The sequence below is a fragment of the Psittacula echo genome (assembly GCF_963264785.1).
Source record: "Psittacula echo genome assembly, chromosome: 1".
Classification (NCBI taxonomy): Eukaryota; Metazoa; Chordata; class Aves; order Psittaciformes; family Psittacidae; genus Psittacula; species Psittacula echo.
Window position 1 is genome coordinate 91,688,101 of NC_137735.1, and position 267,821 is coordinate 91,955,921.

Sequence of the window (267,821 nt, forward strand, 5' to 3'; positions counted from 1 at the left end):
ACTCTCTGTGAAATCTATCTCAGATATATCCAGAAATCCAACCCTAAGCTATTCTATGATTCTGTGACTTAAAAATACTGAAACCGAGGGAGGAAAAGTATAGGGATCATAACATAAACTGTATGATCTCAGGAGCCCAATTTTCTTAGGAAGCATAGATTTAAAATCCTCCAAGCCTGAACTATTTTTATTTCCTGCAGTCTGTAAAAATATGCTTCGCAGCTTTGCATAGATACAGTGTCTTGAGCTTGTGGAATTGTGTTATCCCATATCATGCTGGTGTAGTCTGCCTGACCTTCGTTTCTGTGTTTATGCCAATCATTTACTTGTATTCATGGAGTCTAGTAATAAATACCAAAGTCAGCAAAGCTTCAAGTCAAATTAAGACTGTTAGTTTTTAAGTTACCATAACTATTATCACACCATGAAAATTGAAAATTCCTATTGGAAGGTAAAGTGTCTTCTGATGGAAATGTCAAAAGCCGTGAGACTGCCAATATATCATTGTTAAATTTTCTACTACAATGGCAATTTCAAAGTAGAAACAAATGCACATTAAACGACATGAAACAAAAGATAAAAGAGCGTATCTGTGTGATTTGCAGAAAGCAAACCAAACTGACCACATCTAGTGCTAATATTGATCTAATAATTATATTTTAGTGTTTACTAGACCTCATAATAACCAGTCTTTCAGGAAATATCTGCAACCTACACCTCATACAAAATTAAATTAAACTAAGATTTTTAAACACCTTTATTTTAATTAAGTCCTAACCCTTTTCTAGTTTTAATTAAATTCTAATATGCCATATTTATGAATACCGTACTGTGGGCTAATTTTTATATTAGACTAATTTAAGCTATTTTAGACTAATTGGTCTGAGTTTCATTACTGTCTTCTTTCCTTGATGTAGCATTTTAAGAAAAATTGTCCAGTTTTATTATGTATATAGTAGCTTTTTATATATATAATAACATACATACATACATAATTTGTATGTTTGCTTCAGAGAAAAGTCAGTTGTTATGATTTTAAATTGTCATGCTTTTGAATTGTACATACCAATATTGGTTTGTCATCTTTTTATGGGGATGGAGGGCAGGGACTGTCAACGTGTGAGACCTTTGACACCCAGGATATTGCTTTGGATTTATCACCTCTGATAGTAATTTTAAACTAGTATGTCTTTTTCCTTACTTTTTTTCTGGGCTCCTTGCCATTAGCATAGAGTGGGAGGAACAACAATGCATCATGTGCATTTCATTTGTCCATACCCTTACTCTTTGCAGAAATACTTTTCTCTTGTGGCCTACTGCCTTCAAGGCTGCTGCAAGTCTGGGGTTACACATGGTATTTGCCTGAAGGCTTTGACTTCCTGGGCTTCAAGAAGGAAAAAGCCAGGCCCTCATCAATTCACTTAAGTCCACACTGCTGTGTCTTTCTTTCACTGGGAAGAACATCAGTTTGTGAAACTTCCTCACCCACCAGCTTTCCCTTTTTACTTCTAATTTCTTCAACTTAGGCAGTTAAACGTTGGAGGATATTGGCATTTCTACAAATAACTTGCTTTGGAAAGATACTGGGTGATCAGAAAAATTAAACCAGCATCTCATGTCTTCTGTAAAGTTAAAATATTATAAAGCCTGAATATATGCTTCTTACTTTTTTGCAGATCCAATCTTGCTTATGGAATTGTTGAAGATCTGAGATCAATGAAAAAGCATCTTTGCATGCAAAAAAGGATCCTTTTGGTTTATTTGTTTTAAAATCATCAAGCATGGCACTTAATGACTCATCTACAAGATTTCTTCACTGACATCTGAAGAACAAAGTGCTTTTCAACCTGTACTTCTGTAGCACTATGACTAACTGTAAAGGCAGATCTACCATCTCCAAAACAAACCACAAAGTTCATGACAGAGAACGTTTTGTAAACTGGACCATAAACCTTAATACAATTCAGTCCGATAAGTTTTTGAAGCTCCTTTTGAGTATGGTTCCTGTTGTTTACCAAGTAAACCAGGATGAAAGACACAAGAAAGTGAATGGTGTCTGGCAAGATGGATTACAACCAGCAGGACACAATTTTAATGTTAGATCTGAACAACACACAGAATACCATCACTTCTCAGAACCAAGTTTTCATGGTAGCAATGGGCACAGCCCATCTAGCTGTAGCCCTAAATATGATGATTTTACCAGTTACAATTACTGTGATGGAATGGGCACTTCGGAAACAGATGCCATGTTGCAGGAAGACAACCTATCTACTGACAGTAATGAAGATATCATTGTGGAAGGAAGCAGAAAACAACCCAAAGAATCCAGTAGTATTATGGCATTACAGATACTCGTACCTTTTTTGCTAGCAGGATTTGGAACTGTTTCTGCTGGTATGGTTTTGGATATTGTACAGGTTGGTATTTGCTTTGGAAGATTGGTTTTAACAGGTAGTCTGTGATGTCCATAATTCTAATACATGATACTGTAGATGTTTGCGATAGAATAGAATAGAATAGAATAGAATAGAATAGAATAGAATATTGAGGAGTAATTAGGTCTGTGTATGGTTTTGCTGCTCTGAACTCCTTTCTCCTAAACCTCATCTTAAACAGTTCCATTTTTGATTTGGAGCCATCCAAGTCTTGGTAAATATTGTTTCTTAGCCACAGTGAGCTGGTGAATAAAACCATTGCCTTCCGCGTGAACTAAGGATAGAAATATGGTAATGGTTCAAAATTCTGTTGACACGAATGTAAGGATAGAGGGAGCTGTAATTAACTGTGATGCTGCAATACATAGGAGTTAGAAAGTTTGAAGAATGTATTACAGTATCTCATCACCTTGAGTGCCTCAAGTCTATGCAATTTCTGTAATACTGTGTAATTTCGTCCATGATAATGCATATTATGTACAAAAATGTGAATTGCATTTGTATGTTATATGAAATTGGTATTAAGTGATTCACATTTTTTTTAAATATTCAGGTATATATAAGTGACTTTTTTGTATAACATTAGGCATATTGAAAGCTATTACAAACATCAGTGGTGTGAACAGGATGGCAAAGTGATGTCCACCTTGAAATGCAATTGTAGTAGGTCCAGAGAAGCCAGATTATCTTGGTTTGTGGTAGCAGATTTAGCTGATGATGGTTATTCAGGGCTAAGATAAGATAGAACTTTCTCTCAATTTTAATTTTAATAAAGTTTAATATTTTTAAAACTTGGAATATGATATCAGTAAAACCCTACTGATACGGAACATTTTTAGGTCTGGTTTCTAGTTTAACACGGTTGTAGATGTCAGCAGCTTTTCAGTGGATTTAAAAGTAACAGTTGGCTATGAAATAATTCTCTGTGCAGTGATATTTGAAGAAAATTCTGGAGACAGTAACAGTTAAGGAAGATTTATTGGACTCGCTCATTTTCTTGCCTTCTCTTTGCCTTTTGAAGGCTCCATTTACTTTTAGTTTTTACCTAACTTGTTTTTTAGAAAACTGAAATTTCTTATAAATGCACACCTCATCGATTCTCTCTTCCTGTATTCACAGAAAATTATTTAAAAAATATGAAATAACCACAATATTCAAACTGAAAGACAATGGAGAAATTATTCTGTGTTTTTTCTTTTGCTTCATTCAGCTTTAGGGTTTTATTTAGCTACATTTAAAGAGTTTACAAAGTTAAGGATGGGTTAAGAGGCGACTATCTTTGTCACTCAAAATCTTGAGAGAGCAAGGAAAACTTGAACTTCAATCAATTGCAGTGAAATGAACTTTTATACACCAAGAAAAAGGAAAATAAAAATTGACATGCAAACTTTACTGCTTACTCACACTGTTTTACACCAATCTTGTGCTTTGTTCATTTGCATATTACCAGTGTATTCTTACAAATGCTTTGTTTGTACTTAGTTAATTAAAGATTTACTGCATGACACAGCATAATGATCAAGCAAAAGAGGCACTTGTGCTACTGCCACTACTGGCTTCAAACCAAATGTTTCACTTTGTCTGCCTTCGCCTTACGGGAATGTGTTTGTATAGCTGGTTTTTGAGTTGGGCTGGGATATATCTTCATTTGTCCTTCTGTATTACTTTTAATCTTTATTGGTTTCCAGTCCAGCTCACCATGAATGAGAGAGATGTGACACAAAGGAAAGAATAAAGTGTCAGTACTACCTTTTTTCGCTTCAAAGTAATCATTAAACTGTGATGTCAGTGAAGCAGGATTTTGCAATGTGACATAGCATGTTTTGAAAATGAAAATCTGAAGACAATAACACATGCTGAGCTTGTTGTTTACCAGCCATTTCATGGCTGTTCTTTCCCAGTGGTAAATAGATATGTAACTTCACATATAGGTAATTTTCAGATCTTGTTTACATTTGAGAACTGAATCCTTTTATTTTAATTAGAATAATCATAGAATCATAGAATGGTTTGGGTTGGAAAGGACCTTAAGATCAGCTAGTTCTAAGCCCTCTGCCATGGGCAGGGAAATAATGACTTAAATGATTGCAAATCCCTGAATACAAAGACAGTTTACAGTTTTGTTTAGCTGAAGTTGGTAATTGATTACAAATTAAATACATGGATTGACGGACATACAAAATAGCACAGCATTTCAGTGCTGAGGAGTCAGCACACAAAAAATTAAAGATGAGCTTATGTTATAAAATCTGGGTTTTGGAAAACTGTATTCTTCTAAATTTTACTCTTTGAAGGAAAAGAATAAAGATCAGCTTTTTTTCACTTACAGGCTCTGTTCACTTCACAACTCATTTCTTGCTGGTTTTATGTGAGGTTTCTGCTTGGAAGGGGAAAAGATGGAAGTATTATTGTAAATTAAGAGCAGAATTCTAGAGCAGTCGTAGTACCTGGTACTATTTTAAAGTCATCAAAACCCCCAACTTTTAATTAATGACATCTTAAGACCAAATTTTCTATCTCTTCCTTTTGGTATTCTCATCTTTGAAGTAGTAATATGCAGTCATGAATCTGTTTTATCTAAATAGGTAACAGTTCTGGCTTTAGACATTTAGGTCTAATATAAAAAGATGGATTTCTTTGTTTTAGAGGATTAAGTTATGAGTTACAGAAGCTTTTGAATATTTTGCAGATGGTCTAATTTCTTAATTTGATGTTTTCCACTGTATCCTTTATACAGCATTGGGATGTGTTCAAGAACGTTACTGAAGTTTTTATCTTGGTTCCTGCACTTCTTGGTCTCAAAGGAAATTTGGAAATGACCTTGGCATCCCGACTGTCAACGGCTGTAAGTAACTTTCTCTTCCTCTTTGCTCTTCAGATATATGTTGTAAATATTTTGACAGGAAACCAAACACATAACACTGAAACATAAACATTTTATGTTTATGGCTTAATCTGGCTGTTGGGAGGGCTTTTTAAATCTGTTATTAAATTGGCAAAGTTAAAAAGTTGACCCTCTTCTAATTTCCACACATCAAAATTTTACTTCTTAAGTCTCCTCTGAGTCATCATTTAGAACAGATAAAGTAGATTTTTCAGGTTTACATGTGTGTTCTGAAAGGTTGATATATCTCTTTGGCCTTGAGGGGCTTTGAATAGGCTAATAAAATGCGGACATTTTGAACACGTTTTTCTAAAGACAACTTGTGTGGCATCAAAATAAAGCATTGCTAACACTGCTATTCCAGACATTTGTTGGTCAAACTGTAAGAAACTCTCATGTAGCTTTCTGTTTAAACAGTTTTACTCCTTTTTTTTGTGATGATTTTTTGGGGGGGGTCTGCTTATTTTTTGTGTGTCAGCACTGTAATATAGCATAACTGGTTTTTTTCTATGTTTTCTTTCTTATGTATTTGTCATAGTTCTTCTCTATGTCTTAATTTTTCTAGCCCAAGCAAGCCAGATTACCTTACCATATATCTTTTGTGTTTGTGTGAATGTTCTAATAACATGGTTAAACCATTTCTGGTACTGGAACTGTGTATCTCTGGAAGACAATGCCTAATGCAGTGTTTCTCCTTTGTAAGATATTTTTTCCATGCTTTAGCAAGGCCCCCACTCTCTGCCTGTTCCTGCCCGATTCACTCTTTCTAGAAAATGTTTGGTTGAAGGCGTATATATAACTCCAGGTGAGACCTTACAATGGCCTTGTAGAATAGCACATCCCTATTTCTCTCAAAAATTGCTCTTGAAATTTGGTAGGTTTGTATGTACTTATTTGCCTAGCACAGTGTCAGACATAGACTTCACAGTCACTTTGTGATTAATGGCTGTGTCGTAGTATTTCTCCTTTTTGTGTTATTTCCAGCTGTCAATGCCATCTTCTGCAAGAGATATTATTAGTCCATAAGTGCATGACCTTGTATTTCTACTGTTGAATTTCATCTTTTTTCATTGCTGCAATCCTCAAGGACATTCAGGTTTTGTACAGTGTTACAATGCTTCGTATTGACGAGGTCTCTCAGTTTTCTGTCATTAATAAATGTCATTGCCACATTATATTGAGTTATTGTCCAAACGCACACTGTGATGGACACAGCCTTAGAAGTCCTATGAGGGTTTGCTTGTGTCATGCCCATTATAGAAATCGATTATTTTTGTCCCATATCCATTCCTCCATACATAAGAATTGACATGTTTTGTTGTATCTTTATCAATGGCAGCCTGAGCTCTTCAATCTTGTTTTCTGAGTATTCTTACTGTTTCTTAACAGTATTTTGTGTTTAAACCTTACTGCCTTTACTGTCAGTCATGGATACTATTGTTTTTTATCTTACTTTTTTTGCTGTTGACCTGTTGCTTAATTTGTTCATGTCTGGCACAGCTCGTGGCCTGAGGACTGAAAGTGCTTGTATTGCATAGTGAAAAACCAGTGAAGTCCAAGATCTACCCGTACCTTACAGAAGGGTTAAAAAAGGAGGGGCAGAATCAGTTAAACCACTTCTGCTTCAGTTAATGGGATCTTTAATTCTTTGTCTCAATTGAGCTTATGACCTTTGCCAGATCATGACTCCAGAACTTCTTCTCTGGGCCAGTCAGTGGCATCCTCACCAATGCCATCTCATTTGTGAGCCTCACAGCGCTAAGGAAACATTTTGAAAAGGGTCATGCAGACCTTTTTTCTGCTCTGGGAATCCTGACTTCAATTCTTATTACCCATCAACTGTTACCAAAGTCTCCCTCTCACAGACACAGATAAAGGATACTGGAGCTTCCACAAAACTGGCTGCATGTGCAGTGGTTAACTAAAGGTGGCATTGTGAGGTTCCGGCCACTCCCCTTAGCCCAAAATCATATTCTTAAGAGTATCCCAGTAACTGTGTGATAACATGATCTGCAGATGTCTTGAAGACAAAACTCCTACCAAGACTCAGTCTGTTCTGAGAGGGCTTAGTCTGAGGAGTGTTACTTGTGCCATATACCACTGTCGTTATGTCTCACCAAGACATAAATCTATGAATGCTTCAGAGGTTTTTAGTCAAGCATGCCATGAAGGCTTCCTTTCACCCCTGTGCCAGAAGTTGTTGTAAATCTGTCTTGGCCAAATCAGGTTAGCCAGCACTGTTCATATCTTTTTACCTTAAAGGTTAATTAACTGGCTAAGAATAGGTCAGTGAAGTGTACATTTCTTCTCTGTGGCATGTGGGAGTTCCAGTTTCTTTGCATTGCCTGAAGTCACAGTCACGGCCCCACTGGCACCAAGCTACTTCCCAGCTTTGCATCAAAAATGTGTGGGGTTTTCTTTTTTTTGTTGTTTGTTCTCTAATGCCTGTAATTTCCTTGTATGACCTGTTTTCCTCAAGAATCATGGCATACCCTGGACTAAGTTACAAAGGTGATTCGAATACATTCTGGGACTTCCTTAGTTGTATTGTAAGTTCATTGGAAATCCTTCACAGGGAGGAGGGAGAGGCTTTGCGGTTCAGTGAACGTTCTCTTTTGCCAATGTTGGCTCTGATTTGTTGTAGTTGGTGAAAAACTCATCAGGAAATGTTGTAGAGCATGTGTATGTACATGTGCACAGCACAGTGGAGATCTAAGAGAACAATACTGTACAAAATAAGAACAGTATCGATCAGTCATTATCAGCACAATGCTAACAAGATAATATTTAAGTTTTATATGTTAAAAAAACCCCAAAACAATAAAAAAATATTTTATCTGGCAAAGAACCTTCCAGTTTTCTCTTATGTATCTTCTTTATACTCAACACTAGTTGCTATGTGCAGAGGTCTGGGAGTTGGATAGGCAGCCCCGCTAGTGCTACTGCAAAGGCAAACAAATACACGAGACCTCTGTAATGTTTCTAATCAGTAGTTAAAAAAAACCTGTGGAAACCTACTACATGTTACATGTAGCTTCTTACAGGTGACAGCTTCAGGTTAATTGTCAGATATAAATTGGAACTCTAGGTCAGTTGCCTTGATTGCACTGCTTCCCCCAGCTTTTGCAAAGAGATGTTGTGTTATACTGTATCAATGCTAACTGGAGAGTTTAATCAAAAATCTTACCACTAGACCTGCAATTTTTATGTCACTTCTTCCATACCTTTATGGAATAGGTTATTCTGACCTTTGCATTCTTTGCATCGATTTCATTGAGCCTTACTCAATTTAGCCATCCAATCTTTGGTCCTGTCATCCTCATACCAGGTGAAAACAGAAAGGAGTGTTAATTCAGAACATATATAAACAGCTATTTGGAGACAGTTGTATGATTAATCTTCCCTTCCCTGACCTAAATGTGCACTAGGTGGCTCCCCACCAGATACTGTCTTTACAGCAAATTCAAGACTGTGCCCCTGTGAATAGTTTTACCTTTTGAGCAGGAAATTTCTAACATGAGTTCAGCATTGGAGTTCATTCTTACCCTTTTTGCCCAGTTAGCTTACAGTTGCATCTGAATTTGTAGATACATCTATGCTCTTGGGGCTGTAAGCTAATTATCTTTACTTCCTTGTAATTATGTAGTCGGTCAAAAAGTAAAGCCTTGTTAGCAAGTTTCTGTTACCCATAATGCATCTATTTTCATGTGTTTCTGATTACCTTCATTCATTTTGTTGCCCAGATTCCTACATGTAGCTGCTTCTTACTGGTCACAACTATTAGTCCGTAAGTGCATGACGCTGCACTTCTACTGTTGAATTTCCCATAGAATGAGTTTCATTGCAGGGGGAGTGGATTAGATGACTTTTAAAGGTCCATTCCAACCCAAACTTTTCTATGATTTCACTAAATCTGTCTCAAGAATTTGTTTTTAATCTGCCTCAGAGCATAGCTCGTACTTCTCTTTGGTGTTAGTGTTAATGTAAACCCTTCTCCCTCTGGCCACTGCTGTGCTGGCATCACTGTGTGAAGTATACTTAGGTCAGCTACCCATTCAAGCACGGTATTTATGTTGTGTCTTTTGTATTTTTCAGCTGTATTCTGTAGTTTGGGTCACTCTTATTTTCTCAGTTCACACTGTTACTTTTCTTCCTATTTGTTTCTGGTTTTTTTTAAGAGGAAGTAAAAAGCAAAAACCCAACACCAAGACATCAGTCATCCAGTCGTTCCTGTAAACTTGCAGACTCTTGTTTTGACTGCATATTATCAGGATTAGTCATTAGCAATATGACTTTACAGACCTTTTGTTCAGGTCCACCTGTTCCACAGTATCACAATAAACTTGATCTTACTTCATGGAAATGTGCAGCTGAAAGGAGTGGTCCTGTTCTTTTTCTGCCTTCCAGACCCTAAGAGCATTTGTACATGGTTGCATGTGATTGATCAGATAATTTTGCAGATAACCCCTTACTGCTCCCTGAAAAAAAAGCATTTTCCCTCATTCCAGCAAGCAAATTTATTTTGTCATGAACTCACTCATGGAGTTGGTAGGTCTGGCTCAAGAAGGAAAACGTGATCATGTAGCTGACACTAGGGGGAAGAAGAACTGTGCCACTGAACAGCAGCTCACTTTAGGCTGGATTAAACATGTTGCAAGATTACTGTTTTAACAGGGATTTTTGGTGATACTTTTCCAGAACTTCTTCAAAGGAGAAAAAGAGTGAAGCTCTCTTTCCGTGGCTTGCCATTTTGTCCATTTAGCATATATATTCAAGAAGGACACAAAGGAGATTTTTACCTGCACTTCCTGAAATACTGCTGTAAAATTTAAACTTAATGCGTGTGTTTGCAGAGCTTTGACTGTTCTTTGAATACTGTAAAGTACCTGTAGTGCAGATTGAGATAAAGTGTCTTTTTATATATCTAAGTTTTGACGTTAGCATTTCTTTTAATACTTTGTTCCTTGCAAGTCACTAATATCACAAAATGGAAAAAAAAGGAAGTAAACCTCCTGGAAAGAAATCGAAAGATGAAAAATATAGGCATTAAGACTTCCTGAGTTTTGAGAAGTACGTTATATTATAAATTAGTATTCTATGGAAAAACCCACAAAAATTTATGCTCAACACGTAAGAAATCGTTCGGTTATCTCAAAAAGGAAGTTATTTTTAAGCATAGTCACACTGCAGTGGTGTGTGCTGTTCTTCAGATCTTGTCCTCTAACTCAAAAAAAAAGTAAAAGTAGGAAATATGTTATAAAAAACTGTGTATATACTTTGTCATTTCTTAGAATAATTTATTTGCTGTTTTTCCAGTTACTGCCTTAGGTTTGGACTTACAGCATCACAAGTCTCTAGCTGTTTTGTATAACACAAAAAAGTATTAGATATGGTTTCTGATCTTCTGTAAGCACTTGCAGTTTATGCAGATGGTTTCATTGCAATCAATTAAATTTACATGAGAGTATGTGTGTCCACACACACATGTACCTACATATTTTACTGTTGGCTTATAGAATTCAAGGACCATAGAAACAAGTTCAGTCTAAAGTGACTGCACGCTGGTAAATTTTCTTTCTAGCCACTGATCTAATCACTGGTGGTGCTTGGACATTCCTGGAATGTAAGGTGGCTAGAATATCTTGCACATTAAAGCAAATGTTAAACAAGTTACTGTGTAAAACTGCATCACGTTTAGCTACTTTTGCATAGTTACTATAAGTACAATTTAAAATAAACAGCAATGCTTGACTTGAAAAAAGTACAGCTTGGCTTTAACTCGTTTTCAGAATGTCTCTCTTCTGTTTGTCTGAGTTGAATTATGTATGGATTTCTGCCTTCTTAGTGCATTTTCAAGTAATGCAATTTTAAACCCAAGTGTCTGAAATTCCTTTGTAATTTTGCCAGGTAAATATTGGAAAAATGGATTCTCCCATTGAGAAATGGAACCTAATAATTGGCAATTTGGCCTTAAAACAGGTAAGTATAGTGGATTTATTTGATTAACTCTTAGACTTTTTCAATAACTTTGTTCACTTACATCACAAATGTCCGTAAGTATGGAGATGGACAGTGTCAATGGGAAACTAGCTCCACTATACTGGCTCATACTTACTGTACAATGTTTGCATGACCCTTTATTGAACAATGTAGTTCTGTAAAACAATATGAGCTTGTATTTATCAGAAGAAGAGGTAAAGTATTCTCTATGACTGAACCAAGGGTATTTCCTTTCTAATTTTTCTGAGAATATGAAGATGATTAGATAAAAATTGCAGATTTGGCAAAACCTTTTAAATTTGACCTCCCAAATGTTTTCAGTACTGTATTTGCACTGGATTTAATGTTTAAAGGAAGTATGTGACAGAACTTTTGTATAATAAACAATATTTTAAATAGCTGGGTCATTTGAGGAAAGGAGTGCTTGTTGTCCAAAACAACTATTTCTTAAGATTAGGAACTATTTTATGTTCATATGTTATAATACAGCATGCTTAAAAAATAGGTGAAATGTTCATACTCTGACTTCACTGTTTTAAGTGGCTTAAGAGCCTCTTTAGGCACTGGCTTCTGGTAAATCCTCAGCTCTTTTCCCTGATTTTACGTTTGTTATTTTTGAGTCTCTGAGATGCTGGTGAAGCCTTTTCTGCTAGCGTAATATTTTTCTTCTTGATCATCCAAGGTTATAATCATCTCTACAAAATGAATGAACATGTTCCCTTTGCACCTTGGAAAGAAAGACAAAGAAGAGGAAAAAATAACAGAAAATGGTTCTGTACTCTTCTTAAGTCTATCAATTATTTTAAGAAATGTTCACTTTTTTCTTTTTCAGGTTCAGGCAACAGTAGTTGGTTTTCTGGCAGCAGTGGCAGCGGTTATATTAGGCTGGATTCCAGAGGGCAAATACCGCTTTGATCATTCTGTCCTTTTGTGTTCTAGCAGTGTAGCAACTGCCTTCATAGCTTCTCTTTTACAAGGTAAAAGGAGTATATATGTTACTTTTTACAGTTGTTTAGTTTTCTTTTGATGCTGAATGTATATTACTTTGCTATTCCGTAGAAGCTCAAATCCAGTAAGGTATAATATATCTGAAACAGCAGAGAAATAGGATGCCGTTTTGCAATTTCCATATAGGTCTGCATATTGTATTCTTTCCTTTAAGAAGATTTTGATTTGTATGACCTCCTGAGCATATCTAAACCAAAAAGTATGGAGTTTAGCTTTTATCTAATGTGAGGAAAAACTTTTTCTCCCTGCTTTCTATATTCATTAATGTACAAAATATATTCTTAGTACAGAAGAGGTAGAACTTAGTTGTAATAAAACTCAAGTTAATCTGCATTTTAGGTCAGCTGATTCCAAAGTTCCTGGTTGCCCACGGTGCTTTTATGTTAGTTTGTGCTCTGCTTTGTATCTGAAGTGAACAAATTGGCTTGTTATGGTGAAGGGTTTGGGCCAAGTTCAGTTCCCCCTCTACAAACAGTGTCAATGTCTGTCTGGAGCCATGTGGCATGATGAATTTAATCTTTTCTTTCCAATTGACAGGAAACATTTAACCATAAAAAATGTTACTTAATAGACATGAGAAGGGGTGGAAAGTACCTCTACTTGTGACATATTCCTAATGAAAATACATAGTCACTAGTCTTAGTAGTAGTAAATCAAGTAAAACACTTAACTTCCTTGTTTTACTAATTTGATTACTTATGTGAAAATTACAGAATTGTTAAAGTTTTGCATGGAATTAAGAACACACTTTTTTAAATGACTACAACACCATAGCATTTAATCATGCGCAGAATTAAGAGCAGCAAAAGAACAGGGGAACATGGGTGCATTTTTCCATTTCTCGTGTATAATTTGGACATGAAGAGAAACTTTTGTTATCTGGTGATGGGCCAGCACAGGAAATGACTTTCTAAGCTTCATCCTCCTACATGTGAAACTGGTGCTTTTGAAATATCATGATCCTTCAGGATTATTTCAGTTCTTTATTTTGAGAATTTCATGGATCATAACTCTTCATGCAGTTTCACTGAAAGTGAACTCCTAATGTGGCCCACAATAGTGCAAAAATATGTGAAAATTATAATATCAAAAATTATTTAAAATAACATAAAGATAGTATACGTAGTTGAAGCTCTTATGTATATTATATGATGAGAAGGCAATTACTCTGTTAATGCCAAAGAAGGCTTTTAATAACAATGTCATTTTAATTTTAGTAGGCACTTGCATTCTGCAGGGAAATTCCTCTTAAAAAGGTAGTGTTGCTGTTTATAGGAAGAAAATAGAAACCAACGTCCCTAATTTAATTGCTTTTAACTGGGTAGCAAGTAACATTTTTACATGTTCTCTTGGTTTTAATTCTTGATGTAGCTGCTTGACATTTGGTGCTGAGTCCATGACTGAAAATCTTGCACCATATCGGATGTCAGAGTATTTAATCTTATGTTGTTTTCAGCTTAGTGTAATTTAAATTTCAGTCAGCAAAAGCTAATAGAGTGTAGAAATAACACACTGCATATTTTATACTTCAGGAAAAGGCTGATACACAATTTCTATAGTGTTAATTCTAATCATAAGCAAAACAGTTCATTGTGCAGATGGTTCTTGATTTTTTTGTGTGTGTGCTTACTGTATTTTTTAAACCTCATTTTTTAAAATGGCTAAAATGAAAAAATACAGACATTAGTTAGATAAGAACAATCATCCTGGGACAAAAGCACTGACTTCTTATTTATTAAGTTTGAAATTGGCATCATCTTGGCATTTTCCGTAGAGTTACAACAATAGATACGGTTACTGCACTGTCTTCTTTGTTGACTCTAGGAATAATAATGGTTGGAGTTATTGTTGGATCAAAGAAGACTGGTATTAATCCTGACAATGTTGCCACTCCTATAGCAGCAAGTTTTGGAGATCTTATCACTCTTGCTATACTAGCATGGATAAGTCAGGGTCTTTATACTTGCCTTGGTAAGTATGTTTCTAAGTGTGTATGCCTCCCTAGGGGCCTCTTTTGGGTTAGGAGGGTGGGGAGAAGACAGGGAGAGAGAGATTCAGAAAGCCTTGTCATTTAACTGACTTTTTTTGTCAACATTTATACTGTTGAATGATAAATTTTGGCTTGCAACATTATGCCATCATCATCTTTCTTTCCCCCTTCCCTTCCCTTCCCTTCCCTTCCCTTCCCTTCCCTTCCCTTCCCTTCCCTTTTTCTGTGATATTCCTTTACTTTCCTTTTTCTGTGATAGAAGTCACTAACCACAATCTTGGCACAATCTACTAATATCTGAAAGGCTGTCATGGTATCACAGTCAACCTACATGTGAACTAGAAATTGTAGTTGCTGAATTTACTCTGCTTCCTTGAGCGGGAGGGAAGCTGTCTTCACCCAAGTTTTCTTGAATGCCCACCTCTAAATCAAATACTTGCTTTCCAGACTCCTTTTGAATTGTTCTCCTCTTGCACAGAGGGGAAGGCCTTGAATTTGCCATCTTGGTAAGCTGCTGGGAGAGGAGTTCTGCTTTGAGAAAATTGTCTTTGTTAAGGTGGTGTTTTAGACACCATTGAAATACCTCTTGAGCTGCAGCTATGCTCAGAAATCAAAGTAAAAATAAATTATGTAATGTGAGTAACAATAGCAGGTCAAGAACAAGTATGTATTCAAAGAAGTGAAGCCTAATTTTAGATAGATTTATACTTTGTGATTGCTAGGACATTTAAATGAGTTAAAGACTACATCTGATTCCTTCCAAGTGTTTTCCAGCTCCTATTGATGAGGAAACTGTCTTGCTTCCTCTTCTCCCCTACTCTAGCTTCCAATACCAGTTTCCTCAGTTCTGTATCTCCTGTTTCCCTCAGAGTGTGGCGCTTCCATGTCTCTGGCCTTTTCCCTGCACCTGTGCTTGATTTTACCAGAGTTTCCTTCTGCTTTTCAGCAAATGAAGTAACCACGTCCAGCTTTTTCAAATAAATGGCCCCACTGTCTTCTGCTTTCTTTGTTTTGTTTTGTGTTACAAATTTGGTGTCTATATTTCCACCATAAATCTGCTCATTTAGCTGTAGCTTTCTTTAGCACAGCAGGGCTGCTGTGAAAGATGAAAAAGCATGTAACCACACAGAATAGTTAAGCAGCAAGGAGGGGCCTTTGTTGACTACTGACTACAGAGGGCAGTGATATAGTCCTACTTCATCTATGAATTCTGTTTGGCTTCTTAATGACAATGTTTTGCTGCTTACTTACTTTCCCATTAATAGCTATGAATAGGTGAATTACACATAAGCAGCTCTAAATTAATTTTCTTATGAATGACTTTTTATTTTTGGTCTACAGTTCTTCTCTTCCACTAGTTATTTGCATGTTTCTATAATCCCTTTGAAACTGTTTTTCTGATTCCTAGGACATGTATTGTCTAAATCCTCCTCTCATAAAGGGGCAGATCACTGATGAAAGTTCATCATCACAATGTCCACTAAAAGTGAATATACCTATAGTTATTTTCTGAAGCATGTTCAGATAGCAACTGATGTTATGAAATGCTTGATTGTCTCAAAGGAGATGTGAGTTTGGAAAATGAGAATGAGGAACTAAAAAATCAGTCTTTTTCTTCCTGATTCTTCATCTCCTTCGTGAAGAAACAGACAGTGTGAGAACATTTCCTCACAGGAGAAGAATGTTCATCTCCTCAATAAACAATAGTTTATTGTTAAATAAATAATATGTAAAATTAAATTATTGCTGCAACTGACTCCTTCCACAGAAACTCTTTAAAGTATATTGTGTTTTAACTATAGGATACCACAGGCCAAATCTTGTGTTGGCCATAATTGTTTTTCCAGGCATGTTGGTATCACCACATACATTCTTTACAGCTGTGCTCGTTGTTCAAGCCTTTTTATGTACAAATTTGAGCTGTTCTGTGTAAGTATTACAATATCAGTCAGAAAAGGTATTTAGTAAGACTCAAGCTACCTTAGTGTGACTTGCCGTTTTGTTTCCTGGTTTTCAGCTGATGATACTATATTTTCAGCATTTGATTTTTCATACTTAGAAAGTGTTGACATGATGTCAGCTTATATATGTCAGTGTGCAATACAGCCATTTTTTGTTTTCTGTATTTTTGTTAAAATTTCAATTGTATTGTCTATTTCATAACTATATTTAAATACTTTATATTCTACTTTAATAAAATAACTTATTTATCCAATACTTCCTTTGAATACTGCTTTTAGGGAAGTTTATAGATTTATATTGAAAACAAAATTGATAAAGATTTTTTTGACCACTCTTCTTTCTTTTGACCTGATACGAAAAAGAGAGGAAGCTTGTATTCTCATTAGATCTGGTGTCTCCAGCTAATGCTAGGGCTGGAATAATAATTAGTTTAGCTTATTAGAGCCTGTTTATCTAGATTTATTGCTATGCCCCAAAATCTTATTAGACTGGAACATTGTGTCATTCTGCTTGAAATAGATTTTGGGTTGTAACAATTCATGTGTTTGATTGGAATCCAGGTAAAAATTAGAGTTTATGGCAGTCCATTACATCAGGGAAGTTGATATACCAGCTAGATGGAAAGCAGTTAGCTAGGAGAGAGGTAGCTAGGAGTACTGGCAGATACCAGCTATCTGGGTAGGTGTGGAGTTGGAAGAGGTTGCCAAATTTGTGTTAACACTGAGATTAGATTTGGGGCGAGAGGTATGATTCAGTTTTTTTCCAGTCAAGACCATATTTGATTTAAAATAATCAATGCTAGACTTCAAGCTTCAAATGTTAACTGGTAACTATTTCAAATTAAGTTTCTTAGAAACTTATGCCCTATAGGGCAAACTTCATTTTGGGTTTTAAAATTTTGCCTTGTAAACTACATTGTAATGAATATGCCAGTGATTTTTTCATTTGTTTCTTGAATCTTTCCCTGCAAATATTAGTTTCTTACATTTCTCATGCATTGTAATGTTCTCTGTGTAATTGCTTAAGTGGAACCCGTGTGACTCAAAGACAGTAAATCATTAAAACCGAGTCTTACTTTCCATTTTTTTTAAATCGTGGCCACAGGCAAGACTTAGTTACCTGTGCTGGTATTATAATAGTAGGTGAATTTTAATAGTAGCTACATTTGTCATTTGTAAATGAACAACATATATTACTTTGTGACTATATCTAGTACTGCTTCCTTGCTTTATATAAATGATAGATAAAACATTTCTCTTTTTTGAGGAGTAAATAATTATTACTAATATTTCCATATCTTCTAAAATATGGTTGGGGTTTTTTTTTAATCTAAGAAACTAACTAAACAAAAACCACTCAATTCCAAAAAGAAGATGGGGAAAGAAACTTGGACTTCTTCTTCTTTTCACACATTCCCAGAAATTTACATCTGTAGTTGCAGATGGCCTAATGTGTCTCAGAGGAATGAAGAAAGAAGTGGGTCCAGTTTGAACCGATCCTTTGCTACTTTTACAACTGTCATGGCCATTCACATTTTAGTGAGCCATTGCAGCTGAAAAGTAGATTCCACACGTGTAGGGGGAAGGAGGAGTACTCTCAAGTATGTTTCTAAGAGTTACTCTCAATTTTCTTTCACTGTGGTCTTCTGGAAATACTTTTCTTTCGGTGATACATGTAATTATCTAGTTACTGCTAAAATGGCTGCTTCTGCTCTTCGTATTTTTCAATGTCTTTGTATTTCTTTCTCTTAGGAAGCAGAGCCTTTCTAAAATAAGAACATACTGCAAAGACCTTGGAAATGTGTGGTTTCCAAGATGTGTGTATTTGAACTATGAGGTAGTAACAGGGAATAAATATAGGGAGTAGCTTCAGCTCAGGAGAGGTATATAAAGTGAGTGACAGGGAAGCGGCATTCAGAAAATGACTAAGCAACAGGCTAAAAAATGAATAGAAACTCCTTTATACAGTATGTGATTAGGATGCAAAACTTACTGCCAGGATGTAATCAGAGGGCCAAAGTGATTTTAGATAACTGGATAAATTAATCAGAGAAGAAACCATTGAGGACTACTCTACACACAGATGCATACAGAAACTTGAGTGATAAAATCTGTGAGGCAAACAGCAGCAGAAGCTGGCAGAGCACACTCTGAACTTGTAATTTTCTTCCTTCCACAAGCCTGAATAGTTGACCATAGTCAGATACAAGATAATGGACTAGACAAGACCTTTGGCCTCAGCCAGCACAGATGTTCATATGTTCTTTTTGTCATTAACCTGCATTCTCAGTGCTAGAATAACAAGCACAATGGCAATGTTATTAAAAAGAAATCCACAGTTTATGGGCTAGTAATGAAGCAGGTGGGATTCACTTCTAAACTGCATTCTGAACTATTTTTCCCCTATAATTTATTAGCCTAATAAATATACTGAGACAAAAATGCAAGTTTCAAGCTTCTCTCTGCATAGGAAGAATTGCTTTCAGATAACAAGACTGGAATGGGGAAAATGATTTATGTACAAGCTTTATGCTTCTCTGTAAAAGCTGTATGTACACTTGTGCTCAGCCTTTAGTTTGATAGGATGCTTCATGGCATTCCCAGAAGAGGCAGGGAAAAAGGATTGAGAATGTCATTTTTACCTAGTCTAGGGCCAAATGAAACATCTTGTTTGGCTGTTATTATATATATATAAAAATATATATTATATTATATATATAAAATATATACATATTATATATATTTATTATATATATTATATATATTATATATATAATAATATATAATATATTATATATATATATATAATTTCTTCAAAGTTCATCTGAGTCCTTTAAAAATAAAGGCAAAGTTATCAAACACGGGGATTTAAATAGCAAAAGGTTAGCAGTTCTGTCTTAACTGCCCCAAAGAACGACGTCTACGAATCGTTGTTAAATAGCGGGGGAAAGCACTAGAGGGCTCCCTAGGACTGTCACCGAACCCGGCTCCTGTTCCTCGGACAGATAAACGGGATGTTCTGGAATAGGGAAACCCAGTATATTAAGTATGGAGGTCCGTGCTGCTTGTCATTTGTCAGTAATGATCTGAGGATTTCATTTAAAGCTTTCCTCTTTTCTTACAGAATGTGGGTTAAATATACGCATGTATCTCTTGTGCATGTTGGATCCAGGTTGAGAAGACAAATTGTGATTCATATTACTATGTGATGTGTGAATCACATTAGTATTTCCAGGTTCCTAGGAGTTGCCTTGAAGTAGTTTATTTACAGTTACTTCTATTTCATACTAGAGGTTGCATTGTTCTCAGTGGCCCTGCACTGAACAGTACGTCACAGTAGATACCCTGCACAAGGAAAAAAACATTAAAGCATCTGAGTTCCCTGAACTAGATTAATTTATGTCACTTTATTAAAGGAATGAGGGCTTAAAGTAAATGAAGATTAATAGGGACTCACTTGAGAGCCTTGCGTCTTTCATCTTCCCTCCTTCTTTTCTTAACTTAGGGTTACAGTCAGAAGTTCATTGGAGAGCCGAGTGCTTTTAGGAGTTGATCTTCCACTGTGGGATGATACAAATTCTATAGCAGAGCCAAGTTGAGCAAGATTCCTTTCATCATGTAAACTACCTGCTATAAATCTATCAAAACTGAAGTGAGCCCTAAAAGAGGACTCCTTTATTCCCTCTTCCTATTCTGCAGCTGTTGCAGATGACATTTTCGTCTGTGAAAAGGAAGATGGCCCACTCTTCCTTAAAAGATGCAAATAAGGCTAACATCTTTTTAGATTCTTATAGTAAGGTGTGATACAGGTAGTCTTCCAGAGCTAAAAAATAAAGTCCTGTGCTCTATTCCCGAGAATTAGTCTGGATATGAGTAGTTTCACTAGTCCTGTAGGTAACTGGAGTCTGTCATTGCTCACTTGTGACAGATTCTGTAACGTAATTCTATTAATTGCTTCTATAGTTCTGTTTTTACTTCAACTTAATAGACAGGCAGTAGAATTTAGCGTTTGGATAGAGGGCAACTGCCTTGCCTAATTTTTATATAGTGTTTGTCTTCAAAAGCCTGATCAGGGAGAATTTCAATGGTCTGATCTGGAACTTGTCAATAACTTAAATATATATATCTGATTTCCTCCTTGTTTAGCGGCATGGGGGTGGTTGCTGACTTATTTATTTGTTTATTGCTCCCTCTAGCACTTTAGAATAAAGAATCCCAGTAAAGTCCTGGTATATTATCATAGCAGAAGGGTTTTTTAAAGAAAAAGAATCAGCTCTGTCTGTGTCCTGTCCTTGGAGGCCCCCCACTCCTGAGAGCTACTTCTGGCTTTTGCGCTTTTCAAGAAGAAACTTACGGCAGTATTGCAACAATGGGGTAGCTTTTGTAACCCGTTTGATGTCCAACTCTATTTAAAGGACTTGGGTATAAAACCTATTCTGTAAGTTTTCTCTGTACTTACCTCCACGGTGAAATTAAGACATTTATACATACTAAAATGCTAAACAGTAAGGCCAAAAAATTGAACTTCTCTCACTTGCTATTGATTCAGAGGAACAAAACTAAGCCATTAGCTGAGTAGTCTTGAAAGTCCTATCTGAGTGTGTAAAAAAGATCACTGGTTGCAGTTTGTTTCATGTCATTGTCTTTTATATCACTGTGTACCTTGGTTTTATTGCCATAAAACACGTATTAACCTTCTTAAAAGTTCATCTGACTTTTGCCTTGTTTGCTGCAAAAATTACAGCTTCTGTCATTTTATGAATGGATATTTCCTTTTTTTCCTGTAGGTGATGTTAACTAACTTAAAATATGTAGAATTCAGCTAGTGAAAGATTGGATAATCAGCCATTGGTTAGTCATATTTTCCAAGATTTGTAAAGCTGCCCTTGCTTCTGGCTACTCACTGAGTTCTGAAATGGAACTGTTGCACTGCAGATACAACTAAAATAAACATAATTTATAATTCATGAATCATTATACACTAGCAAGGCTGTCTTCTCATATTTTCTTTTCCTTTTTTTTAAACTTCTAACAGAACGTTTCTGTGGCAGGATGACATATGTGTATATATATTTTATATTTTAAATAGTTATTATTTATTTAGAAGTTACCCATTAAATAATTCTTGGTTAGCGTTCATTGTTCGTCTGCTGGACTGATTTCAGTTCTAATCTATATGTGCTTTTCTTTTTGCCTGAAAAGAAAGGAATTATATAGTTATTTCTTTGTAATTCTTGGACTAAATTCTTGGACTAGCTCTCCAAGCTTGGAGACTGTGCATAGTCTCCTTTTTTTTCATGAACACATTCTGGCAAGTTCTTCAGTTGTTAGTGGGATTAAAAAAGGAATTATTGTAAAAAGCATAGTTTTTTTAGCTTTATTTTCCTTTCCTGTGTTGGGAGACATCTTGTAATAAAGAGTAAAGTGGGCTAATTGTGGACGAACAAGTGAAACAATATCAAAAATTAGTGATTAATCAGGGTAGTGCTCACCATTGCATCTGTGTTTTGCTGTTCAGTGTTTGTTTGCAGCAGAGGATCTTTGCTGACTAACCAACTTTACCTTTTAGTAAAATTGGCAACCCCTCCACAAATGTGGTGAAGGCTTGGAACTGATTTTGTGCCCTTTTGTATTTTACTAAATATGCTACATTAGAGCTATTCTCTCATTCTTCTCCCTGACCTTTAAATCAGTTATTGAGCATCTGGTATGGGCTCATGCCCCACCTTGGTTCCACATGAGAGGAACAGACAGGGAAAAAGAAAAAGTAGCAGGGGTACAGTATGGTTTATGTCTTGGGGGGGAAAAATGAAAGAGAAGGGGGAAAAAAGAGAGAAGTTTCAAAATTTTAAATAAATAGATGTAGAATGAATTACACCTTTCCATGTGAACAATTTTAGTGCACACAGGGTTCTATCTTCATTGCAGGCAAGGGCAAGGAAGCTTTTACCTAGGCAATAAGTAGTTCAAGAACCTTACATCAGTACATTTCTGTCCTTTTTTATTAAGTTTGATAAAACTATAATTACAAAATAAAGGAATTATGTATTGTGTGTACTCTTTTGGGGAGAACTCTTTACATTAGGCCCACTGATTAATACACAAAAAGAAGGAAAAGGAGGGAAAAAAGGCACTACAAAGGAAGGAGATAATATACTGTATAACAGTTAGATAAGGAAGAAATTACTTCTTTTTTAGGCTTTGTCTCATTCACATTCTAATAGCTTTCTACTTTTAGCTTACCCAGTGAAAGGTATCTTACTATCTTTTCTGCCAGCTCTGCTGCAGAGGTTGTTACCAGTCAATGCAGAAGGACAGTAACTTTTAAAAACTCTACAGCAATTCTAGGAGTAATTTTAGCTCCACCAAGATAACATCAAAGTAGTAATTGCTTGAATTTGCAGCCTTTGTAATAAGCCATAATGCATGGGTAAGAATGCATTTTTATTTACTAAATATTCTTCTTTCTTTGCTAAAGGGTCTGTAAAAGTGGAATGTTTGCATAGCTTATATAGATACACATATACATATATATATGTATATTTGCCATTAGGATAAATTTTCTGTTATTTACCTCACTGTTGAATTAGGAAGTCTTGGATCACTGTAACAGCTTCTGTTTGGATGAGATTATAAACCCAAGTAATCCGAAAAAAATAGTGTTCTTTCTGTGGAGGCAGCTGTTTGACTTATAAGATCAGCTTTATGATGGTACTCACTGGTGTAGGCAGTTGTGTTCCTATGAAATATGATGCAATTCTGATGGATAGCTGAAAGCAGCAGAATTGTGGCTGTGAATTTTCAGAGTCAGACTGGTTCTAAACCAACTGAACTACTGATATAAATGTCTCAGGATTACACGTTGTGCTTGCATCATTTTAGATATGCTGTTTCTAGGGAGATTACCATATTATCTGTGCTTTGGAAAGAAGGAGATGTACATATGCTATGAATTTGTGCATAAAAAAAAATTCAGTTCAGGATTTATTTTTTTTTTTAGATACAATACAAAATAAGGATTGATATTTCACATCCTTATTGCATTTTTATCAAAAAACATTTTACACAAATCCTCTTCAAAATTCCTTCTTTGTACAGACAGTTCTGTTCTTGGGAAGATGTGAGTCAGTGGTCACATATGGCAGATATTAACCATATTGTTTACTACAGTAGTTGCAACTTTAGGAACAGTAGTGATAAAGACTGTTAAAGTTCCTCAATTGCATGATGTAGATTATAATTTATTTTAGAGTTTTAAATTAGGAAAAACATAAAAGAATGTCTTGAAATTTAAAGTTGGGTGGTTTTTTTCTATATTATTATTTTAGAGACGTATTACTATATATCTCCTTTGGTTGGTGCCTTTTTTTTGGCTCTGACTCCGATGGGGATTGTCATAGCTGCCAAACATCCAGCTACCAGAACTGTTCTCCATTCAGGATGGGAGCCTGTTATAACTGCCATGGTTATAAGCAGGTAAGTCTATTTATCTTGCTTCATCTTGATAGTCGTCCTGTGTCTTTGCATCTTATTTAACACCTGAATGTACTTAAAAGAAACATTTAAGGAGCCTCTAGAATATAAAGTGTGCATAAACTTTAATCTTGCCCAAATGAGGAAGTTACTAAGTTAAGTCACAGGTGGGAATGAGCAAGGAAGCCAGCAGTAGCCTGTGGCCATAACTGAGAGGAAGTGTACTGTATCAAATGAAGAAAATGGTGAGATATTCATCTCCTGCAGTTTCCAGTCAAGATTTTACATTGAGATTATTTAATCCAATGAAAGTTATGAATCTTAACAGTGGAGTTATTGGCAGAAATTCTTTGGTCTTTGCTATACAAGAAGTCAATTTTAGTATCTAAATAACTATAGCAATGTTAGTCTGTAGCTCAGGATGAGATAATGGGGCAGGAGAAAAGATGAATTGAGAAGAAAATTGTGGTTTGAAGATGTTTTAAAAAATTGCTAAAAAAGTTTTTAAATACTAATTAATGTACTTGTTTGCCTTATTCTACATCTTGTACTTTGATTTTCAGTATTGGTGGCCTTATATTGGACACAACTGTATCTGATCCTAACTTAGTTGGAATTGTTGTTTATACCCCAGTAATTAACGGTAAGACTCTGACAAGATTATGTGCTACTTTATATCAAATAATATATCTTGCTTTGAGAAAATTCTATTACAGTAATTTTCTGTTATGCTAATTAGTACTTGGTATATTAATTTCAAGCTTTGATTTTGATGTCTACAGTTGTTTATTTGAACACCTAGGGAGTCCTTCCCGATCTTATTTACTACAACATTAAAACACGATAGAGAATGTGAGAAGTAGGAACCCAAAGTATGCATTAAGAAACTGGAAGTGCAAACATTGAAGTAGTATATTCAAATATTAAATTATTAAATATTATATTGAAATGGTTATAACTGAGGAAAATGGAGATAAAATTTTATTTCAAAGGATTTTCTTGTAAACATCCAAGGACAAATTTTCAAAATGGTAATTTATATGTAAATGTACGTAAATATAAGAACTAACAGGGATGCTACAGGCAAGCAAATAGGTTTCGCAAGAAAAATGTGTGTTTTTTCCCATGCTTGGTAAGCACTTTCCAAGTGTATAAGAATGTATTTGTGCAAATTTGGTCTTTAAGTGTTCTCTCTTCTAACAATAAAAACAAGGCAAATTTTATAAGAATGGTTAATAGCTTATTGGGGATGAAGTTTGAAAATGCCCTTTTTTTTTGTTCCCCTATAGTATCACAGGGTTGATACATATTTAGTTTGCAGTAATTATAATAACCAGATCTGTTCCAGCTGTGTGGCTGCCTAGCTGTTCTTTCTCCTTTTGTATTCTTCCATTTGATCCCTTAAATTATTTTGCACTTTTATGTATTGTTGATCTTTAAACTACTTCTCCAATTATGAAGATGAATCTGACTTATAATTTTTGGCTTACAAAGTGCTTAAATTGGCCTTTGTAAATTCCATATGGGTATATTATTTTCTGTTTTCTAAGCTATTAGTGAAATTAATTATCACCACTTGTTTTCCACCTAGATAGTAAAATGTTAATATGGACACTGAGTTTTAGTTTTGAACCACATGACCTTGAAACAATTATTTTTCCAGAGTTTGCTAATGGAAATTAGCATGGGATAGCACCAAAACATTTTACTACAGTTGAGGGTTAGTATATCTATTCCTGTAACCATTAGGCAAGCTGCTCAGTTAGAGGAGGAAATTGTATTGTTTTGCCAGAATCGTGTTCTTGGCAAATTCACGTTAGCTCTTGTTTTAAAGCTTTCATATCTTTTAGATGTTTATAAATTGCCTATTTAATAATTTGTTGTAATACTTATGTAGGAATTTAAGTTTCACTGATATATGGATTCCCCAGATGATCCTTTCTGTCCCTTTTCAAAGATACATTTTCTGTTTTCCCCAGTACAGCCCTCTGGTATTCACTAACCTCCAAGATAATCAGTTTGCAAAAACGATCACTGCTAATTCATGGATTGTTCATCTAACTCTCTAAGGATGCACTAAATTTAACTTACCCTCAGGCCCTAATACATACCAGTTTGTTATCAGATATCATCATTTTTGTGAAGGCAGTAGACAAAAGGAACTGAGTATTTTTATCTTACACAGAGCATGTTACTTGTTCTTCTTTTCCTTAAAGGCCCTGTATTTCTTTTCTTTGTACTTTTAATATGAAGCATTTTTGTGTTGCCACTTATGTTCCTTGCTAACTGTAAATTAGATTTTAGACTGCAGCCTTTATGCTTCCTTGCCTGTGTCTTGCCTTTATATTAATTAAAAATTGCAAATACTTGCATCTACCTTTTGTGAGCTTCCATTTTGATTTCTAGATACCTAAAGAGCAAGGCAGGCATGCAGTTGATCTTCAACTGTTTTCTGCTTTACATCTGTAACTTTTCTTATAATAGTCCTTTTTGGTAACCCACTGAATTTGCTTTCTAAGAGAAGAGGATTATCTTTTCCTTTTAAGCAGGTATATTCAAACCAGTACTCTTACCAGTGATCCTGCTTTCCTAGATGACATCCCTTGATTATAAAAGACCACAACTGTCTGGTCGTTGTTTCTTACTGTTTCCCCAAAGGCTCCTATTTCTGCTCCAGTACAGTACCAGAATACTTCTGCATTTTCTCTATAGACTCATTTATTATCTATAGACTCACTTATTCTAGACTTGCTACCTACAGTGGATACAGGTCTTATGGATACACAAGGCCTCATGTTCCTGCCAGATGTTCAATAATGATGGTCTTTTACCCTGTAGCAGTTATGGACTGCTCTTGTGAGTGGAGCTGTGCATCCTATTCACTGTCATTTTCTTTCACAAAAAATGGCTGTGAAACCTGGATTGCCTGTGTGTTTATGTTTTACCTTTTTAACAGTTTTAGCTAGTGATTTAAGTAAATAGTTATAATTGCTAAGAATGAAAGCTTCTATTGCTAAGAGAATTGCTTCTATTATTGCTTCTATTATTGCTAAATTGCTAAGAATGAAAGAATAAACATGCCTCTAGAAAAGCAGTAAATGTACCACTTCGTTTCCTATTTTCTTTCAGAAGTCTATGAACAGAATTAAGGCACATTCATTTGAACTATCTGTAAAGAAAAAGAACTAGCCAAATGTTAGTTGATTAGCTGTCAGGTCATGGAATCAGCTAGTTTGGAAAAGACCTTTAAGATCAAGCCCAACCATTACCCCAGGACTGCCAAGACCACCACTAAACCATGTCACTGAGGGCCTCATCTGCATGTTTTTGAACACTTCCAGGGATGGTGATGCCACCACTGCCCTGGGCAGCTGTTCCAATGTTCATGGAAGTTTTGTATTTCTAGGTTGTTCTTACCCTTTGTCATCTGCCCCTTGGTCTACTATGCAATGCCTGAGAATGCTATTTTCCAAGCCATACCAGGTGCCTTACTCCATTGTTCATGTGAATTTTTTGTGCTTAGCTCCTTTTCTTGTTACGCATAAAGCAGTCTTTCCCCAGCTCTGAAAGTTCAGACTTCTTCAGTGATTAGTAATGGACCATTAGTGAGTTGTTCATAGTCCCAAGTCTGTATTTCAGGACATTTCAGGACCTTTGCTATTATCCCAAACTCTTACATTGTAAGAATAGAAACCTCCATTTTGGAGCTCATGTCAAGCTCACAACAAGCCTAACAGGCCAGGACTAAAGTTATCCTAAGGCCTATGGCCTGTTAATACTGATAGCAATAATACTTTTGCAGTGCCACTGGGCAAAAACAGAAGCACTAAGGAATTTTGGTTATCCCTCATTCAGAAAAGAGCAGAGGGGAATAATGTGTTAAGTATTGTATGTTTGTGTGCTAACACCCTCAACCCTCAGAATTCCAAGGATAGAGGCATTTCAATTGGAAAATATAGAGAAAATATGTTCTGCGTAGAGGATGCAGAAGGGGCCTGTTTTATGGTACACCTCCTTGAAAAGGAAATTGTAGGTAGGTGATTTTTTGGTTGCTGTTAGATTAACCTCTCCTGGGTTTCATAACTCTACTGGCACCTTTTGATATTGCTGGTCAGTATACTGTAGAAAACTGGGGTTTAGGAAATCTTTCAGTTAAAGAAGCACATCTCATTTACTGACATAAAAGGTGTGCTAGACTACTTAACAGATGGCTTTTAAAACATTATTGTTGCAGAAAGCTTTCTCTTCCAGTGCTTTCCAGGTCTTGGAATTCTTATTGTAAGCCTAAGTAATGAAATGAGCTGAGGTTTTTCCCTCAAAACACTTTTAATGTGCTTTTTCCTTTCTCTTAACTGAAAATTTGTTGCTTTTATGAGACAGAAAACCTGAAAGAAACTAGGGAAAACCTGAGAGAAATATTATAACCTATTGGGATTGAGTCCAGCCATAATTTGAGGATAGTGTAAATTTGTCCAGGATTTTCAAGCTGTCACTGTTTTATTCACTGCCAGTTGCCACACCTCGGAATCCGGAACAGTATGCACTGCAAAACTGCCAGTGTTAGGCTTCCTGTGTGCACCATTAAATAGCTTTCAATGTGGTTCTGTCTAGAAGGTTTGCATATTCTTAGAGGTGGAACAACTAACTTTCATCACATACATTACAGTGTGGACCCATAAATCCTTTGGTTTAAGAAATATTGGTCTGGAATATGAACAACCTCAAAGGTTCCTAGCCCTGTTAACAATAACTGCAAATATTTGCCAAGAATATTAAAACAGTTCTTAAGCAGGCAGGCATTTATGGTCAGCTTTACTGCTGGTGGCCAGAAGTATTTCACAACTGTTATTTTCAATTTTTCCCCTATTAAACACTTTTATTGAGATTAAAAATCATTTTTAATTCTATGTTTGGTTGGTTTAAATTGTAACTCCACTTTTAAAAAATAATAAAATCAGTTTGTGGTTTCAGCCATTGTGGTACTTACAAAGTACTTGAGATTTAGATATCTGTGTTTGTTGTACTGAGGGTCTGAAGCAAATAACTAAGCCCAAGCGTGCCTGTGCTTCAGCATAGATACTAAAGTTGATCTTTATGTTTTCTAATGGATGAGATGGTTAAAATTTGCAAATCCTTTCACAGCATCACAGCGTGTTGAATTTGGCTCAGGAATTGCAATTTGCAGGTAACTGAGTTCCTTTTGTGCAGAAAAAAGATAATGCCTTAAACAATTAATATGCTTCGTGAATATGCAGCAGAAATTAACTAAGGTGCAGTTACCAGATAGAGCCACTTTCCTCTCTGTGTTCACTGTATGCTTAGACAAAACATGGTGATATATCTTCTAAGTATTTGCATTTCAGGAGTTACTGCATAATAGCCATCATGTTGATAGACTTTACCCCATTTTTATGCATCTTGTAGAATGGAGGTTCTGCAATTTAATTCTGAAAACACCTGAAAGTTAGAAATGCTTTGTAGGCTATATGTAGAAAAATGTGCCTTTGCAGATGGTTTAAAGCAATATTCTTTAAGGGTAACACAAACCTGTTGTAATATTTCTTTATATTTGTCTGTACGTATTGTAAAAGTATTTTATACCTGGAGGGAATAAATGTAGATAAGGAATAGAAGAAACCCATATGAGAAAATTTAGCACAAAAGTCACTGAATGTCTGTTGTCTGGGAGATGAAAGTTAAGCTTATGTAATATATTCCCCAAACCATACAGTTTTTTATCTATTAGTAGGATAAATTCAGTGACAGATTCCAGGTCTTTCAGAGAGCTTTTGCTGTAAATTGTTTTTGAGAATATGGAAAGAAAATACCCAGAAACCATTCCTCCTCAAAAAACTAAAATGCATTTTTAATGACTGTATATTTTAGTCTCTGATCACATAGTTGTACTATCAACTTGCACACAACAGAGTGGTGCTTTGATTAGAAGATAACCATTGTCTTAGTCAAGCATCTCTAAATGACAAGGGAAAACATTAGTGTAGTTTTACGGTAGTAGAGCAATTTGGCTGGGTAGCAAATTAATTTTTCTGCATCCTGAATTGGAAAGAATGTGATAGTCTCAGAAGGCACCTACACTGTAAGAGAACTTTTTAATTCAGTCTTTATTTTGGCAGGAAGAGGAGGAGGGTTTTGATTTTGGATATTTACTTTTGATGCATTATTGGATGCTAGTTTTAGAGCTTTATGGTTCATAGTTTCATAGCTTTATAGAATCATAGAATGATTTAGGTCGGAAGGGACCTTAAAGTTCAACCAGTTCCAACTGCCTACCACGGGCAGGGACACCTTCCACCTGGTTGCTTGCTCCAAGCCCTGTCCAACCTGGCCTTGCTTGGACACTGCCAGGGATAGGGAAGCCACAGCTTCTCTGGGCACCCTGTGCCAGTGTCTCACCACCCTCATAGTGAAGAATTTCTTCCTAATGTCTAATCTGAATCTCCCCTCTTCCAGTTTAAAGCCATTCCCCCTTGTCCTATCACTTCATGCACCTTCAGGTTCCTTGGATGGTCTTAACCTAGATCTTTTCCTACAGCAGGTAGTCTCCCAGTCCCTGCCTTTGCCTTCTACCACTTGGGCAGTGTGGCTGGAGCACTTGCCTACCTAGTTGCTAAACTGTACATGTAAGTCTGCATATTCTGTGCTATTATAGGTGTGTGTTTTCATTTGGGCCTTTACTTGCAAAGTGTTTTAGAACATTTAGTTATCATTAGTTTCCACAACACAATTATATCAGAATATTTTCTTTTTTTTATATATGTATATACAAGGAAAAATTTTTTTATTTGTCATAGGAGAGAAATTATTTATGAGTAAAACATAGAATGTAATAGTTTGCTTATATAGCATTGTCTCAAAGGCTTCTCTTAAAACACATCCATATAGGAAAAGCTAATAATTTCCAACTGCTTTCCCGCAAGCATTTGTAAGTATTAAAATAAATGCTACAAAGTAAAAAAGGAAGATGGAAGAAATGCAGATGAAAAAAACAATGTAAAAATGTAGCTAGTTAGGCTAGGCTTGTAATCTAAGTATTTCACTTGCATAAAACATGATTTTTTAAAGTTAGTGTAGAGAGGTCAGGGCAAAAGTTAATCTTGAATTTTCTGAATATAATATTATTCAAAAATTTAGAGCATTTGGTTACTGTTGTAACTGAGATTTTTTTTTTCATTTCATTTCTATAATAGAAATACATCCAAAAGCAAATCGTTGTTGAACTCCAAAAAGACTATAATTGGCAAAACTGACTGTTTTGAACTATGGATTGTCTCATGACTAGATATTACTGCTATAGAAAAATGTATTTTATATTTATTATTATAATACTATACATGTTAATATATATTATTTTATATTCATATATGTTAGGGTGCTTGTTAGACAAAAGAGAACTGTGTGAACAATTTTCAGAAGTATTCTTGCTTAATTCTTGACTGACTCATTAAAATTATGAGGTTTTTAATTTTCTTTTAAAGTTTGAAGTCAGCATGACATCCTTCACACTTCAGCAGAAACTCTCATAGCACTCTCATAGTTTCACATAGAAACTCTCTTTAGCACTCTCATAGTGAAGCTAAACAGATCTGCTGCTCTCAGAGGAATGCAGAACAGTTGCAGGATTTTACTTTTGAAAAGATTATTTCCCTCTGTTACAGTTCTCACAGGAATGAAAATAAGCTAACAAAGTTAATTGTTATTATCAGGTATTTGCTATGATGACTTCAATACTGTTTACCTGGAAAAAACAACAAATCTGACTTATATGTTCATGGAAACAGTCCTCATATACATCTACAGAGATTTTCATAATATGAGCAGCTACAGAGCACATGATGATTTCATGCATTCAGAAGATGCTGAAAAGCTATCAATTTTGGGTATTGACATCTTGTCAACCGATGCAGTTTTATCTATTTTCTGCTACTTGCAGGGATCTGATTAATCTGATACTGCTGAGATAACGTCACATGCACAGTAACTCCCGTTACAAAACAGATTATCTCTGTACATATCGAAGTGATTCATTTAATGCAGCTTTATGCATGTCATTCTATGACCAGCAGAACAATGAAACCTGATAGTCCTCTCTGTGTGGTTCCTTGTGAAAATAGAGCCTGCATCTTCCTTGTTGCCGCCCTTTATAAAGGGTGATGTTCCCTGACCTTCTCCAAGGAGAAAAGGCCTAACTCCCTCAGTTTTTCCCTATAGAGCAGGTTTTCTAGACCTTTGATCATCTTCATGGCTCTCTCCTTTTGACCTTCTTCAGTCTGTCCACATTTTGCTTGAATTGTGGGGACCAGAACTAGACACAGTACTCAAGGTACAGCCCCACAAGCACTGGGTGGAGTGGGATGATCACATTTCTATCTCTGCTAGTAATGCCCCTGATTTGCCTTTGTTGCTGCACTGCTAACTGATGTTAATCTCATCCAGAGGACCCCAGGTCCCTTTCAACAAGGTGCTGCCCAGCAACACAGACTGTTGTCTGAACCGGGCTCTTTGGTTATGTCTTCCCAGGTGCAGGACTTGTCTTTGTTAAACTTCCAGCCTGTCCAGGTATCTCTGTAAGATAACTCTCTCTTTTGATGTGTTCATCTCACTACTCAGTTCAGTGTCATCAGCAAACTTGGTGAGGGTGCTTTCAATCCCATCATCCAGGTAATTTCTGAAGTTGTTGAATAGTGTGGAGCCCAGTATCAATCCCTGTGGATTGATATCCCACTTGTGACAGGCTGCCAGCCTCCTTTAAAAACTGTTGATCACTACTCTGAGGGCAGCCTGTTAGCCAATATCCTACCCATCTCGCAGACAACCCATCCAGCCTGTACCTTGCCAGTTTATCTTGGAGGAAGCTGTGGAAAATTGCCAGATGCTTTGCTGAAGATGGGTGTGACATTTGCCCTCATCCAGTTATTAAGGGATACCCCCGCATCTCCATGACCTTTCAAAGATTATATGCAGTGGCCTTGTAACAGTGCCAGCCACTTCTCTTTGCATCCTAGGGTGGTTTGCTTCATAGAAATCTTTTTTTCTAATGGGAAGTATATCAACAGTTGTCACAGGGAAAGTAGAATCTCCATTACTACCATTCTTTAAAAAGTCTATTATTCAGCCGCTTGTACTTTCAACCTGAATTATAAATGGCAGAAAATTACAGTTAATCCTGCTCTGTGGTGAAGCGGAATTAATAGATTAGTTCTTGAAGTCTTTTCCAGCCCTATGGGTCTGTGTGTGAAATCTGCATTTCAGCTTCTGGCAGCGAGTGCTTCTGCTTTGCATTACTTATACTTGCCAGCAATACTGACCTAGGAAGGTAATCCAGCAGTGGCATGACTATGTAGTACTTCTATTGTTTCAGAAGGATTTCCAAAGAAGAGGGAGCAATGAAAGGGAACTTCACCTATGAGAAAGCATCAAATTGAACCTTTTGGAAGAGCTTTTTGCACTTAACATGAATAAAACTGATCTCCAAAGTATCCAGTGATACACCAAACTGTAGCCCAAGTATTCTGGTTTATTTTAATGCTCGTTTTTAGCCCATTTATAACTAATATATTTTCTAAAGATGTTTCTCTTTTTGACTTTTGTAAGTAGAGGACTATGTTGGTAAAATTATGAAAATATTGCCTACTAGAGAAAAAAAGTAGTGGAAAATTTACCACTTGTTTCTTTTTGTATTTCAGGCATTGGTGGTAATCTAGTAGCTATCCAAGCTAGCAGAATTTCTACCTACCTCCATTTACATAGCATTCCTGGAGAGTTGCCAGAAGAAGCCAAGGGTTGCTATTATCCATGCAGAACATATTATGGTACAGGTATGTGTTAGTTAATTGTCAAAACTGCTGTCTCATGTCTCCACTTTTCCCCCTGTATGCCAGACTGTACGACCAATGAGAAATGTCAACAAACTAAACTTGGTGTATGCAGTTCAAAGGCAGCAGAGACTTGGCAGTTTTCTTTGCCTGCAGTTGTTTGACTGTGAGAATCACAAGGAACTCTGTAGGAAGAGGTGGTGCATAGAGAGGAGCACAGAGAAAGGTGCTGGGAAGGAAACTGGCAAGGGTTGAAGATAGAGGCAGGATGCTGTGATACCCACTGAGAAGGATTTCAAACTTCATCTTTGTTTAGCCTGTTTAGCCTGTTACGTCCTAACCTTTGTCATTTAACTCCAGAAGTTCAAACAAATCTCCTGTTAGGACCAAACTTTATATCTAACATTATTGCTAAGTCCCTACTTGCCATTTCCCATTTGCCATTCTCTTTCTATATTCTTGCTTCACAGCTTATTCCTCCTCTGTATTGCCCCCTTTCCTAATAATGTAGCAACAGTGGTGAAAGGTGATGTTTCAACAGTTTGTATTATACTTTCATATTTATGAAATGGATTGGAACTGATGATAAAGTGGTCATGTGGCATTACTTGTTAGAAATAGAAGGTACTTTTGAGGGTGTCGCAAATACGGTGTCCAAAAGATCCTCTTTCCTAGGATGGCTTTAGGAGGTCACTGCAGGTCCAAAAATTAGATGGTATTACATGAGTGCAGAGTGAAAGCAGACAGTTAACACCATCTCCTGGAAGGGCCCTGCTTAACTTTTCAGGCAGACACTAGAGGTGGCTTTTTTTATTCCGTGTGAAAATCTTCAAGAAATCTTCCAGCAGAAAATAGTGGCACTGTTCCCCAGTAATCAATGCTGTGGAATTTCAAAATGGCTTTTTATATTAAAATTAATAAAAACCTGATATAGTAATTGAAAACGTAACTGAATTTTGATTTTTTTTTTTTAATTGTAGGAGTAAATAACAAATCAGCCCAAGTTCTGCTTCTTTTGGTGATTCCTGGACACCTGATTTTCTTGTACACTATCCACTTGATGAAAAGCGGCCACACTTCCTTAACTCCTATCTTTATAGCAGTATATTTGTTTGCAGCTCTGTTACAGGTAAGAACAAGTACTAATTGAAAATCAGGTTTTTTGAGAAAATTATGTTTATCTGATTTCTGACATCTCATGAATAGTACAAGAAGGTATGGGTTAATACAGGTTTTCAGCACAGTTCTGAAGTAGTTCATTATCTCCACATGTATACAGCTTACCCAGATGTATCTGTATTGTGAGTGCTTTTCAGAAAACACCTGACATCATTACTTCCCAGTCACGCATCTTGAGCTTTCTCTTTCACATGCTTCTTGGAACCATTCAATCTAAAACCCCCATCCTTTTAATCAGCTACAGGGGAGGTGGAGAGAAGGAAAAGTAGCAGTCATGAATAATGAATATGTTGTCAAGGAAAACTGTCAAAAAACTCCTAAAGTGGTTCACATTACAATTTTAGTTAACATATTCAAACATACAGTAAATGAGAATGTTATGGCTTGGTTGGTGCATTCTTAATATTTATTAAAGTAGAAATCAGTCTGACAGCAATCACTGTACAAGAAATTGTAATTGCATTAGTTGTCAAATGTTACATTATTTTGGCTGGTTTTACCTAGCAGCCTGTAGATACCAGGCAATGGCAGTTCTTGAAACATGCCTTTTGAAATAGCAATGTCTCAATTTAAATAATTTCATCTAGAGAAATCAGTAAAACAAAAATAAATGTTTTTCTTAAATCTATGGCAAATTTTTAGCTAAAACCTGGCTGAATTACCCATAGAGTTTCATTGTACCTTAAAACCAAAAATCAACTGTTCATGTTACACAATAAAAATACAGTTGAAATTTCCATTAGTTATACATACCGCTTCTATAAATGTGACCAATTTAGTTTTAAAATACAAACAATATCATCAGTCAATCCTAAATAAAAATTATAATTTTTAATGTTTTAAATTGTCTAATAAATGTCTAAATTTCAATAAAGATAGGGTTCAAAAACTGTTGCTATTTTAATCTCATATGAGAATTCTATACTTTTTTTTGGTAGAATAGAAGTGATAACATTCCAGCCTTTGCAAATGAGAATGTCATACTAAAAGTTATAAATTACTTTTTATTCTCTTCTTACATAATATTCCTAGTGTCCAGCCTTATCACTGGTTTTATAATGTGTTTTCTTGAGGAAATTATGCTGTTCCTTCATTCTGTCTGTTCTGGCTTGCTGGCTATCCTTTCTAATAACTTTTGAATCCTTTGGCCCATTTCAGTCAAGTTTTTCTGTGTCTTGGCATTTCTTTGTCTTGGCTACACTTAACAAAAACAGGATGGGGAAAGAGTCTCTGTTAATGTCTCTGCTGAAGGTAACACTGCAGTGTGATTTCAGCCATTATTAGACTTCAGGGATTTCACATAGGAATCAGCCTGAATTCATAAATCCATATGAAATCCATACAGTCCTTGGCTCACAGAACTGCAATTGTATGTTTAGGGATACAAAGCTTTTCTTCAGCCACAGAGGAAAGATCAAGATGTGAGAAAAGCAGTTCAGCCAAAAACCAAGTTAACGGATTGGGGTAGGACTTTCTGACACACAGTAATTCAGACCCAGCATCGCCACGTATGCATGTGTAAATTTGATTTTTATAAATTCAAGGTCTGATTAGAGTATTGGGTTTTGCAGTTGTACATCTGAATTGCAGTCTATAAGGCCACGCCTTATTTCCTTGATTTTTTTGTTTGTAAAGCTTTTTTTCACTTTCCCTTGCTCCCATTTATAGATGATTTTTTCCTCTTTCTTCTGTCTTTAGCCGTAACAAGTAGTTTTAGATGTATTTACTTGCACGCTATAACTTCTCATGGGTCCTGACAAATTTACAGTTTTGGAACCCCATGTTTTTTAACACCTTCTAAAATATTTATAGATTCATTTCCTCATTTCAATTATTCTGGCATTTTTCTAGTAGTGATTATTGTAGTTTGGCATACCTCTAGTTAGAGCAGATTTAAAATGTTCAGACAGCCATTTCTTGCTTTAACCCTTAAATCTTGAACATATATTTATTTACTAAAAGCAGTTGTGTACTTTTAAGTTTCTCTTTTCTCACAGAAACCCCTTATTTGTACTCATTCCTCTTCCCTCTTTTCAGTGACGTCATCTATGCACCTGGGTGTTGTAAGGAACAGTTTTCAAGCTACCATTTCTTTTGGCATAAGCCAACACTTACTGATCTCGTTTGTCCATAATTCTTTGAGATTTTTGTCCTTGCAGTGAGAGCTTTTCCAGTTCTGCTGTAAAACTGGAAAAACTCACAACTAATTATTATCATTTAGATTATCAACAAAACAAATCCATTGACAGTCTTTTGAGCAGTGAGAGATCTGCATTCTAATCCTTTTTTTATAATGTATTGGACTTCGCATTAATTTTCAATCTGCATGGAAGGCATACAAAAATGGATGTCAAAATTACAAGCCTGCTTGCAGGCTTTATCTTTTATGTTTGGGGTGGTAGATGATAATTTAATAGAACATAGTGATTCCCAAAAGTTAAGAGTTAATTATGGTCAGTCTTGTGTTTGGGTAGGTTTGATATCACTACTTTGCCCTTTGCAATTCCTTACATATATTGAGCTGGGGGGTGGAAAGGGTAGCTGAGTAACGGTTATGACACCATCTACTTAATTTTTTTGCACTGTGTTAAACTAGTAATGCTAAACTAAAACCCAACAACAGCAATAAAATGATTTTTTCTATCTTTAAAATTCAAGTGACTACTGAAACATGTTAAATTATTAATGACATATTTTACAGTGGACTAATATAGGTGGTTAGTGTTAACTTCGAGATCTGTTTATTATCTCTGACTGTCCAGCTCGTTGTTTAAAATAGAGAGGAAGGGGTTAAGGAAATGACAAAAGTAGAACTAGAATGTTACAGTACACTAAAAAAAAACCCAGGGAAATGTTAATACAAAAACTTCAGTTATGACTAAAGACTTTTAGGTCTGAATTAGCTCTGTAGTGAAGAGTCTCTTCTATGTTTATGGATGGCAGCACCAGAGGAAAATAATAAAAGGAAAGTAGGAAGGAATATATAGGAAGGTATACCCTGTAAGTTTGTAGGATACTTCACACAATGCAGTGTACAGTATCTGGGCAAGCCAGTGTGTATTAATGAAAAACAGTATATTGATTTTAAATGTGTTTTGGATTTGGTGAGTGGCCTCTATTTCAGAGGAATACTCCTTTCCTTAAAATTTTACAAGTCACACACCAGTATGCTGCAATCTGGTGTTCGACCAACAAAGAATATATTAATTGAAAAACAGTCCTCTGCTTATACCTCAGAAAGGCTCAAGTATTTTTTAGTTGCATGAGGCTATGTACCGAGCAAAGTTTCATCCTCTGTCTTGTCAACCTGCCGTAGAATGAGAGCAGCGGTGGAACTGCCAAGCCATGAGTCCTGGCGAACCACTCTGAGCATTCAAAGGCAGCCTCTGTTCTGCATGTTCTCACTGAGCCAGTAAAACGCCCTCTAAGGAATTTTCACACCTCCTAACCAAATCAGAGCACGCAGTCATGTTAAAGACTCGGGGAATAAACAAACAATAGGAGATTCCCAGAGCTATTACTAAGCAAATAAGTAATTCCAAAATGCAGTCCTTATGCAGTGAGGGTCAGATGTGAAGTAATTTTTGCAGGGCTTCAAGGCTGTTTGGAGCAATAGAAAGCCAAGAATTCAGCAGTGCTCATAATGACTTCCTTCTCACATCAAAAACATCTTGGATGTCTCACTAGTATGGGGATTCTAATGATGGTATGGGCCTCTTCAGTGTGGAAAAATAACTCATGGGGTATACTGTACATTATGGAGAAATAAGGAAGGTTGTGTTTATAGAGAAAATATTGATGCATTTTAAATACTGCTTTTTCTAATAGGAAAGGTTATTTCCGAAATGTAAAGCAAGTTAACTGCTAAAAGAGACTACATTATTCAAGGAAATATGAAAACTAAGGTCCAAATGTGGACAGTTTTGTATGTTCAGTGCTTTCTCATTGCAGCATGAGAAGCAGACTTGCCATATTTACTGGGATCTCAATGTGGCTATCACCCATGCTCTCAATTCCAGGGGTATTGCTGTCTGTGGTAGAAGCCTGGCTCCTACCAGGTCATTAGCAGGGATATATAATTTTTGCCTTCAGAAGGCTGAGCTCAAAGTGCTTATGTATGGAGCATGACACACTGAGTTGTGCTACAGCAAGTGCACATTGAGCATACCTGAAAACTTAATGGTCAGGATTGCACTCTCCATTCAGACAGCTGACAAATGGCCTAAAATTAGGACTGTCTTGGTCAAACCAGGATGCCTGACAAAGAAATCATGAAGACAGTCTCAGGAATTTGGATTAAATCTGTGGAATAAAAAAAAGTGCCATAATCAAATTGATTTAGAAAAAAACTTCAGCTGAAATGGTATCCTCTCTTTTACTTAGATGAGGTTTTAGTCTTTCATATAAGTAAGTATGCTATGCTGTCTGGGTACTCGGATACCATAGTGTAGTTAACACCACTTAGCTACAACACAAACAGCAGCAGCAAGAAAGAACTTGCTGTTCAGTGATTTCTTTGCTGCCAGACTTGAAGGAAATCTCTGTATGTTTGGAGGAAATTATGACAAGATACACACCAGATACGCTACCTGAGAAGACAGAGGAGACAAATTTCTTTTGAAAAATATATGTAGACCTTACTTTGAGAGTGCACTGAGTGCAGAATTCTGGCTCTAGAGAATGGAAATTCAGCAATTTCAGTGTAGATCTATTATTAAACTTCACAGTTACTACTTAGCTTCACGTGAAGACATTTAAAGCCATCTAAAATCTGAGGAATGTAATATAAAATTTAAGAGCTAACTTAACGGAGGGTCAAACCCACTAGAAGACCTAAACCTTAAATCTGCTGAGAATGGTATCAGAGTCAGGACACAGTATTCTTTAGAGATCCTTAATTGGAGGGTTTCACTCATGATTGAAAAAGCCCAAAAACAAAACCCAAACTTTACCTTTGTATTTCATACGTTTGTAAGAGTTCTTATTCCACAATTATTTGCATGTGTTTCCTGTCTAAAGTAACAGAAGGAAACTACTTTGTAATAAACCTTCACATGGGAAAAATCAAAGGTGAATCAGCAGTACTAGTAACATGCGGGATATCCTGTCCAAGGCATGCTAAATAAACTGCTAAAAGGTCTTGGTACTAAGCTTATAGGTGAATTGTATTAATGCCTATGTGAGAAAGCATATGCAAATATATAACTTAAACGTTCTTTTTCCAGTTTGGTGTTTGAATTCTCTAATCCCAGCAACTAATGTATAAACTAATATAAATATAAAAGATTCGAATCTGCTTTACAAATATGATGCATTTCAACCTTATACTTCTTCTCACCGTGAATTTGACCTGCATTCACTCTTGAAATATGGTTATCCCAGGTAAAAGAAACAATACAAATATTATAGAATGCTGCAAAGTATCAATTAAGCTACAGGAAGCTTAGACGGTATTAAGAATGTTTCAAGGGAATTACGTATTTTTATTTTATATAGTAGAATTTAATTCTTTTCACATTTCAGAAATCATGAGAATTTAATTTGCATGAGAAAATGCAGATAGTTTTTAGTGGTCCTTACTACCTGCAAAAGACCAAAAATAACTTTTCTTTAGCTAAACTTGTTATTCGTATCTAAAGACCTGCAAAGAATTAAATTTTGTGCCCAATCACAAAGGAAAAAATTGCTTTGTAGTGTATATTGTTCCCATTTCTAGTCTTGCAATTATAAGATTTGAGCTTTAAATAATGAGGCTAACTCTTATTTAAGCATTTATATTCAGTTCCAGTCTGATATAATTTGAATCAGAAAGTTCAATATCAAGTTTCTCTTTATTTCTGCCCTTTGTTGTACAAAATTATACGTGTAGTTATACCCCTTATTTTCAGATTCTTCATAATTAGGATTTTATAAAGACTTCACTCCTGGTCTTTTCTTCCCTCCCTTTCTCCCTCCCTCTCATTCTTATTGCTAGATTCTGCTGCTTCTGTCTTCTGAGGACCTTTTTTGAATGTGACTGATAGGTCATTTTACAAATGCAGTCTAAACCTGATGATGTCTTTAGTTTCATATTCCTCAATTTCTATTGTAATTTTTTCCCAGAAGTAATAATGTAGCATGATCTTCCTTTTGAAATATCAAAACATCTGGAATTATTCTGCATTTTTGCAAGCCATGCTCTAGGATATTTTTTTTTTTCTTGATCAGTGACTACAAAGTGTCTTGCTTTTCTTAGATCTTTTTTTATATATAGATATTTAGCTATTTTTTACCTTTCTTAAACTTTGCAGTTATTTCATTCTTCGGTCTGGGAAAATTCCTAGTGCTCTGTTTCGTAATTCTACTACTATTCATCCCCCTTTCTTCAGAAAACATTGAATTATACTCCTCCTCTGATTATTAAATAATTTTAAAATACTAGCTCACATCTTGAACTGTACTGCATATATTTACAAGCATTTCTTATCACTTTTCTACAGCGTTTCATGTTAGTACAAAAATTATCTATCTTATTAGGCTTTTCTGTGATGATGGTCTCTTTATTTTTTTTCCCCGAAAACCAGCTGGTTTTCAATTCGAAGTAGGAAGGCTTTCTTCTTCAAAGCATGAATGCAGAGCAGAAGTATACAGTATTGTACTGCTATGCTCTCTGCATCGTTTTGCTGAAATTATAGGAGTGTAGTTCTGTTGTGCCACTAAAGTAACAAGTCTTGTAATGTCTTTTGTAGGTTTTTTTCTTTGATCTTTGTGAGCGACTTCTTGCATCACTTTAAATACAAGAACTTACTTTAAGCAAACTCATAGTAGGGCTTTTGCCCCCTCTTAACATTGATAAGAAAGAAATCTTATTAAGGATTTAAGTCCCATTGACTTCTTCTGTCTTCTAATACAAACTACTGTGGCCAAATAAGTAACCATTTCCAAAGACTGATCTGTGTAATTCTTAAATGTTAGTGACTTTCTAGCCATGCAAATGCATAATGATTATTCCTTCACCAAAAATAAAGGCTGGTGAACTGCAGTCTTATAACTTACCCTGGAAGCACTATGTTCCAACTGCCAGCATATACTGGTATAAGCAGCAGCTAATATAATATGCTATAACTTTTTTCCTATTACTTACAGAAGCCAGGTTTGTTATAATTTGCATTATTTGTTATGCACCCATAATGCAAAAATAATTATTTGGGAAGGTTCACGAAACTTACTTGCCAAACTACTAATTTTTCACAGTAGTCTAAGGCAGTTATTTCAAGCTGGAAAATACACGAAGAAATGAAAGGGTTTTTTTGTGTCATGATTTTTAAGAGCCAGAAGTATATACTGTCATTTCAATGGGACTGTGTGTGTTACGTTTAATGGGTTGTGTTATATAATTCATTATAAATTATTCTTGTTACAAATGCTTTCATCTTGTAATAGAACATGCAGAACTATTGTTGATGTGGGGTGCTACAGAGTCTTCTGTGCACATACTGTAGGAGAGAGATGTTAATGGATGGGGTCTTTTATAAACAGGCCTCTTTTTGTCTCTTAGAAGAAGGAGCAGACTCAAAGAATCTGATAGTCTTCCAAAGAAAACATCTGTTTTAAATATATTTGTTTGGATTCCAGTCAGCACACCTAGGACTCGCATAATTAGCTTAGACTACAGAGTTCCCTTTTCAGATGATATGTTTATATAAATAAGCCATGCATTTTTCATTAAGCAAATACTCCCTTTTTTTCCTTATTTAATTAGAAATTCAGGCTTGTATTTTAACATATACTTTTGCAAAGCCAAGATTAATTGAGAAACTTTTCAGCGCAGTTTATTATATGACGTTCATTTTACTGTATTTTGTATTGTGGAGAAGCGTCTTGCAACCACCTTATCAGTATTTCAACAAATAAGTGCATACAGATGCTTTTTATACCAGTAATTGATCATTTACTAAATAAAATATGAATTTTGTGCCTTTTACTACTTTTGATACTGTATATTATTTTAAATGTTCATAGTAGACTTTTAAAAGAAGAATTATGGTGGGAACTGTCTTAGGTTTACACTTCCTAAAGATCTGAATAACTAAAAAGACATAAAATGCAGTATTTATTTCATCTTAATCAGCTCCTTAGAAGAGACAAGAAGAAATAGAAGCTCTGTTAGTGGTCCTTTCTCCATTCATCTTGTGCCATGCTGCACCACATGATTCGTCCAAATCAGAATCTCTTATCATACAGCTGTGCAACATTAAAAGGATTCTTTTTCTAAAATTGGATTACTGATTATGCATACTTTTAGTATTAAGATCAAACCTCTCGAATGTTCAGACCTTCACAGTTGGGAATGAAATCTTTTATTCTAGGACCAATTCAGCCTGGAGTGACAATTTCATAATATATATTGCAGGTGTGCCTTATTACAGAAGGGTCGAAGCTGCTATTTCAAGCATAAAAGTAGCTTCTAGGCCATTTTTTGTAGATCATACAATGCAGATGAAACTGTTCTTACTCTGACCTGGTATTCTTTACATCATGTCTGATATCAGGTCAGTTCTAGACCTGTGGAAACAAGAGTTACACCTGAGTCAAGTGTTTTCATCTGGGGCAGTGTCTGTCAGTTCTGAATGATCTTGCAGCCCCACTTATACTTTCACTGCACAAAATGTCATGTGTGGGAAGTGCAGTTGCATATTTGGTTGGAGTTTTTGCTTTTTCTTGCCATTTTCAGAAGTCCTCAAGCACAGACAATGATTCAATATGTTCCTTCTATCTGTGCATGCGATTGACTGAGAGAAGGTGGGTAACTGTCTCTACATGTAGGGAGTTTTAGTCTGAAACTCATTCATATTGATTATTTATATTTTTCAAATGTAGTTGTATACAATAGTATTGTAGACTAAGGAGACAATAATGTTAGCTGTTGATTTCCTGTCAATGTAATTTACGTGATAATAATACAGATTTTGTTTGTTTGATGTTGCGTAGGTGTTTACCCTGTTATGGATTGCTGACTGGATGGTGCACCACTTCTGGAAAAAAGGAAAAGATCCTGATAGTTTTTCTATCCCTTATCTTACTGCACTGGGAGATCTGCTTGGAACTGCCTTATTAGCTGTAGGTTTTCATTTTCTGTGGCTCATAGGTGACAGAGATGGTGATGTCGGAGACTAGTTATTCCAATGGGTACAGTGACTTTTCCTGGAATATTGACAAGACCGCTCATTCTACTTGAAAGTCCTCAAAGCGATTGTTCCATTTGGTATACGTAAATCAAGTTGACACAGATATAAACCAGCCTTAATGATTTAGTTCGGTATGCTTTTTAAAAAATAGGATGGAACCAGAAGGATACTTGAGACCTTTACTCAGGAGGTAGATTGCTGCTAGTTGAAGACAGCTGAGTAGACACAATTAGGGGCAAATCAATCCTTCGTAAAGTTTTAAATTTTTAAAAGATCTGGTCTTTTAAAAGACAATCCCTTACCTGTTTTGAGAACCAGAACAATCTCTAATTGCTCATTCAGTGGTAATGAAGAAGAGGGCAAGACCCAGTCAGTGGTTTGCTTGTCTTTCCCTTCTGGGAACAAAGTGGGTACATATATTTTCATTTTGCCAATGAAATGGTTGGTAGAACCCAGGTTAATTGAGTTTCATAGACTTTACCTGATCAGTTGATGATATGTTCTTACTTTGCAATTTCAGTGCCGTAGCTCTCTGACCATTGCGGATTTGATATTGATATTGATAACTGTTCTGGGATTTGAACCCAGATAGTCTAAACATTTTGTCACAAGCTTTATTTTGTGTATACTAGTATGACCATCAACATTTATAAAATTAGACACTTGAAAAGCATCTGCAGGACTGAGTCCTTTTTCCTTGTGCTAGAAAGAGCAACCTAATTATTTTGCTGTTATGATTTATTAGAACAAGAGCATAGTAAAGACAAATAAAGTGACACTGACCTCATAATAATGGGTGAATGATTAAAACTCCTTGTGTTAGAAAGTGTATTTTCATTTAGCAACTGAAAAGATGTTTAATTAACTGATATTAATGGTGTTGTGATGGCCAGTATCCTGATTTTCATGAAGTATTTAGAGGTGTTGATACAAATGTAAATACTGATCCCTAATTAAAACTTGGCATATAAAAGATTATGTTCCTTTTTTAGGCACTTAGGAAATTAAATAAACTTCTAAAATTCTAGACCTATCTATGTCATCCATTTCTAAGCAGAAATCTCTGCTAACAGGATTTTTGCTTTCAAACAGTGGAAGTAATATGGTCAATAAGGAAAATGACTGCTTCTGAATGATTTCTCTTATTTGTATACCTCAATATTTCAAATACTACATTGATCATGAGGACTCTGGTTGCTGCTTTGCAAAAAAAGTACAAATTGCTCTGTTGGAAAATCTAGTGGGAGTTCTTCATGGGATATGTTTTTAAAGACTCTAACATACATCCTAAATGCATAATTAAATAAACAACTTATATTTTAAATGTTGTGATTGAAACTTTTAAATTTTGAGACTTAAATTAGAAAACTAAATGCATATATCAGCATATGTTGTAATCCTGTAAACATTAGTTGTGATTTATGCATATAAGTCCTCCCTTTTAATTTGATGGACCTACTCAGATGAGTTAAATTCTGTGGGTAAGTGTTAATAGGACTGCTATAGGTGTCGGTCAACTTTGTGGAAGTTGAAAGTGTTTGCAATTCTGAAAATTAAACCAGCTATTCAGTGCCTACACATGGATTTAAATGCCTGACTTTTAGCTCCCTCATTTAAACACTTTTATTTAAACTTTTTTTAGTTATAATAATATAGATGTTTGAATAAATCATATGTATTATGTCTTTTATTATGTGAGGGAAAGATGGAATCTTTCTAACTTAAGGTTCTCTGACTTTTCTTAGTTTATATTAATGTTATTTAAAATAGTTTCTTGTATGTAGCATTGTGGGAAATACAACTATTAAATTCTTTAAAATGGACTAGATGTAACTTTTTCTTTCAATAATGGTTGGTTTCGGTACAGATGAAGATGCATTTTATTTTATTCTGACAGAACTGCCACCTGAATCAACTAATCTGCCTTTTCAAGCACATTCTCATTAGAGTTACTGGATTTTAGAATCCTTTCTAAATGAATTTCAAGATTCTTTAAAACTGAAATTTTTTGAGATACTTGTGATCTGTGCTTATCTGATACGTGAGGGCGTTGTATTTAGTCATGACAGTATCCTTAGTGTGTTAAGTATTTACCCAGTAAATAAGCAACAACTGCTCGTACAGTCTGCGACTAGTAGGTGAGAGGTTAGATTGCGGAATTAGAGAAGAAATGTAAAATGGGACAAATTCAGTGCAATTTGAAAAAGGGAAATATGTTGACAGACTGGAATAATGTGGGCATGGAAACAATAAGGGATGGAAGAGTGTAATGGTAAAAAATAGTACTTCAAGAGGGGGAAAGTTTATTGCATAGTTGAGAGAGCTAAATACATGTTGAGGGAAAGAAAGAGGTACAAACTTCACACAGCACTCATTGTGAGAGGCAAGAGCAAACAGAAGGAAGTTATTTGGAGAAAAGAATAAAAAGGCACCACCAAACTTGGTTTTCAGGAAGGGAAATATATAATTTGTGTTGTAAGGAGTTAGGAAAGAGGTGGAAAAAGAGGTACTTTCGGGAATGGTGGAAGTGAGGGGGAAAAAAAGAGAGAATGCTATCAGTAAGATATGATTAAAGAGGAGTTTGAGTGGGGAAAGAAGTATGACATTGATAAAGCAGAAAAAAATCTTGGCATCTGAAAGAGCAAGGAGTAAATAACATATGATATGGAAAGGGTTTTGATTCCTGTGTGGAAGGGGCATTTAAAAAACTTTGCTAACTCTGCTATCTAGTGTTACGAAGATAAAAAGCTCTTACCACCAAGTTTCAGGGCGAATATTATTCCAGTCATGAGGATAATATGGAAGAAGGCAGAAAAGAGTACTTGGATACCAGAGAATCAATCATCTGCACAAAAGCTGTACTCCCTAAATGAATTTTAACTCTTAAGTGAAGTCAACTTCTCCACAGTATTCCACCAACTTGATTTTTTAAACACATCCCAGTAAGAGTCAATTACTTCAATGAATGTGTGGGTAAGAAATGTTACCAAATATTCAATTGGAGACAAATGGGTGCTCCTTGTACTGCCTAAAGCATAAAATGAAAGGAACATTGTGAGTTGTTATTGTCTCTTTTTATCAAACCAGCCATATTTTGTAATCTTGAAGATAAAATGATCACTCTTTGTATAAAATTCATCACGTTTTCCCTCCCCTCCACCTTCTAGGAGATTCTTTCAAACTTTCCTTTATAAACTCTAGCCTAAATCGGAGTTCTGTCTGATTCAGATCTCTTTGCTTTTGCCTCAGCATAAAGCATTTTCTTTATTTGACTCTTGCTCATTTTAGGTCATTCACCTCATTTAAGCAGGAAGTCATCCTTAAAGCTCCTCCTGCAACTTCTTGTACCATTTTCGTTCTGCTGATGGTCTAGGCCAGCCAGAAGCTCCAATCACTTTGCCTTTGAGTTACTATCTGTAGCCGGATTTTGAGTAACTGTTGGTGTGCCCTTGTTTGGCCATTCTTACTCTCTACTCTTTCCTTCTCTGCTTGAGAAATATCTGTAGGGTAAATAGAAGTAGGAGCAGGTTATTTGAAATGTGTATCATTTGCCATTCTGAAGGATTTTATGAACATCTCTATTGTTCTAAGAGTATGCATGAAAGGGGAGAATCTCATTCGCTAAACTACAGCTAAATGCAGCTTTGAAATTTGGAATCGGAAGCATTTCATGCCATAGGTGTTTTATTTTCTTTTTTTTTTTTTTTTTTGTCTAATGCTTTGAAATGATCTCTGCATTCTAGTGAGTTACTGAATGACTCCAGCTTATTTTCAGAGTGATTATATAGCGGATAGTTCTACAGCTTTATTATGCTGCTTGATATAGGGAAGGATTCTTCTTTTAATACATTTCAATCAATATTTTGAGTTTTACAGCATCACTGTACATCTTGTCTTAATCTGTGATGTTCATATTTGCAATATCCTCTTCTACTCCCATGTTTAATGTATTAATTTCACTGGGGGTTTTAGGATGCTGATGAGAAACTGGTGAGCAGCAAATTAATTTCGCTTCTTTCTACAATTCGCCAACTAAATTAGACTTTTCTCATACAAAGGTTAAAACAGCCTGAGGATTAAAGCATTATAAATGCATAATAGTTTGCAGAATTAGGACTCAAAGTAAGACCTATTGTCTTCTTAATGGATTTGCTACTTCAGTTCTGAACATCATGAAAAGCTCTCAAGCCCAAGAATAATCCAGAATACATATTGGGAAATAGTAGTATAAGCACTCTGTAAAATGAAATATTTGAAATTCCTTATTATTGTTGTAATAGTAAAATTGCTATTGCAAAGGAAATAGTCTCTTTAGAGGTGCAGAAAATTGCAATAGAATATGGTAATTGAATTATAACTTCCTTTATGTGAAGTCTCTTAGTGGTATTTTTCTTTCATTTTAGGCTAGGTTTTCTGTGATACAATGCATCATTTCAGTTGTGTTCTCTAACCCATTACTAATCAAGTCAGTCTGTTGTTCAGTTATCTTTTGGATTATCGTTTTCCCAAACATACTCAAAGCTAAAAATCAGCTCTCTGTATTTAAAAGTGGGGAGGAAGAACTAGTAAAGGGGCATGTTTTGTCATTAAAGCCTCATTCTGATAGTCATGAAGAAAAGGCTTTCTGGTAAATTCAATGAAAATGATTCAGTGATCATCATGCATGCTCTGCATGGATATTCTAGGGAATCGACTATTAACAAAACATGAATAATTCATAATCAAAGCTAAGAACCAACATGTTTAATAAATATACATGATTGCAGTGTTCTGGGTGGGTACAAAGAGCAGCAGGGCTGCTTAGTCATTGGGCATTGGCAGGGCTGGATGGGCCTTGCTTTCTCTGCAGCTAAAAGTGAATTTGGTTTCAAGTCCTGCTAGTTGTTTATTTAATTTGCAGGATAGTTCACCATATGCTCTATTTATGCTTTTATTTCTCAGTTCAATCTATACTTGAAGTTTGCTTCTTCCATTACTTAGCATTCTACAACTTGCTCTTTTGGGAGATTACTTTCTCTTCAAGACTAGCTAGAAGTTTTGAGGGGTCAAAGAATTGCTTTCCCTGAATAATTTTAGATCTGCTTCTTGAAAGAGAAATAGGGTCCTGAATGAATTATATGGTAGACATCTTTGGGAAATTTAATTTCTCTAAGTTCTCAGATTTCCATTCCAAGTTTTACTGTGAACAGGATCTAAAAAGGACTTTTCTGTTTACCAGTTTTTTTCTGTCATATCCTGGTTTTGATCAATGAAGTTGTTGCCATGTCCTGTCTACCGTAGAACAGCATTTTAATAAATTTGACATTCTAAATGGTTTTCCAAAAATGATGAGCAATAATACTAGTTTTATACTTGGGAAGCAATCATGCACTACTTGCCTATGATTCCTCATACTATAGTTAGCTTTATGTCTTCCAAAGATATAAAGATCTTTTTTCCCCTGTTTGTTTTTGAAGCAGGTGTTTTTCCCTGGGCTGACACAGATGATTATTTTATTCTCTTACAGTATCCAAGATTCTGGAGTAACATCCAGACATGCTTCATCTCAACTGTTCTGACAACTGAACCAATTTTTGCTCATTACATAAGAAAATTTAGACATGTCTGATTAATTCTAGTTCTAGGGAGATGAATTGTACCTTTCGCTTAAAGTAGAAGAGTATCTCTACAGTTTGGAGCACTTCCAAAATAGAAGTTAGCTCATTAAGCTTGGCCACATTAAGCTCAGGTACCAGGATGATCTGAATTTGTGGACTAAAGTGGAAATGATTTGGAGGTGTAAGCAAGCTCTGTATTTATCAAATACATGAAGATTGGCTGACCACTCTTTTCTGTTTCATTCATTTCCATTTAATGTTTTGAGATTGCAACTGCTGCTTCTTTAGACCCAATCCATTAAGGCCACTAAGAAATATGGTAGTGTAAGTCTATCACATACATATGGAAACTGTGTCACCCTCTGTAACAGAACACATTAAGGCCTTTGAAAATAAACCCTCACAAAACCTGCATGTCATTTGTGCAAAATGAAAGAGCAAAAATGTTGTGAATTCATACACAAAAAGACACACTCATTCCTAGGTTTCATTTCCAGCTGGCCTTTGCTCTATTCCCACATTAGAAAGACGATTCATTTTTCGGAAGACTTTTTTAAAGCACTGCATGGTTACCGTGCCAAAGTGCATGAAACCTGGCTCTGTTAGATACCACGTCTGGTTATGTGCTCTGTGCATGAGACTGACATGAGCTATGACTACGTTCTCCCCTTGGAGAGAACTAAATGTCTTGCTTTGAGCAAAGCCTGACTATCTAATCTTGGCATGAAATAGAATATGGTACTATATAGGATTGGCACTGTGCTGAATGTGTAGTACTGGCTGTGCGGGGTTCTTCACCTCGGAGAGCTCTGTGGCTGGAAGAGCCATCACCAAGACACCCGCTGTGTTGCTGGTACATGGTAAGACTCGGCCGAAAATGGGGAAAGAAAAAACCGTCCATGCAACAAGTACTCTGACCCATCCAAATGTATTTACTGAGCTACTCCCACCCTGCTCTATGGGCCTTTGCTCTGCCCCATGCGAAGTGTCTAAACCATGTGCTTAGGTTCTCCTTTACCTTTTTGACTTCTTATGGGATGGGAAGTTGCAGATACCTCTGCAATCCATGTTTTCAGTATTTTCATGCCTTACTAGAGACATAGAAGATTCAGAAATGACCATCAGATCAAAGGAAGTCCAGTTCTGCTGTGTGCTGCAAAAAATGCACTTTAAAAATTTATTAAGGACTCTAAATATTTTAAAGTCCTTCCGACTTCAGATTATTGCTTTACATAAATGTTTCATAGATACAGAAGCTGCACTTAAAGTGCTGATTAATGCATACATACCTCTGGAATATGTACAGCTTTCAGACTGGCGCGAGTAGAAACAAACCTGAACATTTTTAGCACTCATTACAAGAAGCAGTTATTAGTTTTGTCTCATGAATACATGTTGTGAGAGACACGACATTCCTCTCACAGCATGTATTCATGAAACAAAACTAGTGACCGTTCGCCTTTCTGATTGCTGATTCTAATTCAACCCTAACAACATTGCACCCAGTTTTCTGTCATATTATGGAACTGAGGTGTTCAGTGTAAGCTCATTTTTAGTTACCTGATGTTTTTTCAGAACCACTGCATACCCGCAGATACCCTGCTGCAGATGCCCACACAACCATGTCATGTTGTGTGTATCCCTCACATGTTCCTGGTAAAGTCTCCTGCTAGGTAAGGCTATGTCTTGTAATCCGTCTAGTCCTGTTCATACCTGTGTGAAAAGCTCCTGTCACACATTAAGAGGAGGGTTTGGGGCTTTTTTCCCCATTTCTCCTGCTCTTAGGAGGGTAGGCTCACAGCTCCATGGACTAGCTGAGATCCATGCACCCTTTGTACGCTCTGAGGGCGGCTGTGTCCCATTCGCAGGCAGCCTCTGAAAGCCCCTAGGTAATCTGGAGTCCCTGTTCTAACAGAAGTTCACAGGAAGAAGAATTAGGAAGGGGTCTGCATCTTTGCCTCTCAGGGCTATTGGGGTATGCCAGTGGCTGTAGAGCAGAGACAGCTTTGTTACAGCATTGACAGCAGTTTAATTCCCCTCGTGAAATGGGAGATATGGCCCAGAATCATTGGTCAACACAACAAATTTAATTGTCTTCATAGAAAACTCTGAAGTTCAGGGCAAAATGTACAAGGAGCTATGTTTGATCTGCATGGTCACTTGACAGAAAAGAACCTCTGTGAGTGGCAGGGGGTGGGGTGCCGAGGTTTAGGATGCTTCTTTGCTGAGGAAGCATCTGGGAATGCAGCATGCACCTCCATTCAGTTCATATCTGTCATGACTTATATCCAGATCGCATCAGCAAGATCTCCGATGAGGAAGGAAACCATTAGCTATTACCATCACCTCTTCAGCTAATTATCCTGAGGGTTTTTGTTTGATCGAAAGAAAAATTATCTCACTCAAAAGCAGGAGCACACCTGGTTGAATACATCTACGGAAATGTCCTGCTGGAGGGAAAGCTAACATCTCTGTCTCCAGCTGGAAATCTGCACGTTTCCAAAGCTCATTTTGTACTGTAATTTGATAATAAAGAGGGAATTAACAGTAATACCCACCACTGGGACTATGACAGCACCTGCGAGCAAAAGGCTGACTGCAGCCTCATCCTGGTTCAAGGTATAGAGGGCACACTGTTCCTAAAGGCTTCAGATGGAGCCTTCACCAAGCACAAAACGTCTTCAGCCTGAAACTAGTTAACTATTTCAGAAGTGTTCCCTGAAGGCTTTCCATGTGACATCTTTACATGTGTGAAAAATCCAGACACTGCAAACTGAGTAACTCCTTGCTTAGGAACTGGGATAGAGCCTATGTACCCTCCCCTGGCTGCATGTCTCAGCATGGAAATACTCATTAGTGTTATATATGAGTCCTTTATAGTTTTCCAATATAGTTTTCGGCTTCCAATAGCCCTGCAAAGATTTGCCAGGTAACCTTAAACATACTACAATAAGCAAAGCAGATTACTCACCTTGCCATGTTCTCAGATGCTTTCCTCTGATTTACTTCTCAGTATCTCACAAGGAGACTCCCCAAACAGAGACTTTCCATCTTAAATTGCCTCCCAGCTTGCATTCCTTTTCCATAGTTAAACAGACTTAATTTCTCACCTGAACTACTCTCAGCTGTGCCTCCTTTTCATCCTTGCACCACTGACTTCAAGGTTGGAGGGTTTCTTTTTTTTCGTGGAAAAATAATTGTGGATTTAGTTTTTGAAATTTTCTGAAGTGAAAAAAGGAGGCTTTAAAAGCATCTGCTGTAGGAATGATACATGCTGCACATAAAATCCTATTGCATACACAGCAGTAACATTTTAGTGATAAAACAGCAAAGCACATTATAAAATTAATACAAAACAGCTGAATTGTTGCGTCTTTCCATACCAGTGACGGCAAATTTCTTAATAAATCACATCTAGCTATAATCCCAGGAAGGAGAATATTTTGTTTTTCTTGAATGGGTGTCTCAGCATTTACCTGCACACCTCTGCAAACAGTGCTTGCCTCTCCATTGCGTGGCTGCTTACTCTAATTTGACCATTTCCCTACATTAATCTCTTTCAAATTCAAAAAAATGGTAAAAAAAGTACATGCAGTGATTGACTGCATTAATGGAGCAAACAATCACTTCAAAAAAAGCCCCAACATCTCTACTTTACACATAAAACTAAACCTGTTTTAGCTATAATAGTTATCTGCTAGGATAAATCTGACTAAACTCAGCCTAAGAAAGGCTTAGGCAATGCCTCAAACCTGGTTTTGCAGAAGATGTGACAGGAAACAGGGGCCTGTTGCGGGCTTCAGGTTTTGACTTGATGTAGCACTGCAAATACCTGCTGACAACACAGAGGCCTCTTGCTAGCTAGGAAGCTCATGGATTGCCACGGTATAATTCTAGTTTTAGAATACACTGAAGCTTAATGGCTTAACTGTTATTTTTCAGCTGAATGTTACCGTAACAGCTGTATGTATTAGTAAAAAAATAGAGACGAGGGCATAAACTTTGGATTGATTTTTCTCTTACTGAGGAAAACAGCTTTGCTGTTTGTTTGTGTCTTAATTAAAAACTCTGACTGAAATGAAATTTTCAAACCCACATAATTTTACTTGAAATGCTACGTCACATGTTCCAATACAAACTGTCCATTTGGTACAGTGATAGGGCATATACTACTAAACACCTAAAGAAATGTTACCTCAGGCCTGCATTTACTCAGAAAATAGGAATCAATTTCAATGTCAAAGTCAGTAACATTTTCAAAACATTGGCAAAAGATATTTTTAAACAATGTATAAATAAATTAAAATATTGTTTATATTTTTTCCACCATGAATAATTCACTACTCTCAGTCCTAAATGCCACTGACTTAGCCAGCAGAAACCATTTATTGACCATGAGCTGAACCTCATAGTCCAGAGGCTTCAGTGCTCCAGTAGAGTGACATTTCAAGTAACAGGGGAACAGGTCAGCTGTTGATCATGTGGATATGGAAAATAAAGTTGATTTTTCTCTTTTAACACAGATCTTTAGAAAATGGATTTGCATGCAGTTTGGGGAGGTGGTTTTTGGATACATTGTCCTTTAACATACCAAAGAATAAAACCATACTCGAAGTTTTTGGCAAAGTTGTAAGTGTATGAGGAAAAGGAAGATACTTCTGTGTGTCATCAGGAGTCTTGCAGGTGATGATGAGTAACACAGCTAGTGAGAAGAGCAGGGCACTTCTGGTTGGGAAGCATATGCTCAAGTTTCCACTCTGCTGGCTGTATTTCTTAGATTTTTTCCTCTCTTCTAAATGCCCACATTTTTAAACATTTTTTTTTTTTAATTATGGAAGAATTAAATGAAATGTATTTTCATCAAGTTTCTGATTTTGTGTACATGTAACTTCAAGCTTCTAAAGCCTCCCAGCTCACCCCCTCCCAGGCCAAGCTGTGCAGATGGGCTTGGGCTCAGTGCTCCTAGTCCTCGTTCCTCCATGACACCACACGTCATCTTTATGCATGCAGATGCCATTGAAGCTGATGGACTCTCTCAGGGCAGGGTAGTGGCCTAGTTAGACCCATGTACCGCTGGAACAGGACTGCAACACTTAAAAGCCTGTATAATCCATGCCCTGCCAAGGGAGGTGTCGTGGTTTAAACCCAGCCACACAGCACTCACACTCACTCCCCCTCTTCCTCCCCCACTCCTGGAGGGATGGGAAGGAGAATCGAAAGAATGTAACTCCCACGGATTGAGATAAGAGCAGTCCAGTGACTACGGTATAACACAAATCACTACTGCTACCACCAATAACAATAATGATAAAGGAAATAACAAGGAAAGAGAATACAACACCTCACGACTCATCGACCGATACCTCGCCCCCACCTAGCAGTGATCCAGCCCTTCCGGGTTACTCCCAGTTACATCCTGGGCATGATGTGCTGTGGTATGGAATACCTCTTTGGCTAGTTTGGGTCAGGTGTCCTGTCCCTGCTTCCTCCCGGCTTCTCCTCCTCCCTGGCAGAGCATGAGGCTCACAAAGTCCTTGGTCAGAGTAAACATTACTGAGCAACAACTAAAAACATTGGTGTTACCAGCGCTGTTCCCAGGCCAAAAGTCAAAAACACAGCACTGCACCAGCTACTAAGAAGGAGAAAAAATGACTGTTACTCCTGCTATGCAGGAGGCATAGCAATCAGCACACCAGCCAGAGCCTGGCTGATTGCTTACTTAGATTGGGTCCTTCTTGAGACCTTCTTTATCTCTCTCTCTGAGACTGTAGAGGACTCAGACCACCAATGTTTTGAAACGTGAAAGTTTTGTCTTAATACTGCAACAGCCATGCTGTGATTTCAGGAAACTATGCTGCAGTTCCACCTATTAATTAGGGTGTGCAGAGCTGTGGGGCCTTTGAGGTAGGAACAGGCTTGAGCTGTAAAGGCAGCAAGTGGCTCACCATGTGCCATGATACCTACTCAGCACATTTCCTGTTTCTGTTTGTCCCAGCTCTCATTGTGGACAACGCTTGCCTTGTGGGCCTGGCAGATTAAATGGTCTGTTTGCCACTGGCAGTGCTGCACCCAGAACGACATTTGGTTTTGGGGCCCTCTCCAATTCAAGAGGGATGTGAAGTTGCTTGGGAAATTACACTGGTAGGATACCAAGATGTTCAGTGACCTAAAGTATATCACTGACAAGGAAATTTTGAGGGATCTGGCCTTATTTAGTCTGGTGATGGACTGTCTAACTATAGCCGTTTACAGATACTTGAAGGGGACTTTGAAAAAAAGTGAATCCAAATTCTTCTCCCAGCAGTGATAGATGATGGACACAAGTTAAAAGGCCACTAGGAAAAAAACTATCTCTGCTAGATGGGTACTCTGGCAGTGGAACAGGAACCCAAAGAGCCTCTGAGCTCTTCATCCCCAGAGGTATTGAAGACTTGGCTAACCAAAACCATGGCCAATGTGGTCTTAGTGACCTTCAGCAGTAGGGTGGCCCAGCTGGCCTCCAGGGTCCCTTCCAACAACACAGTCATGATGGGAGCAGTTATTGCCTAAATATATGCTTTTCCCAAGTATAATTTAGCATGCTGACTTCCTCACAAGTCTGTTCAAAGTCCAGTTGGAAGTTTCTGCTTTGGGGTTAGATGTGGCCTCAGTGAAAACCACAGATGAGACCATGCAGGTTTGAGGACTGCTGGAAATGTTTAACTCAAATCCATTTGTAGTGAATGCACATGAAGGTGGTCAAGCATGTGGCCTACAGCTCATCAGATAGCTGGAGTTCACGTCATCTGACAGAACACCCTTGCTTGAGGTGGGAGGATGTTTATGGGCATGCAACTAGTCTGAAACCGACAGCTCTCATCCTCGCTGGCTGGAACTTGAGAAGGAAGGAGCAAGAACGGTATTGTTAGGTGACTTTAGCTTTCTTGCTCCACAGCAACAGATAGTTTTGTCTTCTGCTTGTCCTGCCACAATAACCCTTGTGAGAAAGCAAAGCTATGCAGACAAATATCCCACCCTGAAAATCTACCCTGAAAACATAAGCCAGAAATAAAGCACACAGAGATGAACTTTCTTTCTTCAATTTAATTGAAGTTACTTAGAAAAATAATCAGGCTTGAATGGCTTTTTTAAGGAAAGATTCATGAGCAGTCCACACTTGTGTTGGCAATGTATAATTTAGCTTTTTTTCTTTATTAACAGTATATTTAGGTATGAGGAGATACTTTTCTACAACAAGCCTTCTACTGCATACAAATAGGTTAAAAAAAAAAAAATCCAGCCCCACATCGATGTTAAATTATTCGTACACATTGTATTGTGCATGCATGTAAGAAAATAACACTCTCTGTAACAAGAGTAATAGTAAGGACAGTCCCTTTTTGTACCTGAAAAGTGCAGCAGACTACAGTGAAACCCTGAAACATCTGGGGTCAACTTAATTCTAAAAGCAGTTCTGCTTGTGGATTATTTATTTCACTTGTCTTACACAGCGCATGGTTCAGGCAGTTTGCACGTTTCTGTGATCATAATGGACAGGGTTTACAAAGAGGCTAAAGCATGGACCAAGTCAGGTTTGGGAGACCTCGCACAGCCCAGGAGTCACCACCATGTTCAGATGAGCCAAATCCAGCCTGGGCTCCAGGTTAAGGTGCCTGAGGGCATCTTGGGAGAAAGAACCCTCAACTGTGGGCATTGTGCTGGGTAAGGAGCCATAGGCACTCCTGGGGTGACATGGAGGCACTGGATACTCAGATGTGGGGATTGCTGCTCCTCCAGCCCTGTGGCTTTGAGGGACATTGGGACTTTCTCCGCTGGGTCCTCTGTGCTCACCATTGCTCCACCATAACTAACACACGTCCTTCTAAAACAGCAGCTCCCCAGGTGGCCCTCATGGTCCCACGGGCACATCTCTACTTCACATTTTGCTGTGGCTGCAGTTTTGCCTGTTTGTGGCCACAGCAGAAATGAACTTGGGAGGGAGACAGAGCTTGGGAGCAGCCCATTGTCCTCCAGCTAACAAACCCAGTGAAGAGGTTGGGGTAACACCAAGCTGGTTCCCCGGCTGCCCCTGCACTGCAGGTGGTGGCCACCAGCTCACTGAGATAAGGACGATCGACCCTGAACATCCTCCTGTGTGGCTGCAGTGGAAAGAGAGATTTTTTTGGCTTAGACAAAACAACACACCCAGCTGACCAAAAAAGGGCTATTCCTTAACATTTGTGGTCCTCCTCTGAGCTGGTGAGCGCTTCATGCTCACTGTGCAAGATGTGATCACATCCAGCACATCAGCTGTTCATTTTAAACACAGCCCTGCAGCTCATTCACAGCACCCCAAAATAGATGTAAAACACCAAATGGATGGTTTGTAGTAGTTTGGGATCAGGGTTTTTAAAAAGCAAGTGACTTTTAAGTACTCACTTAAGTCCACATAAATGCCATGTCAGTGCTGAGCATCCATCCATAGGGTGGCCTTCTGTGGAGAGGCAAAACTTGGGTAATCAAACCCACAGCTGCTGCGAAAAATCCCAGCTGGAGCAGTGCTCACCCCTCAGATCTCCTGAACACATTTTTCACCTAAAGCTTTTCTGTCATAGCTGTCAAAGAGTGTTTTTGTTTCTCCAAAGCAGTGAAACTAAAAAGAATTATTTTAGAATAGATAAAACCATGGTGATTTGAGAGAGAAGCAGAAAAGAAAGGGGGAAGCACACCCCATTTAAAAAATACTTAGTTTCTGAATCGACTTCTTTCTTAAATGAAAAAATCCACATCACATTCTATTGGAGGGATTAACAGCTAAAAGTGAAGAGAAAATCAGACCAAAATATGAACACTGTCGTTTACAGGACCAAACAAGCACACAAACAGCTTGCAGGAAATACTGGGAGGGAGGGGAAGAGGGAGGTCTACCCTCAGACAGGTTTTCTTTTTTAAACAAACATAACAACTATTGAACTACAAACAACAGAAAGCCAGGGCACACTGTGATAGGCACTTGCAACAGCTCCGTGTACTCTAAATGAGGCAAAACTGCTTTCAAGTAGAACACCAGCCTGCCAGCGTCAGCAGCTGCTCAGGAGTTCAGAGCTGTCAGGCACAGCCAGCCAGCTCTTCACTAGCCACGGGGTCAGCGCTCCAGGTTATAAATAGGACCTGGGTTATGAAAACTGCGGGTGTTCCAGAATGGATGAGAGATTTATTTGTAGGGTATGATAAAAGAAAAGAAAGGATCTGAATCGTGACTAAGACCAAATCCAATCGCGAAAGGACTTCAGCCGCTGTTACGTTAATTTGTTCTTCGCTGAGATTTATTCAGCGGCTTCTTTTATAAAATAAGATGGAACCTATTTTTCTTCTTTAACCACATATGTGTCCTGGAGACTAATGTAATTCAGTGGATATTATTGGCTATTGCACAATACAACATTTTCAGGATCTGGCTCTGACTGTTAAAACAGCTCTGCCTTCAGCTGGGTTTATTTAAAGCTTCACTAATTTTTGGAAGGGTTTGGTTTCATCATAAGATTGACACGCAGGCAAATTAAAACCCCATTTTAACCATCAGTCAACTTTAAAACTGATTTTAGATTCCCACAAGCATCTTGATTGAAGCCTCCACCTCCTTTTGTCCATGAGGTGAATGCAGGCACTGTCACCCAAGGATGGCACAGCTCGGGGTGGCTACAGACCATTCCCCAGGCAGGTCACCTTGGTTGTACACCTCGCCTGCACCAAACATCTGGAGAAGCCTGTACTTCTGCTTACCAGCTTGCTGACAGATCCACACTGAAATCTCATTTTTCATTATTTATTTGCCATGAATAGATTACCACTTGCTTGCCCAAAACAATTGCTCAGTACTCTATGCCTGACACAACCTGCCCAATCCCAACAAACTGCTATTGAGACATTCACCTTAAGTATAAGGTTATGAGCTCATACTAGAACTGACTTAGATGAAATACTAACCCACTGGAAACTATAAACATCCCTGACAATGGTATTTAGGCATCAACTGAAAAAAGAAGACTCTCTCTTCCCCCACGGAAAAGCCATGAAACTAGCATGTAGGAAGATGAGACCTTTTTTATTGCCTTGCATGTTTAGAGATCAACACAAAGATGACTTTCTGACTTTTCAGATTACATGCCCACATCCTCCAGAGCAACATATTGTAACTGGTGAACCAATAGGTTGTCCTGAACCAATTTTGGTTGTCCATCTTAAGACCAGTTGGGCATGACTTGCATAGGACTAAGCTTCCCACAGCCCCATCCTGGATATGAATTAAATCAATACCAATTGCTTTGGGCATTCAAAAATCTCTACAGTGACTTTCAAAACACTGGTCTTTCTTCTGCAAATCTGTAATCATTTGGGCTGGCAGGCTTCAAATTAAGAGAAAACAGGACTGGTCGTATTCTTGATAAACTCATTAAGTCCAGACTTATAAAAGGTTCATGGTTTCTCTTCCCAATGAATACATTCACATTTCTTTCAGTTATGGGTTTTAGATATCGTGTATCTATCAAAATCTGGTTTACTTTTCCTTTTCACAGCTAGAAGGAATTTTTTTTAGTATGCCTGAGTGCAGTATCACTTTCTGAAGAGATTCTTTTCACCACTCTTCTCAAAGTGTTTAGTATCAAGAACCACTTCTGTATTTACTTGCATCAATAGCTAATGGAAGAATATTATTACCCAGAGACAAGCTCTACTGAGGAAAGCACAAAACCAGTCCCCTATTGTCCAAACGTTATCTTATCTCTGCTGCTGAAGTGACACCTACCAAGAGACCATGTTTTAAATAAGTATAAATAACATTAATTAGAACTGGAGGAATGCAAGATCAATGAAATTCACCAGAACACAATTAACATCTTGTTTTTTAAACAGTGTAGCAGTATTATTCATTTCTACAGCTAGATCGTCACAATCCTGTTACCCTGCAAAGAGAGCTGTCCTTTCTTACAATTGATTTAAATAATTTTGACTGTGCTGCTCGCAGCATCATTCAAAAACAAACAAAAAAAAGAAAATATTAATTTACAAAATAACCCATTCTCCATATTTATTATGACAAATAAAAATCTTAAATAAAACAGGCTTTCTCTCCCCTCTCTCCCCCCAACCCATCCCTCATTCCAATTTCAGGTAGCTTGGCACTGAGTAATTGAACATTAAAAAATCAAGTTTGTAGACTTCATAGAGCTGCGTTTGGTGCTCGGAGCTGATGTTCTGGAAGAACTCTGTGGTCATTTCGTCAGTAGTTCTCGTAGACTTTGCATAGGTGGGGAACTTCAGGTAGTTGCCTACTCCTGCCAGCTGGAGGATGTAATTGGAATCCTCTTCCAGCGTTTCATATTTTCCTATGAGGTCGTAGTGGATGTGGCAAGGGTGGCAGAGGGAGTACACAGTCTGCCAGTGCTCATTGAAGGGCTCTTCTCTTTGGGTGTGAGGGTCGATGAGATATGCCACAAACTCTTCGAATTTCACATCGTCGCCTTTACGCAGAGCTTCCTGGGTTGCATTTTTCCTCTGGCGCCTCACGATTTTGGTGCCATACCGCTTGTGGAAGGAGGTGTTGTACTTCTGGGTGAACTTGTTCCTGTAGGCTGACACCAGTCTCTCGAAAGGCTCGCGGACAAAGAGGAACTTCATGTAGTTTTTCAAGCGGTGGTTGATCTCTGGGATGCTGTACTGGTTGAGGGTCTTCAGGTTTGAAGACACGTGGGCTTCATTGGCTGGGATTTCCATTGGATCGCTGTACTTGCCTCTTCCCGTCAAAACCATCATGACTCTCTTCCAGTTTGTGCAGGCCACTTTGGGAACATAGCAATAGATCATTTCATGATCCTCATCCACGACCAGATGTTTGAGGTCATTGGGCGTCAGCACGCGGCGCTTCCTGCTAGACACACTGTTTGCTCGGCATGTGTCTGTCACTTGGTCTCGTCTAATCTGATGAAGAATTGCTGTGTTGGACAACTGCAAAGGAAGCACAGGCACCAGTGAGTGAAACGTCTGGGAAACTCTTACTGCCTTTTTGCTTATTATGCAAATTCATAGAAAAGTAGGCTACTGCCTGCACAGAACAGTACATTTTGTGGCTAAAAATATTGTTCCTATGCTCCAAGATAAACTCTTTTTGTCTCCAAACTTCTTGATAAGTGCTGCTTAAATGCTGTTCACAGAGTGTCCAGGGCTTTCCTTTGAAGCCAATGCAAAAGCAGCACGAGTGCTCACACAGCCTGGTGGGAAGTGTATTTACAGCACCCTGATCCTGAGATGTGGTCACTGCTTTTCTTAGTCCAGGAAAACACATCTCCCCTCCACTCTGCAATCCATCACAAGGCTACAGCAGTGCTGGACTTGGCCTGACCTTTTGCTGCTGAGATGAGGTAGGAAGACATCAGAGTTGGAAAACTTGTCAAAATGAAAACAGTGTGTGCTCTTCTTGCTGATGTCTTTTATGCTAGTCATGGCTTGCTTCTTGACTATGACCTTGCTAGAAGAAATGAAGCCCATGGAGATTCCAGCTACTTGACAAGGGGAACATTCACTCAGATGTGATTTCTAGAGAACCAAGGAGAACATTAACTATAAATTTACCTCTCTGCTAAAGCCACATTGACAGAGAAAGAAAGTGTATGTGGCCTTCTAACATACACAGCACCACATTCACCCATAGCCCTTTACCATTTTGTTAATAGCACCCTAACTTTCTACTATTACTGCTACTGGAGGCTTTAGAGAGGTTGTAATCTGTCTTGGAAAGGGGACCTAAGCAGCAGCTGCACAGAGATGGCCACTCTCTCACCTTCTGTCCACACTGTGTTCAGCAACAACAGCAAGAGCTTCTGCTAAGGCAGGTAATAAGCTCCTTTGGGAAATAAGGAATATTAGCCCAAGCAAAGGATGCACGGCTCCTGTGTTTGGTTATTCAGAGCCACCTGAAGTGTCCCTGCATGGCAGAGTGTTTTGCTATGCACCCCTACCCTCATTGCTACAAATGCATTTTTACATATTCCTAATAAACTGCATCAAAACAACAGGGGGAAGGTTTTGGTAATTTTATTTACATTTACTTAACACCACTTCCCTGTGGATTTCAAAGAGCCTTATGCTCAAGAATTAGTTTAGCTTCAAAGCCAAGTATTAAGGCAAGCACTGACCTTCCTATCTGATAAGCAAAGAGGCCTTCTTTGTATGCTGAGTCTTTCAAAAGTGTTTATCTGATACCTTCTAGTCAAGTTAACATGAATCACGGGATGCTGCAATGAAGCATCTGGACAAATTCTCCTCTGCAGACAGATAAAAGGCTGAAATCTCTCCTCCTGCAGACCTCCTTTTTATCAGTATCATATAGCACAGTACTGCTGTGTGTCTCTGGTTTTAGAATTAAAAAACAAGAAATGTCTGAATATACTGCTACATTACAATATGCTAATGCAGTGTATTCACTTCTCTGGTGCTGTTCTTGGGATAAATACAGAATTAAGTGGATGAGATTCTATGGCCTGTATTAGAAAGAAGGTTAGATTTGATAACCTAATGGCTGCTTCAGACCCTAATCTTCAGATGAATCTTCATAGTGCTGTGCTTAGCTTCTGATTTCATTCCTACATCAATAGGCTAAGCACTTCTTCCCCATACATTAACATTAATGAGATTTTCAGGCCTTTGGAGGAAAGGGGAAAAATGCAGCCTTAGTATTTGCAATTGCAAATGAGATTGTACTGCATTAAATTCATTTAAAAGATGATACTTGTGCATTTTGAAGTGGTACTTGTCTCCCACTCTTTTTAAAATTGAAAGAGTATGAAGAAATGGCATACAAGTTTGGTCAGCTACATCTACTAAGTATACAACAACACTGATCCAGCTCTGCACATGCTGTGACCTGCCTGGTGGCACACAGTACACATATTAAATATCAATGTAATACTAAAAGGGTATTGCCCTCTTCTCATAAATTACAGTACCATTTGGCATGGCTGATGGGTGAAGGACCATGGATGAAACACAAAATTGAAAGCTCTACTTCCATTTTTTATTTTTGCCTAATATCTTCAGCTTATTGAAAAAAAAGGCCAGTTTACTGACTGTCCTAGAATGATGCCAACTGTACCAAAACCTGTTTTCTTCTGCAGCTGAGTAACACATCCAATGGAAGAGCTGACCCCATCTGCTTACCCCAGAGAAGCAAAGAGTCCTGCTGGCTCTCACTGAAGGAACGGGTGATATGAAAGACACACAGGCATAACAGCATTTTTCACTTGGTATTTTGAAATTATATATTAATATTGAGTTATCTGATGCTAAGATGGCTCCTCCTTATTTTAAGTTACAAGCAAGGCTTTTAAGTCTCATAGTAATTTTATTCCTAAAGCTAGTGAGGGGAACTGGGAAAAGAGTAAGATTACAAGAGACTGAGACTACATTCATTTAAACTAGAGGTCTGCTTGGCCAGTGAAACTGCTCACAACTAATGAGGAAAATACACCCTACTGATTGAAGCAGCCACAGAGATAAGATCCAAGGGACAGATATCTTAAACTCATGGCTAAGGGCAGGCCAAACAATTAGGGCCATGGACTGTCTTCCCACAAAGCTGTTGTTAGTGATGTGGCTACAGCAGAGATGTGACAACACAGCTGCTGCATCTATAGTCATTAGCAGAGGTCCCTGCTGATGCCTCAGTTCAAGAAGTCACAATAAGTTATGGCCTAAATCCACCCCACTTTGGGAAAGGACACTTCTAAGCACGTGCGCAGGTTACCCTGAGAGCAGCATGGGGATGGTGATAAAGCCAGTGTTGGATCTGTCCTGTGACAGTTCAATTTGGACTTCAGCTGGGCATTAAAGGAAGACATCTGATAAAAGCATCTGTTCTTCCCTGAAAGGACTGACAACACCATAGATGCACTTGATCACAGGTTTTTATTTTCCTGCAGAAGTTGTAAAGGGGGACAGAGAAGAAGGACATGTAAAGATCAAAATTCTTTCTTCCTTTTCTGATGCAGCAACTGAGTTGAACAGGGAGGCAACATGAACAGTAGGAGACTCCCAAGCTCAGAGACATCTAAAAGAAGTGGAAAAAAAGCAGTCTGGGGACACTGATTCCAGAACCTTCTCATCTCCATCAGTCCCAAACTAACAACAAGGGAGGAAAGTTACGTCTAGTACATTCTGATTGTGTGGATGTCTTCTGTACAGTATGGAGAGGGGGCTTTGAGCATAGTGGTCTTGAGAATATACTAACCAGAAATATATATATGCCGATCAGCTGACAGTCATCAACCCAAGACATGCAAAGGTTATTCCAGGTAAGTCACAGTAAGGAAATGGTCATTTTCCTCTGGTTACTTAGGCACAGCAGGATAAAATAATCTTCAAGGGACTTTCCAAGCTTGTTGGCCAAGCAGCAAGTTCAGATTTAAAAAGAGGACATTTTTAATTAACAGCTTAGAGTTCTTTTTCTGAATATACTAGTGTACTACAAACTAGGAGCAGGGATCAATCCAGTTCATAGGTACCTGCTATGAAAGCACTTTTTTAATAGAAGGATGGAAATATCTAAGTGTCATTCAAAAAACTCCATTAATTACATTTTTTCTCTCTACAAAAAATTAGTGTGCAAAGAAGCATCTGCCACACTTGTAATGCAGGGTTTTATTTATTTCTATTGTGCTGCCTGCAGCTGCTGCTAGTTCTGCACATTACTGTGACCGGGCTCACAATCAACCTATGCTGGGAGTGATAACACGACATTTGGGCATTTTATTTGACTGTTTGTTTGACTATTTGGGCAAATTAGTTGACTGTAGAATAAGGAGAACAAATATTGTGAATGGGCTTGCAGTTTCATGCCCTGTTAAATTCTTTTTTCTCTTCAGTTTGCATTACCAAAGACTTTGTATCTGCCTTTAATTCTTCAGTTACACTTGTGTTTGGAGGTTCGGCTTCTGTCCTAAGCTAGAACTATGTAAGCTGCAGCGGTGTTTCCCTTATCTGTGGTCCAAGCAGCTATCAATTAAAATCAGCTGCATCCTTGCTGAACACCCAGCTGGGTCTATCCAGTAGCACTGTTAAGGTCAGCATAAACCAGAGCTCATCTCCAACAAATTCTTCTTGATAGTATTTGTTTAGAAGGCGTATGCACAGGCTCGTAATCCATTGAAAACAAGGTCTTAGAGTGAAAAGTGTCAGATAGACTAACTATAGGTGGCACTAACAGTCCTAGTTATGTGGCATAGAGAGAAACTAGTATTTCAGTTCACTAAAATCTCTCAGGTATTCTAAGCTCTCCTTCCCCCAGCCCATCAACCACACCATCTGAGTTCTAGGAGGTGTTTGCTATTCACCATGCAAAATGTTTCTCAGTATTATTTATATTTTCCCAAATGCTTAAGGCTTGAGGGTTGTTTTTGAGCGTGAGGTTACACACAAGCACGTTTCCAATCCTGATTTCACATAAAAAGCGTGAATAAGATTCTTGCAACTTTGATGGACAGCCTTAAAATTACAAACATATTTTAGACTACTTTAATACTTGGCTTTTACAATTCTCATCCATAACTACCCTATTTAGTGCATATCTATTCTATAGACCAAATTCTAGGTTTTCCTAAAAACATTCAGCATTTTACAATAAAGGGGAACTAGCAATTTTTCATCCTTGACAGTCCAAGCATAAGCATTTCTCAAATCATCACAAATAATTACCACTCTCTGCAGATTTCTACAGATGAGAGTCAGACAATGTGAACCAGCTATGTGAATCAAAACACCGAATCTAAAGGAACTGAATTTTAGATAAAGGGATTTTATTAAACTGACCTGGACTGCACCCATCTTTTTTTTTTAAGTAATAGCTTTGCAGCGTTTCATACTTCGATTTGTTTCACATTTCATAGCATCTTATTCTTGACTTAACTTCTTCAAAAATTTCCAGCACTCAAAGAGAACCCCATCACAACCTCAATTAATATTTGTTCAGAATCCAATAAAGCAGACTAGAAAGCACATCATGTGTACTGGAGATGGAAATGCTTAACATCTTCCTAGACAACTTAGAGACAGAAAAACTGGAATACAAATCTGCTACGAAAATGTCTCTACAGAGTGGCTGGATAAGAGAAGATAATAAAACTAATATTAACTTAGGAGCATTTTTACTAAGTGAGAAAATTTTAGAGACAAATTATTATCCTCCGAAGGGAACTCTTGAAATATTACAAAGCTGCTTTCTTTTCTCCATTTCAGGCACTGAACTTACTGCCCCACAGAGAAGATAAGGCTGAATACACATATTTTTCAGCTCTCTGTATAGCAACCCAAGATAACAATACCATTTTCAGTTCCCACTGTACAGAATGCACCAGGGCTAAGAAAAGGATGGTCAATGCTGTAGAGAGTCAGTGAGTCATACACAGTAGCTGCTAGCACTGTACTGTCAAAAATCCTAAATTGTTTCATGCATTTCCTTCTTTTTCTTCCTATGCACATCTCCAACTTCATCCATGTGCATCTATGTGCATGCGTGGAGAAGGGAAAAGTAAATAATTCAATAGTTGCATTACTTTGGGTCCAGAAGCTACAATTGTTTGAATAATGTCACACCCCAAATCTGCATCAACTTTGATAGTTACACTTCTTTGTCCAGATACACGATTTCAGTGCTAGAAAAGACACAACACTAAACCAGTCAAAGTCCGGCAGCAGACACACACACAGCCAGCCGCAGACGCTGATCCTTTCCTGGGAAAACTTCACAACTAGGTCATTAAATACTGGCCTTTTTGTCTTGGAGAGAAAGTAAAGTACCAGTGAGCTGAAACGATGCAAAAATCTCCTTGAAACTTCACAGCCTGACGCCAAGTGACGCCAGCTGTATGTTAAATCCAGCCTTTGAATCAGCCTAAGACTCCATCACACAATAAGGTATGGATTCAGGAAGAAAAGAGCAAGCCCCTTCTAAATGCCACCTATATAATCCTAAACACCTTTGGAAGCCTGTCCATTCCCATTCTTCCTGCTAGAAACCATTTGGTGTCAGTGCTCATGCAACATATAGACTTTGGGGCTAATGAGAGGAATGTATATGTCCTGTAAAATGTCTCCTCTGAACAAGGAGATGGAAAGGCTGAAAGATCAGGCAGAAAGACCTTTGGCCTGGCCACACAGGGGGTGAAGGACATACTGCCATGCATGTTCCTGTTCTGAAGCTCTGGGGGAATCTTACAGGGCAGGCAAAATCCAAGTGACCAAGTTTAAGTGCAATGCACTCGAGAGGTAAGAAAATCATCAGGAAGGCCACAGGAGCCTTGAGCTGGGAATAATAAAAGCAAAAAAATCTTCATGTCAGTGGGTTTCTTGTGATTTAATTTATAGAAGGCAAGTTTGGAGCCTCGTGTTGCATGTACAAAGAACACTTTGCATCATCTTTCCAGCAGCTGATGCCAGCTGTCAGAAGGGAGGAGAAGAAGGGGAATTCAGCAGATGGCCAATCCTTTTTTTTTTTCCTTAGAGCAAAAAGAAGCAGATAAAACCCTGGGCTGGGACCTCAGCCTGCCATGGTGATGGAGCTGTGCTGCCTGCCCATGGTGGAGGCTCTGCTGCCGGGAGCATGACCGCCCCGCATCGCCACACTGACAGAAAAGGATGGAGCCTGATGAATTTGTCCGCTCCTGGCTCATGCTTTAAGTGCAGCCATAAATCACTGCCCGTATTAAAAAGCTGAAAGGTCTGGCTATCCTATGAATTTAATTTTAAGATGAAAAATTTCTGGCCTTTTCCCTCCAACACAAGCCTGCAGATATGCACACAGGCAATGGCTGGAGCTCAGCACACACTCTCTGGGCCGGTTCATGTAACCTGTAACACATGGGGACACAACCATGGTCTTTCTAACCCTTCCTGGTCCACAAGCATGGTGGATTCACCTCTATGTTGCAATCACTGGCCACTCAAAGCTGCCTCAAGTAGCCCTTAGGAGTTCCCACCTATCATCACCTTTGACGGACTTACTCATGTTAATGGGTTTGGGAAAGGACTGGGCTTGCAGAACTGCCTACAAGTCACCATGGACTGTCAAAAGGACTTATGCTATTTATCTCATGACACCCAGGCTGCAGTCAAGGCACAGATGAATCACAGACTGGGAAACCCAAGCCTGGTGACAAGCATATGTGTTGGGAAGCTTGAAGCCAAGGGAGTGACCTGTAGCTGCTGTACTCTGCTATTACATGTTTACTATGGGAGATGTAGATGCAGTTTTCCAGGACAGGCTTGAGAGCTCGTTAGGAAAAGGCATGCCATGGACATCTGCAAATGGTGCACCAGGAGGAGCACTGGGCTGTGGATGCATGGAGTCAGCCAGGGTGGAGCTGGGAGTAGCCCTTAAAAAACAGAGTAAGAAACTGCATTTTAACGTAGCTGGTATCTAAGAGACAATGGAAAAACTGACATTTATTTCCCTGTTGCAAGAAGTTCTGGTAGTAGGGGTGAGATAAACTGGGTGGAAGGAGGAAACAGGATGAAGTAGATCCGTAAATACAAAAATACATAAGAAATTCCACAAGGAGGAAGGGAATAACCTTCTGTCTGGACTCACTGTGGTTGGGACAAGTAGTAATAAAGCTAAAAAAGAGAGACTCAGCTTAGATGTAGGAAAAATCCCAGCAGAAAGGATATGTCTGTACTGAAATAGAGTGAGGAATCTCCAGCCCTGGGAACCTCCCCCTGACCAAGAATGTGTCAGAGGGACCCAAATGATCTTACCACGCAGGCAGGCAGGTCCTTCAAGCTTCACAAACCTGGGACGGTGGCTTCTGGAAGCTAAGCTCACTGTTGCAAACCTAGGTATTTTACATGCTTCAGGAGCAAGGCTTTCGGCGAATGCTGCAGGGCCACACAGGCAGAGAGGCTAGCTGGTTCTTTGAATGAAACCTCCCTCAGGAAAAGGCAACAATATTAAACTACATCTTGGGCAGAGAGCAGACAGGAGCTCCACGACAGACACCCTGTGACTCCCTGCATAGGACATGGTGGAGGAGATGGGGGAGGCACCTATGTGGCCCACTCACCCCGGCAGCTCTGACCTGGCAGCCGATGTTAATGGATTTCTCAGTAACACAAATCCTCCTCCTGTACCTCTGGGTTGCAGCTTAGGTGTCACACAGTCAAGTAGAAATACTTATTTTCTTCTCTGCAGGATATCTGCTATTTTAACTGAATACAATTTACTCAGTCCCATGCTAAATCAGGGTAATATGTTTCCAATTTTTAACTCAGCATGCAGTGCACCGATATTACTCCAAAGCTTTTGAAACCCAAATAGGAAAACCAGAAGCTAGTTGATGCATAGCTGGTTTCTTTACGTACAATTCACAAGCTGTAGCAACCTGCTCAAGGAGAGGAGAAGCCCATAATTACATGTTCAGCTGTGCTGAGTCCCTGTCCCCCTCAACCAGGGCAGGCACTTTGTATGGGACGCTGCGGGATGTCCCATTGTGACATCCCTGAGCAGTTCAGGTGAATGCTGTTTCTGCTAGCCACATATAGTGGCTCAGCCTCCACCAAGAAATGCTGTGCTGGTGTTTTAAGGTTTGACCCTGGAAATAGGAGTGATCAGTCCTGACAGTGTTTAACCCTGCTGTAAGCTCTCCCCATGAGACTGACTTGCTGTGTAACTGGATGGTGCAAAGGTCCAGAGGAGATGGGAACAGGGAGCTGATCTCACGCCCCCAGAAGTTTGGTGGCACAAACAAGAACTGATTTAATCTCCTATCTCAGTAGGACTCTGCTTTTTCTCGTAAGGAGTTGAATAATCTGGACACAGACTGGCAAAATATCTAAACCCTTTGGATAACATATTTGCTTCTTCTCAACTAAACTATTACAAATTAACACTGAGTTTTGTTTAGTTCCCCTTGGCGAGGTTATATTTTGTTCAGACTAAACCTTGCTGTTCCAAGGTAACTTTCCCTGGCACATTTGTCCCTGTGCTGATCGCTAATGTTCAGAGAGGGTGACTAACCAGGGTTGCTCATTCTCCACAGCGTTAATTACAGCTAAGCGGAAACTCTTCACCTTTCTGCTGCTGTACAAAAAAGAATTAAGATGACCTCCTATTTAAAAAGAGAAAAAAAGGCCTTTTCTATTAAAATGCTAGCATTCACTTATCATCTTTATTACAACAGTCTTCCCAGGAACCTTTCTGCCTCAGAATGAAGTAATAATACAGAAGTAAGATTCTGGGTTAACATGGAAAGCCTGTTTCATCAATAACTTCCCAGATCTGATTTCTTCTACCTTGAAGTAAATACCAATGACACCACCCCTGAGGGATGCTCAGCTCCAAAGAAGCCAGCAGCAGTCATTCAGTCCAATCCTAACACTGCCACGATTGGTTCAAAGAGGGATAAAGCAAATGATTGATGCTGTACCATGACACAGCAAAGGGATTTGTTTGCTTTTTCAGTATTTTCTGATTTTGTTAAGAAATAAAAGGGTGTTTCAGACTTTGTGCATTGAAAGAAACCCACTGCCAGTAGCTGACCACAAACGACTCCACCACAGGCTTCTCCGGGAAACAAAGAGCATCTACATAAGGCTTCCCTCTCTCTTGGCCACCAACACCTCTTCCCAAATACCAGCATGCTCCATCCACTGTGCAAGCTCTACAGAGACGATAACATCCAGCATTCCGAGGATCTGACCACCAGGCCCTTGCTGGAAACTTCCCATCTCCCTGGGTCCCTCTAAACTGCAGCAGGGGAGACCTCAGCACAGCAATAAAAGAACAGAAAACATGCCCAGGTAATCTTCTTTAAATACTGACAAACCTAAAAGTGTCTTGGTTGTACTTCTAAGTATCTGAATTGCTACACTAAGCCCTTTTATGTGGGAGCATGAGGGCAATGTTAAAAGTAACTTGCATCTGCAATTTAAGACAACTGGAAGGTACAATTATTAGCACGATGTCTTGTTGATTTTCCTCATCTCTACAGCTGTGTTTACTGTGTTTTCTAAGGCTTCTCTGTCTCATCTCATAACAGATCCATTTAGGGACTGCATACTAAATGTAAATTTACAAAAGAAGAACAAATTCTTAGTATTTCTTTTAAATGGCAGCTATTTTTTTGAAACTTCCCTCAGCTACACCCTGACAGAAACTGCACATCATCTTTTTTATCATCTTTTTCCCCCCCTCTTAAAACATTCTAGTTCTTTTTTAAACTTCCCAAAGAAAATAAGCAGAAAATGCTCCTCTGAGCTCTTGCTTTCGGGATCCTTCTCTGGCTTCAGCCAAGTGCTCTCTCTCCTTTCACGGATGCTGAGTGTGTGCCAGCCTCTCATGAGTTCCGCCTCTATCTGGTGAAACGGCTGGCTCCCTCTGCACCACTCTCGTATCCTTGTCATCCGCTTTATCCCACCTGCAGCTCAAGCATGCCAGCAAAGATCAGGAGAGCTGAGTTTTCATCTCACACTTGCTCTCTATGCAAAATTCCCCAAAGTGGGTCCTTGCTGTCCATGAGCTGACTGCAGCGTTAGGCAGGCGCTCATGGCATTTGTGAATGCGGAGGGCACTGAAAGATTGGGAAGAAATCCCCTTTTCCCTGAGCAGCAGGGTGAGAGGTGCCAACCCGCAGACCTCCGGCCCAAAGGGACACAGCCTGAGTTAGGAGTGAGTCGAGGCATTCAGCTGCACAGGCAATGGAAGCCAAGAGCATGCACTCGATGGAAATGTGCCCTCTCCAGTGCAGCGGGGAACAGGATGGCTGTGTCCTGCACACAGAGGCAGCGCTGTTCCTCTTTCCCCAGTGCTCCTCACACAGCACAGAGATGTGCTTCGCCTTAAGCCGCTGCATGGGCAGCTTTCCCTCAGCACAGGTAAAATGTAGAGCCCGGCAGTCTATGCACGTTGTGCCACTTCTTGGTATTACACAGCCTTGGAAACGTACTTGTGGCTATCAACACCTCCAGCTACCACAGGCTTCTGCTTGCCTACCCTGACCAGCCTGCTACTGTTCTCATGGCTTTTCATTTTTATAAGCTGCTTATATTTTCTCTTTGATTAACAAATAATGCTAGTAAGCTGGGTGGGAATGCATACATCTCCCTATATACGTATGCACACATAAGCATATACACACCCCCGCCCAAATCCCAGTGGTAAGCACCCAGATGGTGCACTGGCTTATGGGAGTCACAGAGCAGGGTGCATGGGTCCTTCCAGGCAGTACTGAGGCAGTGGAAAACATTCTCATGTGTAAGTAGGTGGGACTGAAAAAATTCAGCAGCACAGTGGAGAGAAAGCATGAACTGTTGCTGATCTTGCTTAGTTGCGTGGTCTGAGAAGCATCCTGTGGTGCCCACAGCCAGTCAGTGCCTGGAACTGCTGTCACCTCTCTGATGATTTCAGTCAAGACAGCAGAGGCACCTAATGGCTCCCCAAAAAAGCTGGGAGGTGTTGCTGTTTTAGCATACTGAACAGAGGCTGCACTTCTTCAAAGTTTCCAGCTGAGAAAGGATTTAGGCACAGGAAAAAGTGACAAGTTCGCACAGTGCAGGAAAGGACATTCCTGACATGAGAAGTAAACCTGAAATACAGTTTCCAGCTAAGAGAGCTGTCATTTTAGATTCTCTATGCAGTAAATTCCACCCACTGGATCCATGAATGAAGAGTTAACATTTTCCCCTCCAACCCACAGCGCTGCTGCTGCAGGATCCATTTTTGCAAGGCAGGGAGAGCTGCCAAGTGCTACCCTACCCTTCACCCCAAGGAGGGGGGCTTCCACTGCACAAATGCTTCCCACAGATATGCTGATAATTAACAGTGGATTTTCCTCTTTGAATGTATCCTGCCTTTTATGAGATGCATAAGCACAGCTGACTTAGAGATTAACAACAGCATCCAACTGCTCTCAACCCTTTTAGTTCTGCATTTCAAATATAAAACTGATTTCATGAAAGTCTGCTTATCCTTTTGTTTCTAAATCCCTTGTGGATTTAGGATACTAGCTGGAGCAGGTCACCATGTAAAGGTCCATTAGCAAGGACCACACTTAAAATGCTTTTGATCAGGTGTCTGCAACCCTATATCCATTCCTGTAATCCATCCCCATGTGTATCTTCCAGCTGCTGTGTACCCCAGCTACAATGAGCAGGGAAGTCTCACAGAGCCTCTTCCCAAGTTCTCCTACTGTTTTTAGTGACCTTCTCTTCCTGCTTCACAACCTAACTTTATCTCTGGCTTTGTTTGTTTAAAAATAAGCTTTGCTCACAGGGGAAAGCAGTATGTGGGATTCACTGCTTCCAGGAACAAACTGTAATTTCATTCAACTTCTCCATCTCCCTGGGTGCTCTATTCTTTCAGCTTGCCATCACCTCTCTTTATGCACATTGAAGGGTAAGCCCCCAGCTTTGGTTTGTCTTCTCAGTGGTCTTCAGAACTGCTCTAGGTTCCGTAACTTGCATTAACACCACTGTGTTCTCTCAGCCCCTGGTTAATGCCATACAGGGTCCAAAGTAATCCACTTATTTTAAGGTTAGCCATAACTCTTATTCTGCCTGGAAGTCTCTTTTACTTGTGCTTCTCTCTGATCTTTCCTCACTCTCCTCAGCTGCTCTCCATTTAACCCCTCCAGCATCCCTTTTGCAAGTTGTACTCCGTACTGCTAGAGCTCAAGTTGAACTTTCAGACCCATGGAGGGCTGGGAGCAGAGGGAGTAGATGCAAACATTTTCAAAGGAAGACATGAAAGTTAAACACGATGAGTAAAAGGCTGCTCCAAAACACACATAGTACTTAGGAGACTGAGATAAAGCAGCTACCAAACACTAACAGTTTAAACCTGATGCAGAACATCTGCTCCTGTTTCACTTTAATGATTCACGTTCCCTTGTCTGCAGCTCTAGAGAGAGAAGGACCACCTGAGCAGAGACAAACCACAGGTTCACTTACACCGTTTGCAGAAGGAGGAAACACTTGCCAAGGTCAGCTGAGAAGAACTGAACTGCTGAACAGCTAGCTAGGCTCTGCAGAGCCTACACATCAGCCTAATAATACATTGTGTTCCCTCTTCACCCGCCCCAACATTGCAGATGGGATTGGGCCCTTCTTGTCCTTCCCTCCCAAGTTAGTTTCTGTGAATCAACTGTGATCAGTTGATCCACAAATCCTAGGAGCTCAAATACGGCCTAAAATTACAGCCTGTTGGAAGTACTATGAGATCCCTCAGCTCCCTATGGCAAGGTAGTGAAGTCCTGAATACACTAAAATACGGGCATATTTTAGCTGTGACCTGCCTTGTTAAGGACTGAAGGCCACAGATGTACACACTCAATGGGAATAAATGCTGGTTCCTAAATAAACCTCAGATAAACTGCAGAGGGATTTGCAGGTGCTGGCAGGATGGATAATTCTCCTGAAGCTGCATCTGGAGCTGCTATTGCAGACTGAGGTTTGGGATAAAAATAACACTCAGTACTTATCTGGTCTTCTTTCCATCTGTAAACTTCAAAGCATAATGCATCATCCCTGCTTTCCAGATGTGAGAAGCAAGCCACAAAGAACCAGTGCAGTGTTTCTGCATTTTAATACCATCTTCACCAGCTGAACCTTGTCCTCTCCCAACATCTCTTCCCTGCCCAAGCGCAACAATCACAGGTCCAAGGCAAGACAACCCAATGCTACCAGCACTTTCAGTTTTCTGTGATTCTGCTTGTATTTTCAGATGGGGGATGGGGCTCATTGTCCAAGCCTGGTTCCTGGTACTTCTCTGGGAAAATTTCAGAAGAAAATATCTCCTTGAATATTTGCCCTCCCTTAAGTTTCTGGTCCTCCCAGTTACATAAAGATGAAGTAAACGGATTAAACTGGAGTCTCAAAAATCAGGTTGAGAAATGCTGTTATCAGCACAACACAGGTATTCAAAGTGTTTGGTTTAGACTTTCACATTTCCCTCTTTGCTATTTCTTTCCTGATCAGCACTTGTGAGGTTTACTATTGGGTGTAACTTCTATATCAAGTTGGTGTCTATGAGAGATTAACAGCAGACATTTGGCACTGTGTGTTGTGAAAATGCACAGCATGTACTGCAGTAACACATACAGTTTTCCATTTACCAAAACAACTATCTCATATGCCACTGAGATCTAATGGAAAGTCATCAAAGTCCAGTGTAGTCAGTGTATTCCAAGATGTTGTACCAGAATTAAAAATAATCACTTGAAGTATAAAAAAGGAGGGTTAAATGTGTTGTGCTGTTTCTTAATTTGACTAAGGTATAACAAAAACCACTGCTGCTACCACCAATAATAATAATGATAAGGGAAATAACAAGGGAAGAGAATACAACCGCTCACCACCCGCCGACCGATACCCAGCCCGACCTGAGCAGTGATCTAGCCCTTCCGGGTAACTGCCTCCAGTTTATATACTGGGCATGAAGTGCTGTGGTATGGAATACCTCTTTGGCTAGTTTGGGTCAGGTGTCCTGTCTCTGCTTCCTCCCGTCTTCCCTCCTCCCTGGCAGAGCAGGAGACTCAGAAAGCCCTTGGTGAGAGTAAACATTATTGCGCAGCCACTAAAAACATCGGAGTTATCAGCGCTGTTGCCAGGCTGAAAGTCAAAACCACAGCACTGCACCAGCTATTAAGAAGGAGAAAAATGACTGCGACTGCTGAACCCAGGACAGAAGTTAAAGGCAGCATTTGTTTTCTGTAAAAGTATTGGGTTCATTGCAAGAAACAGGAGCATGAGAAGCATACAGTTTATATGGAATAGCTGGACAGTATTAAGCCAAATCAGTCCAATCTGGAGACGTAGCATTAAGAAGTTGGTTATGGGTATAGCCTAAATGAAGTACTACAACCCTGCCTGCTTGCTTCAGCCTACCACATCATAACTGACCTGCATTAAAATCAACTATAAACACAGCAGAGAAGGTAAAGGAAAGCATGAAGGAAAACAAGTAGCTTGAGTGATTCCATGAAAAATAACAAACTAGTAACAAAACCACAGGCTGCCTGGGAACAGCTCTCTGGGTTTGAATGGCATCTGCTAAAGCAGTGTGGTACCTTGACATCAATACAAAGAAGAATGAATGGTCTAAAACGTTTGTCCATGGATGACAGGAGGGAAGTTGGTGAACAGGATTTTAAAGCATTACAGCCCCCTCCAAGGAAGCAGGTGAAATCAGAACCTGACTCTGGCATTAGAAAGTGAAGGGGAAAGAACACAGAGAAGAAAACAGAAATGATGCATAGTAAAAACACTGCTCCTACATCTTCGGGGTGAAGAGCTTCCTTTGAGAAGCTCTTGCTTTTGATGGCAGAGGATGACATATCTCTGGGATGAGAGAGGAAAGGAAAACAGAAAAGCCTGTGATAGATGAAAACTACTCAACAAAAGAGACTGTCTGGGGAATTAATATTTATGAAATGCAAAAAAAGGTTGTAGCAAAGTAAGAGATAACACAAGCCTAATAAAAGCAGAGTTGTTCTGAATTAAAAAAAAAACCAAAAAGATGCAGAGCCTGCAATCCCGTGCTGCACTATCAAGAAACCAATTCTTCTCTGTCTACGGCAATGTCAAAACAAACCCCCCACATACAGACCTGATACAAAAAACAGTGAAGTCAATGAAAAACTTCCTCTTGATTTCAAAAAGCTTTTGGTTTGACTCTTTGGGAATTGCTGCTGTTGTTAAGAGCTGCGTACCACCACTATTACCCCCTAAAGAAATCCTATTGCTCACCCAATGGCTCTAGACCTGAAGGGTGACTGCCAGAAGTGCACAGCTCCTCTGCTCAGTAGAGGACAATGGTGCATCCTAAATCCTGGCATGAGACAGTGGGGGGTATTACCTGCAGTGCTATGGAGATGATTATTTTTGAAACTGCATATGGGAGTTACTGCATCAATGGCTTCTTAAAGCCTCTGAAAATCTTCCCATTGCAGGTACGAGCTAGAAAAGATGTTTTCATCCAGACACCTTCCTCCTGCCACGGACTATCATAGCATGCCATATTCAAAGCGCTGTCTAGTATAGTTTTTAAAGCCCCTTTGCTTTGGGGAAGGAAAGTGTTTTATAATCTTAGTTCAACTCTCTGTTGAGAAGCATTCATTTCTTCCGATAGTTTCTGTTTCGTTTTTTTTTAAATATACCCATGGCCAGAAGATCATGAATGCAGAAATGGGTCAGCTAAAAAAGGCTGAATGACAACCACTGTGAAAACCTCAATTCTGAGTTTGTTTCTCTGTGGGCTCATTTCTTGGATGGGGTGTTCATTTTAGGTAGGCTTGTTTTTAATTTCCAGGTGTGGTTTGCTCTGGTTTATGACCAAGAACTTGCACTAACAAAGTCCTACGGTTCTGTGAAGGGAGTATAAGCATAGATGCTAATCACCTGAAAATCTTACTTTCTGCACTATTTCTTTTCTTCAGTAGTGCTTCTCAGATCAAGGCCTTTAGATGGTGTAACTGCAACTGCATCCCCAGGCTTAGTTACAGACCCTACGTAAGCTGTGGTGTCCCTTCCTCACAAAAGATCAAGATTAAAAGAGCATTTGCCCCAGCAAGGAGTGAGCATGTCCTCACTCCAAGGTACTCACAGCATACAGCTGACCTTCTGCTCAGCCCCTCTTCATGGGAGCAGCCCTCAGCATCCAGCACTGACTTGAAGAGTAATGCTTACCGCAAGACAATGCAACGTTGGGTCAAGACTATGCAAGGTCCCACAGGGTCCTTCTTCCTATCTAGCACTGTCAGTGTAGGGGACACCGTGTCCCACAGGGGTGGTGGAGCAAGAGTGATGCTAAGGCACCCTTGTCCCTTCAGTTTGCATGGGCATGACAGTGCAGTGGGGATGCCACCTGGCCTGATCCCACTGGAGCCTGTGGCCATCTGAGTAACAAATTTGTACAGGCAACTGCTCCTGGAAATATCATGTTCTTCCCAGGGAAGAAAGAGCAAGCCTCTGGAGGGAAATGCCAGGTCACAGGGTATTTCATGGCTATTAATATAATTTAAAAAGAAAAAGAAAATCCACACTGGGCTATTAGCAAAAATCAGGTGTCGGAGTGCAGGGAAGACACATAAAACACTGCATTGAACTATGGCAGTTTTGTTCTACCTCAGAACATAAAGTTTATTGAATGGCTCCCAGAAGAGGGGAAAATTGATCTGATGGATGGGTTCCTTCACTCCAAGGTCAGGCCAACCAGCCGGCAGGCACAACTGAAGCTGTGGTTGACCTGGCCTCCACTGAACCCCCAAGCTGATGGGGGCAAGAGCAGTGACCAGTCCTCTGAGGTTGGTTGCACTGGAAAAGCCAAACTCATAAACGTGTCTGTGGCAAACCAGCCTGGTGCTTTGTGATTCATGGACCCCTGAGCATTTCTACCCCTCCGGTTTCCCAGAACTGGCCAATCTGATTGATAGGTTTGCAGCTAAATTAACAAAACCAATGAGTGGATATGTGAAAATGTGGGAATGCAGCTAGGGATGTAACATACCACTTCACGGAGATTTAAAAAGCTCTGCATCTGAGATCAGACAGGGTGGGTAGAGACGGGATAATTAGAAAGATTCACTAGCACCATAAGAAAATGTTTTCTGAAATGATTTACACCACAAAATTTAACGTTCAAGGACGCTAGAGTCATTCAATAGGCAGCTCACAGCTATACAGCTACTGTGGAGAATAACAAATACAATTTGGATGGAAAATTTATAGGTGTGTTTTTAAAATGCACATGCCGATACTCTCATTTTGCCTTTTTTAATGGCCCTGCATTCTGTGCATTCATGGCCTTCCTGAATCTTATGCGAAGTTTGAGAGGACTTGTAAATCAGCTCCTCTCCCGGACCTTTAAATAGCAAGTGATTAAAACTAAAAGCAAGCTCTAATTATATCAAAGGATCCACTCAAGTAGCTCTGGCTGTGGTCATCAGGCATGATGCAAGCTTGCTCCCTCTGCAGCACAACAAAGTAGAGAATCCACAGACTATTCCCAGACTCCGTTCTTAAAAGTCTAAATGTAGACAATAGTAATTTACACGACAGTCACACTAACCTATCTTTTGTATCTAACCTAGCAAGACCTGCAGATAGAGAAAACACGTATTTTACTTAGAGATTAAAGAACAGCACTCAGCAGTGCTCTCACTGTTGTACACTGAATAGGTGAAGGCCAACAAAAACATAACTAGACCTGAAGCATCTGTCAGCTAAACATAAAGCAGAGGCCTTTAATTTGGGATATCTGTGAACAAACAGCTTATATATGTGTAGAAGCATACGCGGTCCCCACAATTACAAACTCTCAGTCCCACTGTGAAGCACATAAACATTATCACTGTTCAATAAACATGAAACTTGGTCATGCTGACATGGTGAGTCTGGCAGAGCCAACAGTGACACCCAGCACTTGTCCTGGTCTCCTGTCATTAACACCAGCTTCTGCAAGCAGTCAATCTACCAAAGTAAGAACACAATAAAAATAAAGGTTTCTCAGTTTCTAGTCCAACATTTCCCCTTCCGCACCACACTTTTCAATTTTCTTGTTGAGTTCAATGTGCTCAATGAAAAATGCATTTGCCATTGACAAGGCTGGAATTAAGAACAGCACAACGTTTCACCATGTCCACATTTCACTGGAAGAGGACTGTGGTTTGGATCATGTGCCTTATGAAAATTAATGTCAAGCTTGTCAGTGACTTCAAGGTTTTCACTATTTCCTCTGCTGTGTTTGTGCAATGTCCAGAGCCAGGAAGAGCTGATTACTAGCTGAGACCATCAAGTGCTGTTCCAATAATTAACAGAAGCAATGGAGAAACTGAGCAGACTCAAAAGGCAAAGAAAATGAGCAACAGTGAGAATACAGATGAATAATATTAACATGCTTTACCTCTTAATGGCACTGTTCTTTCCATTGCAAAGCCAAGTATAAGATGTTTTCTTTCAAATGCCTAAGGGCTAGTACATCAACAGCAGTTTCAGAGAAAAGCCAACACTTTTTAGAATGAGGGAATGCACAGCAGACTTTCGTAAAAAGTAGAAATATAACTACAAATGTTTCTAACCTCTATGCCTCTATGAGGCTCCTCTGTTTCATCAGTCTCAAGTGATGGGAATTGTCCAGTAGCTATCATGAAAATATCTACCTGAGAAAGTTATGAGAATCTTTGAGAATGCAACGCATGCTGCTGAAGGCTCAGCAGATGACCTTCTAATATGAGGGAGATTTATATTATTAGGAGAGCTGACCATAGGTTTTATTATTAAGTTTCACATCAAAATTTTCACACAGGAGGAATTAAAAAAAGATGAGGGCAACAATTTCGATATCCTAAGCATGAGTCGAATCCTGAAAGTTTACATGGTGATGTGACTGAGGACTGCAAACAGATGAGAAGAATGCGATGTCAGAATCAACAGACTGACAGTGCTCTGCCGGTGCCTCCTGCAGCGCTGGCGCTTAAGCTTTGAAGAACATAATAGAGACATTGAGGTTTGGCAAGTTACTATCTAAAGACATTTTCCCAACCTTGCAGGGCATGTTTTCTGCCTCTTCAGTCACCAGGAGCCAACGGGAAGTTCATGCCAAGGCAGTATTTCATGTTCTCAGTAACAATCCAATTTCTGTAACCAGATTTGTCGAACAGGAAGTTCTTATTTTGGGCAAATGCCATGTGAAGGACATGCCTTAGTAGACAGATGGATACTTTCAACTTACTGATATAGCTTATGGAATCTATTATTAGGTACATAGATAGTCACTGCCTTGTCATGCTTCGTTTGTTAAGGACTATTTAGTGTAATGCAGAATCTGGTTAATGCAATGCAGAAATACACATATTTTAGGTGAAAGAGAAATGCTCTTACTGCAATATTCTAATTTAGACCTTAATCAAAAAAATCAGCTGCTTTGCACTCCATGGTTCAGATGAACTGCAGCGTGTGTGTAAAACGGTAGGACTAGGGAGGCCTTACCAGCGCAGTAAGGGGAAGAAGCACCTCTGCTGGAAATTTCCACATTACATAATTACATCAATTTCCATATTTCGGTACAAGATAGAACATTTTCTACAAAACAGAACATTGCCTTGTGATGCACACGAGGCTGTGGAACCCTCAGAGTGGTGCTTAAGGTCTGATCTATGGAAAACCAGAACAAACCCCCCCTGTTTCAGCGATTCGCACAAGGTTGCAGCAGGCTGTCATTTTTTTGTCTGCAGAGTCTGGCAATCTGAACGCAAAATTTCTGCTTTCAGATCCACAACTCACAGAGGATCAGTTACTGTCAATGGAAATCCCTCCTGGGGACCGAATACAAGATGAGAGAGAAAGATGGGTACAGAGATCTGAGAGCCTAATTTCCACCCTGCAGTTGGAAAGGCTGTTTCTGGAAGGTGCTCAGGAAAACGCCTGGCCTGTGCCTCTCTCAGTCTTTTTGCACTACCTTGAACCGTTTTCCAGCCATATCTGTGAAGAGGGTTCGATCAAAACTGCCAGCCTTTCGGGCAGACAAGCCTGTACACAATTGAGCCTCGCATCAGAGATGTGAATGGCAACCTGAATCACAGCAGGCTATGTGAAGGCATCAGTGTACATCCCACAGACACGGTAGGTAGGTCAGGTCCACCAGATGGGGGATCACACAACAAAATTTCTCGTCAGTGTGATGATACCAGCTTCACCCTTCCAGTCAGGGACCAGAGGATGGATGGAGGAAGCAGCGGGGTTGGGGTGATGCAAAAAAAGATTTCCTGGCACCTGGACATCCAGATCTTGACCCTGGCTCGACTGTGCATAAGCTGGAGAAGAGCCCATGGTTGCTACACCTTTGTTGTCACCCTCATCACCAGACACAGCTGGGCATACTGATCATGGCAAAATTGATCAGTGGCAATTGGCACATGGTTGATCATGGCAGATCAGGTTTCTGTCTGGGACCCATGCAAAGGAGCCAGTGAATGCCCTGGTTTGGGTCAACTCTCAGCTGCAGCACTGAGGTCACAGAAGGTATGCCCTAAGTATAGAAGGCACATGTACTGCCCTAAGTATCTACTAAATCCAAAAGAAACCAATTCACCAGGCTTTTTTCCTAAGCTAAATCAAGTCTGTGGAAATTCTGTGAGTGATTTTAGTTAAAAATAACGGCCTGGTCCGAAACCCCTTTAGTATCTTGCCCTGCTCAAATTCACAGAGCCTGCATATACTGCAAAGCTGTGCCAAATTTACAACATGTTGCTGCTCTGCATGTTAAATAGTTCTGAGTATCGGCCTGAGCTCTGCTCCTACCAACGTCAGGTCAATGAGATTAACTCCCCACTTCAGTGGGAAATTAATATAATGGCAAGTGCTTTTGGAAAATTCCCACCTCTCTTGCTTTGTAGTTTGTTTGGTGGTTTTTTTAGTTATTAAGTTTCAGCTGAGAAAGGCAAAACTGGTAGAATTATAGAAATAATAGAAAAGTAATACTGGAGTCATCTTGCAATATCTGAGTAACTGGCCACTCCCCATTCAAATGGGGTCTATAAATAAGCACTGAATAGATACGTAACCCATAACGCTGAATTTTATTTTTGTTATGATAATAAAAGCCAAACAGAAAGATTCATGTTAACATGAATCCTCACTTGACTGCGCACAAGCAGAGGCATTCATTACATTCTGATGATGCATTTTGCCGTCGGAGTACAAAGAGAGTTTTACCTTCCGCTTTTCCCCCACCTTTTTTTTTTTTTTGGTTGGCAATTTGCATGAGAAGTACAGAGCATTTAGTCTTTGAATTAATCAAAATATCTCTGCCTTCCCTGAATAAATACATTTGAATACATGAATAAATATTTCATTGAGTAAAATAATAAAACTCATTTAAAATAGGGCTGAGAATGAGGTCACAGTTTTTATTAAATGTGACATTTTCCACAGTGTTTACACTGCAAGAGATAATGGCCTATATATTTTAAAGTAGGTAACAAACCATCCAAAATCAACTTTAGATAAATTAAAGTAGCCTAATTTTCAGCAAGCACTGAGCTTTTAACCTGACTTTCTGAAAGTCAGCTTAAGACGATTCAAAATGAGACTTGGGCTTATATGCCTAGGATGAAAATCTCAATTTAAAACCAAAGCAATCACTTAATTAACAGTCAATCCTAAAGACTAAGGGTCCAATTGAAAGGTTAATCTTGCTAAAGCTGTCAGGCGCCTACCCTCAGAATTAGATAGAAATATCTCATCCAGTACTTACATTTTGGCTACAGACACACCAGAACTACAGTATACTGATTATCTTAAACAAAAATGTTAAGTTTCCACAAAATCCTGTTCCTGGAAGCAAGCAGAGAACTCCTATACATATAAACAGGAACTGAGCTTGAAAAACTCTCAAGAAAACCCACCAAGCTACATACAAACTCTATTCACCAACAGTTGACTTCAGGACAACTCTATTTTACTTGGCTGCCTAAAACCATTGCTTGCCCAGACAAGTCAGCAAACAAAAATCTGGAGTAAAGCAGGTACTAGAAATGAATTCAATTGACTGGCAAATAGAAGAGAAAGAAAGGAAAAAGATGACAGACACCTTAAATAGTAAAATCCATGGAACAGATCCTGTAATACGGCCACCACCTTGCTCCATCCTTGGCGTCCCACCAGCCTGCATTCAGTGAGCAGTGAGGAAGGACAGGACGTACCAATGCATGTTGTTAGCAGCCAGTTGCCAGATCATTTTCATTTGTTCTGTCTGCTCAGGGCTCGTGTCAATTAGCATAGGGTAATCAGTATTTCATTAAGAACATAATGAAAAATCTAACTCTAAGAGAGATTTATAAGGTTGTCCATTACCACCATATTTGACTGCTGTAATTAAACCAGACATTCACTATGCTTCACCTCTTGTAATGGCAATTCCATGTTAGGTTTCATCCATTTAGCAGCTACATCAAATGCTCCTTTGTGATTTGCTTGTTATTACCCCTATGCTTTCAGCTGTCTGACAGGATGAGTTTCTTAAATTAAAATGATCAAATAACATAGCAAGACTTGGTGCAATTGGAAAGGTTTATCTTGCCCTGTTCTTTCTTCTTCCAAGGTGGTGGTGGAAAGGTTACTTCGCCACTGATATGTCATATACTGTACAGTCATAGTAAAATGGGTTACATACAAAGATCACCTGATGAAGCTACCTAATTCAGTGCATTAATATGCCAGCCTTTTTCAGCTGAAAGTACTTCAAGTCCAAAGTTACTTCATATATCGATCAGGCTGGACAAACTCATCCCTGCACCTGAGTGCTGGTCTGTGTTGTCCATCCCTATGGTCAGTATCTTGTAGCCCTCTCCCAGACAGTTCCTGGGCGTAGTACAAGGGTTTGCCCTGACCTGGGCCATCTGGACACTTTGGATACGGCCATCCTGGTCTGGAGGTGAGGTGGGTGAGCTGCAGGGAAGCAATCTGTGCTACAGCAGTTCATCTCTGGGCCAGACAGCAGAGCCTGGCTCTCTGCCCACTGTTAAATCCCAAGCTTTTTTCTCTCTTTGAGTTACAAGGCAGAATGTTTTGTTTTATACTGATGCACTTTTTTGTTTAAAAGCCTTTTTGATCTTTGGGTTTTCACTAAAAAATAATTGATATTGCCCATCATTTTAACTTTTTCATCACAAGCTTTATAAATCTCATGCACTGTAATGCACTACATTTTCTGGTATGGTGGAATTATTTGCCCAAAGCAATATTCACAAGGCATAATGCTCTCGGCAAGTCATTAGGATTAGTGATGAAATGATCTGCAGTGTGGCTGGCCCATGGAACCTGCAGAGAAATAGCTCAAAGACTTTAGCTGACTACACATAAACCTTCCTCACATACAAAAAAATTATTAACTTAGTCTCACAATAACTCAAGTTGAAGGCTGCCTTTATGCTGTGATAACCTCTCTCCATCTAGCAAGTTTACCCAGCAGTCCTGGGAAGAACTTTATGCGGCAGGAATGCATGAGTGGTTTCCACTGCTATGCCCAGGTATTTCAGCAGCTGAGGAAGTCAGTGGTGGAGGAGTCTGGGGGATATTCTTGGAAGACTAGTGAGGAATTGGAGATAGGAACGGCACGTGAGTAATCCAGATTGTAAGTCAGTGCCAATCACACTGCTATAAATGATGACAGGAAAGTTGCAGAAGTAGGATAGAGACACTTCCTTAGTTCTAGCCAGTTAACCCTGGCATTCCATAGGTTGCAAATCCCAGTGGTTTATTATCCAAAGTCAATTTACCAAGTCTTTGCCTTCAAGAATACTTAGGTAAATGAGGTGTGTGAAATACAATCCCCAGTGGAAGAACTGTCTCACATAGCTGACATTAGATAAAACAGTACTGTTTTAGGGACACCCTTCCATCCCAATCTCCTTTTCAATCTGAGAAATTAGTACCTTACATCATAGAATCATAGAATAGTTAGGGTTGGAAAGGACCTTAAGATCATCTAGTTCCAACCCCCCTGCCATGGGCAGGGACACCTCACACTAAACCATGTCACCCAAGGCCTCATCCAACCTGGCCTTGAACACCACCAAGGATGGAGCATTCACAACCTCCCTGGGCAACCCATTCCAGTGCCTCACCACCCTCTCAGTAAAGGATTTCTTCCTTATATCCAATCTAAACTTCCCCCGTTTAAGTTTGAACCCGTTACCCCTTGTCCTGTCACTACAGTCCCTGATGAATAGCCCCTCCCCAGAATCCCTTTTAACTAACTCTTCTCTAGCCAATATTGCCAGTAACTTCCATGTCTTCTTTTTTATGTAATTGGAAGCAACTTGATACAAGCACAGAAGTCCAAAATACATGCATAAAACCCTTCCAACAACCAGTCCTGCTCAGAGAGGACCAGATAACTGAGAACCCACTAATACCACTCTCTGACACGCTGAGCTTCAGAAGTTCCCATGAATAGTTTTGAAAGAAGTCCTCATGGAACATTGCTTGGAATGCAGGTTTCTCCTCCAGGCTGAAAGTGCATGGAGCACGTAACTCAATGTCTGGTAAACATGTCCTCTGAGAAGTTAAGCAAGTGGAATCAGCTTTTCTTTTTTGCCTCCTCACCAGGTTTTGGAGAACCTATGCAAGAGGAACTCTCAGGGTAAGATTCTCCAGCAGGAGATGCCACATGGGATGCCAAGGACTAGATGGCAGGAGCCACCATTATATGGACAGATAAAGGCAAATAAATAAATTAAACAAAAGTAAGGGAACCATGTGAGCCCAAAGATAGAGAAACCACATGAGCACAACTAACAACTTAGAGGCACGCTCCCTGTTTACATCCAGGCACTGGGATGGAGTGCACCCCAGTGCTGTTGGTAGAAAAGGAAAGTTTTTTGCCTCCCACCAAGGTCAGAATGGGCAGATGGTATGCACATTTCAGGAGAAAACCAGGATTTTAATTAAAAAAAAGAAAAATGGACTTGGAATAATGCCACTTTGACCAACTCCTTTTTCAGCTTTTCCAGCAGAATGTTAACGCTTAGCTGCAGTTTTCCCCTCCTACAAAATGCAGTTGGCAATTCCTACGGCTGCTTGACATAGAGAATAATACGCATTTCCCCAGCACTTAGAAGATTAAATATTCCACGCTGTTTGATTTATTTCTGTTACTCTTGATAGAAATCACACAAAACTGTGATTCATGTTTTAATATTGATCCTGTAATTAGTTCAGTGCAGGTAAGCCTTCATGCTAGATACAGTCCATTTACTCACTTGGATACCATTGTAATATTGGGCTTTAGATGCTAAACCTTTACGAAGAATCTTGTTTCACAGTAGTCAAGAGCCTGTTTCACACTGTGGCAACAGCCTGCTGTAATGATACCTTATCTGAACTAGACTTCTCATGCAACTTGCATGACCTCCCTCACATACGCATCCACGAGATATCAACAGCACCGTTCTTGTTACCTAACCCCTACTCCTAGGGAGGAACTGTCAGACAGCCAATGCACAGACTCAGGCTCCACAGGAGCCACTGGTTTGGCTCGTGCTCCTCTGTCCTCTCTCATTTTAACAATGGCCCAATGTCTCTGAGGCTCATCTCCAGCAGTTCATGACAGTGAAGTAGCGCCGGCTGACTGCTTTCTGAGTGCTGTTTACAGCCTGGTGTTATCACTGCCCACGACACTGCATTGTCATTTACTGTGCAGAAGGAACTGCAGGACGCTAGTATGGCACGTTTGAGAAGCTGCAACGTACAGCATCCAAAGCACAATAAAATCCATGATACCACCAGAAACTGCTAAGCAGTGGATCAGAGCTTTAAAATCTCCTTACAGAAAGCCAAAAAAGATCCAACCCGCTACTTCTCTGTAATGGCTTATTCACTGTTTGTGGGTTTTATGGATCCCCTGAGGAGAGATCATCCATGGTTCCATGGGAAGATACGTCATGGGATTTGGAGAGGGTGGAACCCTGCATCCCATGATAAGCCATCTTACTAAGCCCTGCCAAGAGGTCTCCATCTCCAGCTGCAAGGCTGCAGGCCAGCACAGCCGATCCTGCCAGCTACAGTGCTGGCTACAGAGCAGCTCAGGATACAGCCAGTGATCCCAGGAACATCCCTCCACACCTTCAAAACCTCCTGCCAGGAGCCCCAAGGAGCTGAGATCTGTGTCAGACAATGCAAACCTCCTACCCCACCAGCTGACCTTCCCTCACCCATCACCACGTTATGCCTGCTCAGGGTCCTCCTCTCCCTAGAGAGAAAGAAACGCTATTTGTCCTGCACTAAAGCAGCTCTGCAGCTTCAGAGAAATTCCTCTCATTTTATTTAATGAGAGAATTATAAATTCACTGCCTAAAGCTTAAGGAACAAAAGTACTCTATGCCATACTGTGAGTCTGGTACAGGAGAGTGTGTAGAGAGTTCCTGATCAAACTGGACTTTTGGCAACAAAACCAACCATGGAAACAGCAATTCCTGCTGAATTTTGCATAGCTATAGTTTTTCCTTTCTGGGAAATTATCATTAGCAGATTATACCAAGTCTAAACACCGTATAGCTTCTCTTCTCTCTTTCACTGCTACCAGCATATTTCCCAAAATTAAATACTAAAGACCCATTTATCCAAACCATTTCATACAGAGATGCAGCCCTTGGCTATTCTGGGCTTCCTTTTCAATCTCACTCACAAAGCGCAATTGCAGATTTTCATTTAGTCTTTCTCATAAAGGTAAATTCTTCCCATCACAATTGATTTAGAGGCAAATCAGAGACATGGCCAGTAACAAAGACCCATTTTGGACATTCAGTACTGCAACTGGCATCACCTTGTATGCTGAAATAAGCTTCTCCTTTCATTCAGGAGAGAGAAGGGAGCTGTTTGTATGGATGGACATTACAGGCAGTGTCTGCTTCAGAGCACACATCCAAGAAGTGGCATTCAGCTGATTTAGTTAGTGGCCTGAACAGATCACATATTAAAGGTCTTCTTATTTGCACACATTTTTGAGAAAATATCAGACTCCAAATTAGTTCATCATCTTGATGCAGCTATGCACTTAAGTGTGCATTTAACATTATCCTATGCTTAGCTATGAAAATCAAGCAGCTGATCTGCCACTTTGCAGAACTGTGCCTTCTGCTTTTTAAGAAATAGCTACAAAAAGGAAGTGGAAAAGTTACTTAATCCTCCATAGTGTGCTAAGAATCTTTGAGTCCCTTACAAAACCATCATCATGATGATCCTTTCTTTACATCACTGCTACAGCTTCTCAGCTGATAATTGCACAAGGGTGCAATTATCTCCACATTTTGAGAGCAAATGTGTGATTCCAGGGAATCTTGCTGTGTGGTATGTGCCACCTGACGTCACATAAAAAGCAGTAGCTCCCAGACTACCATCCTTCTCTGTTGTTACTCTCTTAAAAGCTGAAGAAATGATTGAGGAAAGCTTTGTCATCCAAAGTGTCGTCACAAACCAGAGATGGAGACCAAGGGATAGTGCTGCACTTGATAGATACAAATTCTTAGCTCCCATCTTCCCAGACTAGGCAGTGAGGATGGAGAATTACATATTTGTGAAGCATCCACCTTCCTTGAGGAAGTTTTGCTGAAACTGGCTGCTGATGTGTTTGAGAAGGAATCGCTTGAGGTGATAGTCAATGGAATCAATCACGTAAGTCAGCCGAAGTTCAGGACAACAACAAATATTCTGGTTTGGTCAGATTCACCACAGCTTTAGCTCCAGACTCTGGTGCACAGGATCAGCTTTTCCTACACTGCGATATGTACAATAACATTCACTCCCATGAGCAAACAGAAAACAGCATCCTCTGATACTGGAGCAAGCACATACTTGGGCAGTAGTCCATGTACTGCTCCTTTATGGAGTGTTTTTTGACAGCCAGATGCAAGAGTAAAGAAAGCCAGCACCATCTGACTAGCCCTTCTGTGCCAAACGTCCTGCTAGCCACCAACACTGCCCATCTCCAGCAGCAGATCTGCTGCGAGGCACAGCTGAGAACACTCACGTTGCCCATCTCTTCTTCATGCAAGGTCCATTCCACATTGGCAAGGAGTGACAGCAAAATCAAGTCTTCTCATAACTTGTGCTGAGCAAGCATTTGCATCCTTCATATGCAAGCACTAGCCTCAAATAGACATTTCAGAGGGATTCAAGGCTAGCCTTTAACTTTTACTTCAACTTTTGCTTTGCTTGTTTCTAGGCCCTTAAAAATAATGCTAGGGAGGGATAAGTATAGTGTTGTCCTTCAGTTACTGATACAGTCAGCTACAGCTCTCCCAAAATGTTAGGTTTGCACTATGCTTCAATTACAGTCCACACTGCCCACATGGTAGACAAGAAAGGAATTATAATGCCATATTCTGCTGTATGTATTTGCTGTCTAATGTCTGCAAATGCGCATCCTGGGAGGAAACCTCCCCTTATAACCTGCTGCGAACACGATGGTATGGTAGCAAATGCTCCCTTGTGTAGAATGGTAGCCAAACAGGGCTCATACTTGTGTAAAGAAAGGGTGTTGGGAGCAACACGGAAAGAAAGCTGAAGCACAAGTCACACTGGCTATCATCTTGAGCTATGCATTACTTCGGCTCAAGCTAGAAAAGCCCTTGGGCCAAATATAACTACACAATCAAGGTCTGTTTTATAACACCCAGAGGGACTGTGTTGAGGTTACCGGCATTTTTAATCCTACTCTTTCCTAAGTTTTGAGAAACTGCCTTTTTTTTCCATGCATTCTCACATGCAGCCCTGTTTAACTTAAAAGTTCCTGATGACCATGACTTGTAATAGCAATGGAACCAAGAAGAGTCAAGGGAGCATTTGTGTAAGGCAACAGGAGTGGCTCCAAAGATAAACCAGACATCCTCAATGTGTTAAGAAAAATCTTGCAAGTTACATTATTTTTGGGGAAAAAAAAAAAAAAGACAAGTGTCAATAAAAGGAAAATGACAAAGATTGAGATGGTTACTTCCTACAAGTATTTCCTTTGGCCAACTACACGTGACAAAAGACCTTTTGCTAATCCCCTTAAGCACTCTACCAATGCAAACACATGCAAACACCTTAAATACTTACAGAACACAAAGAGGTTTCCCCTCTGCAAGAACAATAACATAGGCTCAAAGATGCATGATCTTCAGGATGCTGACTATTTTGGTCTATTACTTGAGTGCGGACAGTGGGGTCTAGTGTCATGAGCAACAATACAGCACTTATTCTTGGAAGCAAACACACTTATTTCCTAAGCTGAACTCACAAAATTGATTCACAGGCCTGTCAGTCAAATCAAGATCAACATGTTCCCAGGCATAGCTCAACTGTACGAAATAAGTTACTGCTCAAGGGAAACTCTGTTCAGATGAAGTTCACCTCTGGCAGCCCAACACCAGACCCTTCTATCTCTTGACACTTAAGGGACATGAAACCAACCTGAGACGGAGATTATTCACTGTCAGTTTTGCTCAACAATCAGGTATTTAACTGTACTGCATCTGCCCTGGGGCTCTGAACTGTGGATTTGTGGTCTCCAAAAGCTTGAATAAGGTCAGTTTCGTTGAGACAGAATGACAGAAAAAGGGATCTGGGGAAAGCTGCTTTTGTTCTCTGGGAAGTAGCTAAGATGATTATGGTTAGAAAAGCAGTGGAATAGCCATTCCCTAGGCTGAAAGCAGTGATACTGAGAAGACACCAAACTCAGAGCTAGAGCCTAACCCAAGAGGGCGGATGGCTTCTGCTACTTGTGCAATCAGCTAGAAAATGTCATACATACACCAAAGAAGGATCAGAGCAAAACTATTCTGTCTTGTCCGTGAGGGTAAGAGCTTCTAGCCTTATTGAATTGTCAGGACCTCAGCCAGAGCATAAGACTTTCAGAGATTTACACAGAATTACAAAGTTCTAACTGAAAGCCTGAGCTATATTTATATTCCTATTCAGTGTTCTTATTGACCAAAAGCCACATTCAAAAGTCTGCACTGGATTTGATCACTAAAGATCTGCTACTGAGTTAGCTCAGGTGATTGGTTGCCTTGCTGGTTTTGAGTTGCCATCCTGCAAAACTTTACCTGAGATAGTACATCCTCATGGCTGCATCACACAGAGCACCAGACACAGCAAAGCCTGGTAGGGCAAAATCACCTGAACTCCTGGGCTGCCCAAAATAGCTCTTTAGCAGTCAACAGGGTGAGGTCCTGTTTGTCTTTCTGGGCACACTCAACTATGAATAGCTGAGGCAGTATGAGAATAATATTATTGCTTGAGAAGGGGATGGTCTTTGCAGGACTCTTGCTGCAGGTAGGGCTGGTAAACATCTGGAAGCAAAGGAGTACCTGAATATATTACCAGGTGGGCCTGCTGCCCCATCTCCTAAACACCACTACATCCGTAAGAGCAGGATCTGTGTGTGGTCTAGGACCCAAAATCATCTGCATTGATGCTGCAGAGAAGATAAAATCTCAGCCTGCAGCCCACTTGAAGCTCTCTGTTACATGAACTCAAATGCGGAACACAAGACACAAGGATGATATTTCACACACCTGGGAATTATCTAGCACCGTGGCTGGAGCTGTTAAAAGACCAGCAATTAACATAACCATATCTCACTCTATGAGAAGTCACTGTTTTTCAGGCCAAGGCTGAGATCATTCTCAAGGACATCGGTTTACACATTCCTCAACCTCCACTAACCGCAGCATGAATATATTGCAGACCAATGCTTCATTTTCATTGCTTTGTAACAGTGTACAGCAAGATTCAGAAACAAGTTTTAGATAACCTCTACTAAACGAGGCTGAAATGTATGAGAGGGTTCCTCTTGATTTTTGAGCTCTCAGCACAACACAACAGATTAGTTTAATCCTAGTGGATATACAACGCAATGATTCTGCCACAGCAATTTATGCACTGGATATTAGAGCCCCTTAACATCAGCCATGGTAATTACTGCAGAAAGTAAGAAACACAGGGCCTGTGAGGGTCTTTCAAGGGAAGGAGCCCAGCAACCTCAGGGCAGTGGGAGGCTAAGTCATGCCTTCATTGCTCCTTACATGCTGTCAACCTGACATTATTTGAAGTAACTAAAAAGGGTGGAAAATAATGTAGACAAAGAAACGCAGGTAGGTTCGCCTGCTAAGGCTGAGATCCATCAATTCTGGTGAGAGGTGCTAAACCCATTTTGCTTCTGTTCCCCTGCCCGCACCAGGGCTGCCCCATGCCCAGGCACTGCTTTGAAGTGGGCAGAAAAGCTCAGGCTGCCTCTCAAGCTACACTGGGGAAGTGTTCTGGCGGAGCATGTACTGGCATAACCTACTGTAGGCAATGGGGTCTTTGCTGTTTGCTGTAAAACCATGACTCCACACCAGGACTTCGGAGTGAGCACACGGCTCTGTCTCATGCACATGTTTTATATGGATAAGCATGTGTTTTTCTAAGGGCTGCAATCACTGAGTCTACAAAACAGGGAAAAGCTCTCAGAAGAGGCAGCCTGCCAGAAAAAGGATTTCTTTGGGTCTTAAAAGAGGACACAGATAATGTGCTAGCTTTCCATGGAGAAATGAGTTTCACATGCTATTTCCTGGTGTCTTCAAGTATCTGATACTGTTTTTAGCCTCTAGCTCTATTTAGGATAAAACTTTGCCTGTACTCCTATCAAAGGTTAGAGTTAACACTTTAGTGGCTTGTACTCACAAAGGGTCTCTGTCGCCCATTTCCTGGAGGCAATCATAGATCAAGACCTCTATGAGTTGCTTTAGAAATATTCATCCAAGGATGGGTGAAGCTTTTCAAGCTTTGAGCTAACACCACAGCACCAGTAAGGAGAAGTAAGAGGCCGTCATAGGGCAGTCATTTGCTAAGCAAACTCACTTATCATCAAAGGATAAGAGAAGGGAATGTTATACGTTGATAAAAGTCAATAAGTCATTAAGTGAAGGAGGAGAAATATATAGATGGTGTTTAACAGACTTTGAAGGGGTCCCCAAGGGATCGAATAGTACACAGCATGTATTTAGACTGACTGCTCTGCCAGACATAAAATAAGCAGATCCTAGATACCTACTCTTCCTTAAGCACGTGCTTTCTCCAGAAGAGAAAGCTCAAATGATTTATTTGTAGAACCTGCTTCTTTTTCACACACACACAAATTATTCAGCAACTCTAACCCACATTAAGACAATGATTCCAGGAGACTGTAACTGTGGCCTCTTTGTAAAATTGACAAACCATCTCATATTACCTGTACAATGAAAAACCAGATCCTGTAAAAAGGATTGCAAGCAATGAGCTGGATTAGTTAACCCCACCCGAAGCTGTTTCAGGAATCTGACTCCACCAGCATGTAAATGTTACCTCCCACCAGCAAGATTTCTAATAGGAACTAAGCTTCCAGCTACAAAAAGTTTCCACAGTGACCTTTCTTTTGATGTGCTCACAACACTCAGCAAACTTTCGTTAAGTTTCATAATCTGTCCAGTTTTGACACAGATGATGTAGTTTTGTCCACCACAGCAGACACCTTTATATCTCTGTGTAAGTGATCAGCTCTTCCAGAATTAACAGCTCTTTAAAATGCTGATTTTCAGTTCTCAAAGTTATTGATCCAATTCTATTTCAGAGCTACAAAGGCTGTAATCAAAGCAAGTGCATCACAGGAGAGTGATGGACATGCTTTCCCTCTTCCCAAATCAGGGGCTGCACAGACCAACAGGACCTCAATTGTGCCTGGGAGAAGCTGCCTCTCAAAGTGGCACCATGCCACCCAGCCTCTGTGTAAGGCTGCCACTGAATTTCAGGCCAGTCCTAAGAGGAACCCATTTCCTTGGACAGGACATGATGGCTCCCTCCTTCTGCATTCCATCTTGGCAGCTGTGCCAAATTTTCCTGTCCCCTGACATGCTCTTTCTCTCCATGTACAAGCAAGCAGAAAAGCAGATCTGCTCTCTGTTATCAGTGCTATTGGCTGGGGAAATTGATGTCGGAGCATTAGGATGTGTGAGCGAGGTCTGAGGTTCCTGCCTGTAAGCATGATCTGAAGCTTTCTGAAGCTAGAGGAAGTCTTCCATTATTTTCAGCGAGCATGGATCAGCATCACTTTAAACCTCAATCACAATGCCTTCTAAACACAGCCTTTCATTCCCAAACACTGGGAGAAGCTGAACAAGAGCAATATGCTATATATCAACATGTGGAGGAAAGAACGGTGGAATTCTTTATAAGTTTCCTATAATGCTCTTGTGAATTGAAGCCTTTCACTCAGCACCTCATCACAATAAGAACCCATCATTATCTTCCTGCATACAGCATGGAAAACCAAACCTAGCTTCACTTTCCTGTACTTTCTTATTCTTCCTCACTACTGGAATACCAGCTACAAAGGTGAGCGTAAACCTTTCAGTTAGCAAGGCCAGAGTTTGAGTCACTCTTTCAAAAGATTATATAACATGACAGAGTCTTGGATGTCTCCATCTCCTCTGAACTCAATGCGGCTTGGCCCAGTAACCGTCCTAGAGCAAAGGCAGAGAAAGGCAGTTAATAAAACCATCCTCCTTTGCCATCTAACACTCCATCCTCCCACACTGACTGTCAACCACTCTCACAATTACCCTTCACAAAATGTAATTCCTAGCTTCAGAGGGCTACAGATCTTCTGGAAGTGTAATTATATAATTCCTTGAACCCATGAGACTGACTTTGACGCTGTATCTTCTTTAGGTAAGGGTAGGTGCCACAGAGAAGTGATTTTTTGCATACTGATGGCTCTAGCCCAACATCAACACGGAGAAAGTCAGAGACTCTATATGAAGCCAGAAATTAAACTTGATTTTAAGAACACATGGATATATTTTTCTTTCACATTCATACAACATTGTCTACAGTGTTAATGGCATACTCTGGGCTGTTCAAGGAAGCCAGAAAATATCATAAAGTACCCACTGTGTGTTTTAATATCGCTTCACTTGTCTAAGGAAAGCCCCACAAATTACAGACAGCATTTGAAGGGGAAATTAAAATATCATCAACATTGCAACTGGTCCGCCGCCAGCTGTATGGATCGTATTTGAGATGCAGCTGCTGTATAAACAGAGCCATTTACCAGTTTTACCTAAGGCAGACGGTTAAGTAGGTTTCAGCTGCTACACAAAAGATTGTGAAGCTTTACTTGTCTGCAAATATAGTCTCTGCAAAGCCACAAACCATTTTGAAGCCGTGTTGCATTTCAAATCCCCCAAATTGGGTCTGAATGAGCTGAGTATATCAAAAGGTATTACCCAGACTTTCTGTTGCTGGTATGTATGCTTGAAATATAAACTCTTTATTCCCAAACTGTGTTTTCTTAAAAAGAAATGTGGAGCTTCAACTTTCTCATCTCTCATAATCCTTACAAAGCAGGATAGCATGTACCTTGGGAGGTGTTTAACTTGAAACTTGTTGAAACAAAAGGCTCCGCATTTCACCAATGCTATGTCTTTTACTTGCTGCAGGCTAGAAAAACCCAGCTGTAAGCAGTCCCATCAAGCCATTATCTCTGGGTCTCATTCTGACTGCCGGCTCCCTGCTCTTGAAGCACGCTGCTCTGATAAAAAGAAATAGCACTGAGTTGCAATTGAGACAAAACGTAGATAGATCACACTGAGCTGACCAATAAACTTTGTTTCAGTGCCTTTCTGTGATGGTGTTTCATTTGTCTGCGGGACGTGCAATAGAACAGAAAAGCATTCAGACAAGGAAAAAAAAAAAATTGAAATATAACACAAAATTTGTCTGCAATTTTAATCCTAGCAGTTGATTCATGCCATGGGAGGGCGGGGGAGCAGTTCTGTGGCAGTCTAAGTATCAGCGATCATTTTTTTCCAGCATCACCGTAGCAACACTGTAGTTATTGTCAATGAAGCACTTTCATTCTAAGGTGCTATTTTTAGATGATTTTACCTTTCTGAAGAATTGCCCTCTGGGCTGCAATTTATCACGTTTGTTCCTTGGCCCATGGGTGAATTCTAGCAGGACCTTTATTTTATTTTTAAAGCAAAACCAACCAGCTCTGTTTTTCCCCCCGCAGACATTTCTGCACTCAGCTCAAAACGTCTCTGCTTTAACAGCTCAGACCTGGCAAATACCAATGAGGACAGAGCTCCTGGAGGAATTAAAAACAAAATACCAGCCTCTCTCCCCCAACAACCACCGGTAAAGACAAAAGGCAGAACAAATAAATTTTCAGCATCTGAAAAAACCACTGACGGGGAAAGGGGATAAGTGGGGACAGTTGGAGGGATGCTGAAGACCCAGACTTCTCCAAGGCTGGTGGTTGCAGCTGCCTCCTTTGCCTGTGTCTCACCTATTCCTGGCAGCTTCCCAAATCTCAGCTTTTCCTCCATTACACCATGCCAACAGCACAGTTGCAGCCCAGCAGCAGGCATCCCTCTCACAAGGATGCTCCTGCTTAGGTTGTCCCATCAGTGCAATCACATGACAACCAGCCTGCACCAGGAGCTGCTCTGTGCCACTGTGGATGGACAAGAGGTAACAGGTTTAAACTTAAACAGAGGAAGTTCAGGTTAGATATAAGGAAGAAGTTCTTTACTATAAGGGTGGTGGGGCACTGGAATGGGTTGTGCAAGGAAGTTGTGAATGCTCCATCCCTGGCGCTGTTCAAGGCCAGGCTGGACAGAGCCTTGGATGACATGGTCTAGTGGGAGGCATCCCTGCCCATGGCCAGGGGTTGGAATGAACTTATGGTCCCTTCCAACCCATTCTGTGATTCTGTGATTCTATGATTCTATGAAGGTTGCATTGGGAAGGCCACCTGTGGAGTAAGTGCCACTACGTGTCCCTGGCACAGCACACTCTGCATTTGGAGAGGTTAAATATATATTTATCCAGTGAATACACAAGACTGAGATTGCTGCACATATCCATAGAGCTTTGATTCAGAAGCACTAAGTGGACATTGTAATGGCTTAAGACCATGCCTAATCAGGCAGCCTACAAGCAGAAGCTGATTATACACATGCAGATATGGGAGCCAAATGAGCCTTCTGCTTCTACTGCTATCAAGTTAAATAGATACTGCACCTACTGACTATAACCACATTCACATGAGACATTGAATTGGTCAACTATTTCAGTATAATCCTCTATTCCCTCATAAAATGCAGGCATCTCTACATGACAGCAAAGTCGCAGGTTTTTAAGCTCTAAGTGGTTGAGGAATGGTTTTGGGGACATGGGATTACACAACCAGGGTGAGAACCCCAAAGCAGTGCCTCAAAGCAAGCAAATCGAGATACCCAGTTATACAACACACCCCTGCCAGCATGCAGCCAGGTCTGCTGATGCAAGTGTCTGTGTGACTCTCAGCCAGGCACAAACTAAGGTGTGCTTAGCACTGCTAAAACCCCTGAGAAGGCACAGTGTGATCCCCACTCACTGGTTCTGGTCTCCTTATGGCACCCTGAGGGCCTTCTGCAGGGGGTCTTACAGCAAGACGCTACTTCAGCCTCCAAATCGTAACATCTCTACAGCACTGTGAGGTTGTCATGAAATGAAATGTAAGGTCCTGGCCAAACACCACTTGTTCTGACATGCAGCACCAGTGCAGTGGGGGTACAGATCTGTATAAGGGAAGGAACAATTTCCTATTCACATTGCTGAATAACAATATTGTCTGAAACTGTGGTCTTCTTTCGAGATCCAAAACCAGTTCCTGAATCCCATGGTTTTCTTTACCCTCCTTCCCCTCCATCCTTCCAAGCTGCATTGAGCGCAGTATCTTGGCAAAGACACCATCCTTGTGCACCAGCCATCCCAGCAGCCATCCTCCCGGCAGCTGTCCTTGGGTGGGATTTGGGAGCTCTCCTGAGCCTCTCATCCTATCCCAGCCCCACAGCTCTGTCAAGCCCTTCTTAATAATGTCATCCTTTGCTCAGAGCTGCGGTTTCAAGATACCAGACATCTAACTCATGGTAATCAGTCTGGAAAATACTAGTTTTGCTCTCAAATTTAAACCACGTATTACCCTGGCACAGATTTTATATCAAATTGCATAAAGCTTGTTCATCTTAAATAACCATAGTCACAAGTGAAGTAGAACAACTTAAATAGATTATGGGGTGCTATTAAAAAATCAAAGAATAAAGTATCTGCTATTTCCTGAACAGCTAAAACATTTCTTCGAAATGTAGGCTATATAATGCCACAAGTTCTTCATACCAAAACTGTATTTACTGACCAAGAAGCTAATGAAATAACCCCAGTATCTCACACATGACAACAGATCTTCATTGAAGCAGAGCTGAAAACAGGACAACACTCTCACAGAAATTCTCCTTTCCACTTCTGTTAGGCATTTCATATTCTAGAAGAAAACCAAGCACTTTTCAACCCTAATTATGTCTAGGCAAGCTGTAGTAAATCATAGAATCATAGAACGGTTTAGGCTGGAAAGGACCATGAAAGTCCTACATGAAAAGGATCATGTAGTTCCAACCCCTCTGCCACAGGAAGGGATGCCTCACACTAGACCAGGTTGCTCAAAGCCCCATCCAAACTGGCCTTGAACACTGCCAGGGATGGGGCAGCCACAGCTTCTCTGGGCAACCTGTGCCAGTGCCTCACCACCCTCACAGGGAAGAACTTCTTCCTTATATGTAACCTAAATCTCCCCTGTTTAAGTTTTAACCCATTACCACTTGTCCGATCACTAAAGCAAGTAACTAGGACAATGTCAATGCTCCCAAATAGTTCTTTCACCTGCTACACTTTCATACTTACATACTTACTCTCATTACATACATACACACATACTTACTCTTCTTAGGTTTTATTTTCATATTAAATGGAACGCCCTCTTTCTGCTTTTAAGTTGTGGAAACAGTAACAAACAAGCATTTCTAGAAATTCTCTTTTATGAGAGCTGCTATTATGTACCTGCATGGATTGTTGTGCCTTCATTTGTACCCTGCACAGATAAGAACAATTCATTGAAACATCAGCTTATCAGAGTATCAATTTTTTGTGTTGGTGATGGGAATATGCTGCTGTGCTGAAGCTTCTAATCTAAATAAATGAGTGCCTAAAGTATTGCAGGTTCATCATATGATAGCACAGGTTGGAAATCTTAACAGCCCGAAGGTGATCTCATGGAAACTTGGCCCAATTTTACAGATGATGGGTCCAGAAGCTAGGGCCAGGACCCAGCCTGTCCAGCAATATACATGAGAGTTTAAGCACCCAAACACAGTAACACACCAAATCATTTTGCCCATCGCATAATATTATAATTATTGTATTAAAAAGACTTGAATCACCTCCATCTTCTCTCTAAAGAAAATAAAGTGGAGACAAATAACTAGTGCCCAGGGAAGCAGAAAGGACTGTAGACATGCTAGCAAGCAGGGCAAATTTCCTGTGGCAATTCTTTTTCCTTAAAAATACCTGAGGCCAGACAAATCTGTCAACAAATTCAACGAACTCTTTCAATCAAAGAAGGCGCATTTTTAGTGGGTAAGAAGTAAAAATGTTTAATCAATAAAACCATTTTAAAATCACTGATGGGAGAAATAAAACTAACATGCAAAAGAATTGGTTTTCTATTCCATAAAAAAAGCATTCAGCTTGGCCTGAGGAATTACAAAACCCCAAACAATTACCACCTTCATTTTGAATTTAACTTTGTTTGGGAAACCCTCTTCTTTTGTTCAGGTCAGATACATTTTTCTGGTATTTTGTTGTACCGGCCAATCAGTTGAAGAAATCAAGTATTCAGCTCAACTACTACCAAGCCAGTTATAGTCCTAATTCAGTGTTCCTGTATGGCAACTGCTTGGTGCTGACATGTGCTGGGTTTTGCAATAGCACAGCCTACATCTCCTGTGTACTTGCCAATATTTTAAAAACTATAAATGGAAATCTTTACAAAGTAGGGACATACCTAGGGAAATACACTGGTCTTTTTTAGACTAGGAAAGAGTCAGTCTGTACCTTATTTTAAAAACGCAAAGAGAAATGTAAGTTGAGTTTTCTAAAGAAGCATAATTTGTATCTTGTAAGTGTAAGTTTTGTTAATGACTTATTTCGGGACAGAATTTTCACATATGTCTAATGCACAGTTTTGACTCCGTTTTGGAGCAGAAAACTTGTAGCTTTTTCACTATCACCAGACATGTCTACCTTTGGGATCTCTTCTGTCTTCATCTGGATGACAAACCCATTAAGCTCCAGTGTGAGCTAGCAGACATCATGACAACAGCTCAGCTGAAATCAGTAATACTATTTACATTCCTAAAACCAAACTTTAATACAGTTTGTTGGATTTCACTCTGTTTTGGTTTGCCGTTCTATCCTCCAGCCCTCACTGTGTATTTTAGCTGTATCCTTCTTTTTAGCATATGATTTTGATTAGCCAAAGAAATTCTTTAAATATACTTCACTGGGAAGTCAAATGCCAGCTCAAATAATTCAGCATTAAACTTAGAAAGTTTAACACATGAGTGCCAGAGAACACTGCTGGCAATCCAGAAGCCAGCTTAGCAATCATGGAAAAAACCAACCCAAAGCGTCCAGGTTCTCCTGGCATTTCTTCCTCGATCCTCACATCTCTTCTCTGAACTACTACAGCTGGATATTACCATCCATGTTTGAGGTGGAGGCTATTTTTCTGCAGTCACCGTGCTTCCATCTCTTCCCTTATAGATCTAAATCCATAGTGTTGACACATATTTCATGGCTTGTGATTGTTAGGGCAGAAGGTAGTTTGACCATCCTCTGCTCAAGCAGAAACTTTCATGGGGAACCTGGTGGCTCCTCAGGGCCAAGACTCCCAATGCAGGGATAGACAATTTGTGGACATCCAAATGCAGTTTTAGAAAGGCCATATCCTCAAGCATGTCTCCATTTCCAGGATCTCTAGAGACATTGCGGCTTTTCCGTAATACAACACAGTACCACGCAGAGGTGAGTAGACTGGCAACCTAGACACTAGAAGCAACGATGCCTGTGCAAAAATCTTCGCTTAATTATCTTGCATGTCATAAAATGACTCCTGGATTTTAATCAGCGCTTTCAGAGCTAGCTTCGATATCTCAAGAGATCCCTGTACTCTGCTGCTTAGCAAAACCTTGGGAGGCTAAGCCATGTGGTTTGGCTATTTGCTAATCTGCAGGCAGGGGAAGAGTTAAAGGCAGAGATGGGCTCACGGTTCTTCCTCTCTTGCACGCCACTCAGCTCAGCCTGCTATCATGCAATCACCACTGGAGAAAAAGTTTTGGTCTAAAGGGCATCCACCATTCTAAAATCTGTAAAATATTGAAGCCAACCTGGCATTGACTTCATATGGGCTATGTAAACAACATTTTAATTAAAGAAAATTCATCCGCCAACTCCTGCTGCCCTCACCTTGAAAGTCTGCAGATTCATTCTGGAAGGCTGAAATCACACATGTATTTTTAAAAAATGCTTTTCAGGTGCTTGCTTTTTTCCTGCCTTTACGCAGGAGGGAACACTAAGACAGAAAAGCTGTGCTCTGCAAACCTCTTCAGACTCTGAGCAGCCTCTAACTGATACAGTCCATGAGAGAGACACCTCCTCATCCTCAATGTGGACATTGTATGCCCTCATCTTCATTTGGGCACGCAAATACAAACAATGAAGTCATACTAAGATTACCATTACTATGGTTTGCATTTGAACATTTATGATTGTCTTTTAAGCTCTAAAAATTACGACAGCCCTGTGCCCTGGGCTGCTGCACACTGGCCCAGATCATAGAGCTCTGTGCATGGATGCAGGGTTTGCCTTACCTCTATAAGGCAGTAACACTATTACGTATCTTTTTAGTGTGCTGGTTTGAGCTGCAAACATCCACTAAAGTATTGTTTGTTACAAGTCTCCCCCCCCTTCCCTGGCTCCGCATTATAAAACCTAAATAAGATTTATGCTTAATTCCTAGTGGAAACATTGCATTACCTGTGAAGGCCTGATCAAACACTGCTGCTCTTTATGCCCTTTCACTGCTGATAGGCACAGTAATATATCCTGCCTTTTTCAATATAAACTCCCTTCCAGTGAACAGGCTTAAGCTGGAGTATTTAAAATTAAATGCTGTTCTTCACAAGGTCTTGCACCCCTTGTCCCCTCATTTGCGTCTATCACTTGACCAACTGAATAACTCCTTGTTTCTCGCTGTCACGGGTTTTTTTTTCCTCTTCTTTTTCTAAAGCAGTTCTCTATATTTTCTGCTCTGCTTTTTGTAACTGCTATATTCACCCCTCCAGCTGAAGGACCAATCATTTGTTTAACCCAGCTCTGCTTGAAATAAAAGCTTCATTTGTTGTTGCTTGTTTCATTTACTTTTTAATGGCAGCTAATAAAGACTAAAACACATATATGCTATATATTTAAAAAACAACAACAAGAAATCAACACAGAGGTGCAGTTTTCAACCACTGCTCTGGAGTGGCACAGGAGAGGAATAGGGTTATTGTCAGGAAAGCCTGGGGTGCTTTCGCGGGGTGAAGGAAATGCCCGGCGCTTGCCAGCATTGTTTCAGGCTGTTCTCAGTCCTGCTGGGTACTGGCTTTTCATGAGCACTGAAATACCTTCCTCTTTTAAATACATGAATAAACAAACAAACAAAAATAAAAGCAGGACTGACTGAAATCTTGCAGGGGTGGGGAGGGGTAATTTCAATGTGTCATTTGTTTCAGTCCAGTTGACCAGCCAAATGCTGCTCTGGGGAGTTTAGCTCCAGGGAGTTAGCCCTCTTGCAGAGCAGTCATGCTGCAATGTCCCACTACAAAACAGTTTGCAGCTTATTACAGGGTTGACTATGCCACCTGCGCTGTCTGCACATCCTAAGTCTGTGGAGGCTTCCATTCGTGCTGGTAATATTGTATGATCAAGGTCTGGATGAGCAAACCTGCTGCAGACTTCCCTGTGCATTATGAAAAACTTCTGCTGCTTCGTCAATTTAATTGATGTTTGCAGATTCTGTTTGATATCTTAGGAATTACTCAGACATTCATCCATTTCAGAACGGTCAGTCTGTCCTGCAGCCAAACCAGATAAAAATAAGAATGGAAGAAAAAAAAACCCTACCCCCTAACTAGCTTTTACAAATATACTGGTGTTACCAAAGATGGATTGCGCGTGAGAGCTGTACTGGTTATAATTCAACCTCTAGAGCTATGTGAACCTTCAAGAATTCAATTTACAAAGGAGCAATGGTTCTGTCAGAGCTGGTTTATACGTGCTCCTGAAGTTTAAGAAAATTTTGGTTTGACTTAATTTCAACTTTTCAGACACAGACTGAAATTTCACTTAATTTCAACTTTTGAAGACCCAGGATCTGGGGATGTCTCACTGCCAGCTGCTTTGATTATACAGCAAGCTTCATAATATCAGTATGTTCTTACAGCCTGCATTGTTGGAATAAAGGATTAGGATTAGGCTACCTACATGACATACCTACTTAACTGACATACCTAAATGAGACTTTCACGGTCACCCAAGGTGGGGGAAAGCAGGACACTTCCCTGATGCCTGCAGTCACACAGATGTGAAATCACATCCTCAGACTTACAATGTAACCAGAAAACAACAGCAAAGACATCTTTAGTTGGTTTGCTTTGAAATCACATAATTAATTAATTTTTTTACTATTTGGGAGCCAGGGGTGGCTGGGAAATGTGGCCTTCAGGGACTACAAGTTTTAGGGAGCACGTGACAACCTATGTATTTCAATCACCCTCAGAGAGCCTCAGCAGAGGCAAAAATCACTTTCCTGTTACTGCCCTTTGAAAGACTGTACTCAGCACACAAGACTGGATAAAGAGAGAATCTGTCCCACCTGCCCTCATGCCAGGGTAGCACCTGAGGCTGAGGACAAATTCTGGGGGAGATGGTCCCTCCCTCTTGCCACGTCTCTGGATGCCAGTAGAGGCAGAAGCCCCATCAGCCACCACTTCCCTTTGGAAAAACACGGGACAACCTCAACCTCCAGCTTCTATCAATTGAGAGATGTCCCTTCAGCACACATGGGTAAAATGACCCTGTGCAGCAGCTGGCAGCAAAGAGGTTGCAGCAGTATGGGATGGGGAAGGGGTGCAAGGACTAGCCACAGTCCTGGCCTCCAGAGGCCCAGCTTCTGAGCTGTTTGGGTAAATGGGGGCTGACCCTGTTTTATGAAAGAAGAACAGGGTTAATGTGTGTTTCCATTCAACGGTTAACTACAGCAACTACAAAAATGAAAATCTGCTCCAAAGAACAAAAGTTGATTTTCTGAAGGGGCAGAGAGGCAATTCCTCAGGGAAGAGCGCTGACTGAAGGCGCCGGTCCCCCATTAAGAGCTATCTAAGAGCAAGTGACTCACCAAAAATAGTAACACACAGTTTTCTGTTTGCAACATACTGAAAGCTACAGGGCTTGATTCATAAACTCTGACAAATCCATGGGAGTCCATGTGATTCACTCAAATGAGCTTTGGACCACATCCACAGCAGGTTTCGTTTTATGGAGGGTCTCAGCAAACCATAAATTTATTACTCAGATATAAGAGCACCAACTTCCTGCACTGGGTATTAAAAAGAAAGAAGAGTTATTCTGGTGAGGAGTAAAGCCTCACTGTTGCAATACAGTGAGCTCCCCTCTCAACAGGGCACTTATTTTAACTCCTGCGTGTGTTTGGGGTTTTTTTTGAGAGCTGCTAGGGTGAGGAGGCAGGACAGAAAGCATGGCAATATCCCTCCATGCTCTCTCCTGCCACTATCAGAATCGTATCACAGACTGGTGTGGGTTGAAAGGAACCTAAAGCTCATCCAGTTCCAACCCCCTGCCATAGGCAGGGACACCTTCCACTAGAGCAGGTTGCTCCAAGCCCCGTCCAACCTGGCCTTGAGCACTGCCAGGGATGGGGCAGCCACAGCTTCTGCGGGCAACCTGTGCCTGTGTCTCTCCACCCTCACAGTAAAGAAGATACTAACCTCAGCAAGCTCTGTGCTTGCTGAGCTGGCAAAGGTGCCACCTAGCACGGCTGCGGTAGCAACTGGCATCCAAACTCACTTCATGCTCATCACCACATCTGTGCTGGTGATTGCCCCACAGGATGAGTCAGTCCAACCATCACCAGCCTCAGTCGACTTTCCATAACCAACCTAGGCTGGGAGAGCCCCTGGATGCCCTTTGCTGCATCTGCTCACTCCAGTTCTTTGAAGAATTACCCACACTTTTCACACCTTCGGAAACACAGATATGCTGACCAGACTCAAGTGAGGCTTGCTAAGGTCCAAGCAACAGCCCAGCATGCCTGGAATATACAGGGACACCTGCTTGCCCCATTCCCATCCAGGCACTCTGGTTCTGGGACATGGGGACTTCAGTCCTCCACTTGCGATGTGGACACTTGGTCACTATGGGCTTGACCTTAAGTTGTGTTGGGGACCTCTCTCTGCATTTTACCCCCAGAGAGCCCAGTATTATGCTTTGAGTTGGCAATACCAAATTCCCTCCAGAGAGCAACCTGCACTTTCCAGCCATGGTGCCCTTGGCTGCTGCATGCCTTCTCTTTACTCCAAGGGAGAGGAGAGTTTTCCTTTTGTACTGATTCCCCTTTCTAAAGAGGAAAAAGAAAAGAAAGAAATCTAAATGCTACACAGGCATTTAGTGTAGACAGAGCCCCACCCTTCAGAGGCACTGTCTGCCTGGCACAGGCCATCAGTGCTTTTACTCTGTGTTTTTACACATCCTGAGCTTTGGGAACCACATGTTCAGCTGTGGCAAACACACCCATTTCATTTACACAGTCCTGTGCTTGTCCTTGTCCCACATCCCAGAAGTGAGGTTAGTCTGCATGCTGGAGTGAACTGCATGAGAGTAAATAAACTCATGAATTGGTTTACACGGCATTTAACTGATCTGCAAATAAACATAAAAAAACATATTTTCACACCTTATCAAACTGTTTAATATTCCAGAAGTATGCAGCCAAGCTCTTCAGACCTGCATTAATGCTAACTAGAAGCATCTTTTTTTGGGATCAAGTGTTTATCACATAAAAATAACCTCAAAAAGACTGTACTTGAATAACCAAAATGAGGGAAGAAGGGATTCATAAACAAATAAACAAAACTTTGCAAATAATACTGAAGAGCTAAAATTACCCAGTTAATTTTAAAGATCACACATGGAACTTTTTCCAACATAAAAACAAGCTCCTGATTGTTTGAGGTTTAATACCAAGCCCATTAAAAAATGGAAAACGCACCAGAGGCACAGGAACTTTCAGCACAGCTGGCCTAATGTAAAAACGGAGTATGTAATTGTCAGCGATTAACAAAATTGTGCCTTGAAGAATTGCTAATTTATCTAAAGCTTGATTCTGAGCAAGGACTGACTGCTTAATGATCTTCGTTTTTTCCAAAGGCTGTCATATCACAGAGAAGTTGCTAAGAATTTGGTCTCTTAAATAACTGCTCCAGGGCTGGGATTCTCCTTGGGATGCAATAAAAATGGACTCTCAATGATCTTCTCCCACTTCCCAGCTTTGCTTCCTTCAAGGACTGCCTGCACCCTTGGAAGAGCAGTGATAGAAGTGTGGTGCAGAGATTTTAAGTAGGGCAGCATGAACTTCAGTTACAGCTCCACTTTCAGTGAAAGCTGCCATGTAGGAAACCAGTAGGGAATCCCTACTGATCTGTTACAAGGGAACACCAGAGAGAGACCAATCCCTCAGGAAGCAGGCGCCAGTGACACGATCTGTAAGAGAAAGGCAGGACCAAGAGCAATATTCAACGGGAAATGTCGAGTTCCCACAGAGGAGAGTGAAGCCCACCACGCTTTCAAGTGGCACCAGCATTCATGGAAAGCCCGCAGTACCTGTCAATAACTCCGCACCCAAGTGCAAGTGTGGCTGCCAACAGCAAATTACCGCATCCTCCAATTTGCTGCTTTTTCAGTATCAAATTATTTTTCACTGCCAGAGTGCTGTATAAACCTATAATAAACTTGTTTTGATCTAACTCATTGCATGTTACCGTGCACCTCACTCTATTTCTGAGGTGCCTACAGATGACCTAATTTCGACGGATTTCCTACAGCTGCATCCCCAGGTAGGGGAGGGGCTCACACACAACCCTTTTAAGACTTCCATATTTATCAGCCAAAATCAGAGTCCAAGCCCAACAACTGCATTGGCTCACACGATTAATGTAGGGACAAAATTGATTACTCTTTTCTTTCTTTTTTCCACACCAAATTTCATCAGAATGCGTGCCAAGAAAGATGATGTTCAGAGCTAAGCCCTTCAGAAGACATCTGTGCCAAGCCTGGTGGAAGGGAAATCATGCTCTAAAGATTAAGAAAATGAAAATCCAACCAGAGCAAGTACCCTTCTCCCAGCTCTTGCAGATCCATAGGATTAGGAAAGATTACTACATCAAGCCTGAGCTACCGCGTCGGCCTGATTGCAGTTCCACCAACAGGCTCCAAGCTGAGTAACTTGTCAATGTGAATTTTTAATGACTTTCTGATTGCGAACATATGCCATAGCTGGGCTTGCTCCAGATCCCAGCTGAAGTCAGCTGGTGCCTGCCAGGGTGCAGCTCTGTGTCACGCTTCGTTCGATTTTACAGGGAACTCCGGCTGAAGCAGGTAGTCCTGGTTTCTCTGCCCTGACCAGCATTGCCTCAGTCAGATCTGCTCATAGATGGGGACAGCCCGTTCCCAGTTATCTGCATGTCTCCATGAGACCCTGCCATGATCACAAAGTCATTGGGGATGGCTCTGCACCACACTGGGGGCTCAGCCTTGCAGAAGCACCCACCACCTACTCCAGGAGATATCGCCTGTCTATGTTTAATACACTGGAGGGAAGACTATCAGGAGCTTTAAAAGTTAGGAATTTAGTAACAAGGCAAGGGCACATGAAAAGTTCACAATCAGTGCTCATTATTCAGCTTTTGAAGTATTCAACTCAAGCATTGTGCACTTTTCCCTATGCTTTTCCTCCTAAAGCACCAACTTTTGAATGTATTATATGATGTCGAGAAAGAACAGCAACACGAAATGGCTTGATGCGTGCTGTCTTAGGTGTGGAGAGTGCTACCAGCAGAAGCATTTTGTAAAAGAAAGTGTCTTTTGAGTTCACCCAGGAATAAATACCTGTTACTTCTTACTCTGCTAAGTGTAAACTGTTCAGAATTTAGATTAATAATACAGTAATATAAAAATATAGGTTCTAGCAGGCACCTAAGCCTAAAATCTGTCTGTAAACAGAATAGCAACCAACGGCAGTGGAAGCTGTGTGTGCTCAACGTGCCTGAAACAGAAACCCTTGTTTGCTATTTCAAAGGAGCATAAGAGACAAAAATAACCAATTCCCATTGAAGCATCACAGAAATTAGGTGCCTAACTGCTTTAGGCGCCTGTGAAAACCCTCCCTGTAACCTTTCCTTTTTTTTTGTGTGGTTATGATATTCCAGAAATAAACATCCCGAGACACTGAAATGAAAAGCTGAACTGCAACAGAACAAACCACAGTTCTCCTGATTAGCAGGAAAAAAACCCCATTCTTATTGTTACTACATTTTTAGTCCCTTCCCAGGGAACAGTTGATATTTGTGGTAGCTTTGGTTGTAGATTGTAGCAGCTGTGTAGTATGCATCACATTAAATATACTGGTCATGGTCAGTCTGGCACCATTTCTATTTTGTACAATGCCTTCAGTTTTTCTATTTAACCTCAATCATTTATCAATCATTCACCAATGCCAATAAATCTAAGTCTCTGGGGACCCGTAAACATTAAAATAAGGAGCTGTAAAAAAATATTACTACAGCAATTAAAGACTCCACTAGTAATAAACTCTACTTGCATTACACCTTTAGAAAGCCCTACTGAAATTAAACAAACATCCAATATCAACAATATGAAAAGGGCTTTTTCTTCTAGTTTATAGTAGCTACTGGTATATCCAGGACAGAAGAGAATTAGGGTTATTTTTATAAATCATGGAGACTGAAGGTGAATGTAAAAAAAGTGGGGGAGAGCAAAAGAAGTAGTGAAAAGGTAAAATAAATTACAGTGATTTTCTTTTTTTTCCCCATCAGACTAAAAGAACCTGTACCACAATTTACAAAGTAAATGTGAATCTTTATCCATGAAGTGTAATCTTTTGGTCTGGAACAAGACTGTGTGGTTAACAAATCTATTTTGAGTCAACCTCACAGACGGGTGTTTTACAGTTAAGTAAAATTTTCTATTTTTATACATAAACTTCCCCTCCTCCCCACCCCCAAAAAAGGGGCCTTTTTTTTTTTTTAACTGGCACTCAAAACCAAGTTTGCCTCATTCAAGAAAAGAAAACTACAAATCTTGATTGTGAATGGGTGAAAACATAATACATGCACATGAACAGACCTAGGGGTTGCTTAAGTTAAGATCAGTGTCTCAGTTGCTACCATCCATGGTGAAAAGGGGGGCATGTGTCTTCAGGAAGGGGTGATATGCTGTAACAGTCATGGCAGTCCAGCACTGGCAAGGAGAGGCCACACACCACCACACTTATTGCAAGAGTTTGGGTTTTACTCATGCCAAAATCCCAAGTTTTTGTCAAGGTATTCCTGCCTCAGGATGGAAGCCTGAGCCTTCGCACAGTTTTTCCACCAAGAAGCCCTTGGGAAGGTGCCATGAAGTGGGCACTGCCTGTACAGCTGGCAGGGGAGGGCTGTCCGCCAGGCTTCTTGAGTCCACTCATTCATTAGCTGACGGCCAACACTTACTGTGAAGAGGACCATTTTTTTACAGTAAAAATACTGCAGGGATCCCAAGTGCTTGGACTGACGTCTTTATTAAAAATCACCAGTCCCACAGTGGTGTTGGTTTTGGTTGGCTTTCGCTCCTAGCCTCCCACAACTGCCAACAGAAAAGGGCTAATGAGTCAAAGCAAACAATAAGCCCTGCTTTATAATTTTCTTTTTTCCCTCTTTTTTGCTGGAGCTTTGTGATGGAACTGGGGGCCCACTGCATATGTACTGACCTCTGTGTGAAGAGCTAGCAGTGCCTGAGCCAACAGCCAGACTTGAGGAGATGTGGAGAGCCCCATATCTGGTGGCCTCCCTGCTCAACCCCAGCTCAGGACCGTTGGTGGCTGTAGTTGAGCCCATTAAACATTAGTCAGACACGTAACAATGTAAATGGTACTTCTCGTTTCCTACATTTATCAATCAGCTCCAAAGTGTCCTGATTGTAAAAAAAAATCATAAATACTGGCTTCTTCTCAAAGAATAATACTAAGGACTGAAGAAAGTACCACTGGAGGCCATACCTAGCTGGGCTTCTGCGACTAGTGGAAATTTCCGTCACGCTTTTTTTGCAACAGTATTCTCTTTCAGTAGTTTCCTCTCTGCTATAAAGTGTGCTTTTATTATATCTGCGTTGAGCCGGTTCCAATGACGCACCTAAAATAGATGAAACTCCCCCAGTGTGTTTTCCTACCACCGAACAGCAAGCTGTGCTGTCTGCGGCAGCAGCGCTGGCATCAAGACCCGGCATTCAGCAATGCACTTACCTGTGCCAAGCACAGGTACTGCCAACATCACCACCAAGATGGGGCCAGTAAATCCAAGCGTGTTGTGCAACTCCTGCCTATAACCCTTGTGCACAGGGACCTCTTTTCACAGCAGAGTCATTACCCATCTCCATGCACATTCATCTTTGGAAGCCTTGGCAAGCTGCAGATCTATGGGAGGAAGACTACTGGGCTTGGCACAAAGCCTTGGAAAAGCTGCAAAATTAAAGGAGTCTTTGGGAAATAAGCTGTAGGCTTTGAGGATGGCTGCAGGGAGGCCTGGCATAAGTGGGGATGATGACCTGCAGCCCACCCTCTCCAGCTGGAGATCTGGCTGCACTGAGTGTGCAGGGTGGCCAGTTGCCTACCAGCTTACGTTTAATAAATAAGCGTGGATAAGGAAGCTAAGATTGCGCTCACAGACACTGAATATATACAGACCTTTATGTGAAGGTGCAGAAACGACACTGTTTTAGTCTGACTCATTGTGTCCTTGTTACGTTGCTGGTTGCTTGGAGACTGTCTGAAGGCATGCAGCAAAGATGCCGGCTTGGGAGTCACTACCCTGCCTTATTTTCTTTTTCTCTATGCACATAATTTTCCTTTAAAGGCTTGCCTTGCCTCTGCCACTGTGGAAAACTACAGCAAGGGAGGCAGCCGGGTGTCCGGGAACACTGTCAGTGTTGTTCCACTCTCACCTCCCAGCCCCGGCTCCGCATGCCACAGGGGGAAAGAAAGCATGCCTTTATTCCTCTACAGGCTCCCCTGGATGCTAAATTTTACCTTAAGCCAAAGCAGTCACAGATTGCTTATTGAGAGACATTCCCACACATTTCCAACAGGTTACCCTGAAGTCCTCAAAATTCCTTACTTCGGAATAAATATCTACAAATCCAAAGAAGTAGTGGAAATATAGTGGGGAACTTGAGTACGTTCTGCACTCGACAGCCATGGCACAACCGAGTTCAGGTGGTTAATGTGGAAATCTTGCTCAGCTCTTCCCTTACACAAAACTGATCTGTGTGGAGACAATTATTCGTAATTTAACAAGCGCTGAAATTTAATGCCCATTGTATCTTGAGTGCTAACAGTATCACGCTTCAAAGCAGAAGCCTGTAAAATATAAGCAGGACTTTTAGGACACTGTTAATTTACATAGGCTAGAGTCTACATTAGTATAAAAGTAAGGATTGTGTGTCCACTTCCAACAGCTCTGTAGCTCATGTATTCTTCATAGCTTGAAACCAAGCAGTGGTATAGGGTAATGAATGACCTCTTACTTCTCTGTTTTAACAGGTCTGTATTTCCCTAATCAATCTCATCATTCACACCAGGGGAATTGGCTAAAAGCTCTTTAAAAATACGTAGGTGTGCTCAGGGCACATCCTGCAGGTTTTTCTGAAAAGACAGTTTCTGTATAGAAATTATTAAAATAGAAGCAGAAACAGAGAGGTTTTGGTGGGAATTGCAGTGTGGAAAGGTTCTCTGGGGGCCAGAGGGCAGGAGGGAGGTGAGCCGACCTCAAAGAAACAACGTGGCCCTGCCCCCGGCTTCGCAGACCTGGGAGCTGCTTTCTCCATCCAAAGGGGCTGTCCCCTGACTTTTGCTGGAGAAAATGACTGAGATAAGAAAAAAGTGGCACTGAGTTACTTGTAATTTCAGGAAGGAAAATAAAAGCTATGAAGAGTGAAGGAAGGAGCCCTGCAGAGTTCACTTACAGCCTACTCAAAACTCAAGTGAATGAAATCCCCAGAATAAGTTAAATGACCTTAAGACTATTCATGGCACGTTGTAGTTGTATGCAGGGCCACGTGGCAGGAAGCCTGGTTTTGGGAACGCCAGCTTGTGTGAGCCTTGGGCCCTGGCATGGATTCAGCGGCACATCACTGTGCCACCTGAGAGACACTGTGCCACCAGAGCACTGAGATGGCACAGCCAGGCATCACGCTGCATGAAGGAGCAAGAGGCAAGCAAATGAGATGTGACAAGTCTGTATTAATCTATACAGACAAACTGTTCCCTAATTTTCTGTCTTTGCCCTACAGCAGCTCCCAGCAATTCTGCCTGGGAAAGCTGACATATGCTGGTCAGGAGTCAACTTCTCCAAGAACAGCAGGATGGAAAGATGGCTTAAAGTCGTGTCAGTCCCGCGGGGTTGGGGCTGTGGTGCATTGATTGCAACAGGCAGCCCCAGTGCTGGATCCTAGTGGCCTATGAGTGCTGCTGTGCCCAGCAGGACTTGCTCCCGCTTTCTCATAATGCATCAAAGTAAGCCAAAACCTGTTAGAGAAGTGGTCTTGAACTCCGTCTTAATTGTCACAGCTAAACCCAAGGCTTTCTGCAAGATTAAACAGCTTTTAAGAAAAAAGTGGAGGAAACCCCCTAATCAAACTATGGCTTTTCCAAAGAATCTGTATAAAGGTATGTGAGCTGGACATGGACTGTACAACAGGGTGGACACACAACCCATCACAGAAAGCTTTTATCACAAGCAAGCTGGGCAGCAAAGTGAAATATGCAAAAATCGAGTGAATTTAACACTGGTTAAATGTTAAATTTAGGGTGCTGCTGGTGATCATTCAGGTTTTTGCTTGTAACGACCCAGATACAATTTGGCTGAAGGCAAGACAAAATGAAGCCGCTCTTTAATACCCAGATTTGTCCTCAGTGTTCAGTCTTGGTGCATTATGTTGGCAAACTTCTTAATCCTCTGCTCTGAAGCAAAGCCAGTGCCTTGCAGGAAAAAAGAAAACGAATAAAATCAAACAAAAAATGTATTTAATTGCTCAAAATTACACATGAAAAGAAAAGAAAAGAGTGGGGAACGGTAATGCGGGCAGCCTTCCTTTCTGTATTTTATGCAATCTGCAGGCTGCTCCCTGCAGCCTTGATCCACAGCTAATACAGGGGTTTGAATAGGGTCTCTCATTGCGTTTCTCTGTGCCAGTGGAAGCCCGACAGCTAGCTAGTGTATCCTATAATAAATAAACAAACATCTCCCCTGCCCCCAAACTCATGTAAAGGACAGATTTAAATCATTAGGATTTACTTAGTTCTAAAAGGGAACAATTTTTCACCAGGCTGCAGAAAAGCCCACTGCTATGTAGAGGCTAAGGCTGAGATTTTCAGAAGAAACGAAAAGAGTTCAAGTACCCAGTTTCCACTGAATTTCAAGGTAATTTGCCCATCAAGCTCCCTGTGCACCTTTCTCTGGGCTCTTGTTTTTACTCAAAATTAAGGTTTTTACTAACTTGAAATGAAGTAACTGTGTAATTGTGAAAGGTTACAAGTTGCTTTAAAAATAGCAATTTACACAAGGCTTGTTTCCTTCCCAGTGGCTGTACAGTTACAGCCAGAGTAATGCAGCTCTCCGGATATAATTTGGGATGGGGAAAAACCTGATAAAATTCCTTATTCTACCACTAACTTTTTGTATAGACTTAAGCAGCCAGTTGGAAGTTTATAGGTATTTCAGTGTCCAGCAATGCATTTTCAAAAGTGCTGGAACACTTTGTTTCTTTGGATTGCAAACAAGGGCAGTGAGGTAGTTTTAAACTACCCTAAAATGAAAAGTTTGACAGGATTTGCAAATACTCTACTGATAAGAGCAAGGATTGCTCTTTACAGCTGGAACTTTCCACCCGAATAATACCAAAGCTCTTTATACACAAGAATGATTAAAGATGAGGGACATGCCTGCAATACGGGTTCATTAATCGCTTATAGCTCAAATTTGGCAAAGCATGTAAGCACTCCAGGATGGGGGCCAAGATAGTATTTCATCATGGCAGAAGTGAGAAGACTCCCAAGACTGGCTCAGGCTTCCTTTAGGCTATTGAAGGGACCCTCCTCAGCAGCCAGACTGCAAGCACATTTTGCCAGGACCTTGTAAAAGTCCCCGACAAACAACATCTCTTGCATTTGTGTAGGCGCGCATTGGATTTTTTAGTGTCCTTGCCCAGTGCAGCACCAAATCCACACACAGCATCTGGAAGGCTGATCTCATGTGCCGTCTCCTGCCTAAGTAGACCTTGATGAAATTACCCCTTAGGCCTCAGTAAAAAATTGAGTATCCCATGTAAATTCAAAGAGGAAAGAGTAGAAGTAATTCCATCTCCATGCAAATTTCCTACCTCCCTTTCCTGCCTCAAGTCAAACAATCAAATGCAACAAAAGGAGATACAAAAGTCACGCAAGAAGCTTCAGATGGCCTTGACTCTCTTCATGCACATATCTTATCTTCTCTTTGTTTCATTGCTTCTGATTTCTGACACAAAGCTCACGCAAATGAGAGGGAAAATACTGAAAAACAAAAAAGCATCAAGTATGCAGGAGCAGTCAGCCTGGACTTAACCAATCTGACATGTAAGATCGCAACTCAGAAGACCCTTTACAAAGTGTTTTATTGGCAGTTGCTTACATCGTGGGTAGGCACACATGCACTGTGGAAGGCACTAAATCTTCTATGACATTTTTGCAAACCGTATTATCTCCTATTTGCCTTGATCCATATATAGGATGTGTAAGATGTGGCACGCAAAGCTGCCCTCCCACACTTTATGGCAGATCCCAGCTCCTCGAAGCTTCTCAGCATGTCTGGGAGGCACCACCACTCTTGGAGATGGTTTCACACAAGCAGAGGACAAGATCAACAAGGCACCTGATGGAGAAGGCTTCTGCCAATCTGCACTGACTGAAAAGACAACTGCTTTTCAGCAGAATGAACCTCAGCTTCCACCAACCTTAGCAGTTCCTTCACTGAGCTGTGCTGCACCCTTAGAATTGGACACTGAGAACTTGATCCTAAGTGTGGCACAGCCTTTCAATCAAATTTCCCTTATGTGCTGAACCACAAGCTTGCCAAGCAGTAGGAATGCTGAAGCATTAAATAAAGAACATTTTCAGCAGTTAAGGCCAAGGTTAAAAACATAAGGAATGTGAGGAGTTGTTTTTGCAGTGAATTTATTGTACAGGCAAAGTAATAAACCATTTGCATTTGAAGGATCTATAGCATAGTGATGTAGATTAGTAGTGCTTCTGTTGATTTTTAGTTTTGGGGTTTTTTTAAGACAGGAAAACTTACTGTTGTCTTTTACAGGGCGCTGCTCATGCTGTTTCAGCTTCTGTGGCACTCTGGTAACTGGACACTGCAGTGATAGGCTTGGAGCACCCCCTCACAGCTAGACTTGCAGAGCAGTGAGCCATCAAATAGTGGAAAGCCCTTTTCCCCCAAACTTCCAGCATTCCTTAAGGAAGAAGGAGGGTGGATTGTCTTTTTACACTATTATTTCTAAAGTACAATTTCTTTAATAAACTACCTACAAAAGAAAAGCCTCTGATTTTTAGACTAGGCTGAAGAGAGCATCCTTTTTTTTCTGATACAATATACAAAAGCACTGGTTCAGTCAGTTTGAGGCATAAGTCCCTATCTGCAGATGTCTACATACCTGGGGTTCCACTAGCAACCACTCAGGCTTGCTAATTAAAAACCTGTCTAAAAACCTGACACTATTCATGCACTCAAATGCTTTTAAGAATATGGGTTTGATCCAAAAGTCCATTAAGGCAAATGGAAAGACAAATTGATTTTCCACTGACTTTGTATTAAGGCCTAAACCTGCAGCATTGGTCTAAAGATCATCTAATTCCCTCAGCTTTTAAACCAAACTCTACTTAAAGCCTCAATTTACAAATGCAGGCATTATAATGGGACATTCAAATGCTGCTAGCCGATTCTCAAAAGTAGCTCTTTGCTCTGTAAAATATGCACTAAGCATACCTTGGTGCCAGTATAAACATCCAGCTGCAGAGATTCCTAAAAAATCTCATTATGGTTGGTCTCAACAAAAATGTTACCACTTGTGACTATTAAAGTGTGAGGGAACCAGAGGAATGAATGAGAAGGCAAAATTGAGTGACCTCACTTCAATTTCTCTCTATCTACTGCTTCTTACTTGCGAAGCCTGCCTGGGGAGGTAAAGATAGCTGACAGCTTTCCGGGACAAGATGACTCGCAATGAAATGGGAATTCACTAGCAGTCAAGGAAAACATTAAGGTACACAACAGGTAATCAAGAATCTGGCACTGTGGAAACCAGGAAAAGATACTTTCCAAAGTGAGAAATGGTACAGACAAGCGTGTGTATTCGAAATCAGAGTATCCGAACAGAGCAGCTGCTGAGTTGCTTAATGGCCTGCGAAGTTGCCAAGGCTTCCTTCCACACAAGGACTGACACAGGGGCCAAGTGGCATTTAAGGATCACTACAGCTCCTAACTTAAAACATTTATCTCTTCCCTGAAACATCGGTGAGAGTTTGAGTCTACTGCCCATTTGCAATGCTGCAGCATGTACTCTTCAAGGCAAAACCTGCTTCAATGGGAACAACCTCGACAGCAGCCTGAATGAATATGGAAAGCAAAAGACTTAGAGGCAAAGAAGAGCTATTAAGTTTTCCTACCTTACAAATAACGTAAAGCACATTAACATTTGCAGTTAGTAATCAGCCTGAAAACTGCCAAACTGCTGTACCTCTTCCTGTAGCCTTTTCTAAATACACAAAAATCAAAATTTAATGAAAGCTCGAGGCTGCCAAGTTTCCAAACTTGAGCAAACAATACAGGGTCAAGAGACCATCCGATCTCAAACACTTCCATTTCTCCTCTCCCTGAGACGTCCTGGGTTACAAAAAACTACTCTTTATTTAAGAGCACCAGGGGTAACTTTCTTCCATCAACAGATCACCGAGGACCTTCGTGAGATACTTTCGTATTAGCTCTGTGTTTATTATTGCCAGTTGCCGTCCCAAGGAGCCTGGCATGTGCTGCGAGGTGCAGCAACAAAGCCGTGTTGGAGCACTGAATGAGGTCTTTAACGCACTGTTCATAGCAGCATGAGATGGAGACAGACTCCCTGATTACAGAGTTCATTGCCTGAGACTGCACAATACACTGTCTGTGCTGGGAGCTTTGCCCCGTGTTCACCAATATTAAACCCCTCTCAGTAGAAGACAGGGACGTGCCTTCAGGTGGTGTTTCGTGATACAGCAGGATCTCACTTCCATTCTTCTACAGTGGGTTGTGAACCAGGTGCTGAAACCATTGTCAAAAATTCCCTAAAAAAAGTGGTTGACATAAGACAGCAAAGCAAAGAAGCCGGCATTCCTCTACACTGGTGATTATGGGCCCCCGTGGGCAGAGCTCTAAAGAGGAAAAATGCTGTGGTGACATCTCCACTACTTGTTTCATATCAAACATTCCACAAAACTGATGGTGGTTTTCAATTTACTAATAGATAGGGGAGGAAAAAAATCTACTCCAAGCAAAACAGGAATCTCAGACTCTTTTCCCTCTCTCACATCCTCTGTATTCCCCTAGGAACAAATTATATGGAAATACTCAAATACTTGTTGTACTGATACTGGGAAGTAAGAAGATCTGTCACTGAGGGCCTTTACCAGGCTGAAATCCCAAAAGACAGATGACTAGCAAATGCCTACATCCTGCTGACATATTCCTCTGGTAATTTTTACAGCGTGTTGCTGAATGCATGATGAGAATACAATGCCTGCTATTATGCTCAGCTCTCACTGTTAACACATTTATACCAGTGTTTCACGTTGTCATGCGCTGGGTGACTGAAAATTGCCAAGGACACTAGGAGTTGAATGTATTAATGCTAATAATTTCCACAGCATCCAACTGCTTAACCAAACACCATCTCTGTAGTCTTTTCTATTTCATTTCAAAGATCCTTTCTCACATATCAATGGGGCAACTTTCAAGGCTTAGCACTAGCAATTTGGACACCCAGAGCCCATTTTAGGAGGTGCCTGGCATATCCTGTTGGAATTTGTTTTATCAGTATATAGCTTTCTCTTCCCATTTCTCTTCACTATTACAGTTGTTCTGATAGATCTCAGTTATGGGTATATCTAAAACACATTCCCTGCTGCTGGCAGAATAAATGGACTCGGTCAAAGACGGATTATTACCACCACCCAAACGTGAAGTTGCTGCATGAAAGGAAGCATGCTGTGCTTTCCTTGCTGTTTATATTTTCCAGGGCTGAAAACGTAATGTCTTACAAATGCACACTTCCGCTCACTGTCTGACTGCTGTGTTGGGCTGAGGATTTTTAATTCAGAATCACAGAATCAGCCAGGTTGGAAGAGACCTTTAACATCAACAAGTCCAACCGTTGCCCCAGGACTGCCAAGTCCACCACTAAGCTATGTCACTAAGGGCCTCATCTACACATTTTGACTATTTTGTTTTTAATAAAACTCTAAATATCACTAATGAAAAATGAAACACCTTTGCAAAAATTTACTTTTAGTCAAAAGAGCCATTTTCCCCTGAATTTAGAGGTGGCCTGGGTGATAACATAATAAAGAACTAAGTACGGATCTAAATGCCAGACCTGCTTCACTATATAAATCACCATTAAACTGTGCTGGTCCTGGGGAAATTGGTTTTAACAGCACATTTCACCACAGACGTAATAAAAAAGGAAATTTTCCTGCCCCTGTTGAGCTGTTCAGGATGAAGAGAGATCTGGGGTTTCATCCAGGAGAATTTGTTTTCTCCTTTAGCCTGTTGGATGAACAAACAGCCACTCATCTCAGTGGTGCCGTGTTTGGCACTGGGTGGTCTTGCAGTGATCATAAAACCCCTAAATTTGGCTTTGGTGAGGCCCAATGTATTTTAGGCAATTCCCCAGGATACAGTAGAAGGAGAGTGACTTAATGAATTCAAATCTAGAGGCCCGAACTTCTCAGCTGCTTTGTATGCAGGTATTCACCCTGCTGCTACAAAAGCCAGATGCATGAGATACGGTTACAGGACACAGACTTGAACGTATGCTCTTCTACAGACACCCTCATCCCTTCCTTTTTATCCAGATGAGGGCTACATTGCTTCCTGAGGCATCCCACAGAGGATGAGATCATGAGAGTTTTCCGTATCCCTTGCAGAGTTCTAATCAGATGTAAAAGTAGGAGGGAAAATAATGAAAATATGTTAGTTTAAATTCTTGGTAAAGTTCTTTTTTGTTCATTTGGTAGAAAGATTCCAAACTACCACACACTACAATGGATTTTTCTTAAAAAAGGTTATATCAACAATGTAAGCATTTGATTAAACTGGATTTTTTTAATCCAATTTGTGATTTTACACGGAGATTTAATGACATGAAAGATTCCTGTAAGCCTATTGTGGTGCGGTCTCCTAAGCTGCTGGAATGCATTATCAATAACAACTTCCTCTAGGACTGTAGGCCTAGGAAGGAAGAAATACAGTGAAACAAGACATATGAGAAGTGTCTCAGTATTATTTTCTGCAAAACAAACAGTCTAGGAAGTTACACTACAAACTGGAGAGACAGTTCTGATTACTTTGAGAGCTTTTATTAGAGCTCTCCAGCCTTTCAGGTTGCATCCATCATCCTCCTGAGCAATGGAGAAATTCTCCAAGTGATGTTCCAGCACTTTTTGCTGTCAGCAGTAGGCAAACCACATATAGGACTGTCCAGTCTGGTTACTTCAAATACATATATTGTCTTGAATCAGGAGTGTACAGTCAGATCCAGTCCACCCCTGAAGTCAAACAGCATTATTGCTATTGACATTAATGGTGATTTAAACCAAGCCCTGCTTCTTATCATCAGCTGTCTATTTACTGTTTAATCCCTTAAGTGTTGGACTTTGCAAAATGCCAACAATCTCTAGGGAGTCATAGGGTAGCTCATAGCTCGTCTCTAGTTTTCTTTCTCCTGGTTATTCTTCTAAACTGCATTTATTCTCCAACAAATGCATCACATACAAAAGTAAGTTCTAAAAGAATTAATCCATTAATAACAGAACTTGTGCACCTTATCAGCCTTCTAAGCCTTTTTTTTGTGCCAAGAAAGACTCAAATAAACCCAGTGGGCTTAATACTGAAGCCTTTAAACAAGCCAAACTCCCCCTCAAATCCACGGCTAAGTAGCACCCAGTCCACTGCGAACAGATCATCAATTAAAGATTATTCTTCAGTAAGGCAACAGATGAGTCAACTTTCCTAGCAATTCAGGGTGTTCCTTCAGAAAAAGCTGCTGTCACGTAGGGAAATGACACTGAATGGGTAAACGGCTTTCAGAGAATTCTCTGAACATTTCTATTGAAAACCCTCAGCAGACTGCTCCAAAGTCAACTTCTCCCTGTCGCTAAGAGAAGGCTCGGATCTGCACAGAGGTCCTGCAACACTTCTTTTTCCAATTTCACTGGGCAGAGCTACAACACAGCCCTGCTAACAGATGGGAGAGCCAAGAGCTCAGCGTTGTTACTGTGGAATGGTCCTTGTGGCAAGATTTACCAGTGACATGAAAAGGGACAGGTTAAGGAGACCAGCTCCAACCCACCCACACTTCAGTACATCCTTCTGATCACCTGGACAGGTCTGTCATTGCCATCATTAGTAAATAAACTATTAAGACATTCATTTAATCTACTAAAGTCATTACTGTTCGCCATACAGAAACCCCCAAAAGCCATCAGCTGGTCTCCCTCACCTTTTATGGGATCATTTTTCCAAATACAGAGTGCTAAATAATGCTGCCAATTCAAAGAGCTCCAGTCAGACAATCCCCTCTAGGGGATTGACAGAAATAAGACTCTTCTCAGGTATCTAAGGCACCAAGAGGAGCAAGTATCAGTCCAAATTTTTATTGCTCTCCTTACCAGAGGGTGCAAGATCAATATAGGATCTTTGCTTCTGAATGGGCTTTTTGCCTCAAAAGGGTGAGATGAGCTCATCCCTGGGGACAGACACTATCCACCACTCTGCACATCACCGTGCAGAAAAGCCACAAGCAGCAAGCTGTACTTTGGCTTGAACGCAGTAATAAGCAATACATTCTTCTCTGCTGCCGTATGTGGTATTTGTTGCCAGCAACATTAATTATGTTTCCAGACACAGAAAACCACTAAAAGACTTGTTAATAAATTAGTAGGGATGTTCAGGCTGTAATTTAATAAAATGATAACTACTGCATTTTCTCACTGTACAGAGTGCACCTTGCCTCCCCACACCAATGTCTATCTACTAAGCTACCTTAAAATAAATTTCATTTATTATGCCTTCATACAAATCCCATTACTCGCTCAACAAACAGTGTTGTTTTCCTGTCTGGGCATCCCTCCAAACACAGGCTGCTGTGTATGCTTTTGTAATTACTGATACACTGTATAAGAAGCTATGGCATATTTCTGACAGATTAATTAAAGGCAAAGAACAGCCTTCCCAAGACCTTCATTCAATTGTTATTCTCCCCTCGGCTTCCTCTTCCTCCCCACCACACGATGTAATCTCTCTATGCTTCATTTCCCCACCTGTAAAACCAGGATGGGAACCTCTCATCCATATCACCAACCTATGAGATGAGATCCTTGTAAAACGGGCCATGGTTTCAACTGACTCCCAAGTACTCCTGTAATTATATGTGTGGTTTAACAAAGACATAGGGCAAACCAAAGCCAACACAGTTTCCTCACAGGTACCTCTAGCAGTGGCACAGCTATTGCACAGCAGCGACTTTGCAAATCCACCATTATTTCAGAGGGAGCAGCAAGACTACAAACATGGCAATGGGAAGCCAGACAAGAAAAAAGTATCCCATCCATTCCCTAAGCCCAGTTTGCGCATCAGGTCTGCAGCCCATTTGATCACTAGAGCCCCATTTTTGTACCCCTGAAGTCCCCAAGAGGACTCTCGCAGGCTGTGGGGCTGGGGGGCTGATAGCCCCCTGCTTCCCTTCCCAGGAGGAAGGGAATGGCTGCTTCTCCTCTCAGGAGGATGCCAGCAGTGTGCCTCCAGCCAGGGAATGACTGCAGACCTCAGCTCTGGAGGCTCCTAAACAAGAGTTTAAATGCAAGAGTGGAGACTTAAAAGCAACCTTTTCTTCAAGTGCGTGTTTTAGGCTAAATCATAAATTTTCTCTCTGGGTAGTGTTGTCATCTAGTTTTCTTACACAGTAAGTAATACTGAAGGGCAATAACTGTTATCCTCACCAGGAGATCTGGGACTTTAAAAGTTCATTACAGAAATTCCTGTGGTTTTTACAACATCTTTGTGCGACTTAAAAGGAAACAGCTGTCATTTTAAACCAAAAGTCACGGTTTTATATATTAAATTAGTTCATGCAAATATCAAGTTTGCATGATTAAATATTTCATGCAAATATCAAGTTTGGAGGAATAGTTTAAGTTGAAATGTCAAAGAAGCTCCACTGCTGCTTGCTTGTCTCAGCTGACTGTGGAATTTTATCTCTGATCCATTACAGCAATACAGAGGTTGTCTTGACTAAACACAGTTTTTACCCAATTTGTACCTTAAGTGCACATTATTAACAATAATAATAATAATTGGGTAGGCAGATAATGATAAGACTTCAATTACAGGACTGGAAGAAGGTAACTTATCTTCCAAGAAGCAGCAGGAGATATGCAAATATTAACATAAAAGCAGAGGTCAAATTCATATCAACTATAATGTGTAGAAGCATTAAGTACTATTATGTCTATTTATGTCAGCTAATATATGACTTTTTGTTCTTAATACTTTTATCATCCAATTGGAATAAGCTGGCAATGTTTGCCTAATACAATTTTCCTTATTTTACAGGAACTGATCATGCTGAAGACAGGTTATATCATACAAGCTAGGCTGGGAGAGGTCTTGATTTCTCCATCTTCTCTTCAGGTGCGGAAGAGATGGAGATTGCTGTTGACAGAGTAAAAACTCAAGCGGGATGAGGCAAAAGAGAAAAGTGACATTGTACAGCAAAATGTTGACTAGAGATCTATATAGTATTCTAAGGTTTATTAAGAGGTAAACTAAGTTGAACCCCACAACGTGGAGTCCTGACTTTAAATTATGATTTTTTTTTTAATAGGTTAGGACATGCAAAGGAAAAAGGAAATAAAGATTCCTTTTCCCAGGACCATCCTGGTATTTTTCTCATTTTAATACCAATGTGGCAAATGTAACTGTGGAGTACGTTATCTAAACACCAGCAAGACCAAACGAGTTTGAGACTACATTTGGAAGAGCTTATGCAGGTCCTAATAAGCCAAAGGGGGAAGCATGCTCAGTAATGGTGTTTCCAAGCAGGGTGTCCATAATCCTGACAAATGGGGAGCCAGGAGTCTGCTGGAGCAATGCAGTAACTGTGGTTGTTACAGGTAAAGCACTAAAGCCATAATGAACTGATACATTCAACCTAGCCTAATAAGCTAGGGGTTTTTTAACTCAAGCTGTCATTTTTCCTGCACTTCTCCTTTACACTTCAAGCCTAAATAATACCAACTTACTCTGTCCATGTCCAAATTGGAGTAGCCTCACTGTCTTTAGCTACAGCCCAAGCAAGGGGAAAGCTTTCAGCTTCAATGTCCCCTTCATGTAACCTGCCCATTCCAAAGCTATGCCTGGAGTAATAACTGAAAACATTACCACCCTTCAGATAAACCCAGTCTGAAAACATATTTCTGCATCCTTTTCTAGAAGGCAGCATGTTTTTCCCCCTCCTCAACCTAAACCACCAGTAAAATATGGCAGGTTGTGAAGGAAGCAGAAGGGGAGCATGGAAGGAGTCCCTGTGCCTCCCCAGTGTGGCAGCAGTGTCTCTCCTCCTTGCTTTCCAAACTGCTAAAGGCGTTAACAGGGTGAACATGACACAAACACAGGAACAAAAAACTTACTTTGTAGTCAAAGGTTTCCACCTCTGTAAACTTCCAGTCTGCCATGCATTGATGATAGATAATGCAACATTAAACATTGCAGGTGTCACCGACACTTACTGCAGTTACAGCAGCATGCTCTATTTCTGGAATAATTGGTGCCTTTAATACACATCTCTGGACAAATACATATTAGTTTAGTTAAAAGCCAAAAACACAAGGGGTTTGGTTCTGCTCTCCCTTAAATGCTTCCACTGACTCTTTAAAGTCAGGCCATGGCACTGACTCTAAAGCCATGCAAAGGCAAGACTAGCTCTGTCTCCATTCCAACATAAACTTAGTATTTTAAAGAAAAACAATGCTTATGTACAACAAGAATAATTATATCCCTCCAAGCACTGTCTGCTTTTACTGTAAAAATCTACACACTACCTTTGGAGATTTTATTAATAGTCATTTTATTCCACCTGCATGTTTTTCTTAGTAACAGATTTATGCAAAGCTGATGATCTGAAAGGAAGACTCCCTTGAACAGCACTTAAGGTTTGTCACCAAATGTTATTGCTGTTTCCTTCAGAACCCTGAAGGGTTACAAATACATTTTGTTTCAGCTATTATGCTTTTTCCTTTCACACAAAGGACTGATTAGGAGACAGTGAACCAGGGTGTGCAGCTCCTACAGCAGTCATGTCTTCTGTGCCAAAACCACTGCAATAGTTGACTCTCGCTGGTAAACCCCATGGTCTCAAGGCAGAGGGTACCAGCTGAGCCATGCAGCAGACGTCAGCAGGCATGTTTCAGTACAGAAGAGATTTTGACCTCAGCAGTCCTGTCCTTCCATCTCTTTGTACACAAAACCCTGTTGACCCAGTAGCATTAAGCTCCCAGCTGCACTGAAAGAGAGAGGAAGAGGAAGAAGGGAACAAGAAGCAGAGGAGAGAGAAAAGATCCTGTGATGCTCTGATTTCCCGGGTGAAAACAGCAGACTTAGATCTAGCTACTGCTGTAACTCTTACGTTACGAAAGCTAAGCAGGAAGAAAGTAAAAAAACTGAAACACAATAGCTATACAGAAGCGTGCTGATAAGAAAATGACTGGCATTTATGAGAAAGATTACTGACATTTTCCCCATGCCTATTTTGTCAATCCTGAAAAGGCCTAGGGTGTATCAGGCATTTAAGTGAATCATACAACACATCACCTTGCGTAACAAGTGCAATCAAGATTAGGCAAATGGGGTCAGATTTCAATGAACATGACATCAGAAACACCTTACTTGATGAAGGCATGCGTAGGTTCATGTTAGAGCAGCATTTAAACAATCCCGCTAAAGGGCGCTGGGCAAAGGCTGATGAAGAAAATCAAATGTGAGGGAGAAGTGAAAGACCTCTAAAGCTGATGCTGGAAATTAAACCCTTGTACAGACAGCCAAAACTGTCACCATAGTCCCTCTCTAAGCAATAACTAAATTGATCCTCCCTTGCAAAGTACAATTTGTGGTGTTTAATACTGTGACCACTTCAAATCCTGCCAACTGTGAGTCTGCTCTGTGCTACAGAAAACTCACCCACTTTGTTGGAGAGATTTCTAATGGTTAGTTTTCTCCTTATTAGCTGCAAATCTTTATCTTAAAACTTAGGTGTTGCCTAAAAAGCTGCTGGGATACTGATTGAATCTGGAGACCAGAGGCAAATCCAGAATGAAGGTTTCCATTGATTTAAGGATACTCAGTTGGTGTAATTTGTTCATTCTCTCCTAAGTAACACTTCATTTATTTCAATCTCTTACATCAAAACTTTCCTGCTACATTTGTCACAAACACCTTTTGCTTTATTTATAACACTACATCCATAACAAACACCCAGAGTGGTTCAAACACATCTGTAGAAATATGCAAATTGTTGCCCAGTACAAAATGTGAAGTTTTCAACAAAACCATTTTGGTCATGTGTGAGAAAATCAAAGCAGTTGTGAAAATGAAAGTTGCCATTTCACTTCAAAGGGCAGAGAGCAATATGTGGGATAATGCATGGTACTATCCCTCTATGTCACTCATGGCTTAGCTATCAGGCAATATGGTTGTAGCCTGCTCAATCTCTGTGGTCAGTATAATTTTGTACAAATAGTTAACGTCTATTCTAGTGGAAAGAAGTTCTAAGGTGCCTTGACTCCAAAAACCAGTGTCCTAAGTCACAAACCTGATACTATGCTCTTCATACTTCTGCCAGTGTTGTGAATATAACTCTGACAGCAAGTTTTGTTGGTAAATGCACTGTGTAATATACAGAACAAAAAGCCACTGGGTTTAACTTCCAAAGCACAGACATAGCAACAGCACTGTTTGCTCCCATCTGCACCAGCCAGAAGCTCCAACAACCCTGGTGGGTTGGTGTCTCTAAGCCTTTTCAGGCAAGGAGAGAAGACATTCTCCTACCTTCATCACCACCTTAACCTAAACCCCAGCTAGCAACGCCTGCAGCAAATTAGCAAACACTCACATAACCCTTTCAGCCAGCTGGAATGGGGAGAAGCAGGGAAGTACAACAGGCAGAGTCCATGCAAGTCTCAAACAGCATCTGACAAAGCAAAGTGAGTATTTCTTCTAATAAATCATCTCTGCTGGACCACACAGCCCAAAGAGGATTTGAGCTGATGTAATTTAGACATTGATTGGTAGAAAATGTGTACATTAAAGATTTAACTCAAATTTCCTTTTTTGTTTTGCAATTATTTAGAACTTGAGTTCTGTTCCCCTCTTCAAATCTTTGGTTTATAAAATACATAAATATATATATTCCTTTGCATTTGGCTACTAAATGGACCCATAAAGTAGTAAGAAACAAGTCTAAATTATACACTAGCTCATGAGTTTGACTTTAAGGTTAGATGGCTGCTTTTAAGTACACTGGTGTAATGATCTTAAAAATTAAAACCTGAGTGTTCCAAGGCCAGCAAAGAGCACACTTGCATGCTGGACAAGACATTGCACCAGGATTAAAAGTGCCCACAGCAAGGTGAGAGGATGCTAATTTATTGATGTTCACACAGCACTAGAGATCCTCTGATTGAAGGCTGTACAGAAGTATAGAGAATTATTAACTACAGAGGCATTAACTATGAATTTATGAATAACGAAGAAATCTAAAGAAGAACCACTACATAGTTCAGTTTCCCTGATCACTGCCTCTTCAGTATTCACCCACACAGCCAGATTGGCAGATGGCAACTGCAGCTAATATCTTCCATAAAAAGGATGTAGATTTAGTAACACAGCATTCCCCATGCAAGCCTCAATTTGGCAATTTATTCAAGTTCACTCTTGAAGCTGCATGTTTGCCTAAGAATGCTGCTGAGCAAAGGTCTCAGCATCCAGCACCACACAAAGCCAGGGGAACACAGAAGGCAGCAGAGCCCAAAATTATGGTGTAAGGTACAAGAAAAATTCTTTGAACACTATATGTGAGCTTCACTTAATACAGCATGAAGAGCTTCACAGGTGAATAGCACCTTGGTGATGAGCCCAGCCCTTTCATGTACTAAGAATATATTAAAATGTGCTAAGTGTTTCTAAGAAATTAGAAGTTTCTTTGCTGGTTTTCACTTAATTCTTCCTTATATCACAATATTTAGTGCATGCATATAATTAGCCATTGGTATATCACCAAGGCTCCTAACCTGTTAATGTGAGCCCAGCCTCTTTAGCAAACAGTAATTGCCAGGTGTCTTACAAGCAGCCAACACATCCAAAAAAGGGGTCAAAAGAGAGAGTTCAGGAAGCAGACAGCAGGAACAACACCTGGCAAATCCAATTCCATCTCTCTAATGTGAAGGAACAAGACTGAAAATGACTACATTGCAGTACCAGAGGTTCCTTGACATTTGGTGGTGAGACATAACTATAAAGCTTATTTATGGCTGCAGCAGCCATAATGGACTTCTTTTTTTAGGTTTTATTAATTCCTTTCTAGTCTCATGTTAACAGGCTGGAATCTCGTCTCTGTTCCATTTTAAACTGATTTAGGATATCTGACTTACTGCACACTATTCAAATTTAGGGGTATAGCTTAGAAGTCATTACTTACAGTAGCAGCTGTCAATGATAAAACAACTATTGCACTCTTGTGACAGGGGTTGACAGCATAATGCAATTTTTAGGACTTCAATTTTGGGATCGCTAGGAAGCCTGCAATACTGGGGAAGATAACCAAACAAAAGAAATGGTATTCTGCCAGTGTTTTTCAAAGCTTTTATCAAAAAGACAGAGAATTATCTACGAAAGACAGGCTTTCCACATGATATTAATTTATATGGCTATTCACAGGGATCATTGTTTATCAGATCACAGTGTCTCAACTGACAGAAGCATTATGTACTCCAAATTCAGGGAAATCCTGCATTATTCCAGGTTTAGCCTTAAATTGGTAGCAAATGATCAACTCTTTAAATGGTGATCATTGTATATCCGTACAAATCACGAAACCACCTTGAGGCATTTACAGAAGCTAAAAACAAGCAGAATTTCCTTCCTTTGAAACACGCCTTTGCTCTGAAAAGCACTAATGCAAAAACAGCACCACGCTGCTCCACAGACCTGCTTACTTATACACAATGCTAAGCGATGAAAAATAAAACCCAAGCCCCACCACCCAAATTTCTTGAAGGATTTTACTGCTTGCAAACCTCCAGAATCAGTCCTGATAATTAAAAGCCCAGCTTACACCCTGTTTCTCCTTTTCCACCATCAAACAACCCTGTTGAGAGTATTTCAGACACGTAATTGCCACCATACTAAAGGCAAGGAGTTCAGCAGGTTATTGGATTCATCCTCTGAGACACTGGCAATAGGGACAAAAAGAGGCCAAACTGGAAACTACAGTGCCTGCGTGCACCAGCCTCCCTGTGGATGTTATTTGGGCTGCTGAACATTTGTTTCTTATTACATAGGGAGAGAGGGGAGATAAAACTTGTCCGATTTTCAGAGCCCAAGCAGAGCTTCACAAGGAAAAACTTGAGAAGCCCTTCCCAGCAACAACTGAGAGCCCATGACCCACTTGTTAAACATTTCTATACAGCAGCTATTTTATGCCAGCTATGCTTTCAAATTCTCCACAGGGCTGGCTACCGGGAGCACTATTTTCAGCAACCCTAGAAAGCACACCTCCACCTCTGTCTTGGGACCACAGCTTCAGAAATGAGCATATGAGGGAAACACATGGTTCTCAAGCCACCTCCACAGCACCTTGATCCTATCCAAACGCTGATTAACTCAGTGGCCCTCTTACCTTATCAAAACTACGAGGAGGGCAGGCTTGGCTACATGAATACAGCAAATAAAATCAGCACCACCAAAAGATAGGGCTGAATGAAGACATATGCTAGCCTTTATAAATTTAAGGTATACAGATGCTAAAGTGGTCTCTGAGGACAAAGCGGTCCATTCAAGCCTTAAAGTCAAAATCTAAACTCTAGTGTAAATCCCTGCAGCTCTCTTTATAAGGTCTGAAGTACAGATGATATACAGATGATGCATGAACGTGATATACAAGGGACCTTGTACTAGCAATACTCAAGCAAAACACTTGGTGCCAAGTGGCTGCTGAGTGAAGGGAAAGGACACAGAAAGCGGATCAAGACCCAGCTGGATGATTCAATCTAGCTACAGGATCGATAGGCTCAATAGCAACAAAAACACATTAGCATTTCTTCACCAACCCTGACCCTGCAAAGCCTGCAGAGGCTGGGAGAAAACCCTATTACAAAGAGCCATCACAATGGGCTGCCAGAAGTTTCTGATGAATCCCGGGCTGCCTACAGCCAGAGTATTGGGAGCTGCTGAGTAACAAAAGGAAAACCAGGAGACGTTACTTGATAAAACACAACTAGAAGAATTTAAACATTGTTCGAAGGAATGATGCACTCTTCCATATAATTGCTTGTTTGATAAATAGCAAGCAGTTACAGCTCACATTTTTAGCCTTGAATCACTGCCAAACTGAGTTAGTTTGTGGGGTAGAACTGAATCAGCAGTTCACTTACAAAAATTAAGCCCAGGAGAACATGAAAGAGTGAAATATTCCTACTCATTAAAGAAGCTATTGGTGCTAGATAATCAGCATACAGACAAAGCCCAGAAAGGTGGAATATTTATGTGCCCAAATCACTTTTCCTAAGATTCATCTGGTATGTAAATTGTCTACAGCTTGATAGCATCCCTTAAATTTATTTCCCCCAAAGATTTACAGCCTAATCACTGCTCTGCACCACAGGGCCACAGTGCTCATGAGACATCCTAGTAGTTGACTGGGGTTGTCTGGGTCACCCCCATGAACCTTACTCTAAAATCAAGCACTAAAGACAAAAGTTATTTCTGTACCAGATATCGTATTAAAATTTAGGAGCCATTCAGTGGTGCATAGAAACAAACATGGTGATTGCAGTCCTAATCACTGCAGACACACATCCTGATCCTCACAGCACAGCATTACTTGGCAAGCACAGAAAATGGTGCAAGGAACTGATGGCTGGATACTGTTCTTTTTGCCCAGGTGACTGTCCCCAGAGAACAGCAGCAGAAGCTGTAACATATCTGATTTGTGGTTAAATCCACATCTTGACAGTTCAGCATCCTTCACAAAATAAAAAATTCATGTCCACACGTAAGAGTAAATTACTTTTGGAACATAAATAATAAAATAATTTGGGACACTTTACATAGATACTAGTAGCAAGGGTAATTTGCTTCACAAAGAAAGAAAAATTATATATATTTCCTCCTACAGTGTGAATTCATTTCCCACTGGATAATATTAGCCTGAATTGGAATATGTGCAAATTTTAGTTCCAAGACAATTACATGTTTTGGAGCTGATATTTCAAAACTCATCAAAAGCAGAGACTGAAGCTTTTGATGCTTTAAAAGGCAATGTCTCATTTTTCCAAAGAAAATTACAATGTCCCTCTCTAGCTTCCACAGATACTGAACCATCAAACTTTATTTTCAATTCTGTTACAGTTAAGAAAAAAACTTGTAAAGTAATTTGTAAGAGCCTCTAAAATTTTGTTTTAATTTCTTCCCTCTCTCCTTGGAGCCTCTGTGGTTACCGGAGAGTAGTTTTATAAGTGGAACAGTACTGACGTAAGTCAAGAATGGTGCAAAGTTGAGACTAATCCTAAATCCATGCTGACAAGCTTTCCTATCGTACAAATGAAGTGTATACCTCTTACTCTAGCTGTTTACTGCTCAGCATCTTGAGCATGTATGCCCAACCATACCATTATTTTGGGATACATAATTTGGAATCTGGGAGTTTAGAACAGAAAGTGATAAAGAAATAACAGCTTAAAAGGAAAAAGTGTAAGCTTGCAGGGGAACATTATTCTGGGGAAAAATTTATGAGCATAAGATCAAATATGTTTATTCTTTTAACTCTTTCATGCCAACAGACCGTCAGGAACCCAGCTACATCCAGCCCTCAAGTTTGTGACATGTCACCAAGGGGATGCTTGCCAAGCGGCGACTCAAGACCAGAGTGGTACCTGCAGGGTCACAGCCCATTTCCCAGTACTCTCTCACCTCTGTCCCCACTGGTCCCAGTTTGGTTGTGCTTCAAAGGTTAGAGCTGAACAGGATCACAGCAGCAGATGCATATACCAAAACAGCACAGGTCAGGTTGGAATAATGCATTTGCTATGGTGGAAATTCCTTTCTAGGTGCTATTTTTAATACCCAGTATTAAACATGCTTATGGATATTCCATGTCCAGCACAGTTACTACTATTGCCATTAATGTAAATGGTGGGTGCTGCATAATGCCAAGCCATATGACGAAATTATTTCCTTTCCCATCTGGGCTTCTACAGCCTTAAATAAAAGGACACTAGTGAGATCACAGCTGAAACATTCATCCTTATCCCCACCATCACCTCACGTTTTGGAAGAAACCTTAGTTTTCAGGATAAAGCATAACACGGGCATTATCCCCTCTATCCTACCTAATGCATAGTGGATAATACTACAGTTACAAATATTAATGAAAAATGACTAATGGCACCTAAATGATTCACTTACCTTGGCTCTTTCTGTAACGTATTCTCCATATGACAGGCATTTATTAGCTCTCACTGATGACTCCGCAGACACCCTGCTATGCACAAAGTGCCTGTCTACACATTAAAACTTAATGCACAGAGCAAGAATTACTGACGGTAGCTCTCTTCTAAAGGGCATATCAGTAGGATTTTTTACCTTTTTTCTGCTATGGTTTTATTTTCCTTAGCTACAAAATAACCACAGATTTTAAATTTTGCCAGAAGGTAGTGGCCCAAAACCCCCTATTACTCCCTCACAGTATTATTTTTCCCACAATTGTTGTCTTTTTGTGTGCTTTTATTATTATTATTATTACTACTATTTTAACAGACAAATAAGTGCACATGTGATGTTCCAAGATTAAAAAAAACAGCTTGGAAATCCTAGCATTGCACACTGTGTGATATCTGTGTGCCTGCGGAAGCAGTGAGCCCTTGAGTTTTCCTCAGGATTTCACCACTTGTAAGAACAGCCCAATGCTGATAATTACTAGAGCAAAAAACTGCATAAAGACAATACTGCCTTGAATACACACATACAATTGTGCCCACTGTATTGAAAGTATAGATGCTATGACTGAGCAGGAGCCAAGTGCTTTGCTTCTGCACTGATGTGAAGAAGCATCTTATGTGCTAGGACACAACAGCTCTGCTGCTGATGGGCCTTTTCTACCCTGGAAGATGCTGACTGCTCTAAACCCCAGGTCTAGCTTTTGATATTGCTGGGGTACCAAGTTTGATATTGATATTTCAATAACACCACAACTGTCATTGATGATTTAACTGCTTTCTGGAGTCCCTGAGTGAGATTTTCAAAGTGCCCACATCCTAGGCACTTGGGAATCTCAGAAAATCCACAGAGTTCTGTCTTTTGGGAAAACCACCACCAAACTACTATCTCTAACTATAGTTCTTAAAACCAGTACATTTTGCCCCTCTTCCTGAGCTAAACAGACTCCAGGGCATTGTACACAGCTTTTTTAATGGTTCTGAGCCACACTGAAGGAGATCCTTTGGTTCATTTGATCAGTTCAGCTCTCTTTGGTGCAGCACACCAGCAGCTCCTGAGCATCAACTCACCCAGTATTGGAACAGAGCACTGGGGACCCTGTTTTTGCTACTGGGCAAGTTAGGTGATCAACATCTTTCTTCATACCTTAGACAGCTGGACCACAGAGCACCGTTTCAGATCCCACCTGGAAAGATGTGGCTGGAATCTGCCTGAAAGTAAATCTTGCTCAGATACATGTCTAGATATCATTGCTGCCTTGCAAGGACCCACAAGAAGCCACCCACCTGGCTGTGGCTGCTTCAGGCCAACCCTGCACTGCCCTGAACCTAGTGTTCAGAATGACACTGTTTCGATTTGGCAGACTAACAGACCTGGTCTGCATCCCTTTGTCAACTCAAGGAACTTCATAAAGTCTCTACAATAAATGGAAAAAACACTAAGCATTGCAGTTGAGCAGTCAACATGCTCCCTTCATTTCTTTTCCTCTAAATAGGCATAGAAAAAGAAGCAGTTTTGAAAGTGCTTGAGTGCTTGTCCCTGAGACTAAACCACCAGAAACCTGAATGAATCACTCACTCTTCTAATTGCCAAAGCCAGGCTAGAAATCGACATCAACCCAAGACACACGAGCTTTTATCCTATGCCTAAATATAATTTCCACTAACAGCCTGTGCTACACTGCTTTAAAATAAACAGCAACTTAGACGTGATACAGAAAGGGCCTATAACCTTTTAGATATGTTTAAACAAGAGAGAGATTATCAGGCTATTTGCCATAATCCAGTTTTAGCTTTCATGAAATTATAGCACGAGAAACAAATCAAGCTTGGCCTTTATGATCAGGAAAAAATGGCTCTCTGTGCCTTTTTTTCTATTATTATTATTTAAAAAAGCTGAAGATGGAAGGGAATTGAATGATTTGTTAAATGGATATATTTGATAAGTGAACGTTAATGCATTTTTCGACAACAAAAGTGAAGAATGCTGTTCCAGCCAGACATTTCGTTTCATTTTTATTACACAGACAGTGCTTGATTACGGTTTAGGGAAATGAACTGAAAGAACAGATGTACAATTTTTTTTGATAGGTAGTCAGAAGGGTATTTTACGGAGTCTGGGAAGAGCTGGAAGGCAGGTGATTCAAAGGATAATTGAAGAATGATATTTAAACAGGATACATTGGTGCCCTCAGGCATTAAACATAGGAGACTTTTTAATTCTCAACATGGGAGTTCACATGGCTGCAAAGCAAACGAATACAATGAATAATTTTGTTTCAGAGACATGCAGTAACTGCTGGTTAGCAAGTAGGGAATTTTCCACAATTCTGGGAAATTTTATATGAACTTATTTACAATAACCCAGATGCTATTCAGTTTAATATTTATCATCATTCATTACATTATAGTATCATATTTTCAGCAGTTTCAGAACAGAGATCAAAAGCATTTCAGGGTAACACAGACAATAGCAAGAACACGCAGAGACAGCCCCAGCTGCAGGTCTCTGGCTCTCTAGTATCAGGACTGCGATGCTGAGGTCCGCTGCAACCCATTGGGATGTAGACCACAGCTGGTCCATGCCTCTGGTGCCTGAGGCTGCTGGTGAAAGCAGTCAGGCAGGTGGCAATGTCTACCCCTCCACAGTGGACCAGATCTACCTCAAGCACAAGTGTCTCTGTCCCTTGCTTAAGATGTCCCAGCTCCATGCAACCCAACTGCTGTCCTGGTGTAAGTTCGGACTCCCTTGTCATGGCATAAGGGACATTCTGAGCACGTACACTACTTTGTTCCTGCTACGTCTTTAGTGTCAACTTTAGCATCATATTTCAGGAAAAAAGGTACCTTATTAAGGCTTTCAGCCCTCAGTAACAAGGCTCTGAACAGCAGGACAGTTTCTCTAAAACCCCTTGACTCTCTGGTCTGACACTCCTTATTCTGCTTAACAACAGAGCACACATTAACCCTTTCCAACAAAACCCAATATATTAATTAGCGAATTAGTGGAGCACACACTATGTCCACATCAATGACACATTAGTGTATCATGATTAATGTTGTGCAGTTCATGCCAATTGAATTCCTAATGATTAGCCACTTAATTCTGAGCTGAAACAATTACTCTTTCCATTGAGAATTACTTGTTTCAGCTCAAAGCTCAGCAGCTGGAGTACAGAAAGACAGCCATAGCCAGTCATGCAAACACATCCTGTGGAACCAAAATTCAGGTTTATTAATACATATTTTTTATGCATAGTAAAGCATTAGACATACAAAAACATCACTTTTCAAAACTGGTAAAAAATCTGTTGGCAGGTGTCCTGGGTTCAGCAGTAGCAGTCAGTTTTTCTCCTTCTTAGTAGCTGTTGCAGCACTGTGTTTTTGACTTTCAGCCTGGGAACAGGGCTGATAACACTGATGTTTAGACTGACCAAGGACTTTGTGAGTCTCATGCTCTGCCAGGGAGGAGGAGAAGCCGGGAGGAAGCAGGAACAGGACACCTGACCCAAACTAGCCAAAGAGGTATTCCATACCACAGCACGTCATGCCCAGGATGTAGAACTGAGAGTCCCCAGAAGGGCTAGAATGCTGCGGGGTGGGGGTGAGGTACCGGTTGGTGAGCGGTTGTATTCTCTTCCTTGTTATTTCCTTTATCATTATTATTATTAGTGGTAGCAGTAGTGATTTGTGTTATACCTTAGTTATTAAACTGTTCTTATCTCAACCCATGGGAGTTGCATTCTTTCGATTCTCCTCCCTGTCCCTCCAGAAGCGGAGGGAAGAAAGGTTGGGGGGGGAGTGGACTTCGTGGTTCTGATTTACGGCCTGGGCTTAAACCACGACAGCAGGACTGAGGACATCCCTAATTCACAGATTTCAGCAGCAGCTAGAGTATGAACACATGCACGTTCATATTTGTGCAAAAGAAAGCAGTTGGCCTTTGGCCTATAAAGGCCTCCACATAATCATTGGCTCTTCCTGATGTCATTTAGATCATAGAATCATAGAATGGTTATGGTTGGAAAGGACCTTAAGATAATCTAGTTACAACACCCCTGCCATGGGCAGGGATACTTTCTACTAGACCAGGTGCTCAAAGCACCTTCCAACCTGGCCTTTGGACCTGGATCCCAACACTGCCAGGGATGGAGCAGTCACAACTTCCTTGGGCCAAGTTGTTCCAGTGCCTCACCACTCTTACAGTAAAGATTTCTTCCTTACATCTAATCTAAATCTCCCATTTAAGTTTTAACCCATCACTCCTTGTCCTATCATTACAGTCACTGATGAATGAACATTTCAAATTCAGAATATATTGGTAGATGGTGCAGTGACAATGTTACATGTCAGAAAATCAAATGGGTGCATCTTGATTTAGATTAATTGTAGTTAGGAGCAAATACTTGGCTTGTCTTCAAGTAAGTGAGGAATTTAAGAGATACATCTCATGGCAGCTGTGTAGTTTTGGTAGATGCACAATTTAACTTGTAAATGGTAATTTTACTTGTCATTTTCTACAATCAAAACAATATGCAGACAATAATTATGCCACCAATATGCCCCTGAGAAACAGATAAACAGCCATAACTCATTTTACAAGTGTAGAATCAGAGACATAATGATCCGATGACAAAAAATACTAATGGTAAAACCAGTATTAAAATGTAGGGTGTGCTCACTGTGCAAACTAGCTGAGACAATGGCATTGGTTGAACACAGCTGAAGCACAGTGTGATGCAAGACCTGCACTTTGCCAGTTTACTACTACAACTTTGACGTGGTGATGATTATTGTATTACCATTATGGTGATTCAACGAAAGCATTAATGTTCCCACAGTCAGAGACACAGACTACAGTATTCATGGCTGAGTATCACTGAACAGACATTAGTTCCCTGGGACCAGTTGCTCCATGTACTATTTATAACACAGTCAGATCTGCTAACAACATGAATGGAGTGCTTCCTTAAGCCTGTGCAACTAAGGGACTGACCCCAGGGTGAAGTAAGCAATGGGGAAGTCTTTCTGCTGACTTCAGGAGCCACTGGAAGAGACTCCTCTTACACATGCTACAAGGGACTGCGCCAACATCTGCAAGAGCCCACAAAAAGCTCTCTGTTGACTTTCAAAAGACATCAGACTTTCATCAACTCCATGCTAACCTACCAAGCACTATGGTATTTATATTTCCTACTCCATGCGGACCTGCAGCTTTGCATGAGGACGCACAATGGAGTGTGTTATTCTAAGAGTCCCATGCGGTGTCCAGGAGATGCTACTTCTAGGAAAGTCAGAAGCTGCTTCTCAGAATTAATTTTGCAAAATAAAGCTACAGTAGCTGTTAATTGTAATAAATTTGTAACTAATTAATAAATGAGCAGTTTACTTACAGTGCCAGCAGCTGCAGGTTGAGGTCTCCCCTTTAGTTTTATCTCTGCTTGGCCTCTGCAATTACCCCATGCCCTATTTCTCCAACACAGAACCCATGTGAAGAAACAACAGTACCCTATGTTTTCTAAAGATATACACTCTGGCCAAGCCCAGCTGTATCCAGAGCGCTTTCCTATCCCCTATTCTTATTTTTCAGGCCTCTCTGATTTTTCAACATACTTCTTAATGAAGCAAAAGGAATCACAACAGTAACCATCTTCCAGGTCTTGGTGAGTGACCACCATTATTTCTGTAATAGATCCACTGGAAACACATGGCAACACCAACATATGTTGTGCAAAGCTGAGCTGTACAAAGCAAGAATCGTTTCAATGTACAGCTTTCAAAGGCAGAAGCAGGTTTGGCAGGGAAGGGAGGAAGCTTATTTAGGTTATTTTTGCATGCAGATAACTGATAGTATACACAGATTTTTATCATATTGGTACTTACACAAGACTGGGTTGTTAGTGACAAGACAGATCTTGAACCCACATGACTGCAGGACAACCTTTAATAACAGATGGTAATACTTTGCCAATGGTCAGATAGAGAGAGTCAGTGTCTTAGCAGATATCTTCTGTCTTACTTCTTTGGCTACCAATTTAATTACGCTTATAGTGTCATGAGAAGCAGAAATCAATTATTCATTAAACCTAAGAAAACATTCTTTCATCCCATGTATTTTGTTTCGAGATCATTTACACTTGAGTTAAAAAGCAGTTTTCTTCCTTCAGTGTCAATATTTTATACAGTAACTCACTTAACAGTCCAAGTGAAAACTGAAGTGGGACTGTCAAAGAGGACAAGCCCATGATAACTCTGTGCAAGGCATAAAGGTCATACTTGAAAACTCCACCAATCCATCAGCTACATATCAGCAGCTGTGTAATGCAGGGATCATAAGCAGGATGCATGGAGCAATTTGTCACAAAGCCTTTTGATGCTTTACATGTCAGTGTCCCATGACTTCTTTAGAGGTTGTTGGAAGTGACACCATCTATCTCCGTTTCCTAGCTCCCTTAATTTTTAATTAACACAAGACCTGGCCTGTCCTTGCTTTCTTCACACAAAAGATGTTTTTTCTAAATTCTCAATTAAAGCAATACTGCTTTTCATAAACTTAAAAGAGGCCACTGAGCTCTCTGTTCCAATAGACAGATAAAACTCTTTTCTTTTGCTTGACTGTTTTTGCACTAGTCAACTAAAAACAAAAATAAATGAGAGCATTATTTTCAGAGGAACAAGTCTCTCCACTCTGCTTTGCCATCCCATCCCAGTTCTCTCACTATCTGCCTCCATCACTTTCTAATAAAGCCGTGACCATAAACCTGCACAGTAGTAATTAATGTAAAAATATTCTTGTTTTTGTAAGATAAAAGGTAGGAATGGGAGAGGGAATTTGAACAGAGCTGAAGACATCAAGCTGAGAAGGAGACTTCAGGGTTGTAGGAGATGAGGAGGAAGAGGGGCAAGAACAGAGAATTAGGTCTTGGCAAGGAGACAACCTTACCCCCCTGCGCACAGCTGCAAATTCAGCAATAGTTTATTAACCCAAGTTTACATTACGTAAAGAAGATAAAAATAACTGCAGAGAAAGCAGCGGGATCACTTCTATCCCTACAGCTAGACACCCTGCACGCTGCATAACCAAGCCCTACGAGGCTATTTGGGAGCTGGACATGACTCAGCTGTGTGCATTACACTCCACCACCTTACTGTCAATGCAAAGCTTTCTATGGGGTAAAATTTACTCCCAAGCATACACAACCACATATTTGTATATGCACATTGCATTAGTTTCTAGTGTCACACTAAGCCCTTGCCAGAGACCAAGCCCTACTTGGGCTAGCAACTGCGCAGAAATGCAATGGTGCCTTGCTCAGCTCTCTACCCGATGCATGGCTGAGCAAGGCGCCATTGTTCTTCAGATGGAGACTCACTCAGATTAGCAGAAAACCATGTGTGAGTGGAAGCATGTGCAGAGGAGCTGGCAGAAGCCTACAGATAGGGACTCACCCACTTAGTGCCAGCGTGCCCTTGCCTGGAACGCACAGGGTAGAAGCATTTGTTTCCAGGCTGTAAATACGTAGCATTTAAATGTACGAAAGCCCATACAAAGGATTTTGTAGGTCCAAAGCTATGGAAAAAAAAGAAAGAAGGGAAAAGCCTCTGCTGTGCCTCCACAAATTGCTCAGAATAGTAATTCTTGGCTATTACCTTATAGAGTGATGTCACTGGCACAACAATCTCTTACAGAAAGCAGCAATTGTGGAAGTACCTAGTATTGCATCTCATCTTCACCACAGGAACCTTCATTCAATTTACGTTAAGTAAGACATTATGCTTTGGAGAAGTACCAACAATTTCAGCTTCTCCTTACCAGCTCAATGAAACATTTATTTTCTCTTTCAGCTGAGATTATTACAGATATTTAACATATCAAAATGAACTGAAAGCTACCACTGTGCATCTGCTCTCCAGCTCTCCATCCATCTATTGACATCAAGGCTTAGTTCATAAAATATGACATTAACTATATTGCTATGTAAATACAACTCCTTCAACTACCATTTCATAAGTAAAATATATGCAAGGCAAAAGCCAAGTCTGACTTGAATAGATGAAACTGTCTTCTCCCAGCTAGAGATGTCTTTGTTACCTCGGCTCCTGATGTCAATTCCCCGGCACCAGCTTGCGCGTTCGTCTTCTGTCCTCTAATTGAATTAATATTCACTTCCTCTTACTAATCCCCCGATGCTTGTCTGAAATGATCTAAAACACAGCCCACGTTTACAGGGATAAAAGATTTATATTAGGGCATCAGTTTGATAGCTACAGAGATTTGCTAATTTGCAGTGCAGCCAGGCAGTCTGACTGCAGGAATATTGTGAATTTTTTAATGCTCTTCTAAAGCTTAGAGGTAACGTTTTGCTTTTAACCCTATGCTGGAACCACATGCAGAATACTGTTCAGATGTGGTTTAAGATCGGAAAGAAAGGAATACTCCTTCCTGGATTTTCCAGGCACCAGAAATACATCTAAACTTCAGTGCACTCTGTATTTGCCAATCCCTCTTTGGTTTAGCTATAGTTATGTTGCTACCAGGGATAAAAAAAAAAGGGAAATTTTTTTAGCATCAGACTTGACTTACACTCTTCAGTATTTTCTAGTGCAATAGAATGTGGGAATGGTGAAAAGGGTTGCAAAAAAGCAATGGTTGCAATCACAGCTCTCCCGTCTGATCTTCTGAATCGGATATTTTAACTAGAAGTTTGGTCCCCAGACTTAGGAGATTTGCCATCAGTTTTCAAGAGACCAGGTTTCACTTTTCTCCCAAGGTTATGAATGGACAGAAACATCTATACTGACAGCATGCTGGAAAACCTGGAATACAAAGCCACTCACACCTCCCATACAGCTACACAATAGCCTTGGTGTGAAGGAAATAAATTTTGGTTTCATTTCCTCTCCTCTCTCCCCCCGATTTTGCCCTTGCCTCATGAATGTAGAGATGGTTCAAAAATTAGACCACATCCACACCAGGATATACAATGGCTACAGATTGGGTGAGCAACAAAGATTTACTTGAGTGGCCTGAGTATGATGGCTACTATGTTATTTTTATAGAAGAAAAAAAAGACATACACTAGGTTTGTTGTCTTCAAATGCTATATAGCTATTCACTTGTAGGAATACTTTTTCTCCCTTTTCTTTCCAGACTTCTTCCATATGAGTAAGAAGCAAGGTCTGAGAACTAGTGAGCAGTTCTCAGCTGTAAAAGCAGTTTAAGTGTGGCTGGCCCAGGCGATGATTACTGAAACAACCAATCTTTCAGCTTGATGATTAAACAAGCAAACATAAGAACAACTCCAATAACCAGCAATTAGGGTGTTTCCCATCTGTGCAGCACGAGCACTCTACTTGCAGGGATTCAGCTCCCAGTTCTCTGGTTCTGGGAGAGTGCCCTGACTATTGACAGTGACAGCCCAGGCCCCTTCAGTTCACACTTTGGATTCAGTGAACTGTTAATTACCACCATCATGAGTGTCTGACAGTATCAGATAAACCAGATTGACAGAAGAAGGCACAATTTTCTCCTTTTTTTACTAGACCAACAGGCCAGAACACATCTTAAAATGACCATGGCTCTTACTCTACTGTAGCCTCAGATCATCATGAGAAAAGGCTAAACGAAGGGACTGTTAGCCTGAAATTCTGTTCTTTATTTAGTTTTGAAATGCAAGACAGCATCAACAGGAGACACTGGAGTCACTCACCACACTCTATCATCCATGCATATGATTTGAGTACCCTACGGCCAAGTGTGGGATGCACAAGTCAAAGCACTTCAAGTCACAGGTCCATCATTTCCCCATGACACACCTCTGAAATTAACACCAAGTCAACCCAAGTTTCCCAGCTACTACTACTAGAAGAACTCAGCCCAAATTCACAGCTAGTTTCAACCACCCCCAAATATACCCCAAACTGTATTTTCCAGCTGGCGTTTTTGCTCAGCTCTGTCCATAACCATGCGGTGCAGCCCCACAGGAGCAGTGTGCTAAGCGAGTGGTATGGATTAGACTGCAGCACCTAGTTTGACCCACCTTACACCTCCCCAGAAACTTCAGGAACAAGAAAACTTACTTAGAAAGTGTCCTTAAATAATCTGTGCTCAATTTAATTATTTGCACACTGACACAAAAACTCTACAGGCTGTATCCCAACGGTATCATGAACTTCCTTAGCACACTAGTCCTGAAACGCATGCTGGCTTCCACAGCCGTCTTTTAACAGGCCATATTTCAATCCTGCATTGTCTGTGGTATTTACAGAGAAACATTCCTGAAGTCTCTGCATAAATGGACACGCAGATTTTTGCACTTTTACTAAAAGAAGCTTTGGCAAGGTGCAGCTGGTTACATTACTGAGATTAATTTATATTGGAGCTAAAAAGTGAATGAATTGTATATATCAGTACTACACACAATATCAATGAATATTACAGGTCAGTTTGTAGGACTGAGGTGCTGTATCAGATACAGTTAAGTCTGTAAAATGAGACTGGGGGATCTAATCCATTTAAAATAATTACAAATATAACAACTTTTTCTGTCCCTCCTTAATATTAAAGCTAGATAGTAAATGAGAATTACAAGCACCAGTAGACAGATTTTATGTCTGTATTCTTTCATTTTCATAATTATGTCTATTGGGATATATTACAGTCCCTCAGGGAGAGAGAGGTTGCAGCTGGGCTCTCTGGATTTGAAGAGATCATCTGGCCCTGTTGCAAGTGGGCTACAATTCTGCTGCATAGGGTTAAGAAACCTCTTTGATAACAAAAAACACACAGGGGAAAACCAAAAACATAAAAAGGCAGATGTTTAAACCCACACAGTTGCTACCCTTCACACAATGAAGAAAGCTGCCCAAAACCTACTTGCACCAGAAATAAGCAAGAGAGGCTACAGTTTACAAGGTCTAGGCTAAGAATATTGGGTTACAGCTACTTAGCCAGTGATGCTGGAGTGCCTGCCAAAGCACAGACAGAAAGGATGCATTCTGCCTCCACAGGAGCCGGTGGCAGACATCTGTGCTCATTACACTTATTTGCAAGACTGATATTCTCCCACTGTCCTTTGCTTCCTAATCCTCCAAGCCACCACATCCTCCTGCATTTTGAGGTATGATTATCCAGGTTTCTTGGTATATAACTTGCATGTGAGGAGAGGAAAAAAAAGAAACTTTACGCAAAGAAAGAGGTAGGTGCCCCATTTGAACATTATTCAGTTCAGAGCAAGCATTTGACTTAAACACCATGATTTTGGTCATCAGAGGACCAATTTAGAGACAACTAAACACAAAAAGCTGTCCAAGTGCTTGTCTAACAGGGAGCTCACACATGGCACACAGTTACTCATTTTGAAAGCTGTGTTATCCTCTTTCCCCTCCAACACATGAAACCTTTTGGTTTTGGCCATGTCTCTTGTATTATTAAATCGTTCTTCTTACACTTTCATGCCTCCAGAAAGTCTTTATATTTAAACTCATATGCTCTCAAAATAATAAAATATGAGTCAAGGGCTGGAGAAATTAGAGGCGCCTCTTCTGCTTCTTTTTCTATCAGGGAAATCTGAGCTATTTTGAGCAATGACTGTATTTGTTCATTTCATACAGGTAACAAGTCTTTTATTAAACACAGGTGTCCAAAAATTCATCCCAATGCACTGCAGTAACTTGAATGAGCATGTCCTGGGAATAATTCTGGCCTTCAGTGCTGGTAGTTACAGTACATACTTGTCTGATTAATTCCTCTTGACTTACAAAGTCATCCATCATGTCACAACAAATGATCTATGAAGCACCCTGTACCTGAAACCCTCCCCTCCCTAAGTCATTTCCCCAGCATCTAAAAACACTCTTATCATTTGTAATCAGTAATTAATAACAAAGCATTCTCACTAGTGCAATTTTTTTTGCTAAGGTTAATGCCATATTTCATCCCAGGCCAGCTGCTGTTTTACGACTTCCAAGCACGACAGTAAGTAATGTCAAAAAGTCATCCATTGAGTAAATCAATTAGCTCCTCTTTCATCAGCAGGCATTCTGCTGCAGCAAGCAAGTCTAATTACATATAAAGTTGTTCACCAATAGGAGTATGTACCCAAAGTTTCCCATTGCATTGACTTTAATTCCTTTTGTCTCCATTCCACATCTTATCCATTAAGGACTTTTTAATCTATAATCAAATACTGTGATTATGAGCTGCACTTACCACGCTGCTATTATCTGCACAGATTTACCTACAAAGATCAGCATCAATCACATAACACATGTTTTCAGTATTGATAAAACTTTTGAGGCACTTCTTTCCCTTAAGAAGGACACATACATATTTCTAACCATCTCAGTTGCAAAGCATCAATAAATTCTTATACATTCCTCTTTAGACGAACTGTGCTATTTCTCATACTCTAATGCTCACATCAGGACATCTGTATTGCTGTCTCTAGGAGGAAGTTTGGCACCCAGCACATATATACGTGAAAAAGGGAGAAAAAATAGCATATAGCATTGGTGTACGGTGTTGGTATAATCTTTTGTCTTATCGAAATTGGCAAGTAACTTACACATGCACACACACTTTTAATTGATATAGTAATTGCCTGGCATCTCTGGCTCTTCTTGCATGATGTAGCTGATAAAGACACATGTCTGGCTCAGGAAGCTCATGAGGATTTTGTGCATTGGCAGAGTATGTTGAGTCCTTTACCCTTCTTGTAGTCTGGTCACTTGCTGCTGCAGACAAAACACCAGGTGAACTAGACCTTTCATCCAACTCAGTGATCTGACCTTTGGCTCCGTTTCTAAGAACGAGAAGCCGCAGCACACAGAAACAAACTGCGCAGTGCTCAGTGCCTCAAGATCCTGTCCCTTCAGCATTTGGTCTATTCTGGTTTGCAATTTCTTGTAAATCAGTAGCACATTCATTGCACCAAACAGATGAAGGCTAACCACTAAAGTGTGCAAGCCTCAACTATGATGTTGCCCAATTCTGGACTTCTGGTGACTCCAGCTCATGGGCTGATCCACAATTACCTGTTATTTTTGTAGCAGCAGGGGCTGTACACAATCATGCAAATTATAAGACACTGTTATATACACTGACTTCTAAGAATACATCTTGCAAATATTTGTTTACCCATATTCTTGAATTCCTGGAGTTCCATATACCAAAACAAAACAAAACAAAACCAAGCCCCATCAAAACACAAAAACCCACCCAAGATACAAGGCAAACTTCCGCCAGATTCCTGAAAGGCTCTTCATCTGTGTTCAGTTACATCTAAATTTTATCCTTTGCTACTTGCTGTGCGTTGAATCCTCTTTTTCTTTCTATTTATAAACTGCATGTGAAGGAAAATAGTTCTGCTTAACACAGATCCAAATTGGCTTTTTAATAAATGCATTAAAGAAGTGGTACATGTCAGCCCTCAAAATTTGCCACAGGTACCTCTTCGCCTTTTTACTAAACCTCCACCCGAAAATGAAAGGGAAAAAAAAGAGCTAATAGGGTCTGAAAGACACGCTGCACACTGCCTGCCATGTACGCGGAGACCACAGCCTGGAAATCCACTTACTCAGTGTAAATCCAGATCACTTACATTGACTTTTTTTTTCCCTCATAGTATATTAGTGCTCAGGAAAAATCTTGCAGTGAAAGCCCTAGAAAAGAAACCTTTTGTCCACAGACAAATACACTTCCCATATTCTGCTCTATTACAACAGGCAAAAGAGCAAAAGTGACATTCCTACTTCTTACAATAATCACAAGGACAGACAATCAAGACATAAATAACATATGGGCTTTGGCTTTGTCACGGACACTCTCTAGCCCTAATTTAGTGCTATCTGCACCCATTTATCCTCCCCTCCACCAGAAGCATGAACAATTATGATCAGTCCACCAAAAAATTGACTGTAACCCTAACATTCAGCTCCCATAAGCTCCCAACCTTTCAGTCACCTCCAGATCATTCCTACATTTAAATTCATTCAAGCCAAATCTCCCTGGGTTGTTGTTAGGGTTTTTTTCTTTTCCTTTCTTCTTTTATTTCTTCCTTTCCCTTTCCTTTTCGCAATCACTTACCAAGCCAAAAAGAGAGTCAAGAGACCAATGATGGCATCTGCAAACAACTCAAACAACTGCATAGAAGGAAACAAAGCAGCACAAGATCAGAGAGGCTGTTATATGTCAACACAGTAAATACCCACAGTCAAATTCTCAGCTGGTGTAAATCAACCTGTCTCCATCTGGTTTTACATGGGAAGTGCACCCTAATGCTGAACACACAGTAGAAAAACCTTAGTCATGTTAAACTACTAAAATATAAAATACTCTCTACTAAATAGTAGAGAGTATTGACCCTATCTGGCACCTATTTTAATTGATGGCCAAACCCTCATCTCCCCTGATAGGAAACAGCCAGGAGCACACTGCATCTGAGGATGTATGGGCCCTTAATACCACCTCAAAGCAGGGAGCCTCCTCCCTTCCTCAACTCTCTCAGGGGTCCTGGAGACATTCCCAGGAACAGCAGCAGCAGCTATGGCTGTGCACTGCTGCATACACAAGGAAAACAAACATGTGGAAGATACTGTGCACTCTATAGCAGAGGATGGCAAGCCATAGTTGGGTTCTCCTATTATATCATGTAAAAAACATGCACACAGAGATATTAAATATTTAAAGTTTCCTATCATTAAACCACAACTGCGCCTAGCTTGTAGTAATCCAAAGCCATAGCTGCAGGACATTTTTCAGCAGCCCAAGTCTGGTGTTTGAATTATACAGATACCTTTGAACTACAAGGAGAACTACAAATATCTGCTCTATCAGTTCCACTATTACTCTGAGGCAGCTAAAATAAGTGCCAAAGAGTTCCTCTGATGGCACGCAGCCATCAGCACCACAGAGAAAAGCATGGGCTCAAAACACCAGGAGTCCATCATGTTCTGATGGTCAAGAGTTAAAGATCTAACCAGTGTTTTCATTATCCAGATCAGTAAGAAAGAGATGTTGGCAAAAAATGTCTTCATAGAATCACAGAATGGTTTGGGTTGGAAAGGACCTTAAAGATCATCTGGTTCCAACACCCTGCTATGGGCAGGGACACCTCCCACTAAACCAGGTTGCTTGAAGCCCCATGCAGTGTGGCCTTGTCTTCTCATATATTTACTGTACACTGACTTCTGAACTGACTTTACAAAATGGCTGATCATGAGCGCTTCAGCAAAGGAAGATTAGGGGTCCAACCTCCATCCCCCCACCCTCACAAATACTTAAGGAACAAGCATCCTACTGCCAGAACGCAGACCAGTCTCTAATCTGCCATCTTAAGACAGGTGAGGCAGACATTTCTTTGGGGAAAAAAAAATGGAAAAATAAAGATAAAACATGAATTTTGAGAAATATTCTAAAGGTCATCACCAGCCTGTTGTCTTCTATTGCAACCTCTACTCACTGCGTTTTCTTGCTACTGTTTTCCCAAAGTGTATGCACTTGATTGTCTGCCATTGCCAGTCCCTCTAGTACTGAGTGTGGCACGCAAAGCCCCATCCAAATAGTAAACAAACACCAATTAGGAACAAAGAAAGAAATAAAAACCAAAAACTTGATGAGAATGGATGCCAGTGGGCTGATGGAAACACTTCGGCATAAAAAACGTCATCTGCTTAGGTCAACATCAGCTGCAAGAACTTCCACACTTCCTCAAATGTCAGCTTCTCTGGCTGGCTCATAGGCGAGCCCGGAGACAGATGATAATGGATTGCCTGGTCAGGGCATATAGAAAGGAAGGAGAGGCAGCAAAGGAGCTGCCAGCTGTGTCCCCTGCTTCAGGAAGCTCAGGAAACCTTTTCAGTTAACCAAGTTTTCAAGGGCTCTGGGATTATGGGCCTTCAATGGACAGGGATGTTTGTTTCTTCCAGGATGGCCTTTAACGATGTTAAAGGGCCAGGCAGCTTCGAATGACACACAGCAGCCCCGGAGAGACTAATCACTCAGACAATCTCTTTTCCTTTACCCACCCTTCTTGAGCATCTGCGGAGTCTTCGCATTTAGTCTGCAAATGCTAATATTTTTCCTTTGTAGCACTGGAATGTTCCTCTTTAGGGCTTTTACATGCGCTTTCCATTTACCCAGCGCTGAGTCCCATAATGGTCAATAAAGGCTAGTATATTAGCTTGATAAACTCATGTTCCCAGCCATGCACAGAATTCAGATTGAATCAGAAAGTCAGCCTATATCCATAAAAATAACACTATTGAGCAAATGGAGGTTTACTGCACTACATAGCAGATATCACATCTTTGGGTTGTTGTCAATTCTTCATATAAATACTTTAAATCCCTTAGACTTCATTTTGCATATGATACAGTGAGTCTCTTCATAACCAAATAGTATTTAAAACATTTACTGCCTTGTTAAATCTAACAAGTTAGATTTATTGGGATAGTCTCTTTCCATAATAGCCAATTTAGTAAAACTCAATGTATTCATTGATGGTTAAATATATAATAGGCGGTTGTTAAACTTTAATAAATATGTTTAATAGTCAGCTGGCATTTTCTCTCAATGGCAGCACTTCCTCTTGACTGCCAACAGGAAATGCTGCTTCTGAATGTGCCAATTCAGCCTACATGTAGGGAATAAATTGATCTAGAGGAGCAAATGGGAGCATGAATTTCAGGTAGCTTTCTCCTGTGCTGCTTGTCACAAGAGGAACTCTAGCTGAGATTATCTTAAGCTCCATCAAGACTGTCAGGTGTTAAATAGCACACAGTGTAAGGGCAAATATGAGCTACTGTGTTTGTCTAGACTCCATACAAGCAATGAACCAGCACAGGAAGGGCAGCTGGCTACCTGAAAGCCATATAGATTATATTCATGCATTATTATTGTGATATACAGTCTTACCACACTGCTTGTTTCATGCATATCATGTCGCATTCTCTCACTCCACCCTGCCACTCTGTGTGTTGACAGACCTAACTACAATGCTTCAAGCTTCTACCTAGTACTAAAAGGTACCCTTTAAAAGCTTTTAGGTACCTGAGAAAAAAAATTGGAGGCGTTCACATCACCAGAAGATTAAAAACCTTTAAAAATCGGGCCCTCAGCTTAAACTGTAGAACTTTAAGGCTAAATTCGGCAGGTGCCAGGACCAGCTCTCTAAGCTGAAGGCAGCTATTACATATTAATAAGAAAAAACATACCAAAATACCTTCAAGAGAGACTGTATTTATATGCTGGGCTTGGAAAGTTCCATCACAGCCATGAAACACTCACCTGGGTGGGATTATACAGTTCCTGGAGTGGGCTTCTGGATCCTTTCCGGCAGCAAATGTCCATCCCAAATGGATTTCTACGCATTACTGCAAGGGGAAATTGAAATTAATACAGGTTAGCAACATTTGTTAGCTGTAACCTACTGCAATAGCTACAGCAAGAGGAGATTTTCTGACAGATCACAGGATTCTAGACAGTGTTATGTCTGAACTCCTAAAATTTACTCTCCCTAGAAATTGTCCGAGAGCCAAATCCTTTCTCTATTGTGGAAGTTAGTAATGAAAAAGCTCTCTGGTTCCCCTGTTACAAAAGCTGTCATCTAACGACTTCCAGCTTGGGTGCACAAAAACTCAAGCAGAGGAACCAAAGCAACACAATTTTCAGCCGTGCTAGGTACTTATTTCTCTGATCATCCCAGATGGATTCCTATAATCAGCAACTCTGCAACGTTTGAGCCTCTCTCAGCCTAAATACAGAAGTGCACAGGAAACTAATATTAAAATATCTGATTTTAAAGCTTTTGGTCTAACACTTTGGTTTCTGCCAGAACAGGCGCCCAGCAATACACGACACACACAGTCAATCATTGCTGCACTTCTTGCTCCAAACTATATTTTGCTCTACATATTGCAACTGAATATTTGGCTGATCCAGAAACCAACGAATTCTATGTCATCTAAGTTGGAGACTGGGAGGTTTTCAAACCAAAGGCTTTGTCAAAGGTCTGGATCAAGGAGCATTTTGGATGATAAAGCATTTTCAGGAGAGACACTGATCTGAGCCTCAGCAGGCACAGAGATCATCAGTTTCAAGTTAGAACTTTGTGGCCATGAAAGTCTACATAAAAAGCCATTCTGCTCCAACCATCCTCTACAGTCACAAGGAAAATAAGAGCTTGCCTATCTAATCTCATGTGGATCACATCATCTTCTGCAAACACTCCTCTGTCCCCAGCTTGCTCTGCTAAGAAGCATCAGGCAATCAGATGCCCACATCAGGCATCACAGCAAGGGATGTCTTGTCAAGGTTTAATTAAGACACAACCAAAAGAAAAGAAGACATGTTCCTGCTGGGAATCCAAAGGCATTAAGCAGTGTCAGGCATGCTTTTACCACTGCTTGCCATGTTTTGTAACCAGACGCTACTGAAGTGTCCTATAGCAACAGTTCTGAGTTGTACCACTTGCAGACATGATGTTGCAGGCTTTAAGCCAAGAGGTAGAAAATGCAGTCATGTAATATGTTAATACAGAGGGCTAATACGCAATCATAACTGATACATCAAGTAGTACAAACTCCAGAAAACTGTACACAGTTCCAATCTGGAAACATAACAGATTCCTTCACTCACTTCGCATCTATTTTCCAACTGGAAGTTATTAACTTGTAAAGTGCCATGTCACTCTTCCCCTGAGCAGAGAAAGATTCCACGGATCCTCTGGCATATATACGTCAGTATATATGTCAGACATAGTCAGACATAGTCAGACATAGTCAGACATATATACGCTTAGCAGACAAACTGGCTAAATGTTTTGATTTTCTTCACAACTAGGACAGTAATGTTATTAGAGGATACAATTTTAACTTAGATGTTTAAATACCTGATTAACTTTTGAGCACTGTTAGCCATGCAGCCAGGTATTGCAATTCCTTTGGATTTGTGCTAATGTGCCTTTTATACAGTTAAATTAGGTAGTGGTTAAAACAGTTCAATTTTTTAAAAGATTTTGCATAAAATAAAAGGATAAAGCATAAAAAAGGACTGTCATGGTTTAAACTCAGCTGTTAACTCAGAACCACACAGCCATTTGTTCACCCCTTTTTCTTCTCCCAGAAGAAAGGAGGAGGAGGAGAACTGAAAGAATATAAACCCCATGGGTTGAGAGAACAATAATTTAATAACTGAAATACAATACAATACTACTGCTACTAGTAATAATAATGAGAAGGGAAATAACAGGGGGAGAGAATACAAAACTAAAAGGAAAAAGGGAAAAAAAGAGCCACAAGTGATGCACAATACAATTGCTCACCACCCGCCGACTGATACCCAGCCTGACCCAAGCAGCTTCCAGTGCCTGGAAGTGGTTTTAGGAAGAAAACACCAAGTGAAGGTATGAGACATCCAGCAGTTCTTCTAACTACAGAGCTCCTGTCCATCCCATCCCTGTCCATCATCCCACTCCATACTCTTGTATCAGGAACTACGTCCAGGGACGCTTTGAAAATCATTTTGTAGCCCCCTCACCAATGCAAGAAATTTTTTCAAAATGGAGCCTTCCAGTCCACAGCAAACCACATCATATCCACTTAAAACACCACATCAGGAGCAAAGGGAGAGGAGTTTCAGTGTATCCAGGTCACAAGGCTGTGATTAACCTGGATCCTGAAACACCCCTGCTTTGTTCCAAAATAAAGAAGAATTCCAGTGAGGTGTTCCCTAATTTATTACTTCACTTTTCATTTCCCTTAAATACAGTAAACAGTAACATGCATAAATATATTCCTTCCTGCTTCACTAAGCCAGCAGGTATCAACACAGCAACACTTTATATGCAGCAGTAACAGCCATAAAGATTAAATTATTTGCGCAACACGCAAGATTTGATTCCCAGATGTAAACAAACCAAAAAAGCAACCGTCTCCCCACCAAGAGCTAAATACTAATGCAGAACCTTAGTCACAGAAGCCATTAAATCTTTTTTATCATTCCCAACATTACTTAATTGGTTTGTTTTTTCAATAAAGCATTTAGAGTAAGACTGCAGAGTTAGCATAGCAACACAGCAGCTCAACACAGCAGTTGGTTCCCCACTCATCAGTGTCAGGGACAGCGTGCCCGGTACACAGCACATCTGCACACACCTGGAACTTCACTGCAGCATTGAAACAAAGGGGAATCCTCCCCTTTCCTCTGCAGAAATCCCACTGCACCTTTTCCAAACTTGTCCTTAGGTGAGTAACTATCAGGAACATTTATATATAGTTCAAAACACTTGCTGGCATGCCTGTGAACAAACTCACCTCCCAGGGCTCCTACAACTTGCTTTCTATTGTCTCAGCTTCTCTGAGGCAGTATTTCATCGTGTGAATGACATGACCTTTTGGGCCTGAATCTCATCGATAGCAGTCTGCAGTAAGAAAGCCGTAACATGGACGTCAACTGCAGCTATACTAATTTTAACAACACTTTCACTAAGAATCTGTCTCACTATTGTGGCAGTGAAAATTAAAAAATAAATGAAAATCAAGCCCTTTATCCTCACCAAATCTTCCTATTAGCACAGTAAATATCAGAATTCACATTTTATGGCTTGGCCTGATCTCCGTACATAATTACAGTTAATTATAATCTAATGATAAGCATTGCACATGCATGGCTCCAAGAATTGATTATAAGATCACGATCATGCACGTGAAGTGCGTAAAGCAGCTGACAGAGAATCACAGAACTGTTTAGGTTGGAAAAGACCTTTGAGATCAGCAGAATTCAATGCCTGTAATGATTTAAGAGTAGCGTTAATACTGCAACTGCAGTAAAATCAGCTGAATTTAGCCAAGACTGTGAGCAACTGAATAAATTGTTAGTTTGTTACTTAAATACAAGAGCTGTAAGAACAAAACCTTTCTTCCATCTCCAGAAATGATTTGCCCAAAATGCAACCTTGCCCCATCTTGTTGAAATCTGTGGAAACACCAGTCATTAATTTCATAGCAAGTCTGGAGAGCATGTTATCTAAGCACCACGTTTCAGTTTCTCAAGAGAAAAAGATGAACAGTCCCACTGAATTTAAATCTTATCAACATAATAATCATCTGTCTATACATACGCAGACAGAAGGAAACTACATGTGCAGGCCTTGAATTAACTCAAAACAGAAGTATCCATGCACAGCTTCTAGAAAACTCTATTCAGACCCACTAGTACCAAGAGCAGGAATTTGACCTGTGAATTACAATGCATTCAGCATGAGAACACAGCGCTCCTCAGTCAAACCTTCTTCTAGTGTCTGTGCAGAAAAGAAGTGCAGAGATCTGGCCACAGTCTAGATCCATCTGATGACTACAAATGAAAAGGCAGGTCCCCCAAATGAAAAACACCGTTTGGAAAGGCACAGCCTGGGAGCATACCAAGAGCTTACAGGTCATCATCCAGGACGCGTAGCTTTTTCACACCTCCTGCCATGGTTCAACAATCAATGGGTTTACAAACATCTCCTCTCAGGTCCCCCAGGTGCCAGCTATGCAAGGTTGCAAGTGACAGAGTAAATTCACAAGGCAAGGCACCTACTCAATCTTGGCATCTACAAGAGAGGATATCACCTCTGGGTTGCATCTAGGCAAAAATGCAAGACAATAGTGCCTAGAATAATGGGGCACAGGTGTGGAGGGGGAATATGCAGGCAAGCAGGTATAGTATAAAGCCTTAATTTTTTTTTTTGTGTGATATTTCAGAGACTGAAGATCATTCATGTGGAAATATGCAGACAGGGCTTAAGTTGTTACCTCTGCTTGACAGAAGGCACTTCTAATGCATTGGGTAACCCTGTCCCAGAATGGGAGACCTCTGGTATTTCCACAGGATAAACAGTGACATGAGAAAATACTAAAAAAGAAGAAGCCCCATAAATGTAATGTCTGCCTTTCCCTATCAGGAGCTACAAAGAAGCTGAGAGAGGGGACATGGTGACACTTCTCTTGGAAGATTACTGGCCTGAAAAGGTATGTGAAAACTGGGACTATCTGCACAGAAAAGAAAGGGGAGGAAAAATGTCATGGGAACCAAGACTCCTGGAGACTTAAAACCACAAAGGTCACCTTCTCACCAAGTGTCAGAAGTGCAAATTAAACCATTTCTCACAAGCCTATGTGGGATCAACTCACAGAAGAGACTCTGCTGGAAGAGACACAAAATAATTGTCACTTCTTCCACTGGACTTACAGAGACAAACAAGTGACATTTCAAATGCGGCGTGTGTGCATTCGACAGCCACCTATATCACTACCATCCTACAACCCTGTAAATGTCAGAGGCTCCCATTTCCAAGACTTCTGAAGAATAAAAGTCCCCCAAATGTTACCTAGCAACTTTTTTTTGTACTTGGTAACATTTAATTTACATTATTTGGACTGCTCTAATTATTTGCATGATAACAAAAACCAAATGTAAAAACTTTACCTCTGTTCACTGCCTCTTAAATTAATTGTCTCGTATTACAAATATTTGAGAAAAGGTCTGAGGACACATTAATATTCAACTTTTCATTACTTTGGTCTACAGTACAAAGACAAAATTCCCTAATACAGCGTTGCTTAAAGCTGGTATACATAATTCATTCCACCTATTGGGGATGCAAGTTGTCTCGCAAAGAAAAAAAGTATACCTTGGCAACAATGTCATGAGACTTTGGTTGAAGATGGGATCCTGCTCTTGTTTTGAAGAAAAAAAGTCAAATATATATCTTTTTTTCCTTTTTTTTGGTCTGGTTTATTTTCTTTTTTGGTTCGATTTCTGTAGGAAAAGCTGAAAATTGACAGCAATCCAACTGCTTCTTTTGGCTGCAGTACATTGTTTTCCAGCTAACAATTACTGTTCAACTGCCCCTGATTCAGGCAAGGGTTAATGCTTTCCATGGAGCATCCTATTAACAGTAAAGAGCAGGTACATAACCTAGTACCTTCTCCTAGAGCTGTAGGGCAACTGGGTTAGGGCTGAACGTTCACCTAAACATTCCCTACCTAACCTAGACATAAAAATCAGTGCCACTTGGCCCACGCAAGATAGCAGAGTCAAAACAGTTACTTACATTTTTGCCGTCTCTAGCCATGTTTAAATAAGCTACTATCCTCAAATTTCCTGATTTTTAAAGCAAAGCAAGAACAATTAATTATACCCACACTGAAAGTTTAGAGCTTCTCTTTGGCTAAAGATTCGGACACGGTTTGCATTCCAAACTCTTGCACAGTCTTCTGCTATGACCCCAAAACAGCAGAGAAAGCATTTTCTATTGGGTATATAGGATGAGGCGTGGAAACAGACATTCAAATAATACACTAAACACCTTCTCAGAGACACTAAGACATCCATAATCATAAGCATATGCTTGTAAATGATATTATAAAACTACTGCTCCATCTGTACCAGCAAGAATTAGAATTACGCTCAGGGCAAACCGGTCACTCCAAATACAAACTAAGCAAGGCTCAATCCAATGGTATTTTGAACACTCAACACTCTTGAAGCATTCAAAATACTCAGGGCAAAGTTGAAGTAAGTGACCTGAGGAAGCAGCCCTTTCCCAGAGTTTGTCAGAGGCCCTTGGACTGAGTTTTTTTGCAATGTGGAACATCTCATCATTAGTAACCAGCTCGTTCTGCTTCAGGAAAACGAGCCTTCCATAATAATTTACAACAATCTGTTTTGCAAGACTTCAGCCAAGTCCAAACTGCAGGCAAAATCAGAAACTCAGCAACAAAAAGATTACCTCGTGTTGAACTTCATTAAAATTCCTATGCTCCCTTCTGCAAACTAATCAGGTTAAGGACACCAAATGGTATGTAAGGGTTAATTTTTAATCAGCAACTAGGAGCATAAGGAGTGAATGCAAACGCTGTCACCCAGCACTGGCTCCAGAGCCTGAGTAAGGGTACTTTAAGATCGCTCTCTCAGCAATGATTTACAAACACTAATCCTCCAGCAGCAGTTCACAAAGATCAGTGGATTGATAGCAACATCTTGTGACATCTGGGGCCTTGTGCTTTGCTGCATTCAACTCAAGTCTTTAGACTAAATTATCAGTCCTTCATCTGGAGACCACAGGTACAAGGATTTATGACTGAACTCTTGTCTGGCCTCTTTCATTTTCTTAAGTCAAAACTGCAGCTTTCTTTGCTGGAGAGCTTGGGAGATCTATTTTTAGAAAGCAAAAATCAGATTAGCTATTGTATATGAGCATGCCAAAGTCTTAAATACGGAGAATGAGATAATTCTTATTTTCTACGTTAATGGAGAACCATATTTTTCCCTTACACCAGACAGTAACCAGAAACACAGGGTTTTATCCAGTGTAAGAAACAAGAAAAATCTGTGATCAGACCACCTTACCCCATGTAACAAACAGCACTGTGCTTCATGGACAAACCAGAGACCTTACTGAGCTGGGTGCTCTTACGTACACAACAAAGGAACAGTCCCAAAAGCCCAATATTTTAGATCCCTATCTGAGGAACAGGGATGCTGTATTTTAGTTTAGCAATACTGGTTCATTGATTCAACACGTCCATCCTACCCTCCCTTGATGTTTCCACTCACACTCATGTAACAGAGGGACTTGTGCAGGTAAGAATGTGGATGGATGGTTATAACAAAAGTGAAGGATGAAAAATAAAGAAGAGGTCACACCATAGTAAAATGATTACAGCAAAGAAGAGCAGCAAAGCTATTTAATTACAGGACCGGGGAACAGCAAACAGTCCTTAGTTCACAGATCAGAAAAACAGAGGCGAAGAGGTTAAAACCTTCCACAAAGCAAATTCCTTGCTACAGATCAAATTCATTTTAGGAAGCGAGAGGTCTATTCTAAGCTGCTCATTTAAGCCTCTACAATTAAGGGAGCTGCAGCTGCAGAGATGGGTCTCCTCATGTGCCTCTGGAGGTGGCTCCCTTCTTTTCTACTGACCAGCAACCCTAGATGGGTTAGTGGTTGAAGTTACATGAAATAAATCCTGGCACAGCAAGGAAATTAATCTTCAGGTTTGTTTCTAACCTCTAATCACTAATTACAAAGGTTGTAAATGTCCTCCAAAGAAGAGAGAGAGATTTAATTACTTTTTGCTTTAGACAAATTTCCAGAAATAAATTCACATTTTATCCTGTTTGTTCTCAGATTAGAGTGGGGATGGATTTAATTGGGCACAGTGGGGAAGTTAATACCCTTGGGTGAGTTTATGCAGAGACTTAGATCCCTGGCCACCCTACGGACATTGCATGTGGCATAAATTAGCACAACATCCTTTCTGTTAATGAACAATGTGCAACTTTTTTCCAGTAGGTTTTCTTTTTATATGTTAACGCACACAGTATTTCTTTAGAAGTCTCAAGATATTATCCACAAACCAGCTCAAGAGAATTTTCCAGAGCCTTTACTTCTCACACGAGGAGAACCCCGTTTTGTCTATCTCTGTCACATACTGCTTTTAATACAGCAAGTTTTTGTGTGCGCAAACTAAAAACTATATTCAACTTGGTCAGAACTTTTCTGATACAACCTTCTTTTCTCAGCCATGACGTGCAGATTCAGGAGCATCACAGTATTTTACAGGTCAATTCTGGATGGATCAGTGACCACCTCAGCTGCCTGCTCACCTCTGCATAAGCCCCATAAGGATGTTTCTACCCTCCATTAGCAAAGCCAGATGTCCCAAAATGTGGATCAAAATGGTCTATTTCTTTTCTCCTAAAACTATTTGTAAGTCTTCATATGTAAATTTTAAGAAATATTTTTTTACCACCCACATCAACTTAAGAAGCTTAAAGGTTTCCAAACACTCATCCCTCCAATTTCTAGATACTCACTGTAACAAAATCAGCAAGCACATCTGCTGCTGCATTCTCTTTATAGCAAAGAGCTGAATGTTCTACTCTGTTCTTCTTATCAGCCTAGTTTTCAAGCCTGTAGATAGTTGGCTATACCCCATCTCTCTGATGCAAGTTCAAAGGAAAATTGTATAAATGTAGGTCCAGGGGAAAAAAGCTACATTTGCATTGTCCCAAAAAACATGAGAAGCTACATTTCTTTTTCTGTATTTCCCACTACTTCCATTACACTGTCAGTACCAGTCTACTTAACAAACATGATGTATGAGCTCGCCCAAAAAGCAGGAGGGAGAGAAAAACTTTAAAGGAGGAAGGTTTCTTTAGAAAGCTGTAATTTTAAAAGCATTTATCTTGAATCATGGTCAAAATGAATACGATGGCTGCTGCAGCTGCAGTCTATTTGAGCTACTGTTTCTTTGCTGTTCTTCAGCAGATATGATTTTGTGTTTCATCTTCAATGCACATTTGCTACAGATATACTCAAATGCACAGCAAGTCTTCTCACAAGCCAAGCAGAATAGAAAATAGAGCTGCAGCAGTCATTTTAACCTGGAGCAATGAAAGGCTCAAAGTTTTAGTCTCTGAACTCCAGGCAGAAGTGTTGCACACACACATATGAATACTTGACCTGACACAAACAGAAATTAAGGGACACAAGTCATTTCTGTCCTAGTGGTATGTCCAGATGGACCGAGATTTACCACCTCTGAAGCAGTGCCCCTGATATTTTTAGTGCAATCACATCCTCCTGAGACTTCACTGTGATTTATGAACAACGACTTTCTTTACAAAGAAGCAGCACTAAACAATTCAATAAGCGGGAAAGAAAGTATGAAATCCTGCAGTAATCGCTTCCAGAGCAGTCATTCATTACGGGAAAGAGGATTATGACTGCAGCTTGTTGGATAAGGAGATGAGCTCTTACAAATTAAGGATGCTACTTCCTTGGCAATGCAAAGGCCAAATGCTGATATTAAAAAAGAAAAAGTACTACAGAGAGTAAAGGCCTGATTCTGTGATTTGCAAAATGTCCAGACTAATAATTAACACAGCTGGGCTTTAATGTCTTATTGCAAGAGGTTGTTCTGTTTAATACTTCTCAACTCCAAGTAATTCCAAGGCACAGACATGCAATTGGCTTCTTTGCAAGATCTTTTACAGCAGCTGGTTTTCACCTCAGCTGACCAGGATCAGGGCAGGTCAAGGTCTGCAGAACACTGTTGGGCCATGCCCAGCCTCACTGGACTGCAGAAGTTCTCCAGCACTCCTGCCTTCTTCCAACAGTTCTGGGCCCCTCAGTTCAAGAAGGACAGGGACCTGCTGGAGAGAGTCCAGCGCAGGGCAACTAAGATGATTAAGGGAGTGGAGCATCTCCCTTATGAGGAAAGGCTGAGGGAGATGGGTCTCTATAGTTTGGAGAAGAGGAGACTGCGGGGGCACCTTATTAGCGTATATAAATATATAAAGGGGGAGTGTCACGAGGATGGAGCCAGGCTCTTCTCAGTGGCAAACAATGATAGGACAAGGGGTAATGGGTACAAACTGGAACACAAGAGGTTCCACTTAAACTTGAGAAGAAACTTCTTCTCAGTGAGGGTGACGGAACACTGGAACAGGCTGCCCAGGGAGGTTGTGGAGTCTCCTTCTCTGGAGACATTCAAAACTTGCCTGGACACATTCCTGTGTAACCTCATCTAGGTGTTCCTGCTCCGGCAGGGGGATTGGACTAGATGATCTTTTGAGGTCCCTTCCAATCTCTAGCATACTGTGATACTGTGAACAGGGTCTGTACATTGTGCACGGGGGCTGGGAAGCTTTCACACTCTTCCCTCTCTGTTAGCAACAAGCTGTACAGATGATATTGCTTTCAGATGCAAGAATCCCCTCATGCAGCAGTTTTGAAATATTCCAAACCACAGATCCTTCAAAACATTTTACATATGAATAGGACATTGTCAGCTCCCTCAGACCCAGGCAGCACTTCACCACACAGAAGAGTAAAACACACATTAGCACTATAAAACTTCATCTCAATTAGCATAATCTGTATTTCCATTATAGAGCTCAGCTTTACAGCCAACCTTGGGTGAGGTACTGAGCATGCTGGGTCTGTCTTTCTCTAAGGAGAAATTCCTGAACACAAGAAAACCATTCAGAGCAGTGAATGTATGAGCTTTCAGTGCCTGCTTATCTTTCAGCAGTTTTACTTCTTTCCTTTATCTCCTTCTATTGCTCCCATCATTTCAGTGAGTTCAATTAAAACTTTCTGATGCATTTTGTCTACAGGGAAGAAATGCAGCCATGCCTCTCCAAGAGGAAAAATGAGTGAATGAGGAAAGATCTTTTTATGATTTTACTTCCAATGATAGCATTTAAAGGGGAATCAAAGCAAGCAGAAGTTGCAAAAGATACATATTCTGGTATTACTACTAAGTACAATAGACTAAAGATTTTAAATTGACTGAGATTCTTCCTTCAAATATTACGGATATGCTATATAGCGCAGGATAGATGCTGTATAGATATGCTTAAGTAGCATGAGGCCACTATGTAAGTAGCTTTCTTCTGCATTAAACAGGAATGAAGAAATCACACAGTATTTCGAGGTTCAATTTCTGAGGCTCTAGAATACTGGATACCTATGAGACCTTTACTGGTAATAATATTTCATAATTAGCATGGAAAATAATAAGCTTTGGTTTCAGTCACTAACAGTCTGCCAATTGCATTGTGCAATTTCTATTAATGGTGCAGCTGGTGACCAATAAGTATCTAAAATACAGGATCACTTTGACATTATGAATCTGAAGGAGACAGGCAACAAAACTGCTAGACAGAGCCATGAACTTAAAAGTTCTTCCACCGGAAACAAATGCTGTTCTTTCATCTGTAAAGTCTCATGCAGAGAGCGACAGAAATAGCAGGACAGGTGAAAAAGGAAAGCATCCTTTACAGAAGACTTCCATAAAATAATGCCAATTAATCTATAGTCCATCTTGCAGAAAGAAAACTCATCATTGTTTCTGAATTTGCCAGAAAAATCCACCTTGGGAAACTGATTTGATGCCAAACTCTCCTCTCCGGACATAGCCTTTTGCTAAAGCTGAATTGACCTATCCTCATCTTCAAGCTACTGGATCTTGTGGTACATGTCTGCTCCTCATTACCATAGCTCTCTTCTCTGTATGCATGGTCAAGGCACCCTTTAACTTCCCATCGTTCTGCAGCAAGTTTTCCAGGCACTTCCTCATTCTTCTTTCTTCTGAACACACTCAAAGATAACACTACAGGTTGCTGAAACCAGGGTGTCCCCACACCACTGCAGCAAAGGCTGTAGTAAGACCTATATGATGAGCAAGTACAACCTCCAGTGCTGTACTCCACCTTTACATGCGCCCTGGCAGCATGAGCTCTCCTGTGGCCCAGGTTGCAGCTGGTGAACCATCATCCTCAAACCCTTTTCAGACCTCCCTTTCAACAGAAGAGGATCCTCTACCTGCTAAGCATCACTTAGACTTCATTCCTCTATACATTTACTCTTACTAAAATGACTAAAATTGTATTGCCACCCAAGTCACTACGCATTCACAAGACTGTATTAATAACTTTCAGTTTTCCTTTTCTTCATTTACCATTGCCCTAACTTTTGCATCCTCTGTAAACCTGATTAATAAATGACTACGTTTTGTTCTGGATTACAAATTAGAACATTTAACAAGCACCAGCTGAAAATCTGGTCCCCCACAGATCACATGGGAAATGTATCTGCTTAGAGATGACTTCCCAGTTACAGCTATTTTTACAAGCTGTCAAACATTTTTTAAGTCAGTATTATGCGTGCCAGCTTGATATGCATTCACTTGCTGATTTAACTTTTGGTTTATTCATTCCCATATGCACCTGTACAGGAGTAATTTTGACCTTCAAATATCATATCGTTACAACAAAGAGGGTCATCACCTTGGAAACATAAATTTAAAGCATGTATTTGTGAAAAACGTTCAGGTTAGTTGTCTGTCTTTCTCCTTCCAAGGCTGTGGAGAAGGCTTCTGTGATGTTTTACAGTCTTGTTTTCCTCTCAACTCTGCACGGGTTAATTTTATCACAAGTTCTTGAAAGCTGAAACAGCAAAACTGCATTTTAAGTGAAAATATTTTACACTTTCAGCTGAAAAATTTCAAAGCAGAATAAAAACTACAGTTTAAGTGATGCTTTCTCGAGCCACAGAGTTGAATGGCAGATAGGACTGGCCTGGACGGAACAATCTCAGAAGGCTGACACTTCTGGGGTAATCCTTACATTCTCTGCTGAAAACTCCATTTGTCTTCATTAAATATTAACCAGACATTATCACCAAGGAGGCATATGTAAAAGCATGTTAAGTAATAGTACCCAGTAAGTGAAAAAAACCCATGATTTTATTTCAAATTTACCATAAGGGGTTGTCACATATTACCCCTTTCTAAGCTATGATTAATCCTCTCAGCTCCATGAACTCAAACAGATCCCCTGTCCTCCTACATGGCTGGGAATTACACCTGAACTGTGTACAGTGGAAGTATATTTACTGAGATCAACTTTTTGAGTCCTTAGCAGGCAAAGCTGTCCAAGCATTTTATTCAGCTGAGAAGGACACCATGTGTATGTGGAGCTTTTCATGCAGGTATGATATGAATGGCTATATTACATCCATACATGAGTGAATACACACATGCATTACTGATGTTGACATAGCACACCAGTGTTTTATCCACCCCCAGATGCTGGTATTGTTTTATTTTGTAATTACTTCATTTTCAAGACTTGTAACAGGCTGCATCATGTTTTACTGTCCAAACCCAACCATTAAATGGCAGTTTATTTGGGTTTCTCTCCTTTCCATTCTCTACATTTTGTTCCTTTCAATTTCATTAGAGGGTTTCCAGGGTGAAAGCTTAAGTAATATTCAGAGAAAATGGCAATGTGAATTTTTCATCTAATAGTAGCCTCTTCTTAGATAAATCTATTTTTTCCAGAACATGCCACTTTTCAATTACTCTATTTAATCATGCACTTGACATAATATCTTCCTGTCAAAACCTATTCTATTTCTCTGAAATCTTTACCCTCTCTCTTCCCTGACCTTCTCTCCTCCTCCCCAGCTACTCTCTTTGTCACTCTTGCTGCTCCTACACATCCCTACCAACCTTTTAGGCTCATTCCCTGACAACCATTTCTCTTCCCTCACCTCTTTAGCCTTCCACCACCCTCCAGCTCCATCCCACCATACTCCCAAAGCAACAAGACAAATCCCAACCTGCTCCCTAACCCAGTAACCATGCCAGGATCCTGGGTCCCACTCACTCAAGGGGTGGCAAAGGGGGTGAGGGGTGGTGGGGAAAGGAGGTGATGAATGCATGGGGACTTCGTTTCAGTTGCTTAAGAGGAACCAGAGAACAGCCCTCTCCCATGTGTTTCTGGGGCTTTAATCCCATCCCTGAGCCTGGCAGCCGTTGTTCACTATCCCGGTGTCACACTCCCAGCTCAGCACTGTTACTACACATGCACTTCCCCTCCTCCATTCCCAGGAGAACCCATCCACCCAGAGGCTCTACATTAGCTAAAGCAAACAAAATGCAAAATAATGAACAAGAGGCTTGAGAGGCAGGCAAATTACAAGGCCAGGAGCTGCAGCTACAGGAAGACCATGAGGCATGCCTGGTTTTATTTATAGTCTTTACCCAATGCTTTGTTATTCTTGCAGTTAAAGCAGTTAAGAAATGACAGAGTTCAAGGTCGGGGGTGTTGTCACAGGCACACAAAAGCAAGATCAGAGGAGAGGCTCAGAAGCCATGCTGGCAAGTGTTTTCCCTTTCCTTTTTCAACAAACGGCAGTTTCTCCTTTCTGTTTTACACACTCGCTTTCAGGTCTGCATCCTAAATGTTTAAACAAAGAGCAGTCATCCTCTCAAACAATTAAAGGCCATGAGACTTTAAAACAGTCCGAGACTTTACATGTTACACTATGACAACATGCATAAGAAATTTCCTCTTCCCACTCAGGCTGCACTCCAGCTAAAATCAGTGTTGAAAAATCAAAGATTTCAGGCAAATACAAACAGCCTTGGAAATTGAAACTGACTATTGCCTCTACCTCAGCCATAAATGTTTCCTTGAAATGGGAACCCTGAATAGAAATGAAAATGAGAAGACCCCAAGTTGATAACCCTACTGTTATTAACCTTGTGGAAAGTGCACTTGCTGTATCGCAATTGTGACTACCACCAAATGTGTGCTCATTTCAACAGAGAGCTGAATCTGTGTATTTAAAAATACAAACCCAAACCACTGGCACCAACTCATTTTGCTGCTCAAGACCCTTAACTATATTATCTTTTTTGTTGTTTTGCATTGCCCACAAAATAACAAGGGATACCAAAGCTGTAAATGAGTGCATGAATGAACCTGAAAAAAAACGGAGCTTCTAATCACCCTCGGGTAACTGCAGTATAAAAAAAGAGTGCAGGATGAAGGTAACCAGTGATTTTATTTAGATCCTCCCACATGAACAGGATTAATTCCACGCTCTGCAGATCTTCATTTGTGTCCTCCTTATTCTATGGGGAAATTAAAATACAGGGTGGTTTGCCATATACTCTGCTTAATTTAACTGTTTCTGTTGCAGCTGTGCTACTTCCCTTTCAAAGAGAGGACAACAGCCCTAACGCCTATGCCTTCCATCAGCACACTCCAGCCCCAGCACTGAAGACCTCAGTTAATTCCTGCCTCACTGACGAATGTCGTCCTAAGAGGAGGCTCTCTTTGCTGTCCTCTTGCCATTTTAGTAATGCTACCAAGTACTGGAATTCAAATAAACTGTCTTAGGGCAAAGTTCAAGCTCTTAGGAATAATACGTGCTTGAGGACTTGGTGTGAGCTCCGCCATAAGCTTCCACTTGCAGCTTTCTTCAAAACACCCTGATGGCATCAGCCAGTTTTCCAAATACAACCCCCACAACAGCTACAGCTAAACATCAGTCTTCAGCTGGACAATGAAACATCAACCATCTCTTTCTAGCACAACAACCTGCTTTGCTTCAAAAAGTCCCTGCTGGAGCTGGTTCTTTGCATCAAGGCATTATTGCACGGAATAGGGCTGCATTCCTACCCTATTCAACACAAGAAGCCTTGGACGAGCCTCCTTATGGCCAGGCAGGAGCTGAATCTTCTAATCTCCCTCTGGATGATTTGCAGGGCTGGGGGCAGGTTGAGGCTCATCCCACCCTGCTCATCCCAAAAAAGAGCTGGCATTCAAGTCATCCCTATCCTCAAGTCAATTCCAAATAGAACACAAAAGGCAGGGAGAGAACAGGGGAAACAAAACAAAGCACAGTGAGTCCCAGCCAAGCATAAGGGCTTCTCTCCTTCATCTGTTCGCTCTTCCTACAGCCAAAACAGAGAGTTAAGCTATGCACATGACTAAGGGTTTCCAGCACCAGGGATTTCCCAGGGCTATTTGTCTAATCAAAAGTCAACAAGCTACACAGTAGATTTTTATTGCAAGGACAACACTGAAGGAAGAAACCACAAGACTTCATTTCCTTTCTCCCATGTTTTTCAAATAGCATCTGTTTGCCCACCACAGACAAAGCAAAACACAGGCTTCTTCCCTCCCTTTAAACTAGAGATTAAAATACTCAGATACACTTCAAGCAAGCGGCCAACCTGGTTCTCCTAAACCCAAACACCATTTTTCTTCCCCACCATCCAGACACAACAGGGTCACACCAGTCACCCCAGCACTGCAATCTCCTTCCACAGCAGCAGTTCCCTCCCAGCAATGCAACTTCTCCTCAAAGCAAAGCTTAGGTCAGAATTAAAGAGGGGAGCAAATGTCTGAAATGCAAAGGTCTTTCACTGGCCACATCAAATACAAATTGTGAGACGGGAATGATAAAAGCCAAAGGAAGACCATTTTGCTCAGCAAAAAGCAGCCATTAAAAGCAGTCATCAAGGCCATGGCCAAGCTAACCACACACAGGGTGACAGCCAGCCACTTGTCACTTGGCAAAATCACCATCTACAGGCTAATGCTTCAAACAAGCATTTAAATACATCTTGCTCCCAAAAATCACAGAGAGGAGGCAAGGGATGAACTGCAGGCCACCCGTGATGGTCACTAATGATGCAATTTATTTCTAACAGATACGACATCACAGTAATCAGCATTACTGTTTGACTGGAGAAGCACAGACCACAGCAGTGACAAACACACGTTCCTCCCTAAATCTCCTCTTTCCGCTTCCCATGACCTTCCTCCTCTGCAGTGGAGTAAAAGTTAGTTTTAAAAAAATTGAAAAATATGAGGAGAAAAGGACAAAGCACAAGTAAGACTTGTGAAAAGCTGTACCTATTTGGAACAAATAAAAAAAATATTTAACGTTTCCAAAACAACCAAAAATTCCTTTAAAAATGCTCTAACCAGACTCTACTACCTTTCTCTTTTCAATGACTGCCTTCCTAGGAAAGATTTACCCACTTTCTCACTTGATTCTGTAATTCACTGCTGTCACTACACAGGCACCAGTGTTACTGAATTTACACAGAGTCACAACCAGGAGGTTATTCAACATACAAATTACACAGTCCATCACTGAACACAACAGCTTTCCTGAATTATGGCTGTTTCCTAAAATTGCTGGTACCACATTACTAACTGTAGCCAAATGTGTGACCAACCCATGTCTATCCAAACAGCTTCAAACTAGAAAGCACTGCAGCAAGAAGAGACTGCCAAGCATGAACACTCAGATTTTGAATGCAAGCATGGGTTTATTATTAGGTTGTTCTGTTGAGTTACATTACCGACGCCTTGGCTACACTGGATAAAAATAAAAGCACAGTACTTTCATAAACCATCCACCTATACTGATGCAAGCTGCCGCCCATGCTCCGCAGGGTGAAAGAAGGAGCACCCAGCTGAAGGCAGAGAAGCTGTGCTGATGGGTGACTGGGGTCCCATGCAGGCAGATACAGCCTGCCAACCACAGCCCTGGGCAAGGAGAGCACAGACGTGGGTCACATCAACACCCGGCTGGTTTCCCCTGCCACTGTGCACACAGTTTGAGAAATGCCTATTCCTGTTACAGTTCCCCCCCACATTATGACAATATGTTCATGCCCTGTTCTTAATTCTGAATGTGCACTTCTCAAAGTCAGTAGGTTTTGAGTCCTGGGCCAAAATTCTTGCCCAGGAAGCGAAGGTGCCCCACAGTTTATACCTCTCACTGGAGTTTACTTCTGGACTGGTTTTGGCTCCCTCACAATCCTCCTGTGTAACCTTGGGGGTACCATTTCAGCCCAAATTCAGCAGTATACTGAAGTACTTGCTTCACATCATGCATATGAGTTGAAAATCAATGCAAGTATATTGACGCATTCATGACTTGCTGAAGGTCGGAAAACAAACTGGTGACAGAGCTGGAAATAAGAGAGACCTCCTGATCTCAGGATCAATTCCTTTAACCTCCAGGCCACGTCCGCATGAATTAACAAGGGAAACAATTCATCTGCAAGTGGTCTGAATCATTCTAGTGATCAGGTAATGTGTCCCAGTTCTGTCACTGTTACACTTGTTGGCTCAGAGCTCTGATTTCCATCCCCATGCCACTTGCCCAACAATTTCTGTCCTTGGGAAAAAGTAATCAAGTATGATGAGGATGACAATCACAATTAGCTTAAAATATAGGCCTGCTGGCATGTATTGAGAACACAGTGTAATATAAAGAGCTAATGTGAAGGGAGCAAGACTAAAGCAATATAAATTTTAGATTAAGTGAATGTGGATATCCAAACCCAAATTATGAGAAATGATCATTTTAGGAAGTGGTAGGAATTCCCTTTACATAAATTACTCCTTTAAATATTTAAAATCCCACTTCAGCCTCAGTAGAAATTAATGTTTAATATCTGCTCTTCTGTAACCCGACAAAAGTATTTGTAAAATGCATTCAGACAGCCCCATTGTGCTCTCAAAACATAGGCAAGAGAAGGTAGCCAAAGACCAAATGAGAAACCATCTGATTTCAGTCAGATAGCTTTCCTGAGCTACCTGTTATCGAGGAAATCATTTGACAGAGAAGAAAAGAGAACAGACCCGAATGCTTGAAGGTGACCCTTTGTAACAGCAACCAGTTATGAATTATATCATATTAGCGCCACTTCTGTATTTTAGAGATCCTTTTGCCACTGCATTTGTCTATCTTCTGTCATTTTTCACAGTTAAGCAATTACTGGTCTGTTGGAAGGACGCCAGCTGTCAGTACTGCTGTCAAACTGACACTTCACAAATATGTAAGAGTCCACATTTCTGATGATGAATTCCTCACTGTCTATATGACAGGAAAAATTACTGCCAGCAATACCTGCACAACGACTCCATGGGTCAGTAGACTTCCCATAAAGAGGGTAGGCAAGGAGAAAGGCACTGTCACAGGATGACAACTGCCACATTGTGGGATTTAGAGAGCTGTGTTTGGGGATTTTTAGCTAAACTTCATTAAAATCCCAGCTATCAAAATGCTGCAAGCACTATGGCCATGCCCGTTATATTGGTAACATGCATGATGAGCATCAAGCAGAGCTATGGGACAGGTCATCAGCAAAGAAGCATGAATAGCGACGCTAGGTTGCCTCTTCAACACAACAGACTACCACTATTGGGGTCTTCCTGGAACATTTCAGGAAACCCCTCAGCCACACTCGTCAAACCTCTCCAAGGACCAGTTGCAGGCCAACAAGCCTAGGTAAAACAACTCTTTTCAAGAGTTTTAGCCTTTCATTTAAACATGGACCTAACTTTAAATCCTCTCACCCATCCTACAGAATCGTGTATCAAGGATACGGTTGGAGAGATTGATGCCACATGGACAGAACACGGGTATCAAAGCCATACTACAATGAGCAGTATTTCACACTTGTCATAGTAATGTGGTTATGTGTGTGCACTGCATAAGCCCACCATAGAAATAACCTCTTAACCTGCCCTAACTCATATCCCTTCCAGCCCTAACTAGAATAAAAGCTTAGCACAAGTAGTAAATTCTGGTGGGTTTCCACTCCTTCGCCCTTCTCACTGAATTTCTAAGTGAGGGGTAAAAAAATGGTGTGAGGTTAGCAAGCTGCTGAATAATAAAGGTTTATTTTATCAACCTCTTATTGAGCAGAGCTTAACTGAGTAACCTGTGTAACTACCCAACTCTTTCACTAGCTCTTTTGCTAACTCCCTCCTGACCAACTCATTAAACAGTGCAATGAAGTATCACCCTGGGAGGGCAATTAAACTCTTCACTGAAGAAAGCAAGGAACAGTCTGAGATAGTTCATTGTGCACACGTGCTAGCTCTGGGAACCAACAGGCAGAGGTTTCTCTCAGATCAACAAAAGTGCTGGTATCTGTGGGAAAAAACATGGCTTCTTCCTTGTTCTTTTTAATGATTTCCAATGCTATCAAAAGATACAAAGCCACATCTACAGCCGGTACAAATCTCAGCAAATCCACTGACTTTGGTAACACTACATGTATCTAAAGCAACTGAGATTTTGGTTCCAAAGCCTTAACAATTGCAAATAAAAAACAGCAACACCCTAAATTTTGGTTCCTATTCAAAACACTGCTGACCGCCCCGATAAAACTGAAAGTACTGACTTTGCTTTCTACTCACCCAGGCAAAACCAAACGTGTGGTTTTCTCAAGTCTAACAGAAAGAACTATATGCCACTTAAAATAATAGCAACCACTGACTGCTGACTCCTGTAGCTACCTTCCATTACTGTACTCAGGCAGTCATTGTGCTTAAGTTTTGTGGAGAGACCCATAGCAGACAAAACAAAATAGTGTCACATAAGAACAAAACATTTAGGCAAAAGATATTGAGTTATTTAGCTTAAATATCAGTCACCTTGATTCCCTCAAAACTGTTACTGACTCATTACTAGTATGGGATAGCAATGTACTACAGAGAGTAGCCAGAATGTACAACTTCTCTAAAAACAGAACTTCTGTAAAATCCACATATAACTAATTTGGAAGACTATGAAACCGCAATTGCAGGAAAGACATATGATACAAAAAAAGATAATATATTTTTTCTTTGAAATCCCACAAACTGATGAAACATCTAGTTAATTCCAAAATAGAATTCCCACAGTAATTGAAAAGCCACCAGAAATAGCACAAAGACCCCAAAAGAGCACCAAAAACCTGACAGTAGTAAAGCCTCCAAGGGACGTGTTGTAAAACATCTAACTACAGCTTCCCTATATAACCCAGCCACACAGAGACAATATAAATAATATTTTTACCAGGATATAGCATCAGAAACAAGTGTGAATCAATAAGGTTGCACATGTACAAGTGCATGCAGGATGTGTTAGAGCAAAACACTCTCTGCCATGAGCAACTGTGAGGTCTGCCAAGGCAAATATTTGAGCTCCACGGAGCAAGGAGGTAAAGTGCAGTGGGATGTTATTCGGACAGCACAGTGAAGCCTGTTGGCACGAAAACCCCTGCAGAAACACCCTGACTTAGGTTTTTTTGAGTAACCAGGGAAGGACCTGGGTTACAGCCCAGAGCCAGCACCCTACATCACAGCCAGCTCCTGCCATCAAGTTGGAAAGTGAACCACAAGGTAGCTGCACTTCCATTCCAACAGGGAAGGCTTCTTCCCATATAGGGTCCTGATCCAAGACTCAAAGAAAATGAGAGCTAGGTCACTGTGGCTGTATTTAACACAGGCCACAAACAACCACAGATACTGTCAAAAGTAACCCAAGCAGAAGCCATACACATCTATTTATGTAGGTATGATTAAAGGGATCCTTACAATTCAAAATCATATATAGAAAATCTGAATCTAATTCCTCCCAAACCTACACCGAAAAAAAAGGTGAAAAGTATTATTTTCCTTTTTTAGCAGCACCATCTCCTGCAGTCTACACAACCAAGCTAGGGACACACACAGGATCTGAAATGGAACTGACCACAGCTTTAAGATAGGATACATTTAAAAACGTGCTCAATGCCTCCTCTCCTAATTCAGGGCATAACTAGAAAAATACCAACATATCTTTCTCTACACAATAAAAATAAACCAAATAACAGCACAAAAAGGTAAGAGGGATTTTTAAATTATTTACTAAATTTCTAAACTTAAGAAAACTACCCCAAGTACAAGACTTGATTTTTTTAATTTGCCTCATTAAAACCTGAAGCACCACAAGCTGTGAAATGAAAAGATACAGGATTCTGCCTTCAGCACACGAACTGAGCTGGCTTAAGCTATTCTGCAGGAAATACAAGTAACCAAGAACTGAAAGACACGAAGTACTAACAAAACCAGTAATCTCTACAGTGGTCTTTGTTTAAAGAAATAATCAACAATTACAGCACTTAAAATGCTGCAGTTTGCAAATTTAGACTTTTTACCTTCAACTACTACACAGGAACCTGTGATAAGGATATAGGAGACACAAGAGATCCCTTTCTTGACTTACAGGGACAGAACAAAGGAAAGTAGAGGGCAGGCAGGGAAAACAAGGGAGGAAAACCGGCTAGCTAACACACCAGGCTACAGCTACAGCTATGAGCCAGGACTTTTGCAACTGGTGAACAAGGCTTTCAGCAGCAAACTGAAGGATATGAACTGAGATCCCATGCAGCAAGAAACATGAGAAAAAGCAGCTGTCATTACAAAGGAATGACAAGACATGTTGGGACAAAACACTGGAGGAAGCACAGGCTGGATTCACTGATGAAAAGAAGACAGGGAGCAGCACTGCTGAAGTACAAAGCCAAAGTGGTCTGGGAAACCTGATAGTATATATCAGGGCAGAAGCTAAAAAGGAGAAATAAAGGAGAACATTTTAGTGATCTAAAATCTCTTTGAAAAAAAAAGCTTTCCGAGAAGAAAAAATAAAAATCAAGTGGAAGATGTGGATTCACATCGTAATCTGGGCAGGAGACCTACACAAGAACACATGACACAGTCAAAACTTTGATAGGAATATGAAATTTGCTGTAGCAGCTAATGAATCCATCTAACTGTACCCTGCAACTCCCTGCAGCCCCATCTATGGTTCTACAGAAAGCAGAAATATCCAATTAAACATCTGGTTCTGGGCTGAACACAAAAGAGAAAATTACTTCCTAACACCCACCACGGTCTTTCAAGTCATGAGCTTCAGTTAAGGGTATTATCTCAGCCTGCCCCAATGCAGTGTTAGTGGTGATCATATCATTACCATAACCAACCTAAGGTTTAGATATTTGACCAGGGAACTTGCTGTGCGGAAGAATACCAGACCAGATCTCTTACACTTCTGAATTCAAACAACTTCTTTTATATGATATTTTAGTTTCACTTTGACAGAAGGAACATTGTCAGACTGAAGAATGGATTTTTTTATCCCCCTCACCCCTCTTTTACTCCAGATATCTCTGCTTTTCTATTCCACACCATGCACACACTGATTAGTTACACAGTCTTGCTCAGCCGTATATCCAAGTCACTTCCAGAGAGATCCTTCCAGATCTCTCTCAGATCAGGCTGTGTCAGCCCTGGCCATGGATTACCCACCTCCAGTAACATACTTAGCATTTCAGGAACTTAACTCTGTGCTCACACTGGCTCTCTACTCCACTTATCACAAAACCAATTCCTAGTTTCTAGCTAAACTGCCTTCTTCCCCTGTGGTTATCTATTTTCTTTAACAGCTTCTTTTAAGGGAGGTTTCAATTTTGAATATCTAAATTAGTTATAGCCTCCAGGTCAGCTTTATTTACCAGTTTGTTAATATTTTCAGATCGCTCTTTGCAGATTAAAGGAACCCTTGCAGAACCTGGCGGAACAGAACTGCTCGCACCCTTCAGGAACTGGCGCACAGCAGGGATGCAGCTCAGCTCTGAGGAGCACGTTCAAAGAAACACAACCTTAAAAATACTGCAATACTTTGTGAGAAATAACATAGCAGGTAAGGAAACAGGTTCAGCTTTTCACACAGCTGAACCACAGTGAAAAGTTTTTGCTTTCTTTCCCTAAGTATCCAATGATTCCAGATGTAATTTCTTAGTAATAAATACCATCTTAGCCATAGCTAGAATTACATCAAGTCAAGCCCATTTCTAATGTTCTTTTCATAAGAAGAGGAGAGCAAAACCAGGTTTTCAGTCCCCTCCTGTTCCACTGGACACTGAGAATACCCCTCCCTCATCACACCTAAGAAGCTCAGCCACCTTTCCTTTACAGCTCCCATAGCTGTCACATTATTTCAGTTCTCTCCATTTTCCTGTCTTCCTCCAGTCCTTACATCCAGCTCTTTTGTATTTGTGGCCTCTCCTACACTAACTTCTATGTTATCCAACATGAATAACACAAGAAAGGGAGGCAAAGGGCTTCTGTACAAAAACCAAATGACCTCCAACTGGTGTGGTTCAGCATCTCTGCATTGCCCCATGGTTTTTGGAAACCCTCTTCACACATGCAGAGGGCTTGTTAGCTGAACAGCAGAAACCATTGACACAGACCTGGAGGCCTTGCACCCCACAGGGCACCTGAAGCTACAATGGGACCCCTTTTTTTCCCCCTCTGCAACCTCCAAGGGGCAAAAGAGAGGGAGCACAGCAAGTCGCCACTGGGAAAGGGGAGCTGCTACACCCAGCGTGATCTTTGCAGGTGGTCACCAGGATGCTCCCATCAGGAGGGAACAAGGTAAACACAGAAGGTCGGCTTGCCTGCTGGAATTACAACAAGCAGGATTAGGTAGAGTCTATTAACGGATTAAACCCTGTCCCGAAGATCACCAAGGCTTAGCTTCCCTGTTTCGCTTATATTAATAAGTGACATTGTTATGCATTTGGGTGGGCCTGTTTGAAATATCCATTTCCACATACAAGGGAAGAGGAGAGGAGGCAGCATACATCCTCTGGAAAAAAAAAAAAAAAGGAATCACCATTTTCAGAAGAACACACACTGCGTCTGTTTCAAAAAAATATGTATCTTCCAATGATAAATAATAACAAGTGTAAACTTCCACTAGATTTCTTCTGCTTATGTATTTAAAGGACCATAAAACATGCCCCTCCATCTTCAAGAGCTGCAGCAAATTGTTAGAAACTAATCAGGTCTACAAGATACCAATTCATTACACTGGCTAAAATACAAACACTAATCCCTAAGGGCTATCTGGCAAGAATGTAAACTTCATTAACTTCATGTTTTGCTTAGGGCTTGCATAAAATTAAATATTGATTGTCTTGCCACTTAATACAATGTAAAGATGATATGTGTGTATTGGAGAAGCATATAAATATTTATTACAGAAGTAATCAAATGCCAAGCAAAGCCAGACTAATCACTTACTTAGGTTGCCTTTGGGGTTTTTTTTCGCTCAAAGGGCCAGCACTTGGGGCATGCTAAGTGGGAGGAATAACACAGGTGTTAACACACTCACAGTCAACTACCTTTATTTCACATTTGTTTTCAGGACTGTTGGACTAGATGACCTTTGACAGTCTCTCCCAACCCAACCTATTCTATGAGTCTATGATAAAGTGAGACATACTCTTTAGTTTTAAGGAAATTAAGAACAGACTATGGTTTTGTGCTGGACATACAACTGCAGGACACGCAGCCGCTGTCTGATCAGGGCAAGGGAAGACATTGCATAGGAAAGATTTAACTTCTCAAAAATATTTTCTCACCACTTTGTACATGTTCCTGCAATTCAACTTTCAGCATCTGGTTCAAGCAATTGCACAGGCTTTGTTAACCTTACTTTTGGGGTGAAAGGAACCAAGAATGGCTATTATTTCATGGACTTGCTATGTTTCTGCAGTAAGAGATTTTAATTTGGGGCACATAAGGAAAAGCATAAGCAAATAAATTGTTGCATGGTCCATAAAACAGAGTCAGTCTTAGCAACCTTGCCCAATGAGACTCTCAAGCTATCTCTATTCTCTGGGTGATGTACTAAATTGACTTTATTCCACCCTGCCTGCCAATCTGAATACTGCACTCACTAACACAAAAGCATAGAAAGAATATGCTAGTTAATTAGATGAATTATAATGGGTTTGAAAACATCACTTAGAAAGGAGGTTGAACAAGCTTTCACTTGAGGGATTTGCTAAATCTTAGCAAAAATCTGCAGTTTCCAAACTTTCTAATGCAGCTCTTTGCAGCTGTAAAGCACTGAAACAGTCTTAGGGATATAAGGACATGACATAAATAACTAGAATACTCTCCTCCCCATGACTTTGTTATTTTTGCTACAACGTGAGACTGGAATACTAAAGTCACTTTCTTCTGGCTTTTTGCTACGGTTTGATATTGGATGCATAAAATTCTAAGTGTCGATAACTTGAGATAGTTCAAATAAAAGAAAAAGGATTTTCTTTTCCCTTGGCTAACCTACTTGTCTTAGGTGAAAGACAGGACATAAAACAAGATTTCCTGAAACTGTCAGAAAAGGCAAAAGAGTTATGTTGGTCTTCTATAACTAAACTACTTTGTCTTACTGCATTATGTGCATATTGTGGAGCTACAGTCTCCATTTGCACTGATATCAGAGGGTACCTTTCACCCAAGTGCCTAGTAGCCTTTCCTGCATGTCCCCATTGATACACAACGTCCCCCAGAGAAGGCACTCCCAGGGTAAGAGGTGACTTTACCAAGAAAAGGAAGTTTTAAAACACACTGACCAAGCCATGGAATTGGCAATGCTTCCTCACTTATTGTCACCCTCTCTCAAAGCAAGTGAATATATTTGGAGCCTCTCCATTTCAGGCACTGGTAATCTGAGAAAAGTTATTTACATTCTGCCTTGTCACAGACAGCCCAAGGCAGTCGGCTTTCTGCCTATCATCGCATGTGTACCAGGGAACTCACCTGGCACCCTGGCCAGTTGCTTACTCTTACTGCTTGTTCTGGGGAGATGGGTTGTTTATGGCAGCTCAGAGCAGTTATAAAAACTTCAATCTGTGGAAGAAAAGAAGGAAGTTACCCTTCACCTGGGCTGTTGGATGCCTTGTACAGAAAGCCCCAGGAAGAGGTGGTTAGCAGACTGTGGATGCCACTTCCCGTAAAGCAAGAATGACTCCTTTGACAACATTTACCATATACAGCATCCTGCTATGATGTTGAATGATGGCAACTGATGGCACACTCACAGTCTACGGCAGACAGATTTATAACACTTTTCCTCAAACCTAAATAACACATCCATGCCCCTTCCTCACCTGCCTATTTCTGCCCTGGCAGAGCAGACACTGGATAACAAAGCATCCCTGTATGTATACACCTGATTCTTTCAGCGCTGTCTCTCTCAGACAAAGGATGGGGTTGCTCAGGCTTTTATTTCATCATGCATCTGTCACCCCTTTTGTTGTCTGGCAAGTAGGACTGGTAGGTGCAGAGCCAGGTTTTCATAAAATGCTGCCCGGGCATATAGCATAGGACAAATAAGGAATTACCTTACCAAACCCAGATCACAGAAGAGATCACAATTTCCCTAAACCAGAAAGGGATCCTTTACAGCTTCCATGCAGCTTAGCAAGAAGTCAGCAAACCTTTCCTCCAGCATTAAAGTTCTGGCACACACTGCTTTCTCAAGTGTAAACTTATTTTTGCTAGGAAGAAAGGGCATTTCTTAAAATTTATAATGAATCTGTACTCTTGAAAGAGGTTGGTTCTGCTGCTGCCTTTGTCAGGCAACGAAGTCACCCTGCAGTTGTCTGAAAGCCAACAGAGGCTTCCTGCAGCTCCTAATCAGGGCACAGAACACAGGTTGTTACAGCTGGAAACAACTGGTAGAGGATGCTTCCATAGGATATTACGGATTTAGCCACATAAACCAAAAGGCGTATTTCCTCAACACCACAAAAACAAGGAAATTGATAAACATCCACAAGACCCACTTAAGATAACTGAGTATTTATCCAATGTATTCCAGTAGGTTTTGTTGTGTTTTCTTCTTTGCTTTCAAGTTGTACATGTTATATGTTCTTATATATGCCCATTTTTTGACATTAAGGGTATGAGGGGAAACAAACATTATATTAAAGCATAATGTGAGATTTTTCTTCTTCTAATATGGTAAAATAGCAAGTCTCCATAATCATTGTCAATTTCCTGTTACAAGTCTTTCCAGTTTCTCTGTGTTAGTTTCTTCAGGAGTTGTCTTCAGAACTTTGATAGTTTTCCATATGTCTTTGTTGAAATGAAGGAATTAGTAACAAAGGAGAAGCAACATTCACTTTACTTTTCCTTTTCTGTGTTTCCTAAAAGCCTGTCCTGCCTTACCCAACTCGTACAAATCTTGACTTCCTGGAGGAAACGTCCAAATCCATTCCTTCTATATAAAACATTGTCAAATACCTAATATAAGCAACATGTAGTAAAATCACTTCAGTTGCTGACGTATTTCATTCAGTGCAACTGCGGGAGGGAATGAAACATTTCTCTGTGTCCCAGTGCCAGGAATCCACCCAGTTACCTCTGCCAGGAGCTGACATTGCTATCACTCACACTGCACCGTACATGCACACTGCACCTCACAAATCCACTTGCAGCTGCCAAACTGCACTTCATGGAACAGCCTGTGCACCTCGGTAGGGTATTTTTCACAAGAAATACTAAACAGTGTAAGCATGACCATAAAACTTGGTTTGCATCATCAAACTCCTCACTAACACCAGCACAGGCACTGAAATACCCGACATCATCATTATCACTTGAGCTCCCAAAAGGCGCTGATCCTTCCTGTGGAAGTAAATGCTCTTCCCACTTCATTACTGAGAATTGCATCCCATTCAGCTCAAGACTTTGCCCACCTTTGATTCCACTGCCTCCAGCTAGATAACATATATGCTTAGACTGAGTCATGTACCTCTGTACTGCACAAAAGCAAGGAAACAAAGATGGCAATGAAGATGGGAGCTTTCAGAAACTAAGGCAGAAAGAAACAATTTTCTTCTGAATGCAATGACTGAAAGGTCCTGTCATTAAATGGACTGTCTGCATCCATGAGTGCTGAGACACACTTGTATCAGCGTAATCAAGCCACCCAGACTGATTTTCCTCTGCACTTTTTTCTCCTGTACTAGTGTTAAGAGTAGTTTTGAATCTTATACTTGGGTTACATCTTCCCTTAGCCACTTCGCCTCTTAGTACCTTGGATGAAAGGCAGAGTAGCAAAGGATAAATGTCTGAGACAAGGAGGACAGAGCACACCCTAAGCACCACGGCATTTGTAATGTCTTGATGAAGAGTTTAACAGGAAAGAAAAAGACAGTGAGGCAGCACTAGTAAGTAAAATCAGCCAGTTTGAAGGAAAAATGCTTGTTTCCAAGAGACTAGTGAGAGGTAAAGGAGGAAGGACTCATATCAGCAAGGAACCACAAGCAATTTTGCTCTCAAGACCATGGTGAGTAAAAAGCTCTAAAGGAGTACCCCAAACTTTCACCTACAAGCAATCAGGTGATCACTTTAGTTTACATTATTAGACTGACATGAACTCTATACACAGAAAGAGATGTTTACTAGATATGCCTTTGTCCTATTTTATCCTCACTGGCTTTCCAAGACCATTCCCTCCTTATACCATTCCAAACAACTCCATCATTTCCACCAGTATCTTGTCAGAGCATTTGAGAGAAAAATTGTAACAAGCTCCAAAGAAAGCAGCTTAAAGGCAATAAACCCTGCACCTATCTTTACACTCACGGTGCACAACGATGCTCGTACTTGTTCACCCAGACAAGCAGCAAAACACACAGCATTAAGCTCCTCAGCGGCTGTCAAAAATGATGCCTCCCCAGCACTTCTTTAAATTTAGGCTGTGTTGTTACACAAGCCCTACAGCTACTGAAGTGATTCTGTGTAAAAAGGCTTCAGTAACATTAGCGTTCAGAAAAAAAGAAAAGAAAAACTCTACAAGTGTTAATGCATCTATATTTGCACCCAACAGAATGTCAAGACTAAAGTGAGGCAAACTATCAGGTTTGTGAAAGCAAGTTGAACAGATCTTAGAGGAATTGTTCCATCACCAGTAAAACTCCCTAAATGGTCCTTTCTGAACAGTTTATGGCTGAAGCACAAGCACAAATCTGTCTTCAAAAGGTGAGACTCACCCAAGAGCTGCTGCAAAGGAGGCAGAGCGCAGCCCCACTGCAGCAGGTGACACAGGGATTGAGCACCCTCTCATCAGGCTATATCCTCCATGCCTATGCCTGGCTCAGACTACATTCCCTATCATAGTGTGCTGGTTTTGGCTGGGATTGAGCTCATTTTCTTCACAGTAGCTAGTATGGTTCTATGGTTTGGATTTGTGCTGGAAACTGTTGATAACACATGGATGTTCAGTTACTGCTGTATAAGCAGTTCTTATTATAGATCAAGGCCTTTTCTGCTCCTCACACCACTCCACCAGTGAGCAGGCTGGAGGTGCACAAGAAGCTGGGAGGAGACACAGAGGGGACAGCTGACTCCAATTGACCAGAGGTATATTCCATGCCATATGGCACTGCGCTCAGCATATGAAGCTGGAAGAAGGATGAAGAGAGGGACATTTGAAATGATGGCATTTATCTTCCTAAGTAAAACACTCCACATGATGTAGCCCTGCTTTCCTGGAGATGGCTGAACACCTGCCTGCCCATGGGAAGCAGTTAATTAATCCCTTGCTTCGGTTTGCTTGCTTGTGTGGCTTTTGCTTTACCAATTGAGCTGTCTTCAACTCAACCCATGAGTTTTCTCACTTTTACCCTTCCAGTTCTCTCCCCTATCCCACCAGTGGAGAGGAGCGAGCAAGTGGCTGCACGGTGTTTAGTTGCCAGTTGGGGTTAAACCACAACACATGCCAGCACTGTGGGGTTCCCCCACAGCTGCCTTTGTGGAGCATAGGGTCTGCTTCTAGGATCATCTGGGAGGTGCCTTGGTATGGTCACACACACATCCCTGAAAGGCAGCAGTGCAAGGGAACAGCACCTCTTTAGGCCTCCAGACAAGTCACACAAGATGTACCATACACAGGATATCAGTCCTCTGGCTGAGGCTGTTGGTTCATTCACTCCCTTCTACACACACGGGTTTTATTTGTCTAAAGTACATCTGAAAGTTATACCAATTTTTAGAAGAGAAAATCATGCCCCCACACAGATAAGAACTTAAACAAATGAAGCCTAAATGGAAGACGGAGGATGCTCCTGAAAAGAGCCAAGGAAAGCCTTCTTTTGTAACTTCCTTTAACAGACACTAAAGAGCTATCTATTGGTGATGCTCTGAAAGCCCAGTATACTGGCAGTGTAAGCACTGTTGACAGTCAAAAACTGCTTCCTTATCAAAGCCAGATGAAAATTTTACATTTATTTATGTAACAGGAAAATCAGGTTTTTTAGCTTAAAGTGAATTCTTCTGTTCGTGTCTGGTTTTCATGAAAAAATCCCAAAATACTTTGAACAAAATCCATTTACAAATCCCAAAATACTTTGAACTGCTGCTCGCATTATTCTTGTACTACAGTGCAAACACCTTACGCCTGGGTTATCTTCTATGAACTCAACTTCTTCACTAGGTGGACTTTAAATCCAAAATGCTCTGTGGCTACATGACTTTAACACGCAGGGGGGTGAGAACCTCAAACACACTGAACAAGGATCCAGACTAGAAAAGAGAAAAGGATTATGAAGCATCAAGCCTTCAATATTCACGTAATTTGTATCCTTAAGCAATATCATTTTGGCTTTGTTTTTAAAAAACATAAGACATAAAAAAAATAAAATTTTAACTGCAAAGAAAACCCTTGACATGGAGAGATTCCACTCATATGCTTTCTGCTTCAGTCTGGGCATTATATTTTCTCCCAACATGGATTTGGCATCCGTCCTCACCTCTAAATTGTTATCACTGAGGATGGGGTTCTCCAAAATCAGAAAACCATGAAACGGTAGAAACAAATAGAGGTATCAATGAACATCGTCAAAAGTCATCCAGCACCAGTTCCCATTTCATGTCTTTCCTAAGCAAGTCCTGGCAGGCTGGTGAGAAGGCCCAGCTACAAGGAGATGCCTATGGCAAGTACATGCCTTCTCTCTCTGCCTCTGCCACGTTGCAGCACCCTTCAACTAACATGGGACAAGGAGACTCAGCTCAGGCTTAAGCAGTGCAGGGGCCTCCCTTCCCTGGTTTTGGCTCAAGTTCCCTCTGTCTACACATCTGTAATTAGCCAGCAGGCAAAGGTGTCAATAGATAGTACTCGAGACTGCATCACATAGTTCTAGGACCTCCAGATCCAACAAAATCCATGTCAGATTACACAGGACACAGTTGGAGAACCTTTACCTTGCCTGTTAATGAGGAACATATGTACAGCTCCACATGCAATCTTTGTTAATGTAAGACACCAAAACCACCCTATCAAGATAAGGTTGAAGAGAAACAAAATCTCTGTTGCTATAATCTAGTTTTCATCTCTACCAATTTACCCTCCAAGCCTCCTGTTCTCCAGGGCAGTATTCTTCCCTTTGCATAAAGGGGAAGAAAAAAATTTAAACAAAAAAATGAGCGACATGTTATGTTGACAATTTGTTCCACATTTCCCTTACTCTGCAACATGCAACTATTTCATGTGCGTGTCCCTTAGCCTAAATTCCACATACCCATCGTCCCATAGAGCTGCAGGGCAGGAGGGAAAATAAAATGGGAGTTTTCTATTCCAGCTGCTGCTGCCAAAATTTGAACTGTGAGCCCACCAGAAGAACAAGAGGGGACAGAAGAGAAGAGTGCATTTTGTTCCACACATGCTGGCTTTTTGTTCAGTGGCTCAGTAATGCCTCCTGCACACAGTAACAATCAAACTTGTATGTCTGGATTGAAATGAGTAAGTAAATGCACAACAAAACAAGCAAGTTTCAGTTAAAACCGCAGGGAAACTCACTGTAGGAACAACTGGGCTTTCAAATTATTCTCCCTAAGATTTGGCCACTGCATCAGAATAAATATTTTCAAGGTCCTCAAGGGGACATTTTCTTCTGAACAGCTCTCAAATGTCTATGAACAAGGAGCTATTGCAACACACCATGTCTGTCTAGGAATTATTTAATAGTTCGGTAAGAACTGAAAAGGTCTAGAGGACTCTGGAGAGTATCTCCAATTCTTTTTTAAGAGGGCTCATATGCTGAAGTCACTAAAGATCCACCTTTATGAAAAACTGAATAGACAAATTATTAGCAGGTATCTGACGCTAAACATCTTAACTAAAGTAGATGTAATATGGGCCACAAGTCAGTTGCATGAGCTTAGATTAATTAAAAGTTAAAACATCAGCATATGAAAGAAATTCAAAATGCACAATGGAACTGAATTGATAGAGTCTCTGAACTTGAAGTTCACTGGGAAATAAACTGCAGATCCTGCATATCAACAAGCCTAGGATGCTTCAAAGTTAAGTACATCCAGATCAGGAATATATAGCTTTGTTAGAAGAACATATTAAAAGGCTGTGATTTTTTTTTTTTTTTTTACTTCTTCTCCCATTTTTATGGTACCGTTATTAAAAAATAAAAAAAAAAAATAATAAAAAATACTCAATTTAAGCAATTCAAAACTTCAGTCACCTTCTAATATTTTTTTTTTTTCTAAAATAGTAAATCCAAAAGGCGAGACGGAAGCTCCACTAAATGTCAAGACAGACACAGTGTAACTATACATTATTATCCTTAGAAAGGTTACTTGGAAGTGTTAGCACTGGAACACATTTTGCTGCTGTTAAAGGTCACCGACATTTTTTCTAATAGTTTCCACTGGAATATATAGGATAAGATATAGAAGATAAGGCCATTTTGGTAACTGCTCTGCAACAGCAAAATAAATAGAACTGTTGGCTGAATAAACAGTAAAAGCATAAGAACAGTTGGGTCTTTTTTATCTATCTGAGTTAATATTTTGTGTATACACTGGTATCATATATTTACACAGCTAGCAAATTATATCTGTAATGGTTACAGAGCTACAAGGATTAGTCATCAAAATCAATTCCATCACCAGCAATCTTTATAAATATTAATGTTCCACACTAAACTACTTAATCTGCCACAAGGAATCAAAATCATTTCATCTTCACACAACCCTTCAGTTTACTACTAAAATTTCCGTGATTACTACCTTGTCCTGTTTATAAAAGGAATTAGTGCAGTTCCACAAAATTAATAGTGTGAATCATGCAAGTGTGACCAAAAGACACCATGCTTTCTCTCTCTAATTTTATAGTGTCCTTGTTTTAATAGGAAGCGTAACAGTTTAATCTCGCAAAGGCAAATTTGGCATTGGTTGTGGCAGGGGGGAGATTGGTTATCACATAATCATTAATACAGTAACTTCAACTATGAGGCGCAGCACAGAACCATGGGCCTGCTTGTGCTGGAGAACCACATGTCCATATACCCCAGTGAGACAGGATCTCTTGGGAAAGCATCCTGACACACCACTCATCCACCCTCTGTGTCCTACAGGGGTGTTTTGAAACACTTCTCAGCCACTCCTCCACAGACAGCAGCTGATGCAGGGAGAGATGAATGATGAGGATGCTTTCAAAGGCAGACTAGCAGCTGTCACTCATTGATTTTAAGGAGAAGCTGGTGCTCAGATTGGAGGATGTGGGCGATGTAGGTCCCATCAGGGGCACACTGCAGGACTGGAGTTCAAATTCACACTGAAGCTGCAATGACTGGGTCACTCCTCTTCTGGCCTTACAATGCAAAACTCCCAAGACACTTACTAATTAATACCGAGCCTCCTGGAAATGGAGAATAAATGGAAAAGATGTGGTACAAATGTTTTCACCATCTGCAACTCTCACCACAAGTCACTCCACAGAAGCTGGAAGTTTTTCCATGTGATTTCAAGGAATAATAACCTGGTTGCTCTCAATTTTAGAGTGATCTCATTGCATTTCAAGGAATCATAGCCTGGTTGATCTCAGTTTTACAGTGATCTCATTGCTAAAACCATCTCAAACAGACAACCTAGAGTCTTTTCCTTTAGTGTCAAATGTAACAGAAGTATTCAAGAACCCAGATCTTTGCAAGCCCATAAAATCGCATTTGGCTTTCAGCTATGGAACAAAAATAGAACCAAATCACAGAGGTCTTATATAGTCCATGGGAGCTTCAACCAAGAGACAAACACGGGCTGCAGCCTTTGCCCAGTTTTCGACAGATCTCAGAAGTAGCAAAAAGGGCTGATGGTTATTGGGTTTGATCTTCTACATAAAACAAGCCTCCATTTTCACTACAGCATTCTTTGCTCAACAACTTTCATCTAATACAGAGCATATTACTTAGAATTTCATCCAATTTACATAAACACTCCAAGCAACTGAGGATTTATCACATCATTGATAATCACCTCTACTGCTTCACTGCACTCACTGTTAAAAATATGCTTTTTCCCTCCTTGATCGGGTTTTGTTGACTAACATAGAACCACAGGAAGCAAAGAACCCCCCAGGATGGGAGATATTCTCCTTGTGGAGTCAGTTATACCCTACAATCAAATGTATTCTTTTTTATGAAGGAGACAATCTGTTTAGTTTAAGTTCTCATTAGAAAAACATGTTTTCCTAAATTCTCTGGAGTTAATTCCCCATATAGAGTGGTCTACGAATCTTGTTCTTAATTAAACAATGCTTCTCTTGTACTTTGCATGCTTTCCTAATTATCTTTTTCCCTTTTTTTTGAATCTCTTTAAGATGAATTGCTTTGATGTGTAAAGCAAAGTCAACAATGTAGTCAGAACATTTCATATAAGCTCTCCGCTTTTCCAAGCTTTGAGCATCAATGTTAGTATCTGGTTCTGAAACTTTTATTCCAGACAAGAAACAAAATTATATTAAAAAGAAAGCCTCAGGATGAAAGTAGCACTGTTAATGAGATATGAAAGAGTAAATTACTTTTTTGTGACAAATTTTATGACAATGGCAGTTACAACAAAGCAATGCTTCCATCACCAGCAGTTATTTAATGTCTGTATGAAGCAACAGGTGATCAAAGGGGTGATCAACAGAGGACAGGCCACACAGGCAGCTGACACCAGAGCACGGGACAGAAGTGAGAAAACCCAACCAGCTTCAATCACAGGGGGAGTTCCTACAAATAAGACACAAACTGGAACATGGACCATGATTACCATCTAAGCTGCCTGCCTGCATAGCAGTGGCCCTCACGCAAGGATCCGTACCCCTAGTTCATTAAGTTAGGCCTGATCTCTTTCAGAGAGCAAGCCCTTTCAAACCCCCAGTGGTGGAGAGTTACCCCACATTGTGCACATTCCTTCCCTACTCCCTCCTTTAAAAGGATCTTCTGATGGTCTGATTTCTTTTAAGGGAAGGTTGTCCACCCTTACTCCGTATGACCAAGGGATTCCGCAATCTCTGCATAATCCACAGAGCAACAAATGGTTCAAGTGGGTTTTTCCCCTCTTCCCTTCACTCATAGAATCAGCTAGGTTGGAAAAGACCGTTAAGACCAAGTCCAGCCATCACCCAGCACTGCCAAGGCCACCACTAACCCATGCCACTGAGAGCCTTGTCTATACAGTTTTTGAGCACTTCCAGGGACAGCAATTCCACCACTTTCCTGAGCAGCCTGTTCCAATGCCTGAGCACCCTTTTGGTGAATCATGCACAAGTTCTCTTTTCACTTCACATTCAACTGTCTAGTTTCCTTCTAGTGGCTGAGTTTGGATATGTCCATACTCATTCTTTGACCAGTGGCTGTGAAATGCCTCCCTGGCCAGGGATCTGGCTGATGCCTACCATAGCGCCCACAAAACTTGGAAACAAAACAAATGCTTGCACAGGAACAGCAGTATTTCATCACTGCTAAAATACGAACAAGGGCCTAAACGGCATATATGCACAAGTCCCAGGTGTCAGTCTGTACCCTCTTTCACAGACCATGGCTCAGCTACAGGTCCATGTGCAGAACCATGAGTGGTAACTGCAGCAGGAAAGAATCCTCCCCATCTCAGCTTTGCATGGAGACAGCAACAACAGTAAAAATCTGCAAATGGTTTAAAACCCGTCAAATCACTGCAGCGCAATATGGACAAATATCCACAGTGCACTCCAGGACTTCAGTACGTACTAACACTTCCAGCACAGATTTTTTACTTTATAAAGCAAAAGCAGCCTGATTGTGCAGAGCACCAAGTACCTGCTGCTCCTACTGATAATGGCAGCAATAACTCCCTTACAGCAATGTGGGAGGAACACAAGCGGACTAGCTTGCCAGCAGGTGCCTAACTTCATGTGTCCAGACCTGAACGCTCTGGAACAGCTTTCTGGAGGTAACACAAAAAAATTAACCGTGTTTTTTTCCAAGAATGGTTTTCATAATGATCCTGGAAACTGAATGAAAGCAAAAATGTTATAAAAACCTATGCGAATAACCCTTCCTCTTAAAACTATCTTTGGAACTTCAATTCTACGTACATCAGACACAATGGGGCAGGGTTTTTCTCTGGGTTTGTGTTTAACGCCTAACACTGAACAACGTTCAAGAAGGATTTATCGTTCAGGGCAATGAAAGGTGCAATCTTGCAGTCCTTGATGCAAATTCCACTATTGAGAAAAGAGGCTGGGAAAACAAGGAAGCAAATTTAACTTAATATTCTTGTTTTCTTTGCTTCAATTCTACAAGTATTTAAATGGATGCTTATTTTCAGTCATAGCAACTGTTTTGCTACAAGCAACAGAAATCAAGTAAGGCTAACTGGTAGGGGTTTTGGTTTGGTGTTTGCTTTGTGCGGTTTTTTTTAACTCAACTTCCATTCGTTCATTCTTACCTTTACTAAGGATTGAGACAGACAATTACCAAAATAGACACAGGCAATCTTTATACCTGGCCTGCTCTGGGAGAGGCACTTCTAAATCAGTATCAGTGTTGAGGCAGCTGGAACTAGCGGAGATTGATGCAGGAACTAATAAGGGCAGATTCTGCCCCAAAGCAAAGTAAGCTGTAACCTGAACCCCTGCAGCTTGCTGCTGGGCTAAGAATTTATGAACAAGCAGCAATCAAAAAGAAAATACCTCCTCCCATTCCCCCACATCTAGTCCACAGGACAATTCTCCTCCTCCTTGGCAGCCAAATTACCAGGAAGAAAAAGAACCTTTTAGTTTTAGTCCTATGGCTGAAGCGAGGGTGAGCAGTCAATGAAAAGCCATTTGTTCAAATGTGCTGGAACTTTTTTTTTTTTTAATGCTCTCAAAAGAATGTTAAAATTTTGTGGCTAAACTGTCTAGACCAGACTTGAGCTGTAAAATATTCCATTTAGTAGAGAAAATGCACTCAGAAGCAACTATACTCCCAAACGGCATAGTCTTCCAAACTGCGGGCACAAGAAAATACTTGTCTGTTTGTGTTAGTTCTTGCTTCTCCTACTCGTCCATTCTCTTACACCATCTGTACAGCGTCTTGCCTGTTCTACACCAGACTCGCTACTGAAAGCCTGATCACAAATGACATCAGCTTATATCAATTAAGTTTCACCCCCATTCTGTCTTTCTCCCTCTATCCCATGTCCCTAAGCAAGAACATACTTGGCTTTGGTGCTTTCCAGGGACCTCATCAGTCTCTAGAAAAGCCTCCAGGCAAGGTGTTTCTTTTACCAATTAGTGTTGGGCTATGATCAGATGACTACTTCTTCCCAGAAAACAACTAAATTAGGGGTGCAAGGAATCTGAAAATCACAAGTATTAGTCAAATAGCACACAGTTCTTTTCTCCCTGTGCACACCCAGCCTAGACTCAAAGCTCCAGGTCCCAAAGCTTCCAAGCATTGGGAAGATAACTTGCAGAGAAATCGGCAGTATCAGGGAAACCAGTGCAATACTCAAAGTCTCTGGCCTCTAGTTTGCATTGGAGCAGTCTCACGTTCTTCTACCCAAAGGTCAATGTTTCCAGTGGAACAGAATATGCCAGTTCTTGCCAACTCTGAAGATAGGCATTGGAAAAAATACCTTGTAAACTATAAGCTGCTTTTGCTGCAACCATAAGACCTTATTTCTGTGCAGATGTAGCCCTAGATATGCATGTGTTTCTCTTCCTATTAAGTTTAGGGCAACTTCAAACCAAACCTGACATAGGTTCATCTAGTTCCTGGAAGTCTTGGAAACAGGAGCAGCAGCAGAGAGAGACTATCAGTGCTCCCCTTAAGGAAAAAAACTGCTGCATGTCTTAGCCCTCATTATACACCAGAGATTCAAAACTGCATGGAAGGGATGCTGACAGATGAAATACGTTAAGAGGCAGCACTCCCAGCACAAAATCTATAGCTGCATCAGCAAGCTTCCCATAAACCTACTGGTAGTGGGTAAGTGGGTTCTGCTGCTCCAAGTAGCTTTTTATCCATCTGAATAGAAGAGACATGAAAGTTATTTCTCCAACGGTGTACCAGGATCTGACTGCGAACAGAGTAGCCCTGAGGTAGAAAGTGTACCAGCTGAAGTCTTAGACTCCATATGACAAAAACCACTAAAATATGCACCTGCTTGCACGCATCAACATCAACTGCTATTGAGTGGAGATCTTCCATATGCTATTCTTAGATGCTGGTGACTATGGAGGCCTGCCAAAGAACAGGCCTATTGTTCAGTGCCTTGCAGGGCTGCTCAGATAACAGATGTCTTGCCATAAGTAGCAGTGATCTCTTTGAAACAGAGAATACCCTCACAGAGATCTGCAGCTTTCGAAGCCCCTTAAATTACTTCTAAATGTATCCATACACAGCAGAGCAGATTTTATTTTTTTAATTAAGATATCCATCTGAGCCTTGCAGGAGGTCTCAGTGCTGTACGCTAGCAGTACAAAATCAGAAGTGTGACAAATAATTGTCATTAAAGCATAAGGATTGTGAAAGACTGTTGGTACCCTACAGTTTACATCCAAGGACATCCAGGCAGAAGCTCACACGAGATGATCTGGCGATGACACTGCCCACTGCAGCAAACATTCAGTACAGTCATTTGGCTCTGCCAGGGCCATCTTTCACAAAGCAGGAGCTAACACAGCACATCATGGGGTAAGGCTGCAGGGCTGGTCTGCAGCTGATGAGCCACCTCCCTGGCAGGACTGCTCTGAGCCCTGAGTACTGCATGCATGATCCCAGGGCTGCCATTCAGCTCTGCTCATCAGGCACATCCACCTCTGATCTACCAGTGGTGTGCAACTTGCTGCTTGCTCATGAGCCATCAGCTCTTGAGATGGAGGAGCAGGACAGCATGGTCAGTGACAGAGTTAACTTTGGAGAGCTGAGCAGAGCACTAAATATGCCTGCCTGTGCCTTTGTCTGGTCCTGTGACATAAACTGGGTTAAAAACCAAACCAAATCATTCACAGAGCATAATCAGTTAAATCATAACTCACTAGACAAGGGTGGCTGCTTGATAGAGGAGACAGAGGTGCAGCAGAAATGACAAGCAGAAGCAGGAACAGCCCCGAGCTGGTGCCAGTACAACAGCTGATGAACCATGCCCTTACTTGCACTGCTTAATACCTTTCACTACAAGTAATTTCATTGAAGCTAATGGCACTACCCACAAAGCAAAGTGCTACCCACCATGCGCAGTAGTCTTGTACCTTGGTTGTATAGGACTCAGCCATTTATATACTCAAGCACTGGGGGTAGGATGTAATAACAGACTCCCAAGTCAAGGAGAAGAGTTAAACCTGCCTTCCAGCTCTGTGCCAGTCATGCATTAGACTCAGAATACACTTACCTTTTCTGTTAGAGTTTCCCCTCTCCTTCACACTCTTCTGTCCCTACCCCAAAAGAGGTTGTTTTGCAAATCTGAGAAAAATTCTGACAGACTCTCTGCTTGAATATGATCTTTTACAGATTAAAATTGAGCTGCAGCAAACTATGCTTTGTATTTGGCTTCTTAAAAAGAAGGCAATTAAGGTTAGTGTTCCACAAATGTATTTCCTTTACAGCCATTAAAATTAAAATGGCAATGCATTAAACACACGAGAAGTCACAATGAAGCTTCCTGTTAAGTCCTTATGAGATAGTCTATAACAATGTCAAGTAATTCAACAGTAACCTCTACGTGGAATTCAAAACCAGCATTAGCTCTTAAAAGAGCCAAGCCCAATGAGAGGCTTAAAAACCAGCAGCAGATTAATAGTTTTTTGAAGGAGAGTCCTTCAAGATCAAGAGATCCCTAGGATCTGTTATAGCCAGCTGCACTCCCCAGCGTGCTGATGCTGCCTCTCCCACCTTTCCCTTTCCCATCAGTTTAGTAAATCCCTTAGGACAGGGGCTAAGGAATGTCTCTGGTACAATCAAGTGCTGCAACAGCAGAGTCTCAGATGTTAGCCAGAGATACACTCTGACTGTTCAAAGGCTCCATAGATGTGAAGGCCCCCAGCAGGCTGGAGGCTGAGCAAAGGTCTTCTCCGAACTGGCTGGCTGTGGCATGCAATACCTTCTGCTTAAGGAGCTTAGGAAACCCACACAAAGGTTTTCCACCCTACAAGCAGCGTGGTGGACATCAACCACCTTCATGTCATCACAGGAAAGATGACGAAGGCAGTGCATTCATCCACAGGCAGCAATGAGAGCAAGCAAAAGAGCTAGACTCTGAGGAGTGCTGTAACTGGAAAGATGGGGTTTATTTGTGGGGTCAATCTCTACTTGTCACAATGTCCCTCCAACAGTCTGAACCTCTAAATATCTGTCTCCACAGACCAAGCCCCCAAAGCAGAGACACATCCAGCCCCAAGGGCAGCACAGGATCCATTTGTTTAAAGCAATAGGCAAGGCCAGAATCTGCCCTACAATTTGTTTTCTCTCCGGCTTCCTCCTGTTACACACCTGTGGCCACTCAAACTAATTACAGTCCTTCCTCCTTCCTCTTCCTCTGGCATCCAGGGATTCAGACACTCTCCCTGGAGGCAGCTGCTCCTCCAGCAAGAGCTGCTATGCTGAGGCTGCAGATGAGCCCATGTGGTAGCAGGAGCCCCTGCATGGCGCAGGTTTTTCTCAATCACATCTGCCAGGGAGCCACATGAGGCAGATGTGTGGAGAGCCAGAGATCTGGAAGGCAGCTTCCCAGGCTTCCTTCCCCATGTATCAATGAGTAAGCACTGCAAGCCTCAAGCCTGCCTATAGACAACACTTGCCAAAGCTTCTAGTGCCATTTCTGGACAGCTGCAAATATTTCACCCACAGTGTTTCCCAGCAGGGATGTGAGGGGCTCAGAAGAGGGGACAATGGCTAGGAGAAACAGGAGCACTTCAGTGCTACAACAAAAACCTCCAGGAGTCCGCCACTGCTGCCTGTCTGAAACCATCTTCTTCCCTAGCAGTCCAAGGCTGTTGAGCTTGGTCCCCACTAACATCAAGTGGCAGCATCATCCCCAGCCTCTCTTCCTGAGGAAGAAGGAGGAAGCTGAGAGGCAGCAGAATGGGATGCTGATTGAGAGAGCCCATCTGCCTCAGGACAGGATGGGTGACAAGAGAAAGATGGCCCCAAGCAGACACCATGCAGTGAAACTGGCTAAGCTCCATGTGTAACCTTACCTCCAGCTGCTCACCCAAGCCCAGATGCCAGCCCACTGGGGTGCATCTTGCACCCCTCAGCTCCCACTGAGAGTTACAGACTGCTAAGAGCCCCTGCTCTCTCCCTTTTTCCTCACCCTTATCAATATACTGAGGTGTTTGTCCAGCACCAGCTCACAATGTTGCTGAACAATTCAGGGACCCCAGCTCTTGTATGAAAAGGAGAGGACACCAACAGGGCTCTGGAGGGAAAGCTTGAAAACACAGCTTGAGAAAAGCCTGAAGACCTCAGAGCCAAACATGTATTTAGACCCTTAGTTGCCCAGTGGATGAGGAAAGATTCTTGTATGCAAATCCCTCAGAAAAAGCAATCAGGGGAAAAAAAAAGATTAGCAATAACTACTATTCAAAACCACATTAGCAGTGCAGGGGCAAAGATGACCCTTTGGAAACCAGGAGACCAATTCAGCCAGCCCCAAGCACAGCAGCATGTCTGCTGGGGAGCTGCTGTGGCTGCACTGCCTGCAGCCACATGCTCCAAGCATCAAATGGTACTGGGGAAAACCCAGCAGTACAAAGACCTCCATCTTGGCATCCAGCTCTGGGGGGACAAGGAGCCGGGGAAGAGTGTGAGAAAAGGAAAGAAAACCAAATAGTTTAGGAAAAATAGGGGAAAACGATACGACACAGCTTGGTCTTAAATGTAATGTCACTTTTCCCCTTCCTACATCTATCCCATAAGCAGATACTGTCAGATGAAAATGAAATTGCCAACCAGCATCTCAAGGCCTCTCTGTCAGCTGTCATCACAGGACTGTTGGCACTGGAGGCAGAATAAGGGACGCAACACAACAGACACACACTTCAGCCTTCCTCTGGGCTAAGCAGCAACTGGAAAACAACTCAAAAGGCACACTCAAAAAAATCAAACAATAAACAAATGCTGGGTTTATTAACTAGGATTTTATCCTCTGCTATGATTCCTGAAGAGGCTCAAAACAACAACAAAAAAGGTCTGTTCTTTCTTCCGACTACCCTACGTGTTCATGTAGTCTCTGCACCACAGTGGTTATTGGAAAGGGTTGCCTAAAACAAAGCTAATACTTTGTCACCCTGAGGGTCTGCAGGACAGATGCAGTGATTAGAAAAGAAAAATAGAAACTTTCCATTTCAGTACATGTTGAGTGAATGTTTTTCCTCAACAGTTACAGTACACACCTATGAGTCAAGATGTCTAGGGATTATCCTTTTTACCACTGATGCTGTCTGAAAGGAGCAAGCTTCTTTGCTACTCTGCAGCTCCTTTGTTCACTGCAACAAGACAGTAAACGCTACTCATCAAGATCAGAACATGTTAACACAATCCAAAGCACCCTGGGGCCATCTGGAAGAAAAGAAATTGTTGAGAACCAGGACTTGGGGCAGTTTCTTTAGGCACTGTAAGCCAGATTTACAAAAGAAGCTAAATGAATTGTATGATGGAGTTTTTCAATAATCTAGTCTCTTTTTAGCCACCTACATCCAATCTGAGCATTTGGAAAAGAGAAGGAAGAGAGGACATAAGAACCTCAAATCCAACTGCTGAAATCCTGAAATAGAGAACGAATGCCCAAATCCTTCTTAAAAAAAAAAAAAAAATAAAAAAAAATGTTTCCTTCATATGTCACATTTCCATACTTGCTAGTTGGGAAAAGTTCCTTAGATGAACTCTAAGCAATCTCTGTCAATCATTCATTAGAAGAGATGAGTATCTTGAATCATCATTGAAAACAGTCTTGTCTCATGTTTCTGAACCACATTTTGAACTGAATTCACAAGAACTGTCTCAGAAACAAGTAACATCTCACACTAACGTAGGTTTAACAAATTCAGAGGCAACAAAAACGTCGTTATAGAAATTTTGTGGGCTGAAGGTTGTTAATGACTTTCTGAAAAGTTTTGGAAAAGAAAGGAAGTTTTAACGCAAGAAAATTCAAAACAAACCAGCAAGTTTTGTGAGGACTACACTAACGCTTAATAAACTGTGCACTCAGAAAAGTATCCATAAGTCAATGACAGAGGGTGAACTTCAAATACATCAGCTATTGATTCCAAGAAAATTCAATTCAGGCAAGGCAAACAGAAAAAAACTGTTGCAACTGAAAGTCATCTATCTTTATTCCACAAACACTTCGACTTTTGAAGGTCATGCATGCGTGGGGGAGAAGTGCTGTTCAAGTTACAAGGGAGCTGGAGAACAGTTTGAGGCGCTTCAGTCAAAATACTGGAGCCCCACAAGGCAGTGTCAAGCCTGGTAAAGTGTCATCTTTGCAGAAAGCTGTTAAGGTTCAGACAGACTTTTGTTTCAGTTCCTGATCAGAGCACATCATCCTTCACAACCTGAATCCAGCCTTCTCGCAATGCATTTTGATAACAAACATCTGAATCTGCTATCTTGACTAGCCAAAGAGAACATGGACAGCATCTGTATTATTCATGACTGTTTAAAACAGTTTCTGGTTTTCAGTAAAATGCTCAGGGTATGTTTTTTCTGCCTCACTAAACACCTCCCTGAAGACAGATTTCATGAGTGGCCATGGAAAACAAGATTCAGGCTAAAACAGTCTGACCAGCAAAGAGCCACCCACACCATTACTCCTTCCCTGAGATACAAGTGTCCAAGTGTAAAGCCGAGAAACCAGATGTGGGTGCGTCTTCCCTGAGACCCAGCAACACCCACCCCATAGCTTTGCACTGTGTCGTAACCCATGGCAATGCTAGTAGGAAATGAAGATTAGCAATGCTCTTCCAGGGTAACTGGGATAAACATGAATTACAGGGACAGAAAGTAAGCAGAAAACTCAGAAACTATGATTAAATCCGTCATCACACACACACACACACCCCCCGCAACCTTCAATGATGCACACAGAGCCTGGAGCACAGACTCACCAAGCTGCTATCAACACACCAGGTGCTAATCAATATGACTTTTTCACATTTACATACATAAACACTTAGACTTCCAGTACAGTAAGTTTCTATCACTCGCTGTTGCCTCAATGTAAGTACTAAATAAAGAATTTAATGAGGGTTGCGCATACGTACATGCAGTCTTACCAGGGAGCTTACGTTACAGGGTAATGTCAAAGCACTGCAGCAGCTCTGTCAAAGAGAAACAGCTGTGGTACAGGTTTGACAGTTTCATAGGCAAAAATGTGCCAGAAAAGTGAATTTAGAAGATAAAACTGTGAAGATAGAGGACAGCATTTTTTGGTTTGACACAGAGTTCAGCTTCATTAACCTTATTTGAGGCCTCTACGTAAATGCACAGGAAGACATTGGTGAATCGGATCCTCTTTTACACACGTTATGTGAGAATATAACATCTAAGCATGAGGAAGGCAGGATTGTGACTGCAGTGTCACACTGCAGAACAAGTAGAGGCAGACCTTCTTGTTAATGAAGTAGGGGATCACTGTATGAACTTCTATGAGAGAATTCTTGTCCTTTAACTAAAACAACTGAGTAAATGGGATAAACTGGCGCAGGAAGAGCCTCTTTGGACCATCAGAGATGAAAAACAAGAAACTATCAAACACAGACAACATAGAAAAAGAAATCCACTTATTATGGTATACTAAACAAGAGAAAATACAAACTTGGTTGAAATAACCCAAGAGTATGTCAGGGCATCCTGGCATGTGTTTGCTTCTGTGCCAGGGCATCCTTCCTCAGTCCTGACAGATGAAACAATGCACATTTTGACTCAGTTCTTGCCTCAAACCACATGAACGCATTTCCTAGGATACCAGGACTCCTGCAATAGAAATACTTCTAAGCATGTATTTGTCTTTTACTGATACAAACTGGTATCTACGGTCTGGCTCTCACTTTGCCTTCCCCTTAGAAATACAGGAGTTATTTTTCCACCCAAGAAAAAGAAAACACACAGTGAGTCACTAGGAAGGGAATGAGTCAGTCTGCTTCAGATGCTCGAGCCTTGTGATGATAAATGACAAATCACCCTGGAGTCTCCTCCTCACACTCGCACAGCCCGCAGCGAAGGAAGCCAGATCTATGCTGCACCGCAGGGCTTTTGGAGCCATCATCTCCTGATGCAGTCTGGGACCCAGGACAACTCTCACCTTCAAAAGCCCACAAGCAAATTTACACGTGTAAGTTACATGAGAAAAGCAACAGTGAATCTGAAATCTTGATGAAAGAAATCTGTCTTTCCACTGGAAAGAACAGAATACCTGCAGTGGAGTTACTGAGTTATGAAAACACATCTTTCTAACAGCCTGTTTCTAACAAGAAATAAGTGGCACATATCACTGCATCCTAACAAGGCCTAACAAAAACAAACATGAAAAACCAGATTGCCTCTTACACAGAGCAACTCTCTACCTAAAGGTTTTCAAACTATTTTCACTTTGTTGAAGTGCTTCAAAGATGACCAACCAAAAGTAGTCAGTGACGCTTTGCTTAGAACACAGAAATGGGTAACTTGCAGCACCATGCTTAAAACACACTTAGGCATGCCTGGTGCAGAAGGTTCCTCTTACAGACAGATGCCAAGCTTTGGAAACCACCCTCCCTCTCTACACTGAGGAAACCTCAAAATTTTATGATAGGTAGGTAAGGTGTAGTACTTTGGGACTCCACTCCCAAATGAGGCACTCTCAGGGCAAACAATACATACAGGTTTTGAACAAAGTGAAGAACCCACTTTGAGCCATGGCTTTGAACTTGGCTTCTGCAAACAGTTCCCTGCCACAAGTTGAAAACTGGAAACAAAGCCAGGTGACCTTCCACCCCACTGAACACACTCAGCAACTTTCAGGTACATGACTCAAATTCCTTCTTTATTTTCTACCATCCAAAGGAATGGATGAGTTGGGAACTGTTGGGGCAGCCATTAATAATTAGCTAAGGAGAGAGAGGTAATGTAGCCTTTTTTGTTATGCTCCATTACATTTTGGTCTTTATTCAAATACTGGTCAATGAATTATTTTTTAAATCAGAATTGAAATCTCTTCAACATACTGTAAGAGCCTTGATTCACCTACATTATTACCTTTTTACAAAGAAATACGCAGCAGATCTGACAGAATGAACCTTTTCTTGACAAACTGGTCTCAGCCATTCTCTCAAGCTTTCATCCATTTTAATGGTATCTGCTTCACATTAACATCTTCAAAGCTGAATTTCAATTATTATTGGTGCTCCATTGCCCTTCAGGTGTTCTACATTGAACCCTGACGAAAAAGATCAAGTGTTTTATTCCAGACTGCAAAGCCTACCATGAACACGGCTGGGTTTGGGCTGGCTTTTTTAACCATTCAGTGCTCTCAGGGCACATACTTGGTTGACACACTTTTGAACTCATCTTGCTCTTCCACTTAGGCAGCATTATCTTTAGCCACTTAATCTGCTCAAACTCATACAGCCAAAGATTGTGCCTTTCCCCACAAAAGCCTCCCAAGGTTCCTTGGTGAATCAGCTCTTACCATATGGATTTTCCCTGTGACAGGAGACATTACAGGCTCCACATCTGGATTCAACATCTGCTGCTGCTGGTCTAAGCAGAACTACAGCAAGTACCTCTGGCAGGCTGTCACTGCTCCTTGCCATGAAGCCTTTCTTCTCACTCCAGCCAGTATAAATTTTCCAATCTGTAAAGCACTTCAGCACTTGCTTCAGCAATGACTTTGGGGATATTACTATCAATTCTCCTTCTCATCTTTTCCCACACCATTTACTGCTTCTTTGTGCTTTATTCAGATTTTCTACTGCTGCTTTTTCTGAGGACTTTTAAAGAAGGTCCTGTTTAGTTTGGCTCATTTCTCTTCTTTCATCCCACATCCACACAGTCATCACTTATCTGTACTAAGATCTGCACACCTAAAAACCATTTACTATAACTATCGTTCCTACAATACTGACTGAAAGTATACCAGCAGCCTTTTGTGCTTTGTAACATTTGAAATATACTCCTAATTTCAGCATTAAATTGCCACCGAAGCAAAACATCTATTAGTTTTTTGCTGTTGGTTTCCCCAGTACCTTTCAGGATTTTGACTTTCATTGAGTTTTCATTTTCAACATTTTCACTTGCTGCAACTCTTGTCTACAGAGGATTAATTGATGTGCCAAGTGTCTTTGAGAGATGGTCTGAATTTCTGAAAGTGGCCAATCTGGTTCCTGCTTCTCTGCATAGAAAAATTGCTTTCTGGAAACTTCTGTTTGCAGAGAGCATTCCAAATACATGATATGAAATAGATTTTTTTAATTATATCACTTTATCAGGTCCTAGCCACCAACATTTCACTTCTCCAAAAATTACACTTACTTGGGTTTTTTTAATCACCTGCACAGCTTTTTAGTGCAGCTGCATCCTATTGCTCTAAAATCCAGCTTCCTATGCTTTTCCTTTAAAGAGCATTTTCTGGGATCCTAGTATCCATCTGCTACGGCAGAGTCAGCCACTTTGCACCTCTGTCTGGGAGAACAGCAACACTTGTTTCTGAGCAAGAAAGACCATACAAGACTGACACAAGGTGAGTATGGCCAAAGACCTATTAAACTTAACGCTCAAAACACAACCACAACTCATAGGAACAAAAAGCTTTACTAGAAGGTTCTCCTATCAAAATTCCTTTCTCCCATTCACCATCCCTACTTACACCCATAAGACTATTACAAATCTGTAGAGGAAAAAATATTTGTGGAAAACTGAAATTCCTTGCTTCAGTAGCGCATTGCTCCTGCAGCATGGAGGAAAGGAGTAAGTGTGCCAACACCAGTGGATGTCAGGTTTTTCCATATGCAGTCCTTGAAGTTTTCCAATGAGATGCAGCTCCTTAAGAAGTTTCAGATTTGGTCTAACAGCACATACAAATTTGCTTACTTTAAATCACTTTTTTTTTTTTTTAAGACTCTTTCAAAGTTGCCTACAGCTTCACGGAGCTACAAATGCAATGCTGGAAACCACTGTGCACGAACAGCTATTTCCAGACACTGCTGTAGATCCCACATGGTGTTGATACATTCGTCAACTGAACTCAAATATTGCCAAGTTACATCAAAACCAAAACTTACACAATAGAAACTTAAGGGATGAAAAGAATGACTTGAACTGGTCGCCATGATCACATACCAGGGAGAGGGGTAGGGAAAGAGCAAGAGAGGAAATTCCTAAATACAATGGGGACAACATGAATTAAGCTTCCAGCTCATTACATTAGCACTAACCGATATTCAAATAACCTCCTAAATTTCATCTTAAGCGCTACATGCAGCAGGAAAAGCATGGCATGTTAAAACATTACTTTTATAAAGGGAACACCCTCATCTGCCAACCAATACTCCATACTCATTGTCACAAATTAACATTAATGCCCTGCATCCCCTCAGCCAACATAAAGCAAATGCTGGTCTGTTTTAGCGTTGTTCATTTATATTAGATACAGAAGTAGCATGCACTATTCACCAACAAAATTAACATGGATTACATTCTAGTTCTTCACCTCAACATCAGTGTCATTTATTTCACATGAAATTAGCAGAGGTTTGAGGTTTCTTATGGACAAAATAGATGAAAAATTCATCATGGCACTGCTCAAAATGTACCAACACAGGCAAATTTTTCCAGCATGAAGCCCTCATCCAGTAATCCTGGGAATACTCAGCAGTTTAAACTACTATTTTTACAGCCTCCTAGGCCTGCTGTCAGACAGTGCTGATGAGGTCCAGATGCCAAAACAAATGCTACTCTAATGATTAAAACCCATCTTTTCTGTCTACAACAAAACATGCAAGAAGGCATCTTGCACTTAACTGGTTGGCTTATAGAGGAGACCTGAATTCAAGGTTGCATATTTTTGTCAGAGATTAGGTTCCAATTAGGTCCCACTTTGCTCACAGGTTTGCACAGAGATCCTAATATAACCAACAGCTACACCCAGCAGCACAACATCAAACAGCAAAGGATGCAGATAAGTGGGTGGGTCAAGAAGCACTCAGCATGGACCAGGATGACTCAATGGGTGATCTTTAAAGATTCATGTAGCTAAATGAGTAAACAGGGGTGCCTGGGGAATAGGACTGGCTGTCACATCAGAAGGGTGGGGTTTGTATTAAGTAAATAATATATGACTACCATTCAGTTAGAGGTCTAAGAACTCATCGGCCTTTTGTAAATATTTTACATATGACATTCTCTGATTTCTCAGATAATGGGCCACATTCCAATCACAATCATGGAGCTTGAAAAGTGTAATCAGGCCAGGCTAATAACAGTAAACAGGGAAGCAAAAGGCAGAGCCCAGAACTGAGCTGCCAAACACTTCAAACTTCCCCATGGAGAACTGGCAATTTCAGACCCTGTAGGTCAGCCAGCTGATAATGATCCTATAAAGCCATGCTATAAAAAAAGAAAGATTGGTTTAGTTCAGTGGCAAAACTGTGAGAAAAAAATTCCTTCGACTTGTTCTTAAAGAGTTTATCATCATTTACTCCCAAAAAAAAGTTTTGAAGTTTTTTCATCTCTCATTTTGCTGATTTTTTTTTCTAGCACAATGCAGATATAAAAGCAAGAAACTATTAAACTGTTAATCGAAGACAGTAATTAAGAGTGCTGGATGGTAACGGTGTAATCACCAGGATATAAAGCCACTTTGGATGGCTGCCTTGGCCAAGTAGGACAGCTCTGCAAGATGAATAAGACACGGATTCCAAGCAACCCCACAGATCAGTTCCATGGGCTGAGTCACAAGTTGACTTCTTCTGCCTCACTGGGAGCCACCTGAGGAACACCAATTCCTCATTTCACTTGGGTAAAACCAGACAGGATTCCTAGTTTCAATTTCCTTAAGCAAGCAAACTAGTGTGTGGGTTGTCAGCACAGAGCTTGCAAATCTAACCTGGTGAGAAGGGAGAATGATGTTTCCAAATCACACTCTATGTATCTTGTTCAGACATTTTTATATATTCAGATAAAGCTACTAACTGAATTTGGAAGTATTTTATAGGGACTCCAAAGCTGCTTTTGCCAGTGCAACTTTTCACTCTTTAAAGAGGTTTTACCCACATGTACTGCTGTGATAAAACCACTGATGGGTTGCTGAGCATGAGCGAACGTCTATGTAAAGCAAGGCCAGAGAGGGTGACTACAAGTAAGGTTTCAGGGGAAAAGACAAAGAACAGAAAAGCAACGTGTGTTATTTTGAAAACAACCCAGTCTGCAACAGGAGATAGGAAAAAGGTAAGATTCAGAAAAGAATAGGTCACTAAGAATGAAAAGTTGAGTAAGATAGAAAAAGGTCAGCTAAAGTAATTTTTAATGGAATCCATCCTAACACTAACAGAGGAAGTTGCATGGGAATACTAGTGAGTTACACAGAGAAATAGCCTAGTGATTAAACAAAACAAAACACCAAAAGGCAAAGGATTTGACTCACTGGGGAGTCATGCCTGACTGAAAATGTTTAATTAAGACTCTGGGGCTAGTTCAATGCCACCAGAGGCAGTTTTAAACAAAACCAAGTGCTCCTCTAGAACCACCAAAAATTCTATGCTTATCACAGCATGTTGGAGGTGCTGAGAGCTTACACTGAGCTTGGGATGAAAGAAAAATAATATATAAGACCAGAAAATCCTTTTCATTTCATCTGCATCCACGTAACAAAACATTCCCTGGAAGCCTCTGCTTGACAGCAGAACCTAAAGCAGCTCAGACCAACAGAGATCCAGTCTGGTCTTGGTGCTCCCTGTGCCCAAGGGAGATATAAAGGCAACGTAGAACCAGCAGTTCCAGCACCAAAGTCCACATCCAAAGCTTCTGTTCTTCATAAAAAAATTGGAAGTCTTGGATTTATGCAACTGTACTACCCCATCCTCGCTGAGAGAGGTTCCAGAACACAGCAGCAGTGATAAAATTTGGATCTCTAATGAAGAAAAACTGCTTTCTGAGCTCTTTGGATCCTGCCAAAAAGAAGACACATCTGTTATTGCCAAATGTTTCTTTCTTTGCAATTTCTAAACAGACGTGCCTGTTCACTGTACCGATCTTTAACTGGCTCTGATACAGTCCACAAGACTGACTTACTGGAAGGGAAAATAGAAGGAAGAAACTTATTAAGAAGCAGATAGTAAATCTGCTTCTTACTGAAGCTCATCAGTTCTGATGGAGTTGGGGTAGGGCCACACTGACAGCTGGGAGGTATATCTGGCTGTGATTGTGCATGGTGTCAGCAACTCTGACTTGTTCTCGCCCGCGACCCTCCAGCAGCTCATCACACCGGCCTACTAGCCCAAGGCTTAAACTCACTAATGACTACTTGGGATGCATGTGTACACCTGACAAATTGCCTCATCAAACAGGCAAGTGCCAGAGCTAGCAGAGAAGTGGGAGCAGATAGGACCTGGGTAAAGCCAACTGCATGCAGATGACATGCTCTAAATGATATACAGATAACTAACATAAACAGAAAGAGTTCAAGCAAATGAACAGACTCTCTTCACATGCACATTTATTTGTTTCACCCTCAATTCTTTCCACAGCATTTCCCTACGCCCTCCACTTGTGATCGCCTGATGGTATCATTCTGTTTGTCCTCACCTCCTGGCTGTCACGCCACAGACCCACATTGCAGCACCTGTAGTATGTCACATGGGTGAGGAAAGGCAAGATGATGATTATATGTGATAAGTGCTTTTCCCTGTGTCCAAGAAGGACAGAAAACTCCCATCTCCCTTTCAGGTCTGGCAATGACTTAGTTTTGAAAGCTGTGTCTGTAAGGGTGATTTTAAGGTGTAACTTACAGTTGCTTCTAAATGCTTCTAAAAACATTCTCTGCATTGGCTTTTCCTCATTGTATTAGCACATTAGCTCTATGCATGGATGCAGCAGCTAAAAGTGACTATATCCTACCAAAGCTGCCATCCTCTCAAGGCTAACAAATCCTGCCCAGCCTTGAGAGAGGGCAGCATGTCCTTACTCACAAATGATACAACTTCAAACACAGGAAAAGTCTTCAGCTTCAAACATTCATCTCTTATCTCCACAGCACTGCTTCCCTTTTGCCGGATATCAGTGCCACTTGCACTTTTTTATTCTTACTGAGGTCTCTTCTTATAATACTCACAAGTACACAAACAGCTTCACCTTCATCTTCAAGGAGACTTTTAAGCCTCAAAGACTGGAGATTTTCAGTACAATGGTGTATTTTGCACTTCAAGTTACAGTATTCAACAAAAACCCATTTTAAAACAAGTCTCTTCAGCCTGACCCTCAGGCTTGAAAGGAAGTGATGTTTAGGCTTTGATCTACAATCCCAACTCACAAGTCAGCTTTGGAACTGGATCTAAAACAATCAAGGATCAATCTCTGAATCAATTTCAAACATGACCCAAATTGTCAATCTTGCACTAAGATACGCTCTGCAGAGATTAACACTGTATAAATTGACATAAATTTAAATTCTCTTTCCCGAGACCTAACTTTTTACAGCCAGATCACTTGACAAACTTTCCACTTTGGAAACGTGCGTACAGACATGGCTGTGGGAAGTGGAAACTCCAATTAAGGTTTGGCTCCACCAGAACTCCAAGCTGAAGCCTAAGCGATTTGATGCCGTAAAATCTGTCTCTTTCAGACTAACTTAAATCAGGAGAACTTTTTTGGTACTATATGAAGATAAAACAAGAAGCATTTTTTTTTTTTATGTGACTGATGCATCTGTTTTCTTCCCTGTCTTCAAGATAAGAGAACTGGCAACCCCAGTAGCCCGCAGCTTACTTCCAGCATTGTAATAGGCACTGGCAAAACCAAGCAGCATGACTGCCTATGCTACTGCTGTTCCACAGCAATGATGTAAAGATCAAAATTTAAATACTAAAACAAATATCACTTGTCAAGTCTTTCTAGAAGTTCTAAGAAACTCTTATGGCTTTCACATCTTTTTGGCCATTCTGACACATAATTACTTACACTTCCCAGTCCTATGCACAGATGGAAATGTCTTCCTTAAGATACTGCCCCTGAATAACATATTTCAGTCAAAGGTAAAAGGGAAAAGCAGTCAAGCACAAATTACAGCCAAGAATACCTGGCGGTAAACCACAAACACTAACAATATTAATCAATACTGCATCATAAGAATGAAATCTTTAACAGCAGAAAAAGCAGTATACTAAATTGTTTATAAGACAAGGTTAATAAAATGGAGAGACATAACTGAGAATTAGTGAAACTAGCACTTACTGCTGGAGATAAAAGGCTCTCACTTCTATCTGTTACCTCCCAACTTAATTTGAAGCATTTGTTAGCACTGATAGCCCAACCCTAAGGTGGTGCCTGGCAGAGTGAAAAGCACCTGACTGACAGGCAACATTGCAAAAGAATATCCATTTGCAAATTAACTAGGATACATGGCAAAAGGATAAAAATGTAAGTTAATATTTATTATTCCAATTTATTATTTATGATTCCAGCTTATTATTCCAATACAAACCATAGAATCAGCTCTAGTTAGGTGTCGCTTCTTGGCTGAACCGATGTACACTTCTTCTGCTCACTCCCCTGGAATTACAATTCCCTCCAAACAAACCAACCTTCCACATAGCCAAGAGTAAGGAAGTCCCAGTCAGCATCAGCCCCCTTATTCCATACTTGAAAAAACATTTCTCCTGCCTTAACATCAAGCTGCAGGTGACGGGTCCAGTGGTGCATCCACAGGTTCCAGTGGTGTTCTTTATTTAATGAAAACATTTATTTTAATAAGTTCAGTAATCTCTTTTTAATTATACTTAAACTCCAACTCCAAAAAACTACCTGGTGACATTTCTAATCTACTAATGACCATTAACTACAGTATTTGAAATTTTAACATTTTAAAGCACGATCTAAAAATCCAATTAGGCATGTGCTTTGATCAGGTTTTGTCTGCTTCACCATCAATTCCTGCTCAGCTCGAAAGGCGTACCAACATTAGCTGTAAAGAACAGCCCAGAACAGAGCAGTATACTCACATAGTTTGCATGCCAGGACCACCATAGCCAGCAAATGCCTCCAGGGATGGGGTAGCCATAACTTCTCTGAGCAACCTGCTCCAGTGCTTTACCACCCTCACAGTGAAGGACTTCTTCCTAATGTCTAACCTAACTCTCCCCTCTTTCAGTTTAAAGCCACTCCCCCTTGTCCTGTCTCTACATGCCCTTGTAAAAAGTCCCTTTCCAGATTTCTTGTAGCCCCTTTAGGTACCAGAAGGTTGTTCTAAGGTCTCTCCAGAGCCTTCTCCAGGCTGAACAAGCCCAGTTCTCTCAGCCTGTCTCCATGGGAGAGGTGCTCCAGCCCTCCGGACATCTTTATGACTTCCTCTGGACTTGCTTAAGCAGGTCTATGTCCCTCTTCTGCTGGGGTCCTCAGAGCTGAACTCAGCACTGCAGGTGGAGTCTTACAAGAACAGAGTAGGGGAGGAGAATCATCATTTGACCTGCTGGTCCCTGAACTTGACAAGGTCTTTTCTTGTTAAGAAATAGCGAACCCACTTACCAAAGGGCACAAGAAGAGATGGGACCTGAAAGGGCTACTAACACAAATTAAACATGTGAACAACAGTTGTTTGCTCAAAGAATTAGCTCCTTTAGCTTCCATTTGCATGGTATTTGATCTGGTGGTAATGCCATTCCTACATGCCTTCACTTGAGGACAATGGGAGTACATTTTTCCAGCTTGGTACATAACTATGCCATGCTTAAAACTGCCTACAGCTAGAAAAGATGACAAACATAACACAACCCTGCTATTTCCAGCAAGGAAGTTAAACATGAAAAAAATACTCCACATGTATTTTTAGGCTGGAACTGAAATTTTAAAGTAGACCGTCTCCTGAACATTTGAACACAGTCAGTCAGCTGATCGGAGCTAGCACAGCTAGAGCCGGAGCCGGCACGCTTCAGAGACTACGAGGGTCAGAAGAGATTAGGAAAATCAGAGGGGACAGCGCAGAAACATCGCGATTCCCGACATCTCCCGATCCCCGAAGCCCCAGCAGCCCCTGCGAGAGAGCGGCTGACGTAGCAGGGGGCGTTCCCGCGGTAACGGCGACCGCACCCCTGCCCCTTGCCTTGAAAGAGCCTTTGGGAGGGCAGCGACCGGTCGCTGCAGGGAGGAACAAGCAGGTCGTGTCGCGGACTCTGTTGCTGGTGTCCCAGACTGCTGACCAATATGGTCGCCTCCAGAAGGAGAGCTTGCAGTAAGGAGACTGTAGCAACTCAGACAGAGACCCTGCCCCAAACCGTGGCTGTTCAGGTCTCTGGCTGCAGGGAGTGCCAGAGCCTGCTGCTGCCGAGGGAGGGAGGCCAGCACTCCACCTGTGTGAGGTGTGAGCAGGTAGAAGATCTGCTTAGATTGGTGGCAGAACTTAAGGAGGAGGTCGAGACGCTGAGGACCATCAGGGACTGTGAAAGGGAGATCGACTGGTGGAGTAACTCCCTAGCATGTCAGCAGGAACGGTTCCAGGGAGATACCCCCCACAAGGGGATGGACCCCCTGTCCTCTCAGACAGAGGGGGATGACCCGAGACAGCCCCTGCTCTGTAGCTGTTGCGCAGAGGTAAGGGACCAAAAAGACAATGAGGGCTGGAAGCGAGTTCCAGTTCGGAACCGTGGGCAACCTTCCTCCCTTCCTGCCCTGCTTCCCCAGGTGCCCCTCAGTAATAGGTTTGAGGCCCTGGATCTTGATGGAGAGGTAATTGAGGATGTGGTGCAAGGCCAAACTACAAGGTCACATAGGAAAAGGCGGTCGACTTCGCACCTCAAGACTGCCTCTGACAAGAAAGAAAGAAAAGTCATTGTCGTAGGCGATTCCCTTCTGAGAGGAACAGAGGGCCCGATATGCAGAGTTGACCCTCATCATAGGGAAGTGTGTAGTCTGCCTGGAGCCCGGATCAGGGATATCACCAGGGCGCTCCCCAGCCTGGTGCACCCGACAGACTACTACCCGCTGCTGGTTTTCCAGACAGGTGGGGGGGAAGCTGCTTCCCGCAGTCTGAGGGGGATGAAGAAAGACTACAGGGCCTTGGGGCGGATGGTGAAAGAGTCTGGGGCTCAAGTGATCTTCTCCTCGCTTCTTCCATCTTCCGGTGATGATGTGGGATTGTATGGGAAAATTCAGTCCGTAAACAATTGGCTACGAGACTGGTGCTTTAGGCAGGGCTTTGGGTTCTTTGACAACAGCTGGTTTTATAAGGCTCCAGTCTGGATGATGGCATGTGGGAAAGGTTTAACTCACAGAGGCAAAAGGATGCTGGGGCATGAATTAGCAGGGCTCATTTGGAGAGCTTTAAACTAGATTCGAAGGGGGATGGGGTTGTAACTGGGCTTGCCCCAGTGGGGCAGCACTCTAGGATTGATGAAGACCGGGAGGCCTCCTATAATCCTAGGGTGAAATTGGTGAGCTCAGCTCCCTCCTTGAAATGCCTATACACCAATGCGTGCAGCATGGGAAATAAGCAGGAGGAGTTGGAGACCTGTGTTAAGTCAGGAGATTATGATCTGGTGGCAATTACAGAGACGTGGTGAGACAGCTCGCATGACTGGAATATACTCATGGAGGGCTATGTCCTTTTCAGGAAAGACAGGCCAGCTAGGCGGGGTGGTGGGGTTGCTCTTTATGTGCGAGAGCAGCTACAATGTACTGAGCTCTGTCCAGGAACAGGGGATGAGCGAGTTGAGAGTCTGTGGGTGAGAATTAAGGGGCAGGCTGGCAGGGGCGATACTGTTGTGGGTGTCTGTTACAGGCCACCAGATCAGGGTGAGGAAGTTGATGAGGCCTTCTACAGGCAGCTGAGAGCGGCCTCACAGTCACAGGACGTGGTCGTCGTGGGGGATTTTAATTTCCCTGATGTTTGCTGGAAGGACTACTCAGCAACCCAGCCACAGTCCAGGAGGTTCCTCCAGTGTATGGATGATAACTTCCTCATGCAAATGGTGGATCAGCCAACCAGGAGAGGAGCGCTGCTGGATCTCATCCTCACTAACAAGGAGGGTCTGGTCGAAGCAGTAAGGGTTGAGGGCTGCCTTGGTTGCAGCGACCACGAGATGGTGGAATTCAGGATCTTGTGTGGTAGGACCAGTACAATAGCAAGTAGAATTGCAACCCTGGACTTCAGCAGGGCAAACTTTGGCCTTTTCAAGCAATTGCTAGGGGAAGTCCCATGGGCAAGGCTGCTTGAAGGTAAAGGGGCCCAAGATAGTTGGTTGGCATTCAAGAATTGCTTATTCCAAGCTCAAGAGCTGAGCATCCCGACACGTAGGAAGTCAAGGAAGAGGGCCAGGAGACCTGCGTGGCTGAATAAGGAACTGCTGGGTATGCTCAAGTGGAAGAGCAGAGTTTATAGGTCATGGAAGGAGGGGCTGGCCACTCGGGAGGAATATAAGGCTGCTGCTAGAAGATGTAGGAAGGCAGCTAGGATGGCTAAGGCCTCCTTAGAATTAAATCTGGCCAGAGGGGTCAAGGACAACAGAAAGAGCTTTTTCAAATACATAGCTGATAAAACTAATACCAGAGGCAAGGTTGGCCCACTGGTGAACGGGATGGGTGCCCTGGTGACAGAAGATACTGAGATGGCAGAGTTATTGAATGCCTTCTTTGTGTCAGTCTACTCTGCCGGAGGCAGTCCTGAAGAACCCTGTACTCCTGAGACCTCAGATGAAGCCAGGTCACTGGAGCAGTTTGCCTTAGTCCATGAGGAATGGGTTAGGGACCAGTTGAGCAATCTGGACATCCATAAATCCATGGGTCCAGATGGGATGCACCCGCGGGTGTTGAGGGAACTGGCGGAAGTCATTGCTAGACCACTCTCCATCATCTTTACCAAGTCTTGGGAAACGGGAGAGGTGCCTGAGGACTGGAGGAAAGCAAATGTCACTCCAGTCTTCAAAAAAGGCAAGAAGGAGGACCCGGGTAACTATAGACCGGTCAGCCTCACCTCCATCCCTGGGAAAGTGATGGAACACCTTATCCTTGATGCCATCTTAAGGCATGTCAAGGATAAGAGGGTTATGAGGGGCAGTCAACATGGCTTTACCAAGGGGAAGTCATGCTTGACCAACCTCCTAGCCTTTTATGAGGAAATAACATTGTGGATGGATGATGGCAGAGCGGTGGATGTGGTCTACCTTGACTTCTGCAAAGCATTTGACACAGTCTCCCACAGCATCCTCATAGCTAAATTGAGGAAGTGTGGCCTGGATGATCAGGTAGTGAGATGGACTGCCAACTGGCTGAAGGACAGAAGCCAGAGAGTTGTAGTCTATGGGGCGGAGTCCAGTTGGAGGCCTGTATCTAGTGGAGTGCCTCAAGGGTCAGTATTGGGACCAGTATTATTTAATATATTCATCAATGATTTAGATGAGGGAATTGAGTGTACTGTCAGCAAGTTTGCTGATGACACTAAGCTGGGAGGAGTGGCTGACACGCCAGAAGGCTGTGCTGCCATCCAGCGGGACCTGGACAGGCTGGAGAGTTGGGCAGGGAGAAACTTGATGAAATATAACAAGGGAAAGTGTAGAGTCCTGCATCTGGGCAGGAACAACCCCAGGTTCCAGTATAGGTTGGGGAACGACCTGTTAGAGAGTAGTGTAGGGGAGAGGGACCTGGGGGTCCTAGTGGACAGCAGGATGACCATGAGCCAACACTGTGCCCTTGTGGCCAGGAAGGCCAATGGCATCCTGGGGTGTATTAGAAGGGGGGTGGTCAGTAGGTCGAGAGAGGTCCTCCTTCCCCTCTACTCTGCCCTGGTGAGACCGCATCTGGAATATTGTGTCCAGTTCTGGGCCCCTCAGTTCAAGAAGGACAGGGACCTGCTGGAGAGAGTCCAGCGCAGGGCAACAAAGATGATTAAGGGAGTGGAGCATCTCCCTTATGAGGAAAGGCTGAGGGAACTGGGTCTCTACAGTTTGGAGAAGAGGAGACTGCGGGGGGACCTTATTAGTGTATATAAATATATAAAGGGGGAGTGTCATGAGGATGGAGCCAGGCTCTTCTCAATGGCAAACTATGATAAGACAAGGGGTAATGGGTATAAACTGGAACACAAGAGGTTCCACTTAAACTTGAGAAGAAACTTCTTCTCAGTGAGGGTGACAGAACACTGGAACAGGCTGCCCAGGGAGGTTGTGGAGTCTCCTTCTTTGGAGACATTCAAAACCCGCCTGGACACATTCCTGTGTAACCTTATCTAGGTGTTCCTGCTCTGGCAGGGGGATTGGACTAGATGATCTCTTGAGGTCCCTTCCAATCTCTAACATACTGTGATACTGTGATACTGTGAACACAGATGTACTGTGCTGGCAACCCAGTACCAGCCACAACTTGTGACAGAGCAACATTTATCATAATTCAACACAAAATTAACCTCTGAAAGATGAGCAAGACACAAACAAACCCCAGAATTTCAGACACAGGTAGTTTTTTCCTACACTTGTTTGACTGTGAGGGGGGACACAGCCTTACAGATCAGCAGGGGAGGGTAAAGGCAGGAAGAGAAGTATTCCTACATGCCTTGAAGTGCTGACAGTACCTCTTCAAAAAGCCTTACTGCAGCTCATACAGTACAGCTGCTAGCTCTGTGCACTTGTGGGAAACAGTCGCACATGTTCAGCAAGATATATGGGAAGCTTTTTGTTTATGCTTCCAAGAATGAGGTAGAAAATACCCTTTTAAACATGTTAATTATCATCAGTTTACCCCCACCCTTGAACAGCACTGCATGAAGCGTTACTTCTGATGCCCCAGACCTCCAGAGGAGCTGAAAATATGTTAGGTTTAAACCTAAGACTGTTCTCTGAGCAGTAAATCAAAGCAGTAACAAACATTCCTGAAATTCTGTATAAGAGATTTCTGTTTAAAGGAACAAATACCGGCAATGTCCCACAGCCACCACAGAGAACATGGAAATCTAAAAGGTGAGGATCTGGGACACCATCAGCCAGCAGCTGCAGCCCCTCACACACATCACTGACATTATCTTTAGTCATGGTGATAGGAACTTTGACCTTAAAACTGCAATAAAGTAAGAATGAGCAAAGTGCAAGGACAAAATATTTTACAGAGGCGGTATTTTAATTCACAGTATCACAGTATCACAGTATGTTAGAGATTGGAAGGGACCTCAAAAGATCATCTAGTCCAATCCCCCTGCCAGAGCAGGAACACCTAGATAAGGTTACAAACACCTAGATAAGGTTACAAAATTCACAGATATGTTAATCATGGGTGTGTGAGAAAATACTGGATGGATCATGCACACCAGCCTCGATCGACACTGAAGAGCTTTGCTGACATAGGCAAGCAGAAGGAAAGTATAGGAAAGCCGACCACAGAAAAGGTTTTGTTTGTTGCATGTGCTCTTCTCTCCTTTTCATTTTTTCTTATCATAAACTTAGATTTGCCAGCAAAACCTCTCACAGACCTGGACACAAAGCCAAAAGAAAACAAAAGGGGAAGAGGCAGGCCTTTTTGTCACCTCTACTGATCATCAGCACAGTAAAACTTCCACAGACAAAAGCTGTCCAAGCACAATGCTACCTACAGTAACACAGGCTTGCTGTTCCAGAAGAAAGATTACTAAGCACAGGCATAGTCTCCATCTCAGTTTGTCTACATCCAAACCACAACATAACATCACAGACATTTGCCTAGTGGCATTGCCGTGACACTTTCACCTAGACAACCACTTTTCTGTGTTGAACACTAGATAGAAGATAATCTTTCCAGATGAGGAAAAGGCTGCCTGTTGTTTAGATAGTGCAAGGGAGAAGGTAGCTGTAGAGTAAACTAGCTGAAATGCTGTCTGCACTGGGCAGGAAAGAACTGACAGGAGAAACACAGTTTCCTGAGCTGCAGTGTCCATCTTCCATTAGGCAATGCTATGCTTCTAGTCAATCAAGCAATGTGCATCTCTCAAGCGATGGAAACACCAGAGATATCAGATGTTCCCAATGCAGCAAACTGCACAGTACACAGCTTGGAAAGGTAGATATTTCACTGCTTGCTTCCAAGCTCCACTTATGCAACCTGAGTTCAAGCTGGGTGCACAATGCCGAAGTATTAGAAGCCACTAACTAGAACTACCTCCCAAGAGACAGTGAGGGCCTTTGATGCTTTTCCTTCAAGTATGCCTTCAAATACTAATCAACAAAAGAAATGCCATTCAACATTTGTCAGGGCATACACAGGGAAGATTTACACTTCAGAAACCTAAAGGCAAAACACAGTGAAAAATTAGAAGTAAGAACTATTTGCGTCTCTGTTCTGTAATACAACCCAGCAGAACACTGCCTGTAGCTTAGCATCAGGACTTGGGTGCCCTGGAGCACAACTGATGGTCCCATAGAGGCAACACCTTGTGCAGCATAGCTCAAAAGGAGCTCTCAAAACCCCACGTATCTTCAACAGGATTTTCCTGGCAGAAGTTCTACAAAGGACACACAAGGCTGGCCACAACAGACATCCTGACAAGCCTAGAGCAACCCCGGAAGGGGCTGCAGTGGTGTCCCTTGGGCTGCATACTGGGACTTTGGCTGTGCCTAACATCTAGCGTGCACTATGGTCTATACCGACCCTATATGGGATTGGAGCCCTTAGATCACGCAAGCATCAGGATCCACAAAACCGTCCTACCCTCAAGTTTTATTCCTGAATGTGCCATTAACCTGGTGGGGAAACTATTAACCAAATCCCCGCACACGTATCCTTCCTGCCATGCCTCAGTTTCCTTATCTGTACAGCGAAAAAGAAAGCACAGACCTACTTCATGGAACATTTTTGAGCCTTTTGATTAAAGCAAAGCATCAGTACCACAGAAATGGTACTGGGGCCCAAACTGTAAGATTTCCAGAAATATTGCTCCTAACTTGCTTCTAACAAAAACTTCCAACTGCAGTAGATAGCAGGAAAGCACAGACTTGCCATAAACCAGTTTATAACACACATTGCTGGACATTCAGCCGTGGTTCCAGGCTCACACTATGCTGGAGAAGTACACCATGCACAAACCATTCCGGCAAGGTAAGAGTAGTTGAGGTACAATCTGATTACAAGAGATCCCCTCACAGCTGGAAAGGAAGCATGAAATAAATCTCTTGGTCACATCACATCACAATCAATGTAGAAACAAGCAAGAGCTCTAAAGAGTATAAAGAAAACTAAAACAAAGGGGAGAGGGAAAACCTCTGTAAAGATTGGCAATGGGCAATAACCCAAGCTAGCCTGGATATGCAAGAATTATGGCCTTTTTCTCTTGGTGCCCAACCATGCTGGAGGGAACGAGGCACATTCCTCATTGCACAAAGAGTTCTCAGTAGCATGTTACCACACTGGTTATAGCACCCTTGAGATGAATGAGGCTGTAAGTCACTGACATTATACTAATCATTCCGACACAATAGCCCCCGTGTATATTTTTGGTTTGCAGACTGTCCTGGCATCATCTGCAAAAAATTCTCCTTTCTCTACTCTGGAAGACCTGAAGAAAAACATTCAGAAAACAGGCAACAGAATGAGGAAGGGCTCATCACAAACATTGATGCGTTCTGGGGAGCGGGGGAGAACCATTACACACAAGCTGGATCAAGACAGCCAAATATTAAGAAGATTTTAATTAAACCATGTCTGTCTTCTATTATCAATTTCAGCTCATTTAGCACCTCAAAGAGTTTCATCTCAGTTAACAGCTTCAGAAGCCCCAACTTTTTCCCATTTTTTCTTTAATGCAATTACACTTTTGCTTTTACAACAAAAATATTAATAGCCTTTTCTGCGTGGGATAGAGAAGCTCTACAGCAGGACCAGAAGACTTCAACCCTATTGATGGCCCACATGCTAATGGTTACACATAGCTTATCTGTCAATGTCATTTCCACTGAAACTAATGAAAATAGACAGCAACCCCTTCAATAGAGCAAGCATGTATCTCTAAGGGGAAAAAGCTACCATTCACTTGAATGCAGAAGTACTCTGTGAAGGACAAATAAGTAAGAAAGCAGAAAAGCAAAGCTGTTATTTTTTTGTATATTGCTCTGTAGGAAGACACAGAGGGACAAACTCTGCTTTTCGTTACAGTAGCTTTGCTTCAGAATTGATATAACCAAGTCAATGACCCAGATTTATAGGGAAGAAACAGTTCAGAGCTCCACCCAAGCCTGCAATCCTATATTCCTACAACCACAGGGGATGTGTGCCCTTTATGCAATTCAAAAAATCTCTGCTCCAGCACAGCAGACCTGACCCAGCACTCACTAAAATCAACTGAAAAGCAGCCATTGACTCCTCCGGTCAATCATGTGGACCTCATGCAGTCAATCCACCAGCAAATTCAAACCACTCAATGTACTCCTTTCAGAAGGAGTCATAAAATCTTATGGCTTGCCCAAAACAAAACCCCAAACCCCACAGCCTAGCAGGCAACCATATTCATCCTATTTGAGCTTCCCTAATCTTGCCTCAAAGGGCCACCAAGTCTGGTTCAGGAAGGGAAGGAAAGGAAGGTGGTCCATAGGACTGCCATTGCAGTGGTAGCAGGAACTTTGCAGAGTATCCAACTGGCTGATCCTGCATCAATTATTGAACCAAGAGAGTGGGACATAGCAACGCTTGGGAGGAGAGGCCAGGTGTCAACAGCCACCCCAATTCCCTGGTGTATTCGTCCCCCTTGATTAGCACTTACGTTGACTTCATAATTACACGCACACATTCACACACTTAGCCGTAAAGATGAAGTGTTTATCTCCAGCTGGAAGCTCAAGATACATTTTAGAAGTTAATCAAGACCAAAATACATAATCAAGACAGGCTTTATCAGCTTTATATTTATGACCTGAACTGAAACATTTTATTAATCACCAACTGTTTAAAAAGTGTTAATTCCCTCCCCCTCAGTTACTATAAATTCTCCACTCTCACTTCCAACACAGGCTGTAAAAATACAGATTACTAGAAGGATGTATTTGGCTCCTGGTACCTACCAGTGTGGGAGCAGAATGTGCTATTCCATGTCAGGTCACTTCAGATGATACAGAGTTTTTTGTTCTGCCTACATACCAATCAACTTTAAAGCACAATAATGCAAATAGCCTTTAAAAGGATTTTAGCTACCTAAAGCTCTTTGTTTTAAGACAAGGTATTACAGTAAAGATCATCCGTGGGATCCAATTATAGCCACCTTATTAATTATATGTCTACCTTCCCTAATCCAAAAATCCCCACAAGTTATCCATTTAAACTTTTTTATCCCCTTATATAATCATTTATCAGCCAAAAAAGCATGACTATGACCAGCTACACTGTCATTTGTTATGTGAATTCAGAAGGCATTACTCTCAGAGGATACCATTTACAAATTGTACCTTGAATTGTCAGAATGTCTTAAAAATTAATAGGAAGTGTTGGCTTTTAAACTAAAACAAACCAGAGGAAAAGAATAAAACCCCCAACAAACATTTCTCTGCTTTTGTTCTCTCTGTGTTTTGAGAAGTGGTTTGAAAGCCAAAGTCTTTTATTCCTTGTGCATTATTATGTGAGGACTCTGCAATTAAAAACCATCATCTCCCACCACAAGCTAACTGACATAATAGGACACAACCTTTTGATATTAAGATTATTAAGGATGGCATCTTTTAGCACAAGACAACGTTCAAAGCAGCAGCAGCACTTTCTTGGCAGATCAAGCACTGCTGAAGTCTGTATCCTCCTCTTTCACCTACTAGAGAAAGGGGACCTGATCCTGCAAAACCGCACACAGCTCACTTTACTCGCACCCTTGAAATCAAGGCTACTTCTCACTGCAAAACCAAGAGCAGACAGCATTTACAGGATGTGAGCATTTCACACCTGTTTTCCCATGGTGCAGTCCACCTACCTTCATGACATTTGTTGGATTGAGTTACCATCTCCCAAACCCCTGGAATCACAGTGCAGTGAGAAATTCTGCTCAATTGCATTGTTTGTATTTTCCATTTCCCCCAGCACCCTCTTTTAAGTTTTTTCATAGGAGTGTGAAGCCACTGCAGCAGTGATTGATAGCAACAGATGCAAAGTCATCCTTCAGTGTCTACAGCCTGGCACAAACAAAATGAAGGCTACCTTGAAGATGCATTCTTACTGTTTAAGCTGATACACCCTGCCCTCCCACAGCCTAGAAAGAGTTCATAAAAACATTACTTCTCTTCAGCAGGATGTTTCCAAATATGTATAAGTTTAGAAGAAATAACAAATGAGAAACCACACTGTCAATACATTTCATAATACAACTTGTAAAATAACAAAGGCACCTACGTGGAGCCCCTGGCACTTCAGGGATTTCTTTAAATAACAAAGAATTTCATATTCCTTACAGCAGCCTTGTTAGCAGAAACAGGTTTGCACTTCAGAAATAAATGTATGTGGATTACCTGGGCTGCCACTATAGATTTTGTAGGGAGTGTAAAGATGGCTGGGTACACGTGCACATCCATATGCATTTCTGTGCGCAGCCCTCTTTTAAGTCAGCATTTTGTAAGTGCTCGCACTCAGCTTTTTTATTTCAAGATTCAAATCTGTCAGGAGGAAAAAAAGCAATATTAACTTTCCAGCTGTAGCCTCAACGTCAGTCAGTGTGCTCTAATGACATCTTCCTCAAAATTTTCCAGTGGCAGCCATCTAATTTTATTTCTTTTAAATAACATTCCCTTCTGACGCTTGCAAGCTAAATGTTAATGCCTCATTTAGGACCTCATTTCTAATGTGTAAAATTAATAAGGCCAAAAGCAAAGCTGTCATTTACTTTTATTGCCAACACTAGGCAAGGTATAAAAAGCAACCAGAAAGAGCATATTACTTTAAAAGAAAAAGAAACTGGATATTAAAGTGTGAAATGAATAAAGCAGGGAAATTTCTTTAATACAGAGAAGCCTCCCTGACTCACATGGACACAAAATCGGTTTGCTGCAAATTAACACATGCTTGTGCTGTGCCTATCTGAACAGTGTCAGGCTGGAAAACAGAGGATGGACATGAGGTCTATCAGTATGTACAGAAGGAAGATACCATGAAGCATGATAAGCATGACAGTCTTAGTCTCATGATTTAGTTTTAGGTAGTCCTGTGAGGGGCTTTGGGAGTTGGACTCAATGATTCTTATGCATCTGTTCCAACTTGAGTTATTCTATTTATACCATACTATTTAGTCAAAGTCCCCTTAGCATGACACAGAAATGAGAGTCCTGTCATCCACACTGGCTCTCCAAGACTTACCAGCACTGTGCTTTTCAACCCTCTTTAAGTTTGTAGAGTGGAACAGGTAAAACAAGCCAGCTCCCACAGACAGATCTGCAGTTCCCATGTCCTGTGTGAGGGGCTCCGCACCAGCCCCCAGGGACTGAAACAGGCATCACACAGGGCAGAGCAGATGTACACTGCAATGGGATGGTCAGCACTCTCCATGCACATATTCTTGATGTGCAAGTGCACAGGATTTGTGCACTGGTTGCCTTTCAATTAGGTACCTCCTAGTGCTACTACAGGCAGTGTGACAACCCAAGACAGTGGGGAAGGAGCCGAAATTAACACAGGCCATTCATGCAAAAACCTACAACTTCAGTTTGACTGGAGGGAAGGAATCTAATCCAGGTAATTTCACCAACAAGTAACTTATTACTAAGGAGCATGTGGAGGCGGCAAGCCAACAAACCACATTCATCAATTTGGCATCAAATGAAAACTGGGGGGTAACAGCATTAGGCAAGAGAAGCGACACAGAGCCCAAGTGTATATGCGGTAGAATTTTGATTTATTCATGAATCCTTCATCTCATGTGCCAAACAATTACATGAAAGGGGGAACACGCTGCATCCTCCACCGATTATATTCACAAAATTGGAATCCAAGAAAATTCCTCTGTCTGGAGGGGATGAGCCAGAGATAATTAGGAACTGAATTCTCTCATTGGTTCACTGTAGTCTCTGGTGGTCTCATCTTCTAGTGAGAGCATGAGGCTTGTGCCAGAAACACCACTTTGTCACATGCAAGCATTCTGCTGACAACAAAAGGACATTATCCATAACCTGGATACTGAAACACAAATAAAGAGGAATTATCTGAACTCTACAGTTTGAATTGTGATTATTCTTATTGTGAAATACTTACCTTGTCCACAAAGATCTTGCATGAATGGGCTCCACAGGGAACAAGAACATCCAAGAAAACATGAACATGCTTTGAAACATTATACTGTTAATGCAGTAGGTGGCTGCTGAATCTAAATGACCGCCCCAGACATGTCTTTATCTTTATCCCAGACACACCAGATCTACACAAGTACAAAATTCCTGAACTTAATTTTATTTCCTTATGTGACAAGGAGAACTCCTGCACTTTGATTTGAACCGGACCCTTCACCCATGCATCCATGCTTGATTTTATACATGCTGACACTTAGACAAGTCACTCACAGAACTCAAACGCTTGCCTTGAGCACCACAAACAACCTGCAGGAAAAACCATCAGGTTCAAATACCACTGTGTCCCGCAACCCTGTCCTTAATTCCCTCAGGATCACCTTAGAGCTGATACATAATACATATGCATAAGCCCAAAAGGCTTGAGAGGAAAAAAACTGCTGGAATGACATTCACACAAGGACAACTGCAGCAGCTTTGTCAGGCAGGATTTGATACAGTACATCTGGCAAGAGTCAAACAAAATACACTAGTGCTGGCTTTGGGAAAAGTAACATGGATCTAATTCCATCCAATGCTCTGAATCAGTTTTAGAGTTAGTTCCATGGTACAGTACAAGATTAACTACCTGTCACTTCTGACAAGTAATAGAAACAACGTAAGAATTCAGAAATAGGCTTACCCTATACAGAGATAAAATTGACACATTAGCTGCACCCGACCAACTGTTCATAAAAAGCACTGGGCATTTCTGCTCCGTGTATCTTTTTTTTACCCTAAAGGAAAAACAAAGTTTCCATTCACATTGCTCTCTCTGAAAAGGTTAGACTTCAGCCAAGTTGTGACACTTTTACATCCGTGAGTACAGAGTGTCAATGCTATGAAAGTCAGCACAGTTTCCCCAATATTGATTCACAGTAACAAAAAAAAAAAAAAAAAATGTAAAAGCTTATAAAAGTCTACACTGTAGAAACCTTAACTGCAGAGTAACAAATATTCTGCTAAATTAAAATGTAAAGACATTACTGTGGATAGTGCCAGGTATTTTTTGCTTGAACACATTAAGAAACAGATTTTCATTTCTTAAGGTCAGTAAGCAGTTGCTGCTGAAAGCTACACTCATACATACTGCAATAGAAAGACCTGCTCTTCTTAAAAGCTTAATAATCACTAACCAGAAAGATCTTCAGAAAATAAAAGCAGTTTAACTCCCAACTTCAATCAGGTTTTTTTGAGTGCTTTTGAGAAGAGGGACTGGGACAAGTTTGCTCACACTGACAATGCAGTCCCATGGAAATCAATGAAAAGCTTATAGGGATACTGACAGAAAGATACAGCACAGCCCCCACGCAGGCACACAGCAAGGTTTCTGCCCGCAACTGGGAGATGGATTTCATTGCATGCAATTAAATGAGGGCCAGGTTCTTGTGGCTGTCAAATGAACTCCATCTCTCTGTATCCCAAACAGAATAATTTAAAACCAGTATAGGGGTCCATCAAAGGAATGCCACACACCCACTGCTTTGCAGATCTCATTCCCCTTTATAAGCAGGGCAGAAAGCAAGGATCACTTGCAAGATGGGAAACTGCTGCATTGATTTTCAAACAGAATCTTCCATCAAAACCAATGGCGAGCTTGGCTTCAGATATCAGGGAAAAAAAAAAAACAACTCATGTGATCTGAATTGTTCTGACAGTTGAGCAAGGATAGACAACAGCCTTCTGTAAGGAACAAGCAGCTATCAGTCACACAGTGCTGCATGTGTAACTGAGAAGATCATGGACAGGAGGCAAGTCTGAGGATCTAACTTTTGTTAGCATCCATAGGAGAAAAAGTCTAAAAGAGGATATGAGAACTGGAGCAAACACAGTCTGGTCTGCAGTAGGGGAAAACAAGGTTTAGAATCAGTTTCATAAACCTGTCTCAGGTAAGACAGAGTGTTGATTATTCTACCTTTATGTACAATTTTTCATCCTGAAGGGTCCCAGCACCTCGCCAGTCTGACCCCAGCCTAGCAGAGCAGCTCCTGCCTGCACTTACTGACACACAGTTCCCCCACACACTACAGCTGGAATGCCTATAGAAGAAAGCAAACACATCTGTGAAAGCGTAGGCAGGCTCAGGACTAGCAAGAGAACTGGTTTCACAGGAAAGGCAGTAGATAAAACTATGATGGGCTGTCTCATAAAATCCCAAGACTGACCCATTGTACACAGACAGAAAATCCAGGAGCATGGAGCAATAATCAGCTTGCACTCAGTTATCCAGATAGCACATGGCAAGAGAGTGAAGATGGAAAATATTCTGAGCAAAACGCTGGGGGAAAATCAGCCATATACTGCTATATACCCAGCTATAGCAAACACTGTGGATTGTCTTTTTCTTTTCCAAAAAGACTAGACATGCAAAAGGAAAGCACACTGAAGTCCCCACTGCCATTTCCTCCCTTAGGAGCAAATAGTCCCTCAAATGCACAGGTATGCCATAAAAGCCAGAATCATGTCCAGAGTTTTCCTTAAAATGTTCCTGAGCACTGGAGAGCTGCTGCTCTTGACCTTCCCCCACCAAAGGGTGGTGGGGAACATTTCCATTAGGTCAGGGAACCTAGTTTGGGAAGGTGGGCTCCCCAGCACATCAACAATTTCTACCAGAATTCAGACAACTCAAAGGTGCATTAACAGAACAGCACATTTGCCACTGGAGTCCCAATAAAGAACAGGTATGGAGCAAAAAAGAACAAGGAGTAAAAAGCAGCTGATCTCCTTCCAATATGCAGGCATTTGAGGTATAGTGCAAGGGACACAAAAATCACATTCTTTTGCAAAGACAAGGCTAAGCTCACCTTCCCTGCTTCAGGCTTCGGTGTGGTTTTGTTGTTAGGAGGGTTTGTTTGTTTTTGAAACAAAGCTTCTGTTTACTATGTCATTTTCCTATTTATTTATTCCAAAGAAAAAAACGCCCCAACAATCAGCAGAAATGTGTCTTTCTATGTTTCTAGCAAGAAACCCACATTCAGACCTCCTAAAATGGAAAATGCTCATCTAACAGATGAAGAGTTGTCTTGTTCTTGAGGGGGGATGCACTCTTCATTTGGTGGCCTTCCGGCATCTTTCATCTTCACTGTCTCACACCTAAAACTGTTCAGAAAGCTCTGTAGGCAGAGTCTCCTGAAATTCACCAAGGGAACTTGGAGAGGGAGGGGGGGAAAGAAATTGTCAGATTTTGAATGAGGAGCTGACACTTGTTGCAAAGAACTGAAATAAACCTATTTTCAATTCAAAAGGTTCGGGTGAAAATTTTGCAGCTAATTCTGATTGTGAAGTGTCTATCTTAGAGAGCACAGTAAGCTACCAGCAACAGTAGCGGGTGGCATAGAAAACACGTACTCCAGCAGGGAACAGCTAAAATTTACAACATCCCCCACAACAAGAGCATCAGCCAAGATTTTTAAAGCTCTTAATACCTCCAGCCCCATCCTACCTGACATGCACTCTGGCCGGGGGCTGGCTCTGATTAATTTAGATGTACAGCAAGAAGAGCAACAAAGATATTGTAAAACAAGGATATAATGCCCGAAAATTATCTTCTACCTGAGGTGTATCACATTGGCAGGTCTACTACCTCCCTCCCTCCTGCCCTTCAAGAACTCCACATTAATCTATCATTTGCACCAACAAGATGGCAACACATACAATCACATAACAGATACCTAGTGAAAATAGCCATCTGAGCCTTATGAACCATACATAAACCAAACAAAAAACCACACTCTGTGAGGGTCTAGAATAGAATTTGATGGGTTTCTAGCAGTTTCCACTACAGAAACAGCCCATAGGAAAAGAAAAGCAGAATTGGTTACGATCAAATATGAAGATGGACAGATTGCAATCACATTTATTTCCAGATCTACTCCACTCACACTAACAACCTAAATATGCACCAAACAGAAAACGGGTGCAGATTATCCTCCTGGTGATCTCACAGCATTGCATTCCCTCTTTGGGGTTTACGGTAAATCCTTTGAATTGTACTAAAATTTCATCCTATTTATAGTTTCACAATAGAACAAATATAAAGCCATAATCTCTAGCTATAGAGCATATTGAGAAATCTTAAAAGACGATTTTTCTACATTCAAAAATTTACAGAAGAATATTTCATCTTTCCCCTACTGCATGCTGAGTTACTGTTCCAGCAGTATAATTTATCTGAAACAAGGGGAAATAATAGCGCTCAGCCAAATTTCCCGAATATGTGTGCAAAGTGTATTACCTGTGGAATGCAACCAATGAAGATGTACTTTTACTAACCTGGTGAAGCAGTGTTACAACCAACAGTATTGCATGGTGCCCTGAAGACCTGAACTAAAGCCTTCCCCAGGACTGCCAGGAGCTGAGATCTCCTCGGGAAACCAGTCAGCCCAGACCAGACACAGCAGGAAAGAAGAAATATGCCAATTTTTCCAAGGAGTTGGCAGGTATTAACACAGATGGGCACCATACGAGAACACACTCATCAAGCAAATGATACCAGCTTTGGAGGAGCAGACAGCTGGCAGATAAACGCCAAATGGCACTTTGCTCCACCACAGAACAGCAGACTTACTGACTCCTAATCCCAACAGCACACTAAGCCTCTACACCACTTGACTCCAAAAATTTCAAGGAAAAATAATTTTTAATCAACCATGGGTTGGTGGCCACAAGTGGGGAAGGACAGAGTCAAACGGAATACATCCTTCTTTTTCCCCTGAAATCCAATCCCCTTATTCGCTATGGCTCTGCCTGTAGGCACAACACTATAAAGCTGGCAAGAGAATTTCACAGGTACAGCCGAGAGACTCCTCCTGCCGAGAAGTGTGCCCACTCAACCAACTGCAGCTCCTGGCCTGCTAAAGAGGCATCACTCGCTTAAACAAGCTTCACTCCCTTGCTCACCTGTCAGATCCCTCCAAAGAGACATTGCAACCGCTATTTCCACCTCATTTCTCAGGCAAGAAAGGGGGAAAAGAGACAGAGATGAACAGGTAAAATCAGGTGGGTTTGGGTTTTTTTGCCATGCTGGATAGATTTCTCTGCCAAGCTGCACAAAGCAGTTCCACTGCAATCCAGGATGTATCAGTGCGTGCAGCAGACACTGGCATGAAGTTTCCGTGGCCCAATCCCCCCTTGGCGTGAAATTAGTAGCCGACCCACGGGTGACTTCCATGAGAGCCAGTACCCATCACTGCCGGTACGGCTCTATCCCTAATGTCCACCGTAGTCATAAACTGTTGGATGAAAGCAGCCAGGGGTTTGGATCAGCGCTGATCACACTCCGGTACACGGCCCCGCAGCCTGGGCTGGTGCGGACGCCCATCCCCAGCCAGGAGCACCCGGGAGCGCCTAGTTCCCGTCTCCAGCCAGGGACACCCCCGGAGCTCCCCAACCGCCCAAGCACCAGACACGAGGACAGGCCGAAGCGTCCCTGCCGCCGCCGCCGCCGGGGACGGGATGAGCGGTCGCCGGTCCGGCCAACTCCGGCGAGCCGGAGCGAAGTTGCCCGCTGACGGTAGAGGGTGCCCCCGGCCGGCCGCAGTGTCCCCGACACCCCCAAAAACCGAAAAGCCGGGAAGCCAAGGGCCCGCAGCCCCGGCGATGGACAGAGGGGACCGGGGATCCCCGCTCGGCGGGGCCGGTCAGCCGCCGGTGCCGCTCTCCGCCGCAGCAGGGTGGGCAGCCGGTGCCGTCCCCAAACGCGCGATGTACGAGAGAGAAAAATAAGACATTAAAATAAACCAACTTTCCTCCCTCCCGCGGGAAGTTTCCTGTGGGGGACGAGCCGACCTTCCCGCGGCTGCCCCCGGAGGTGACCGGGACGGGGCTGCGAGCGCTGCGCCTGACGCCGAGCCCCGCGTCTGCCGCAGCGGCGCCGGGAGGCGAGAGAAGGAGCCGCCGGTCAGCGAGGGGCTCCCGGGGCCCCGCCACCTGCTCCGGCGGGGAGCGGGGCCGGTGCGGTAGCGGTGCAGTTGCGGTGCCCTACCTGGGTGCAACATACTTTGGAAATAGAAGATGACGAGAATGAAGGAGCCCACGGAAGTGACCAGGACCATTCTGCACACCCGGTTCATCCTCATTACTTCCAGCACCGCCGGCTTCATGGCGTGGTCGGGCGGCGCAGAGAGGGGCGGCGGAGCGCGCAGGGCTGGAGCTGAGAGCCGCTCCGCTCCGCGCCCGCCGCGCTCCTAGCACCCGCCGCCGCGCCCGAGGATGCCCGGCCGCCCGCGCCCCGCACCGGGGGGCGCTAATGCCTGCGCTGGGCGTGACCACGCCGCGCGACAGGCGGAGGGGCGCTCGCAGCCGCGAGGGGGGGAGGAGGGCCAGGCGGGGAGCCCGGGCGGAGCGCGCCCCCCCCTCGCTAAGGGGAGAGATGGTCCCGCCCGGCGGCGGCAGCGGGCGGGTACGCGCTGGGCTGCCTCAAGGGGCCGCCGCCGCCGCGGGGCGGGGCGTGCCGGTCGCGTGCGGCAGCCGCGAGGGCCAACGGGTGTCGCCGGCGCTGAGGGAGGCGTCGGGAGCGGGTCCAGCCCGGCGCCGGGTGTCGCGCAGGCGGGCGTTACGGCCTCGCCGCCAGTGAACTGGGCCGCCTTCCGCTCACCCTCGTCCTCCTCAGGGGCTGTGGGACTCAGCACCGGCCCGCAGTGCCCCCGCGCGAAGGAGGCTGTTCTAGGTTCAGCGACAGAGGCTTCCCCCGCGCCCCGTTTGTGAGAGAAATTCAATTCTCCCACTTCTCTTTCTATGTGTGTGTGGTGCCTGTCACTCTGTTAATCCACAAATGCCTTCTCCCAGCTCTTCTCCCGCTTTGGTATTATGCAAGGCGTTATTTCACAGCCGGTCGTTGTCGTCGCTTCTTCCCGGTGTTGTGCTGTCCCGGCCGGTAGCTGTTAATATTTATATTGGGTGTAAACACTGACTTGCACTAGCACTGAATCATCCCTAACCAAAACAGTGCCACCTGGCATACCAGGAATGAAAGAAAGGGGAGTCTGTGTTTAAAGCGCGAGACTTTTTTAAGTTTTCTGCATTAACTGATTGCTCATTTGCCAGTGGAAAACAAAAGGTCCTTCCCGCCGCGGTCCCTCCGCCGAAGCCCACCGCTCGGTAGTCGGGGAGCAGCGACCGGCGGCGAGATACGACACCGTACGTGGGAGGAATGCAGAAGAGCGCGGTGCAACAGAACAAAAGGCATCTGCCTTGTCCACTGTGAATCGGGGTTCGGGACGGCTGGGGCTGCCTGAGCGACTGCGGTTCAGCTCGGTCCTGAGCTGGCGTTCTAGCATTAACACACAGTAGAGCTCCCAAACTGGCACTGTCCACTCGCTCAGGACTAGATGGTGTTGGAAAGTACACTGCTGAATGAAATCAGCCTCTTGGCAACACACCATTCATCCTTGCGCTGTCTTAACTGCTCTGTTTGTTCCTGTGGTGCACCCAAATACTGGTTTGCTATTGCTTTTCTTTTTGCTAGAGTGAAAATCATTTTGATGGTGCTGATACCATCTTCACGTGTAAAAGGATTTTATTTCTTTTTCCCTCTCAGTTTTCTGTCTGTTCTTCCTATGTGGCTGGGGGAGGGGGACTTTAAAATTAAAATAGCCCAAAACAGACCCAGCCCAAAGCTGGGAAGCAAGTGGGGTGAAACAGATTTTAAGCTAAAACAATAAAGGCCTCAGCCAACAAAACCAAAACGTATGAGTATTCCTTCCTGGGTAATTGTGACAGAAACATGTAAAGTCGTCACAGTTTTCCATTCAGTCTTTCCCAAAGCCAGTTAAAAGAATTGTACCTCAAGGATACAACAGTAATTAGGTAGAGGTTTGTAGGTTATTTAGGCATATCCTAAAGTTCCTTTTCATGAGAAAAATTCCCATCCTTCATTAAGGTTTTACACGATATTTTGTTTACTTCCAGTAGATTTTTTTTTCCAGGGTGTGGTTTGGGTTTTGGGTTTTTTTAGCAGTTTTGATACTTAGTGCCCATTTTCTAGTCTTCCTAAAGTGAAGGAAACTTGAAATTGATTTTTAAATTCAAACCTCAAATGTAACACAAAAGCATTCTATGTAGAACACAGGTAAAGTACTAATATGTAACACATTAAAGTGGCAAATCTTTAAGTCAGTCAGCAAAAGTCCACCAGAAGCGCAGCTTGGCATTTCAGCATCTACCTGTCAATACATACACTGCAGCACAATAGCAACTGCAGTATTTTAACAGGAAGAACTGGACTGTATCCAGAAATCTGGATAAGACATCGAAGGAGGAGGGCAAAAGCTTAGAACTCAATAGTCAGTCAAGTAACACAGGAGCTTTATGCTGCTAGGGTAGGTGATCAGTTGCTCAGTGTGGCTTAACAATAGTTATTCTGTTGTTTCTGAGCATCATCCTCTGATGGAACAATGGAGCGTTTTAAAGCAGCAGGAAGAAAATTACCAGTTGTGTTGTCATTTCTATTAAAAAGACATTATAAAGTAATACCTTAATTATGGACATTACAAACTTAAAATCCCCCAACGTGCTTGCAGTATCTCTGCAGATTTCAAGCTATGACAACCTTTGTGATGGCTGGTGAGTCAGGACAATGAATGCAGCAGCTTATTCTTTAGAGACTGAGACAGCTGTGCTTTGGTTTCTCTACAGAAAAGAGGATAATCGAGGGAACACAAGGAAACACAGTTGGCTTGGATGCCAAGTTATAGAATAGGTATATGAAGAGCTCAGGCACTTCTTCTGAAGCATACCTCTGAGTGGAAACTTCAGCAGCTGCAGAGCAGTGAGGAGTCCGGATAGTACTGTAGGTGTGATCACCTACCATTCCCGTGATAATAACCAGCACTCACTATCTCTGAATAAAAATAGTCTCCTTATCCAAGAGGTTTCTGGAAAGAAAGACTTAAAAGATTAAGAACCAGATGCCAGTGACATCAAAAGGAGTCCAGGCAGTGTTTTGCAAATTATTTTGTATAACAAAAGAGCTTCACAAAAAACTCAACAAAAATAAAACAAAACACCCACGTCCTTATTTATTGATAAAGCTCTAAAAATAACAAAACCACAGCTGAAAAACAGCACAGAGGGAAATACAGTGTGTAGTAAACTCAGGGTGCAATTTATCAAAAAATGGCAAGCAGGCTAATGTTGAAAAGGATGTTGAAATATGAAACAGAAAGCCATCAGAAAACAGAGGTATCTGTGAGAAACAAATAGGCATCAGCGACCATTCATCTGTAATGAAAGAATCTCAGGAAAATTACTTTGATTTATACTGATCAGCTTCATCCTCTTAAAAATAGAAGGTGGCATCTTTAAAGAATGTCTTCAAGGGGGGCAACTAGTAGTATTGAAGGAATATGCACAAGCTTTTAAGCATGCAAGCTGCCTTCAGGTCTGAAACTGAACCAGCACATATCAGACTCTGCATCTCTGTCCTCAGACCATTTGACACCAGTTCCATCACGACACTTACCACCACAGGGTGAAGCAGTCTAGTTAGGTGGATCAGAAAACCTTCTGGACATGTCTTACGGTTACATTCTTGTAGGGATAGTTTTTAACTTCCTCTGCCTAAACCATCTATACTGTAAAGTACTGTAAAGAGACCAGGTCTTGGGTTTTGTCCCCCACAGTAAAAGCACATTGCTATACTGATTCCAGCCAGACAGTGGTCCTTTCGTTTGGTCAGCTGCCCTAAACTGCACCGTCTTGAAGGTAGGAAGTCAAACAAAAGAAGACCCATGGTAGTGGTCAGGCACTCCCCTACCTCATACCTTGTAGTGCCCTGCAGAGCAACCTAGGCTTGCCTGTCAGTCAAAATGCATTTAGCAATGTTATTCTGTTAATATATGATAACAGTATTTTAAGATAGTGATTCTGATCCCATTAAAAAAGGTCACTGAAAGCCTCCCTACGCCAGCTGATTTCAGTGGAAGTAGGTCAAAGCTTATTTATTGACAACGATTCCTCAGTCAGCAATTCGCTGTGTGCATGAATAAAAGGCCACCCACCTGCAGGAAGCTACCACCATAGAAAATTAAGAGATAGTCCTTTCTGAAGCTAAGCAGATTTCTTGCTCTCTCTCTTTTCCCTCCAGACAAGAAAGCCCCCCTACCTAACATATCCCCAAAGCTGGAAAATCCGTTGCATTTCAGAAATTCTTTGTTCTGCATCTTGCAATTTCTGTGGTGATGCCTTAGGTAATGCCTTAATGCCTTTATACCCTCTGCAACCTGAAGCACTGAGTTAGAAGGAAAGCCCATGTTGCAGTGTCTAACTCTTGGTTAGAGGTAGATCTCTAGTGTCCTTCTCCAGGAATATAAGGGTTAGCTTTTTTTCCCCTCACAGCTTTTAAAATACATTGTTCTAGATGTCACACTGCTACCCAAACTGGTTTCCTCCTGTCTCAGAGAGGATTTAATCTGTCTTTGTTCTAGACAGAACAAGTTTGTTGCTTCTTGGATTGCATGACTCCCAGATGATGCAAACCAGCCTGATGAGAGGCAGTATTTCTAAGAATGCAATGTGTATTACCTGAACAATCATACAGAATCACAGAATAGTTTGGGTTGAAAGACATCTATCTTAAAGCTCAACCAGTTCCAATCCCCTGCCATAGGCAGGGACACCTTCCACTAGACCAGGTTGCTCCAAGCCCCAGTCCAGCCTGGCCTCGAACACTTCCAGGGATGGGGCAGCAACAACTTCTCTGGGCAACCTGTGCCAGTGTCTCACCATTCTCACAGGTACAGAATTTCTTTCTAATAAAGGGTTCATACCTGGTCTGCTAGCACACTGAGCTGGGCTGCTGCTGTCAGTTTCCTGACAAGATTAGATGGACATGCTTGTGTCTCTTAAAACCAAGAACAATGCTGTAGATTTAAATGACTTCATAAATGACAAAAGTTTCTATTGTAGAACTAGCTTGATTTAAAGGTGGCAGAATACAGGATCATGGTTAAGTCTTACATGAAAGGACAAGCATCCATTTTGCTTAACTAAATTCATAAAGAGAAGCACTTGGGAGAAGAAATACATGATGTATGAGTAGGACCTACAAGCAGAATCTGTGGTTGATTCAAGATTGCTGTGATATTAATTGCAAAGCTTGTAATTAAAAGACTCGTAGGATGTAGGCATGCAAGCGATTTTTAAAGCTTTTCTTTGAAGAATGCAATTTCTAGAGGTGATGAATGCTTACACCTCTGCCTGCTGTGATCAGCAGCTATAGTGGATCAAACCCAGTGGTCAACATAATTGGCTTTAGAGAAAATACCAGTAAGCCCTGCAACGGGTAGCAGTGGTCACATCTGCCAAAAGACTGACATTTGCTTGTGGCGTTTTTTAGCTAGAGCTTGGCTTACATCCTGCAATGCATATGGCTGCACTTGGGGAACACCCCTCGAAAATCAAATCCAAGAAAAATTCCAATGTGTCCTGTCACCACAGCTACAGCCAGAGCAGCCAACACAAATTCCTGGGCAAAGCAGAAACTGAAATACTTGCCAAGTTCCACTGAAGTTCGGCTCTCTTTGTTGTTTTTTCACCCTGTGTGCACTTCCTTTGCAGTATTCCCCATTGCTAGTGAAGGACACTTTTTATGAAGTGAAATTTTCAGAGTAGAACTTAACAAATGTTAAGGGCCAAGCAAGGCAAGCTCTTCTGCCCATGCGGATTCCCTGTGTATTGAGGCAGTTGCCTTTGTTAAGAGGACTTTTAAATGGACAAATACTTTCCCCAGCAATGGCAGTGCACCCTTAAGCTGCACTGAAATTTGGATTTCTTTTTTGACTGACCTTAGGGCATCATCTGAAGTGTGACTCAGAACACACAGAGACTGAAAGAGAAGGAATTACTGTTTTTTCCTAGGGTTGCTCATCCTAATTCTATTCTCAGACACCAGGGATTACTCATGCTCTTCAGAACATACTGCCGGCATCCTGCTATGCTGCTCATTAGACACAAGGGTCTCAGAATAAAACCTAGTAGCCAGGAAGGCAGGATGCAGTAGCTGTTGGCTAGCAGAGACACCACGCCACCAGCACAGTACAAACTGCATATACTTTACAAAATATAAGGATGCTTGCTCCATTCACCCTGCAGCACTTTCTCAACTAAAATCCAAGCAAGCTACTTTCACAAGCGAATTGATTTGTCTGCAAGAGTTGGAGTGGCTTATATGTTATTCTGAGGGAGAAAAGTCTAGCTGAATAGGAACAAACACATACTTGAAAAAGAAAAAGCGTCTTTGTAGAAGGCACGAAGAGAATCAGAGAAGAAATTTTTTTTTTTTTTTTTGGGGGGGGGGCCCAAATGACACAATGAAAACATCTACCCCATCCCATAAAAGAAAAAGGAAACTGGCAAAGCAGTTACTTATATTGTTGCCATTCTATTTATTTTTTAATTAAAACCAAAATGATCTCCTGTGTTTAGGGATTTTAAAGCTGCCTTATGTAATTGTTTGGCTTTTCTGAAACAGTCTTTAATTATTTCTGACTATGTAAATAAATTGCTGGTATTTTCTGTGAAGTGTCTGTTTCAAAACCATTACTATTGTCACTCTAGGGTAGATCCATCTCACCAACTCTTATATTCCACCCAGCTGGTCTCCAACTGTTCAAGTGCCGATACATGGTTAGTCCACAGAAAGGGATACACATTTACATAACACAAGTAATTCATTTGAGCTGTTTTAGACATCTAAAGTGCAATGAGATAAATCATATCCTAAATGTGCCCATCGACTGAAAAGCTCTTGGGTATCTAGCTCTGCTACAGACACCTATACTGCACATAGGGAAAGTTAGATGAAACAAATCCCATACAGCCTTCTATATCTCTTTTTCTTTTGAAGGAAATGCTGGTAAATCTCATATTTTCCTTACTCAGTGTTCAGCACTATATCCAGTTTTCTTGTCACCTACCTAACAAAATACCTTGTAGTCAAAAATAGGAGTCACATCCTTGATTGTTACTCGAGCATGTTAATTTTAGTAGAGGTTGTTTTAAGTCAATAATATGCCCTCTCTTTCCCTGTACTTTTTCTACACCAAAAAAATCCAACTAGGTACAAAGATAAACATTTTCCTTTATAAAATGTTTCCCAATTAAAGTTTTAACCCTATCTCAACATTCAGTACTTTCATGTAAGATTTTAATTCATTATGATTGCCAGAAAATCCTTTTTTTTTCTCTTCTGTTCCTCCTTTTATGCTAAAACTGAAGATAAACACATATGTCCTTTACCTGGAACTAGTTCAAGAGACCATCTGAAGACAACTGATAGTGGGAAAATCCTTTTTTCATTGTTCAGAGGTGAAAAAAAGTTGTATGCAGTTTTTTCATTCTAGTTTACATGCATAACTACATGTTCAATCCACACACATATTTGATTTAAATGTATGCTTAAAGTCCTTAGGACTTACACGTGTTGAAGATTTTCCAAAATCAACAGCAAGTCAACATAGTCTTAAGTGGAAAGTTACATACTTCTTACATTATTATGCTTTTCCTGCGTCTCATTCCTCTAACATTCGTACTGGGAGAAAAAAAATCACTGAAGTCAGTACAAGTACAGGTGTAAAAAACAGATCCAAGGTTGAAAATGAAGTTTTTGTACCCGAAGGACAATTGTGGTACTGAAAATCATCAGCCTGAACACAAGAGGCAGCAATTCATACTTACAAGTAGGACTTTTCTCACTGTCTACACTACAGTGACCTTAGGCTTGAGAAGTGCTATGAGGTGCTTAACTGAAAAGCGCTATGGGATTATAAGGAGCAGTTTAGAAACACATCTAAAAGAAAACCATTTTCTAGAGCTAATTAAATGCTAGGGCTTTTTTCTCTTTCACCATCCCTCCTCAATTAAAAGGTGTGACTTCAGGGACTCTTTCTATTTAAAGGATGTCTAGGTGATATTACAGGAGAGAGAACAGAGATAATAAATCACACACAGCAGCTGTTGAAATAATATTATCCAACCTGTAAAGACAGTTTTTCCAAATCACTTCACACATTCATCACTCCACCAGTACTGCATCTGTCTAATGAGTTACCTTTCCCTCCAGTGTGGGTCCCCATTCCTATGAACCGCCTACGCTGGAGTTACAGTTCCAGCTGCGCTATGAAGTCTCTGCAAAGGAGAACGTGAGGCAGCTTCAGCAAAGAGAATCTACAAACCCTGTTGATAGCTGACACAGCTGACATGGTGAAGCTTATCTTGACCTAAGGAAGAGAAAAGCTTTGCATTCACTACTAGTTTAACCATATTAAGAAAACTCAGCACAATTAGGCAGCCTTAAAGTTTAAAGCAATTTGATAAGTCTTCCTTCAGCAGTCTAGAAGGCAAAAAGGGGTATTTATGTCACCTTTCTTCTGAACTGGAAGTTAACAACTCCTTACAGAGCAACAGCAGCAACTACAGCACATTTCCTTCATCCATTCTGGTATGGTTTCAGATACGGTTTACGAAACATGAGCCATAATTCTATCAAACCTTATCTCTTCCTGGAGATGGGCTAGGATAACATATCCATATTGACTTTACAACATCTATCAAAGGCTGATGAGGAATGAATACCATTAAGCTGTCTGTCTAGCCCTGCACAGGAAGAAGAATGGCCATTTACTATGTAGGATTCATTGTATCTTGCTTTACGGGGGCTCCATGCTGCCTCATTACTTTCTTGAAGTCAATGTTTAAGTAAAACCAATACAGGATGCATATATGTAGTCTAGACTGCAGAGGTTCACGACTTTGATGATTTTCAAACCTGCATTAATTCCATTTTCACTGATCTCAAAATCAAACAATGTTGCAAATGCATCCTGAAAGACACACTGGTTTTTGCAAAAAAACCCCGTTTAGCTAAACCTGAGAAGAAAGTTTTCTGTCAATGCAGCTGCAAACTGTCCTTTCCAATGACACATAAAGGACTTCAAATCATGTTATAAAGAACGACTACTGGTAGTGCCCATTTGAGTGAGAGAACTTCAAATTTGGACTATTGAAATCAAACTGATCTACTGAAAGTACCACCCTGTCAGTCCATAACAGTTCCTCTCTGCCTCCCCTTCCTCCTCATGCTGTTCCTCTGCTCCAGTGTGGGGTCCTCCACGAGCAGCAGTGTGGATATCTGCTCTGACATGGTCCTCCATGAGCTGCAGGGGGGACAACCTGCTTCACAACAAGCTGCAGTGTAATCTCTGCTCTGGTGCTTGAAGTACCTCCTCCCCCTCTTTCTTCACTCACTTTGGTGTCTGCAGGGATGTTTCTCAGGGCTTTTTTCCCCATTCCTCTCTTTCACAGCTGCTACACAGCGTGTTTTACACAGAGGCATCACTAGCTTCACTGACAGGCTCAGCTTTGGACAGCAGTGGGTCTGCTTTGGAGCCAGCTGCATCTGGCACGGGGGCAGCCCTGGTCTCTTCTCACCCCTGCAGCCCTCCCGCTATCAAAACTCGGACACAAGTCCAATATACTGCAGAAGTAGACATAAGCATCCTGTGGGTGTTTGGGCGACGAACCTTTCCTCCACCCCCTTTTCCACATTACCACCAGTTTGTTTGTGAAGTACAAAATTAAACAGACCTAGTTCAAACTGCAGCCTGCTAGGCCACCATGTAACTGATGGGATTAAGGGGGGAAAAAAAGTATACAACCAAACAACAAACCATCTGTGATTCATTCTAAAGAGAACATAAACCATGACCAGAAAGCACTTTAGGGAAGTGGATTTTAGCCATGTGTGCACAGCACATTAACACAAGTTTTACTGAAATGAGATTTGAGGCTTTACAGAACCGAACCAGCAGCAATCCATGCCACTGGCACAAATTCCACATGAGGCTGGGGAACCACACACCATCCTTTCCTCCAGAAGGGCTAAGCAATAGCAATCATCGCTTCTGGCTTTTTTCAGCCTAGCTGCTTCCCAGCAGAGCTCTTCCTTTTGAAAGCCAACCACAGGTTTCTTCTAGCAGAGAGTCCTCTTTAAGGTGTACAAGCCTTTACGGTAAAACGCACTAACAGGTACTCAGATACAGGGAGCCAGCATTGTGCTTCTGAGGGCAGCTGACCTCATGTGCTTTGGTCCTCAGTGGGAGGGAATATCCTGCAGCATGCTAGGAGATTGCCTTTCCTCTCCTGGTAGCACGCAAGAGTAAAGTGACAAGTGAAGGCTGGTTACAGCCCTTCTCCCTACTGCATTAGAAGGGACAGTTAAGAAAAGCTTCCTTAGAAGAAGATCTCTCAATTCCATAGGGGAGAGTTTCCTAAAATACCTGAAACGTTGTTGCTTCTGTTTGATGTTACACTGGGTAGTTTCAGACTTGCCAGAAGGTAGAGGGCTGAGTGTCGTGGTTTAAAGAAAAAGCAGGTTCTGTCTTTAATAACTCAGCCCAGTGGCAGACTTTGCCTTTAGCTTAACCTTTTCTGTTGTGCTTTTCCTTCCTTTATTTATGAATTTCTGTTAATTTGTGTAACTACCCCTCTCTGTCACAACGGTAAAGCAGGTGCTAAATCTGTGTGTACTAAAGCAAGCATCAAGTCACTTTGCATTTAGGGCAGAGAAAAAAAATGAAAATGAAATTCTCTCTCAAGAGACCCAATCATCCTGCCAGTTAAAGTTGCGACACACACCTGATGAAATGATTGTGCCTGAAATTAAGTCTTCTAATTTGTGTGTGAAACTGGGTCACAAAGCTTATTTCCTCTTCCCCTCACCCCCCTTCGCAGCTCCTATACATGTTAGCACACTATATTACACAGAGCAAAAAAGGATGCTGAAGGGCAGAGCTTTGTAGATGGCTCTTCAGCATATCTACACTGTGTTAAAAGTACAGCTTGCAGCCAACTTGAAATCTGAATCAAAACAGTGTATTTTACAGAGGTGCTCTTTGAATCCATTATTGTTATGCTGCTCACTAACACTAATGCTACCAATGCAGTAATCTTACCTCCTTCTACTCCCCCCACCCCAACATTTATGTTATCAGCATCACAAAAATCTTAATATTCTCCTTCCCAACTGTTTCTCAGTCCCTTGAGTTGTGCAGGCAGTTTCCAGACTGGAGTTTGTAAGCTCACTTAATCACTGTTGTTATTTGTTTGCAAAAGATCCATTACAATACATAGTAGTCGCAGAAGATTTCTATTTTCTTCTCCTCCAGGTGCAGGTTAAACAAAACAAGCAAACAAAAAAGGATTAAAAAAATAGATCTGAAGTTATTCTAAAGTAATCCATACATATTTAAAGAAACATCATTATATGTAAACTGGGAGGCAAAACATTTGTCACACATACTAACAGAGCCCCCCAGCCAAACTCTTATCACTCAAGCATCCAGACAGGCGACTAATCTGATCATTTTATCCCCCCAACAGATGTTCCAGCTGCTCAGGTTAGTGGAACACCCACTTCCATCTCTGCCCAACAGCAGCACACTCAAGCTCTTGGAAGTCACCATCTGACACCAGGAACAAAAGGTCAAACCATAGTCTAGACAGAAGTTGTAAAGTGGGATGCTCAAAAGCCATCAGTCTGACAGGCTGAAAGAGGAGCCTAACAGGAATTTTGCAACAGATTATGTGTAAAATAGGCATCTTACAAAAATACCTCCCTCTTGTCAACAAACAGTAAACACAGGACAGATTTTTGGCCAAAAATACGTATCATTTCACAGTTGTTTATGCATCTTAGTTTATCTGAAGAATAGCACAGTTTTCTGTCTTTCTTTCTCAGGCAGGTATTCAATCACCTTATGTTAGGAACCCAGATCCAAAAGCACGAGTCAAACACACTATAGATACACCTTGACAGAGACAGGATCAACTGAACTAAAGTTATTAGAAGAGTCCAGAGATTCATTTCACTCTAGGATTAAATTCAGCCTTCTGTCTGGAAACACCAAATTGAAAAGCCACAGCAAACCTGAGAATTAAATTATACAACCTTTGCACTTCCATTCTCTTCCTTTCCAAACCCATCACAATGCTGCTAGTGTCATCCCAACATCAAGTAGCACAGGCACGCCAGTCAAATCTGTAACACTTTTAATTTGACCTCCTCAAGGCCCAGATTTCACCCCCCTGTTTTACAGCTCGCCAGTAGGACAGCAATCCGAAGGTGATGAATAAAAAAATGCAGAACAATATTCAGGATTTACACTCAGCTACTGCCTCATGGTGTTTCCACTTGCTAAGCTCTGCTGTGTTGTCACAGAGCAGAATTGAACACCTGCATTTTGCTCCATAGCTCTACTATGCATGCACCTCCTCTGCCCCCTGCCTACTTTGATTTCTCCTGCCTTTGGCAATTAACACCAGGAGATTAACAATTGGCTCCAGGACAATTGACTCTGGAGGCAATTAGCCTCTTACAGGCACCTCACTAGTTGCCAATTTCATAGAGGTGAGAGGTGCAGGGGCTATTAATGAAACACATCAGGAAGAAATAACTGAGCTGTCAGTTAGTCTCTGGTCTCATCTGTAATTCTGCTTAAGAACAAATGCTGTAATTCTACATCCCATGTGAATCACAGAAGGCTAAGTGAAGTCACCTTAGAAGGACTGCTTTCCTTTGCCACAAATAAGGGATTCGTTGGATGCTCCTGTTATGGCAACAGCCATTTAAAATTTTCCCTATTTTACACAAATTAGGTGGTAGTGAAGTGAAATGACAAGGATGTGGCTGTGCCAATGTGAAGTCACATCATTCCTGTTTGACTTCTAAAACACTGAGTAGTCACATCTCCCTTGCCAGTCTCATGTTGTGTTTAAAAACAGCTATCTTCGCAGATGAGTGCTGTTTGCAATGCTGTGGTCAGTTCACAACCAAATCCAAAAATACATGAGCTGTTTCAGGAGCAGATGGTCTAATTGAGCCATTTAAACAGCAACAAAAAAAGTAAGATTATTTTTTGGTTTACTGTTTGTAGTACACCATGAGCTCAATTCAGCAACCCTTAACTATTTGAACTCTTACGTATATTAGTAAGAGTTGTGTGGGTATGCATCCTTTGAGAATAAAGGAGATGGCTTCCAGGTTTTTACTGTTCAGAGAAATACATTCAATTCAGCAAATCCTCAGGTTGGAAAAACAGGTAATGTACAAGTCACACAACACTACCACAGCTGTATACAAGGAGCTTCTGGGGAATAAATCTGTGAAAGGAATTAGGCATTTTATCCCTACAGAGGGATCTTCATGCTCCCAGGGGATAGAGAGATACTCAAGACAAGGAATACAGTGCTAAGCCATTCTCAGAAGGTGCTGTGGAGGAGACTGCATCTGACATCTTGTTCCTTTCCTTACTTAATTTTGTGGCTATGTCCACCTGGAGCCCACAGCTAAGTAGATTATCCAATAATAATGTAGGTATTAACAACCCCCGCAGCCAGGACTGGTGTTAAGGACATCTGTCAGCTCTCAACACCAGGGTTGGAAGTCTCAGCCCTTCCTCAATTTGTCTATGAGGAGGATAGGCAGTGGGACATAGTGTCATAAATCTTACTAAAGTAATGATAAACAACTCTTTGCTTGCCCACCGTGCCAGTCATCTCATTGTAGAAGGCTACCAGATTGGCTAAGCATGCTTTCCCCTTCATAAATCCACACTGACTACTCCAAATCATCTTATCCTTCATATGTTTGCAGATGATTTCCAAGATTAGCTGCTCCATTACTGTCCCAGGTATTGAGGTAGGCCTGACCAGCCTGTAGTTCCATGGATCCTCTTTCTTTCCCTTCTTGCAGATAGATAGTGACATTTGCTTTCTTCCAGTCTTCATGAACCTCTGCTGATGAGTATGACCTTTCAAACATAACCGAGAGTGGCTTTGGAGAGACATCCTGTATTCTTCATTATTATACTTGGGGTTTGTCTGGAGCTTCTCATTCATCCATGCACCATCCTGCCACCTTTGCTTGACTTCATGTGTGGTCTGGGCATCAACAGTAAGGGAAATCTCCAGTCTCCAGATTCCTTCTGCTGAGCTCAGACTACAATTTGCACATCTACGCTTCTAGATATATATATTTAGACTCCTCTCTGCACAGCATCTTGGACATGTTGATGAACAAAATGGAGGAGAAAGGTCACCCTGGCCTCAGTGAAGAGCAAGGCAATGCAATCTGCCAGAGAGATTCCTTAGAGCAGGACCAAATGGTTTAAAGAAGCTGAAACACCTTTTTAAAGAGCAGTAGCAACTCTGCTTTTCCTGCTAGCTGCAACACAAGGGACAGCAGAACAATCAGGCTGGAAGACCTCTCTAGTGCAGCGAGCAAAAGGAGCACAATTCAGACAGTTGGAACGTACATTGCAGAAGAGGATACACAGGCTGAACCCATTTGTCCTATACTTGAGTTTATTTCCTGGAGCTCATTGCCTGCTATTTCACTTTCTCCCATTCTAAAAATGTCTCTTAGCTTATATAATCCTCCTTCAAAAGATTTTTTTTTCCTGTTAGCAAATTAAAACTAGTGCTCTCGAGGCCAACAAAATGCAGTCTCCTAGTGCAGGTGGGCTTTTTAAAAGGTGCTGAGCACTTTATTTGAGAATCGGAGAGGAAGAAACAGTCACATAAAAATTAAATTACACCTATTTGATACCAGTCATCATTTTATTGCACATAAAACCTGAAAGAAAAACATTTAAACTGTCCTATGTTTTCAAGCCAGGTATCTTGCAAAATATTGTATTTAGCATAAAATATATTCTCAACCGAAATATTGATCTACCAGTTACCCTAGACAGAAGGCAAATAAGTGTCAGTTTAATGGTGTCTGGCATTTCAGTTTAAAGCCTCTCAGTTACAAAGAGGAGGAAGTGAATTCAGAATCCCCGTAGGCACAGTGGGCTGGATCTTCCAGATGAAACTGGTTTGCCTGAACCACAGAAGGAATGTAGCAGCTCTTCATAGCTTGGTTTCTAATCCATGGTATTGCCTGTGAAATGGACATTGAGGAGCACAGTATAAGGTGGGGTTGCACACAGGGATGACATGGATGGAGGAAAGGGACTGTGTGGCTGTTGCTGCAAATCATCTTGTGAAGCTCTTGCTAAGGTTTTCATCTACATAAAAAAGCCACCCATTACCACTGCTTAGTCTCTACCAGAATTCATCTCCTCAAGAAAGGTGTTTGGTGGCCTTCTCCATTCGTGACAGGCAGTTCACCTAGGAACGTAGCAATGAATCAGACTCCTCGGTGACCATTATTACTGACACACTATACAGCCTGGAAGGTCAGAATTTCAAAGTGAGACACAGAGCTAGAAGGAAGCTTGGCAGCATAGAGAATGGCAAATGTTCCTCTGAAGAGTGAAGAGACCCATAACATGGCAGTGTCTGGAGGGAGGATCCATATAGACCTGAGAGGAATTCAGAGCAAAGTCCATTGAAAACTTGTATTCCTATAGAAACAGACACAGGTACCCATTATCAGATAGAAGGCATAATATACCACACTAACTCCAACTGATGAGATCTGGCTCCCTGCACAGAAGACCATCTAGAAGAAGAGGGTGGGCACGTCGTTTCTGGCATGCAGACCTACAAGGCGAGGGTGCTACAAAAGAACAACAGCCACACTTCAATGTGTGCTGGTATTCCAGCATGTCTGTGATGCAGTTTCAGAACAGCAGCAAAAGAGCAGTGACTGAAAAACAGAAAAAAATATTATCATTTGGATAGTTTCCAAGCTTTTCATTCCAACCAAAAGTAAAAACCTTCCTACAGAGTGGTCAGTGTGTGTGAACAAAGCAGGATGCCTCTCATAACAAGAAAATGTAGGTGTGCATTTTTATACCCAGGAATCAGTATAATGCCTGACTGCCTCACAATAAAAGTCATATCAGAAGCTTAAGGGGATGGGGCAGGGAAAAGCCTTTGAATTTGACCCTAGCCAGAACAGGATTAGGACTTCAATGCCACATACACTGCTAAAAAAGCCAATAGTGATGCATACAGGACTGGTAAAACAAATAGTCAGAAGAGCTTTGAAGAGCTATTGTGGTTCATAGAGACCAACTTCTATCTTGTGACAAGCATATTAGCCTTTTGAAGCTCTAATCCAGGTGTCTTCTTTCTGTGATAATTCTCCCTCTCACCATCAGCATGCACTTTACACTCATGCTATACCATTTGCCAGCCAGGTCATAGGGTGCTGCTGCTCTGAGGTCCTTTATGGTTTGATTTCATACAGCCTTCCTCCATGTTTTCAGTCTTAAGAAAGCTCAGCTCCTGTAAAGAGGCCAGAAGCGCTTAAGCTCCCAAAGTCTCTTCTTGTTCTCAATGGGAGATGAACACCTTAGAAAATGCCAAATCTCCATTTCGAGTGTGCAGCTTTGTTGAAAATCCAATCCTTAGCATTTCGGATAGCATTACATACCCACATGCTATGTCTGTTGCAATTCATTCTGCAGCTGAAAAGAAGTCTCGTAATATACAACTGCATTCTTTATGAGTGGTCTGAAACTGGACAAAACACTGCACTGTTCCCTTTTATCAGCTAAAAGAATGCAAACCAGCTACCTCTCAAGGGTGCAACTGCATTAACGCCTGCCTCACCTTCATATTTTGATAAGAGATGTTAGGTATTTTGCGGCTGTTAATACAATAACACATGCACAATCTCTTGATTACACTTATCCCTGTGTCACCCATATGGGGTAGTGTTATCACCTGCATCTTGTGGATAAGGAGTTGAGACAAGGAGATGGATCAAGTTAAATCAGCTGAGATGTGTAGAAAGTCTGCACTAAAACTGACAGCTAGCCCAGGATTCTGCCAACGGATGTGAGCTCTACACACAGCAGCTACAAAATGCTGAAACTATGATCTTATAGTCCAGAATTAAAAAACCCACATTGACCTCATTTGATTATTTTAAGGAATATATTGATAGCTAGTGCCAAAAATGACTACTGCATTCTAGAGAGAGTCCTAATACCACATATAAATATGGAAAACAGTAGGCAGATGGAGAACTGCAATATGGGTCTCTAAGAAACCAGCAACAACCTTTAGTTTAATACCACAAAGCTGCTGTATTTCTTTATACAGTGTATCAGTAGAAAAGTCCATTGGAAAAAGTATTTTCTAGAGTTTTTAAGGGTGGTTTTTTTGTTGTTTGTCCTTAAGGTCTTTTAGGCACTAGTCCTTTGAATCCTTACACTCCTTTACACCCCAACAAGCAAAGGTGATTGCAAGTATTGCTCAAAGAGATCCTTCTTCCATGTAAAATACTTACAGAATTGAATCCTTTGAGATTAGAAACTATTTGAGATTAGAAACTATTAGAAACTATTTGTGAGTTAGGCAATAATAAGGGATTTTTTTTCCTCTTGTGTGAATGATGCAAGCTGATACTAGGAGGACATTAATAAACCCATGGAATTTGCCTGTTCACTCTCACTACTCTGTTTGAAAGAGCATTTCCTTCCTTCTCCTTCATGCACTGGGAAGATACCACACAGAGCTGTGTGTGTGACTGTGGCCCTCCAGGGCTGCAGTTTGCTCACAGCAGATTAATTGTCTACAGAGCATTTTCTCACCTGGGTCACCTCTTTAAAGGGAATTTCTCCAGCCTGGGTTTGCAGTGTTTCTGTGGAACATTTACTACGTTGCTCTTCACCAGCATGAAATCCATGTTCCATATGAGTTAATCCGCTATAGCACAGCAACTTCCTAGATATCCTGCTATGCCCAAGGTACAATTCTTACATCCAATTTTCTCCACTTTAAGGCTGGATGTCATAGTTTCTATTTGAGACTAATTCAGTAGCTCAATTTCAGAATCTGTTACTCCCAGCAATTTAGCAAGACTGGTCCAATAAAGGTAATTTTCCAAAGGCTAGTTGGTGCAATTCTTTGTTTCTCTGACTTACATGCAAATTATTTATGTTCAGTACACACTAAAAGGATCTCGAATTCTGGACTAGCACTATCCTTCACACAGAGTGATATATTACCAGCATGCCCTCCAGATACTCTCTTTTCTTCCCTACAGAAGTAGTATTAGTATGACAAGATTGCTAGTAATGTCATCAGCAGACCTTCATTCTGCTTCTACCTCTACTACTAAGATGCTGTGTAAGGTCAGTGCTTCACTTTCTGTGCCTCAGCTCCTTCACCTCCGAAGTTCAGATAAAATGGGAATAGCCATACGCACGACCAATGCTTCAGGAAAGAGTAAAGACTTTTGGGCTAACCAGAAGTGGGAGATCAAGCCAGAATACAGCATTTAAATGTCTGCATCCCAATGAACTTGCCTGCGTTAACCTTGGTTGTTCTTCCTACAGCAGTAGTCACCTGCCTCCTTGCACTGTTTCAGTATCACCCACAATCAGTAGCACCTTAAAAGCTCTTTATGGTCTGGCCCATCTACTCTCCAAGTGATACTGAACACCTTTCTTGTTATTTTCTGTACTCTCTGCTTTAGCAATCAATGTTCATCATACCTCATTATCCATGGTGTCATTACAGGTCTCCAATCAGTGAAAAAAGCTGCCACAGTGTCTTGTATTGGACACAATTAAAAAGAAATAAATGAACGAAAAGACAGCACCTCTCCCAGAAGGTTTACAATCTGCAGGTGACCATGGGTCAATATGTGGATGCACAGAGTTCCAGGTAAAAGATGATGATTAGGCAACTGGATCTTCCCCCACCTCTCCCAGACATCATTTGTGAGTGGTTAACCTCCTTTCTTCTCCTGAGTGTTAGCCACAGACTGATGCATACAACACTCTGGACAGTTTAAGTCCTGACTTTCTCGTAAGGAACCATCTTAGCATGTTCCTGATGCCAACTCAGTCTGCTTAGCTCAGGGCAGACAGGCGGCAGCAGCTCCAGGACCAGCAGCTGCTCCATCACATCGCCTAGGATTAGAGCTTGCTAGGATAGAAGGGACTGCCCTTCTCTCCCCACCAGGGAGGAAAGTGTGAGCTGCAGGGCTGCAATACGCATGGAGCATGAGGGATGCTACGCTAGGTCTAGATTAGGTAAGCACAGCTGTGCTGCCCCTTCATTTAACTCTTGATGACCAAAGGAGCAGCTTCGATCTACTCCCAAGCAGATACAAATTGGGGGTGAGGAATTCTGAGTGCTGCTTCTGAGTCTGAGGGAGAAATCAGTGCTAAGCTTCAGCAGCAAAATCTGGCTTACTGAAGATATCCCCACAAAGGAAGGAAAGCCTCGTGTTTCTATACCCCTAAGGAACTTGGGAATTTTGCAGGCTCCCAGGGCCTGTCCCATATAATGAAAAACAGAGACCCTGAGGGTGAAAGAATAGAAAATAAGGATGCAGGCCTGAAAATTAGTTTCTTTTTGCCCTTTTGCCTACACAAAGCCTTATATACTGGGACTGGAATTCCCCTTACACTGTGCTGCACCCGGAAGGGAGGCCCAGGATCATAGCTAACTGGGTGGCCTTTTGCTAAGCTGCAGCTTCCTACTCCTTTGGGACAACAGGGCAGCAGGATCAGATCAAGGCACAGACAAAACCGAATGCTGCAGCCCTAAGAAGAGCAGCGGGAGGAGGAGAGTCAAACCCAAGCTGCTCCTGTGCAGACCCCCAGAGGGGACAGTGCGTTTTCCCACCCTCAGAGGTTCTGTGGGGCACCTCTAATGCTTTTAACCATTTGCCTCCCTTCCGTGGAGCTTCACTTTGGTTTTTCCTCGCCATGTTCACCCCTCTCAAACGATCCCTTAGGGGTTTTCTTACCCTTGGCTCGGCTGGAAACCCTTCGGAGGGCAGCAGCCACCGGGATACACCCGCGACCACCAGCGGGCCGGGGCCGCGCGGTTGTGGCGCCACCTGGCGGTACGGCGGGGCAGGGCGGGCGCCCGCTGGTACTGCTGCATGGTGCTGCCCCGTGCACCCCGGCACCACCGCACTGTCCCGGCGGGAGGCTGGTTACCGGTCACCTGCGGCTGCAAAGCTCGGGTGTAAAGTCACCTTGCCCGGCCGTGTAATGGCGGCGATAACGCTGCAGGTGCCTGTCAGGGACACTGAGGTCCCAGCAGGACTACAGGCCCCCTCAGGGCCAACTGCCACCACCTCAGAGCGTGCCATTGAAGCAGACCCGCTGCCACCTCAGTCCCCATCTAGAACTTGGAAGTCATCTCAAAACACAAGCTGGGGTTTCTGTCCTCTACTCAACCTTAGTGAGGCCACACCTGGAGTACTGTGTCCAGTTCTGGGCTCCTCAGTGCAGGAAAGACAAGGAGCTGCTGGAGAGGGACCAATGGAGGCCACAGGGATGATCAGGGGTCTGGATCACCTCTCTTATGAGGAGAGACTGAGGAGCTGGGCCTGTTTAGAGAAGAGCAGCCTGAAAGGGAATCTCATTAACGGAGATCAGTATCTCAAAGGCGGATGCCAGGAGGGTGGTGCCAGACTATTTTCAGTGGTGCCCAGTGACAGGAAGAGGAGCAAAGGCCACAAACTAAAACACAAGAAGTTTCACCTCAAAGTGAGGAAGAACCTCTTCACATTGAGGGTGGCAGAGCCCTGGAACAGGCTGCCCAGGGAGGTTGTGGTGTCTCCCTCTCTGGAGACATTCAAAACCCGCTGGACACATTTGTGTGTAAGCTGCTCTAGGTGGCCCTGTCTTGGCAGGGGAGTTGGACTGAATGATCTCAGAGGTCACTTCCAACCCTAATGATCCTGTGCTTCCATTCTAAGTCCCATTACTAGCCCTGGCTGCCTGCTGTGGCTGTGGGGGTCAGACACCATCAGGGCTGTGATGTTCAGGTTTCTGAGGTGCAGGCGGACACAACCATGACAGGTCTCCCTTCCACCAGGACCTTAGTGCAGAGTGGAGTAACTTACCCCACGAGGGTGGTTCGGGGTACGGCCACCACACAGCAAAGAATTGCTGCGCACCCTCCGCTCATTGATGCACCTTGGGATGGGATAACTGCCTGTGAGGGGAGGCGGTGGTCGAGTGTGACTGTCACCTTGTTCCACAATGAACTCACATCGGTCCCACCAGGAAGTGGAGAGAAAAGCAAGTAATTCTGTGTAACTCACTCAAAGGTTCCTCCTGAAACCTGAGCTGCTGGGCAAAAAGAATGAATAATGAACAATGAATAACTATCTACAACCTGAAGCTTATTTCAGGGATATGGGAGCTTTGTCTGCTTGTTTTACCTAAGTGGTATTTTGCGGCGGTGAAGAGCTGAGGGCTTCTTTCCACTTGGACTATGGCTGAAGCTGCTAAAGCAGTGGTATAACAATACTGTCTGAAGGTGACTGTGTCTGCCTAAACAAAGCTTCACAGTAAAAGCTTCCTTTAGCCTGTTTCTTCTTTTTGTCATTTTGCATTGATAAATACACTCAGATGGTCCTTGCTGTCACATCAAAGCATCTCAGAGTTATTGCAGCACCAGTGATCTTATGCTCACCTAAATCTTAAAACCAGGCCTTGATCTGAGTAGATCTGAGCCGACTACCACTAACACCATGGCGTTTCTGCTGCCCCATACCACAAGCACAGAGGCACCTACCAAGCCCTTCAACAGGGACTGTGACTCTGCTTTAGAAGTAAGTGGCTTCCTAACATATGTACAGCTTGAAAAAAGAATTAGCAGGTATTCCCTGTGATTTCCGAGTAAATGTTCTCTTGTATTACTAATTCACATGTGATCACTCACATGGCCTTTGGGAATTTTAATATGGGTGGGATGAGGGGGTTGGTTTGAAATTATTTCCTGCCCCAGACATTACAAATCCTTTGAAAATGTTTCTTTTTTGCTTTTTTCTCAGGAACACTGCAAAGATCAGGAAGAGATGTGTTAAGACAGAGAATGTCCCCAGTCTGCTTGGGCTGCATGCTCTGCTACCATCAGCTTGAGCTCAGAGCAGATGAGCAAGCTTTGCCCATAAGCCACAACCAGAGCAGAGCAGGACAGGGAAACAGACAACGCTGAGAATATATAGTGGCTTTAGGATATGGAAAGTGAATGAGGGAGAAGGCCACACCAGAGTATTTTAGTCTCCCTGGCAGAGAGAGAAAGCACTCTTCATAACCAGAATATTCTCCAAACCACGTTGTCATACAGAGACATGCACTTTTAACAAAATACCTTTCTTAACCTGTTTGCTGTTCCCACCTTCACCTTTTGGCAGAGGAGAGATAGTATTTATAATGTAGACTTCAACTGAGAATTACAGATGAGCCCTTGTTTCAGCAGAAATAGAGAAATGTTATTGAGAGGGATGTGAGACAGGCTACAAAGAGGGTTATTTCTGAAGGGCAGGAGGTTTTTCCAGGACTGACATTTCTTGTCAAAGAAGATTTTATTTGCAGGGAGGCTGCAAGGCAAATGTCCATGCTACAGTGGGCATCTCCACATTTCCCTAGGAACTTTTTGTACATAGAGCTCACAAATGCAGAGCTGGAAAGTACCTGACCCTTGCAGGGATGAACTATGTATACGCTGTGCTTAATGGACAGTTGTTTAGCTGTTTCTTAAAGACCTTTCCAGCACTGAGGATAACACAGTCTTCCCGGATAGTCTACCCCAGTGCCTCGCTATCATTTAGGGACACGTATTTCCAGATGCCTAAGCACAATTCCTGAGACAGAAATAAGGGTACATATGTAGTGTGGCCAGTAGTGGTGCATGGTTTCGCATCCAACAAGGCTGCATCTCAAAACTCGAAATGCTCAGAATTTTCAAATTCCACTTGGTAAGATTTCTGGGCACAAAAACTCTAAGGATGTCAAATGCTGTAGCAACCCCTGCACTTTTCCATTGACACTACAGAGAACCATAAGGCCAAGTCAAAAATATTGCCATTGTATTCAATATTATCCACTTTAAGGAGGAGCTAATACAGTTTTCACAACACTGTGCATTTGGAGGACAGGCTGAGTACAAGCACACAGCAACACATCTTGCCTGCACAGTACAGCTGCCTTGCAAAGGAGCCCTTAAGGCTGGTGCTTAAGAAACACCAAAAAACTAAAACTGAAGTTTTAGCAGTGGAAGGAGTAGCTTCTCCTGCCAGCATCACGGGGTTACCCTGGCCCCCAGCTTCCTGCTCTGCCGAATTTCACACTGTGTTAGAGCCATAGCAGTGGTCTCCTGCCAGTGACCTGTGCCTAAAGTGCCTTCTCCCTTCAGCTCTTGGAGCTACTTGGCTTCATCATCCTGCCACCAAGACATTTTGAGTGGTTGTAGATACCAAATATACAACACTTGCCATGCAAAATATCTACCTCATCAAAATTGCTATTGTATCACCAGCAAAGTAGTTGTTTGTAATACCCTACCCCTCCAAAAGCTAGATGATTCTTTGTGTTTATACAGACACCTATTTTTGCTTGCTGAAGAAACAGGTGTGGGAGTGAATCCAGTTATAATATGTGAAATTCCCTACAGCTTCTCAGTTTAAATTCTGAACTGGCTATTCTCTGAGGCTACATTGTTAAGTGGAACAGCAGCCATGCAGGAAGGATAAACTGTTTGGCTGGCCAACACTTGCATGATCAAATAATTAAGGAGCCTCAAAGGCAAAATTAGATTTCCAGGAACCCTGCTGCTTTGGGATTAGATTTTGGAGTGGAAAAGGTCAGACTGAGCTACCAGCTCTAATAGCTCCCTATACTTTCTTCTGTCATTTTGATTTAATTTGCTACAAGAAAAATAATCTTCCCATCTAGAGCAAGGTAAAGGAGTTTTCTCTTTCTTGTTAAGGATTATAGGGCAAAATCCTGACGTACTTTCTTAAACCTCCAGTAATTATTTTTGGCTTGGTCCCAGTTTGGTTTCTTGCAGATATTTGCCTGGAATACAGAAACTCCCCTTGCCAACAGCAAATTTACTCACTCTCAGGACAGAACCATCAGGCTGGACTGTTAGGACCCACTAACTTGCTATTCATCGTGGATCTGACCAAGACAGGAGTTCTACCACGATCTGATTGTGGAACTTGTATTACTGCTCAAAGATGGCAGGATCTGTCTCACATGAAAGAGGAAACAAGCCCCAAACCACACCAGTGCTGACATGCGGATCCAGCAAAACCCTGAATGCAACACTGGAGCTTGCAAGGATGCTTGGGTGGAGCTGTGGCCTAAAACATCCTCCCTTCTGTTTACTGACAAGCACGGCCTTGTAGAATTCTTTCTTTAATATGTAAGTCCCTTAAGACACATATGTCAGTGGTTAAAGAGGACAAGCTGGGGTGGATGGAACATACTTTTATCCGACAGCTTAGGAGTGGTCCAGCTGAATAGCAGGCTTCTGTACATCAGGTACACAGGGCATCAGTAGTACTGAATGTAAGGCACACATTTCCTACCTGCACTAAGCTCAGCTCGCACTAGAACTTTCAGTCCTCTCCTTCCCTGAACAAAAAAAATCTTTCCAGTTTGTTTGTTTTCTAAACAAAAAATAAAAACTAGGAAGAGGGATATTTCTAAGCTCTCTATTCACTCCCATTTGTTTACAGGTATGCTGCTGGGACAGCAAAGTCTGGTTTGAATGACTGGTTGCACTATGAAACTTCCCAAAGACAGGTCTCTCTTTTGCCAAGCATAACTTTTCTGTACTAAATTAATTTCCATAGTGAATGTACAAGGGGATATGGAAATTTTAGGAGTATGCTTGAGAAATAAGACTTTCAATTACAAACATTCAATAGACCCTGGAAAGTGGTTTTTTTAGTCCACACCCTTATGTGTTTTAGAATCATATAAGGCCACAGAATAACCAGAGTACTGCTGCCATGGCTGTTAAACTTTGAGAATGGCAAGCAGATTGCATCTTATCAGGAAACACCTCCGAGGTTATATGCAATGACACATGCACACAGCTCAACAAGATGTTTGTTGACAGTAAGCTCTCAACTACTGCTTTTCACTCTTTACAGTTCTAGCCAATGTCACTGTCTTTGAAGAATAGGAAGAAGACAACAAAGTGCATTGCTTAACATACCCAGCTGCAGTAAAACTGGGAGCCCTCCTCTCTTTTGCCACAGATCAGAATATTCCCCATTTCTTCCTTTAACTTGTAAAATTCCTCTTAAGCAACCCTAACTCCACTGTATTAGGTGCTTCTGGACATCATGTGTGGGCTTACTGCTGTGGGGGCAGATATTAAACCACTGTTTACAGTAAATGCGACGCAGGGAGAACGCAACATTGTATTTGATGCTCCCCACTTTCTGTTCCCATGCTGAATGATGTGACTTCATGTGAGGCTCAGGACATACTTACTGTTTCAGACCATATCGTGGATATCACTCACAGAGTTATTCGACTGAGATGGTCGAGGTGACAAATGCCTTCTATGGGGGCTGAGAGGGTGAGACAGGAAATTCAACATCCCAGTTGAATAGCATTGCAGAAATAGGATGAGAAAGAATATTTTCCGGGGTGTCCAGGTCCAGCCAAGACATCTGGAGACCAAAGCTTGACAGGCTGGGCATTTCATGCCTGGGACCCCCACTATTCACACCACTGCACCTGAGAGATTGCTTGCACCCAGCTCTAGGCTGCTGCACGTGGTGAGTCAAATGTCTACACAGTGTTTGACTTCCCTACAAAGATAACAACATCACCCAGTCACTAGGGAAGAGCACAAAGGTCTGTCTTCTGACACAGTCCACCAACATGACCACAGAGAACCATTCTCCCCTGAAAGGAGCAACACAAGCAGAGATGTCTGGCACAGCAGTATGTCAAAGGCAGTGTTTCCCTGTGATTTTTATGAGCCTCCACAAGAAGGAAATTAGAAACTGAAGTCTACACTCTCTCCCATTTATAAATGTCTGTAATGTGTACGTTGTGCTGTAGGTTAATGATGCAGTTCTCAAGCAAGATTAACTGCTGCTTCAGACAGCCATCAATTTTTTATGATTGCAAGATCATTTCCCTGCTGCTAAAACTGAATGTTACATTCCCCAAGGGCTGGGCTGTATTCAGCATCAGTCAGGTGTATAGGGTGGGAAGATGAGAATGAAAGGAAAGAAGAAAGCAAGCAAGGAAAAGACACAAGCTGGTTCCCCAGCTCCCACACCAGGGAGCGGGTGCGTGACTTCCCTTCCTTGCTGTCACTTCTGAGCATCCTGAATAAGGTTAAACATGCAGATGCGTGGACATGCTACTGACCCTCACTGATGGGGCCAACCCCCTCTAAAGTGATGTTCCAGGCATTCAACACCCAATACCAGCCAGCAGTGACTTTGTACAAGATCAGCACAAGCGTCACCCTGTCTCAAGAGGCTGGAACGTTGTTCATGCCTGAGAAAGTCCAGAGATTGCTTAGTGCTATAGTTGAGCTTTTTATCAGACTTAGTCTATACCTGGGGCAGATTCCAAAAGGCTGCCTATGGCTGCATCAGCAGAACAAGGGGAGTCACCTCATCCCCTGACATCTGTCTATGGGAAGTGGGAAGAATTGTCCTTTGTAGGTGACTCATCTTTTCTACATCAGCTACAGAAGGGAGCCTGATGCCTACCCTTGATTAGAAGCACATTTTTAGGAGATGAATCCTCATCTGAAGTACAAGTCTTTGACCTTTTAACTCTGAGCAGGTAAAACTGGTGGGGCTGAAAGGATCCCAGCTAACTTCATTAACAATAGTTCACATTTTAACCTGATCAGTAAAACTATTACCATTCAGTCTGAACCTTTTAAGAAGACTAAACCAAAAGGCAGCAGTGTCTTTGTAACTACAACCTTTGATTCAGCTTCGGGCTGGCTTGTTCTCACATACCTTACTTTGACTGTACGCAGAGAAATAATTCACATCTATGCAAAGAACCTTGTATCCTACTACCCAATTCTTTGTTTTGGTTTTGGCTGATGAAATGAGGCAAGTAGAAAAAAAATAAATGAGGCCTCATATCACTAACCAACAAGCTGTTATATTGCCATTACCATAATTGCAGCCGAGATCTTTATTAGAAAATGAGACTGGAAAACATTCATTGTGAACACATTGCAACACTAAATAGGTTCCTAATTAAATGAATCCAAGTACTTTAAAACCTGTTCTGGTGTTGGTTTACTGACAGCAGCTGAATGACCCTCAGAGAAAGCCCATGCTTAGGTTCATGATTAACTGCATTTCTTTCACCCAGCTCTTACCCATGCTTGGAGTTTGCAGCCTCAGCAACATTGACATTTTCTAGGCATCTCCCATTATTCCACAGGCACAATTGCAGCTATGGTTGGATTTTGCCATTTGCAATTGTGTTGAAGAAAGCATATGTCTTGCTCTATTGCAGGGACTTGGGATGGGATGGTCCAGATGTGAACCCTTAAGTATGTAGCTGCCTTTGCTACAAACCACAACCACCACTATAGAGTTTACCTTTCTGCTTCAACAGCTGCATGGTAAGATAATCTTCCAGCCCCCTAAATCAAGTGTTTCTTGACAAAGCAAGGATAGACCTTGAATTTCTTTGCATAGAAAATGTTTTCCAGACAGATGTCAATGAGGACCTTTTCCGTTAAGCCTGAGTTAACAGAATATACATAAAAGTAAGCTGATGCATCTACTGGTACTGCACCCATTAAGCAAACAATTTAAATATTTATGAGGAAGGAAAATATTACAGCTTTTAGTACAAATATGCAGGGTCTCCCAACCTTCTGTAGGGAAATACTGTAAATCTTTAAAGCATACATATGTAACTACCCCAAGTTGCTACACAACAATTATTTATGGGGCGGAATATCACTCAAAGATGCCAGATCTGGCACACCAGAAGCATTTCCACTGAACTGTATAGGGGCCAAGGACCAACTGTATAAGTTCTTTCTCTTTCAATAAGACCCACAAATATTATCAATTTATGATCGACAACAATATTGGCAATGTCTGTACCTTCAATATTTTGAGAAAGACAGCTTGCAATTTGGATGGCTGGTATGAGTCATTCATAGGAGATGTGATGTTTTTCAGGGCTGGCAAGCATCCACCACATCGCTGGCCTGCTGAAACCTCACAACACAAAGGCAGCCAGGCCAGGTCATAACCACAAAGGCCAGAGACCACCATGAAGGAGCAGGATGGTTCACTGGCTCCTTCTTACACACCCCAGCAAGGAGGAGAACAAGCCCATAAGCAGCCAGACCACTACTGAAAGAGCAAATATTTATCAGTGCTCATGCCAGTACTACCTCAAAATACCAACACGAGAACTGGTTGAAGGAGGCATGTCTTCTGTATTCCTCAGCTATTTAAAGAACAGCAATCACTATATTTTTAAAAGCTGAAAGGACTGACAAAGTAATATTTAAATGCAGGAAGGGTGCCAAAATGATAAGTGCAGGGACTCGAGCCCTCCATTCATATGCAAAACAGGTATAGTACAAGCTGTAGCAATGCAAACTTCAATTTGTCTATTTCTATGGTCACACCATCTCCAGAGTATGGCAGCTTCCCCCAAGTGCTCTTGACACAGCAGTAATATTTTCTTCTCTTGCAGCATATTTGAGATGAAATATGATTAACTCCAAGCTTGTTTGCCTGCTCTGGGCCCGGGTGTGTGTATGTAGAAACCTCAACATCTTTGCCTGTCTGTTTTCATGCATAGTGCTGCTCAGAAGAACACTGGGCATGGACAAGATTACAGGAATAAGCAAACCTAACATAGAGAGATTCAAAAGTCTACAACTCCTGAAATGGCTCCTTGCCATCAACCTGGAGTGAAAGGAAAACATTCTTGTGTAGAGATGATAACAGTTAACTTTCTGGTTTGCCTGTTAAATACAGGGAAATGCACAATGCAGGGTACTAAGACTGTAAAACAGTTTTGAACAAGCTAAAGACATTAAACTGCACATGCCACATGAGAGCCACGGCAATTGCACTGGTAATTATTTTTGTGTTTCCTAATGCTACCACAAGATACTAATTTCACTGGCTATTATACTAAAAAATTGTCACAGTGCTGGGGGAAGCAGGGAATAGCTTGTGTATCCATAATGTGATCATTGACAATATACCAGTGAGAGACTCTTCATTAGGGATTGTCGTGATAGAACAAGGGGTAACAGGTTCAAACTTAAACAGACGAAGTTTAGACTGGATATAAGGAGGAAGTTCTTTATTGTAAGGATGGTGAGGCACTGGAATGGGTTGCCCAGGGAAGTTGTGAATGCTCCATCCCTGGCAGCACTCAAGTTCAGGTTGGACAGAGCCTTGGGTGACATGGTTTAGTGTGAGGTGTCCCTGCCCACGGCAGGGGAGTTGAAACTGGATGATCTTAAGCCCTTTCCAACCCAAACTATTCTATGATTCTAATGCATTCTCCCTCAAGTATCAGAGTCAGAGCCTACATATCAAACCCTTTTCACTTAGTTTTAAAAGGAGAAAAGCTATTTTTAAAGAAATAGCATCAGGAGGCAGATAAGCTTGGGCATGAATTAGCAGGGCTCATTTGGAGAGCTTTAAACTAGATTCGAAGGGGGATGGGGTTGTAACTGGGCTTGCCCCAGTGGGGCAGCACTCTAGGATTGATGAAGACCGGGAGGCCTCCTATAATCCTAGGGTGAAATTGGTGAGCTCAGCTCCCTCCTTGAAATGCCTGTACACCAATGCGTGCAGCATGGGAAATAAGCAGGAGGAGTTGGAGACCTGTGTTAAGTCAGGAGATTATGATCTGGTGGCAATTACAGAGACGTGGTGGGACAGCTCGCATGACTGGAATATACTCATGGAGGGCTATGTCCTTTTCAGGAAAGACAGGCCAGCCAGGCGGGGTGGTGGGGTTGCTCTTTATGTGCGAGAGCAGCTACAATGTACTGAGTTCTGTCCAGGGACAGAGAACGAGCGAGTTGACAGTCTGTGGGTGAGAGTTAAGGGGCAGGCTGGCAGGGGCGATACTGTTGTGGGTGTCTGTTACAGGCCACCAGATCAGGGTGAGGAAGTTGATGAGGCCTTCTACAGGCAGCTGAGAGCGGCCTCACAGTCACAGGACGTGGTCGTCGTGGGGGATTTTAATTTCCCTGATGTTTGCTGGAAGGACTACTCAGCAACCCAACCACAGTCCAGGAGGTTCCTCCAGTGTATGGATGATAACTTCCTCATGCAAATGGTGGATGAGCCAACCAGGAGAGGAGCGCTGCTGGATCTCATCCTCACTAACAAGGAGGGTCTGGTCGAAGCAGTAAGGGTTGAGGGCTGCCTTGGTTGCAGCGACCACGAGATGGTGGAATTCAGGATCTTGTGTGGTAGGACCAGTACAATAGCAAGTAGAATTGCAACCCTGGACTTCAGCAGGGCAAACTTTGGCCTTTTCAAGCAATTGCTAGGGGAAGTCCCATGGGCAAGGCTGCTTGAAGATAAAGGGGCCCAAGATAGTTGGTTGGCATTCAAGAATTGCTTATTCCAAGCTCAAGAGCTGAGCATCCCGACACGTAGGAAGTCAAGGAAGAGGGCCAGGAGACCTGCGTGGCTGAATAAGGAACTGCTGGGTATGCTCAAGTGGAAGAGCAGAGTTTATAGGTCATGGAAGGAGGGGCTGGCCACTCGGGAGGAATATAAGGCTGCTGCTAGAGGATGTAGGAAGGCAGCTAGGATGGCTAAGGCCTCCTTAGAATTAAATCTGGCCAGAGGGGTCAAGGACAACAGAAAGAGCTTTTTCAAATACATAGCTGATAAAACTAACACCAGAGTCAAGGTTGGCCCACTGGTGAATGGGATGGGTGCCCTGGTGACAGAAGATACAGAGAAGGCAGAGTTATTGAATGCCTTCTTTGTGTCAGTCTACTCTGCCGGAGGCAGTCCTGAAGAACCCTGTACTCCTGAGACCTCAGATGAAGCCAGGTCACTGGAGCAGTTTGCCTTAGTCCATGAGGAATGGGTTAGGGACCAGTTGAGCAATCTGGACATCCATAAATCCATGGGTCCAGATGGGATGCACCCGCGGGTGCTGAGGGAACTGGCGGAAGTCATTGCTAGACCACTCTCCATCATCTTTACCAAGTCTTGGGAAACGGGAGAGGTGCCTGAGGACTGGAGGAAAGCAAATGTCACTCCAGTCTTCAAAAAGGGCAAGAAGGAGGACCCGGGTAACTATAGACCGGTCAGCCTCACCTCCATCCCTGGGAAAGTGATGGAACACCTTATCCTTGATGCCATCTTAAGGCATGTCAAGGATAAGAGGGTTATGAGGGGCAGTCAACATGGCTTTACCAAGGGGAAGTCATGCTTGACCAACCTCCTAGCCTTTTATGAGGAAATAACATTGTGGATGGATGATGGCAGAGCGGTGGATGTGGTCTACCTTGACTTCAGCAAAGCATTTGACACAGTCTCCCACAGCATCCTCATAGCTAAATTGAGGAAGTGTGGCCTGGATGATCAGGTAGTGAGATGGACTGCCAACTGGCTGAAGGACAGAAGCCAGAGAGTTGTAGTCTATGGGGCGGAGTCCAGTTGGAGGCCTGTATCTAGTGGAGTGCCTCAAGGGTCAGTATTGGGACCAGTATTATTTAATATATTCATCAATGATTTAGATGAGGGAATTGAGTGTACTGTCAGCAAGTTTGCTGATGACACTAAGCTGGGAGGAGTGGCTGACACGCCAGAAGGCTGTGCTGCCATCCAGCGGGACCTGGACAGGCTGGAGAGTTGGGCAGGGAGAAACTTGATGAAATATAACAAGGGAAAGTGTAGAGTCCTGCATCTGGGCAGGAACAACCCCAGGTTCCAGTATAGGTTGGGGAACGACCTGTTAGAGAGTAGTGTAGGGGAGAGGGACCTGGGGGTCCTAGTGGACGGCAGGATGACCATGAGCCAACACTGTGCCCTTGTGGCCAAGAAGGCCAATGGCACCCTGCGGTGTATTAGAAGGGGGGTGGTCAGTAGGTCGAGAGAGGTTCTCCTTCCCCTCTACTCTGCCCTGGTGAGACCGCACCTGGAATATTGTGTCCAGTTCTGGGCCCCTCAGTTCAAGGACAGGGACCTGCTGGAGAGAGTCCAGCGCAGGGCGACAAAGATGATTAAGGGAGTGGAGCATCTCCCTTATGAGGAAAGGCTGAGGGAGCTGGGTCTCTATAGTTTGGAGAAGAGGAGACTGCGGGGGGACCTTATTAGTGTATATAAATATATAAAGGGGGAGTGTCATGAGGATAGAGCCAGGCTCTTCTCAATGGCAAACTATGATAAGACAAGGGGTAATGGGTACAAACTGGAACACAAGAGGTTCCACTTAAACTTGAGAAGAAACTTCTTCTCAGTGAGGGTGACAGAACACTGGAACAGGCTGCCCAGGGAGGTTGTGGAGTCTCCTTCTCTGGAGACATTCAAAACCCGCCTGGACACATTCCTGTGTAATCTTATCTAGGTGTTCCTGCTCTGGCAGGGGGATTGGACTAGATGATCTCTTGAGGTCCCTTCCAATCTCTAACATACTGTGATACTGTGATACTGTGAAGAAGAACAGAGTAACTTTATGGTCATTTCAAAAGAAAAACAGAAGGCTCAGATGAGGGTATCTCTCATACCACAGTAGCTGGTACTTGCAGCAGGAAAGAATGGAACAAGAGAAGTATATCCAATTTCTTTTTTGTTTTGTTTTTTGTTGTTGTTGTTGTTTGCTTGTTTTTAATTAGATTATTGCCCCTGTACTTTTATTTAGGCTATAAATATTAAACATTGGCTGCATATTCTTCCCTGGAGGATGCTGGCAAGCTTATTGTGATGTTGCATAACTTTGTAACTTGAATGGAAAATTCTTTCCTCCCCCAGCTCAACTTCCAGAAAAGGCATACTGCACTTTAGGCCCAAAGTTTTTTCCTTTCAGATAAGACCTTGTTTTGCTTCCCAGCTTGCTTGATGCACAAGTGCTTTAGCCAAAAAAAAGCAGGGAACTATGAGGTTAAACAGGAAGATGGAGAAGAGAACAGTTTGATTGACTGGCCCTTCAAACGCTTTGGCTGTTCTAAATTCTAAATATAGTGAGAATTAATGAGGTAGAACTGTCCTTCACCAAATATTGCCCTAATGCTCTATCACTGAACACTATGGAAGAAGGAGAACGAAAGCTCCTGCACCCACCTTCTCACTGGCATAGCTAACTGGTCTCCTTTCAAACAGGTATGTTTAAACTTACTTCTGATGGAGCATGTTGATATACCACCACGAGGGACAGGTAGGTTGATCCCAGAGAGCAGCTAACCAAGCCAACTCAGATGGCAGTACAGGGAAAGAGAGCAGAAAAAAGCTCTTTGAGTTATAACCACATCTGGTTCTCCCAGATCAAGCAGAAAAGGCCACAACAATGATTTTTACCACCAGCTCATCATTTCTTCCTGTCACACAGGTTCTCAGGAAATATGAATCACTCTGTGAGGGGCATTGATGCTTCTGATATAGACAGTTTCTGAAAAGATAAAAACAAGCCTGATTGCAGAGCGGTAGCTTTGGGGCTGGTCTCATGTGTCTATGAGTCTGAATACTCCTGGGTCTGGAGGGCTGGCTTAGAGGCTCTGCTAACCACACAGCAAGCAAAAATGTAACCTAATTTACACAAACTATTTGCTACCTAAGGAAATAGATCTGTGTCTGTCTTTAAAACAATCCATCTACTGTATTTAAAACAAAACAAAAACCCAATAGATAAGAAACAAACCCAAGTGTCACAATGATCATTTCTGTACTTTACATACTATACATTACATACATTACTGCATGTAATGAATCCAAATTGATGCCAACATCATGCATGTGTGCACCCAAAGGACACCATCTTCATCATCTTATTCCTGATTTGAGGAATAGCTGAAGAATATCCTTGCAAGGGAAAAAGGGTAAGTAATAGAATCATGGAATGGTTTGGGTTGGAAGGGACATTAAAGTTCCAACTCCCCTGCCACAGGCAGGGACACCTTCCACTAGACCATGTCACCCAAGGCCCCATCCAACCTGGCCTCGAATCTTGATGCTTTCTCCTGAATCTCATCCTGGTTAGTAGGTCTATTATACTAGGTCTACAGTAGGTCTGAATCCTAACTCTCTTTGCTAGGACTAAATATTCCAGCTTTCAGTACTAGTGAAATCTGAAATTACTGTAAATATCTTCCACATTGGGTTCAGCCTTCTGTCAGTTGCCTCATTCCCATGCTTTACAGTACTGGCCAGGTCCATAAGAGGCAGGACTGGAAAGCAGCTACACAGTCACCAAGTCCAGGCCTATACAGCTGCAGACTAGCAGCTCATATATCATCCTCATCTCCTACCAGGGACATGATGCATTTTTTACCTGCAGAGTCAATAGCTGTATTGTTTAGATCCAGACCCCCTTGAGTTCAGGGCAAAACATCATTTGACTTAGAGACAGCCCAACTCTACTTCTAGTTACACCTGCCCAATTAATTTGCTTCCAGCAATTGTAACATTTGGCTTCTTTCAGCAGTGAGCACCATAACCCTGACACTGATGAGATGAACAAACACAAAGAAATAAGCAAGGAAGACAACAGGTAGAATCGGGAGCAGTGCAAATGAGAAAGTCTGTCCTTAGATGCGTATTAGGTGATGGTTTTAATATCTAACTAATTTGGATCCTTTTGCTTTGTACTCTAGACATGTGCTGGGAAGTGAGGCAGACAGAGGTTGAGAACGAAGAGAGGGTGTCATCATGGGTAGTTCCATCACCTTGATTTGCAAAACCAGCCAGAACTTTCCACCTTTGCAATCCCGTTGAGGTAGGGTTCAGCATGTAAGATGGGGTTTCGTATTTGTCAGCTTTCTGTATCTATCACTGCAGAGGAACCGAAAATACAATAATGAGCAATGCACCCTGTAGCCTTGGAGCTAATTACGCAACTTTCTTCACAAAGTAAGTGGAAAACACATGAGCTTGGAAGGTATCCATGGACCAATTAAAGACGCATTTGTCAACATGTCACAAATACTGTGTTTTTACAGTTGAAATGAAAAGACAAAATGCCATCTGATTGAACTTTAGAATAATTAGCACATCACAGCACACAAACGCGACAAGTACCTGTCAACAGCTATCAGCACAGCAGTGACGTTTTCCACTGCGAAAAATAATGCCATTTCCCACCTTTGAATAGTAACACTATTTTTTGTCCTTTGAAAAAGCAGCATTGTTTAAAACAGAGAGAGATGTATCTGTAAAACAAGATTTCATTCTGCTAAGTTAAGTCAAACACTTATTTCGTAGATTTTGTAACCAAAGCTCTAATTCGACATGCAAAAGCAAATGAAGCTCTAATTCCACACAGCTCCTGGAGGACGAGCCCTTGTTAGCCAGTGCCTATGTACACCCAGAACTCTTGGTCTATATGCCAAGCTGCATAACCAGCAATGCTCTGGACTCCTACCAAACTGGTTATTTCTTGTAGGAAACACACCAATATAAAGATACACCAGAGATTCAGGTATTATTAGCAATGTTCAGCAATTTTCAGACAAGTTAATAATGACAGCTCTACTGTGTTCCTAGAGTAGCTTGTTAAAAGAATGGGAAGAAAAAGCCAAAGTCTCTGTGAGGATTTATTAAAGTTGAAAACTGTGCTACTGCTCTGCTTTCTGTAAGCAAGTTGGTTATTAACAGGTGTGATTGATTGAATCGCACAGGCTGGCAAATACAGTCTCACCCCTTTTGGGTGGCTGTGCAGTTATACACTTGCTGTCTATGACTTTAACAAGTCACATGAGTTTAGACTGTTTGGTCTTTAGAGTTTTCTAAAAGAAAGATTCTAGCAACAACAAACTAACGCTCCTACGAAGACAAGATTGGAAAGAAAGGCTGGAAGAAATCAATGTAGGGTCAGCGCTGGGTACTGGTTGTAGGGCAGGACTGAGCAGGAGTCAGATCCCTCATTTGATGTAGCTGACAGTAAAATCAGTATTGTCTGATCGAGGATGTGGTTTTCCTATTTGCAGCACATTGCAGCCTTCCTCTGTTCCAGCTCTGCCTGTGCTCTGAAACAACACAGCATAGTGAAGCACCAAGCAGAGATGCTGAAGTTAGCTTTGAGAGCCTCAGTTTTGGGTGATAGCAGTGGTATAGGCACACTAGATGAACACACTGTCCAGGCTGAGAAGCAGGTGTAATTTAGAGGGAGCTTGATATTCTGCATGATGCTTTCTTGTGACACATAGTTTTACCTTACATGAGAGGCAAATCAATTCCTGTAGCCGTTCCTAACTTGGTTTGTCTGCCCACCAGAGTGACAGCTTTCAATGCCAGCTGGCATGAGACTGGTGCCATCACAACACAAAAAATCTCTATTTATATTAACAGGATTAAGTAACTGATCCATGGAGACAGCTCATCTCCACTCAGAGAATAGAAACCCACCTCCAGTGAAATATGTATCATTATATCACAGTCCCAAGCAGTCAGTTCTGCTGAGGCTTCACATACCCTATTTGTCTTTGTCTTGTATTTGTCTTGTCTTGACTTTAGCCATTTAAAAGGCAGGTGTTTATTTTCAGTAGTAGCAACGGCTTCTGATATAACCTATGGGAAGACACCGGTATCTCCAGACAGCAAGAGACCTCATCATGTTTCTTAGACACTTGCACCTGCAGTTTCCAGATTGTGCAGAGAGCTCAGGATGACCTAGAAAGTTGGACTGCTACTGGTACCATTGTATGCCAATCCAGCTTGGGGCTTGGCTAATATTGGAATTGTAACAAAAATAATCCAAACTCCTCGTTGTGTTTAAATGCCTTCCACTTCTGACTCGCCTCAGTGTGAAAGGAGACTTCTCCCCACTGTGTAACTTTTATACCATTGAAGCTAAAAGCAATTTTGCTGTAGAAAACTTGAGTCTCTCAGGATGATGTTTTACTAAATGACATCAGAGTATTTGCTGTCAAGTTTGCTGATTAGGAATGGTCATGGACCAGGTGGATAAAGCTGATTCTTTGTGACAAACTTCCACACCGTGTAAAATTCAGATGAAATTTTATTTAAAGTTTAACAACAAAGATCTCCAAGGGCAGGATTTGTCTCTCTCTGTCTCCATCCCCTTGAGCACTAATCCACAAATCTCTGCACTTCCACCCACCACATAGAAAGGACCAAATGCTACCAAAAGACTGTATCTGTGGGATTTTAGGCTTGACAACGAGTATAAGAAGCCACGAGGAAACAAACTGTTGAAATTTCCAACAACACTCCAGAAACCTGCAACATCCACAGAACTCCTGCAGTGGCCGAGTTGCTGTTGTGGTTGCCTGCGCTGCAACCCAGTGTCCCAGAACAGAGATGGCCAGCCCCTCCTGTGAACACCACCATGACCACCATCTCTTTGAAGCTGTGGGGCAGGGCCACGATCTCCGTAACTCCAAGTCAGCAAGAAAACTACCACTTGTCCCCCGGGGGAGAGGTAAAGAAACCAACACTCAAGAACAAGAATCTCTGCTCTGCAATAGATGTGCTGATTGCACATGGAGATTTCCTATTTGGTTTTTATTTCAGAGCAGTGCAGATGTAGAGACTCATGGCTTATGGAGTGTGGAAAAGCCTTCAAACAAACTAGCTACTGAGCCACCAGACCATGGAGACACAGTCATTCTGGCTCTATATAGCCCACCCATACTATCCTGGAGCTTCAAAGAGTACTAGTGTTAAAGAGTTTCCTTCCAAACCACTGTGAACTGGAAGACAGAGTAAACCTTCCTTAAAACTAAAATTACATGGGGATGTACTGGAATTCCGCCAGCCAAGATAAAGAAGAAAGTTCCCACTCCTCCTCTGGAGGTTTTGTCACCAAAAGGGTTGCCCCTTTTCTGACTCCATCACTTCTTTTATTATTGAGCACCTAGCTGCTTAACGAGAAATTTCAGGCCTCAGACAGTTATTCTGGGGGACTGGGGAAGAGGGCAGAACACAGCTCCCCATTAACAATTTCTCATGGTTTTGATTCTTAACCTACTTTACTTATTTTTGGCTTTGTGGAGAAGGACCAAAAAGAACCCCCGCAAGACTGAATAACAGGTGAGTGGAAAGAGACCCTTTCTCCACAAAAGCCTGTCTGCAGTGAGCTCAACAGGTAACTGAGCTTGTGGTTTCCAGCATAAATCACCCTCCAGTGACAATTATTATAACCCTTCTGTGCCCATGGCGGTTGATGTTGGCAACCACATGACATATATATATAGGGATTCCTTGGCAGCCTCGTACAAGAGCATCCTCATGCAGTTGAAGTACCTTGGCTGAAAGATCTTAGGCTGGATAATGTCATTTTCATGTGCTAGAGCATTAATTCAGCTCATGGTGCTGCTAGGGGAGAAATGAATAATGCTATTTAACAACAGTACAAATGCATCATCTGTGCCGTAGTAGAATGACGCCAAAATGGAAACAAAGCACATAAACTGCAGGGCTAACAGTAACTCTCTGAACAGGCAAATCTGCTGTAAACTCCAACACGTCACTAAAAAATGTTTCATTTTACACTTAGAAGAAAAAGCCTTGTCATTATTGCAGAGATTTAATGAAAGGTGCCATTTAAACCAATTTAGGTCAACTGTTCAAAAAATCCTGGAAGGATACATAATTAAATTTCAACATGATTTGCACACGTTTAGTGTAAGTTCATCCTTACTACTTCAGGCTGCTCACTGAGAATCTAAACGACACGCTGTTGGCTTGGCTGAGAGAGGCTGAAAGGTGGGGGCTGCCCATGGCAATGCCCCAGCTTGGGAAGTTCAATGCTGACCTCAGCAAGCGGCAAGTGAAGATGCCATCTGAGGGACAGAAAGGTCTGGGTGGGCTGGAGGTGTCTCTGGGGAACAGGCCCAAGTAGAAACCTTTGTGGCTCAGCCATTAGGCTGTCCTCCCTTCAACTTGCCCACAGGGCAGAAAGCCTGGCATAACTTAGAAGGGGAAAGCTTTGAGACACGAACATTTTGAGCCTTGCAAAGACTAAGGAACTACAAGGAGTAATTCTCTAGTAGTACTAGTAGTAGCAGAGTAAGGAACTACAAAAGACTAAGGAACGTTTATGAGGCTTGAACAAACCAGAGCCCAAGGAGGGGAATACCATGGCAGAAGCATGAAGTGCCTACACTATAGGTCCCTTTAATGTGACATCCTGTTTCCCAGGACAAGATAATTAGTAAAGGTTACATAACCTCCACATTGAATATACACAGTGATGCTTCCTGTAGGTTTTCCTCCCAAGCTTCCTGCACTTAGTGGTTTAAGGGCATCCTGCACTGTAAGCTACACCCAGATCATTATTTTACCAACCTCCCACCCTGCGTGCATACAATTAATTTCATTTTCAACACAGGTGTATTTTTAGAGTATAACATCCTGTGGCAGTGACTTCCATTTAGTTATGTGTAATGCAGAAAAAAACCAGCCTTCTTTAACTACTTTAGCCACAGCTCTCTTGTGGTGGTGAGCAATGGTAAATCACTGTTCCTTGTTTGCCTTTCCCACAGATTTTATGATCTTGCGACTACTAAAAACACATGCCAAGAGAACTCCCCAAGACAAGTATAAACCAGTAAACACTTGGGAAACAAACAAAAGGAGAAGAGAGAGAAGCAGATTAAAGCAAAAGTAAATACGTATCAACACAGAGTTTTAAAGCTCTGCAAGATTTAAATAGGAGTCAGCACCATTCCTCTTGTTCTAAGGAAATCAGTAGCATCTCACATTTCCCGAGTTCATTGCTTTTCTTCTGTCTAATTTGTAGAAGGCAGCATGTCTAACAGAGACACTGCTTTAAGGTGCTTTATGGCAACTTCTCCACCAGTTTTATTTTCAGGTTGCTTTGATTCCCACCACGGCTTCACCTTCAAAGATACTTCAGAGCATACCCAGCTGATGGTTTGTGTACACGTCTCTAGCCTAGTCAAGAGTCTAGCGCTTGCTTTGACAGGCGTTTTTCATCTTTATCTTCCTAAACTGAAAGGCATGCATACACGTACCCCAAAGTGTTTCCCATCTAGTGTCCCAGCCTAACAACTGCGCTTTAATTGGTCCTAGGCATTAAACTGAGCCCAATCACCAACTGAGCACAGAGTCGTGCTTCACATACAATTTCCATTGTTTTCTTTTAACATTGTACCTCAGATAGTGGAGAAATAAACATCGGCTGATACCCATCTCTCAGACCCATAAAAATAACACATTTAATGGGGTTAGAAGCATCTCTGCTTTGTTTCCTCCTCTGGCCCTGCAATAAGAACTGCTCAAGAGTGGTCCTGAGGTGAGGTTATCTACAGAGATAGCCTCGACAGGCTGCCTTCACCCGTGCCAGTCCTGGGACAGGTTCTGCCCACCAAACATCCTCCAGAAGTAACCCACAAGCTCTGTGTCCCCCAGTAGCCTCAAGGGGCCAGGTCAGGAGCAGATCAAGCCTCCATGGGGCAGGCACCAGCCTGACTTTAGGGCATCTGCATCCACGACTCTGGCCAGAGCACTGAGAGACACACACCGCTCTTAGCGCACAAGCTGTAAAATCCAGCTCAGCAAAGCTGAGGTTCTTTTTAACTCAGGAAAATGCTGCCCTAAGAAACAGCAAACACTTGTGCAATCAGTATTACCTATCTGACTCCAGCTACCGAAAAGAAACCTTGAGGAATCTCACTTAAGCTATAAATAGGCAGTAAGCAGCAGTTTGGGTGTGCAGCATTGAGTGACCAATATCGGTTTAACAGCTTAATGCAAACACAGGCCATTAATTTAAGATGGTTATTTCTAGCAGCTGTAGAGCTAAAAACCGTACTTGCAGAGTCAAGATAAACACAAATAAGTAGGGTGTGTCTGCACCCCCCCTTGCCGCTGCCACCACAGCGCTGACCTGCCATGCCCTGTGCCACACACAGCTCCATCATGGGCCTCCTGCACCTCTGGTGAAGTTACTGCAAGTTGTGAGCTTTTATTTTCAGATACAGTGGTGGTGTTGAGACAACCAGGCTCCTCACAAGAGGGAGTTATGCTGCAACACTAAACAGCGTTCAATTACGTCATGCAGTTTCTCTCTTTGAGATCTTCCTTTTGTGATGTAGCAACCCCAAAGTGTCACTCAAGGGAAAAATGGCCTGGAGGGACCCTGAGTCACCTCATCTCGCATTCCACATATATATATGTGTGTGTGTATATATATATATATATATATATATATATACACACACATAAATATATGTGTATATATATGCACATAATGGAGCAGAAGCCCCAGAGTTTTCTTTTAACTTGGGAAGATCAACTCTGGGTCAAACTCAAATGCAAGTCACTGCTTCTGTTTGCCCTTCATCACACCACATGGCACACATGTGGTTCTCACCGTGGATGCCCTGATGCCAGTTTACGTTGACATTAAAAGAGAAATCAGATTCTTTGACTAAATGTGTTACTATTTGGTTTTGAAAGCCAGCGATGGGCAGAGCTCCATTTACTCTGTGCCTAACCTAGACTAAAACCTACTCTCCAGAAAAGAAGAATGGGCTGAGACAAGCATATACAGAAGAAAGCAGCTAGGGTATAGCAGCAGATTTTTCACTATGTGCCGTGGTCAGCTCCTGTTAAAGATGGGAATGGACATTTGCCTGAGCCTGTGGTGGCTGGGTGCAGCAGGGGATGGGCTCAGCAGCAGGCAATGCTCATGGAGGGGTCTTGCCAGAAAGCAATCAATGGTTACCTGACACGATGAGGCAGGTCAGAAGTCACCGGTGGTCCTCAGCAAAGCCAATCACAGCTTTGCTAGGGGAAGGAAAGCCTTCCCTCTCTGACCTGATATATATCCCCCGGTGTGTCAGCTTAGTTTGTAATTTCAAGAGGTAAAAATGCTGTGGAAGAACTCCCTCAGACAAGTCTGTAACTAGGAAGATTTCATAGGAAAAGAGATGAAAAGGGCAATTGAATGAAAAACAAACTGTATGAGGAAAGTCAAATTCTGCCCAACAAAGGCCCTCCTGCATCTCCCAAGCTCAGTGGTCTCTGGGGAGCCACCCTCCACAGACAATGTGGCAACTGCTGCCCTGCACTGTGCCTTCACCCATGGCCCCACGCATCTTCCCACCCTCTCTGATAAATGCCCAAGCCCCTTCTCTACTCCACTCCCCACCAGCAGCCCCCAAACCAAAACCCCATGCTGACATTTTGTGCATGCAGAAGGGAGGCCAGTGGTGTGGCACATCCTCTGATGACTTCTTCCTATTTATTAAGGTTTGATGTATCTCTGGAGGCCAAACAGGCCTTGGCAAGAAAGCAGTCTCACACCATCCCATGCAGAGGACAACTGAGCAATCAGAAAAGCCAGTCATCAAAGAGAAAGGGCTAGTGACACTTCCCTCTAGGCAAGGCTGCCATCTTACCACAGACATTTACATCATATTTTGACCTGAAAGAAGACTATCAAGTCTTACATATAAGATTGAGCCATCTGGCCCCTTCATCACCCTCTTGCATTGGCATGGTGTGCACAAGCAGTCACTCACCAGCTGCCACCTGGCATAACAGAGCAAGGGACAAGTCCCAGTGGTATAGCCAGAGACAGGATCATTAGACAACTTTGTGAGTGCAAGGTCCTCCCACAAAGCACAGCAAGAGACCTGCCTTACCATGAAACCTCCAGCACCCACAACATCCTCAGGAGATCCACCTTGTCTGAAGCTGGTCCTGCACCACCGCACAAGTGCTGCCACTACAGCGTCTCTGGACAGGCAGCAGGTCTTAAAGCAGGATGCAAGCTGGAATACAAGACTTACAG

At 41.5% G+C, this 267,821-nt stretch overlaps 2 protein-coding genes across 3 annotated transcripts; one reads left to right on the top strand and one right to left on the bottom strand.

Moving 5' to 3' along the window:
• Positions 1-1,865: 1,865 nt before the first annotated feature.
• SLC41A2 (solute carrier family 41 member 2) lies at positions 1,866-43,922 on the top strand (the record flags this gene model as incomplete). The annotated part of the gene is made up of 10 exons (XM_080625995.1): positions 1,866-2,420; positions 5,176-5,283; positions 11,230-11,301; positions 12,155-12,299; positions 14,155-14,301; positions 23,610-23,757; positions 24,318-24,397; positions 33,459-33,590; positions 34,568-34,716; positions 43,737-43,922. 10 exons carry the CDS (start codon positions 1,866-1,868, stop codon positions 43,920-43,922), a joined length of 1,722 nt encoding a protein of 573 aa, XP_080482121.1.
• A 16,382-nt stretch (positions 43,923-60,304) lies between these two features.
• Positions 60,305-225,245, bottom strand: CHST11 (carbohydrate sulfotransferase 11; the record flags this gene model as incomplete). 2 transcript variants are annotated; one of them, XM_080635427.1, is made up of 3 exons in its annotated part: positions 60,305-61,515; positions 150,711-150,802; positions 225,143-225,245. In XM_080635427.1, 3 exons carry the CDS (start codon positions 225,243-225,245, stop codon positions 60,667-60,669), a joined length of 1,044 nt encoding a protein of 347 aa, XP_080491553.1. In that variant the 3' UTR covers positions 60,305-60,666. The 2 variants fall into 2 exon arrangements, with proteins under 2 accessions (XP_080491553.1, XP_080491552.1); XM_080635426.1 differs by having other exon boundaries at positions 225,128-225,245.
• Between the last annotated feature and the right edge of the window lie 42,576 nt (positions 225,246-267,821).